This window comes from Chelonia mydas, chromosome 8 (assembly GCF_015237465.2).
Source record: "Chelonia mydas isolate rCheMyd1 chromosome 8, rCheMyd1.pri.v2, whole genome shotgun sequence".
Lineage (NCBI taxonomy): Eukaryota > Metazoa > Chordata > Testudines > Cheloniidae > Chelonia > Chelonia mydas.
In genome coordinates, this window is record NC_057854.1 from 37,904,793 (window position 1) to 38,151,066 (window position 246,274).

The following is a 246,274-nucleotide window of genomic DNA, read 5'->3' on the forward strand; positions in this document are numbered from 1 at the left end:
ATCTCCCGGCTGGCCACTCGCAGGCCGGGCAGCTTTCCACGGTTTCCAGGAAAAGCCCCTAGTGTGCCAGTCCTTCTTGAGGTCACCACCTCTTTGCCAGGGTCGAGCTGCAGACTCCTCCGCCCCTGGGACCGCTCACTGCAATCCCCCAGGGGACCCTGTTACTGCAAAAGTCCTTCTCTCTGGTCACACACTCCCAGGGGTTAACCGCCCCCTGGAACCGTCTCTCTCTGAAGCTTCAGCACGCCTGGTCCCCGTCAATCCCCCTTCGTTTTACTGTTCCCCAGTCACTTACTGCAGGAAGCGCCGTTCACGAGGTGCAGTAGATCCCACCTCTGCCACCAGTTGTCACGGAGTGTGGGGGAGTCCAGGCCCTGCACCCCTCTTCCTGGGATTCACTGAGACTCTCAGCCAGCCAGTAAAACAGAAGGTTTATTGGACAACAGGAACACAGTCCAAAACAGAGCTTGTGGGTACACCCAGGACCCCTCAGTCAAGTCCTTCTGGGGGAGCAGGGAGCTTAGACCCCAGCCCTGGGGTTCCCTGTGTTCCTCCACCCAGCCCCAAACTGAAACTAAACCCACCCAGCAGGTTCCCTGCTGCAGCCTCCGTCCACATTCCTGGGCAGAGGTGTTACCTCCCCCTCCCCCTCCTGGCTCAGGTAACAGGCTCTCAGGTCTCCCGTCCCCAGGGCACATTCCCAGGTCAACACTCCCCCCTCCCTGCTGCGTCACATCGTCACAGTAAAGCACTGGGTTTCTCAGCTGAAAAATGCTACATTAAATGCACCAAATGATCTGATCAGGTATGTGCCTATTCAGTTGGAGGTGGAAAGGTTCAAAATAAATAAAACTTAAGTGTCAGAGGCAGAGATTTCTCTGGGTGTGCTGCTCCCTGACATATTTTGTATTAATGCCCACTGTGCATAGCTGTGACTCAGTGGTAAGCATCAACCTTTATATCCCTCCCCATTATTCTGCATCTTTAGGCTATGAGTTGCATTAATGACACCTACTACAGGACAGGCCCAACAAAGAAAATAACAGAACGCCACTAGCCATCACCTTCAGCCCCCAACTAAAACCTCTCCAACGCATCATCAAGGATCTACAACCTATCCTGAAGGACGACCCATCACTCTCACAAATCTTGGGAGACAGGCCAGTCCTTGCCTACAGACAGCCCCCCCAAACCTGAAGCAAATACTCACCAGCAACCACACACCACACAACAGAACCACTAACTCAGGAACCTATTGTTGCAACAAAGCCCGTTGCCAACTGTGTCCACATATCTATTCAGGGGACACCATCATAGGGCCTAATCACAGCCACAATATCAGAGGCTCGTTCACCTGCACATCTACCAATGTGATATATGCCATCATGTGCCAGCAATGCCCCTCTGCCATGTACATTGGTCAAATTGGACAGTCTCTACGTAAAAGAATAAATGGACACAAATCAGATGTCAAGAATTATAACATTCAAAAACCAGTCGGAGAACACTTCAATCTCTCTGGTCACTCGATTACAGACCTAAAGGTCGCAATATTACAACAAAAAGACTTCAAAAACAGACTCCAACGAGAGACTGCTGAATTGGAATTAATTTGCAAACTAGATACAATTAACTTAGGCTTGAATAGAGACTGGGAGCGGATGTATCATTACACAAAGTAAAACTATTTCCCCATGTTTCCCACCCCCCCCCCCCGCTCCTCAGACGTTCTTGTCAACTGCTGGAAATGGCCCACCTTGATTATCACTACAAAAGGTTTCCCCCCCCCCGTCTCCCCTGCTGGTAATAGCTCACCTTAAGTGATCACTCTGGTTACAGTGTGTATGGTAACACCCATTGTTTCATGTTCTCTATGTATATAAATTTCCCCACTGAATGCATCCGATGAAGTGAGCTGTAGCTCACGAAAGCTTATGCTCAAATAAATGTTAGTCTCTAAGGTGCCACAAGGACTCCTTTTCTTTTTGCGAATACAGACTAACACGGCTGCTACTCTGAAACCTGTCATTAATGACACACATGTTCCTTTTAGCATGTTCACTCCTCTTACAGAACAGATCAAGTTGCCAGTTGTCTCAGGCCCTCACATCCCACGCTCTGTGCCTCTTCTCAACATTCCTGTGTCTGCAGTGGCAAAGGGTGAAAAGGAAAACATGATCCAGGAAGTTTTATTAGTGGACTGCTCCACAGACATCAAGAGAAACATCTAATGATTCTGGCTAGTGAAAGCTTATCTGGTGAATAAAAGCTGATAACATTTTAGCTAACAAAGATGACTCTCAACAATTGAGAGGGGCCCAATCACCATGCGGGGCAGTTGTGGAGGACAGTTAGAGACCCAGTAATGGGGAACTCAGCCTTGGGTGCTAGGGTTAGGGAAATAAGGGTGGGACACATAGAAAGGTACAGAGACTCAAGGAGGTTTGTGGCTAGAAAGGACCATTAATTGTAAATGCCTTCTCCAAGCATGCCCTTAAGAGCAAAGGCTTGTTGCTCCCTGCAAGGCGGTCAGTTCATCTGCACAGAGGGCACTAGCTAGAAGCCTTTGGTGCTTTCACTCAGAGGCATGGACAGAAGCAAACCATTCATAAGCTTTTCAGACAAAACAGCAAATCACATACAAAAAATACCATCTTGGTTTATTGTTTAAAAACATTGGTAAAACAAACAGAAAAGAACAGAGAGCAGGAGGCTGATGCCCATTCCACTCCCCAGCTAAGACAAAATTCTCCAAACACAGACAGCACGAGCCCCCAGGCTCAGACCAAGCATTCGGGATTGAGGGTACCCCCTAGGAGAAAGGTCCCTACGCTGTGGTAGGGGTAGAAAAGCTCATCTTTTCAGCTTCAGGCGCCACTTCCCTCACCACAGAACAGAATGAATTCTTCCAGGTTGTTAGTGAGGGGAAAGGCCTTCCACTTAGGGTATGTGATTCACCCCAAATTCTCTATCCATGTATAAAAGGGCCTGGGCTAGGGGAGGGAAAGGTGTCTGAAGGTTACAACAGAAGTGGGAATGCACCACACCAGGGTATGGCACAGCCCCCTGCAACCAACCCCTGCACCCTCTGCTCCAAAGTAATTTGAGCCTGAGGGAAAAATCTAGATAGGGAGCTTGGGACAAAACCAAATATGGCAAATAGCTGTGGTTCTTGTCAGCAGACACAGAACGAAGCTACTCCAGAGTAAGACAAAGGCTACACTCTGAATACGTTCTCCCCTCCCTGTTCCACCAGGTTGGACCCAGAACTGCCCAGTCTCACCCCTTCCCCAAGTCTCAACCCCAGAACTGATCTTGCCTCTTTACTGCGTTTCCCCAAATACAGGAACTTAGGATGGCTGGAAAAGCTGGCAGAAAGTGAACCTCACTGCAGGTTTCAGTGGACTTCAGATCTTTTGCCTGAGCAGAGGGACAAGGACACATTGAGTGGTGCTGATGAAGGGGACAGGGAGATTCTAGGCACCACAGCACTGACTCCCATCTCTCTGGCTGGAGCCTGAGCTGTATTGAGAGGAGCTGGTGAAGCCACTGCAGACTGGGCTCTGAAACTGGTTGTATGGCAGCAGCACAGAGACCATGGTGTGGATCCAAGTGTCACATGAATTTCCATTTGCCCTAGTGGTGAGAGTCAGAGCCCTGAGGAATTGGAGAAGGTAAGAAACAGGTTTCACTGCTCTATGACTCCGTAGATAGCCAGCCTGCCCCGGCAGTGCTGCTCCTGCTGCCACATGCGTCAAATATAAAGGGGAGGTCCAAGAAGAGACCTTTTACTGGCTCATGTGTATCCCAGTCATCTCCACCAAGCACCAACGTCTTAATAGGGACCGCCCCACAGTTCAGAGTCCAACAACTCAGCCCTCAGATCTCGACATCACTTTCTTTATCATTATCGTGGTCACCATCATAGAACTCATTAGAAGCCTCAGGCCTAAAAGACAGACAAGAACATAAGGACAGGCAGCCTTTTCCAGCATTTTCAGAAGAGCAGAGTTTGTCTAGACAAAGGGATAAGAACATGTTGCTAGAAAGAGGGACACATCTCCTGGCCTAGCAGACATAGGATATGTCCTCTGAGGCATGTAACCACATGCTAGTAGAGAAGTTTCTCTGGATAGGAAGCAGAGAATCAAAAGGGATGCAATATCTACTCTGGGATGTGAACAGTCCCCACCATATCTCCCCTCACTGGGACGGGATGAACATAAGAGAGGAGCCCCTTTCCCAGCTCATCAGAACAAGAACCAGAGGTGCAGTACCTGTTGTAGTTCTCCTCAGAGCCTCTCTCCTCTGGATCAGGCTCGTCCGCACGGTCATAACTGAGCAGGTCAGAAGGAACATCATGGATCTGGACACTGGGGGCATGGTTCAGCATTTTCAGATTCTCAAATATTGTCTGTCTGATTTGATCCAAGTACTGGTTAGGAACAGAAGGAGCAGATCAGCTTAGCTAGATTGAAGAGACAGTACCACAACTGCTGGCATTAACACCTGCCTGTACCATGCATGCCCTAAGGCCAAGCAAATGGGGGATGGATAGCTCAGTGGTTTGAGCATTGGCCTGCTAACCCCAGGGTTGTGAGTTCAATCCTTGAGGGGGCCGATCTGGGACAAAAATTGGGGATTGGTCCTGCTTTGAGCAGGAGGTTGGACTAGATGACCTCCTGAGGTCCCTTCCAACCCTGATATTCTATGATTCTATGAAATGCCATCAGTGCAAATGGCTTTAAACTGTAGCATAGAACATAATATACTCAACCCAGGCACTGAGGGGTTGGTCTACACTTAAAAGGATGCAGCTGTGCTGCTGTAGCACTTCAGCAAAGACACTATCTACGCTGACAGGAGGGCTTCTCCCATTGCCATAGGTCAGTGGTTCTCAACCAGGGGTACGTGTACCCCTAGGGGTTTCCAGAGGTCTTCCAAGGGGTACGCATCAACTCATCTAGAGATTTGCCTAGTTTTACAACAGGCTACATAAAATGAACTACCGAAGTCAGTAAAAATTAAAATTCCATACAATGACTTGCTTATACTGCTCTAAATACTACACCCTGAAATGTAAGTACAATATTTATATTCCAAATGATTTAGTTTATAATTATAGGATACAATGAGAAAGTAAAAAAATTTTCAGTAAGAATGTACTGCGACACTTCTGTATTTTTGTGTCTGATTTTGAGTTCTGTTTTAAGCAATTAGTTTAAGTGAGGTGAAACTTGGGGTACGCAAGACAAATCAGACTCCTGAAAGGGGTACCGTAGTCTGGAAAGGTTGAGAGCCACTGCCATAAGGGTTATCCACCTCCCTGAGAGGCAGTAGCTATGTCAATGGGAGACTTCTCCTGTCGATTAGCACTAGTCTACACTGGGAATTAGGTCGGTGTAACTGCATTGCTGAGCAACCTAGTTATATAGACATAAGTCCGACGTAGGACCAAGCCTAAGATTAAGGGCAGGGGCTTCAGAAGTGGAAAGGAAATTGTAAGAGGACCTTCAAGTTTCTCAAATATGACGTATCTTTGGAGAGCTCCCTACATCTCAAAGATGCTGTGGGGCTGCAAACATAGGTGCCAGCTCCCAGAGAAAAATTAGCAGGTGCTTAGCACCCACTGGCAGCCAAGCTTCCCTGCCTCCCGCTGCCGGCCCCCGCCAATCAACTCCTCCCCCTCCTTCCCACTGCCTCCTGCATGCCGCAGAACAGCTGGGTGTGCAGGAGGCGCTGGAAGGGAGGGAGGAGCGGGAATGGGGTGCGCTCAGGGGAGGGGCAGAAAGAGACAGGGAAGAGGTGGGGCAAGGGTGGAGTAGGGGTGGGAAGAGGCAGGGTGAGGGCTTGGAGGAAGGGATGTAGTGGGGGATGGGGAAAATTAGAAGCCGGCACCTGTGGCTGCAAAGAAGAAAGCATGTTGTCCAACACTGTGATGAGCAGGAAAGCCTCTTGTTGCCCTGCCCTGACAAGTTTTTCCTGGGTGAGCTACTGGCTGAACTCCACCTGGTTTCACAGGATCTAGCATCAAGCAGAGACCTTTTCTTTTCAGACTACATCACATCTATGTTGGGTGATGCAGAGTAGCATGTCCAGGACAAGGCCAGAGACACTCACCTGTCTAGAGTTCTGGTTCTCAATTCTTGTACTGACATCTGGGTGGAGGGTGAAGTCTGGAGCAAAGTACTCAAAGTATTCTGTGAGGGAACCAGTAAAGAGTTAAAGATCGGGGTGAGGGGAGTTTGAAACTAGTTTTTCTGAAACACTGTTCTGCAGAGATGGGAACAGTCTACCCTACACCATGCTAGCTGTCACCATACCATCAAGAGCACAGTGAGAGCCAACTCCGTCATCATGAGGGGTACGCTGCCAGAAAGAAAAGAGAAAGCCCACAGGAACATTGTGTGAGGAATTTAGAACACATGATACTGTAATGCAGATATGTCTGCCCAGTGAGGCCCATCACAGATGGGGGATGTGTACAGTAGGAAGAAAGAAAGATCTAGAACACATGGGTTAGGATCAGAAGATACTACTGCTTCAGCCCCACTCTGGTTAACATTCATTAACATAGAGTGTGGAATCCAGCTAACGTCCCTGAAGCATTAGAACATCAAGGCACATTAGCTAAATTTATGAAGAGAGTGGGGAAACTCAGATTAATTTATTCCAAGGCTAAAAGGAATCATTGTGATCAACTAGTCTGACCTGCTCTATAACAACACAGGTCAGAGACTTTCCTAAAATAATTCCTAAAACAGATCTTTTAGAAAAGCATTCAATCTTGATATAAAAATTGCCAGTGATGGAGAATCAACCACAACTCTGGCAACTTGTTCTAATGGTTAATTACTGTCACTGTTAAAAAATTATATCTTATTCCCAATCTGAATTTGTCTCATTTCAACTTCCAGCCACAGGATCGTGTTATACCTTTCACTGCTAGACGAAAGAGCCCATTATCAAATATCTGAAGGTACCCTGCAGGTATTTATAGACTGTAATCAAGTCATCCCTTAACCTTCTCTTTGTTAAAATAAATAGATTGAGCTCTTTGAGTCTAGCACTATAAGGCGGGTTTTCTAATCCTTTTAGTCATTCTTGTGGCTCTGAACACTCTCCAATTTATCAACCTTCTTCTTGAATTGTGAACACCAGAACTGGATACAGGATTCCAGCAGCCATTACACCAGTGCCAAATACAGAGATAAAATAACCTCTCTATAGTTATTCAAGATTCCCCTATTTAGGCATCCAAGAATCACTTTAATCCTTTTGGCCACAGCATCGCACTGGGAGCTCGTGTTCAGTTGATTATCCACCACCACTCCCAAATCTTTTCCAGAGTCACTGCTTCCCAGGATAGAGTCCCACATCCTGAAAGTATGGCCTACATTCTTTGTTCCTAGATGTATACATTTACATTTAGCCATATTAAAATGCATAGTGCTTGCTTGCACCCAGCTTTCCACGCGATCCAGAGAGCTCTGTAACAGTGACCTCATCCTTTTCATTATTTACCACTCCCCCAATTCGTGTGTGTCATCTCCAAAATTTCTCATTGATGATTTTATGTTTTTTTCCCAAATCATTGATAAAAATATTAAATAGCATAGAGCGAAGAACAGATTCCTGTGGGACCTTACTGGAAACACATTCATTCAATGATGATTCCCCATTTGTCATTGAGACCTGTCAGTTAGCCAGTTTTTATTCCATTTAAAGTATCTTATGTTGATTTTATATCTTTCTAATCCAATGATACTCAGACTGCGGCTCACAAGCTGCAAGTGGGCTCTTTAAAACGCTGTGTAATATAATTATTAACCAATCTAAGTTATTAACCAATCAAGATGCTTTTACTATGTTATCAATCAATTTTAGTTGATACAGTAAATACTTGGTCAGTCATTTTGATGTGAGAAATAATATATATATGATTAGAACAGTGATATTCAGGCCTCTGGTTCAGGAGCCAAATTAGCAATCAGTATTACCCAAAAGAGCCACAGTCATGGAATTAATTGTTTAATTTACTATAGTATTATCTATTCATATTTAAACATGGAAATATTTAGGGTGTGTGTGTGTGTAGATGTCTGACTGACAGGCCTATACTTACCCAGGTCAACCCACTTACCCTATTTAAATATTGGCACAACATGGTAATCTGTAACAAGATGATGCTGACTCACCACTGTATGGGAGTTCCTCACTAATGGCTTCATCCACAAGCAGCGATGTTTCATAGGTCCTAAAAACACAGAACATTATACTCAGTCCAGAAAAGATCAACTCTTCCCCCCATTACACAGTACTTACTGGCAGTCTGCCTGAAACTCAGAGCCAGTTACAGCTGAATAAAGGTCCTAAGAAGCACAAGCATTGATAACCCTCACGTCATCTGCAACAAATAGGACATTCTTCAACAAGCATGTGAAAGACTCACCAGCATCGTGCCACATTACGAACGGTATAGCCACCTCCTCCCAGCACCAGAAGGGGGATGTTGAAACTCTTTACATACTCCACACACTCCCTAAAAACCCAAAGCAGAAGGGGAACCTGTGACTGTTAGCAGCTGATCTAAGCTCATCAATGCAGCACCACGCTCAACCCAATAACATACCTAACCGTATGATACACAGAGTTCAGGGCTCCCATCAGTGAAACCCAAACCTTGCCCGGATGGGAGCTGTTCTCATGGCTTGAGAGAAATCTGAGCTTTGTTATTCATGCATTCTGGCAGAGCATTGCTGGAAGAAATGTTGCGAGATCCCAAATCTAGTCTGGGGAATCTGCTTCTGCAGAATCTTACCCCTTATTCGCTCTTCTGAGGAGAGCCTCCTATCACACAGGGAACTAGATTGCTCTCGTTGAGCTCAAGTCTCGCAGTGAAGGACCCAATGCATTCTTTCACAGACTGCAATGATGGGCCTTTAAATGCTCCATCCACACCCCTGCTGAACTTACCCATGTCCTCTGATACTGAGGTTAAAGCAACCCAGACGGTCACAACCCAAGGAGTCAGCACCGCACTAGGGAAGAGAAAGAACAGCTGAGTCCTGGCTAAGAAGCATTACTCTCCAAATGCACATCCTAACAAGCCATCAGCACCCCACAGATATACCCACCTACCACAGAGCCACAAGCAGTATTCCAGCCAGCCTGCACCCATCTGTCCATATTTCCCCAGGGAGCCACAGATGCATATACTGGAGAGTGCATAGCTCCTATCCATACCCTCTGCAACATATGCACACAGACCCGCTCTCCTACCTGCAGCACTATGCATGTGGGCTGGTAGTAGTCCACCACCTGGTTAATGACTGGCTGGAAGAGGTGTTTATAACCTTTAGAGAGAAAGGCAGATTGTCATCATGGCTCAAGAGGGCAAGCAGGGACATCAGGGGGGCAGGGAAAGCATTCCACTTACTTTGGTCATCAATGCCATCCCGCAGTGGCACATTGAGGCAGTAATAGCGGCCACTCTCTGCCCCAACCTCGTACATGTCACCTGGCAGAGGAAAGGAGGCACAGTCACAGCACACAAGGATCAGCTCTGAAACTTCATAGGTGTGGGCAGTACAGACAACAGCAAATCAAGACTTCTGCCAATGGACCCAATCACGGCATGAAGATCCTTTCCACCTACTCTGCAAACTACTGCGGGACCATATCCTTCACCCAGCCTCTCCCCACTCTCCAGAACTCCTTTCTTCAGTCATCTCTCTCTGAAATCAGAGACCCAGAACCTCACACTACTACGTAACAGCAGTGATTGGGGCCTGAAATCTGCATTTCACTGGGGCAGTGAAGATTCTGTACCTGTACCAGGGAAGAAGTAGTTCCCATATTTGTGAAAAGATACTGTCATGACACGGTCTGTCAAGTAAAAGGCCTCCTGAACACCATCTCCGTGATGAATATCAATGTCAATGTAGAGAACACGTGGGTGATACCTGCCAGAAACAGGAGACAAAGGCGCATTACAGTCCACTGGTGCCATCCCAACTACAGCAACCACTTTGCTATGGCTTCCTAAAATCCACCCCCCATAACACAAGTCTGTAATGCGTCAGAGGCCTTCCAGCTCAGCAACCCCATCTGGTCCCCCCTAAGGTCTCTGGAGAATATTTCTGTCATTAGACCATAAAGTAATATTTGCGTAGAGCATCTACCATACAAACAGTACCTTAAAATACTCTTGTCTGTTATATCTGGAGAGAGAGAGAGAAATTAAGAGGCACAAACAAGGAACAACAGGTTTGAAGAGTAGACTAGAGACACGATGGAAAGCACATGAAAGAGAGAGATGCAGAGGGCTCGTTCAGATGGCAAAGGTTGCAGAGAAGGTTCTTGACCTGGCAGAAGCAAGATTATGCAAAGCGTCAGGGAGGAGGCCACTGCTGAACACACAAAGCGAGAGGAACCTGCGATGAGGCTGGGTAGTGCAAGTCCATGAATTGACTGACTTATATAGTCAGAGAAGGTTAGAAAGCACTTTATGTACAAAAGTCTTTGCCCTGAAGAATTTACAATCTAGTTAATCTTTAAAAATTAGAGCAATTTTTAAATGCTCCTGAAATGAATGGGGAGTAAAGTAATTTGAAGATGGAAGCAGTTGTTCTTCCCTGTATGTGCCACAGCGCTGGCATCATCACTCTCCAGTGCTGGAGTCTGGAGAGCCAGGACTTGAGGTCAGGGGAACGAAGTGCAGTCATCCAGATGGACGCCTGAATGTGGATCCCAGCCACGGTGGGCAGAAGGACACAGTGCCCAGGGGCACTATTGCATAGATAGCAACAGGCAGCATTGCAGAGACAGGGAATGTGGAAAAAGGCAAGCTGAGTGAAGGCTGAAGCCAAAGTTACTGAGAATGGAGGTCTGAATGCAGGGGAGAGAAAGGAGATGCAGTTGGGCTTGAGAAGTGTCCTCTTGTCAAGTGGACATTCAGGGGAATGCAGGAGAGATTAAACTTACTGGGCAATAAATTTACTGGGTCCATCAGGCAGAGGTCAGATAAAGCATCAAAACGTGTAAGTCCCCACTGTAAATGTTAACTAATGTTAAAGAGAGAAGGGACATAACCCTCAACAGAGCCAACACCCTGTTTGAGATGAGGTGACTGGTAATGCAGTAACATTTAGAGGTGGCAAACCTTGATTAATCCACAAAATATTAGAATGCCTTTCTAGAATTCTCCATCCCATTCCTTATGAGTTTAGACCTTTTTTTTGGACCACAATTACACTTTTTTGACCAAAGCGGAGGTCCCCATTATGCTGTCTCCAGTGATGTCCAGCTCCCTTTCCTGAGTCAATACAGTTAAATTCAGAATCCAGAAAGATTCTCGTGTAGTTCAAATTTTTCCTTCCAAAGAGCAACACTTTGCATTTATCACAAAGTGCTTAACAATGGCAAGAATTATACACACATTAAGCCTCACAAGTGCCCTGTGAAACAGAAAAATATTTCACAGATGGTAAACTGAGAAAACAAACAAAGCTAGCACCAGCTACCCTTATTCTCAGTCCTCTGCCTTAACTGAGAACTATTCCCGCTCCTGAGGATGAGAACGGGATAGTAAGTCAAGAACTGAGCGTTTGAGACTCTGCAATGGCAGGGTCTTGGCAGAGAAGCAAAGCTACCAGTAGAGACAGAGGCTGGAGACGTAAGAGCAGAATCATGCCAGGGACACATCTGAACAGCTGTTAGGCTATAGAAGACACCTGAAATAGAGACTGTCCAGGGCATCCAATGATCAGCTATGTCTAAGGCATAACTGAAATTAAGAACAAGAAGGGAAGAACCCTCTATCAGCAGAGGGGATCCTATTACGACCACATCACACAGCATTACCCTCCCAGAGCAACACTTCTAATCCAGAACAGTATCACAGCTGCACTCACACCGAGTCCTTACTTGAGCAGCTCCAGAATGCCGATAACTATGTCATTGACGTAACAAAACCCAGAAGCCTGCAGTGCAAAGAAAATAAAATGGAGTCAAAAGAAGAGCAGCAATGAGCCCAACTTTGAGTGAGAGACAGAAATACTTAGACTTGTGTCATTACCTCAAACTTCTTGGCATGATGCAGGCCTCCAGCCCAGTTTATTGCAATATCACAGATCTAAGAAAGGAAGAGCTGATTAGCTCAAAGATAAGAGCAAGACAGCAACAAACCCAAGCCCAACCCTGCATGTCAGTATGGACGTCAGCCTGCCCCCATGTTGTGGCTCACAATAATTATTTTTTCCCCTTTCTCCCCACCCATCCAGTCCCTTCAGATGCCCCGCTATCTGTCATCCAGTCAAGCTACTTACGCGGTACTACATCAGTGTTTGCAATCAGTCAGTGTAGGGGCAGGAGGAATCCAAGAGATTTCCCCACAAATTAACAGCCAGGTGACACCGAGTTGGTGTTTGTACAATAAGAATATGTGGTATAGGTTATTTTAGGGACTCCATCCCCCACAGCAGCCAGTTGGCATGTCAGTGTTCAAAGAGAACAAGAATATCAGCTCAGAGTTACCTTGTTGTTCAGTTGCGTTGCTCCCTGCAGCGAGGCCCCAGTATAGCGAGAGCAAAATTCGAAAAGACCTGGGAACACTGGACTGCAAAAAGAGAACACAAAATTCAAACAGAACAGAACCTCCCAACCTCAGATACATGTCTCCAGGATTAAGATCAGAACGAAACTCTCAGTGACCACTGGACAAATAATATCAAAATGCAGTCTCTGCTAGAGAAATGTTAATTTGGGGTCATTCTGACCCTGTTCACTACAGACTACACGACAATAGGCAACATTACACCATCCTTTGCAAACACTATGGAAAACTTGGTGGATTTGATAATAATTACAAGAAACTTTCAAGTTACTCTGGAACAATCTTGTTCATCATATACTCCAGACCTGGAGAATGGGAAACATACAGACTAAATCCTGCCCTCTACTATGCTGATGCATATATGGGGATAGGTTCTGGAGAGAGAAAACACAAAGCATCCTGTGCCAGGGAGACAGCAGGACTTCACAGCAAAACAATGATAACATGGAACACGGCTGTCCAAGAGATTTGCTCACACACCATCTTCCCATGGGGTTGTAGTCTGTTAGTTTGTAGATGCTCCCCAGTTCATTCACCTACCTAGTGCATAGACTGCTGTGAGCAATAAATTGTATCCATGGACGCACAATGCTCTTGCTCAGAGTAGCAAAGTATGTCTCATCTCCACCATGCAATCCCACTCTAGCCAGCATGATCGCTACGGCAGAAGAATTCCTATACTCACTCTCAGTGACTCACAGCATGCACACATTAACAAGTGCAAGTCATAACATATCAATGTGTACACTCCAATCTACCAGAAATAAAATATAGACCTCAAATCTGTTGTTCCCATGTGTTTTGCTTGTTAACAGGCCCCAGAGCTTATATCTGACCACACTGTTTTCACAAAAGTAGAACTATAGTTAAATTAACCCAATGAGAGGATTGGCTGAGGGAGAAAGCAAATACCACTGCCATAGGAGTGCAGGCCTGAGAGGTGTGTGAAAACATGTAATATGGCCACCAATGGAGAGAAAGAATGACAAATCAGCTCACCCTAAAGCAGGTGGCAGCCTGACCTGCATCTACAGCACTTTATAGTCCTGCAAATAGCTGAAACTCCCAGCAGACTGTGTATTTAAGAACACAGGGCTTATTCAGTTTGGAGAGAAGGAAACTATGGAAAAGCAAGGACAGCAGCCTCTGCCTCCCACAACTAAATCTCATCACTTCTCATCCTGTCCTCACTGATTAGTGGGAATACTAGTATACAGAGACTGTACTGTTATCCTATTATTTATTGCTTGAGGTCAAGATTTTCAAAATTGACTAGTGATTTGGGGTGCAAAGTTTGAGACATTGATTTTCAGAGTTTATGTGCACTTTCTGAAAGTCAGAATCTTTTAAGTTTTCTCAAGTTTGGCACCCAAAAAACTGAGGCAACCAAATTTATTAGCCACTTTTGAAAATCTCTGTCCAAGTTTTCAAGAGCTAGGAGCCTCACGAACCCAAGTAAAGTTACAGTCCCTAACTTAGAGTTTATGGTCTAGATTCAGACCTAACAACTGAAACTCAAAGAGATTAAAAAGAGGAGGGAGAGGAAGATTTACAGCAGCAACAGTTACTCAATAAGGTGTGTGCAACATCTTGATGGCTCCATTAAACTGCAGGGCTTTTTTAGTTAAAAATGTAGAATTCATACATTTAATGGAACCATTATGATGCATACATACCACACCAAGTAATCACATGAGATTACTGTAACCCTTGTGCTTCCCATTCACCTGCTAGGTGCTATATACTCACCAGTCATCACCCACATTGAAGGCATTGAGGCTCTTGGTGAATCCTTGCATGTTGTTGGGACTCACCCTCTGCAGGAAGTCTATATAATCCTCCGAGTGGAAGCGACACATATCATGCTGGGATGCCTGGTATGGTTTAAAAACCTTCAAGAGAAGGACACACAACAGTTATTTCCTGCTCAGAGTTGGGTTTACCTTGGCTACCACAAATCTCACCACCAAATAAACTCCAAATAGACAAATACCCCAAATCACTGTGTCAGTCTAAAAATGCTCAACTATGTGCTCAGCTTAACAAGTGTCATGCAAATTTTAAATAAAAAATGGTCAGGAAAGTAGGGATTGATTCAAGAGATGGTGTTCACAACAATATGAATTTGCCAACATTGCATTTTTTCATATTAAAGTACACTTTTAACTAAGTTAACAATCAAGAATACTACATATGTACAATGAGATGAAATTAAGTTGCTCTGAGATTAATCAGAACCTTAAGTTTTGCCTTTCTTTTTCTGTCTCTAATTAAAACGTATACTTTTAACAAAATTAAGAAATTTTTGCTTTTTAAAAAAATTGGAGAAAGTATGGGCTTGTGTACCTGGGGAAATGTATTCACATAAGTACACAGGTATAACTCCCCATGTGGACAGGGTTATTCCGGAATAAGAGTGACCTCACAGGGAGTTATACCAGTATAGCTATATCGGTATAATTATATCGTTATTGTTATTCTGGTAAATTTTCCTGCATAGCCAAACCCACAGAGCTGCAAAACAGAACTACTCATCTATTCGATGCACAAAAACAAACCTCCACAATTACAGATATGCACAAATGTGTCTATCCTCTATTTCACAGATTTTAAACTAAAACACTCAGTAGCTTCAGGAAAAAAAATAGCTGAAGCACGACGTGAGCCTATGGAAACATGCAACTACAGAGTACTACTGACAAATACCCACACAGAGTTTTTTAAACTGGCCTTAACTTTAAGAAAGTATCAAACTTTTAACCTGAAAGAACGTTATCATTTTAAAAAGAAAGATTAGAGATCCAGGAAGTTAAATAATTTATATTTAAAAAACCCAAACATTGGAAGTTTGAGAATTCACAGTTAAGGCCCATCAAATAAGCTATTCTTCCCAATCAGTAGCTCTTCTGTGAAAGGTACAAATGGAGACCAACAAGTATCCTTCTAGCATGGCTGGTTGCTATTTATAAAAATAATTGCCTCACAATTTCAAACAGGTATCTTGAAATCCACATCTGAAATCATGTATTTTTGGCATTTCCCCTCAACACTTAAATGGTACACCACCTTTGGCTGTGGACATATTATTTAATCCATATGACCCACTCGTGTTGCAGAGTATATATTTCTGACGCCAGATGGTACATTGTGACAAATATGATGTGCCCTGTAATAATTTGCAAGAACTGTATGTTGGCCTGGATGAGGAATGGTATTTTCTGTATGAATATTCTGGTTTAAGTGCTTCTCACTAAGAGACTTCCTGGGATGGATCAGGCAAGAAAGAGGCAATGGCTCAAGATGGTCCCTATCAGTTTTCACTTACGAGTTGTTCCAGAAGAACACCAGAACTATTAGCTCCAATGACTCAGGGCCTGTGGGACTTATTTAACCATGAGCCAACTAATGCAGAAATAATCCTCTTAGATAGGATAAAAAAAAAAAAAAAAGACTCTTGGAGGTGCAAAGAAAAATCCAAACCGAGACAGGCAAAAACCCAGGAACAAGTAGGAGCATCTGAAGAAGCTAGGCTTGTCTAGGTCACCATTATAAGATGACAATACTATAGGCACGGGACAGAGGCATATCTACCCTTGTAGGTGAAATTCATATTATAGCTGGAGCTAGGACTGCCATTCAGAGAAAGTTTTCTGACTTCCAGACTTGTCAGCTTAAAATGAAAAACTTCAACTATTTCTACAAACACACTCAACGTTTCATATGCTGCCTCCTTTCGTGTAGCAAAATCAAAGATCTTATTCTGCCTGTCACTGTGGTGCTTGCAGAAAACATGCTTGATTAAAAAAGCAGGTGATACTCTCAAAGAAGTGCCCTTATCAGATGACACTGTATCAGAGAATTGAAGAAATTGCTGAGGATATTGTTTCTCAACTTGTAGAGAAACTTAAAATGGCAAAAACATTTGCCCTTCAGCTTGATGAGTCCACGGATATTAGTGGAGAAGCTCAGCTGAGTGCTTATGTTTGCTACCCTGAAACCACTGATATCAACGAGCACATACTGTTTTGATAAAGTATGGAGAGTACATTTTTAAACTGACTTTTTTTAAAAAACACAATAGGAGTTGGAATTTATGCAAATTTCTCTGCACTGATGGGGCCACTGCAATGACCAAGAGAGTGAACAGGCTTGTAGCTAGGATCAGGAAAGAAAGTCCTTCCTTGCAGTCAGGGCACTGAGAATTTGCTTCAAAAAAGATGAGTTTTGAGCTGCATAAAGTTTTTAATGAGTCTGTCAAAACTGTCGACTTTATCAAGTCCAGGCCACTCAGTGCTCACCTGTTTTGCATTCTGGTAAAGAGATGGGGTCAGAACATCAGCAACTGTTGCTTCACACGGAGGTTCACTGGCTTTCAAGAGGGAAAGTACTTGACAGATAGTTGGAATTATGCACAGAAGTTAACTTGTTTATTTCTGATAATTAATCCCCTCTTGCTTCTGTGTTTGACAACACTCTGTGGTTAGCTCAACTTGCCTATCTCGCAGATATATTTAGCAAACTGAATGATCTAAATTGTCCATGAAAGGCCATGACACTAACAGTCTGAATCTCTATGATAATGCGAAAGCTTATATCAAGGAAACTAAATTCTGGAAGTCCAAATGTCGATACAAAAACTTTACCTGTTTTCCAATGCTTCATGAGGTCTGAACAGGGGAAATTGAGCACAGCAAAATTATTTCCCCAACATTCAACTCATTCCCCAACTCAACTCAACTCAATTGGGTAAGAAACCCATTCATTTTATCAGATGTTAGCAGCAGTAACAAGTCTGCCAGGCAGCAAGAAAATCTTCTTGAGTTCTCCTCAGACCACAGTCTGCAAATGAAGTTTAATGACTCTACACAAACCTAGTTCTGGTGTTTAGTACAGAAAGAGTACATTAACCTTGGGAACCATGATGTTCTGTTTTCTTTTGGGTCAACATATATTTGTGCAGTCTCATTTTCGGCTATGTCTGCCACCAAGACAAAGAATAGGAATACACTTAATGTGAAGAAAAACCTAAATCTTGCTGTCACTTCACTGCCTACCAGAATTACAAGGCTCACAAGTGAAAAATACGCTCAAGTATCACACTGAAATAGTTATATTCCAATCGATATATTTTATAATTATTCGGTAAAAATGAGAAAGTAAGCAATTTTTCAGTAATAGTGTGCTGTGACACTTTTGTATTTTTATGTCTCATTTTATAAGCAAGTAGTTTTAAGTGAAGTGAAACTTGAGTACGCATGTCAAATCAGACTCCTGATAGGAGTACAGTAGTCTGGAAAGGTTGAAAACCATTGGCTTAAAGCATCCCTGATAGATAGAGAACCATGTTCTATCCTAATACAGTTCCATTACTTTTGTGTACACAGGCAAGAATAAGCCATAATATAAAATGGTTCAGACAAGCATATTTCATAACTGTATTTTAACGTGGTTATGTCTGCAGCATATGTAGGGCTTTACAGGCACAGACAATGCTCCCCTGAGACGGGAGTCTCAGCATCATCAGATACATGAGGCTTACTATCATCTTCTTGTAGAGCCCATAGTGAAGCACCAGACTGTGGGTCAGTGCCAAGCGATGAGGCTTCATGGGATGTCCTGCACCTGCAAAGAAAAAAAGAAGACAGTCAGCACCCACAGATCACACACAGTGGATTCATAGCTAGAAACACCACTCTCTGCAACCCTCCCCACCTCCCCCTGCCCTCTCCCCTCCCCACACACAGAACCACCTCCCTCTGCCTTCTCCCACCCCCACCCTCCCACACACATGGCCAGCTCCCCTTGCCCTCTCCCATCATCCCCCCATACACAGGGCTAGCTCCTCCTTCCCTGTCCCCTCCCCACCCCACACACAGGGCCAGCTCCCCCTGCCCTCTCCCCTCCCCACCCCACACACAGGAACACTGTGATGCTGTATGGAATCTGGGGGACACTTCAGAATATTATGAATACCAATATTATAAAACTGCAATGATTTATGCCAGACATGCCATGTAAGATATCTGCAAAAGTTATAATATGCCAGATATGATAATCTCATTTATGTGTTTCTATCACCTTTGTATTATGGTTTATAGATATGTATGTATGTCTGTATTTCAAACTTGTGTTATGCTTGTGGGTGACACCCCCAGACAGTTTAGCATCAGCACTGCCTAGCCTGCTTGATGGCCCATTAAGGACTATCAGCTATACAACTGACCCATTGAGAGAAGCCACAGGACTCAGCAAGGATGCATGCCTATGGACAGAAAAGGCTTCTAAGCCATGGGCTGGTCAGTTTGTGTTTGAAACAAAGGAAGCATAAGCCACATGGCAAAAGACTATAAAAACAGCATCTTCTCCATTTGGTCTTCAATCCTGCTTCTTACTTCTGGCGGAACTTTGCTACAAACTGAAGCTCTGAACAAAGGACTGAATGACTCATCCAAGCTGCGGACATATTCCAGAGGGCCTTTCAAGCCAACGAACTCACGAATACTGCTAGGAACCTGATATATGGACTTTGAAGTCTTTGTATGTATGTGACTGTTTTACTATTTAACAGCTCTCTTCTTGTTCTTTTTTCTTTATAATAAACCTTTAGTTTTAGACCAGGGGTGGGTAAACTATGGTCCGCGGGACACATCCGGTCCACCAGATGATTTAATCTGGCTCTCGAGCTCCTGCTGGGGAGCAGGGTCTGCGGCATGCCCTGCTCCCACGTTCCAGCCAGGGAGTGGGGTCAGCTCCACACCAACTCCTGGAAGCAGCGGCATGTCCGCCCTCCGGCTCCTACGTTTAGGGGCAGCCAGGGGGCTCTGCACACTCCCCCCACTCCAAGCACCGCCCCCACAGCTCCCATTGGCTGGGAACTGCAGAAAATGGGAGCTGCAGGGGTGGCGCCTGTGGACAGGGCTGCGTGCAGAGCTGTCTGGCCGCACTTCCACGTAGGAGCCAGAGAGGGGACATGCCCCTGCTTCCGGGAGCTCCTTGAGATAAGCGCCGCCTGGAGCCTGCACCCCTGAGCCCCTTCCATGCCCCAACCCCCTGCCCCAGCCCTGATCCCCCTCCCACCCTCCAAACCCCTCGATCCCAGCCTGGAGCCCCCTCCCACACCCTGAACTCCTCATTTCTGGCCACCTCAGAGCCCGCACACCCTCCTGCACCCCAACCCAAATTTCATGAGCATTCATGGTACACCATACAATTTCCATACCCAGATGTGGCCCTCAGGCCAAAAAGTTTGCTCTCCCCTGTTTGACACTAAAGGATTGGCTGGCAGCGTGGTATTTTGGGTAAGATCCGAACCTATACTGACCTAGTAAGATGGCTGACCCTTTGGGGTCAGAAGAACATTTTGTATATGTGAGTAGAGTTTTAAAATTACTTCTCACTGTTCTGGATCTAGGTGCTGATTGGGAGCCAGAGAACTGGAATGCAATAAATGGGGCAGTGTGGTTTATTTTTTTGCTTCTTGATAGCCAGTGTGGGGGATCAGAAGCACAGTCTGTGACTGGTTGGAGAGTTTAACTTCAGTGTTACCCACCAGTCTTGGGAGTACCTGCTCTCCCTTTTGCAGCCTGCCCTGACCTTGGTATTTCCAATGAGGGCTCCCCCAGGCACCACAGGTCACATTGGCATAGTCTTGGCAGGATCCACAGAACCAGACCATTTGGGTTTTGGATCAGAACCTCATGTTATTCCAAATTTTAAAATTTTGATACTGAAAGCGTTAAAGGTTAAAGTTAGTCACAATGAGTGATCGACAATCAAAACTGCAAGGCATAAGAGATAGCCAGCGTCTTCAGCATGAGAGAGAAATGGCAAAACTTCAGATGCAAGAGAACCACGTCTTGGCCCAGCTGCAAAATGAAGCTGAGGAGAGAGCCAGAGAATCTCACAGGAGGCGAATGGAGCTGCTGCAAGCTGAGACCCAAGTTGCCAGACTTAAATTCCAAATCAAAATAATGAAAGAACAGCAGGAACTGTGTTATCCTGGAAGCCCAGCTCCTCTCTACGGCAATGATGGAGACAGAATCTGCTCAGTTTATAAGAATGTTGGTTTGTTATTTAATAATGATGTGGTAACTATGTTTAATCAGGGTAACATCATAACCCAGTCCCAGAAAAAGTATGAATGTAAATCCTCTGTATTATCTGTAGCTAACAGGGAGATTTTTTGAAGAGGGGGTGTTTAACCAGGTATGCTATAACAAGGAAGAGTGTGTGTCTCTAGCCTTGGGATTGCGGAAAATAGCTGTTTGTCCAGTGAGAAAAGCAGTTTATATAGTGAAGAAATTTCTGACGGTGTGTCATATCTCAGAAGTGAATCTGGAATTAGAGGAAGTGCAGAAAGCAGCTCAGGAAAACATTTCTTCAGAGCAATGTAAACTTGGTCAGTTTGAAGCCCTAACTGAGGAAGGTACGGGTAGATTTCTGGTGGGTGCTGGATTGCTGGCAAGTGAAGTTTGTAGAAGCGAGCCTGAAACAGGTAAAAGTGATGTGCTTAAAGTAGCTCAGTGTGATGAGCCACTGTTTGTGGAAGGCAACAGTTTATCTGTTGAAGAAAAAACGGTTTCCAATTTTTTATCTGTTGCAAATAGCAGTGTGCCAAATGAAGGAGAATGTACCTCCAGTCCTTTGTGGAGCAGACAGAAGGTTCCTCTCAGCCTATGATGGCTGAGGATATTTCAGTTGTCCCAGAGGTGGTTCTGGACTTAACTGAAACTCAGGAAGGAAGTGTTCCTAAGCTTGTGTGTGGTAACCTGCACATGGTCAGTGAGAAAAGCTGCAGAGGGAAAGAGCATGCCTCTTCCAACCCTTTAACCATGGAGTGTAGCATTTTGCCTGAAAGGGGGTTGGTTATGTGAAAGTCCTCTTAATGTTCTAGAGATGATTCTGGATGTAAGTGAAACTCAGAGAGAGTTTGTTGTAGCTCCACAGAGCAATGCTCCCTATCCCCCGCTCCCTGCCCCCCCGGTGCCCTATCCGCCCAGGGCCTGCTCCCTGCCCTCCACCACCCACCCACCCAGGGCCCACTCCCTGCCCCCCCGGTGCCCTATCCGCCCAGGGCCCACTCCCTATCCTGCACCACCCACCCACCCAGGGCCCGCTCCCTACCCGGTGCCCTATCCGCCCACGGCCCGCTCCCTGCCCTCCACCACCCACCCAGGGCCCGCTCCCCCCGGTGCCCTATCCGCCCACGGCCCGCTCCCTGCCCTCCACAACCCACCCAGGGCCCGCTCCCCCCGGTGCCCTATCCGCCCAGGGCCCACTCCCTGCCCTCCACCACCCACCCAGGGCCCGCTCCCTACCCGGTGCCCTATCCGCCCACGGCCCGCTCCCTGCCCTCCACCACCCACCCAGGGCCCGCTCCCCCCGGTGCCCTATCCGCCCAGGGCCCGCTCCCTGCCCTCCACCACCCACCCAGGGCCTGCTCCCTGCCCGCCGCCCAGGGCTCAGGACGGGGCCGCTGACCGCCGCCGGCCACGCACCCTTACCGTAATGGAAGTTACCCACGTCCGGGTCATAGAAATAGGCCACGGTCTTAGCCATGGCGCGCCGCCGCTAGGACCTGCCGCCTCCGTGCCACGCCCACAATCGGTGACATCAGCGCGCCGCGCTCCGAGCCCCGCCCCCAACGCCGATTGCTCGCACGAGCCCGCCCCGCTGGGCCCTGAGCGGATTTACAGGGGGCGGGGCCCTGCAGAGCGGACGAGCCTTGGTTCGCGGCCGATCCCATCCCCCGCCGCGCTGCAATCAGAGTTTCTGCGCACGCAGCTAGAGGGGGTGTGACCCCCGCTGTCCTCACGGAGCAGCCTGGGGGAGCTCGTGTCCTCGCGGGTCCCTGCAGCCCCTGGCAGCGCCTGGCGCGGCCCCCTGGGGCGCGGGAGCCGGAACCCGCCCGTTTGCGGGGCCGCGCTGACACCGGGCCGGGCTGCCGGGAGCGCTGTACCCAACGAGGCGGCGGCGAGCGGGGCCCGGGGCTCAGCTCTTCCTTTCCCGCCCAGCGGCGGCCCGCTCGAGGCGCGCAGCGGCGCTTGGAGGAGAGGCCGCGGGGTCCCCCAGGCCGCCTTAGCGCCTCAGTGAACAGCACGGAGAAGCCTTAGGACGATCGCCCCGGCTCCGGAAAGCGCAGCAGCAGCCTCCGGGTGAGCGAGGCCGAGCTCTCTCCCAAGGCACAGAGGCGGGCAGTGGCAAGGCCACCCCAAGAGCGGAAAGGACGCAGCGTAAAAACTAACATCGCCAGTGCAGCCCTCGGTCCTCATGCCACGGACAGGAAATGCCAGTGGATGCCTATGACCCGGGACGTATCTGTCAATGTCACTCAAAACCGACTCCTCCTACCGGCCTCTATCCAAACTGCTAAAACCCTGCGCGGATACAAAATTTGTATCCACATGCGATCCGCAAACATGGTCCCTGGATATAAAGTGGATATCCACAGATTTGCAGGGCTCTGCAAACTGGCAAGGGTTAGGATGGTAAGAAGTCTCTCTGATAATTAAAGGGAGGGCCACAGCAATTGTTAAAAATAAAAATTGAAGCATAAAAGACTTGGAAATCAGTCTCTCCCTATGTCTGAGGGCAGGAAAAAACCACATAGGCACTAAAATAGGGACAGATTCCTTCTCCCACACAGAAAGACAGCAGTCTCAGCACAAGAGAAGGCCAGACCCAGAGCCTCAAAGAGAGATTATCTACTCCAGAACTACTTGAATCAAAGAGAGAAAGGGTGGTAAAAATCTGAGACTCACCACTTGATATAGCAATTGAAAATCCACTAAAAATATTTTCCTCTAATATGGCAACACCCTGTTAAATAGAGAGAACACCAGTAATGTTATCATATAATGTTTCACTGTACATAAGGTCACTCCTGTAATGTTTATTGTATTGTCTCTGATATTTACATAGATAGTATGTGCAAGCTTGCTAAGAATTCCTAAATAAAGATATACCTTAAAAAAGTAGTATTTCCCTAAAGCTTCAAGTAATAAAAGTTAGCAATATCATTAACTCCAGCCTTTGAGGGCATCTTTGAAAGCGAATGGGAAAATCTTTATATCTCATACATCAAACCTGCTGATAATGAGGTTCTGTAGACTGCACATGTCCCAAATGGCTATGTTAGTATTCAAAGGGCAGATTTTGCAGTGGCTGCAGAAGCCAAGGGAATTCTTGTCTCAACAGAAGGAACTCTCCCAAAGAGGAAATCAGACAGCCCTATAACAAACTTAATGAGGCAGCTGCTGTCTCATGAATTTAAGAATCACTTTCAGTTACCTGCCTTTCTGAATAGGAGCTAACCAAGATTTAGCAATTCACTGACAAAATCTGCCCACCACAATCCTTTCCTTCTTATGTATGTCAGGATATACTAATCATAGAATCATATCATAGACTGATAGAATATCAGGGTTGGAAGGGACCTCAGGAGGTCATCTAGTCCAATCCCCTGCTCAAAGCAGGACCAATTTCCAAGTAAATCATCCCAGCCAGGGCTTGGTCAAGCTTGACCTTAAAAATATCTAAGGAAGGAGATTCCACTACCTCCCTCGGTAACGTATTCCAGTGCTTCACCACCCTCCTAGTGAAAAAGTTTTGCATAATATCCATCCTCAATTTCCCCCACTGCAACTTTAGACCATTACTCCTTGTTCTGCCATCTGGTACCACTGAGAACAGTCTAGATCCATCCTCTTTGGAACCCCCCGTTCAGTTAGTTGAAGGCTGTTATCAAATCTCCCCTCATTCTTCTCTTCTGCAGACTAAATAAGCCCAGTTCCCGCAGCCTCTCTTCGTAAGTCATGTGCCTCAGCCCCCTAATCATTGTTGTTGCCCTCTGCTGGACTCTTTCCAATTTGTCCACATCCTTTCTATAGTGTGGGGCCCAAAACTGGAGCCAGTACTGCAAATGAGGCCTCACCAATATCAAATAGAGAAGAACAAGCACGTCCCTCAATCTGCTGACAATGCTCCTACTTACACAGCCCAAAATGCTGTTAGCCATCTTGGCAACAAGGACACACCGTTGACTCATATCCAGCTTCTCGTTCACTGTAACCGCTAGGTCCTTTTCTGCAGAACTGCTGCCTAGCCATTCGGTCCCTAGTCTGTAGCGGTGCACGGCATTCTTCCATCCTAAGTGCAGGACTCTGCTCTTGTCCTTGTTGAACCTCATCAGATTTCTTTTGGCCCAATCCTCTAATTTGTCTAGGTCCCTCTGTATCCTATCCCTACCCTCCAGCTTATCTACCACTCCTCCCAGTTTAGTGTCATCTGCAAACTTGCTGAGGGTGCAATCCATGCCATCCTCCAGATCATTAATGAAGACTTTGAACAAAACCGGCCCCAGGACCGACCCTTGGGACACTCCACTTGATACTGGCTGCCAAGTAGACATGGAGCCATTCATCACTACCCGTTGAGCCCGACAATCTAGCCAGCTTTCTATCCACCTTATAGTCCATTCATCCAGCCCATACTACTTTAACTTGCTGGCAAGAATACTGTGGGAGATCGTATCAAAAGCTTTGCTAAAGTCAAGGAATAACACGTCCACTGCTTTCCCCTCATCCACAGAGCCAGTTATCTCATCATAGAAGGCAATTAGGTTAGTCAGGCATGACTTGCCCTTGGTGAATCCATGCTGACTGTTCCTGATCACTTTCCTCTCCTCTAACTGCTTCAGAATCGATTCCTTGAGGACCTGCTCCATGATTTTTCCAGGGACTGAGGTGAGGCTGACTGGCCAGTGGTTCCCCAGATCCTCCTTCTTCCCTTTTTTAAAGATGGGCACTACATTAGCCTTTTTCCGGTCATCCGGGGCCTCCCCCGATCACCATGAGTTTTCAAAGATAATGGCCAATGGCTCTGCAATCACATCTGCCAAGTCCTTTAGCACCCTCGGATGCAGCGCATCCGGCCCCATGGACTTGTGCTCATCCAGCTTTTCTAAATAGTCCTGAACCACTTCTTTCTCCACAGAGGGCTGGTCATCTCCTCCCCATGCTGTGCTGCCCAGTGCAGTAGTCTGGGAGCTGACCTTTTTCGTGAAGATGGAGGCAAAAAAAGCATTGAGTATATTAGCTTTTTCCACATCGTCTGTCACTAAGTTGCCTCCCCCATTCAGTAAGGGTCCGACACTTTCCCTGACCATCTTCTTGTTGCTAACATACCTGTAGAAACCCTTCTTGTTACCCTTAACAAGCTGCTACTCCAAGTGTGATTTGGCCTCTCTGATTTCACTCCTGTATGCCTGAGCAATATTTTTATACCCCTCCCTGGTCATTTGTCCAATCTTCCACTTCTTGTAAGCTTCTTTTTTGCTTTTAAGATCAGCAAGGATTTCACTGTTAAGCCAAGCTGGTCACCTGCCATATTTACTATTCTTTCTATACATCGTGATGGTTTGTTCCTGCAACCTCAATAAGGATTCTTTAAAATACAGCCAGGTCTCCTGGACTCCTTTCCCCCTCATGTTATTCTCCCAGGGGATCCTGCCTATCAGTTCCCTGAGGGAGTCAAAGTCTGCTTTTCTGAAGTCCTTCTGCTTTTCTGCTGCTCTCCTTTCTTCCTTGTGTCAGGATCCTGAATTGGACCATCTTATGGTCACTGCCTCCCAGGTTCCCATCCATTTTGCTTCTCCTGCTAATTCTTCCCTGTTTGGGAGCAGCAGGTCAAGAAGGGCTCTGCCCCTAGTTGGTTCCTCCAGCACTTGCACCAGGAAATTGTCCCCTACACTTTCCAAAAACTTCTCAGCTCCTTTGATGGTATGCAGTATGGAAACAGGTGAGACCACAAAGGGTGGAGACGCATAGGTTTATGAAAGTAGAATGAATTATATTGAAATTCATGCAGTGGTGGAAAGAGGCAAATCATAGGTGGACAGAATCAAAACTTGCCCCTCTCAAAGATTCTGGTTTCTATCCCACCAGTTGATTTGTGCTCTGCTTTCTTTTCTGTCCCGGTTCACCCTGACTCCCAGTTCCTGTTTGCCTTTTCTTACAAGGGGCAACAGTACACATGGACCACACTGCCCCAGGGGTATACTGAAAGCCTGTCATATTTTTCCCAAGCATTAGCCTGAGACCTTGCTGACCTTGTTTTCCCGTCCAGGTCCACACTAGTCCAATATGTAGATGATCTACTCCTCTGTTCCCCTTCATTGTCTGCCTCTGAAACTGACTCTTTAGTGCTCCTTACTGCCCTAGCAAATAATGATCACAAAGCTTCTCGCTCTAAACTACAACTCTGTCAAGCTTCTGTCATATACCTTGGCTTTCTCCTCTCCCAGGGTTCCCGTGCACTTTCTCCCACCCGCGTCCAAGCTATCCTTAGCTTTCCCCAACCCCGCTCCCCACGCCAGGTCCGGAAGTTTTTAGGCATGGCTGGATTTTGCAGACAATGGATTCCCCAATATGCCTCCCTTGCAAAACCTCTCCAGGAACTCACTCGATTCTCTGTGCCTGACCCCATGCCGTGGCCCCCTGAGGCCAATTCTGCCTTTGTTTCCCTCAAACAGGGTTTGGCTTCTGCCCCTGCCTTAGGGCTGCCTGACTATTCTAAGCCTTTTACCCTTTTCTGCCACGAACAATCTAGATGTGCACTTGGAGTTCTCACTCAGATGCACGGAGAAAAGAACCGCCCAGTGGCTTATTTCTCTGCCACTTTAGACCCTGTTGCCCAAGGCTTACTCCCCTGCCTGCGTGCTGTGGCTGCTGCAGCGCCCCTATTCAAAATGTCTGATTCCCTTGCTCTCCGCTCTCCTCTTACCCTCCTTGTCCCTCACTGACCGCACCCTGCTCCAAGACTCTGCCCCAGAAACTGAGAAAGAATCCTGGGTTGCCCAAGGTTGCTCTCTACATCCCGATTCTTTTTGGCGCTCGCCTACTGGCGCCTTTGTAGCCCCCTTTTCACTCTACCCGTCTCTGGCTGCCCTGCTACACAGTGTTTCGCATGTCGGAAAGGAGGGGATGGTTTCTGCTGTAACTAAGACAGGATGGTGGGCCCCCCCATTTTAGCTCTTTTGCAGCCCGCCACTGTGCAGCCTGTACCATTTGCCAAAGCCATAATATCGGTAAACCTGTAAAAGTGGCCTGGGGTTCCGGGGCCTGCCTCAAGCACCGTTATTGCATTGGCAACTTGATTTTGTACAAATGCCTAAGTGTCAACAATATGAATTTATATTGGTTATGGTATGTTTATTCTCTGGTTGGCTTGAAGCCTTTCCTTGTCGCAAGGCTGACTCACTGTCAAATGTTTGCCAAACGTTTGTTAAATCATATTATGCCTGCCAAGGGAATTCCTGCTACTCTGTTCAGTGATTGGGGTACACATTTTACTGGACAACTTGTTCAATACTTGGACTGTATATTGCATATCAAACACCTGTTGCACTGTCCCTACCACCCACAGAGTGCAGGTGCAGTTGAAAGACGAAATGGTGTACTTAAGAATAAGCTTGCTAAAATTTGTGACTCTACAGGATTAAGCTGGCCAATAGCTTGACCAAAAGGAGGGATTGTGAAAGTAGAATGAATTATATTGAAATTATAATTCATTAAAGAAATGCTACTTGAAGGGTTTGTTGAAATATAGTTGTCAGGAAGAGAAACATTAAGGAGTGTGAGACAATGGGTCCTCAAACTAATTAACTTCAAGCTCCTACTGAGCTAGGAGATTGGTAAACGTTAGTATGCAAATAAGATATGTATGTATATTTGTCAGTTTCTGCTTCCTTTTGTCTCTTATGTTAAATTGGCTTTGGCTTAGCTGTATAAATAAGTTAGCTTGAGCCTCAGAGAGGGGCTCACATATCTGGGTGCATTGGCAAAGCGCTTTGCTAATAAACAGAGTGGTCTGACAAATTATGTGAGTCCTGAATCTGACTTTGACAGGTTCTTACATAAGAATGGCCATACTGGGTCAGACCAAAGGTCCATCTAGCCCAGTATCCTGTCTTCTGACAGTGGCTGGTGCTAGGGGCTTCAGAACAGGAAAATTGAGTGATCCATCCCATGCTGTTCAGTTACAGCTTCTGGCAGTCAGAGGTTTAGGGACACCCAGAGAAGAGGGTTGTATCCCTGACCATTTTGGCTAATAACCATTGATGGATCTTGTGACAGGTGCAGTCTGGGAGCTGTGGGAACCGCTGTGCCCCCTAATCAGCCAACTAGGTTGGCCCTTGTCACACTGCTCTGCCGGTGATTCAGCCAGCCTCTCCAGGCCCTGTTATGACCCAACATGACAGCAGGTGGCGCCACACACCCACTTGAGCTAGGTGAGTGCTTTACCTAAGTCATTCAAGACAAACAGGAGACAACAGCCAATTTCCCAGCTCTCCAGCCTTGCCTCCTTGCTGTAGTATATACCCAGACTTATACTGTCTTGCACTGCACTGGGATCTGTACAATGCAAGCTCATTAATATATTTCACTTTTCCCTCAATGAGTGAAAGATATGCACCAAGCCTCTGTTAACCAAGCTGAGATTTTTCTCAGACACTTCACTTAAAGACACACTGGTTAAGATAAAACAAGTTTATTAACTACAAAAAGATAGATTTTAAGTGATAGCAAACAGATCAAAGCAGATTACCTAGCAAATATATAAAAATGCAAACTAAGCCTAACGTACTAGATAAATAGGATTCAGATTAGCAATTTCTAACCCTGACTGATGATATCAGCAGTCTACTAAGTTTCCATAGAAATGCCTTTAGCCTAGGACCAGCACTTCTCCCAGTTGAGTCTTTGTTCCTCAAGTGTTTCCAGGAGTTCTCTTGTGTGGGGGATGAGTCCACAAGATGATGTCACTCCCCACTTTATATAGTTTTTTTCCATATGGCAGGAACCCTTTGTTCCAAGCTAAGTTCCCAGCCCAGTTTGTGGAAAAATACAGGTACCAAAATGGAGTTCAGTGTCATGTGGTCTGGTCACATGCCCTTGCATGCCTTGTTGAGTAATAGCAGCCATTACTCATAGTCTGGCTGAAATGTTCACAGGAAGGCTAAGCTCTTCCATGGTCCATTGTCTTTGCTGATGTGCCACTGTTAGAGGGCTTTCCCTTCACCCCCTCCCTTGGTTCTTGTCACGCAAACAGAAAGCAGAAGATCAGAACTCCGAAGTGCAGGCAATGCAATGTTTATTGGGGTTAGTTCCAAGCAAGCACATCCATAGCGCTACATGCTGGCAGAATTTGTTTTCCAGTGTAAGCAGAGTCAGGATGAGCTCCACCCTGACATCTGGTGGTGAGGTGTAGCAAGTTGTGGAAAAGAACTTCAGGGGCTGATCTCATTTGCATAGGCACACCCACCCTGCCTAGAATGAAGCCATAGCTGCCCAAATGGTCACTTTGGCTGCTGTGGGATCCCCAGTGTCTCTGTTATTGGGGCAGGAAGAATAAATTGTTATTACCCTGATTATGTGAATCAAGGACAGTGGAACTGCACCTGGCCTTTTGTTATGATGGAGGGACTCGCCATCAACTAAGTAGCACTTGCTAGGCAAGGGACATGGGTTCCAAAAGTCTGTGAATTGAGAGAGGGTGGGGGAAATGATAGGTATTAATAGTTGGTGGTATGGGCCCCCTGGTGAGGGTCTTATAGGCTAATTGCACTTCTTCTCCTCTCCGCTGTGGAATATCAGAGCTAATTTTGATTCCATTAGGAGTCTAGTTACAGGCTGCTGAGCTGAATTCACTTTGGGCTAATAGTGCACTAGCAGTGAGGCTCCCCTACTGCAAGCTGAAATCACAAAAGAGCTAAACTTACTAAGAGCTGGAATCACTGAGTGTTGTGTTAAGTAGTGGGGGAGCCTGAAGATATATGGTAGAGCAGTTTGCGGGACGGCTGGCAGGGCAGGGCAGAGCAGAGCATTGCAGTTTGTGGGATGGCAAGCAGAGTGGCTGGTGGAGCAGAGCAGTTTGTCAGATGCCTAGAGCAGCTCATGGGGCGGCTGGCAGAGTGGAGCCCCATGGGGAGGTGATACCCCCTCCCCCCAATCTCCACCCAGGTTGGGAAGTAAAACTCTGCAGATAAACTTTCAAACTCTGGGGCTGCCCTGACCAGGGACAGAGACTTTTGGGTCGTTGGACTTTTGGGACTTTGGGTGATTTTGGGTTGCTGGACTCAAGAACCAAAGGGAAAGGACATGCCCCAATTTGCTTGGGGTGGGTTTTTTTGCTCATGGGTTGTGATATGAATCCTGTTGGTGGTGGTTCCCCAACATGATGCCACATTGTTTCTCTCTGTTATTAAAAGGCTTTTTGCTACACTCAGACTCTGAGCTTGCGAGAGGGGAAGTATTGCCTCTTGGAGGCGCCCAGTGGGGGTGGTATATATTTGTCCCAGGGCTCGAGCCGGTTTTGCATTGTGTTATTGGAATGGAAACCCTAGATACTGAACCCGGCCCTTGTTGCTGCCAACTCTGACAGGCAGAAGGGTTACACCAGTGTTCCGTTCCTAGCTCTGACTCCACAGAGCATTTACCCCATGTCCCCCTTCCCAGCTCTGATGCCGCAGAGCCTTGCTTGTGTCCCCATTCCCACCTCCTTCTTCTTACCAGGCCCAAATATACCTGCAGTTCACATACCTAGTCACACCCTTTACAACTTATGGTTATGTTCCGTTTTGAAGCGTGGTGAGTCTGGGATTTTTGTCCCACCTTTTTTATATTCCATGGGAGGGGTAATGAACAAGGTTGTATTTTGGCCAATACAGGCTTTTTTTTGGCTTTTAGTGTTTTTTATGCCTCTTACCCCCTCTCCCACCATCTCCCTTGCCCCTCCTAACTGGTTGCTCGACCTTGGTGTAACAGAGTGTGGGGGAGTCAGGGCCCTGCACCCCCCCACTTCTTGCAATTCACTGTGACTCTCAGCCAGTCAGTAAAACAGAAGGTTTATTAGATGACAGGAACACAGTCCAAAACAGAGCTTGTAGGTACAGAGAACAGGACCCGTCAGTCAGGTCCATCTTGGCGGGTAGGGAGCCCAGACCCTGCTTCTGGGCCTCCCTCCGTTTCCCCAGCCAGTTCTAAACTGAAACCCCCTCAAGCAATCTCCCCCCAGCCACATCCCCTGGCTCCTCCTCCAGCCTTTGTTCAGTGTCATGGGCAGAAGGTGTCACCTGGCCCCAACCCCCTCCTGGGCTCAGGTTACATGCTCAAGTGTCATCCCACAAATGAATTCACACCCTGATATCCCACCACCATCCAGCACCAAAACCAGTAAAACTCCCAAGCAATATTACCAGGTCAATACTCCCCCCTTCGAGACTGAACTGATTGGGGTCACTCTGACCAGTGATCTGGTGAAGTTCAGGCCCCCCTCTCTGGGACAATGCATCAGCTATCACGCTGGCACTCCCCTTCACATGGACCACCTCCATATAGTAATCCTGCAGGAGCAGGCTCCACCTCAGGAGCTTGGCATTGGCTCCTTTCATCTGGTGTAGCCAGGTTAGGGGGAGTGGTCAGTGTACACAGTGAAATGTTGCCCAAATAGATATGGCTCTAGTTTCTTAAGGGCCCATACCATAGCCAGGCATTCCTTCTCTATGGCCGCGTAGTTTTGCTCCCGAGGTAACAACTTCTTGCTCAAGTACACGATGGGATGTCTCTCCTTCTTTTCATCAGCCTGCATTAACACTGCACCCAGCCCCGTGTCTGAGGCGTCGGTGAACACCATAAAGGGCTTGTCAAAGTCTGGGGTTACCAGAACTGGGCCACTGACCAGAGCCTCCTTCAGCGCACAGAGAGCCCTCTGGCACTGCTCGGTCCAGACCACCTGGTCTGGCTTCCCCTTCTTGCATAGCTCAGTGATGGGGCTGGCTATGGAGCTAAAGTGTGGCACAAATCTTCAATAATACCCCACCATCCCAATAAAGGCTTGGACCTGCTTTTTGGTTTGGGGAGAGGACCAGTCTCTGATCCCCTCCACCTTGGCTGGTTCTGACTTTAGGCAGCCACTCCCCACCCGATGGCCCAGGTAAGATACTTCAGTCATTCCCACCTTGCACTTCTCAGCTTTGATGGTCAGCCCAGCCTTCTGTAGTCAGTCCAGCACTTGTTTAACCTGGGACACATGGTCCTCCCAGGTCTGGCTAAAGACACAGATGTCATCAATATATGCCATGGCAAAACTCTCCAGCCCCCTCAGTAGCTGATCCACCAGGCACTGGAAGGTAGCGGGCACCCCCTTGAGGCCGAAAGGCAGGATCAGGAACTCAGAGCCCCAGATGGGTGATAAAGGCAGATTTCAGCCTCACATCAGCATCCAGTGGCACTTGCCAGTAGCTCTTTGTAAGATCCATGATGGTAAAGTAGCGAGCTCCTCCCAGTTTGTCTAGGAGCTCATCAGGCCTGGGTATTGGGTAGGCATCAGATACGGTGATGGCATTAAGCTTCTGATAGTTCACACAGAACCAGATCAACCCGTCCTTTCTGGGGACCAGCACCACAGGCGAGGCCCAAGGGCTGAAAGATGGCTGGATCACCCCCAAAGCCAGCATGCCACTGACGTCTCTTTCCAGGTCCTGAGCAGTTTTCCCTGTGACTTGGAAGAGGGAGCATCTTATAGGTGGGTGCGATCCTGTCTCCACCCAGTGGACAATCAGATTGAGTCCAGGCTGGTTGGAAAACAGCTGTTGGTACAAATGCAACACCCCTCTGATCTCAGCTTGCTGGGCAGGGGTTAGCTCATCAGAGAGGGGAATTGTTTCCAGGGAGGAGTCAACTCCCGTCTCAGGGAATAGATCTACTAAAGGGTCATCTCCCTGCTCCTCCCAATGTCCACACACAGCTAGCACCACATTCCCTCTTTCATAATATGGCTTCATCATATTAACATGGTACACCCGGTGGCAGTGCGCTCAGTTAGACAGTTGCGCCACATAGTTTGACAACCTTGAAAGGGCCTTCCCAGGCGGCTTGTAGTTTGTTTCTTCTCACAGGGATGAGAACCATCACCTGGTCTCTAGTGGCATAGGCCCCACACTGTGCGGTCATACCAGACCTTCTGTTTCCTCTGGGCTCTGGCCAGATTCTCCTTGGCCAAGCCCATGAGCTCAGCAAGTCTTTCTCGGAAGGTCAAGACATACTCCACCACTGATTCTCCATCGGAAGTGGCCTTCCCCTCCCATTCGTTTCTCATCAGGTCCAGGGGCCCCCTTATCCTTCTTCCATATAACAGTTCAAAAGGTGAAAACCCGGTAGACTACTGGAGCACTTCCCTGTACACAAACAGCAGGTGAGGTAAGTACTTGTCCCAATCCTGTGGGTGCTGGTTCATTAAGGTTTTCAGCTTCATCTTCAGAGTTCCGTTGAACCTCTCCACCAGCCCACTGGACGGGAGGTGATATGCTGAGGCCCAGATGTGCCAGACACCACATTTCTCTCACAAGCACCAGAGCAGGGCCGACATGAAGTTGGATCCTTGGTCTGTCAAGACTTCTTTGGGGAACTCCATTCGGCTGAAAATGGTCAGCAGTGCATCTGCCATGGTGTCTGTTTCAATAGAGGACAAGGCCACTGCCTCGGGATAATGGGTAGTGAAATCTACCACCACCAGAATGTATTTCTTCCCCGACCAGGTCATCTTGCTGAGAGGCCCCACTATGTCCAAAGCCACCTTCTGAAAAGGCTCCTCTATAATGGGCAGAGGTCTCAAAGCCACTTTCCCCTTGTCCCAGGCCTTCCCCACCCTCTGACAGGGGTCACAGGATCAGCAATACTGTTGGACAATAGTAAAGACTCTAGGCCAGTAAAAGTTCCAGGAAGAGGCTGCTACAGTACGCTGAATTCCTTGGTGTCCTGAAAGAGGGATGTCATGGGCCAGGTACAGTAGCTTGCAGTGATACTTCTGGGGGACTACCAGCTGCCTCCGGATCCCCCACGACTCCACTTCCCCTGGGGGAGCCCATTCTTGGTACAGGAATCCCTTCTCCCACAGGAACCTCTCCTGGCAACCTCTCCCCATGGTCTGTGCCACACTGAGGCCATCCAGGTCCCTTAGCTTCCGCAAGGGGGGATTTTTCTGCAAGTTGGCCTGGAACTCAGCAGCTGGGGAAGGGATGGGGACCTTCTCCCTCTTGCCTGCTGGGTCTGAAGCCGCTGCCCCGCTAAGCCTTGCCCCTGGGCACTCCCTCCCACCAGGGTAGGGTCCTGCGCCTCTGGTGAGGTACCCTCCCCGATGTCAGGGCATAGCACCCCTCACCAGCTCTGGCTACAGGTCACGACTAGGGTGTTCTGGGGGTTGCTTGGCCAATCCTCTAGGTCACGCCCCATCAACACCTCAGTGTGCAAATGATGGTGCACCCCCCACGTCCTTGGGGTCCTCCTTGGCTACCCATTTCAGAAGTACCCTCACCACGGGCACCTTGAATGGGGTCATGCCCATACCCGTTGGGCACCACCTGATATGGGGCCACCACCTCAGGCCGGGCCAGCATCACCTCAGGGCCCATGTCGCAGTATCCATTTACCTTCCTCCCATCCACCTCTAGGGGAACAAGGCATTCGCTCTGCAGGGACAGCCCCACACCCACCCTGTAAACTGAGAACCTTGAGTCCGGAGCATCCAGCCCCCCAGTGGAGCTGGTCTGGGAAACTCCTCCCTCCTGAGCAGTTGGTAAGCTGCCAGCCCCCCCTGCCTAGGAAGCCTGCCCCTCCTCCGGCTGTGTCTCTACCCAGTTAACCCTGTGTGGGTTTGGTCTGCTCAGTCTGTCCTTGAGCTTGGGGCACTGGGTCCGTATGTGACCTCTCTGCCACAGTAATAGCAGTTCATGTTCCATTGGTCCCCTTGAGCTGAGCGGTTGGTCCAGATGCCAGTTGTTTCCATTGGGAGAGGTTCTCCACATTTCCCCTTTGTGGGGTCCCAGGGTGACTCTCTGCATCATGGTGGGCTTAATCTTTTGGGACTCCTCCTTTCCACCCCCTGACCAGCTGTCCACAAACTCGTCGGCCAGATGCTCTGCAGGTCCTCTGGCTTTTTGTCCACCAACCATATCCTCAGGTCAGATGGGCAATGTTCATACAGTTGCTCCAGAACAATCAGTTTAACCATGTCCTCCTTAGTCTGGGCCCCATCTGCCCACTTGTGGACATATCCCTCCATTAGGAGGATCAGTTCCAAGTATGTGTCCTCAGGGGTTTTAGGCTAACTCCGGAACTTTTTCTGGTACGCCTTGGGAGTCATCCCAAACTTGCATAGCGGGGCCTTTTTGAACAGTTCATAGTCCCCTGCCTCCACCCCTTCCATTCGGCTGTACATCCCCACGACTCTGGGGTCCAGTAAGGGGGTGAGAAACCGGAGCCTGTCTGCAGCGTCAACCCTGTGCAGCTTGCAGGCCTTCTCAAAGGCTGTCAGGAATTCATCTATGTCCTCCCTTCCTTAAACTGGGACAAGATGCACTTATCAAAGCTCCATACAGTCCTGGGTCCCCCTCACTCACCACAGCAGGGGGCACTCTGCTCCTCAGCCTTTCCAACTCCAGTTCATGCTGTCGCTGTTTCTCCCGCTCCTCCAGTTCATGCTGCCTCAGCTCCAGCTCTTTCAGTTTTATCTCCCTCTCCCATTCCAGCCGCCTCAGCTCCAGCGATGGGGAGCTCCGCCGTGAGGATCCCCTGTTGGCCACTGGAGTCACGGTGCCCCCGGTGCTCACCAGGCTCCTTCCAGCCCCTCCCCTAGCCATAGGTAGGAGAGGCCTCGGAATGCCCTCAGCAGCAGTTTGACCCCTCCCAGCTGGGACAGACACCAGTGTCCGTCCTGCATCTGCCGGGCTGCTTCCCTCAGAGACAGGGATCAGCTCCTCTGACTGATCCTCCTCCTCCAGCTGGGCAATCAGCTGTTCTTTGGTGAGCTTTCCAACGCGCAGCCCCCTCTTCTTGTACAGCTCTACCAGGTCCCTCTTAAGGAGATGGTCATACATCTTTCCACTGTTCCCAAGTTGCTGTGGACTCACAGACCTGTGTGCTCTTAGCTTCCCTCGGTTTCCTGGAAGAACCCCTACTGTACCAGCCCTTCTCTAGGTCACCACCTCTCTCCCAGGGTCAAGCCGCAGACTCCTCCGCCCCTGGAACCACTCACCAGGGGGACCCTGTTCCTGCAATAGTCCTTCTCTCCACCAGGGTCAAGCCGCAGACTCCTCCGCCCCTGGAATCCCATTACTGCAACAGTCCTTCTTGCTGATCAGACACTCCCAGGAGTTAAGCGCAGATCCTACACCTCCGAAACTGCTCCTCTCTGGGCCTTCAGCACACCTGGTCCTCGTTAATCCCCCTTCATTTTACTGCTCCCCAGTCACTTTCTGCAGGAAGCGCCATCCACAGGGTACAGTACATCCCCCCGCTACCACCAATTGTCACGGAGTGTGGGGGATTCAGGGTCTTGCACCCCCCACTTCCTGCAATTCACCGTGACTCTCAGCCAGCCTGTAAAACAGAAGGTTTATTAGATGACAAGAACACAGTCCAAAACAGAGCTTGTAGGTACAGAAAACAGGACCTCGCTTCTGGGCCTCCCTCTGTTTCCCCAGCCAGCTCTAAACTGAAACGCCACCAGCAGTCTCCCCCTAGCCACACACCCCCAGCTCCTCCTCTAACCTTTGTTCAGTTTCGCGGGCAGAAGGTGTCACCTGGCCCCAACCCCCTCCTGGGCTCAGGTTACATGCTCAAGTATCATCCCTCAAGTGAAGTCACACCCTGATATCCTACCACCATCCAGCACCAATGCAGACAGTAAACCAGAAAAACTTCCACACAACCTTACCAGATCAATACTCCCCACTCCCTACTCCATCACACTTGGCTTGAGAAAGGAGCCAGGCAGCATTCCAGTGTATGCTTATATATTACACTTCCACCATACCCTGCAACACTTTAGCTGTTCTTATTTGTTTCCATTATACTAAGAACCCCATGTGGCTTGGCAAAAGCAACATACACAATGATTTTGTCCTTTGTTTACACATATTAGTAAAAATATAAATATATTAAAAACCAAATGGGCAAACAAAACCCAAAATTCTATCTCAGGCAAAAATACAGGCCTGAATCCTACATTGTCACTAGCAATCCTAACAGTCATTAGCGCTGTCTAGCTTCTTCATTGTTGTACCTGAAAGGCTAGTTGTGGGTGTTACCCAGAGGAAGCATATTTAAAGCACAGCTACATAGTCAATATTCATAACTTCAGATACAAAAATGATATATGCACACAAATAGGATAATCATATTCAGCAAATCACAACTTTGCCAATGACATTTGGACACATCTTGTACAAAGTGCATCATAAGTATGTCATAACCATATCATAATCATACCACTATGATGAGTATGGGGTGCAGTGTCACAGACCTATCCTCCAAAAATGTATCTAATTCTGTTTTGAACCCAATTATACTTTTGGACTTCACAACATCTCCTGGCAATAAGTTCCACAGGTTGACTGTGTATTGTTAGAAAAAGTACTTCCTGTTGCCTATTAATTTCATTGGGTGATCTCTGGTTCTTGTGAATAACACTTCCTTATTCACCTTCTCCACACGGTTCATGATTTATAGACCTGTATCATATCCTGCTTAGTCGTCTCTTTCCTAAGATGAACAATCCCAGCCTTTTTAATCTCTCCTCATAGGGCAGCCGTTCCATGCCCTCAGTCATTTGTTGTCCTTCTCTGTCCTTTTTCCATTTCTAACATATCTTTTTTGAGATGGGGTGACCAGAACTGCATGCAGTGTTCAAGATGTGGGTGTAACATGGATTTATATAGTGGCATTATGATATTTACTGTCTTATTATCTATCCCTTTCCTAATGGTTTCCAACATTGTTCAGGTTTTTTTATTGCTGCTGAATGCTGAGCAGATGTTTTCAAAGAAATATCCATGATGACTCTAAGATCTCAACCCTATCATTATGAATGTACAGTTGTGAGGATGTTTTCTGATTTACAGTACTTTCCACATATGAACCTTACATTTCATGTGCCATTTTGTTGCCCAGTTTTTGTGAGATCCCTTTGCAACTCTTCGCAGTCAGCTTTGGATTTAACTCGCTTGAGTAATTTTGTATCATCAGCAAACTTTCCCACATCAACATTTACCCCCTTTTCCAGCTCATTTACAAATACGTTAAACATTATAATTCCCAGTACAGATTGTTGGGGGACTCCACTATTTACCTTTCTCAATTGTGAAATGTGACCATTTATTCTCACCCTTTGTTTCCTGTCTTTTAACCAGTTACTGATCCATGAGGGGACCTTCCCTCTTATCCCATGACTTCCTATCTTGCTTAAGAGCCTTTGGTGTGGGATCTTGTCAATGGCTTTCTGAAAGTCCAAGTACTCTATATCAGCTGGATCACCCCTGTCCACGTGCTTGCTTACACCCTCAAAGGATTCTAATAGAGCAATGAGGCATGATTTTCTTTTACAAAAGCTGTGTTGACTCTTCCCCAACAAGTTATGTTCATCTATGTGTCTGATAATTCTGTTCTTTAATATAGGTTCAACCAATAGGCCTGGTCCTGAAGTTAGGCTTACCAACCTGTTTGATACTGGCTGGCCAAGTCATGCTAGAGTGTATTCAGGTCAATTCACTTGTGTAGATCAAAGCGATTGTTAAATATATAAGTGTATTGGGTGTTTAAACTTCATGAAAGCTAGTGGAAAGTTCCTTGCATTGTTTTCACTTAGCTGTGTCCTAGTGCAATAGCAAACATTTACATTGTGTTAACCCCTGTAACTAAATAACCTGTAAAAGAAGCCTTTTGGACTGCAAATTAAGAACTTTAATAGAAAAAAAGGCCAATTTCAAAGCAAGTGGTCATTGTGTGTGATGATTGAGGTCAAAGACTAAGTGCATTCTTCACTCACCATCATCCAAGGAAAAACCCACATGGGTAGTGACACTATCACCTTGTCCTCTGGCAGAAGAAGATATAAAAATGGATTCAAAGAAAGATCCTTCATCTCTGAACTGTTTGGACTCTTACAGGGAAGTGTATCAGATGCAAAGGAGAGAGCCCCAGAGACTATCTGGATACCCTGAAAGATTTTTGGGAAACTGGCAGTTTATTACATCACTGTCACCATTTGCAGTTACAAACTGAGATTCACCTGTACATATATTTCACCTGCTTTAACCTCTCCATAACTCCCATTCTTTTTCTTAGCTAATAGATCTTTAGTTAGTTTACTATATAATTGGCTGTCGATTGGCTTTGGTGTAAGATCAGGAGTATCAATTGATCTGGGGTAAGTGACTGGTCTCTTAGGACTGTGAGTAATCTGCTGTGGTGTGACTTTTGTTTAAGTGACCTTTTATCACAAAGTCCAGTTTGTCAGGGTGGCAAGATAGACTGGAGAGTCTGAGAGGACTATCTGTGACTCCATGGTGAGACTGGTTCAGTGATCCAGGAGTTCACATTTGTTACTTGTGTAGTAGGAAGAGAGCCTAAAACATAAGCCCTTGTATCAGAGGCCTGGTATGAGGCAGGATCTGCTCACAGAATCTGGCAAGAATAGGGCTGATATTGCAGAAATATACATTCCTAAGAAGTGCTAGTCACAGAGTGCTCATGCAAACAGAGCCTGATATTCAAGGATGGTACAAAAACATTCCCCAAGGAGAACAGGAACACACTGACCCCTCCTAAAAGATAAGGTCAGGATGACAGGACGTAATAAAGATGTTTTGATTGAACCAACATGTACAAGGTGATGGGTGATAACTAGCCACGTCGGGGGCAGTGACTAACTATGTCAGAGGGGCAGAATTAACTTGTTTGTATTGGGGTATAAAGATGTATCTCAGAGGGAGTATCTTTGTCTGACCTAGGGAGGAACGGAAAGTCCTGCCATTCACTGAGATGGTCCATTGTTATGGGAATACATGTATTAGTGGTCCAGTAGAGTCTGCAATAAACCTTGCGGGGTGCCTTTGTCCTTTAATTGATCTTGTGGTCACTGGGCAGTTCGCTCGAGGTCTGCCATGCCAGCTGTCTGCGCAGGGCTGGGGTGGCACACAGAGGGAACACACATACGCAGCCGAACATCTATCAACATCTAACTACAACTGGCTTGGTGAAATTTAATTATAGAACACACTGCCAGCTTGGGGTATCTGCCCTGTTTCTGACAGTCGGCCCTGAGGAAGGCGCTCACAGTTGTGAGTCATTCCAGACAGTGGGACAGCCTGTAATTGCCAGAATTGCCTCTGGAGCCTTTTTAAAAAGGGGGACATTACATTCACTATCCTCCAGTCATCTGGTAGAGAGGCTGATTTAAGCAGTTGATTACACACCACAGTTAGTAGTTTGCAATTTAGTATTTGAGTTCCTTCAGAACTCTTGGGTGATACCATCTAGTTCTGGTGACTTATTATTGTTTAATTTATCAAGTTTGCTCCAAAACCTCCTCTACTGACACCTCAGTCTGGGATAGTTCCTTAGATTTGTCACCTAAAAAGGAGGGCTCAGGTGTGGGAATCTCTAACATCCTCTGCAGTGAAGACCAATTCAAATAATGCATTTAGTTTTTCCGCAACAGTCCTTATCTTCCTCGAGTGCTCCTTAATCACCTTGATTGTCCAGTGGCCCTACTTATTATTTGGCAGGATTCCTGCTTCTGATATAGTTAAAAAAAATGGTTAGTTTGCGTGTCACACCACACACACCAAAAATCTTGATAGCTAAGTATGCTATTTAGAGTATCCCTGTAGGTGGAGTGCCAGACTCAGCAGGCAAGGAAAAGAATTCTGTTCCTGCTATATAAAGCACAATGTTTAAAACAAGGTTCTTACACCACCAGGAGGTGCTCCTTTCTACTGGCAGAGCCAAAGAATAATCAAAATATTATTACTTATGGAAGCAGGGTCTGAATGAACTCTCCCCTGACAGCTAGTTAGGGAAGGGGAGAGACTTCAGGAGCAAACTGTATTTACATGAACACACCTACACTGTGAATCCAGGAGACAGGAACTGTGTAGCTCAAAGTGATCAACTTTGGCTTGTGTTAGGTTACAAATCACTTTAGTACTGAATGAAGGGGTAGTGAAATGTTATCAATGTTGTTGTCTTTATTGTATGAGTAAAAGGGAGCAGAACTGTGCTGAGCCTGTCCCAATCGGCATGCATCCATGCATGAAGTGGGTTTTAGCCCACAAAAGCTTATGCCCAAGTAAATTTGTTAGGCTCTCAGGTGCCACAAGTACTCCTCGGTTTTTTTGCTGATACAAACTGACACGGCTACCACTCTGAAACCTGTCACCAATTGAGGGGATCACCCTCAGTTGAATGGGACTTGCGAAGCCGAAGGCTCAAATGCCAGGCCCCTATGAAAGTAAGAGGGGTAGGGACAGGTGTCCCAGCCAGGAAGTGTGGACTTTCCCTTAGGGTCTTTGGTCTGGTTTAACCGGTTCCTCCCCACTGTTCAAAGATAGAGCTAAATAGACTCCATTAGGAGTCTTTTGTTCTGTTAAGTGATTGCTAGAGCTGAAAACACTTGTAGTGGGACAGCATTTCTACCCAGCCTGCATCACTAAGAACTGAAAGTCACTAAGAGCTGACAATCACTAAGTGTTGGGTGAACCCTCAAAAGACTGACCTGGAGAGGTTACAGCAGAGAGGCAGGTGGCAGAAGGTGACCAATGAGCGGAACTAGCTGCGGGCAGAGTGGAACTAGTGGTGGGTGGAGTGGAGCTGGCAGGGCAGCCAACGGAGTAGACTTGTGGCTGGCAGGGCAGCCAGCTAGGGCAAATGCTCAGATGGTGGAGCAAGCAAGGGGCCTTCTTCTCTGGGTGGGAGGTGAACTCACGCAGTTGCACCTCTGAACCCTGGGTCCTCACTGACCAAGGACAACCACTGTGAGTGGGGTATGGTGAGGGAGCAGAGAGGGGCACAATAAAGGAACTTTTGGTTGTAGAACTCAAGAACATGAGGCAGAAGACACTGCCCTAACGCATGCTGGGGTGGGTGTCCTGCTCTCAGTTTTAGGATTATGAATCCTGCTTGTGGCATTTTCGCAAATTAATGTCAGGTGACTTCCCTCTTTTCATTAGAAGTTTCTTTTCTACATTCAGACTCTGTGCTTGTGAGTGGAGAAGTATTGCCTCTCAGAGGTGCCCAGGGTGGTGTGTAATTTTCCCAGGTTACTGGAGTGGGGCTCAAGCCAGTCTGTGTTTTATTGTTGAAAAGGAACCCCTAGATATTGAACCTGGCCTGATTGCTGCCGGCTCCACCTGGCAAAAGGATTACACTTATTTATATAGCACTGTATTCACATAGCAGGGTGCAGAAAGTGAGCCGTGTCACCCAAGAAGCAAAGTCCCTGGTTTGGTGAGCTAAGTAAGACTCTGGTAAGACATGACAAAGCAGAAGTCACAGAATCTGCTGTGCGAGTTAGAGGAGAAGAAAAATCTAGTCAAGGATTTTGGAAACCACTTCACCTTTGTAACAAGAGCTGACAATGTAACAGGAAGAGCATTTGAGACCCTGTGACAGGAGGGAGACTCTCGGCCAATCTCTTTGCTAGCAAAACGTCACTGAAGTTATGCTAGCAGAGAATCTGATCCTCCAGCTTCTTAGAGAAGTGAGGAAAATCTACCCATGGGTTTTAGAGATTGCTTATTCAGTTGACATTGCAAAGCCAAGATTCCTAATATTCTTTGTTTCTTTAATGGCAACTATTCTGTATGTGCCTGTGATAGGATGCTGTCCTCAAACATGCTCCCTTGTGGCTCTGTAGCTTCGAGTCCCTCTACTTCCTCTTGGTGCCTGCAGCCATTTACTCAAACCCAGGAACTGAGAACAATACCCAGTTATGGTGTCTGATTTATTAACTCCTTTTACAGAGCATAAAGTAACCTCCTTAACCCCTCAAGTCCAACCCTTTTCCTGACCCTTGGACTAATACCCACAAGGATCCTCCCCCACATTCAGGGTATGTCTACACTATGAAATTAGGTCAATTTTATAGAAGTCGATTTTTAGAAACCGATTTTATACAGTCGATTGCGTATGTCCACACTAAGCGCATTAAGTCGGTGGATTGCATCCTCACTACCATGGCTAGCATCGACTTACAGAGCAGTGCACTGTGGGTAGCTATCCCACAGTTCCCGCAGTCTCTGCTGCCCATTGGAATTCTGATGGGGCAAAAACATTGTCACGAGTGGTTTTGGGTACATGTCGTCAGGCCCCCCCCCCCCCTTCTTCTCTGAAAGTAATGGCAGATAATCGTTTCACACCTTTTTTCCTGGGTTACCCGTACAGACACCATACCACAGCAAGCATGGAGCCCGCTCAGCTCACCATCGCTGTACATCGCCTGGGTGCTGCTGGCAGATGCAGTACTGCATTGCTACACAGCAGCAGCTCCTTGCCTTCACGGCAAACGGTGCAGTAGGACTGATAGCCATCGTATGTCTCCTGGGTGCTCCTGGCAGACCTCGGTGAGGTTGATTGGGGCGCCGGGACAGACATGGCTATTCTCCTCTGAGAGCACCGAATGGGAGCCAGAGACTCCAGATCATTTTCTTCTTTAAGTTTCGTCTCATGGAAATTCAGTCCTGCCTGGAATATCATGCGAGCTGGAGGCTTCTGCCTCAGGCTGCTCTCCCAGCCGGCAGCACCGCACAGTCACACCTCCCCCAGCCTACCCCTTGCTCCCGTGGCTCATGAAGCCTGAACAGTAGTAAGGAGCAGTTCAACTATAGGCTGAGCAAGTGCAGAATGGTGGTAGAATGTGCCTTTGGACATTTAAAAGCGCGCTGGCACTGTTTGCTGACTAGGTCAGACCTCAGCGCAACCAATATTCCCATTGTTATTGCTGCTTGCTGTGTGCTGCATAATATCTGTGAGAGTAAGGGGGAGATATTTATGGTGGGGTAGGAGGTTGAGGCAAATTGCGTGGCGTCCGATTTTGAGCAGCAAGACACCAGGGTGATTAGAAGAGCACAGAAAGGCATGCTGTGCATCAGGGACACTTAGAAAACCAGTTTTGTGACTGGCCAGGCTACGGTGTGACAGTTGTGTGTGTTTCTCCTTGACGCAAACCCACCTCCTTTGTTGATTTTAATGCCCTGTAAGCCAACCACCCTCCCCCCTTCAAAATAAAGTAACTATTGTTTTGAAACCTTGTATTCTTTATTAATTAAAAAAAATGAGATCACGGACAAGGTAGCCCGGGTGGGGTGGGGGAGGACAGAAGGACAAGGCCACATTGCTTATTGTAGCCACACTAAAAATCAAACTGTTTGAATGACAGCCTTCTGTTGCTTGGGCCATCCTCTGGAGTGGAGTGGCTGGATGCCCAGAACCTCCCACCCGCGTTCTTGGGCGTCTGGGTGAGGAGGCTATGGAACATGGGGAGGAGGGCAGGCGGTTATACAGTGGATGCAGCAGGGGTCTGTGCTCTTGTTGGCTTTCCTTCAGCTCCAACAGACGCTTCATCATGTCCATTTGCTCCCCCATTACCCTCAACATCGCGTTCTGCCTCCGCTCTTCACGCTCACTTAATTCTTTCTTGGCCTCTGCCACTGAATGCCTCCATGCATTAAGCTGTGCCCTATCAGGACTGCATGAGCTCGGAAAACATGTCATCACGAGTGCATTTTTTTCGCCTTATAATCTGCGATAACCTCAGGGATGGAGATGATAGGGGCAGTGTAGAAACATTCTATGCTCTGCGATTCTGGGGGGACTGCATGGTCACCTGTGCTGCTGAGTTCGCCACGCTGACCAAACAGGGAATGAAATTCAAAAGTTCCTGGGGCTTTTCCTGTGTACCTGGCTAGTGCATCAGAGTTCAAAGTGCTGTCACGAGCGGTCACAATGGAGCACTCTGGGATAGCTCCTGGAGGCCAATACCGTCGATTTGTGTCCTCACTACCCCAAATTCGACCCAGCAAGGTCGATTTTAGCGCTACTCCCCTCGTCGGGGTGGAGTACAGAAGTCGATTTTAAGAGCCCTTTAGGTCAATGGAATGGGGTTGGTTGTGTGGACGCAGTCATTTTTAAATCGACCTAACACGGCTAAATTTGACCTAACCCCGTAGTGTAGACCAGGCCTCAGGAATCTCCAGCCCTCTTCCTGGAGCTCAGTTACACTTCAAAACAAACTCATGCTCCTCCGATAAAGATCCACTGCTCTCCTGGAGCTGGTTTCTGCTTCAGGCCAGTTGTAGCCCCTTGCTGGCCCATTTTTACTCAGTCCTTTCACCTGTCAGCTTGGAGTGTTTAACAGGCAAGCTCAGTCCTGTTGTTACTGCTGCTAGAGTATCTGGGAGCCTTTTCTCAGGCCCTGCTGCTCATTGGTCAATTAGTTGCCAACCAGCCACCTAGGCAGTAAATTGCTTAGGGCTAGTCTATACTACCGTGCTACATCAGCGCAGCTGCGTCACTGTAGTGCATTTGGCGAAGACACTACACGCTGACAGGAGAGCGCTCTCCCATCAGCATGAGTACTCCACCTCAATGAGAAGTGGAAGCTATGTCAGTGAGAGAGCATCCCCCGCCGACTTAGCACTGGTGTGGACAGCACTTTGGTCAGTGTCACTTGCATCACTCGGGGCTGGCTTTTTCACACCCATGAGCAATGTAAGTTACATTGGCTGCTACTCTGAAACCTGTCATTATGCAAGGCACTGAATTTAGCCGTATGGAGTGGAAATCTATCAACTTCATGAAAAAACTCGTACAGATACAGACAGACATCATCTTCCTTTCCAAATGCAAACAGATGGACAACATACCAAAAGGACTGAAGGTAAAAAATCCATTACAATCTACATACCACACAGACTATGCTGACAGCTTGTGCCACACTCTCAAAGGCATGCATCCGATGAAGTGAGCTGTAGCTCACGAAAGCTTATGCTCAAATAAATTTGTTAGTCTCTAAGGTGCCACAAGGTGCCTTTTCTTTTTAAGTTGTAGTGTAGACAAGCCCTTACAGGTGGGCCACTCTCCTTAAAGAAGCCCATCATAAAGAAGCCTCTTAAAGGGGCCAGTCAGCCCATGAAGAGTGAAATCCCCTAAGTGCACCAAGAAAATCTGATTCAGGACAGAGGAAATTGGCTTCAGTTTTATCCTTTATAAGGCGATTTCCTTACATCCAGCCACAGGTATATTAACACTTTCCAATAAACCCCAGAGAAAAATTTCTTCTTCTACTATGCTTATCAAGAAAAATATTACAAGTAGAGTCCTACATTCAGCCCAAAATCTATGGGGTGGGGTGGAAAGGATGGAAGGGGAACAGTAACAGAGAGAGTTCAGAGCTTTGGGCACAAGGGCACTCAGGGTGAGGGAAGGGAGAAGATGGGGTTTTTAAAATATAATATTGTGGAAGTAGTAAGCATGTGCCTAATATAGCTGGCAATATCTTACTTCCTGAATCCTTCAGATTGCTGCCCCGTTGGCCCAAAGGGTTAGTAAATATTCAAGGCCCTGCAGAATTCAGTCAGGTATAGTCTTTGGTGCAGTTCTGTTTATTTACAAAGAATGTACCAAGTCCTGTTTCTCTGAACACAGAAGAAACAAACAGCATCAGGCAGTTTCCTTACTCACAGTTTCCAAGCTTGTCTTTCCAGCTGGTCCTGTACTTAATGGAGATCTGTCCCCCTGCTTCCTCTCAGGGCCACACTCACAACTGCCTGTCTGCTCACTTTACACACACACACACACACACCTCACCAACAATCCCCTAGCCCCTGCGTTTATAATCACAAGGAATCACTCTGCCCACCTCTATAGACATAGCTGTACCAAAGTAAAATCCAGGCTTGAGATGGAGTTCCTGGCTGTAGACAGATACCACAGAATATGCTCCGAGGAGAAATTCTGAGATACACACCTTAACACACTTCAAACTGCATTCACCAAACAAGGACACTCCACCAGAGAAACAGATCACATCATGGAACAGGCCACGCAAATACCCTGAGGGAACCTGCTTCAATACAGAAAAAAAAAATGCCAACTGAACACCCCGAGTTGTCACCCGCCACCCCACACTGGAACCAAAACAGGGTATCATTAAGCAATTACAACCCATACTGAATGGGGACCACAACCTGAAAAATCTTTCCAGAACCCCTCTTCTGGCCTTCAAACAACCTCGCAACCTCACCGAGCTCCCCACTGACCAGGACGCACCAATTCAAAGCAGCACCAAACCCTGCTAGAACAACAGATACAAAACCTCTAGACATATCTCCTCTGCTACAATGCTCAATACCCCCAACATCATGTTTCAAGATCCATGAGAGCTACACAGGCTTATCACAACATGTGATGTACCTGATCCAGTGCACTAAATGCCTCAAGAACAACTATGTTTGTGTGGGTGAAACCAGACAAGTCACTACACTCTCAAATGAACTTACATCAGTGGTGAAAGTAAGCCGGTGCGCCGTACAGGCAAGAGCCGGTGCACCATACCAGGACCAGCTTTCCCAGAGGGCAATTTAAAGCCCTGGGGTAGTGGTGGTGGGGCTCCAGTAGGGACTTAAAGGGCCCCAGAGCTCCAGCTGCTGCTACCGCCTCAGCCCTTTAAATCCCCGCCGGAGCCCTGCTGCCGAAGCCCTAGGGTAGTGGCGGTGGGGCTCCGGAGGGGATTTAAAGGACCGGGGCAGTAGTGGCTGCCAGAGCCTCAAGCCCTTTAAATCTCTGCCTGAGCCCTGGGGTAGCAGCGGCAGGGCTCTGGCAGGGATTTAAAGGGCCCCGGAGCTCCAGCCCCCGCTACCGCCCCGGAGCCCTTTAAATCCCCGCCTGAGCCCTGCTGCCCGAGCCCTGGGGTAGCAGCAGCAGGCTCTGGAGGGGATTTAAAGGGCCCTGGAGCTCCAGTTGCCGCTACCGCCCCGGGCCTTTAAATCCCTGCCGGAGCCCTGCTGCAGTGGTGGCGGGGCTCCGAAGGGATTTAAAGGGCCAGGGCGGTAGCGGTGGCTGGAGCCCCAGGGCCCTTTAAATCCCTGAAGGAGCCCGGCTGCCGCTACCCCAGGGCTCGGGCAGCAGGGCTCAGGCAGGGATTTAAAGAGCTCAGGGCTCCAGCAGCCGTTACCACAGTGGAGCCCCAGGCCCTGTAAAGCTCTGCCAGAGCCCAGAGCCCCGGGATAGCGGTGGCGGCTGGGAGCCCCTAGGGCTCCTCAGTGATATAAAGGGCCCGGGGCTCCGCTGTGGTAGCGGCAGCTGGAGCCCTGGGCCCTTTAAATCACCCCTGAGCCTCGGGGCTCCCAGCTGCCTCTGCAGCTGGTAGCTTGGGGGTGATTTAAAGGGCCCCGGGCTCCCAGCAGCCACTACCGCAGCTGGAGCCCCGGGCCCTTTAAATCTTGATTTAAAGGGCCCGGAGATTTAAGGCCCTGCCTCTTCCGGTTGAGGCCACGCCTCCTGCTAAGGACTCAGGCATACCGGTAAGTCCTCTAACTTATTTTCACCCCTGACTCACACAGAAAAATGATAAAAGACAAAGACACCATATCACTCAGGGCACTCACAAAACGATCACCCTATATCTGACTTGTGCCTCCTCGTCTTCAAAGGAAACCTGCACAAGACCTTCAAAAGATGAGCCTGGGAGCTTAAATTCATACAACTTAAATTCATACAACTTTGCTAGACACTAAAAATCATGGTCTTAGCAGAGACACTGGATTTATGGCTTATTACAATGACCTGTAACCCACTAGCCCTCTTTTTGTCCTATGACTGCAGAGGTGTTAGCAGGTCACTTCACCTTGAATGGTCCCTTGAAATGTGTGTTAGCTACTTATGTTAAACAATCTGTTCCACCTTGTATTTAGCTGTGACACTCCAGCCTGGTCTATACTAGGAAATTAGAGTGGTGTGAAAAATCCATCCCTCTGAGCAACACAGTTAACTCAACCTAACTCCCAGTGTAGACAGCACTATAGTCAATGGGAGAATTCTCCTAACAAGGTCTGAGCACATGGTCTGATCAGCCCCTCTGAGACCTGGCAAACTTAGACCAGCATCAGGCTGTTTAGGGCATTGCTTTTAGTTGTCTCTCTGATCAGAGGCTCACAGCAGTGTTGCAAAATATGCAGTCTTAGTCGGCTAAGCCTGGCTCTTATTAGACAGAAGGAAATGGGGGGTGGGGAGGGAGAAGAAGTAAGATAGAAAAGGAAAAAGACATTGAGGGGGGCTGGGGGAGAGAGACAAAGTCTCACGTCCCAGGTGTTCAGGTTTCAGCTGGTGCAGGTGACAATGTCATCTGGCCCTCTTTCTTGTTGGCCTGGTCTTGACAGGACTTATCTCAGAATTAGAGTGAAGATGACCCAGGATCCCAGGAGATGATGGGTGTGGCAGCCAGGATGGTAGAACTCCCTCCAGTAGCCAATTTTTCTCCAGACGTTTCTCCTCATCTCCTCATTCTTTTGTTAACTAATTAGGCCTAATGTCCTACATAGCAATTTTGGTTCACTGATTTTCAGTCTCACCCTGTTCTTGTTCACCAGGCATGATCCAAGCACAGTCCTTGAGTTATATCAAAAGGCCTTTTTGTTTGCACTAATTCAGTCTTTGCATCTCCCCTTTGTACCTTTTCCCACCACCTTATAGGTTATTGTGCCATCATACAACCTTACACTCACATCTCACAGTTGAGCTCACAGTCAGGGTAAACTTGTAGGCCCAAATATCACAACAGACCCTACAGGCAGGAGGTGGCAGCATGGATTCAGGTTTGGTGGGAAGAGTCAGTTCTGGTAGGCTTGGGTCAGGTTAGGCTAGAGCAAACTTCTACCTTGGGCCAGATTCACAAAGGGATTTAGGCATTCCCATGCTTAGCATCTAAACTTTTAGGTGCCTAGAAAAATCACTGGAACAACTCTGATCCCCAAAGCCTCAGTTACCATGAGGGCTCCCTATAAAGTGAATGGGGGAAGATTAGTGCCTTATGTATACTAACCCCTAGACAGTGGGATATTCTCACCTGGGGCTCCCTTGGTGCCTCCTGTTGAAGTTATTCCACTTCAATTAAACAACTGAATAATTAAAGATTAATTGGGTCAGAGAAAAAGTGAGACTGACTCTATAGTCCAATGCTTAGAGCGCTCAGCTGAGAGATGGCAAATCCCTGTTCAAATCCCTTCTCATCAGGCACAGAGTGGACTTGAACTGGAGTCTTCCACATCTTGGGTGAGTACCTATGACACTTCCTAGGGATACCCAGGGTTGTGAGGTACCTTGCTACCACCTGCCCCTAGTGTAAGGAAGCCTTGTCTGTGACTGCTGTGGGTCAATTCCCCGACTTCACCAGCCATGGGCAGCACAAGCACTGCCTCCCAAGTCTCTGCAGGCCCCTCTCTCTCTTTACAGGTTAACAGGGGGTGCACACCAATACCTGAGCACACAGAAGTCCCTGAGGAGTGTCCAGCCCCGTTCCACTGACAGTCATAGAATTCAGACCTGCTACTCTCAAAGGAGTAGTACACAGTAGCTTACCAATTATACCTCAGGATCACTGTGCCGCTCAACACACAGCACTTAGATACATTTGTGGTAAAAACAAGAAGTTTAACAAAGAACAGAGGTTCAAGAAGAAGCAGGTAGAATTAATGGAAACAAATGGTTACATATATAAAAAAAAAAAATCACACCACCTCTAGAGCCTGAACTTAATGAACAAGTCAGTCCCCAGACCTATATAGGTTAGCTCACCCAAAGTTTGTCTCCCAGCATTTAACAGCCAGACCAACTGTGATCCTCCACTCATAAGACTAGCCTTGTCTGGTAGCTTGTCCCCTAGATGAAGATCGTAGAATCATAGAATATCAGGGTTGGAAGGGACCTCAGGAGGTCATCTAGTCCAACCCCCTGCTCAAAGCAGGACCAATCCCCAACTAAATCATCCCAGCCAGGACTTTCTCAAGCCTGATCTTAAAAACCTTAAAAGCCTTAAAGATAACTGGGTGTACCTCTGCACCCCCAGATATAGTTCCAAGATCCATTGTCTTTACTTGTAAAAAGGGTAACCCCCATGCTTGCTTTTTCCTGTTTAGAATCTCACCTGGAGACTTTGCAATCACTTAATTAGCATTTTGTGCAAACTGTAAGCAGGCAGTCTTTGTGATCTACACACTACCCAATCTACATATAGCCAGACAGGTGGATCAGTGTGTCCTGCCAGAAAGCAGCCTGTTTATTTCCTTCTGGTGACCAGCCCCAACTCAGAGACCTATATTTTCAGCATAGATACATACTCGTTACATGTTATCCATCCATCCATCCCTTATGCAATGATTGACACAGGCCTTCAGAGAGCTGAAATGGCACCTTCTGGCCCCAGCTGTATGTAGTTACCAGACCCAGGGGTCCCTGTAACCCTTATGCACCCTTGTGAACTCTGCCAGTTGGCACCAACAGGTCCCTGGGTCACAATGCCATTACCACTGGGCCACAGGTATGTAACCCTTCTGCCCATCAGAGTTGGCAGCAACAAGGGTCGGGTTCGATATCTAGGGGATCCATTCCAATAACACAACGCAAAACCGGCTCGAGCCCCCACCCAGTGACCTGGGACAAATATATACCACCCCCACTGGGCGACTCCAAGAGGCAATACTTCCCCTCTCGCAAGCACAGAGTCTGAGTGTAGCAAAAAGTCTTTTAACAACAGAGATAAACAATGTGGCATTATGTTGGGGAAACACCATGAACAGGATTCATAACACAACCCATGAGCAAAAACCCACCCCAAGCAGATTGGGGCATGTCCTTTCCCTTGGGTTCTTGAGTCCAGCAACCCGAAATCACCCAAAGTCTCAAAAGTCCAGTGGCCCAGAAGTCTCTGTCCCTGGTCAGGGCAGCCCCAGAGTTCAAAAGTTTATCTGCAGAGTTTTACCTCCCAACCTGGGTGGAGATTGGGGGGGGGGGGGAGAGAAGAGGTAAGGGGGCACCTTACATGATCTGAAGCTGACTGCCCCACAGCTCCATAGGGCTTCGCTTCGCTCCGCCAGCCAGTCCACAAACTGCTCCGCTCAGCGTCCCACAAGCAGCTCCCACCTTCCCATGAACTGCTCCACATCCCACAAGCAGCTCCTGCTGTCCCATGAACTGCTCCACCAGCCTGTCCACAAGCCGCTCCAGCCGTCCTGCAAACTGCTCCACAATATAACATCAGGCTCCCCCACTACTTAACACAACACTCAGTGATTTCAGCTCTTAGTTTTAGCTCTTTTGTGATTTCAGCTTGGGGGAGCCTTAGCGCTGGCACACTATTAGCCCAAAGTGAATTCAGCTCAGCAGCCTGTAACTAGACTCCTAATGGAATCAAAATTAGCTCTGATATTCCACAGTGGAGAGAGGAGGAAGTGCAATTAGCACATAAGGCCCTCACCAGGGGGCCCATGCCACCAAGTATAAATATTTATCCCCAATCTCTCTCAATTCACAGTTTTGGAACCCATGTCCCTTGCCTAGCAAGTGCTACTTAGTTGATGGTGAGTCCCTCCATCATAACAAAAGGCCCAGTACAGTTCCAAGCACAGTTCCCATAATCAGGGTAATAACAATTTATTCTTTGTGCCCCAATAACAGAGACACTGGGGATCCCACAGCAGCCAAAGTGACCATTTGGGCAGCTATGGCCTCATTCTAGGTGGGGTGGGTGTGCCTATGCAAATGAGATCAGCCCCTGAAGTTCTTTTCCACAACTTGCCACACCTCACCACCAGATGTCAGGGTGGAGCTCATCCTGACTCTGCTTACAGGTACAAGGAGGCCTCCTCCCCACCCCACCCAGCTGTTCTTTGTAGAGCTAGGTGGCCTATGAGCACACCTACTGGATTAGGCCCAGCACATAAGTAAGACAGAGAAGTACCTATCTTCCCCCGGTTCATGGAATGCTGTGGAGCCTAGGCAGGAGATAGCTATGTGGATGCTGTGCGCAGGCCAGAGGAAGAAACTTAAGTGCTGAGTGAGTTTAGGCACCTACAGGCTTAGATGGTTGTTGAGCAGGTGCTTGGTAGATCACAGTAGTGCCTAAACATGGGACTTAAGTGCCTAATTCTGGGGTTTAGGCACTTAAGTCCTTTTGTGAATTCAGGCCCTTGACCTGAAGGGAAGGGGCATTATTTTAGGGAAGCTCTACAGCCACTTTGGGGGCAGTTCTCTGGTCTGTGTTATCCAGGAGTTCAGACCAGATAATAACAATGGTCCCATCTGGCCTTCGAATCTATGAATGGGATATGAAGCGATTCACAGTTAGATGCCTTGTATATTAGGCCAAGTGGTCACCATACTTTACTAAACAATAAGGGGTATGAACTTAGTCAAAATGAGCAGCTGTTTGAAACTGGAACAAGTTATTACAAGCCCCACTTTTGTAGAATCTAGAATAATTAGGAATACAGGTTTGCTATAGTGTAGGTAGACTAGTCTATCTCAATCTCACAGCTGCCAATTAAGCGATAGGGGGAAAAGTAGTTCCATGACACCAGATAAAGACACCTATGAAACCCACATTATTTTATAAAACTATCAGGGAGTGATGTGATGATAAAGCTATGGCAAGTATGCATCATAATGGGGTAATCAGTCAACATAAACAGGAAGTACAAAGGAGGCATTGTTTTACGGTTTGTTGATGAAAGTACAGAGCATATGCTGAGATCTGAAAGAAAGAGGAGCTAAATTTCATTTAAAGAGTGTGCTGCAGTCTTTGTTAGACCAGCTAATGATCAGCCTGTACTCTGAAGAAGCAGGACTGACAGTCCTTATAGTTAATTGTTTTTTTCATATTGGGTATAATTTTCAGAATCTTACCAAACTATTTTCCTTGCAGTATTTCTTGTAATATCCTGTGCCAGTGAGTTGCACAAGTTGATAATGTTATGTAAAAGGAATACAGTATTAGAGATGAGGTGGGTGAGGTAACTTCTTTTGTTCAACCAATGTCTGTTTGTCTTGTCTACACTTGACATGCTACAGCAACAACCCTGAGGCAGTTTCTACACTGAAGTGCTACAGCAGCATAGGTAATCCCATCTCCCCCAGAGGCAGTATTTAGGTCAATGGAAGAATTCTTCCATATATTTAGCACTACCTACACTGGGGCCTAGGTCAGCTTAACTATGCTGCTCGGGGGCGGGGGGGGCGATCGCACTTTAAGAAAAATGTGGCTAAATTGGAGACAGTCCAGAGGAGAACAAGAAAAATGATAAAAAGTTTAGAAAACTTGACCTACAAGGAAAGGCTAAAAAAACAAAGCCCTATGAACTGGTGATATTTAGTCTTGAGAAAAAAAGACTGAGGGTGGACCTGATAGGGGCTGTGATAAAGAGGACAGTGATCAATGTCCGCTGAAGGTAGGACAAAGAAGCAATGGGCTTAATCCCCTGCAGCAAGGGAGATTTAGGTTAGTTATTAGGAAAAACTTTCTAACTCTCAGGGTAGTGAAGCTCTGGACCAGGCTCCAAGGGAGGTTGTGGAATCCCTGCCACTGGAAGTTTTTATGAACAGGTCAGACAAACACCAGTCAGGGATGGTCTGGGTTTCCCTGGTCCTGTCTCAGTGCTGGACTTGATGACTGCTTTAGGTTCCTGCCAACCCTACATTTCTGTGATGACAGCCACCAGCACCTTCCAGCATAACAGCTCCAGCCACCCCACCCCCAGCTTGTGTCCTTGACCCCAGCGCTCATCCCCCATACCTGCTCCTTCCCAGTGTGTTATCCTGCCTGCACAGCTAACCTTGTCCCAGGGAATCAGCCTCACTCTTGCCATCTGCTCCTACTTCCACTGTGTTCTCAGCGGCTCCAGTCCCAGCTGTGACCCCCATCCTGCTCCTTCTTCCTGCAGCTTTCTCCTGCCAGACCTCCCTACCCCTAGAGATCCCACTCCCTGCCTGGCCAGGCTCCTGCCGTTCCTGTGAGTATCTCTTGGCTGTTGGTACACATGACCCCGGATTCACCACATACCCACTGTATAAACAGAGATCATTTAGTGGCTGCTGTGACAGGCTTGGGATATAATGGGATATGACGTGAGTGCTGGCTGAGGCCTTTTGCCTGCCTGACAGAACTGTCTAATGCAGCCATCACTCCCAGTCCTGTCTGGTAAGAGACCCAAACAAGGCATAGGGTTTAGAAAGCCATGATTGAGTGACTCCAGTGTTGCTGTGGTTGTGTTATTTTCACATCCAGCAGACCCAGCTCTGTGTATAACAGACTGCACACTCTGACATCCTCTCAAACAACACCATCAGCCTGGGTGTAGATATGGGTGCTTCCTACTCATGCATTGCATGCCTCACATATGCACACATGCACACACACATAGAGGTTCTGTGCCTAAAACCAGGAAACAATGCTGACTCTGCCCGTGTCATATATACAGCCTGGCACTGTCACAAACCAACTATACATCAGTTTTGCAAAACTCTGCTCACCCTGAGTGGGGCTGGAAATTCTCATGCTAGTTTTGCAGAGCTGACACATACACATACAGAGACAGTGTGTGTGTTTGGTGTCTGAGTGCTTCTAGGGACCCTGTCACCATAGTATCTGAGTGCTTCCCAAGTATTTAAAAAACAGACATGATTTTCTCTGTCTTCCAGGTCTGTATGAGAAATAGCTTAATTAGGGAGTGTTCATGCTTGCTGCTGGGAGTAGGTGAGTGTGTTTGCTGCATGTGAACAACTTATTCATGAGAAGCTAAGTAGAAGAAATGAGTTTTGCATTCATTTTGAGTGCGATGTGGCCTGTGGTCATTCTTCTCACTTGTGGGAGTGAATTTCAGGTCCAACTCCTGTGAAGGTTCTGTCCCTGGCACCACAAGTCTCTCTTAGGCTCCCCAGTACTCACAGATCTGCTGGCTGACACTTGCATTGTTTGGCTGGAATGCAGCTGTTGTGGGAGGTTGCAGCTGTGAGGGTGGGGAGGTTTCTCAAGTAGCGAGGGCATGTGCATGGAGGGCTTTGACCATCACAGCAGAAATCCTGATCTGGATTCTGTATTCCACAGGGAGCCAGTGGAGAGAGTGGAGTACTGGGGAGATATACCCTTGGCAGCCTGTGCTGCTGTGTTCTGTACCAGTTGAAGTCATTTCAGGGGATAAGGCTTCATTCCTAGGTAGAATGAGCTGCAGTAATCAAGTCTGGAGATCATGAATTCATGGGTTATCATGGCCAGGTCTGTATCTGATAGGATGAGGCACAATCTTCTGGTCCGCTGCAGATGGGAATGGGCACTTTTGTCATTGTCATATTTGGGTACTAATAGCATTAAGTCCCAAAGGACCCCAAGGGGGTAAAATGACACAACAATGAACAGGCAGATGCCTTTGATCGTGGGGAATGTTTGAAAGGAGGCCAGGTGTGATGCTGGTGGACCAGTTGCCAAAGCCCCAGGTCTCATTGAACACTTACAAATGCATGGCTGGAATCCATGCCAATTCCCTTCTGTATTAGTATAGCTCAAAGTGATTGTTAAATGTATGAGAATGTATTTGGTGTTTAAACTTCATGAAAATTAATGGATGCTGCATGCATTGTTTTCCCTTATCTGTATCCTGTTATAATGTAATAGCAAACATTTACATTGCATATATCCCTGTAACTAAATAACCCATCAACGAGAAAGAAGCCTTGGATAATGCAAATGAAGAACTTTAACAGAAAAGTGCACATTTCTTGCGCATTTCAAAGATCCCCAGAGTTATTCAGAGAAGCCCTAAGAGACTTGTGGGAAACTGGCAGATAACTACATCTCTGCTACCATTTGGGAATTAGAGACTGTGACTCACCTGCACATATATTTTACCTGTTGTAACCTCTCAATAACTCCCATTCATTCTTCCTAGCTAATAAACCTTTAGTTAGTTTACTACAGAATTGGTGACCATCATTGTCTTTGATGGGAGATCTGGGATACAAATCGATCTTGGTCAGTGACTGGTCTCTTGGGACTGGGGGTAACCTGAATATTTGTGATTTTTGGTGTAAGTGACCATTTGTCATATAGTCCATCTTGCCTGGGTAGCAAGATAGACTGAAGTGTCTAAGGGGACTGCCTGTGAGTCCATTATAATATTACTGCAGTACTTTAGGAGTTCACATTTGTTACTGGCTTGGTGAAATCTAATTATAGAACCAGGTTGGGGTGTCTGCCCTGGTTCTGATAGTCTGCCTTGAGGTGGGTACACACAGTCATGAGCCCTCCAGACAGCGGGACACCGGGTCTTCCAAAAAGAAAAGGAGTACTTGTGGCACCTTAGAGACTAACCAATTTATTTGAGCATAAGCTTTCGTGAGCTACAGCTCACTTCATCGGATGCATACTGTGGAAAATACAGAAGATGTTTTTATACACACAAACCATGAAAAAATGGGTGTTTATCACTACAAAAGGTTTTCTCTCCCCCCACCCCACTCTCCTGCTGGTAATAGCTTATGTAAGCTGTAGCTCACGAAAGCTTATGCTCAAATAAATTGGTTAGTCTCTAAGGTGCCACAAGTACTCCTTTTCTTTTTGCGAATACAGACTAACCTGGCTGTTACTCTGAAACGGGTCTTCCAAGTGCTTCTCTCTTTAGCCCCCTCTTGGCCAGGCTCAGCCCTAGACAGCTGCTGTTCACCCGGACACTGGATGTGTAGGAGATGTGGAGCTTGGAGTCCATTGTGAGCTGCTGGCATTAGCCCGGGTTGTCTCACCAGCTCTCTTGATGGCTTCTTATATCATGTTAAATACCGTGGTGCAGACGGCTGAGCCCTGTGGGACTCTGAGGACAGGAGCAGTTCCCAGGACAACCTTCTGGGTTTAGTCTGAGAGGAAGGACCTAGAACTGCTTCAGGATGTTCCCAATCCTGACTGCAGCCTTGGCAGATGGGACAAGAGTGTTTAGTGACCAATAGTATCACATGCTGCTGAGGGTTCAGCTGGGTGAGTCTGTGGCTGGAGTTCCCTTGTCTATGGGCAGCAACAGTCCTCTCTGTACTGGTCTTTGGCTTAAGGCTTGGCTGAGAGGGAACCAGGATTCTCACAGCTAAGTTGTTTTTATTAGGCTAGACACCAGGCAGTAGCTTGTGAAATCTCTGTCATCAAAAGAGCACATTAGTGCTGTCATAATGCTGCACCCCCCACCCCTCATGAACATGCACACATGCGGGCGCGCACACACATGCACTGGCACAGACACAATCTGGTGCTATTTGCTATCATAAATATACTCGCTAGTGCAGATAAACTCATGTGTCTCCTCAACCCCCGCCCCACTGCAGGTACTGCCACCCTCTTGCTAAGTAGTATTTTCAGTATTGTCCTTTCAAAATGTCTCCTTGCTCTTTAGATGGAGAAGTGCGGCTGTGGAAGGACAGGGCTGTAGAAATGGAGGCGATCACTATTGTTTCCATGATGTTACAACGCGTACCTGCCTCCCCCACCCCACAGATGTGTGCAGCCTGCAAATGCTGTCTCCATTCCAGACTCCCTGTTGTATGTTCCTGCCAGCTGCTGCTGGCTTTCTCCTGGGGGAGCTCCTTGACTCCCCACCCCGAGCTTCAGTGATTTTCTGGGTGTCCGAGAACAGGCAGGTGCCTGGAACAGACAGCAGAAAGCTGCTCAGAGGGACAGAAGCAGCCCGGAGCCTGCCTGGTTTGTTCCTTCCCGAGAAAGAGAAGGATGCTCCCGGCCGTAGCCAGCCGCAGGGATGCTGGGTTGCTAGGAGACAGGTGAAGAGAGAGGACCGATGTGCAGAGGCGGGACGCTCAGGTACCTGCTGCCCTCTGGCAAACGCTGCCCAGGAATGGCAGGAGGGACAGTGGCGGCTGCGCCCGGGCTGCTGAGGCGGCCCGGAGCCCGAGAGCAGCCGGCTGCAGGACGGGGACTCCGGCACAGGCCCGGAGCGGGGAGCTGCGGCGGATGCTGAAGCCCAGGCAGAGCCCCGCCAGGCTCCGGATCGGGCAGACGATGCTGGAGCTGCCGGCTCCCTTTGCTGCTCCCGAGCCCTGCCGGTGCTAACCCCGCTGCCCGGGGCTGACCGTCCCCTCTGAGCCCCGCCGCTGTAAGTACCTGCCGCGGCCCGCGCCGGGAGCGCCCGGGCGGCTGCTGCAGGACTGCGGGGCGGGCGAAGGGGCCGAGGGGAGAGCGAGGCACAGCGAGCGCGGCTCACCCAGCTGCAGAGCCTGAGCGCGGAACCGGTGCCCTTGGGAACCCGCCGGGAAACGAACCCGCCGGGAAAGCCGCAGCAGGGCCCCAAGGGAGAGACACACCTGGGAGGGCTGAGAGCGGGGCTGCTGGAGCCCGAGGGACGGAGCCCGCGGCTGCTCGGAGGGGGGGATGGAGCGAGGCGTGCAAGGCTCGCGGCGTCCTTGGGAAACCCGCAGCAGCGCAGGGAGCGAGGAAATGCAGAGAGACGCGGGCAGGTAAACAAAAGAAGAGGTAGGGGCTCCCCGGGGTTCCTTCGACTCCCTCCCTTGTGTCTGACCCTTCCCAGAGCAGCCGGGGGGGGGGGCGCCCGGTGTTCAGGAGCCCCGGGGGGGACGGGACGGGGGACAGCGGGCCGGTAGTGGCACAGCGCGGCGTTTTGGCATGGCAGAAGGCAGCGTGCCACTAGGGGAATCGCCAGGCAGGATGGAACGGAAGAGGGCAACACGCCACTAGGGGTACGGCAAGGTGGTATGGCATGGCAGAGGGCAGTGTGCCGGTAGCAGTAAAGTGAGGCGGCACGGAATGGCAGAGGGCAGTGTGCTGGTAGCAGTAAAGTGAGGCGGTACGGCATGGCAGAGGGCAGTGTGCCGGTAGCAGTAAAGTGAGGCGGCACGGAATGGCAGAGGGCAGTGTGCCGGTAGCAGTAAAGTGAGGCGGTATGGCATGGCAGAGGGCAGTGTGCCGGTAGCAGTAAAGTGAGGCGGCACGGAATGGCAGAGGGCAGTGTGCCGGTAGCAGTAAAGTGAGGCGGCACGGAATGGCAGAGGGCAATGTGCCGGTATCAGTAAAGTGAGGCGGCACGGAATGGCAGAGGGCAGTGTGCCGGTAGCAGTAAAGTGAGGCGGTATGGAATGGCAGAGGGCAGTGTGCCGGTAGCAGTAAAGTGAGGCGGTATGGAATGGCAGAGGGCAGTGTGCCGGTAGCAGTAAAGTGAGGCGGCACGGAATGGCAGAGGGCAGTGTGCCGGTAGCAGTAAAGTGAGGCGGTATGGCATGGCAGAGGGCAGTGTGCCGGTATCAGTAAAGTGAGGCGGCACGGAATGGCAGAGGGCAGTGTGCTGGTAGCAGTAAAGTGAGGCGATATGGAATGGCAGAGGGCAGTGTGCCGGTATCAGTAAAGTGAGGCGGTATGGAATGGCAGAGGGCAGTGTGCCGGTATCAGTAAAGTGAGGCGGCACGGAATGGCAGAGGGCAGTGTGCTGGTAGCAGTAAAGTGAGGCGGTACGGAATGGCAGAGGGCAGTGTGCCGGTAGCAGTAAAGTGAGGCGGCACGGAATGGCAGAGGGCAGTGTGCCGGTAGCAGTAAAGTGAGGCGGTATGGCATGGCAGAGGGCAGTGTGCCGGTAGCAGTAAAGTGAGGCGGCACGGAATGGCAGAGGGCAATGTGCCGGTAGCAGTAAAGTGAGGCGGCACGGAATGGCAGAGGGCAATGTGCCGGTAGCAGTAAAGTGAGGCGGTATGGAATGGCAGAGGGCAGTGTGCCGGTAGCAGTAAAGTGAGGCGGTATGGAATGGCAGAGGGCAATGTGCCGGTATCAGTAAAGTGAGGCGGCACGGAATGGCAGAGGGCAGTGTGCCGGTATCAGTAAAGTGAGGCGGTATGGAATGGCAGAGGGCAGTGTGCCGGTAGCAGTAAAGTGAGGCGGTATGGCATGGCAGAGGGCAGTGTGCCGGTAGCAGTAAAGTGAGGCGGCACGGAATGGCAGAGGGCAGTGTGCTGGTAGCAGTAAAGTGAGGCGGTACGGCATGGCAGAGGGCAGTGTGCCGGTAGCAGTAAAGTGAGGCGGCACGGAATGGCAGAGGGCAGTGTGCCGGTAGCAGTAAAGTGAGGCGGTATGGCATGGCAGAGGGCAGTGTGCCGGTAGCAGTAAAGTGAGGCGGCACGGAATGGCAGAGGGCAGTGTGCCGGTAGCAGTAAAGTGAGGCGGCACGGAATGGCAGAGGGCAATGTGCCGGTATCAGTAAAGTGAGGCGGCACGGAATGGCAGAGGGCAGTGTGCCGGTAGCAGTAAAGTGAGGCGGTATGGAATGGCAGAGGGCAGTGTGCCGGTAGCAGTAAAGTGAGGCGGTATGGAATGGCAGAGGGCAGTGTGCCGGTAGCAGTAAAGTGAGGCGGTACGGAATGGCAGAGGGCAGTGTGCCGGTAGCAGTAAAGTGAGGCGGTATGGCATGGCAGAGGGCAGTGTGCCGGTAGCAGTAAAGTGAGGCGGCACGGAATGGCAGAGGGCAGTGTGCTGGTAGCAGTAAAGTGAGGCGATATGGAATGGCAGAGGGCAGTGTGCCGGTATCAGTAAAGTGAGGCGGTATGGAATGGCAGAGGGCAGTGTGCCGGTATCAGTAAAGTGAGGCGGCACGGAATGGCAGAGGGCAGTGTGCTGGTAGCAGTAAAGTGAGGCGGTACGGAATGGCAGAGGGCAGTGTGCCGGTAGCAGTAAAGTGAGGCGGCACGGAATGGCAGAGGGCAGTGTGCCGGTAGCAGTAAAGTGAGGCGGTATGGCATGGCAGAGGGCAGTGTGCCGGTAGCAGTAAAGTGAGGCGGCACGGAATGGCAGAGGGCAATGTGCCGGTAGCAGTAAAGTGAGGCGGCACGGAATGGCAGAGGGCAATGTGCCGGTAGCAGTAAAGTGAGGCGGTATGGAATGGCAGAGGGCAGTGTGCCGGTAGCAGTAAAGTGAGGCGGTATGGAATGGCAGAGGGCAATGTGCCGGTATCAGTAAAGTGAGGCGGCACGGAATGGCAGAGGGCAGTGTGCCGGTATCAGTAAAGTGAGGCGGTATGGAATGGCAGAGGGCAGTGTGCCGGTAGCAGTAAAGTGAGGCGGTATGGAATGGCAGAGGGCAATGTGCCGGTATCAGTAAAGTGAGGCGGCACGGAATGGCAGAGGGCAGTGTGCCGGTATCAGTAAAGTGAGGCGGTATGGAATGGCAGAGGGCAGTGTGCCGGTATCAGTAAAGTGAGGCGGTATGGAATGGCAGAGGGCAGTGTGCCGGTAGCAGTAAAGTGAGGCGGTATGGAATGGCAGAGGGCAGTGTGCCGGTATCAGTAAAGTGAGGCGGTATGGAATGGCAGAGGGCAGTGTGCCGGTATCAGTAAAGTGAGGCGATATGGAATGGCAGAGGGCAGTGTGCCGGTAGCAGTAAAGTGAGGCGGCACGGAATGGCAGAGGGCAGTGTGCCGGTAGCAGTAAAGTGAGGCGGTACGGAATGGCAGAGGGCAGTGTGCCGGTAGCAGTAAAGTGAGGCGGTATGGAATGGCAGAGGGCAGTGTGCCGGTAGCAGTAAAGTGAGGTGGTATGGAATGGCAGAGTGCAGTGTGCCAGTTGCGGAATGGCTAGGCCATATGGAACGGCAGAGGGTAGTGTTCCAGTAGCGGTATAGGGAGTTGGTATGGCACAGCAGAGGACAGTTTGCCCCTCACTCTATGGCTAAGTGGTATGGCATGGCAGAGGGCAGCGTGCCAGTAGCGGGACGGTGTCTCTGTATGGAATGGCAGAGGGCAGGTTGTGGTACAGCTAGGCAGTATGGAATGGCAAAAGGCAGTTTACCAGTAGCAGTGCGGCGAGGCGGAATGGAATGGCAGAAGACGGTTTGCCCGTAGCTGTATGGCTAAGCGGTATGGCATGGCAGAGTGCCAGATGAGTATGGCAAGGCGGAATGGAATGGCAGTGCGGTGTGTGCCGGTACCGGTACGCCGAGGCAGCATGGCATGGCAGAGGGTAGTGCCGGTAGTGCTACAGTGAGGCAGTACGGCATTGGCGAGGACAGTATGCTGGTAGTGGTATGGCTAGGCAGTATGGCATGGCAGAGGACAGTGTGCCAGTAGCTGTATGGTGAGGTGGTATGGAATGGCAGAGGGCAGTCCCCTAGCTGTATGGCGAGTCGGTATGGCATGACAGAAGGCAGTGTGCTGACAGCGGTATGGCATGTCAGTATGGAAGGGCAGAGGGCACAGTGCCAGTGGCAGTAAGATGAGGCGATATGGAATGGCAGAGGGGAGTGTGCCTGAACCAGTATGGCTAGGCAGTGGAATGGCAGATGGCAGTGTACCGGTAGCCATACCGTGAGGCGGTTTGGCATGGCAGACGGGAGTGTGCGGTAGTGGCATGTCAAGGTGGTATTGCACAGCAGAGGGCAGTGTGTTGGTAGCAGTGCGGCGAGGCGGTATGGTACAGCAGAGGACAGTTTGCCCCAGATGTATGGCTAAGCGGTATGGCATGGCAGAGGGCAGCGTGCCAGTAGCGGGACGGTGTCTCTGTATGGAATGGCAGAGGGCAGGTTGTGGTACAGCTAGGCAGTATGGAATGGCAAAAGGCAGTTTACCAGTAGCAGTGCGGCGAGGCGGTATGGAATGGCAGAAGACGGTTTGCCCGTAGCTGTATGGCTAAGCGGTATGGCATGGCAGAGTGCCAGATGAGTATGGCAAGGCGGAATGGAATGGCAGTGCGGTGTGTGCCGGTACCGGTACGCCGAGGCAGCATGGCATGGCAGAGGGTAGTGCCGGTAGTGCTACAGTGAGGCAGTACGGCATTGGCGAGGACAGTATGCTGGTAGTGGTATGGCTAGGCAGTATGGCATGGCAGAGGACAGTGTGCCAGTAGCTGTATGGTGAGGTGGTATGGAATGGCAGAGGGCAGTCCCCTAGCTGTATGGCGAGTCGGTATGGCATGACAGAAGGCAGTGTGCTGACAGCGGTATGGCATGTCAGTATGGAAGGGCAGAGGGCACAGTGCCAGTGGCAGTAAGATGAGGCGATATGGAATGGCAGAGGGGAGTGTGCCTGAACCAGTATGGCTAGGCAGTGGAATGGCAGATGGCAGTTTACCGGTAGCCATACCGTGAGGCGGTTTGGCATGGCAGACGGGAGTGTGCGGTAGTGGCATGTCAAGGTGGTATTGCACAGCAGAGGGCAGTGTGTTGGTAGCAGTGCGGCGAGGCGGTATGGTACAGCAGAGGACAGTTTGCCCCAGATGTACGGCTAAGCGGTATGGCATGGCAGAGGGCAGAGTGCTGGTACTGGTATGCCAAGACAGTATGGCATAGCAGAAGGTAGTGCTGGTAGCAGTACAGTGAGGTGGTATGGAACAGAAGAGGGCAGTATGCTGGTAGTGCTATGGTGAGGTAGTACGGCATTGGTGAGGGCACTATGCCGGGAGTGCTATGGCAAGGCGGCGTGGCATGGCAGAGGACAGTGTGCCAGTAGCTGTACTGTGAGGTGGTGTGGAATGGCAGAGGGGAGTGCCAGTTGTGGTATGGCGAGGTGGTAGGGCATGGCAAAGGGCAGGGTGGCAATAGTGGTATGGTGAGGCAGTATGGCATGGCAGAGTGCAGTGTGCCAATAGCGATACGGTATGTCAGTATGGAATGGCAGAGGGAAGTATGGCGGTAGCGGTAAGGTGAGGCGGTATGGTATGGCAGAGGGGCGTGTGTCAGCAGCAGTACGGCGAGGCTGTACGGCACAGCAGAGGGCAGTGTGTTGGTAGCGGTGCGGCGAGGCGGTATGGAATGGCAGAAGACAGTTTGCTGTATGGCTAAGTGATATGGCATGGCAGAGGGCAGTGTGCCCATGGTGGTATGGCAAGGCAGAATGGAATGGCAGAGGGGTGTGTACCAGCAGTGGTACAGTGAGGCAGTATGGCTGGCAGAGGGCAGGGTGGTGGTATGGCGAGACGGCATGGCATGGCAGAGGGAGGTAAGCCGATAGTGGTACGGTGAGGCAGTATTGAACGGAAGAGGACAGTTTGCCAGTTGTGGTACAGCTAGGCGGTATGGAACAGCAGAGGACAGTGTGCTGGTAGCGGTACGGTGAAGTGGTATGGAACGGCAGAGGGCAGCGCCGGTGGCTGCACGGTGAGGTGGTATGGAACGGCAGAGGGCAGCGCCGGTGGCTGCACGGTGAGGTGGTATGGAACGGCAGAGGGCAGCGCCGGTGGCTGCACGGTGAGGTGGTATGGAACGACAGAGGGCAGCGCCGGTGGCTGCACGGTGAGGTGGTATGGAACGACAGAGGGCAGCGCCGGTGGCTGCACGGTGAGGTGGTATGGAACGGCAGAGGGCAGCGCCGGTGGCTGCACGGTGAGGTGGTATGGAACGACAGAGGGCAGTGCCGGTGGCTGCACGGTGAGGTGGTATGGAATGGCAGAGGGCAGCGCCGGTGGCTGCACGGTGAGGTGGTATGGAATGACAGAGGGCAGTGCCGGTGGCTGCATGGTGAGGTGGTATGGAATGGCAGAGGGCAGCGCCGGTGGCTGCACGGCGAGTCGGTATGGAATGACAGAGAGCAGTATTCTGGTAGCTGTACGGCGAGGCAGTATTGAATGGCATAGGGGAGTCTGCCAAGGGGTGAATGGTAGGGCTCTGAGTCATCTTCCCTGCTTTCTCCTAGATCCCTATGTCGGAGCAGAACAGCACCAGTGATGGGGATGCGGATCCCCATCACAGCATGTCTATGCTCTTGCTACTCGTGCTGGTCTTCTTCATCATGGGACTTGTGGGGTTCCTGATCTGCCATGTCCTGAAGAAAAAGGGTTATCGCTGTCGGACCTTTCACGATGAGCTAGACCTGGAGCACAAGGAGGTGCTGACGGAGCTGCAGGCCAGTGAGTAATGGGGCAGCAGGGTGCGGGAGCTGAGTAAGGGAGTGCTGAACCTGAGGAGCCTATGGAAGCCAGTGGTGGATAAGCTATACAGCGAGTGTGAGTGGGTCACAGCAAGTAAATGGCAGTATAGTAAATGGCAAGCAGCACATGCACCGTACATGTCACATGAGTGGGAGGGGCCGGGGAGCAGAAAAAGCAGCCAATATCAGGGTGGAAGATAAAGGGCCCTCATTTTAGCATGTGGTCAATAGGGTAAGTTTAGCCCTGGTGTAACTGAGTACAAGTCCTACTGATTTAATCGTGCCTGCTTATGCTAAGGGCTAAATGTGTACTTTACGCTCCTTTTCCACTCATACTGACTGCCAGATCGGTGGCAGTTCCACTTAACATTCACAGCAGCCATGTAATTTATACCATCATTATGTCACCACTGAATTTGGTCCTGAGAGTACAACTCTGTTTGACTGTGTCTGGCTCAGAGATGCAGCAGTGACGTGCCTGGGGGATTAACAGGGCCAAGATCATGAGGGGGAACGAAAAGCAGGGGTGCACTGCCTATGAGCCCCTCTCTGTTTGGCCATTCCAACCCTGCCACGGGAAAGGGAGAGCCACACACCTCGACTGCCTTAGCCAAAAGAGATCTCTGGGCATATCTTAGGCCACCAGCACTGGTAACAAATGAGTGCCTGCATCTAGAGCCTGCTGGGCACTGGGTCAGGATGACAGCACAAGGTTGCTTTCATAATATAATCCCACACACGCTTTGTAAAGGCAGAGCTGGTGCAGAGTGTGTTGCTCTGTAGTAATGTTAATATCACAGATGGTTCTTAATGGAAGCTAGAAACTCGATTAAGGTTCCTACACCTCGTTTCTGACTCACGTCCCCATCTGTTTTTCAGTGTACAAGCAGGAGACCCTCTACAGCTGTGACACAAAATGCCAGTCTGTCCTGTTGAGTATGTTCTTCAGCTGCATGTTTCTATAGCCTACATGTGCACCCTTCAGCCTAGATCATGAGTAGGGGCATTTCTACTATGGATCAGGAGGCTGTCAAGGCTGTCCGTCTGTGAGATCTGGACCCCAGGCTGTAAAGTGCCCCCAGATCTGGCAGTGCAGAGCTGAAGGCTGCTGGAGAGCCCTGCCCTGCTGCCCTCTACCATGCAGGACTCAGACTGAGTGGACAGAGGAGCACGGGAGGGAGCTACAAGGTGGCTTGCCACCAGGGCCGATTAACCTTTTGTGGGCCCGGTGCCAAACATATTTGTGGGCCCCCATGGGGGCAAAAGAGCATGGCGTGGGGAGTTCAGTCTCCAGAGCAAGGGGTCAGCCAAGGCCAATGGGGCATAGCATGGTGGGGCCGGCCCCGCTCCACCCAGCCCAGTGCAAGGGAACTGTATACAAACCGGCAGTTGCCAGATGCACACTGGCCCACCCAGCCCTGTGCTGCCAGCGTGCCCCTTCCCCTTGGGGGTGGGCCCATGCCATGCCACACAGCGCCCAACTTCCTATGCCCAGCCTCCCCCAGAACTGCTATGCCCATCAGCCCCACACACAGACCCTCCACCACAAATGCACAGTAGCCTGCACACCACCACCCCTGCCCAGCACCCCCACACACAGCCGCACCACTACTGCCCCAATGCACTTCCCCAGAGCCCACCACCACAACTACACAGCACCCCACTCAGACCCCCACTGCCCAGCATCCCAACACACAGACCTCCCTCCAGAGACCCACTCCCTCACACCCTGCCCCCACTCACCAGCCCTGCTGGAAGGTGACAGTGTCTGCCAGGCTGAGCTGGCAGCATGGCCAGGGCCGGTGCAGTGCCAGGGCGGGGAATCACTCCAGCCTCTCGGGAGTGGCGTGATTAGCCAGGCCAGGGTCTGCCCCTGCCCTGGCTGGACTCCCTCAGGACCCACTTGCCTGGAGATAGGGTGACCATACGTCCCCGTTTGGCTGGGACAGTTCCCTTTTTAAGCTCTGTCCCGGCCATCCTGACTTGTTTGACAAAAATGGGCATTTATCCCGTTCGCTCTTGGCAACCGATGAGTTGGCAAGAGCAAATGAACAACGGCCCCGTTTACCAAAAAAGTCTGGTGCGCCCCCCTCGCGGGGCGGGGAGGAACGTGTGTGGGGGGGTGGCAATGCGAGGTGTCATGCAGCAGGGCTTGGGGGGTCAGCCTCAGCCCCTGCCAGAAGGGAGCTTGTGGGGTGAGGGTTAAGGGCCAGCCCCAGCCCCTGGCAGTGGTGTGGGGAGGGTGTCAGCCCCAGCTCCTGGCAGTGGCATGTGGAGCTCGGGGAGTGGGGGGTCAGCCCCTGGCTGTGGCGCGGGGAGCTGTGGGGGAGGGGTCAACCCCAGTGGCAGATTTAGAGTTAGTGGGGCCCTGTGCTCAGCTTCATTTTGGGGGCCCCTCCTTGGGACCCAGCCAAGAAAAAGAACATTCTCTCTTATCTCCCTCCCGCCCCTGTTTTTCATTCTTTTTTTCTTCCTCATCCTATAAGTTATAGCAAGTAAATGAAAATAAAGGGAGGTACCTTGATTGTTCTTGTAGTCTGACTTATTTTTCCACAGATCACTTGAAAATCGCGGGGGGTCTCGGCGGACACTTAATGATCTTTCCAAATATTGTTTGTACCGTTAGCTAACGATTGTAAAGCACTTTGGATAAGAGCTCTTTATAAAAAAAAATTTAAAAAGACATTGGGGTGTGGGGTCTGACCAGGCCTTAGGGTGCGGGAGGGGGCTCAGGGCTGGGGGTGCAGGGTCTGGGAGGGAGTTAGGGTGCAGGAACAGGCTGGGGGTTGGGGTGTGGGGTCTGACCAGGTCTTAGGGTGCGGGAGGGGGCTCAGGGCTGGGGGTGCAGGGTCTGGGAGGGAGTTAGGGTGCAGGAACAGGCTGGGGGTTGGGGTGTGGGGTCTGACCAGGTCTTAGGGTGCGGGAGGGGGCTCAGGGCTGGGGGTGCAGGGTCTGGGAGGGAGTTAGGGTGCAGGAGCAGGCTGTGGGTTGGGGTACAGGGTCTGGCCAGGAGTTAGGATGCAGGAGGGGGCTCAGGGTTGGGGCAGGAGATTGGGGTGCGGAGCGCTTACCTGGGGCAGCTTCCATTTGCTGCGAGGGGTGCAGGTGGGGATGTGGGGGGGGGTGCAGGACTCAGGGAGGGCAGGGGGCTGGGGGTATATGAGGGGGTGCAGGAGTCAGGGCTCGGGGTGCAGGGTCTGGGAGGGAGTTAGGGTGCAGGAGCGGGCTGGGAGTTGGAGTGCAGGGTTTGGCCAGGAGTTAGGATGCAGGAGGTGGCTCAGCGTTGGGGTGTGGAGTGCTTACGTGGGGCAGCTCCCATTTGGTGCGAGGGGTGCAGATTGGGATGTGGGGGGTGGGGGTGCAGGAGCTCCCATTTGGTTCTCAGGGTGGGGGTGGGTATGTGCAGGAGTCAGGGCATGAGGTGGGGGGGGGGCTGGGTATGTGGGGGGGGCCAGCAGCGCCATGGTAAACCCGATACTGCTTGCCACTCCCCAGGTGACTTGGTGTGAGAGCTGAGGGAAGGGGATTTAGGGCAGAGTCAGGTGCTGCCAAGCAGGGCCCTACAGACAGCCACTCCTACTCCTCTCCCCACCGCTGGAGATGGAAGTAAAGCCCCTGCACGGTATATGAAGTGCTCTGGCTATGCTGCTGTGTATGTTGACTGGGTGGGGTAAAGTTGGATTTCTGCCTGGAATGTGAAAGATGGCATCTCCCATCCCTCTGGGGAGGGTGATCAGGTTAGGAGCAATGGGGCTGCTAGTACATTTCTAGGGCATTGAGTCTACTCTCTAGCCCCAAGTGAGACAGCAGCTGAGGGAGGGGACTGTCTCCAGATCGAAGGTGAGAGATAAATGCAAGATGATGTAGTCTTTGGCTGGGAGCAGGAGGGTGACTGAGCCTCTGGCCTGTCTGGGGGTAGCAGGTAGAGAGGGAGGGTAGGCATGGTGCTGGGGAAAGGTCTGTGTTGCCAGTGGGGAGGGGTGAGAGGAGCAGCATTAAGGGGCTCTGGTTTGGAGGTGGAAGAGAGGGTAGGGTTAAGGTTGGTTTGCAAGTATGGAAGTTTCACTGCAAATCTCCTGTATTAATTGTGTTTAGTCAGACACTGAGCCATTCTGTCAGTGCTGTTCTAAGGGGCGATGTATTATCAGCCAGAGCTCAGCCTTAGCCACGGTTGTTTGGTAATTTCCTTAGCTTTTACTGAAGTGGAAAAAATATGTGTTTTTCATGCTTCTTTCATAACTCAGACTGGCTGAGCAGCTCTTGCATAACTGCAGTGAGTCCTGCATTTCAGCAGTGGGTTTGGGAGAGCTGAGTTTGCTTGGACTGCACAGAGCATCTCTAGCTGCCAGTGCTTACACCTTCCGTGGAGCACATGTGGCTCTCACCACCATCGAACCCCCTCCCGCAGCTGCACAGGTGGAACTTCGAGGAAGCCTCAGACCTAGGTTTGAGTAGCTTGGCTTAGTGGAAACATATCTGGGCTTCCCTGAAATCATTAGCGTTGTACACTCAGCTACTAGAGGGCTCAATCCAAAGCCCATTGAAATCAGTGGGAGTCTTTCCTTTGCTGGATCGGGCCCAGAGATTGCAGCTGTGGGGAATGGTTAGTTTCAGGCCTCCCTAAAGTTACAAGCTCTGCTAGCATAGTACTTGGGTACTCCACGCTTCATGGTACAGCTCAGCTTTTAAATAACTAGAAAAGTTTTCATGGGGCTCAGAATTCAGGGCCCCTATGGGAACCACTGAGGAGGCCCCTCCTTGACATTTTGCTCTGCCCATTGCAAGCAGAACACATGAGGCTCTGAGAGTGGCCAGGCAAACCTGGCATCCCTACATGAGCATGGCCTTGGGGAATGCATCCCAGGAAATGTTTGTGATGTCCGATGACAAATCGCTCAGGGGCATTCGTTCAAACCAGGTCTTAAATCAAAATAAATCATATGGTGTATGGAAAACTGAACTAAAATTACAGAGCTAAGATTTTAAATGTTCTGGGGTTTCCCAGTCCTGCTGGCAGCCGAGGGGGTTCTGAAGGCCATGTGTAAGCAGCAGTCAATTCAGCAGACAGTCAGCTTCAGTGATGCAGGGGGAGCTGTGCCGCTGGTTTAGGGAGCAGCCTGCTTTGTCTCTGGTTTTTGGAGTTCCTATGTGCTATTGTCTGAATTTTAAATAATAAAATAGGGTTAGATTGTAGCCACCCAAACAGGAGCAATGGTTTGTTTAGGTAATGTCTGTGTACGTATGTACACTAGGAACATAACAACCCTTCCGCACTCTAGGTGGGGAAGATGGGGCAGGCTGGGCCGAAGGCCAAGCATCTGACACCATGTTCCCCTTGACTTAAGGAAGCAGAAGTCCAGCTTCCTGTGGTGGGCTTCAGTGATGCCCTGCAGCTACCTGCCCTGGTCCCCAGCACACTGCAAAGCCAGGAGCATGATTGACAGTGAAGCATGCATGTCTCAGGGGGGCTGCGTTCTGGGATTTTATCTGAAGTTGTTTCTTTTGGACGATGTAATATTCCTGCCTTTTGAACTCCAGTGAGTTCAGGAGCCACTGTCATGGGGAGCCATGGTTCCCCATAGGATGAAATTAGAGATGAGTATTCCACCTCCATCTGCCTACTTCGCCATAGGCATGAAGGCCCAGAACCTCAAAGGTATTTAGGCTGTGGGGGAAAGGGAGGACTTAAGTACCTTTGAGGATCTGGGCTGAAGGTCCTACCACCACATGTCTTCTAAGAGGGGGATGTGAAGATTCCCTCCCTCCCTCCTGCCCTCCCCTCCCCCCGCCGCAGAGAAGAACGAAGTACCAGAGCATCTAGTTTCTGCTGCTGCTAAGGGGTTCCTGTAGCTCTGAGGCTGGAAGGTGAACGAGAAGGCCCAGACACATGGTGTGTCAGCCCCAGGGCACTGTGGCAGGGGAGCTCTGCTTTCAGGGCTCTCCATATGTAGCTGGGGAGCACTGGGCTTTACTCTGTTGTACTTCAGAGCTGGGGCTGGCTGTGGATGGTCTCCTCACCAGGTGACTGCCTGAATCCCTTCACTTGCTGCCACTTTCTCTCCTTCCAGACGAAGAGGAGGAGCTAAATGAGGACACGGTGGAGAAGATAGTGAGATGTATCATTCAGAATGAAGGTGGGTGTTTCCTGGCTCAGCTCGGTGGGCTTTCCCAAGCACCTGGCTCCCTCACACATTTCCTCGTTCTTCTCTTTGCCAGCAAATGTGGAGGCCCTGAAGGAGATGCTGGGGGACAGTGAAGGGGATGTGCCGGTGCCAATGCTCAGGTGAGGCATGCATCCACCACTCCGTGACTCTTGCAAGGTGTGCAGGAGTCGACTGGGGGCAGCAGAGAAGCTCTTTCTGCTCTAGCAGCCCCTGCTGGCAGCCACTCCAGTGCTGTGGCGATCTGCCTCTTCTCACACCTCGGCCCTCCGGCCAGGTTAGGTGTAGCCCCACCCTCCTGTTGAGCAGGAAGTCCCGCACCACAGAAGTCCAACATCCTTACATCAGGTCTTTTGCCCCAACTCTGGGCCCCATGCTTCTTACGTCCTCTTATCTCAGGTCTCTCAAAAGTCCTTATCCCCTTATATCATGGGGCTTCACACCACCTTTTCCAGTGACTGGCAGGGAACCCAGGCCTCCTCTGTATGCTGGGTTCCAGTCCAGGGACCTATAACCAGCAGCCCAGATCTACTTCATCAGCCTCTCTACGTTCACCCTTCTTTCAGGGCCAGGACTCACAAGCCTCTCCCCTGGAATCCACCAATAAATCCCAAACCAAAACCAACCTCTGCCCTCCACGAGCTTCGCCTTTCATCCTTCTCCTTCCCTTCCACTGCTCCTCCACTAAACACCTCCCAGGACTCTCTCCCCCAGACTTTTACCCTTTTACCAGGGTTCACCACCGCAGCCTGCTCCACCCCCCTGGCTACTCTGTGTCTCTCCTGGCCTCTTGCCAGACTTCTCCACTTAGGACAGGATCCCTGGGCCAACTCTCCCACGGGCTTCCTCCTGGTCCCCACCAGTCTCTGGTTTCTCTACTGCCAAGAGAGGGACTACAGAGTTTCTCTCTGAAGCCCTCTTCTGCCCCAGACTCCCTCTCTTTAAACTGTGCACTGAGAACCATCCTTAACTGAGCCTGGCATCCCCTTCTGGTGTGACCTGATGAGCAAATTTGCCTCTCCAGCTCCAGTTAACTTTTTCTGAGCCCATCACACAAAGATCTTAGGGATCAGCAGTGCCATGGGAGGCACTCCATTCTGAGGCCCCCTGAGTTCGCTCCAGCCCCTTGGCCAGTCCCACTCAGATTCAGTGCCTGACTGGAAAGTATCTTGCCATTGATGAGGAAGAGGAGAGGTTGAGGCCTTATGGTTCAGCCGTGGAGAAGCCAGATCCTCCAATATATGGAGGCCTCATTTCTTTGACTCCATGTGAATGCTGCCCTGCCAGCAGGCTGGCACATGCCTTCCCTGCCTCCATCCTGTTGCCCTCATGTTGTGAGATAAAGGGGCATTTCCTCAAGAGCGGCTGCCTCTCAGAGTACAATGACCTGAAGCCAGGCCAAGGCGAGAGGTGGACCCCCAGGCGAAAGGAACTGACTGTCTCTTTGTTTGCTCTCCTACTGCAGCCTTTGTCCACATCGTAACAGCCAGGATGGGGGCCTGCCACATCACCACACGGTGCACCTGGGCTCCACTCAGGCACCATGCATTCACTGCAGCAAGAGGAAGAGGCCCCCACTGCAGCGCCAAGGCAGATCCAAGGATGGCAAAGGCAAGATGCACCCTAGAGAGACCACGGTCTTCTCCGTGGGCAGGTACTTGGCAAGACCAACCACCACATGTCTGTCTGCACGTGTGCTGTAACCAGGTTGGCCTTAGGTTCTGAGAGAGACAAGGTGGGTGAGGTAGTATGTTTTATTGGACCAACTTCTGTTGGTGGAAGGTGTGTAGCTCGAAAGCTTGTTCCTTCCACCAATAGAAGCTGATCCCATAAAAGATGTTCCCTCCTGCACTCTGTCTCCACCACATTTCTGTCAGCCTTAGCAGTTATTGTGTGTGACGCTCTCCTCAAGGACTGTAAGCCTCGGTGTTACATCTCTGCCTTAGCAAGGGAGAGCTTTGCTGGTGCTTGAACTGTGTCAGCCCCCTGCCATGCCAGCCTGCCTTTCCACCGACTCCTCGCAACTCTGCCAGTCAAAGCCTTGCAGTATAAGTCAGCGAACCCAGCTCCCGAGTTCTCCAGAGACGTCCCAAGCAGTGGCCAGTCCCTCTCACTGGGCACTCACAGAAATGATTAGCTTCACTGCCTGCAAAGAGACAGTACACCCCACTAGCCCGTTAGCCCAGCCATGGACACCCACTTCATCTTAATCCACAGCACGGAGGCAGTTTATAGTAAAACTCAGGATAAGTTTATTTATAAAGAGCAGAGATTTAAGTGATACTAAGCAAGAGAAAAAGACAGGTCTGGTTACAAACACAAAACAGTCTTTCTAGTGACTACAGCTTAACTTTAGCAAGCTATAGTCTTCTCTTAAGTAGGTTTCTCATTTCCATCAAGCTGTCACCATTGCCTGGCCCTGAGGCAGGAGGCTCTACCATTCACAGGATCAGAGGGTGCTGACCCCTTTGTTCCCTATGTCAGCGTTTCTCAAACTGGTACTCCAGGGGGCCCCGCAGGCCTCTCTGATCAACTCCTCCCCCTCCCTCCCAGCACCTCCTACACACTGGAAGACAGCTGTTCAGCAGCGTGCAGGAGGTGCTGGGAGGGAGAGGGAGGAGCAGGGACAGGGTGCACTCAGGGGAGGGGGCGGAATCATGTCCGGGGCCACTGGCCCCACTGATTAACTCCTCCCCCTCCCAATGCCTCCTGCATGCCGGGGAACAGCTGTTCCATGACATGCAGGAGGCACTGGGAGGGAGGGGGAGGAGCAGGGACAGGTGTGCTCAGAGGAGGGGTGCGTTCGGGGGAGGGGGTGGAAAGAGGGGAGAAGAGGAGGGGTTGGGGAGGAGTGGGGGCAGGAAGAGGGGGGGTGGAGGCTTGGGGGAAGGAGTGAAGTGGGGACAGGGCCTGGGGATGAATGGGGGGATTTGAGGGTCCATAAAAAATTTTAAATCAAAATGGGGGTCCTTGGGCTGCTAAGTTTGAGAATTGCTGCTCTAAGTGATGGGTAACTAAGGGCTTCTCTCCCCTGCTTTTTATCATCCATGAAACCTTTGCAATATAGTCCTTCCAAGTGCACAGCCCAGACAGAGTGCTTCTCCCCCGCTGGCATGCAGACGCCATGCTATCATCCTCATCCCCTGCTGTAACACTGCTGGTTCTGGCAGGATCCAGCTGAGAGTGCCAATTCGGGACAAATTGCTTAAAGCTGGGCAGTTACAGCCCAAGGCTGGTGTTTCTGTGCACACCAAGGCAAACCAAGCCAGCCAGACAGAGAGGACTTTGGTTTTACCTGCTGGCTAACTGCAAGTCACATAAGTAATTCCCTTAGACACTCCAGTTTCCCAGTATCACCACCAGTGCCACTCGTTATGGGGACAAATGGTTATGAAAACCAATACCCCAGTAAAAGAAAAAAGGTTCTCTCGATCCCAAAGGACCAAGCCCCAGACCCAGGTCAATAGACAAATCAGATCTTACCCACAAATCATGCTGTTGCCAGTCCTTTAGAATCTAAAATCTAAAGGTTTATTCATAAAAGGAAAAAGATATAGATGAGCTAGGATTGGTTAAATGGAATCAGTTACATACAGTCATGGCAAAGTTCTTGGTTCAGGCTTGTAGCAGTGATAGAATAAACTGCAGGCTCAAATCCAGTCTCTGGAGTACATCCACAGCTGGGATGGGTCAGTCAGTTCTCTGTTCAGAGCTTCAGTTTGTAGCAAAGTCCCCCCAGAGGTCAGAAGCAGGATTGAAGACAAGATGGAGGAGCTGCAGTAGCTTTTTATAGTCTCTTGCCATGTGGTCTTTCTTTCTTTGTCCCAAGGACAAGCTGTCCATCACATGGCCTGGAAAAACCTCAGAGTTCTGTCCATAGGCATGTCCCTGCATACCTTGCTGAGTCACAAGGTGTTTCTGCCTTTTCTCAATGGGTCAGTTGTATAGCTGATGATCCTTAATGGGCCATTAAGCAGGCTAGGCATACCTGACACCAACTTTTCTGGGAAAAAGAAGAGGAGTACTTGTGGCACCTTAGACTAACAAATGTATTTGAGCATAAGCTTTCGTGAGCTACAGCTCACTTCATCAGATGCATGCAGTGGAAAATACAGTGGGGAGATTTTATATACACAGAACATGAAACAATGGGTGTTACCATATACACTGTAACAAGAGTGATCAGGTAAGGTGAGCTATTACCAGCAGGAGAGAAAAAAAAATCCTTTCGTAGTGATAATCAAGGTGGGCCATTTCCAGCAGTTGACAAGAATGTGTGAGGAACAGTGGGGAGGGAAAATAAACACGAGGAAATAGTTTTACTTTGTGTAATGACACATCCACTCCCAGTCTTTATTCAAGCCTAATTTAATGGTGTCCAGTTTGCAAATTAATTCCAATTCAGCAGTCTCTCGTTGGAGTCTGTTTTTGAAGTTTTTTTTGTTGAAGAATTGCCACTTTTAGGTCTGTAATCGAGCGACCAGAGAGAGTGAAGTGTTCTCTGACTGGTTTTTGAGTCAGAGAACACTTCACTCTCTCTGGTCGCTCGATTACAGACCTAAAAGTGGCAATTCTTCAACAAAAAAAACTTCAAAAACAGACTCCAACGAGAGACTGCTGAATTGGAATTAATTTGCAAACTGGACACCATTAAATTAGGCTTGAATAAAGACTGGGAGTGGATGTGTCATTACACAAAGTAAAACTATTTCCTCGTGTTTATTTTCCCTCCCCACTGTTCCTCACACATTCTTGTCAACTGCTGGAAATGGCCCACCTTGATTATCACTACGAAAGGATTTTTTTTTCTCTCCTGCTGGTAATAGCTCACCTTACCTGATCACTCTTGTTACAGTGTATATGGTAACACCCATTGTTTCATGTTCTCTGTGTATATAAAATCTCCCCACTGTATTTTCCACTGCATGCATCTGATGAAGTGAGCTGTAGCTCACGAAAGCTTATGCTCAAATACATTTGTTCGTCTCTATGGTGCCACAAGTACTCCTTTTCTTTTTGCGGATACAGACTAACACGGCTGCTACTCTGCAACTTGTCTGGGGTGTTCCCCAGAAGCATAGCATAAATTTGAAATACAGACAGTATAGAGCCAATATTCATAACTTTAACTACAAAAATGATACACACATATAGACAGCATAATCATAACCAGCAAACCATAACCTTGTCTGAGACACCTTATTTGATCCCCTTTATACAAGATTTGGTGCCACTACAGGACATGCAACCATGTTCTATATGGTCCCAGTTCAAGTCAATAACATGACACCTGCCCAATTTGCTTTTCTGATTGGCTCAATCACTTTGTTTCCCTGAGCCATCAATGTATGTCCATCGCCCTTTGCTTGTAATCAAGCCAGGCCACCAAGTAAATCCACCTCCCTTTCCCAAGGGCAGGCTTGTTTATCAGCTGCCTCCAGAACATATTTTAAGAAGCTGTTTCCGGCCCACAAACAGCTCTATATCCACAGCCTGTCCATGCATCACGCACTGAGCCTGGCACCAGCAGGGCATGCAATTTTACACGATACCGTAGGCAGCACTGTTTGGATACAAGGGTGTGTGAGGCAGCAGGTTTGTATACTTTTTAGTGGTGCCCGGAACGGGGCCAAGTCCCACCCCACCACACCTGCCTTGTAAGCCAATATATATTTTTAAAAATAATGTAAAAATGTGAGGGTTCTGGGGTGGGGTGAGGGCTGTGGGGTGGGGCCAGGGATGTGGGGTTCATGGTGCAGGAGGGGGATCAGGGCTGGGGGAAAGGGTTAGGATGTGGGGGGCTGAGGGCTCTGGCTGGGGATGAGGAGTTTGGGGTGGAGGCAGGCTGTCCCGGGGCTGGGGGGAGTCCTCCTCGCTGGCCCCAGCCCCCTCCCCATTTCCCTCCCCACTGGCAGCAGCAAGCTTCGGGGAAGGGGCCCCTGCCATCACACTCACCTCGCACCACTGTCACTGCACATGCTCCTAGGACCCCTCTCAGGTCCAGGAAGGCCCCCTTTCCGCCCCCCCACGCCCCGTGGTGGGTGCCAGGGTGGAGGAGGACTGCCATCATGTGTGCGCCTCCTCCCCTGCTGCTGCCCCTCACTGTAGCCTCACTGGGGGGGGGGGGGGGATGGGGCTGTCCCTTGCCCAGCGTGAGGCAGGAGAGGTGACTGTGAGTGGTGGAGGGTCCCACTGGAAAAGGGAAGGGCCTGAGGTGGAAGGGCAGAGTCAGGGTCAACCTGCCCTGGCACTAGTGGATGGTGGCGGGGGGCACTGGGACCCTGCAGCGGCAGGTGATGCTGGGAGCCGGCAGAGGGCAGCGCAGTGCGGGGCTGCAAGGGACAGCCGCCCGTCTGAGGCAGGGATGCTCCGGCGCCCAGGGGAAGGCACGTGGGGGCAACAGGGGAGTGCTGGGGGACATTTGGGGGTGGCGTGTGGGGGCAGCAGGCAGGGCCGGGTCTCGGCCCCGAACATTGGTGGAGCCAGGCCCACGGGCCCTGAATATTGCCGGAGCCCGGGCACCATGGACCCATATGACTCACCACCCCTGGGTGTGTCCTGTGGCAGTTGGAGTAAAGGAGTTCTTAGGGTTCACCGTGGAAAGGGAGAAAGGAGTAGTGTGACCAGATGTCCTGTTTTTATAGGGACAGTCCTGATTTTTGGGTCTTTTTCTTATATAGGCTCCTATTACCCCCCCAACCCCGTCCCGATTTTTCACACTTGCTGTCTGGTCACCCTAGAAAGGAGGGGTCCTGGGGAGAGTCTCTCTCCTGCCCCCTTACTCCTCCCCTCTTAGTTAGTGCAGCCCAACAGGTTCCTGGCAACATGAGCATTAGGGGCACCGACTATGTGTTTACGGCTCCGCACCACAGCACTGGGTCTATGCAGAGAGGGGTGTCCATCCATGGCAACGCTGGCCTCTTACATTAATACTGATTTGAGGAAAGAGAGAGGACAGGGTCTCACCCAAAGTCACCCCGTGATCCAGTAGCAGAGCAAGGTCAGAGCCAAGGGCTCCTTGCTCCCATGCAAGTGCCCCCTCCCCCACCTCTTTAGAGTCCATATTGGAAGAGAGAGAGCTTTTCCTCTGCCCAGTGCCCACTGACTACCTGCCTTCCATAAAAAGCAAAAGGAAGCCGATCCCTGTGTCCTCTCCCCCTAGGGAAAGTAGGCAGTTCCCACTTCCCTGGCTTGGCTCTGCTGGCTGAGTGATGCATGCTCGCTGATAGTCAGCACGGTGCCCTTTGCTCACAGGCCCAGCGACTCAGCAGCAGGTGACTCCTGCTCTCCTGCCATGCAGGGGCAGGAGACCCCTGACACCACTGTTGGTGTCAGGGTTCTTCTGGGGTCAGGGGGCAAAGGGACCTAAGGCAGGGCCTGAGGACAAGCTGCCAGCAGCCTCTAGTGACTTTGGCAAAAGGCAGAGTGGAGCAGCACTAATAAATGGCTGAATGTTTCAAGGAAGGGCAGTGCTGGGCCCCTCTTCCATCAGGCTGGCTAAGCCACATGTGGAAACTCCATTCAGAGTTCATGGCTTGCAGGGCCACTGGGCACTGGGGAGGGGAGAAGGGGCTAATGCTCCATTTGCTAGAGAAAAATGCCTTCTCTCCAGAAGCCGAGCCACACAGGGCAATGCACCATTTGGAAATCACGTGGGACTGTCCCATGCGTGTCAGTAGGAAAGTTAACCAGACAATCTTCAAACCAACTGGCATGAGGGATAAACAAATGGAGAGAGACACATGCCTTCTCCCTTGAGAGGGTATTCCTAACTGAAATGGTACCCTCTTTGGAGGATGACTTCAGGCTGGTCTCATCTTACGCCATGAGGTTAAAACGGGCAGCTGCTGTCAGTCAGCCTCTCTCAGAGCTTTGTGACCAGCTAGCAAGACAAATATGACAGCAACAGCCATTCTACAAAGCATGAAGGGAAATGTGTACAAAGAGGAGGATCAGGGTCAGGGAGAGCAGCATGTTCAAGGGGCAGGAGCAATGAAATTGGGGTCATGAGAAGCATGGCCAAGGGGCAGGAGCAAGGTGCGTGTGTGTGTGTGTGGGGGGGTTCAGGATGTGCATAATGAAGGTGTTTGCATGAAGAGGGTCAGAGGTCAGTTGTCAGCAAGCATGCTGAAGTGTTGTGGAGGGTCTGAGGTCCAACATCAGATGGCCTGTGGAAGTCAGAGGTCATTAGTGACATCTGAAGGGGTTGGCTTGATGGGGTCAGATGTAAGTACCAGCATGAAGGAAGAGTCAGAATGAGAGTTCAGGATTCAATTACAGTATGTTGAAAGAAAATATAAAGGAACTAGGGCTCAGAGACTGGAGGGGGGCATCAGCACAGCAGTAGGATGGGAACGAGGGGTCCGAGGCTGCAGGGCGGCACCAAGATGGAAATAGGATGGTGTGGTGGTGTATGCACATCCTGTCCCCCTTGGGGAGGGGGGGGGGAAATTGTGAGTATGCTGACACTGCAATTAGTCTACCCCAACTGTCCTGGGCCTCAACAATGTGGCCCAATGGCCAGAGTCAAAGTGGTGGCCCTTCGGTTCTGGTCTGCATTGTTACCTGTACAAAATTCTCTGTTACTCACACACTCTAGGGGGCACCCACTTTTACCCAGTTCTTAGGGCTCAAGGCATAACCCTCTTAATTTAGACACGCACACCCTTACCCAATTCCTAGTGCTCAGGGTGTACTCTTTGTGGGTCTGCAGGACCTTTTACCAGTGAAAGAGCCTCACACAGTAATATCCTTATCCTCTATTTATTAACAAATTACCAAGCAGAATACACATGCTAAGCATACAATGCTACACTCACCAATCCTGATCAGGCAGGCGGACTTTCCCTGATGACCAGGCAAGGTCAATCTCATCTGGATTCTGGTTACTGCATGTCATGGTTGTGCAGAGGATTCATAGCAGCTTTGATCTTAAGCTGTGTCTTAGAGGTGAGTTCTTTTTCTTCTTCCCGGTCTTTCCTTCTTATTCTTCTGTTCCTTCCGCTGGTCTTCTTCTTGGACCCCACTTTATATAGTGAAACTTGAGTCCTGCTTAACTATACCTTAACCAATCATTTTACTAAAATTTTACTAACCAATCCTAACATATTGTAACAAAATTCTCTAGCCTAATCATACCCCACCACCTTATTAATTTACACCTAGCAAACTTAATTATATAACAGACAGAAACAATCAAAGAACCAGACAGATCATACATACAAACAATAGAGAAGTGGGTACCATAAAGATAAAACAATAAAGAAATGAGGATTTCACAACCACAACTATTAATAAGTGATTTCTTGCCAGACAGAACACTATCAAACTAAGTTTTCTTTAACCATCTTAAGCTCTGTTTCTTTATCTGGTGATGGTGGGTGCTATTAGGACAGGACCGCCTTCTTAACAGCCCAGTATTACCTTGTTTTAATGTAACTGAGATGGAATGTGAGGATGTGACTTCCTGCTTCATAGCTAATGGCTGCTGCTCTCCTAATATGGCTGCAGACAAAGGACTTAGGCCTTACAATATGGCTACAGGAAAAGGCCTTATCCTTACAGCACAGTCTAATGGCCCAAGAAAATGTGGCCGCCCATGAGCATAGGGCGATGTGGCCTAGTGGCTGGAGTCAATATAGCAGCCCTCGAGTGCAAGGCGGAGTGGCCTAGTGGCCAGAGTCAGTACAGCGGCCCTTGAGTGCAGGGCAGCACGGCCTAATGGCCAAATCTGGGGGCTGCCACCAAAGGGGGTGGCGGCCAGGGTAGGGGACCCAGGCCCACCCAACAACACCAGGTCCCAACCCAGGGCCCTAACAGTGGCGGAATAGTCTACCACTGGGTCAGTGGGGAATTCAACCACAACACACTGACCTTACATGGGTGGGAGATTCCACTCACTCCATCTCCCTGGGTTACTTCCTACCGGGCTTCCTGAAGCTGCAGTCCATGTGATGTCAGGCTCTCTGGGCTCCTCGGCACAGGTAACTCCCTGGGACTCTGACTCCAGCTGCTCAGCTGTAGGCAACAGGTCTCCAGTCTGGGTCTCGGGATCTCCAGCTCCTGCAGGCAAGGGTTGTAACGGCTTCTGGGCTGGAGCCTCCACCAAAGGTCCTTTCTCCTTGGCAGTCAGCACAGACTGAGTTGGGCTGCTCTCCTTTATACTAGCACAGCAGTTGGAACATGCCCAGAGGATTTGAGGGGTGGGATTTCCTCTGCCCATTGTGTGGGATTAACCCTTTCCTGCCTAGTTCGGGGTATGCATACCCCATCACAGATGGAAATGATGGGTCCGAGGCTGGAGAGCAGCACCGCATGGCGATAAAATGGGAACAAGGGGTCAGAGGCTGTAGGGCAGCACCAGCACGGAGATAGAATGGAAACAAGGGGTCTGAGGTGGAGGGTGGTGCCAGCATGGCAATAGGATGGGAACAAGGGGTCAGAGGCTGGAGGGCGGTGCTGGCACAGTGATAGGATAGGAACGAGGGGTCCAAGGCCTGAGGGCAGCATTGGCATAGCGATAGGATGGGAACAAGGTGTCCGAAGCTGGAGGGCAGTGCCGGTACATTGAAGGGCTGGGTGAGATTGTAGGAGGGAGCCATCACCACTTGTGACAGGACTCTTTTGCCCTGGTAGGTTTCATGTGACCCACATTGAGAAGAAGCCCATTTTCCCAGAGCAGCAGGATGTGTCACTTCCTGATGGCAGCAAGGAAGCTGGGGCCAGAGACCCAGCGGCCCATAGCAATGAACAGCTCCATCAGGAGGGTCTGCAAAATGGAACCATCCAGACAGAGGGTTGTCCAAATGGAACAGGCCAAGGGGAGGATCCTCCTAATGCACCAGTCAAGGCAGATGCTCCCACCAATGGGCCAGTGGGGAAGAGGTTTGGTAAGACAGGTTCACTGCAGGACGTTGACCTCCAAGACCTTACCCCAGGGAATGGACATGACCAAAGCAAGGGGGAGGGGCTACAGGCCCCAGGAGCGCAGGGTGCTGGAGCCCCTGCAGACTTGCAGGAGGAGGTGAAGTGCGCTGAGCCAGACGATGCCGTGCAGGAGGAGGCTGTGCCAGGGGCAGCTAATGAAACGGCAGAAGTTAAAGGAAGCCAAGGTGTGCAAGAAGGAACCCGAGCTGCCATGGCAGGAAACAAGGATGCCAACAGGAAAGAATCTGGAGTGGAGGACATGGGGCAACAGGTAAGGTCCCCTCCACTCGTTCCTCATCCCCAGTGCAGGGTATGCAAAGTCCGCCTGGGGCTCCCTGAGCAGCCACTCTGCAGGGAGTTGTGGCTGAGGGGTGTAAAACTACAAGGGGATAAGAAAGTTCAGGCAGATATCAAAGCCCGCACAGCGTATCCAAAGCCTGGAAGTGTTTGGTGCTGCTGAGCAGACCAGGTACCATGAGTCCACAGATCCACTGAGTTAGTGCAATGTGGAGGCAGCACAGTGGGCGCAGTGCAGGACAAGCAGCAAAAGTGTTATGCTGTGAGTCATTGCTCAGGTTTCCTTTAGACTTGGGTTCTGGAGACAGGGAGCAAATCTGCCTAATCCAGCGTAACCGCCCGCGGGAAGAGCTCTCCAAGAGCAGCTCCCTCAGCACCAGGCCTGCAAAGGCCCCACGGACTTCAGCCCATTAGTGTGATGAGCATCAGCTCCTTGAGGCAGAAATTGCCCAAACATTGGTGATGTGACTCCATCTCCTTCCCTGGAGCAGAGCCCAGGGGCTGCGGGCACCTTCCTTGTCTACAGACCCTGATGGGAGGAAATGGCCCTTTTCTGGGAGGGGCAGGGGAAAGGCCAAGCATGTGCTCAGGGAGGGCTGGGCTCCCTGCATGGGGCGGCTGTTACCAGCTTTGCCCGTTACTTTGGGGTATCCTTGTTTATTAGGATTACTCTTCTGGGGAGGAGAGGGGGTTCTGTACTTCTATCAATGCATTGCTTGTGTCACTTGTGTTCTCATACAGAGCTCTACTTCTCCCTGCTGCAAGTCCCTCCCAATGGAGCTATCCTGCAGGACCTAGGTTCCCCAGGCTGGGTTCTTTGAGCCCCAGAATCAGACTCACACACACACACACACATATTAAGAGCACATCGGAGAGGACCGGGTTAATCAGCACTCCCAAACTGACCCCTTATATGTCCCTGGACTCAGCAGGCTGGGTCGAGCAGCACCTCCAAGCTGCCACCCTCCTATGTCCCAGGTTCAGCACATCTCTATCCCCACTTTCACGTTACAATTGTTCTGGCAGTAGCCCACTTCATGAGCAAACCCCACAGGATTTTTGGGCGCTGCAGGGATCTTTAGCTTAGGTACAAGGAGCGTTGCTGCAGAGTGAATGAGGAAACCAAAAAACACTCATGAAGGGGAGAGAGAGAGAAGCAACCAGCTTAATCATGAAAGTTATTTATTGCCAGGTAATAACCATAGGGGAGCCAAACAAACAAAACAGTTATAATATTAAATCTAACTTGCACTTGATTATAAAAGTTAGGTTTAGAAAACTATAACCGATCACAGAAGTCAGGGTCAGAAGACTATACTTAGAGAGAGAGAGAGCTGGGTTCTTACCACTCCATGAAGCTTGAATCGATCGGGGGTCCCAGGTGGTGGGGGTAGCTTAGGGTCCAGAGTGCTGGAGACAGGCAGAGCCCCCAGCATGATCAGTCAGGAGAAGATGAAGTCCCAATGGCACTGATACAGGCTCTGGATCCAGGCATCACACCACTTACTTGAGCATGGATAGGGGTTTTTGCAGAGAAACAACAATGGCTCAAGGGAGAGCACTAGATTTGTTTATATGTAAACAAGGGAGTGTACCAAAGTTGTTTTGTTCAGGTTAGACATGGAAGCTGATCACTCCTGGCTATGGGCAGTGTTCCTTGGAGGGAGCTCACAGTGCAATTAGGCAGCTTCACTATTTTGGATACCAATAAAGGATTTATTACTAGAATTGGTCTTGTAACTACTGAGCTGGGTGTGTGCAGGCGTGGGTTCATTAACATCTGGAGCGGAGATCCCCTATCATGCAGTGCTTCCCTTCTTTTCTGGTTCCAGAGTTCCGTGCAGTTCTTGCCTTGGAATCTCTCTTCTCCATAATGGAGATGTCTACTTGTCCCATCTTTGATGCAAATGAAGCTAGGGGAGTTTCCTTAATCCTGTCATGCTTATCCCAGGGGTTTAGGTGTGCCTCCCACTGCCTTTTAATTGCTTTTTGTAAGCCTTTCTTCTGATAAAGATATTGTTCAAGCAGAGGCTGGGGGTGGGCGGGTGTCTTTCATGAGTCAGACAGGCTGGGTACTGTGCCCTGGTTCCCCCTGCTAGGTAACAAGTTCCCCCTTTGATAGGGTGCTTGCAATGAGCAAGTATCCCCATCACATCCTTACTCTGTGGTACCGGGTCTGATCTTCAATCCATTGCAGCCACCGCATCAGTCGCTGGATCCAGCAAACCAGTAGAACAAGACTAATTGTTTGTATAATTTGGAAACTGATGCTCACCACAATGGGGTGAAGCATGATATTCAAAAGACCTGTTGCACTGGGGCTCCACCCAAGCAAAGTCTCCCGCCAGGAGTGATGGCCTGTGTAGCTGCTAGCCTAGAGAGCTCCTGGTTGTGGTGTTGAATCTCGAGTTTGCCATTCTCCCGCAAAGTTCAGAGCTTCTGCAGCTCAGTCTGTAAGGAGGGATGAGTTAATAGTCCCTTAATGGCAGTGAGACCCATTCCCAGTGAAATGGGAGAAACCTCCTTGTAGAGCTCAGGATAGGCTTTTAAATGTTGTACAGTCCATATAGGCACTGTACACTTAATATTACAACTAACAATAGTGGTTACATTACGGAAACAGCAATTAACGTAAGGCACCATGGGTTGAATCCAATGTCTATTAATCAATACAATATTACATTTTGTTCTTACACACACGTGCTTTACCAACATAGATAAAATCAAGATCCCTTTTCCTGGGTAACATTGAAGGAACAGTGAGACTTATTCCCAGGTTGTGGGAAGAAGTATTCATCATGTTCCCCCAATGCTTGGTCTTCACAGATATAGCCCAAACATTCTTTCCTCCTACACCCCTTTACATTTACTGTGTTCCACACATTATCTTTCTGCCAGGCCCAAGTGTTAGGATCTCTGGAGTACATTATTGAGTTATCATTTGTCTGTAATCCCAGTGGGACTACTGGGTGGATTACTCTAATTTCTTTACCTGCAACAGTTATCAAGAATAACTGCAAGCTTTGCTGGTGGTGATTGTACAAAGCATTAACTAGTCTCCATCAGGGCCATAGGACTAATTCTTCTTCCGTTACATGGGACTGAATCAAGTTGATTGCCTCCATGGGAATTTGTCCGGCTATGGCTTGCCGAATCATTCCCATGATTACGTTCTGGGTGAGAGCCTGAGTTTGCTCACATGCTGAGGTCAATGAGACATTATTCTGGAGGGACTGTGCATCAGACATCATTAACTCTTCATCTTTTTCTATGAGTCTTTCCCACCCAGGAAATACCTTACTTATTAACTGCTGTTCCTCACTTAACTGTTTCAAAGATGCTGTTAATGGGGTTCCCATCTTTCAAGGCTGATTCCCCACTCTGGCACTTGGAGTGCAGAAGGTGGGGGCCCTCAAGGATTCTAATAATTAATACTGGCCACTCCAGGCTTGTATTAAACTCCCAAGATTACAGCTTTTCTCTGACCTTGGATGGGTAGATGCTGCCACCACCCAAGTGCCAAAGCCCTTTGAGCACCCAGGAAGGCGCACTTGGAAATTCCTTCCTGTGGGGTACCCTCAAACTCTTTCACCTCCCCTCCAGGGAAGAGCTGAGAAAGAAAAACAAAGGAAATCAGCTGTTGCCACCAGCTAATTAAAACAACATGCACAAACCTCTTAGGACACAAAAATTCAATTCTGTTCTTTAAAAAAGGTAAATTTTATTAAAAAAAGAAAAAGGAAGAAAATACATTTGGGAACTTAGGCTATTGCTAGATTTAAAGAGAACAACTACAATGATTAAGCATCAAGAATAGTTTCTTGAGGTCCAGCTTAAAGGTTATAAGCAAAACAAAAGCATTTGGGCTTAGCACAGAAGAGTCCACAAGCCATAAAGAAATAAAAAGAGAGAAACCTAATCGCATCTTCCTAGACATTTCCTGATCTACTTACATATCTGGGATTTCAAATGAGTAGTTTCTAGGTATGATACTGATGATTTTTCATACCTGGCCCCAAGCTTCTTACAGCATAGTTGCTCCCTGTCTGCCTCTCCCCGAGAGCAACCACAGATAGACAAAGGGGAAGTTTTTTCCCCAATTTTAAAAAGTTCTAGTCTTCCCATTGGCTCTTTTGGTCAGGTGCCCACTCCCTTTCTTTTACTTGTGCATAGCAGGGAGACTTTTTAACCCTTTACAGGTAAAGCAAGTAGAGAACAGCTACTAAGAGGGATTTTATAGCTAACTGGCTGGCTGGGTGTCCATAAAAGGGAGCTACCCCTCTTCCCCCCCTTCATTTATCATACCATCTTTCCTATATTTTCAGTGGCATATGATAGAAGTTCTGGCTAATAAACTATGTTTGCCGCATCAACTAAAGAGATTCCTGTTCCTGCAGGTGCAATCCAGTCACTTAATTCCCTTTGTACTCTATTTACATGGTCAGCCCCTTGCCACATTCTTACCCATTCATCCCAACCCTTACTGGTAGTTCCAATCAAGGGAGCGCATACAGGTGCTATGTGAGAGATAGTCATACCTTCTAAATGGATTTGAACCTCCTTCAGAGAATTCTGAAGTTGAAGAACAAAATGTTCTTGTTGATCCAATTTCAACACACGGGGTCCTGAAATTGGAGCTCTTAAATGTCAGAGGAGAGTGAAGTTTGTGATCAGAGGGTCAAAATTTAAAACTGTTTTTTGTTGTTGGCCCAACCTGAGGAGCTGCCGACAGCATAGAACTGGTAGTGATGCTGCAGGGCCAGGGGGTTGCTTCCATTCCCATAGAATCCATGCATGTGGCACAGCAATTTTACTTCCTGGGCTCCAGCTGGCAAGCACCTCCAGAGGTTCAGAGGGATCGCAGGTTCAGCATAGAGCCTGGACAGCATCAGACTCCAGACACTTGTGAACAGCAGGGTGCTGGTGCAATGATGGGATGTCATGGCTCATGTTCGGGATCTGTGAGGGGGCAGAGAAGAGAGAACAAAATCCCACACTCCCCCCATATATACTGGGAGAATCTGGGACCAATACTGCATGGTGAACATGAAGCAGTGACCTATGTGAGTGTGGCCATAATAAGTTGAAGACTTCTCTGGCCTTTTTCTGCCTCAACATCGGGGTAGGCACTGACAAGCCCACCCGATGCGTATTTTCCGAAGGCCCCAAGCTGTTCCTTCTTGCTAGCCAAGAAGGGTGGCTGGCAGGATGGAGAAGACAGTTATACTATTCCTTGTGGGTCAGATGGTTTACCCTTCCACTCTTTCAGCTGTGAGGAATGAAACCATTTCCACCAGGGTTTCCCATTTTTCCCATTTAGGATTTCTACCTGATAAACACTGGGACTGGCCCGATTCACAGTAAAGCAGGGGCCATACCAGGTGTGTGTCAAAGAGTGCTCCTTCGCTGAAAACTTTCTGTACGTTACTGGTTAGCCTAATTGTTACCCGCACAAAATTCTGTTACTTACGCTCTAGGGCAGGGGTGGGCAAACTTTTTGGCCCAAGGGCCACATCGGGGTTGCAAAATTGTATGGAGGGCAGGGTAGGGAAGGCTGTGCCTCCCCAAACAGCCTGGCCCCTGCCCCATCCGCCCCCTCCCACTTCCCGCCCCCTGACTGCCCCCCTCAGAATCCCTGATCCATCCAAACCCCCTGCTCCTGGTCCCCCAACTGCCCCCTCCTGGGATCCCCCACCCCATCCAACCCCCCTGCTTCCTGTCCCCTGACAGCCCCGCCCCCTATCCACACCCCTGCCCCCTGACAGGGCCCCTGGGACTCCCACACCTATCCAACCCCCCCATTCCCCGTCCCCTGACTGCCCTTCCCGCCCCAGAACCTCCACCCCATCCAACTGCCCCCTGCTCCCTAACTGCCCCCCCGGGACCCTCTGCCCCTTATCCAACCCCCTCACACCGCTCCCCACCCCTTACCATGCCGCTCAGAGCAGCAGGAGCTCACAGCCCCGCTGGAGCCAGCCAGCCAGGAGCCGCAGGCCAGAGTGCTGACGGCATGGCGAGGTGAGGCTGCGAGGATGAGGGACAGCGGGGGAGGGGCCGGAGGCTAACCTCCCTGGCCGGGAACTCAAGGGCCGGGCAGGACGGTCCCGCGGGCCAGATGTGGCCCGCGGCTGTAGTTTGCCCACCTCTGCTCTAGGGGCACCCACCTTTACCCAGTTCCTAGGGCTCAAGGCATAACCCTCTTAATTTAGGCACTCACACCCTTTCCCAGTTCCTAGGGCTCCAGGCGAAAGGCACCTAATTTTACCCTCCTAGTGAAATAGTTTTTCCTAATATCCAACCTAGACCTCCCACACTGCAACTGGAGACCACTGCTTCTTGTTCTGTCATCTGCTATCACTAGGGTGACCCGATAAAATTGGGACTGTCCCAATTTTTAGTTCTTTGTCCCACGTCCCAGCTGATGCACGGTCGGGATGCCATTTGTCCCGATATTGCAGCTTTTTTTTTTTTGCTTCCCCCATGTATCCCGATATTTTGTCCATTTCATCTGGTCACCCTAACTACCACTGAGAACAGCTGAGCTCCATCCTCTTTGGAACCCCCCTTCAGGTAGTTGAAGGCAGCTATCAAATCCCCCCTCACTCTTCTCTTCTGCAGACTAAATAACCCCAGTTCCCTCAGCCTCTCTTCATAAGTCTTGTGACCCAGCCCTCTAATCATTTTAGTTGCTCTCCACTGGACTCTCTCCAATTTGTCCACATCCTTTCTGTAGTGGGGGGCCTAAAACTGGACATAATACTCCAGATGTGGCCTCACCAGTGTTGAATAGAGCGGAATAATCACTTCCCTTAGTCTGCTGGCAATGCTCCTACTAATGCAGCCCAATATGTCCTTAGTCTTCTTGACAATAAGGGCACACTGTTGACTCATATCCAGCTTCTCATCTACTGTAATCCCCAGGTCTTTTTCTGCAGAACTGCTGCTTAGCCAGTTGGTCCCCAGCCTGTAGCGGTGCACGGGATTCTTCCATCCTAAGTGCAGGACTCCGCACTTGTCCTTGTTGAGCCTCATCAGATTTCTTTTGGCCCAATCCTCCAATTTGTTTAGGTCACTCTGGACCCTATCCCTACCCTCCAGAGTATCTACCTCTCCCTGCAGCTTAGTGTTGGCCGCAAACTTGCTGAGGGTACAATCCATCCCATCATCCAGATTATTAATGAAGATGTTGAACAAAACTGACCCCAGGACCTAAGTTCCCTGTAAACTGTGCGGCTATGCAGCAGCCTATTTAGTGCCATGCAGGTACTCATGGAACCTGCCCAGGGACTTGCTGTGGCTGGGGACTGGCCGGGGGAGGAGCACCCCTCCCCCAGCCCCAACCTAACCAGGCCCCCAACCTGACGTGGCCAGGGCGCCCCTCCCCCATCCCCAACCTGCCATGGCCAGAGCACCCAGCCCTGCCGGGGTGGCCTGACCCGGCCCAGCCCAGCCCGGACCCAGGAGCAGCTTGGGGTGGCGCAGACCCAAGAGGGGCCTGGCCCGGCCCAGACCCAAACATGGACAGAGCGGCCCAGCCCAGCCCAACCCTGTGTATGGCCGGAGCGGCCTGGCCCGGCCTGGACCCAGGCACGGCAGAAGCAGTGTGGCCCAGCCCAGCCCAGCCCTAGCCACGACCAGGGTGGCGTGGACAGCCCGGCCCCAGGCGCACCCAGGGCGGCACGGCCCGAACCCAGGCACAGCTGGAGCACCCCTTCCCTGGCTTGAACCCAGTCCAGGCCTGGACCTGCTGGGACCAGGGAAAGGGCGCCTATCCTTCAGCCCCAACCCCAGAGATGCCTCAGCAGGGAGAGGCGCCTCTCCCTCACAGCCCAAGTGTTGCTGTGGGGAGAGAGAGCTAGGGGGAGTCCTCTCTCCCTGCCGTAGCCCCAGAGCCCCCTCCTGCACCCCAAGCCCCTTATCCCCAGCCCCACCCCAGAGCCTGCACCCCCAGCCGGAGCCCTCACCCCTGCACCCCAACCCTCACATATCACCTCCATATTGGTGCACATAAAATTAATTCCGCATATGGGTGGGAAAAATTAGTGGGAATGCTGCCCAGGACCGACCCCTGGGGCACTCTGCTTGATACCGGCTGCCAACTAGACATTGAACCATTGATCACTACCCATTGAGCCCAACAATCTAGCCAGATTTCTATCCACCTTATATAGGGTGACCAGATGCCCCAATTTTATAGGGACAGTCCCTATGTTTGGGTATTTTTCTTATGTAGGCTCCTATTACCCTTGGGGGGCTGTGTGGGGCCCCAGGCCTCCTCCCCCCCAAGGTCTGGGAGGCAGGAGCTGTGTGGGGGCACTTTTGGATGCCTCACAGGCCCAGAGTGGCCCGGGGGATTAGCGGGGGGCTGGGAGCAGCCCACTCCATTTCTCTTACCCTGGTCCCAGCCATGTCGCTCGGGGGAGGAGGCTTGGGGGAAGGGATCCGCCCCCCACACTCACCAGCAGCGGGAAATGAAGCAGTCCAGCCCCAGCCCGCTCTACTCTGCCAGCTCCCAGCCGCGGGGCTCCGCTTCCCGCCGATGCCAGTGAGTGCGGGGTCGCTGGGGGAAGAGGTGGAATGGGGGCAGGCCAGGGGTGGAGCATGGGGGAAGGGTAGAGGTGGAACGGAGGGAGTTGTCCAGGGCCTCACACACCCCTAGGGACGTGCCTGCCCCTTGCAGTGGGCGCAGCCCTTAGAGGGGGTGGGGGCGGCCGAGGGATAGGGCTGGTTACCAGGGCTGGTGCTACTGCGTATGCAGCAGGCAGCTGCCTAGGGCACCATGAGATTTGGGGCAATTTGGTGCCCCAAATTTCATGGTGCCATACGCAGCTGCGTATGCCTAAGGACAGCCCTGCCTATTACCCCCCACCCTGTGTCCCAGTTTTTCACATTTGCTGTCTGGTCACCCTAACCTTATAGTCCATTCATCCAATCCATACTTCTTTAACTTGCTGGCAAGAAGCCGGCGGGTGGGGCCAAGGGGTGGAGAGGAGCCCTCAGCCAGCTGGTGGGCAGGCCAAGAGGAGCAAGTGGCGGGTGGGGTGGGGGAGCTGGCGGGGGTCTCAGGGCACAGTGCAAGCAGAGCAGGCCGGGGCCCCTTCTGAGCATGGGCTCAGTTCCATGGAGCCATTGGTGAGCTGGAGCTGGTTCGCACTGGTTCGCTGGAACCGGTTGTTAAATTTAGAAGCCCCACAGAGTCAGTGCCTAAGGCACCACTTTTGAAGTGATCAGTGGGGGGAGCGGCCGCTCCCCCTGCTCCTCCCCTAGCTATACTACCCCACCCCTAGGAGCCAGAGGGACCTGCCGGATGCTTCCTGGGAGCCGCCCCAGGTAAGCACCGCCAGGACTCCCCACCTCACTCCCCGCAGGTCCCTCTCGCTTTTAGGGCCGGGGTGGGCGCCCACTACGGTGGCCCACGGGACCCTCTTGGCCGGTTCTGGGGGCAGTCAGGGGACAGGGGAGGGGAGTGGATGGGGCAGGGGTCCCGGGGGGGGCATCAAGGAATGTGGGGGGTTGGATGGGGCAGGAGTCCTGGGGGGGGGAGGTGGGCTGGGACCCCCTCGTGGGGTGAGGAGGGAACCGGTTGTTAAGATTTTGGCAGCTCATCACTGCATGGAGCCACTTGCACCATTGTAAACCCGGCACTGTCTGGATGGCAGTCTGCACAATCCCCCTCCTATGGCATCATCAAGCATCACGGGGTCAGAGCCCCCAGCCTCATGGACTGCTGCCGTAGGTCATGAGCAGGAGCTCAGTGGTGTACACTGCTGCCCCACTGGGCCCTTTCGGAACAGAGCCGGCATTTTAATTGTAGAGTGGGATTTTCAGCAGGGCTTCCCACTGGCCTGACTCTGCCCGGAGTCCAGTGGGAGCCACATTAGGCAAACACTTTGGGAATTCCCCCCCATGCAGCTGGAGAAGTTAGAGTTAGGGGCAGGCTTTTTACACACTTTTGGGACCCATCTGGCCATTGTGTTTTCTTCATGTTTTCAGGCCTTTCCTTTATAACTGAGACCAAGTCCTCTGGCCTCAAGCCATGTCCCTTCTGTGATGGTGCCAGGGCCATGACAGAGGTGTATGATCGATTTCTTCTCTGCCTAGAGGAGGGGCACATTCCCAGATGAGCTCTTTGTGGCATGCTTTTACTTAATGCACATACAGAGCTAAAAAGAGTCACCCTGAGCTCCAGCTGCTGGGAGTGGCCATGTGGGCGACTCTTCCTGGTTCCGATTGTTCAGAGGCGTTGCCACCCACACTCTTGCCCGTTGAGTCAGGAACAGGTAGCCAGATGGGTTCTGTGTCTGGGTTAAATGCAATAGCCAGAACACAGTGATGTCGTCCCAGATACTATGCATCTGGTCTGAGAGTCAGTGTGAAGAGCCTGCAAGGAACTCTCTGGCCTTTTTGTCATGTTCCCAAAAATCTAGCAGCAAGAGTAGGAAGAGGCTGACTCCACCACAAGCACTCGCTGACTTGGATGAAGAGTCCATGTGCCTGCCCTATGGAGCTGGTTCTGGAACTGGTTCCTGGCATGATGTTTCATCCTCCGAGCTGAGGAAGGAGAAGCCCAGCCATGAGTCACACACCTTGTCTTGACATCATGACTGCATGACGCTATACCAGCTTTGCTGCCTAGAATGATGGGGATCTGCCTCTGGAGCTGCAGACCCAAGGGTCTCTGCTGCATTGGGCCGGGGCGTTCTGGTGTTGGCTGCCCTGGGCTCAGTTGCCTTGGTGAGAGCCTTTTAGTGCTGCATGCATCAAGCTCTCTTCCCTGGTGCTCAGTATTTTGGTTAGGGATCCTGAGCAGTGGGACAGTCAGTCTAGGGTGTCAGTTATTCTGGCACTGTCTGCTACTTTGATTGAGATCCCGGTCACAGATCTGGTTCCCTCAGCACCAGCCCTCCCGAGCCATAGTTTCTGTAGGCTTTGTTATCTTCTACAGGTGTGAGCTGGGAACCTTTCCCTGCTTCCCTTGTTCGTATCTCCCCATACCACATCCTGGAGGGGTCAGTCCTGTGGCTGTTGATGACCTCACTGCCTTCTGGGATGGTGCCTGAGTTGCACCCCAGGAGCACTTGCCCTTATGGCCTACTTACGTGCCTCAGTTCGAGTATTCCCCTGGTTTGTGGGTTCCTCTGGGGATGAATCCACCTCCCCTTAGGGGCCACTAGCACTTGGTCCTTTTGGATTATGTGGACTCAGTCACCTGAGACCTAGGAAGCCAGCCGCTGCTCTACCAGAAGGACTGGGGAGTCCCATGTCATCTCCTTTTACAAGATGCCTTTTATCAGTCTGTGACAGGTTGGATCACAGAAAACCCCCTTGGGGCTGCCAACTGATCTGCTGAGACTACTTTTGCCCCTGCCTTCCCTGCCAGCTTGGGACTCCAGCACCCTGCCTAGTTGAGTTAGACACGCCTGCCAGCTACAAATCCAGACCCAGGTCTGAACCACATCCCACAAACTGCAGGCTTAACTGAAAGCGGCTCAAGAAGTGTTCCAGTCTCTAACACTCAGATGCCCAGCTGCCAGTGGGGTCCAATCCCCAAATAAATCCATTTTACCCTGTATAAAGCTTATAAATTGTTCGCCCTCTATAACACTGATAGAGAGATGTGCACAGCTGTTCCGCCCCCTCCCCCCGGTATTAATACATACTCTGGGTTAATAAGTGAAAAGTGATTTTATTAAATACAAAAAGTAGGATTTAAGTGGTTCCAAGTAATAACCAACAGAACCAAGTAAATTACCAAGCAAAATAAAATAAAAAAACGCAAGTCTATGCCTAATACAGTAAGAAAACTGAATATGGATAAAACCTCACCCTCAGATGTTTCAGTAAGCTTCTGTCACAGACTGGACTCCTTCGTAGTCTGGGCCTAATCCTTTCCCCTGGTATAGCCCTTGTTCCAGCTCAGGTGATAGCTAGGGGATTTCTCATGATTGCAGCCCCCTTTGTTCTGTTCCATGCCCTTATATAGCTTTAGCACAAGGCAGGAATCTTTTGTCTCTCTGGGTCCCACTCCCCACTTCTAAATGGAAAAGCACCAGGTTTAAGATGGATTTCAGTACCAGGTGACATGGTCACATGCCCTGTGAGACCCCAAGCCTTCATTCCTCCCAGCCTGACTCACAGGAAGGCCTGCCTGCAAACAGAGCCATCCATAGTCAATTGTCCTGGCTGATGGGAGCCAGGAAGATTCCAAACCACCATTAATGGCCCACACTTTGCATAATTACAGTAGGCCCTCAGAGTTATATTTCATATTTCTAGTTTCAGATACAAGAATGATACATTCATAGATTTTTATTTCATTTGATTCTACATTTTCCTTACAAAAGGTATTGCAGCTCCAGCAGTGGCCAGTCTGTCACCCTCTCTCAAGGTTCAGGCTGTGCCTCTAGGTGTGTGACCTGGGGCTCCCACCCCATGTGGATCCAGTGTAGGGGATGCACATGGGCCATGTGCCCTGGGGACCTCACCGCTTGCTTTAGGCTTTCTGAGATGAGGCAGGAGAGTTCAGTCACGCCCCCATCTCCTCCAGAGTGATGGTAGTGCCGTTCCAGCCTCCTCTTCCCACAGCTCTCGCTCGAGTCTGCATCCTCTGGGTGCCCAGACACATGCACACACCCGCCTCCTCCTCTCTGTGCTGCTGCAGGCACCTGGGCTCTGGAAATCACAGGCAGGATTAGCCGCCTACTACCAGCCCAGATTCAGTGCGATGATCCCCCAGGGCCAGCTAGTCTTGGTCCCTCCATGGGAAAACCTAGTGTTACCTGTGTATCCCCACCCACTGTCTCCATCCGCCTGGGACCCCTCTTTACTGCTCTTTGGTTTCCAGGAGAGCCCTCCCAATTCAGCAGTCTTCTCACGCATCTAGTCAGTGGCCACAGCCCAGCTCCGCAAAGGTACTTAAGCTCATAGCTTCCACTGATTTCAATGGGAGTCAGGTGCCTACATATCGCTGAGGAGCTGGGCCCAGCCAATCCTGGCCAGACTTGGCCTCTACCCACCTCCCTTGGTAGGCTCTAAGGGACCTGAATCTTACCTCTTGTAATGCACACAAAGGGCACAGGCTCAGACTCACTCTCCCACAACTCTGCTTCCAACTGCGGTCTCAGAATCAGAGTTTCTCTCACCTTACCCTCCATGTGCACTTTTCAGACATCACCCTCCTTCCCCCACTGCCCCCTAGAAGCCCAACAACTTAACATCACCCCATCTCTGGTGCTTTTCTTAGGCAGACTGGAAGTAGCAGAAAACCCATCTCATTCCCAGCCCCACTAGTCACATGCAGGTAGGGATCTACGGGCACCCACCTCCCATAGAACTGCCTTGTGCCCTGTAGGCACAGCCCCATTTTAGTGGGGGAGGAGAACAGGACATGCCCCATTGCAGGGGTCTGCTAGGAGGAATGCTGACTGACATGGCAGCTCCACCTCTCTTAAGCAAATGCAGCATGTATGACCCTGACCTAGCAGTGCTGCTAGCATGGCTCTGAGCAGCCTCACACCTCCATGCAAAGACAACCCCACTCTGGCCTCTTTACTGCTCACACTAACTGCACGGGTCCACGGAACCCGCTCGCTGCCCCGTGCTGTGAGATCTTCCTCAGAAAGGGGGAAAGAACCCACGTTACCACAGACAATGTGATATTGTTCTTGCTAGTCAGTCAGCACTGTCTGCAACATCCTGGTGTCCCCACTGTCTGGTGATGGACAGGACCACAGGGCAACTAATGAACTAACCCCAGCCTTAAATTCAGTCATTTTTGTGAATTTCATGTTTGGTTTTCTAGTTTTTGCCTTTTTTCCTTGTCACCCTTGGCCACCGTCTTGCTGACTCAACAATGGTTTTTGTCTAGGAATTTCCAGATTTTATTTTTAAGGGAGTTGATTTAGATTCTAGACATTTCCAAGAGTTCTGTGTGGTTCTTTCTGACACTGTTTTAAAGCAGTAACCATCCTGGAAAATGCATAGTGAAGAATACAGACAACTTGTAAGGAATTTCCCATGTATCAAACCCAGGAAGGCATTGAAGCAGAATTAGTGGGGGCTGCTTGTCGCCTCCCAGGAGATCTGGTACATGGCAGCAACAGGGCTCCATTTTGCTAGCTAGGAGACTTAAGGAACAGAAGCACTGGTGACGTCACTCCCTGGGGAGAGATCCTAGGAGGAGACAAAAAAAAAAAAAAAAAAGAGAACACCAAGGAGTACTTGTGGCACCTTAGAGACTAACAAATTTATTTGGGCATAAGCTTTTGTGGGCTAAAATCCACTTAATCAGATGCATGCAGTGAAAAATACAGTAGGAAGATTATATCTATCTATACACACAAACACACACACCATGAAAAAAATGGGGGTTGCCATACCAACTGTAATGAGACTAATTAATTAAGGTGGGCTATTATCAGCAGTAGAAGAAAAAAAAACTTTTGTAGTGATAATCAGGATGGCCCATTTCAAAAAGTTGACAAGAAGGTGAGTAACAGAGGGGGAAAATTAGCACAGTGAAATAGTTTTTATTTTGTGTAATGATCCATCCACTCCCAGTCTTTATTCAAGCCTAATTTAATGGTGTCCAGTTTGCAAATTAATTCCAATTCTGCAGTTTCTCATTGGAGTCTGTTTTTGAAGTTTTTTTGTTGGAGAATTGCGACTTTTGGGTCTGAAATCGAGTGACCAGAGAGATTGAAGTGTTCTCCGGCTGGTTTTTGAATGTTCTAATTCCTGACATCTGATTTGTGTCCATTTATTCTTTTACGTAGAGACTGTCTGGTTTGGCCAATGTACATGGCAGAGGGGCATTGCTGGCACATGATGGCATATATCACATTGGTAGATGTGCAGGTGAACGAGCCCTTGATGGTGTGGCTGATGTGGTTAGGTCCTATGATGGTGTCCCTTGAATAGATATGTGGACAGAGTTGGCAACGGGCTTTGTTGCAAGGTTAGGTTCCTGGGTTAGTGTTTTTGTTGTGTGGTTGCTGGTGAGTATTCGCTTCAGGTTGGGGGGCTGTCTGTAAGTGAGGACTGGCCTGTCTCCCAAGATCTGAGAAAGTGAGGGATCGTCCTTCAGGATAGGTTGTAGATCCTTGATGATGCGTTGGAGAGGTTTTAGTTGGGGGCTGAAGGTGACGGCTAGTGGGAGACAGTAGCTCCTTTTTGCTGCCAGGGTTGGCAGCAACAAGACTCTGCTTCCTTCCTCATGTGCTGCAAGCACAGGGCCTATTCGTCCCTCTCAGAGCAATTGATCTGTGAGGAATTGTCCCACCTGGTAGACTTCCATGATGAAAGGTTTCTGTGCAAAACACAGTTTTGTTGTAATGCCTAGAACAGCATCTACACAACAGCCTTCCATAGACAGCTTTCCATACACAAGCACACTGGCTCGACGTTTGCTGTGCAAGGATTTCTGAGCTAGAAAGGCTCATGTGTGAGGGACTTGGGGCTAGAGCTTTCCTTCCATGCCCTGGAACACTGGGGAGGACTCCAAGCACGTGTAATAACTTAGACCCAGATCCCCAAAGATATTTTGGCTTCTAGCTTCCTTTGCTGTCAGTGGAAGTTAGGAGCCTAAACGCCTTTGGGAATCTGGCCCTTAAGCTGCGATTTTAAAAGGAGGCCTAACGTGCCCAGCAATTAGATTTTCATTCTGTATGCAAACTGCCACAGCTACCTAAACATGATACCACATCTTTCTCCTCAAGGTTCACAATGGCTGGTTGGCTGTTGAAATGCAAGATACTGAGAATGAAGGATTTTTACATTATAGAGCAAGCAAAAGTGGCCACTATAATTAAGATTGTAGAAAGGAGGGGCTTGCACAATGTTGGCTTTAGTCTTTCCTAAGGCAGGTCAGCAAGAACTGGGCAGCTAACTCACTTAGGCCCCTTTGAAAATTCCAGCCTTAATGATTTCCCTGATATTTCTGTCTTCAAATGTAATGATTGACCTTGATGAAGAGCTATTTGAGTTCTGAGACCTACAATGCAGGTTAGTACCTTGAGTGCAGCTGTTGGCCTTTGATCCTTGACAGAGCTGTCATGGGTTCATGGTGATCAGCACCGGGTAAATGGCCTGCAGACTTTGTAAGCTTCCTAGCTGCACACCCAGAGTTTACCAGCTCTACAGGATGAAGGCTGAGGGTCTTGTAAAGTCGGGGGGGGCTTTTACTTTCCCTGGAGGTACTACTGAGCTATGATGCCAGCCAGCAGCAACCACCCAGCTCAGTGTCTACAAAGCTTTGAGCAAAGCGGATCTCCTCATGGGGAAAAAACTAAGGACCATACCTCCAAGGGACATGGAAGGGGGGAGTGCCCACTCCCCTGCATCATTCCCTCTCTTTAAGGCCTCACAGGTGCCTCTTTAGGGAGACCTCAGAGGTAGGGTTGAACATGGTTCTGGGGCCAGGGGTGCTTTTTGCACCCCAGTGCCTCTAGCAGGGAAATTATTGCTGACTTCATCAGCCTTAGCTCATCCACTGCCCCATACTCCTGTGTGAACCCTGCCCTCTTAGGGGAATGCTGAATGCAGGGGCTCCGGCAGGAGGCGCTCAGGGAGGTGGGAAACACCACAGAGGCACAGTGCTGCTGTGCAGATGGCCTGGAGCTCCCACAGACCTCAGGGAAGAGCAAAGGAAAATCCATGGGTGCAAACACGCAGCATTTCCTGCAGAGAGGGGGATAGGGCTCTATACAGATTAGGCACTGAAGGAGGCTATTCAGCTTGACCTCTGTGCTAGGCCCCCCGGGGCGTGAGAGATGAGTTTGCCAATGTTAGCCCAAACCAGTTTTCAAATGGGGGGGCCCATATCTGAATGGCTGTTCAATGCCTCACGAGAGTTTTCAATCACAGGGCTCCCAGTCATTGTCACATTTGCTTTGCTGTGGATAAGTACCCACAACCTCAGACCCCAGGGACACCGAGAAGGAGCCAGAGCTTGAGTCAAGCCTAGAAGCTCTTTCCAACCAGACCAGATGGTGAAGGCGCTACTGTGACTCCCCAGTCCCTTACCTACCTCACTGGGGTGCTGGGAGGATTAATTAGATGCTGTTCGGTAAACACTGAGAGATTTTCTGATGGAAGGTTAAAGCTCTATTGTTTGTTTGTTATCCCAGGCCACCCCCTCCTCCAGCTTTTCCAGTGCTCCTCACCGTGACTGATCGCCCCTGCAACTAGGGCGGTGCTCATGTTAAATCATAGGCCCAAAGAGTCCAAGGTGTTAATGTGACCCAGTCACTGTCCAGCACTAAACAGGGTTAAACAAGGGTCAGGGTTTGCTACCCGGAGACCCCAGCCTGCATCTTACTGTGGCAACACCCCATTAAACAGCCTGTTATTGAATATACAGCAAAGGAGGAAAAACAGTTCCAAGTGTTTGAAATGTGAAGTATTAAGTCAGGCTGTCAGTGTAACCACATCCCTGGGTCCGTTCCCCTTAGCTAGAGAGGAAACTCCCCCCATGTGACTGCCTTTTTAAATGGTAATAAAAGTGTCCTTTTGGGGGGACAAGAAAAAGTTCATGGAGATGGACTGGAGCTGGCATTGGTGAAGTCTAAAAGACAAGCCAAACTGTGACCTCCCTGGGCACAATCCAGCCCAATGAGCAGCTGGGTCACCCCACCCTCTAACCTGGGGTGCCCTTTATACAGCCTGGCTGCTCACAAACTGACTCCAGCATGCCAGTCACTCCCAGCCATTTCTCTGTGTGCTGCAGCCAGCCAGCCACACCTTGGTGCTCACCAGCCTTAAAGAGTCTACAGGGTGAGCCCAGCACACTCTCAGTCCCAAATTCCCCCCCCAGAAACACGTGTCCTGTACTACCCAGTCCTCTCCTGCACAGTGCAAATATAGCCGGGCCACTATTCCTTGAAGGGAAAAGGCAAAAGATTTATACGATCTGAAGAGAAACCAGAGTACACACAACTTGCTACCCCAAATGAAGGTACCCAGACACTGCAGCTTGAGCACATTGGATTAGATCAAACAATAAAATAAGTTTACTAGCTACAAAGAGAGAGAGATTTAAGTGCATACAAGTCATGAGGCATAAAAGTCAGAAATGCTTACAAGACAAATAAAGATAAAACACTTCCTGATGCTTAACTTAACAAACTACATTAGATTCAAAGCGAATTTTCTCATCACATGCTATCAGCTCTGTTACTGACCAAATGCCTTAGGTCATGATCTCTCCCCCAGAGTTTATCAGCTGTTTCCTTTTTCTCTTCAGGTGCAGAGAATACAATTGGAGGGTAGGGGGGAGAGGTTCCTTGAGGTGTTTTTCCCTCCTTTTTATAGCTTCAGTCCCCCTCTTGCAAAACATTTCCAGCTGAGATCCAGGAGCCAAAGAGTCCATGTGGAAGGATGTTCCCTGCTAGTTTTTGCACCTGTTTGTACTTCCTTTGTTTCCCCTCCCTGCTTGATGACTTTGTTTACTGCTTACATGCAAATTAAGCAGAGTGCACATTCCTTTGTTTAGGACAGAGCTGTTTGCCAGCTTCCATTTGCACAGGGCTGTGTGGTTTGGAACATGTGTTCATAACATCACACAGGGGAATCTTGTAACTTCTCATATAGTGTTGCCATACATATTTTACCAGGACTGTACTGACCAGCAAATTATGAGTTTTCAAAGGATACAAGGCATACCTTGTACACAGCCTAGTACCCTAGTGTGTGAACACAGGGGTGTATTCTGTCACACAAACACACACAAAAAGGGAGAGACAAGACCAACAAAGACAGAAAAATGCAGTTTCTGGCTCTGGTGTTTACTTTCACTTGCAACCTTATCTGCTGGAAAAACACAGGCTGTGCACAGGGTCTGATCAGCACTTCTGAGACCTGCCAAACTTGTATCAGCATCAGACTGTTTAGGGCATTGCTTTGAGCTGCTTCTTTCTGGTTACAGTCTCTCAGCAGCATTGCAAAATATACAGGCTTAGTTGAGTAAGGCAGACTTTAATTAAACAGAAGGCAAAAGGAGAGAGAGAGAAGAAAGTGAAGAAATAAGGTGGGCATGGGCAGTGGGTATAGCTGCTGCAGGATGCTGGACTGGGGCTGCTCCAACTCGCATGGTTGAGACTGTTCTGGCCCCAGGCCGGCCCAAGCTGCTGAGGCCGCTGGGGCCAGGGCTCGGGTCGGTTGGCCAGCTGGGGCTAGGCTGAGGCTCTTTGGCTGGGGGGAAGGGGCTCAGGGTTCTGGCTGGCCCAGGGCTTCTCTAGCCACGGAGGGGTTGTCTCAGGGCTCTGGCCACAGGGGGACCTTGTACGGAAGGGGCGGGGCCGCAGGGCTAGCCTCCCTGATGTGGGGGAGGGGCACCTGCCACCCATTAAGGTGAGGAAGGAAAAGGATGTGTGGGTGTGGGGGGATGATGTCATCTGGGTCTCTCTTACTGGCCCAGTCTAGGCAGGATAAAGGCCCAACAGTGTCCCAGGAGATGGGAGGGGGTGGCAGCTGTGAGGATAAAGCTCGCGCCTTTCCTTCCTCACAGCCTGCAGTTGTTGTCAGACAGCTTCATCTGCCTTTCCCCCCACAAATGACCTTTCTTTTGAGACCCCCCAAAGGGGGGGGTGGGAGAAATATCCCGTCCCCTCAATATTTTGTTCACCAATTAGGCCTAATTACCAAGACACCAATTTTGGTTTATTGATTTCCGGTCCCACATGTTGCTAGTTCACCAGACCTGATGCTCGCACAGCCCTACTGCTAGGAGGATGTTTTGTTTGGACTTACTTAGTTTTTTTATGTCTCACATTTGCACCTTTTTCCCATCAACAGTCAATGTTATAAGTTAGTTGCATCTGAAGAAGTGGGTTTTTTACCCACAAAAGCTTATGCCCAAATAAATCTCTTAAGGTGCCACAGGACTCCTCATTGTTTTTGTGGATACAGACTAACACAGCTACCATTCTGATAATAGGTTAGTGTGACACTTTACACACTTTCACTCACTGGTCACAGTTGAGCTTGTATGTAAGCAGGGTCTGAATGAATGCTTCCCTGACAGCTAGCTGGGAGGGGAGAGGGAGAGACTTGAGTGTGTTTATGTGAATACAGGTTTCAGAGTAGCAGCCGTGTTAGTCTGTATCCGTAAAAAGAAAAGGAGTACTTGTGGCACCTTAGAGACTAACAAATTTATTAGTCTCTAAGGTGCCACAAGCACTCCTTTTCTTTTTATGTGAATACAGTTTGCTTGTACTCTGTTTATGTATTCAGCAGAATACAGTGGTGTCAAACTGGTATTTGGTACAAATCACCTTAGTACTGAATGCAAGAGTAGTGAAATATGGTTTCCAGTGTTGTAATTGTTGTGGGAATACAGGAAAGCAGGACTATGCTTAGCCTGTCCCAAATGGGGAGGGGCGGCACCCTCAGTTAAATGAACCTCGTGAAAGCAGAGGCTCGAATGTCAGAGCTCTGTGAAAATAAGAGGCGGGTGGGGGACAGGAGTCCAGGTATCATGGTCAGGAGGCTGCATAACCCCCTCCCTGCGGGGTCCTCTCTACGGTGGCTTAACCTGTTCTTCCCCACTGTTCAAAGACTGGTGCTAAATAGGCTTTATTAGGAGCCTCTTGTTATTTTAATTGCTCAATCAGAGTTGAAAACAGTTGTAGTAGGACTGTATTTCTGTCCTGCCTGCGATGAACTAAAATCACTGGAGATGGGGCAGTGTTTCTGCCCAACAACCCAAAAGTCCCTTTCACATGCCTGACCCTTATCTGCACCCCACTCACAGTTGTTGTTCTTGGTCAGTGCAGACCCAGAGTTCAGAGGTGCATCTGCAGAGTTCACCTTCCACACTGGGGTGTGTGTGGAAAGAGGCATCTTACTTGCTCTGCATTGCGCCTCTCTGCCGTGGCCCTGCTAGCCACTCATCGCACTTCTCTGCTGCCACCCATTCACCAGCTCACTGTCAGTCACCTTCTGCCTCTCTGCTGTGACCTCAGCACATCAGTCTCTCAGTGATGTTCAGCTCTTAGCAAGCAGAGCAGAAACACAGTCCTACCACAACTGGTTTTAGCTCTGATTGAACAATTAAAATAATAAAATTGGTTCCTAATGAAGCCTATTTAGCTCCAGTCTTTGAACAGTGGGGAAGAACAAGTTAAGCCAGGGGAGAGAGAACCCCCAGGAAGAAGATCATTCCAGCTCCTGATCACAATACCAGGACTCTAACCCTGCACACACCCCTCATTCACAGGGCTCTGACATTCAAGCCTCTGCTTTCACAAGGTTCTTAGAGGTGAGGGTGAAACCTCCCCCATTTGGGACAGGTTAAGCACAGTCCTGCTTTCCTGTATTCGTACAACAATTACAACATTGGTAGCCATATTTCACTACCCTTGCATTCAGTACTAAAGGGATTTGTACCCAACACCAGTTTGACACACTGTATTCTGCTGAATATGTAAACAGAGCAGGAGCAAACTGTATTCACATAAACACACCCAAGTCTCTTCCCCTCTCAGCTAGCTGTCAGGGAAGCATTCATTCAGACCCTGCTTACGTGTACATTGGTGGGCAAATTTATCGCACTAGTCCTCACGCAGCACCACCACGGCACCTGACTCTTGACACATCTTGTTCACGGCGAGGGGGCCCCTGCACAGCTCTGCCAGCGTCCCGCATCCTAACCTGCAGCACTCCCCGTCTCCTTTGTGTAGCATGAGCTACAAAATACTCTCTGGTCTTGTCTCTCATGTTTCTGTCTCCCTTTCCCTCAGGAGCAGAACTCTGCGGCGCACGACCCAGGAGTGACGGTGTGACGTAAGTGCCACCTTCTAGACACTGGCAGCAGGGACCAGAGCCGACTTTGTGCGTGCGTGTATGTGCGTGTGTATACGCGTCTGTGCATATGTCCGTGTGTGCGTGCACGTGTGCATGTGCGCGCGCACGCGCATGTTTGTGTATGGACACGTGTCAGTGATGCAAGATGTAACTCCGAAGGGCAACCACGCTGTCTCAGGTTGTGAGTCTCACGACTGTCACATGCTGAGCAGGCCCTGGCCTTGGAAACACCTGCGTTAAGAGAGCTCCAAGGAATTCCCAGGTGCGGCAAGAAATGGAATTGCTGACGCAGTAGGCACACATCTCCCTCGGGCAGCACTGACCCCCAGTGCCCTCAGTTAGCTGCAGTGGGGTGGTGTAATGCTCTTGTGGTGGTTAAAGATGCCCTGGTGCTTTTCTCAGGAGTAGGAAAATCAGCCGCAGCCTCCTGGCACAATTCCGGTTTCTATTTCTCTCGACCTGCCACTGCATTTTCAGCCAGACACAGCATTCCCCATGCCTGTGCAAGGCTGTTGCGTGTCACTCCAGAGGCAGCTGCAGTGCAGTGGCAAGTGAAGTGTTGGGGATGGGAGGAAGCCATAACCAATGTTGCTGGGATCCCTCTGGCTGGAAGCCATCAGAGCTGCGCACTATAGAGACAGAGGCTCAGTGCAGGTTGGATGCAGGCAAGGTGCCAGCAGTGGGCTGCATTATCTCTGTCCCTCTTACATCCCTGTGTTCGCTTTGTTGCTGAGGCACCTGAACCATGAGATAAGGGCAGCAGGAACCACATCAGCGGCTCAAGCTAGGCCTAGCTGGGGCAGGGTGTCCTGAACAAGAATCCTGAACTACCTCATGGAGGGGCAGGGGGGTGTTTGGTGGTGACAGCGGGGGAGCGTGTGTGTTGGGTTGAGATTGCCAAGGCAGACAAGGGGCTTCTCTGCCTTTACACTGTCAATCCCCGTCCTCACCGTTCCCATGTGCCTTCCCCATAGCAGCCTTACAGCTGTGTCAGTATAGGAACCCAGAACACGCCTATGCATGGCAGGGCCCAGGCAGAGCACAAACACAAGCACAAACACAAACACTCCATCAGCATGGCGGGTGGGATGGTCAAAGCTAAAGGAAATTACTTAGCAGACAGGAAACTCCGTTGCCTGGAGACACAATTTTATGGGGAAATCCATGGAAGTTAGGAGCCTAAATACCTCTCAGGATCTGGGCCTCTGTGCCTGCCGGCCCTTCCCCTTGTGGGGGCCTTGTTCTCTTAGATCCCTGTCTCCACCGATTCCCTCCTATTGCAGGCACTCTGTGCCCACAGATTCCTAGACCTGCTGTGTGGGCCATGCCCTTGGGCTTTCCCCCCAACCCTGCCCATGGGCACCCGGGGAGCCAGCAGAGTACTGGTGTTTGCAGCATTGAGAAAAGTAGGTCGGAGAGCTACAAGGGGCGGGGGCAGTGAATTCCTCCTCCCCACATCCTGGCCTACAGAAACTTGGTGTGATTTGCAAGGCTAGGGCTCAGCTGGCTCTAAGCCTTCTTGGGAAAGAGTCAAGGCTCTTGAAGGGTGTTGCTTGGGGGCCGGAGGGAGAAGTACCCTGACATGGGTCAGCAGGGGCCAGACACTAGCCCAGCTTTGCTCACCACTGTTCTCTCTGATAGAGCAGGGGCCCTGCCAACCAAAGGGCAAGACAAGAGCCAGATGAAGGTTGGCATGGGTGGCCCAGTGCCAGTAGCAAGAGGAAGCAGGATAGGTGGTAGCGATGGCCAGGCTGGGAGGGGGATTGAATCCAGGTTTACAGCTGGGAGCGCCCTGGGAATTCTCCACTGACTGGCAGGACATGGCCCAGGACAGTCCTGCCTCTCCGGGGGTTTCTCAGGTGCCAGCTTTAACCAGCACTAGCCAGAGCAGCACTCCAGCTTCTGAAGGGCCAGTGGCAGCCCTGGGGAGGAGAGGGGCCCGTCTGCAGCCAACGCCTGACACGTTTCTCTTCATTCTCTCCTCTCGCAGCTCTCTTCGCTCCCACACAGACACAGCCAACCCAAGGCAGGCTCAGTGCGAGGAGCTGAGTGGGAACAGTAGAGGCAAGCCCTGGCCCAGAAGAGCTAAGCTGCACTTGGCATGGCCAGAGCGACGCATGGATGCGCTGCTTCATTAAACAAACGACTGTACTTGGCGACAGACTCATACCCATCGACAATAGTCACCGGAGCTCCCAGCCCCCCATGTGCCCCCCCTCAGAGTGCAGGCTGCCCCATGCCCTGGGGACACCCCACATTTGGTCCTCTGGGGAACCCTTCCACTCCCTCAGCCAGACTGGCACTGATAGGAAATCACCAGCCCCATGAGCCTGGCGTTAGCATGCTGGGCAGGCCCAGCTCCGCAACCTGCACCCTGCTGTCATACAGATCTTCCCAGCTCCACCAGCTGACTGGGCAGGACGCCCGCTCTGTGACCCTGCCTAGCTGGGGCACTTGGACCGGCTCAGCCCTGCGCTTCACTCTGGGGCTCGAAGGACTGAGCCATAGACACTGGGCTCCAGTCCCAGCTCCACCTCGCAGCCATGGTGCTTCAGCGACACTTGCCCTCCCAAGGGGTGACCCAGGGCCCAGTGCTTCTGGTCATTTGTGGTGCTGAGCTTGGAGCTCACCCCTTGGAGGAACCGCTTTGCCCTCTCCTAGTGTCTGCCATTTCAAGCATAACCCGCGTTGTCTCCAGCAGCCCAGGGCTGGGCACCCTCTAGGAATTGCCATTCTGAGACAGCTAGTGAGTGCAAAGGGGCCACAGCTGGGATAGCGCAGCCTATGCCGAGCCCAGGGCAAGGATTCACACACTGACCAGCACCGGCTGCTCTGAGCAGCCCTAGCAAGCCAAGCCCAGCATGGCAGCAGCAGTGTGTCTGCACCAGCCCCTGCCTGGAGAGCTAAGTGCCACGCAGAGCACAGCATCTGGTGCAGCTCAGGCAGGGTCTGTCTGTGTGTGGCCCCACCAAAGCAAGCTGAGACAGACAATCACCACCTCCAGCAGGGGGCACTGCCCAGACTACCACCAGCCAAGGACTGGCAGAGCTGGTACGGCAGTCTCTCCGCAAGGACAGAGCCACAAATGGCACCATCTCCTGTTCTGAGCAGCTCCTTGCACAGCTGCTGCCCAATGAGCAGAGGGGAGCTGCCTGGACCAGCTCTGCTGTGGGACTCCACGGCAGGGGACCTGGGCTATGGCTGGGGCAGACCGTGTGGAAGTGACTTTCACCCAGCGCTGTAGCTGTAGCAGAGGGGCAGGAGCAGCCTGCTCTCCACAGCCTAGCTAGGAAGAAGGGGTCAGAGAAGGATGGAAGCAGCTTCCCTGTAGCTACATTGGTGTGTGTTATAGCATAGTGTGTTGATGGTGACCAGAGCAGGGCGCAACCCAGCTGCTGGGGCCTGGCTTTGGTGTTTAACCCCACTGTAAATAGACAAGCTGAAACCATTAAAGCTGCTGAGCACACATGCAGAATGAAATCTGTTTATTGGGGCCCAGTGACCAGGCCGTCCCCAGCACAGGTGGAAGGCAGCCAAGGCAGCCAGGGTCCAGCCTGAACACAGCTGCTCAGCAGAAGCATCCGCTGCTGGGCCCTGCAGAAAGAGGGGCACAGTGCGCTGGCGCCCAGTGCAGTTCTTCCCATCCTGTCCTGTGCTCACCTGCAGCCCTGCTCTAGGGACAGGGCACAGGGCAGGTCTCTCGGTGTCTTTCACGGGGAATGTGCAGAAATGCCAGCTACCAGCAGATGAGCCAGGGAGGGGCAGGATGGGCGCAAGAGATGCTAGATACCCCGCACTGAAAGAGCAGGATTAACCCTCACATGCCCACAGGTGGGAGGGCCCCTGGTCTCAGCACTTGACAGGGGGTCTGGCAGAACTGAGAGCCAGCTGAAAGCGGGCAGTGAAAGGAGGAGGGAGACAGCGCTGGCTACAGGCCCCCAGCCTCCTGGCAGATGCGTTTCCCACTCCAAGCCTAGGGGTGGGAGCACCCTGCTGGCAGCTGCCTGGAAGGGAAGTGGCTGCAGATATACTTCTCCATCCCTCTGCTGCAGGTCTCCTGGGGTGGGGGACCCACTGTCCAGTCCCCTCAGTGCTGGGGGAGTGAGGAGCATGCATTTGGTAGCGCTCTGCCCTCCCCTGAGACTATGCTCCCCCAGGACCCCTCCAGAATGATCAGCCCATGGGGGTGCAGACGGGCAGCGTGGGCTGCTGATCAGGCTCTCTGCCGCACTAGGGGTGAGCTCCAGCACCCCCATCCCTGCCGTGGGACTATCCCCAGATTTCTGCTGCTGGCTGGGGAGGAGTGGGAAGGCTCTGAAGCAGCAGGAAGCCAGCGCACCCACAGGGTGGTGAAGTCGGTGGCAGCAGTTTTGCTCAGGCGACACACTGCGCTCCCAGCTGGGTAGCATCAGCTGATGCGCGGTTCAGGCTCGGGTTCTGGGGCTTTGGCAGGGGGTGGAGGCGGCGCTCGCAGCTGCAGAGAGAGGTACTGATTACAAGAGGCCAAGGCCCCTGCACTGCACCCACGCGTCCCCGCTCCGTGCCATCTCCCCACCCTCCCTCTTCACACACGGGGCACATGGGAAGCAGGAACACCGCCCTCAGAGAGGAGAAGCTGCTCCAGGCAAAGGTGTAATTACAGGGGCCCCTCCCCAGCTTCCAGGCTGTGAGGGACAGCGATGTCTGCGGTCCCCACGGGAGGGCTGGGGCAGTGAACAGCACAGGACAGTCGGAGGCTGCGTTACGTACCAAGCTCAGCAGAGATCCCTGGCTGCAGACCCCCAAACCGTGGAGCCACAATGGAGAGGCAGGGGTTAAGGAGGGACTCGCAGCTAGGGGAGAGAGGACAGGCCAGGGGGACTAGGGTTGGACGATGGCTGTGGTGCTAGCACGGAACAGGGTGAGGAGAGTTGGACATTTGGGAGGAAGTAACGGGGTGATGCTGCTGGGAGCCGAGGCAGGCTCATGGGCCCCCCCAGAAAGCCTTTGTCCTCATGCGCCACTTTGTGAGTACCAGCCCGAACCCCTGGATGGGGCAGACGTGATTCATCCTGTGCCTGCAAATGCTTCTTACCGGGCGGATCCGTGCTGCTCCCAGGTCTGGAGAGCTGGGTCCACTGGCTGCACCATCCTGCCTGCAGGCTGGGAACACAGACCGGCGTTAATGGCAGGACACCGGGCTGCTCTCCACACGCCTGCACACCAGCCCAGCAGGGACCCCCCAGATGCTGGGCCCAGTCTCTTTCCATCCTCACCATTTCCCTCCCTATCCCCCCAACCTCCACAACACAGACACCCCATGCGCCAAGTGGCCCTAGCAATACCCCTCCCACCAGGAACCCTCTTTCCATCCACGGCTGCCATTGGGGGCTCCTGCACAGAAGAAACGCCTGCTGTCTTGCTGAGGGGACATATTTCTGGAGGTTTCCTCACATGACAATCTTTAATTTCTGGAGATTCCAGGACAATTCTGGAGAGCTGGCAACCCTAGTCTTGCCCCCTTCTGAGCATTCTGTTTAGGCCAATGCCCTGGAGCCATCTGGGGGAAATCATTAGAGCAGCGGGAGGCCAGCACCCCGTGAGGCACTCACCTCCCAGCAGCACTTCCGGAAGGGGGTGGGAGCCCAGCCTGGCACTGGGCACAAGGACTGGAGGGGAGAAGGCTGGAGGAGATGGTGATGGGAGCTCCTGGAAATATAAGCACAAGCAGGCCGCGATTAAAGAATTTTGGGGCCTTCATACTATGGAAATTGCTCCCGCCACCTTCCTTAGAGTTCCCCCGCTCACACAGACCCCGCATGCCCCTCAAACCCACCAATCACCCTGGGGCGCTGTGACAATTTCTAGAGGAGGTGCTGAAAGCCACTGAACTGTAACCCTGTGCATGACAGAAGCCAGGCACTCACTTGCTATTACTTCAAGCTGCTGCACGCTCAATACCCCTAGTTCCAGTGCCCCGGTGTGCCCCACCAACCCTCCACCAGACCGCCAACATCCCAGCCATACATCCCAATCACCGCAGCCCCCAACTTCACTCCACAGTTCCCTCAACACTCCCCACCTCCCACCAACAACTTGTCCACACCTACTTCTCCCAGGACCTTCCTGGCCATTCACTGGTGCCCCCCACCCGGCTCAGCAATCCATTCCCGTCTCAGGCTAGGGTGGCTCCTTCCAATCACGGGGGCCCATCATCTGCCCCACACACCCACAGCCCCACGCAGACAAAGTCCCCAGGCTAGGGGAAGAGTCTCCCCATGGGAATTCAGTGACCAGGAGCTAGAAGCAGAGCCTGGAAAGGAATTTATTCAAGGCAGTGCCCCGTCCTAGGCGTACAGGGGAACTCAATCCACACCCTGGTTTGGTCCTGGGAGGAACAGGGAATAGGCCTTGTCTACACTAGGGAACTTCAGTACTTCTGAAGCCAGCTGCCAGTAGCCATGTTAGCTGAACAGGGCTGGGAACAGGGAGTCCTTGTCCGCCCTTACAACTGCTCTAGGCCACTGGCACAATGTTGGGAATCAGGGCCTGTCTCTGTCAGTCTGTCCTGGAGAGAGGGACACAGACAGCCAAGCCTGAGAATGGCGAAAGGGGAAGTGGAGACCAACCTGCCCAGCCACTCCTATGGCTCCAGTTATTTCTTCCACCACCAGTGAAGGGAAGACCCCAACACGCCCGTTGAAGTCCCCTTTCCAGAAGCCATCGTCCACTTCCCCCTCCTCTCTGGGGAGCACTCGGATTATGGCTCCCTCGGGGAAGGTCAGCTCCTCCACACTCTGCCCCTCGTAATCGTAGAGGGCTCGCACCAGCCATGCTGCAGGCAGCCAGAGAGAGCAGGCAGAGCTGGCGCCAGCCGGGCACACAGTTGCTCAGCACATAGAGACATTGAAGAGCCTCGGCCCCGCGTGGGACGGTCTGAGCCCATTCTGCTGACACTGAGAGACACTGAGGCAGAGGTGCCAAGGCTCAGGGGGACTAGGCAAATGCTGATCCCAGATGGAGGCACTGGGCTCTTCAGAGGTGCCAGGAGCCCCCATTGGCTCTGCAGGTCAGGGGGAGCTGTGGGTACTGAGGTCAGGGGGAGCTGCGGGTACCGAGCACCCCGGGAACCAGGCCCTGGGCATACCCCATGGCAGGCCTGTTAAGTCAGGGGCCACTCTTGGAAGTGCTGGTCAAAGGTCCCGGGGAGACAGGCAGGAGTGGCCACAGGACTGGGACCATGTGCTCAAGCCAGCTGCCAGCCCCCCTCAGCCACGCTGCAGGCAGAGCTCATGGTCCCCAATTATCCAGGGACGGACCCTGGGAACTGAACTCCTTCCCCAGCTGCGTGTGCCCAGGGCACCCCTCTTCCCACATGTGGACACAACCCCATTGTCCCAGTGCACCCACACGGAGCCCCAGGGCTTGCCACCTACCTCCTGGCTCCAGCACCAGGTCCATGGTCATAATGCTAGTGAGCTCCCTTTCCAAGGCAGTCTCGGAGGAGCCCTCCTGGCAGCTCCCGGTCAGCGCCCTGCGCTCACTCCCCACAGCGTCCAGGAACATCAGGTACTTCTCAGGGACATAGCCCACCTGCCCCGCTTGGTTCCGAGCCTACAGACAGCCGCCGAGGCCAGGAGAAGCCAAGTGAGGAGAACCCAGCCAGCTCCCGGGCCCAGGCAGCAAGGACTCAGCCCTGAGCCAACCCAACTCCTGCACAAGAACCCAGGGCAGCCAACCCAAGGCTCCCCCATCCCATCCCAGGTCACGGGCCAGCGCCCAGGAGGGAGGGAGGCCCAAGGGAGCCAGCATTCCCCAGCTCTCTCCGGTGCTGCCTCCAGCGAGGGAGGAGGCTAACCAGCTGCTGTGCTGGAACGGGATGTGCCCATGGTGGTTCTTCCCCTCCCTCATCACAGACATCCCCACTGCCCCGTGCCCACCTTAACCCATTCTTCCACATCGCCGTCCTCAATGACCTCCAGCTCCTCGCCCTGGCGGATGGACAGCTCGTCAGACTGGCAGGCCTGCACAAGGGACAAAAGCCATGGGACAAGTCGGAAGCAGTGCTCCCTGCAGCCAGCTCCGGCTGCCAAGCTCCTGGAGGAATGCAGTGCCCCAGCCTGGGGGGAGGGGGGAGGGAGCAGAGAACCTGCTGCCAGCGGGCATTACCCCAGCCTGGGGCACAGGGCCCTTCACTCAGCATCCAGAGCACCCTGAAAGAGCGTTGCATCGTTCAGAGGTCTCCTGGGTGCTAGGCTTGTGTCCCTGGGGTGGGGGCCTTACCTGGTACCCGAAGAACACCCTGCAGGTGGATGGGTAGATGCGGGCAGTACCAGGGCAGAGACCAGCATCCTCAAAGAGCTCCTCATTGTCATCATAATCGTCAAACTCTGCCAGATCAAACTCTTCTGCCTGGGGACAAACCCAGCATGAGAGAGCACCCTGCACCCTTTTGCCCTGCTACTCCCTGGGCACATGGGGCTGCCACAGGACCAAAGTCTACACTCCTTGCCCAGGCCACCCCAGCAGCAGATGCTCTCGCTCCCCACAGTCGCTGGCACAGAGGGCTCCACCCTGCGGAAGGGGTGCTCTGGGCTCTCAGGGGCGCTCTGGGCTCTCAGGGTCAGATGGGAAACCAAGAGCACAGGGACAGCTCTCACCGTGGGAGTCGACTCCTTGTCCGACTTGCGGGCCTCGCTCAGCCGTCGCTCCTGCTCCAGCTCCTCCAGGACTTGCCCCATGGCCCCTGCCAGCCAGGTGTCCACGTCTAGGCCGGCCTGGCGCAGCAATGCCAGCCGGGCATCGGCCTTTACTCTGCTGACCTTAGGGACAGTGGGAGAGCAAGCGCCCAGTCAGCCCAGGCCTCAGCACCTGCCATGGCCCCAGCCAGCCAGCATGAGGAGTCCCTCCTGCCGCAGCAGCAGGGCTGGGCCGCGGCCATCAGCTGGTGCCAGAGCCATGGGGGGTAGGGTTGCCAACTTTCTAATCACAACAACAGACTGAACTTTTACCGGCCTATTAAAATCTCCCAGATTGCTTTCAATAGCCACCAGGAGATCGAAGCCGATTCCAGTACATGCACGGCCAGTCCAGAAGGGTTGACAACCCTAACGGGGCAGGGGCAGGGGGTGGGAGGGCTTGAGTCTTGTTCAAGTTGGAATCATGTTTTTACGCAACTCCATTTGTGTCTCCAAGGAATAGCCCTGTCCCTGCTCCTCCCCGCAACCCTCTTGGATGTTTTTTTCCCCAAGAGTTCTGCTCTACAAATGATTTGGGGGCAGGTCTTTGGCCTGTGCTATACAGGAGGTCAGGCTGGATGATCCCAATGGTCCCGTCTGGCTTTGGAATCTATGAGTGCATGTGAAATACACCCTGGACCCTGCTTCAACCCAGACTAGATGAAGTTTAACAGAATAATAGGGGACTAGGCATGCCAGATTTGCCCCTACATGACCATTGTCATTCACTGTGGCCAGAGTGGGCTGCACAGAGGGCTAAGAGTCTGCAGAGATGCATGCCACATACATGGCAGGAGCTAGAGATGCCGGGCCAGACTGTTGCTAGTGACATGAGTAGGGCCCTACCAAATTCACAATCCATTTTGGTCAATTTCACGGTCATAGGATTTTAAAACGAGTAAATTTCATGATTTCAGCTATTTAAATCTGAAATTTCAGTGTTGTAATTGTAGGCGTCCTGACCCAAAAAGGAGTTGTGGGGGAGCAGTGGCGCTGGAACATTTTAAAAAATGGGGGTGCTGAAAGCCAGCTCCCCTTACCCTTGTCCACTCCCCCACCCACCTGAGGCCGGGAGCAAAGCTCCAGGGGTGGGACTGGCAGCCGGAGCCCTGGGCCAGCTGCCCTGGGCCGGCAGCACCCCCTGCATCCCTAGTTCCTGCACCTATGTGGGGGAGTTGCAAAGTTATTGTGGTACTGCTACCCTTACTTCTGCGCTCCTGCTGGCGGCGGTGCTGCCTTCAGAGCTGGGCAGCTGGAGAGCGGCGGCTGCTGGCAGGGAGCCCAGCTCTGAAGGCAGCACCGCCGCCAGCAGCAGCACAGAAGGAAGGAGGGCACGGTATGGTATTGCCACCCTTACTTCTGCGCTGCTGCCTGCAGAGCTGGGCCCTCAGTCAGCAGCTGCCGCTCTCCAGCCAACCAGCTCTGAAGGCAGCGCAAAAGTAAAGGTGACAATACCGCAACCCCTGTAAAATAACCTTGTGACCCCCCTGCAACCCGCTTTTGGGTCAGGACCCCCAATTTGAGAAACGCTGGTCTCCCCTGTGAAATCTGTATAGTATAGAGTAAAAGCACGCACAAGACCAGATTTCACAGAGGGAGACCAGATTTCACGGTTTTTCATGGGCATGAATTTGGTAAGGCCCTAGACATGAGAGTAAGAAAAAGCCAATTCAAATACCGTGCAATGCTGCATGTGGAGCAGAGACCCGAGGACAGAGCCCAAGGCTGCTCTGTTGCCTTGAGAAGAGTTCACGGCCGGGTAATCCCAGACCAGCACGTCTGCTAAGGGGCAGAGGGAAAGCCAGGGCCACCCTGCTGATTATAAGCAACACACGTGGCAAGCAGCATGTTCTCTCCACAATGCTTTCGTAATGCAGCATTATCGACAGCGTTGTCTGTGCATTGTGGGGCCCCGTTGCAGCTGCCACAGAAGCATGGTGTGTCGGGAACTTGTGTTACCCAGCCCGTCTACCCCCCTTGCTGCTGAGATTCACGTCCTGGCCAGTCCTTCCCACTCCAGCTGCACGGAAGGCTCTGCGGGCACAAATCCTGGCAGAACAAGCTGCATACAGCAGCAGCAACGCTGGGTGCATTGGCCAGCAACAGGAGCAGCAGCACAGGAGCGGAGGATGGGTAACCAGTGGGCACAGTACAGGTGGTGCACATGGAACAAAGCCAGTAGCCAGAGGGATGCGCAGCCCTACGGACCTGCCCCCCACCTGCCAGACCCACCTCTGCTTTCCGGACGTTCTCGCTCACTTCTTCCATCCTTCTCTCCATGCCGGGCGTCTCCGCTTCAGGGGCCTGCTGCCTCCTGGCTTCCATCCTCTGCAGAACCTGCACAAGCCCAGGCCAGACTGAGCCCCCCTGCCGACTGGGGCTGCGGCTCCACCACAACCCCACTGGCCCCAGACCCCCGCCCCGGAGAGAGACCGGGACTACTGCATTGGGGGCTGCCTTCACCTCCCCCTGACGAGGCCAGAGACCCCCTGGCCATGCCCCACAAGAGTAGAGAGGTTTTTTGGGGACAGGGAGAAGTGGATCCGTCCCCCACCGGAGGCACAGGACAAGCCCTGCAGCGAGGATGCTCCTTCTGCTCTGGGACGAACCCAGGGCTGGAGCTCAGCTGGGCAGCCCTAGGCACTCACCTGTTTGCCATGAGTCTTTATTTTGTAGTCTCTGGCTGCCCGGGTGGCCCAGCGCCGAGCCTCCTTCTCCAGCCCGCTCTCCACAGCACTGCCACTCCTCGCCTCCAGGAGGCGCGCCTAGGACAGAGTATCACAGGTCAGAGTGCACCCTGCCACCTCCTGCTGCCAGCCCTCAGACAGGCCCCTGGTGCACCTCTCCGGCTGCCTGGCACCACCCTGGGAGAGCTCTGCCAGGGAGTCCCTTGTCCCCACTGCTACGCAAGCCCGGCCTCCCGTCTTACCTGGTCGGCGCCCGATGGCTGGAACTGCTGCTCAGGAGTTGGGGCGAAGACAGTGTTATCCTGCAGGAACAAGAGGAGGCTCTGCTCCCTGCACACCTGCAGGAGCAACGGGGGGAGGGTGAGTGGGGCAGCACACTAGGCCCTGGAAGGGGATTGGGGTAGGGGCAGTCAGGGCCAAGTCACTGCTTGGTCACTAGGAACCCATGACCCATGGCAGTCCACATCCAAGCCAGGTGCTGTAGGGGCACAGGCATGCCTGGGGGCTGGCACCATGCCAGGAGGTAGGGGTGTGGGGACAGCCAGCACTACACAAGGTGTGGAGATGGGATGAGACTGGCCCCTCCTTACAAAGCAGGGCAGATCCCATTACCTGTGCGGAGGCCTCCAGGATCCCCCGAAACCGCTCCTGCGTGGCGTGGCAGGCCTCTAGTTCTGTCTGACTGACCAGGGTCAGGTGATCCCGGAGCCGCTCGTACAAGTCACCATCCAGGGTCTAGAAAAGCACAATCAGGCCAGATACTGGGGGGAGGACAGGGTTGGCGGGACTCCCCAAGAACGCCCTTGTGCGCCTGCAGGAGAGGAGAGTCCTCCTCTGAGCTCTACTGCACAGGGAGAGGGATAGCTCAGTGGCTTGAGCATTGGCCTGCTAAACGCAGGGTTGTGAGTTCAATCCTTGAGGGGGCCATTTAGGGATCTGGGGCAAAAACTGGGGATAGCTCCTGCTTTGAGCAGGGGGTTGGACTAGATGACCTCCTGAGGTCCCTTCCAACCCAGAGATTCTATGATCACACAGACCAGAGGAAAACTAGGATGGCTCCTCAAAGGACAAGAGAGCCCCCTACTGCCAGGGGAGAAGGCAGCCAGTGAATGGCAACAGGATCAGCTGGAGTGAGGGGAGAAAGGGCAAACAGGCCAGCTGGGGCTGGGGAGAAAGGGGTCAGAGGTGCACGGGGCTTCATGTGGGTTCAGGCTGATCCATGGTTTGAGGCTCCTGAGCCGGCCCCAAAGGACATTCTGGAAAGAACTGAAGGGACGGCTGCTTGGCTTATGGGACAGGGCTGCACTCAGGGAATGCAGGGCTTCCCCCTAAGCTACTGTCCCAACACAGCATGAGCTTGTGTGGATCTCCCAGCTCCTGGCCTGACCCGCCAGGGGGCGCTGTGGGAGGCAGGGCAGGAGTTCTGGCCTTATTGGGGATCCAGGAAGCCCGCCCACTGCTAAAGGATCCCCCTGCAGCCTAAGGGGGGGGTCCAGAGGACCTGGAAAACCAATTAATTACAGGGGACAACTAATGAACAACAGGGACAGGAGCGCGGTCAAAGGGTCAAACGAAGGGAACCTGACGGGGACACCGAGCAGAGAACCCCGGACAGCGCCCACTGTTCCTCAAAGGCGTCAAGGGAGTCAGTGGATGTCGCCCAGAGGAACTCTGCCCAGAGGCGTGAACGGACAGAGGATCGGAAATAGGCCCCACAGTCACAGGAGACTCCATTGGCCAACCTCCTCACCCTGGTTTTATAGATGGCCACTTTAGCCAGGGCCAGGAGGAGGTTGACCAGGAGGTCCCGCGACTTAGTGGGGCCATGGACAAGGAGTGCATAGATAAGGAGGTGAGGGGAAAAGTGCAACCAAAATCTTAACAAAATATTCGTGAGGAGCCGGAATAGGGGCTGCAGCCTGGCGCACTCCAAGTAGACGTGCGCCAGGGTTTCTCTCATGCCGCAAAAGGGGCAGGTGTCCAGGATTGGGATGAACCACGCCAAGTACATGCCCGTGCTCACGGCCCCGTGAAGGAGCCGCCAACTGATATCCCCGGTGGGCCTCGGGACTAAGGTGGAATATAGGCTGGCCCGCCGGGGCTCCTCACCCTCTAGAGGTGGCAGGAGGTCCCATCACTTTGCGTCAGGGTGGGACGCGAGGGTGAGGATGTGAAGCACAAGCGTGTAGAGATGTTTCCTTGGTGCGGTCTAGAACCAGACCGGCTGCAGCTCGCGTAGCCGGCTTGCAGTGAAGGGGCGGGGGGGTCGGTCGGGTCCATGGGGCAGGGGCCCGATGAAAAGGTCCAGAGGGCCTGGGGTGGAGGGTGGGCGGGGCGCGCCCTCTCGTAGGACCCGGTCGAGGTAAACCCAAGCAGCGGGCAGCAAAGCAGCCCTCACCTCCTGAAGTACGCGCAGGGGAGTACGAGGTCTGGAGAGCCCCATGCGCTGAGCGAGTGTCAGGGGATCCAGCCAGTCTCCCCAGTCGTAGTCCAGGAGGTCTCCGACTCTGGTAACTTCTGCCAGGACCAACCTCTGGCGCACCAAGGGGGACTCCGCCACCTGCACACGGAGCTGGGGGTTGTGTAGCAGGGGCTCCGCGAAGAGATCTTCCCCCATGGAGGCCGCCACGGACCTGGTCACTGTGAACAGTTTCCAGGTCCAGAGGAGGTCCTGGTAGAAGACTGGCAGCCTGGAGAGGTCTCGCGGAAGACCCCTCGGATGGAGATAAAAGAGCTGCCGGTCATATCGGAGCCCTCGGAAGCGGCGCAGGAAGGCATGCGCCAGTACGCTCCACGCCGGACTACCTGCTCCATAAAGGAGCCTCTGCAGGGCCTGGAGGCAGAAGGCATGGACCTGAGTGCAGAGACACTTCAGGCCCTGCCCTCCATCTACCCCTGGAGGAGGGAGGGCAGGGCCTGAAGTGTCTCTGCACTCAGGTCCATGTCTTCTGCCTCCAGGCCCTGCAGAGGCTCCTTTGCAGTCCTGACCAGAAGAACTCCAGAATCAACGTCCGGAAGTTGGCCAGGAAATCCGGGGCCGGGACCAGGGTGTTGAGCCAGTACTAGAGCATGGACAGGACTAGTTGATTGAGCATCAGTGCCCTCCCTCGAAGGGACAGACACCGGAGCAGTCCTGTCCATCTCCGGAGCCGCTCTACCACCCTGCCCTCTAAACCGTGCCAGTTCTCCGGCAGAGACGGATGCGTGGCAGAAAGGTAAACGCTGAGATAAAGCGGATGGCCTGAAGCGCGGGTGGGAGGGAGCTCGCCTCCCGCCAGTCCCCTACCACCAAGCCACAGCTCTTGACCCAGTTGACCCGGGTGGAGGAGGCTGCCGAGTAAACAGCCTGGCAAGCCTCCACCTGCGCCAAGTCGCCCGGGTCCTGGACCACGAGGAGCACATCGTCGGCGTATGCCAACAGGACCAGCCGCAGCCCCGGCTCCCGTAGCGCCAACCCCGTCAACCTTCTGCGGAGGAGACAGAGGAAGGGCTTGATCGCCAGAGCATACAGCTGGCCCGAGAGGGGGCACCCCTGCCGTACTCCTCACCCGAAGCTGACCAGTTCGGCAGGGTCCAGTTGAGCCTGACCAGACACTCTGCAGAGGCGTACAGCACCTGGAGAAAACCCACAAACTGGGGTCCGAAGCCAAACTCTCGCAGAGTGCTCAGGAGATACCCGTGATCCACCCTGTCGAACGCCTTCTCCTGATCCAGGGACAGGAGGGCGAACGACAGACCGTCCCTACATCCGAGTTCCAAGAGGTCCTTGACCAGATACAGGTTGTCGAATATGGTGCGGCCCGGGACGGTGTAGGTCTGGTCTGGGTGGATCACGTCCGCTAGCACGGACCCTAGCTGCAGCGAGATGGCTTTCGTTATGACCTTGTAGTCCGTGCTGAGGAGCGAGATGGGATGCCAATTTCGTAAATCACGGAGGTCCCCCTTCTTTGGCAATAAGGCGAGCACGGCTCACCTGCACGAAAGAGGGAGGACCCCGCTCTGCAGAGACTCGGCCCAGACGGTGACAAGGTCTGGGCCGAGGAGGTCCCAGAACACGCGGTAGAACTCCACGGTCAGCCCGTCCTTGCCCGGAGATTTATTGGTGGGCATGCGACGGAGGGCTTCCGAGAACTCGGCCAGAGTGAGAGGCAGCTCAAGCCGGTCTCGGTCGTCCACGCTGACCGTCGGGAGTTCGTCCCAGAGCACTCTGCCAGCGTTAGGATCGGTCGGATCCGGGGAGAAAAGGCCTGCGTAGAAGGCCCTGGCTCTCCCGCACATTTCCACCGGATCCGTGAGGGGGGTGCCATCCTCTGTGAGGAGGCAGGTGACGCGCTTCTTGGCGCCCCTCTTTTTCTCCAGGATGTAGAAGAAGCGGGAGCCGCGATCCATCTCCCGAAGGAGGCGGATGCGGGATCGAACAAAAGCACCCCGGGCCCGATGGCCCTCAAGGGCCCGGAGCTCCTCCCGCTTCTCCCGGCAAGCCCTGCAGAGGGATGGATCCTCGAGGCTGGCGGCCAGACGCCTCTCCAGCTCTAAGACCTCCCGTTCCAACTGCCCTATCGCCGCATCCCTCCGTCGGCTGGCGCCCCGGGTGTAGTCACGGCAGAAGAGCCGGGCGCGCACCTTCCCCAGGTCCCACCACCGCCGCGCCAAGGGAAAGGCACGCCGCTGCCCTCGCCAGGCCAGCCAGAACTCCCGGAAGGACGCCACAAAGCCCACATCCTCCAACACGCTGTTATTAAAATGCCAATAGGCTGGCCCCAAACTCTCTGCGCAGAGAGAGACCGTAACAGTGGCTAAGTGATGATCGGAGAATGGGGCCGGCCGGATGCTGGAGGAGTGGGCCTGTGAAAGATGGAAACGTGATAAATAGATGCGGTCCAACTGGGAGTGGCGCGACCGATGGGCCTCCACCCGGACAAAAGTGAACATCGAGACGTCGTCCGGGTGGTGGTCGCGCCAGACGTCCACCAGGGAGTGATGGTCGACTATCTCCCGGAGGACGTCCGCGGTGGCACTGCTCGGTCCCTGAGCGGTCCCGCTCCTCGAGGGTAGTATTAAAGTCCCCGCCCAGGACCAGGCATTCGCGAGGATCCAAGGTGCCGAGGAAGGCGGACGCCTGCTGAAAGAAACGCAGCCACTCCGGGCCCGATGTTGGGGCATAGACGTTGACAAGATTGACCACGAGCCCCTCCATACGTACCCGGAGGTGCGGCAGGCAGCCCGGCACAGCCTCGGCAATCCCCAGCACCTCGGGCCGTAGGTCGGGGGAGAACAGGGTCGCCACTCCAGCCATACGAACTGTGAGATGGCTAAAGTAGACCCTGTCCCCCCATTCCAGCCGCCAGCTATCTTCGGCGGCCAGATCTGTATGGATCTCCTGAAGGAAAACCCCCCCTCCCGAAGGAAGGAGAGCACCTGGCACCTGCGGAGACCCATCCTACAGCCCCGGGTGTTTAACGTTGTGATGGTGAGAGATGCCATGAGGAGGGCTGGGGGCAGGAGTTCTGGCTGTAGGGGCTGTCCCAGCCTTTGCCAGGAAGGCTGCTGTAGTGCTAGGGAATCTCTTTCAGCCCATCAGCAGTTTCGCGCTAAATGACAAACGCGTTCTTTCCCGCCCGTGGGACACCGAGCTGGGGCTGCCCAATGGCAGCGACCTTGGACTCCTCCCCTCCCAGAATCACAGCGGTTCCGCCATGCCTGACGTGCGGAAGAGGAGCGAGCACTGCATCCCCAGCCTGGGAGCAGGTGGGTACATGCAGCAAACCCTCTGCGCCAAGAACCACGCCCTGGTGCTCAAAGGCAGAGCCCAGGGGGCAGCTGCACAGGAGACATATCACAGGCACAGATATGGCCTGGCTTCAGGTCTCAGGGGAACCTCAACAGGAGGGAAGGGCCTTCGCCCATGTCCGGCCCCAGCTGCACAGCAGATGCTTTCCAAAGCAAACCTGGAACTCCAGGACCTCAAGCCCACCACCACCCAAGGCCTCTGCTCCCAGCTCTGCCACCCTCCTGGGGCAGGGCTAAGAGGCTCCCGCCTTCTCAGTGAGCTACACAGGGAACCTCCACAGGCCCCAGGATGCTGTCACCCTAGGGAACCCGGCAGAGAGAGGGGCTGGGGCACTCAGCAAAGCAGCAACACAGCTGGGAACAGCTCCAGGATTCGGGGTTGTTAGTCTCCCCTCTAGTCACTGGAGCCCACCTCCCGCCCCTAGACTGGCTCCTTAGGGCAGGCAGGAGCATGAGTGCCCCAGCTGGCAGAGGGGCTGGCTGGCTGCAGGGCAAGGCTCTTCTACCTTCATGACGGCAGGCAGCTCGATGTGGTAGTAGTGCCCCAGGTGGGCATTGGCAGCTCCCAGCGTCAGCAGGTATTCATTCTGCGCCACCGCCAGCTGCTGCGAGTACTCGGCCAGCTGCACGGAAAACTGTGGGTGGTGGGGAGAGCACAGCCTGGGTAATGGGGCAGAGCATGGCCAGCTGCCCCGTGCCCTCTGCGGAGAATCCCCCGATCAGCCCCGGCATCCCCCTCTCCCCACAATCAGCCCCTCCCTCAAAGAACTCTGCCCTCCCCTCATATGGTGTCCCAGGGCCTCCCAGCAGCCCTGTACCCAAAGCACTGCCCCTCCCACAGGAAGAGTCAGGCTTTCCCCACCGTGCCCGCCAGGCCCCCTTGGCCAGAGGCCTGAGCCTGCAACAACTCTGACCTTGGTGCTGAGCTTCTGCAAACTGGCCTTGGTGTGGAATATGCCATGGTCACTCTTCCGGAGCCTACAGAAGGGACATGGCTATCAGTGCTCAGGTCGCTTCCCCTTCCCACAGGCCCCTCCAAGACAGGCACACTCACCCCACACCAAGGGAGCCACGCCTGCAGTGGGGGCTCTCTCTAGGCCCCACAGAGCACCCTGCCCTCATGGGGTGCAGCCAGAGGCAGAGGTGGGTGGTCAGGAGATCCCCTCCCCAGGACCGGTGGGATCATGTTTCTTGCATGGACCATCTGACCAACACCCAGGCACCATGGTGCCCTCATTAGATGCCCTTACAGGCCCCCCCAGCCCTGATCCACAGGGCAGGTGATGCTTGCTCACCGGGCCTCCACATCAGTCGCTTTCTCCTTGGCCACCTCGCTGACCCGCTGCAGATGCACGTAGCGCTTCTTGGCTTTGCCCACTTCCTTCACCGTCTCCAGGAGCTCTGCCTGTACCCTCTGCAGCTGCTCCGTGCTCTGGGGCAGAGAGGAGGTGTGAGCCCCACAGCCCCTCCCCCAGGCTGCCCGGCGCCTGCCCCCTGCTCTGGGAAGCCCCTCTGAAGAGCAGGAAGTTGGGGCCTGTACCCCAGTCTCTCCTCCCCTCCCCCCCTCCCCCCCACAGACTGTACCTTTTTGAGCAGGTGTTCCTTGGACAGTCGGGTGGTTTTAGCCACCTCCAGACTCAGGCTGCGGTAATTCTCTGAGGCTGCCACCCGGGCCTGCCCGGTGCACACCGTGCTGTCAATCGCCCCCTTCCAGACGGCAAAGGCACTCCTGCAGGGGACGAACACCAGAAGGAGCCTGGCTGCCCCCACGGAGCAGAGCAGCCCCTCTCCCCCACACTAGCCCTGTACACGCACCCTGTCTCCCGCCCCCTGTCTCCACAGCAGCTGTCCCAGCTCCTCCATTGCACCTGGATGGCCAACCTGCTCCAGGGACCCCATGGCTCCCAGACCCTGAATGGAGAGCCCTGGGTTGGGTGCTTTGCACAGCCCAGCCTGGCTGGCTCTTCCCTGGGTTTCTGCCAACGTGCAGTCCCAGATCTATCTCGGGGCCATAATCCAGCCCTGCCTCTGGAAGCAGCAAAGCCATTTCCTGAGCTTCTGTCCACCCGCCTCGGTTGCCCGAGCCCCACCCACATCCTGCATCAGCCCTGCGAACGACTGGCCATGCTTGCAGGCCTTGGCAGAATCACTGCTGTCCAGCTGGTTTTTGGGAAGCCCTGTCCCTCGGGATCTCACCCTGCTGCCCAGAAAGTCTGACCCAGAAAAACCCCGTTATTACAGCACAAAGCACCCCCACATGCTTCTCCACAGCCCCTGCAGAACATGACATGGCCTAATGCTGCATGGCCTACGACAGCTCCTGTCATAAATATAAAGGGAAGGGTAAACACCTTTAAAATCTCTCCTGGCCAGAGGAAAAATCCTCTCACCTGTAAAGGGTTAAGAAGCTAAAGGTAACCTCACTGGCACCTGACCAAAATGACCAATGAGGAGACAAGATACTTTCAAAAGCTGGGAGGACGGAGAGAAACAAAGGGTCTGTGTCTGTCTGTATGCTGCTTTTGCCGGGGATAGAACAGGAATGGAGTCTTAGAACTTTTACAAAAAGAAAAGGAGTACTTGTGGCACCTTAGAGACTAACCAATTTATTTGAGCATGAGCTTTTGTGAGCTACAGCTCACTTCATCGGATGCATACATGTATGTAGCTCACGAAAACTCATGCCCAAATAAATTGGTTAGTCTCTAAGGTGCCACAAGTACTCCTTTTCTTTTTGCGAATACAGACTAACACGGCTGTTACTCTGAAACCTGTAATTATCTTAGAACTTTTAGTAAATAATCTAGCTTATGATTTCTTTAAATGGCTGAGAAAGGAACTGTGCTGAATAGAATGATTATTCCTGTCTGTGTGACTTTTTTGTAACTTAAGGTTTTGCCTAGAGGGATTCTCTATGTCTTGAATCTAATTAAACTGTAAGGTATCTACCATCCTGATTTTACAGAGGGGATTTCTTTACTTCTATTAAAAGTCTTCTTGTAAGAAAACTGAATGCTTTTTCATTGTTCTCAGATCCAAGGGTTTGGGTCTGTGGTCACCTATGCAAATTGGTGAGGATTTTTACCAAACCTTTCCCAGGAAGTGGGGTGCAAGGGTTGGGAGGATTTTGGGGGGAAAGATGTGTCCAAACTACGTTTCACAGTAAACCCAGTTAGAGTTTGGTGGTGGCAGTGGAGATCCAGGGACAAAGGATAAAATTAATTTGTACCTTGGGGAAGTTTTAACCTAAGCTGGTGAAAGTAAGCTTAGGAGGTTTTCATGCAGGTCCCCACATCTGTACCCTACAGTTCAGAGTAGGGGAGGAACCTTGACAGCTCCCTCCTCAGCTGCCTTTCCCCTCACGCCCACTCCAGCTCCTAGCTCTCCCCTCCCACTGGCCTCCACTCAGTAGCTTTGGATTTCTCTCTGGCCCTGGACTTTTCTTCTCTCCCCACATGCGCTCCATCAGCAAGGCAGGACATCTCCATCTCTGAAGCACCACCCCTGCCGTCCCCTGTGCGGAGACCCTCTCCGAGCCTTCCTTTCTTGTACCTCTTCCTCCTCATCCCCACCTGAGCCCCAGCTCTCCAGACCAGGGCTGCCCTCCTCACACACGGGAAGAGGTGCAATCCTCAAACTTGGGCTCCCAGCAGGCACCACAGTGCAGGGGACAAGAGCCCCCATTTTAAAGCCCTTGGGGGAAGAGGCAGATTACCATTTTGAGGGGCCCTAGGCCAGAGTAAGTGGGGGCCACTCCCCACCCCTTTTGCCTGCAGTCGCCCTTGCCCCCCGCCTCTCCTCAGCACTCCTGCCGGGGAAATGAGGTTGGGGCATGAGGGCTTGCCAGGATGCTCCTGATGGGGAGCGGGGGAAGCCCCTACACCCCAACCCCATTCTCCAGCAGAAGCACTGGGTGGGTGGGCGGAGCAGGGCACGGGGGCACCCATTTTTCCAGGGCCCCGCAATTGGCATGGGCCCCACTGGCCCAGTAGCTAATCCGCCACTGCTTCGTGGGTTGCTCCAATGAGCCAACAGGTCTTCTCTCCTGGCTCCTATATGTCTTTCCTCTCTGCAACTCCTATTGCCTGTACTGAGCTTCCTGCATCTCTCTACCTCATTGACTCTTGCCCCTCATATCTCCCAGGTGAAAACCTCTCCGCTCTCCACTGTCCCTCTCGTATGCCAGAAAATAAATAGCTCTGGACAGTGTTTAGCGGGAGCACCTTCCCCCTAGAATACCAGAGCTCTCAAGAATGCCACACATATGCACACGCACTCCCATACACACACACACGCCACTGCAGTGCATGGTTAAACTCTGCCGCATTTCACCCAGAAGTGGCTGAATTTTCATGGTAGATAAGCGACTCTCACACAGGTATCACTCGTTCTGTAAATGTAGTCACCTCTGGGGTGAAACATGGCAAAGTTTAACAATGCACTGCAATGCCACAAAACCTGGTGGGGAATGGGAAGCGAAGAAGAATTTCATTGTGATGCTGGCAGCTTGTGCCAGGGTCCTAGGTCTTGCTGAACGCTTACAAATGCATAGCTGGAAACCAGTCTTTCTTCCCTGTGTGTTGGCACAATCAAAATAGATGTTAGATGTGAAGTTGATAAGAATGTGTTTAATGTTTTATAAAATGCTTGTAGGATGCTGCATGTACTGTCCTCACTCAGCTACGCCCCATGTTATAAAGTGATAGCAAGCATCTGCATTGTAAACCTCTGTGACTGCGTAACTCACCACACAGGGAAAAAGCCTTGTGTAATGCAAACGATGGGCTCTAACAAGATGTTAAATCCTGTTCATTAAATGCAAAGGAGCCATTGTGTGAGATCAAGGCTCAAAGACTTTAAGTGCTTTCTTTCCCCTCATCCCATGAAGAAGGGACCTGCATGGGAACTGTTGTGATTGGCTTGATTTCTGAGGAAAGAAGATACAAAAATGCCTTACAAGGAAAACTGACCATCTCTTTGCTGCTTGAAGCAAACACGTCCAGGGCCGGGGACTCTATACTGAAGTGAGAGATCTTCCAGGGTTATCCCTGGGTTTGCCCAGAAAGACATTTTGAATGGACAGATTATTACATCTCTGTCACCTTTAGGAATCATACATGGTAACTCACTTGTGTATACATTTGCTTGCTTCAACCTGTAAATAACCCATTTCTTTATCTAGAGGTTTATTAACTAGGAAAATTTATTACAGGATGGGCTACAGGCGTTGTCTTTGGTGTAAGACCTATAGTACCAGTTGATCTGGCGGTAAGTGACTGATCTCTTGGGACTGGAAGCAATCTGAATATTGTGTGTTTTTTTGGTGTAAGTGACCATTTATCGCTAAATCCACCTTGCCTGGGTAGCAACATAGACTAGAGAGTCTGAGGGGACTGTCTGTGACTCCATGGTGAGACTGGTACAGTGATCCAGGAGTTCACAGTTGTTACAGGGTTGGTGAAATCTAATTACAGAACACACCGCCAGCTTGGGGTGTCTGCCCTGTTTCTGACAGTCTGCCCTCAGTTGACACTCAGTGTCATGAGCCTCCAGACAGCATGACACCCCTCTCCAGTTCAAACGGGCAGAAAGATAATTGCCCACTTTCAGTACCAAGAAATTCCAATGGCCAAGGCACAAAGGCTGTGTCTGCACCAAGCATTCACAGCTCTCTCCCCACGGTTGGCCTAGCACTGCTCAAGCTCTGCCTGGGCTAGCAATGGCAGAAGGACCCATGATGGCTAGACAAGGGTGAAATGCCCACAGCCATCTCTACACAACTGCTCCCACGAGGGTAGGGGAACTGGGAACAGCAGGGAAAATGCTGAGGTTCTACTCTAACAGCATTAGCTAGCAGGTGCCTCCCACCCCAAGGCCTAGCTACACCATCCTCCTTCCCCAACATCCCCGTAGATCTACACCCTGATATAGACACCACCCTGCCCACAAGACCTAGCTGCACCTGCTCTGGGATCTACACCATAACAGACACCCCTGCACCCCAGACATTCCCATGTCCCCCTGCCCTGACACCCCTGGGGATGTACACTCCAAAACAGACACCCCAATAATCTAGCCTCTCCCCCATGCTCTGTTCCTCTGGGATCTAGCCCCCTGCACCCACCCACTCTCTCCCCTCCTCGCTGATCAGCTGCCATAGCTAGGCCAGCTTCCGCAGCAGGGCTGGGGGTCTCTGCTCTGGTGCAGCTGGGATGTAGCACCATCTCTGCTTGAGCACTGCTTCATCCCCCTCAGAGCCCCCCGGGCACAATTCCCTGCTGGCTGAAAATCTGGGACATTCAAAATGGGGCCGAGAGTGAGGCTGCCAAGTCCATGTACAGAACCAGCCAAACCGTCAGGGTGAGCTCAGGAACTTCCTGCTGGTTCAGCACTTGCACATGCCAGGCCATGCAGGGAGGCACCTGACAAAGACTTCAGGAACCTCACTGCAGGCCCCATTGTTTACATTCCTGGCCTGAATTAGCTCTGACCTCCCCACAGCCAGCACTCCTGCCCCATTCCTCATAGTGCCCCCTGCTGGGAGAGGCTGGGGCTGGAGTACCTGGGAGCTCCCCACAGCCAGTGCTCCTGCCCCATTCCTCAGAGTGCCCCCTGCTGGCAAAGGTGGTGAGCTTTTGTGATAATTGGGCCTACAAATGTATCCTGCTTGTGAACCTAACTGTGGGAAGTGGCTAAAGATTTATGAAATGTTCCAATAACAATGAAGGTTGATGGGAAAAGGTGCAAAAAGGAGACAGGGAAACAGAATTAGTCCAAATAAAAAGGCTCCTGCTATCACTCAAGGATTGTGCTAGGATCAGGCCTGGTGAACAAGAAAAGTGTGGGACTGGAAATTAATGGACCAAAATAGGGTTGCCAACTTTCTAATTGCACAAACCTGAACACTCTTTCCCCACCCTGTCCCTTCCCTGAGGCCCTGCTCACTCCACCCCCCCCACCATCTCTCGCTCTCCCCCACCCTCACTCACTTTTACCAGGCTGGGACAGGGGATTGGGGTGCAGGAGAAGGTGAGGGCTCCAGCTGGGGGTGTAGGCTCCGGGGGGGGGCAGAAATGGGGGGTTCAGGGCATGGGAGAGGGCTCTGGGTTGGGGCAGAGGGTTGGGGTGCAGGAGGGGGTGAGGGCTGTGGCTGGGGGCGTGGGTTTCAAAGTGCAGGAGGGGGCTCAGGGTGGGGGTTTGGGGTGCAGGCTCTGGGAGGGAGTTTAGGTGCAGAAGGGAGCTAAGGGCTGGAGCAAAGTGTTGGGGGGGGGTCTGGGAGGGAGTTTGGGTGTGGGAGCGGTTCCGACCTGGGGTAGGGGTTTGGGGTGCACTTACCTCGGGCGGCTCCTGGAAGCAGCCTGCATGTCTGGCTCCTAGGCTCAGGGGCAGCCAGAAGGCTCTGTGTGCTGCCCCTGCAGCTCCCATTCGCCATGGTTCCTGGCCAATGGAAGCTGAGGAGCTGGTGCTTGCGGTGGGGGCAGCACACAGAGACCCCCTGGCCGCCCCTCTGCCTAGGAGCTGGACATGCCAGTCGGTTCTGGGAGCCATGCGGAGCCAGGGCAGGCAGGGAGCCTGCCTTAGCCCTGTTGCGCCGCTGACTGGACTTTAGCCTATTAAAATCTCCCAGATCGCCTTTAATAGTCACCGGGAGATTGAGGCCGATTCCGGGAGACCCTCGGTCGATCCAGGAAGGTTGGCAACCCTAACTGGCAATTAGACCGAATTGGCAACCAACATACCGAGAGGATGGGCTAGTCCGCCAACACTGCTCCTTGTGTTCTCAGAAAGAAACTTTGTGGGGGGGCAGGGGGGGGACTGCTTCCCCCCCACCCCCATGTGTCTTCTTTCTTCCCTACCTTATTTCTTCTCTTCTCCCCCTTCCCCTTTTTCCTTCGGTCTAATATGAGTCTGGCTTAACCGTCCAAGACTGCATATTTTGCAACACTTCTGTGAGCCTGGCATCAAAGAGGAAACTCAAAGCAATGCCCTAAACAGCCTGATACTCGTACTAGTTTGCCAGGTCTCAGGGCAGCTAATCAGACCATGTGCTGGGCCTGTTTTGTTCCAGCAGCGAAGCTGCGAATGAAAGTCAACACCAGAGCCAAAAGCTGAATTTTCTGCCCTCGCTGTTCTCATCTCTCCCCTTCGGTGTGTGTTTGGCTTGTTTTGTTTTCTAGACAGCAGGATCAGGCTTTAACAACAATTCCAGCTCCAGCTAACTTCTTTTCCCCGAAAGGCCAGTTATTACCATCTCTGCTACCATCTAAGAGACTGTCCAACAAGGGGCTTTTCCTTCTAAAGACTCTCCAGCTAAGGGGAAGGGACCCAGGGATGTGGTTACACTGACAGCCTGACTTAATACTTCACATTTCAAACTCTTGAATTGTTTTTCCTCCTTTGCTGTATCTTCAATAACAGGCTGCTTAATGAGGTGTTGCCACGGTACGACGTACGCTGGGGTCTCAAGGTAGCAAACCCTGATCCTTGTTTAACCCTGTTTAGTGCTGGACAGTGAGTGAGTGCGTCACGTTAACATCTCTGACTCTTTGGGCCCATATATTCCACCTAAGTTAACAGAACAGAGCTCCCCCAACAGCCAGCTCTCCTGTTCTGCTCCCTACAGCACCCCCTGCTGGAGAAGGCTGGGACTGGAGTTACTCTGAGCTCCCTACAGCTGGTGTTCCTATGCTATTCTTTATAGTGCCTCCTGCTGGCAAGTCCAGGACTAACATAGCAGCGAGCTGCCCCTGGCTGGAGCTCCCTCACAGCCCCAGATGCTGACAGCAGGGCAGGGCAGGCCAGCCCAGTACAAACAGCGCGTGGCTAGCAGGCTCAGGGCCCAGCGAGTTGTCCCACCTGGAGTCGTTGGTCTCACTTCGGCCCCGCTGCCAGTCTCTCTTCAGGAACTGACCCGCCAGCCTCTGCAGTGCCTGCAAACAAACCCTAGATCAGTCACCGGTGCATCTCTTCTACCGGCCCCACCTGGGGCTTCCAGCCAATGAGGGAAGGAGGCTTCTCCCAGACAGGGCTCGCACCCAGGGCACCAAGCTCCTCCACCTCCTGGTTTGTTCCCAGCAGTGCCCCACTCAGAGAACAAAACCACGGCTGTTCCTATGCACACTGCACATGTCCCAGCAGCGCCCCCCAGGGCACACTTCCCACACCGGGACAGTCAGAAGAACTGCGGAACGAGCGCGGCACCGACCAAGGCTGTGCAGTCATTCAGCCAGGTACAGAGTCAAGTGCGTTGTCTCTAACCATGAGCCCCCCTCCCTCCAGGGCCTCCCTCTGGGAGAGGCCGGCAATGGAGCAGCGAGGAGCCAGCACTAATGCACCTCTCCCTCCAGCGCCTCCTGCTGAGGGAGGCTGAGAGCTCTCCAAGGCCAGAGTTTGGCCACTGTTCTCTGCCCCTTTGGGCCCTTTGCTGCCTGCAACAACAATGAAATGGGAGTGAGAAATGGAGGGGTAGTGCAAGCGAGGGGACAGAATGAGTGGGGCAGGAGGCCAGCAACAGAGCGAGGCAGCTGGAGAGCGAGAGCACAAGTATCTATTACAGGGGAGAACCCTGGTCTGCGAGGGAGGCAGGAAACGAGGCAGCTGAGTGGAGCAGGGGCGATGGAGTCACAAACCAAGAGCAGGCCTACACTCAGAAGGCTTGGCCAGGGTGGTTAAACCGCTGTCCTACACTGGCAACGTGTTCCTCACGCAGACGCAGCTCAGCCTGGCAAACTGTATTTGGACTAGCCCAGCTTAATCCAGTCCCCTCAGCGAAATAAGCCACTCTGGCAAAGATGCAGTATGACGAGGGTTTGTGTTGTTATCTCAGTGCGGCTGTGCCCGCACTAGGGGTTTGGCTGGCACTATTCGAGCTATACAAATCCCACGCTTCACCCCACTGACCGATATGGCTAGGCCGGCGAAGTCTGCCTTAGAGACGGGCCAACAACACAATCAGCTGCGTCCTGGAGGTAGGATGGCGTGGGGGCAGGGAGGGGCACCAGCCACTGGGACGGGCAATGGAGGGCAAGAGGCCAGCAATGACCCTGCTTCCAGCACAGAGAACTATGTGGGCAGCTGGCACAGGCTCCTGAGGGGACTCAGAGCCTAGCACAGCCCCCTGCAGCCCAGGGTCTGTGGCCTGACTGCACAGCCGCCATACACATTGTGAGCATCTCTCAGAGAAAGCAGGTAGCTCTGCTGCAGGGGCACATCTCCCTCCTGAGCACCACGCAGAAACAGAGGCCTGCTCAAGGCAGGGAGCTTGGCAAACTCTGCTGAGGCTGTGGCATCATTACGCAATTGGTTGGCGAGACAATGCCCACCGCCGCCCGATGCAGCAGGCACGGCCCATCCCCTCTGTGGTACCCACTAAGGGCTGTCCACACAGGGGCGTTGCACTGGTTTAACCCAGGGCATGAAACCCTTGCGTGGATGCTCTTATTCTGGTTTAAACCAGCCTTTTGTCCGTTTCGGTTCACTTGAGTGGGGACAGGTTCAGGCTACATGGAAATGAGCTGCTCGGGAAGAGAAAGTGTCCACGGCGGGGTCTGCACCACTTTAACAACACCACCTTCGCAACCAGTTCAAATGAATCCGGCGCATCCTTCCTGTGTGGTCACAGCCCAAGGAACATGGACCTCATGCAAGTGACACCTGCAGCTACCGGGAGGCCTGCATGTCACCTCCAGCAGGGGCCCCATTCTCCCAGCGAGCTCGAGAGCACAGAGCCCTGGGGAGGAGGTGGGAGTGGAAGAACCAAGCTCTGGCTGACGCTGGTCGCCCAGTCTCTTTGGCTAAGGGGACTGACCCAGTGAGCCCCAGTGCCCACAGGGTTCCAGAGCTTAGACATTAGCATGTGCTGGCTCAGCTGGCTCAGCTCTCAGGAGCCGCCTAGCAACAGGGACACTATAGAGCTGCTGCCAGGGGACTGCAGCGAGATGTCAGCCCCTGAATAACGTGATTTGGAAAGGGAACAATCCTGCTTCTCCTGGGCCTGTCACCCACCATGGGGGGAAACCAGCAACAGGATTAAAGCAAATAAACAGTGGCAGTTTTCAGGAGTGAGAGCAGCTAGAGATAAAGGAGTGAGGTCAGAGCCCCCCTGGGCAAGCTGGAGAGCCAGCAGCGTGCCGGAGTTCAAGGCTATGAAACAGCTCGACCAGTCAGCCAATTCACTTGCACCTTCCAAAATATTCTCCTCTAAATCCAAGACGTGTCAGACCTGGAGGAGGGTCTGGGGTTTTGAGGAGTGACAGCGAGCTCCCTTCTCCGCCCCATCTCTCAAACTCGGCTGAGAGTCGTGACCACGACGGGCCAGCAAATGCCCAGCTCGTAGCATGGGAAAAGGTGCCCAGCCAGGGGCCAGTTCAGAAGACTGTGTAGCAGCCTGGCAAATGGGGGCTTGATGACAACACAGTATGATCTATTCTATGGGAATCAAGGCTGTGAGATTTAACCTAGGAAATGGGACATGGCAGCAGATGGAATCAACACAGACAGGTGGAACGCAACACACAGTGGGGCCACATCAAGTACTCACACACAGCTGGGCGGGGAGTTAGTGGTAATCTCTCGAGCTAGGCCTAGGAATCAACATGGGCAGTGACGACATCTGCTCAGCGCCCAGCAGCAGCCAGGAGAGAGAAGAAGAAGTTAGGTCGGAGCAGGGACAGGCAGGAAATAACACAGGAAGGATGTCACGTGCACAGGAGACACCTCTGCGCTCGCTCGCCTACCCACCTTGCCAGAGGAACGGGCCAGACAAGGAGACAGGTGGCCAGAGCAGCCACGAGAGGAAGCAACACCGATCAGGGCCCTTTCATTTTGGAGAGGAGAAAAGAAAGAGGCACAGACAGACCCCAGCCCGCAGTCATAGAGGCCCACAGCCCCCATCTCTGAGGTGTGCCTAGGACCCCGGCCCCTCTCACACGGACACGCAGCCCCCCCTCTCTGGGGTATCCCAGCACCTCCGGCCCTGTCACAGGGGCACACAGCCCCCCTCTCTGCAGTGTCCCCACCACCTCGTCCCCTTTCACAGGGGCATGCAACCCCCCTCTCTGGGGTGTCCCCACCACCTCCTGCCTTGTCACAGGGGCACACAGCCCCCTCTCTGGGGTGTCCCTTAGTCCTGATTCCCTGGAAGAAGCCCGCATGCGCGTCTGTCTCAGGATGTTCCCAGGTGCCCTACTCAGCTTTGCTCGCTGCACTCATCCACTTGGCGACACTGTCTCGGTTCCTGGCCAGCGGTGCCATCAGCACACAGAGGGCCTCCCACTCTCTGCGTAGCCACCTCTCTCTCCACCTGCCCTTCTCCACTTCCTCTTGAGTGAAGGCAATTTGAACAGGGCCTGGCAGCAATCCTACCCTCCCTCATGCGAGCATGCCCCATATCCTCCTGGTATCACCACTAGGAGCCCCAGCTTCCTCATTAGTCAGCTTCTTCTCAGTGCAGCCATGTGTCTAACCTTATAGGCATCTCACAGCCCTGCCACAGAGCCAATGGGGCCAGAGCCTCCACAGCCCCGGCAGCCACTTGATGGTGGGTCACACCTCTCGTCTTCCTTCTGCTCACGGCACATTCCTCAGCCACCCACGCAGTCCCCTCTGCTCTCTTTCAGGAGAGCTCAGGCTCAAGCCCCTCTGGGAGGTCTGGCCCCACCAGGGGCACTGAGCACTTGGGAACCCTGACCCTTAACACCACAGGCTGACCCAGCACTCCTCCCCTCATTCCTTCACACCTGCCGGCTGCTCCCTTCACTCCTCCTGTCTCCATGAATTCTTCTCTTGCTGAGTCTATCGCACTCTCTCTATTACCCCCAGCTCTTTGGGGAGCTCATTCTCTTTCCACCCTTTCAAACCCTCGCCTGGTACCTTCAAGTTTCTTCCCTTCCTCACCTTGCAGGCTCAGCATTTGGTTCTCCCTTGGGGGCTGCAGCTCGGGTGGGATGGTGTTACTTATTGTCCTTTGTAGCAGAAGCTCTGTACCATGAAAACACAATGTAATACTAGATAACGAACTCTCCTGAGAAGGCCATTTAGAGGCTTTCATTGCCTAAGGACCAGGTGGCACGTGAAGTAAAAAGGCTAACGTTCTGAATGAATCAAAGGAAAGGATTCTCTGCTAACCTATGGAATTCACTGCAGCAGGACATTTGAGGCAAACCACTTAAGAAAAACTTGCCACTTAAAAGAGCAGCACGCACCATGGCCCTAGCAAGGAGAACAGGGAAAGTGGGCCCCATTACCAAGTCCCTGAAAGATTCTAGCCATTCCATATCCACTCTCTGCAAGATGGAGATTGGACTGGAACTTTACCAGAGGATTCTCCAGCTTCAGGGCACAAGGTGGAGCTCAGCCAGGCTCAGAGAGGAATTTGCTTCCAAGGGGTAACACTGTGGACACAACACATAGCATGACGGGCATTTCACGTTTTACATCAGACCAGTGACCTACTTAGGAATGACGGTGCCTCTGTTTCTATTGCAGGTGGGAGGGAGCTATGGGGGGGAAAAAGAGGGGGAGATCGTGAGGAGAAAATCCAGAGTAAGGGGGATGGGGAGCCGGCAGGGGGGAGCTGTGAGAGTGCAGGAGGCATAAGGGTTTTGCTGAATGAACACCAAGCTCCTCCTTGGGCCCAGTTCTACAAACGCTTAGTCCCAGTCACGGCCCAGCTGGCTCCAATGTGGCCGTGTGGGAAAATTACTGCAGGATCAGGCCCTCTCTTGATATTTTGATTGCACCCACTGCCATGGTCTCTCTCTAGCACCGGGAGAAAACAGCCCAGCAGAAGGGACCGAATGCCCCTGCCTAGGGGTGGGTGCAGAATCATTTATCCTGGATGTGTTCTCATGGGTGACCTACGCCCAAGGAGAGGCTACTGGGCCAGGTGGGAGCAGGAGAAGAGGGGCTAATGGCAGCAACACCCATTGCTGGTGGGACTCACCAGAGCCATGAGGGTTAAACATATGCCCCCACCCCCCTCCTGCAGTCTAACACCCAGCACTGCAGGCAGCAAGACGGAGAGAGCAGAAGTGTGCCGTGTCAGCCTGGCAGAGATGCTCCCCTCTGACCAGGTGCTGAGCAGCCCTGCTCCACGTGGCTGTTATGCCCAGGGCTCTGCACATCACCCAGATGGTCTCCCCAGTGACAGCTCCATGCTGGTGCCAGCTGACAGCAGAGGAGGCATCGCTGCTGGGAGAGGTAGTGATGGAACCCAGATGCCGCATTGCCCCAGCTCAGGTACCACCGGCGAAGGAGGGCTGACTCAGAGCCTGTCCAGCGGAAGAATGGCGAGAGCTGCCCGTCAGCTACACCATGTCCAATGCCAATAGGTCCTTTTGGACTCCAGTGGAAGGGCTCAAGCCTGTAGAGTTCCATGGGGATGGAGGGACCCAGCACCTCGTTGGATGGGGCCCAGCCTGGCTTTCCCCAAACTTCACCCCAAGGAATAGACATATGACCTGACCTCCCGCTAACAGACCTGATTCATCCCTGGGCTTCGGGCCTCCCTCGCATGCACTCTGATGGCTCCACAGCACCCATGTGCCCAAATAACCAAAGCCTGGAGAACAAGACAATGACAGCTGCACATCTTGTCCTCCACCAGACCCCCCCAGAGGCTCTGGGGTTCATTCCACAGCTCGGAAGAACACTGGCTTCAAACAGGTGGAACAGGCCAGCCCTATTCCTCCTGCTTGGCGTGACATTACTGTGAGCTCTGAGCCATGACAAACAGACCATGACTAAGGCTGGTTGCCAAACTGCTTTGACTTCTTGCCCTAATCGCCTTCGAGTCACCCCTGCCATGGCCTGTGATTAGCACCTTGGGATTCAGATTACACACACCTGTACCGGAATGCGCTCAGTGATGTCTCTGAACAAAGGCCGAGACGTGGCCCCTCCTTACCTGCCCATACTCCCGCTCAATGGCAGATCTCTGCTTGCTGTAGGACCTGCAGGGAGAGCACATGGTGGTAAATGGCAGCTTGTACATGGCTCAGGACATGCCCAGAGCCCCTCACCCTTCATCTGTCAGCCCGGCTTCGTTGCAGCTCCCCATGCACCCTGCACGGCCACTGGGACACCACACCCATGAGTCCTGGGGATTGCCTGCATCAGAGCTAGTAAAAGGGCATGGAGCCTTTTGCCTCCACGGTGCCCATCCCAACATACTCCAGGTGAGCAGCAAATGGAAGCTGTTCCCACGTGACGGCTGCTCGATGGTCCACAGGTGGAACAAATGGCTGAGACTTAGGTCAGTCCCTGGTCAGTACATATCCTCACCATGTAAAGCATGATCACAACCGACACCAGCCAGCACAGGCACAAAACGAATGGGCCCACATTGGGGTGGGGCGGGGGGAACACGAATGGGCCCCGCAGATGACACACCGTGTCCAGTGGGGCAGCAGAAGTGTATTGCCACTGCCTATACCTTACAGGGCTTAGGGTTCTGCCTCCAGCCTCGGCTGTCAGTGACCTCTTAGTAGCTGCTAAATGCATTTTAAATTACCGTCGCTGTAATATATCCCCGCTACTGCTGTCCCCCACCCTGCATTCCCATGGGTCTCTTCCGGCACCATCACCAGGAGCTGCTGGTGAACAGCACAGGGCACAGGCTGCCCAGAGGGTTCCTGCTTCTCAGCTTCATTTGTCTCCTTCCCCCACTGTGAAGAAGGAAAAAGACTCCACCTAGCTCATTGCCCAAATGAGGGATGTCCCGGGGGGAGGGGTACAGCCTGGCAGAGTTTGCAGGTCTCAGCCAGAAGGATCAGCCTGGGGGGCTGACAGCAAGGCACAAGGCGCAGGATAGACACAGCCACTCTCTGCTAGTCCCTGATCCAGGCAGCTTTGGCCTCCGGTACCTGATGTCCTCCAACAGCTCTGTCTCTCGCTGCTGCTTACTCTGCAGGCTGGACAGCTGCTCTATGAAGCGCACTTTCACCTCCTGGGTCAATTTCACCTGCCAAGGAAGGAGTTCTTAGGTCAGGGCCTGGACCCGTGCTCTCCACCCCGGGCCTCACACCCTCTGCAGCATCAGCGGCCCCCTCCCACGATCGGCTCGCCGCTGTCCACACCACAGACCCCTCCCCCCGCTCGGTGTGGCCTGACTTCCAGACCCTGCTAAGCAGGAACCCAGCAATAGCCTGGAAAAGCAGGAGCCGAGAGGGGACAAGGCAGGGTGCTGCAGGGCTGAGCGGGCAGGGCAAGGGCCGAGCGCAGCCACTGCCCACAGCCCTCCCCGGACACTGCCGGTCTGGGCACCGGGCTCCTCCGCTCCGCTCCCCAGCCGCGTCCTGACCCACCTTGCGGGGAGGCGGCTGCATCCTCCCCGGTGAGCTGCGCCCTGTCCTGCAGCGGCCGGGGTTGGGGGAGCCCGGAACTGCCGGGATCCGCCCCCGCCTGTCGGCTCCGCCCCGGCCGGGCCCGGGCTCCTCCCAGCCGCCGGGCGCCGCTCCACGGGCACAGCCAGTGCCTCCGGCCCGCGGCGTAGGGAGGGCAGTGATCCCAGACGGGGCCTGGCCACAGACCGGCAGGGAGAGGCGTTGGGCTGGGCACAGAGGGAGCCCTGGGCACAGACCGGCAGGGAGGGGGCACTGGGCTGGGCAGGGCACAGAGGGAGCCCTGGGCACAGACCGGCAGGGAGGGGGCACTGGGTTGGGCACAGAGGGAGCCCTGGGCACAGACTGGCAGGGAGGGGGCGTTGGGCTGGGCTGGGCACAGAGGGAGCCCTGGGCACAGACCGGCAGGGAGGGGGCATTGGGCTGGGCTGGGCACAGAGGGAGCCCTGGGCACAGACCGGCAGGGAGGGGGCACTGGGTTGGGCACAGAGGGAGCCCTGGGCACAGACCGGCAGGGAGGGGGCACTGGGCTGGGCAGGGCACAGAGGGAGCCCTGGGCACAGACCGGCAGGGAGGGGGCACTGGGCTGGGCACAGAGGGAGCCCTGGGCACAGAGGGAGCCCTGGGCACAGACCGGCAGGGAGGGGGCATTGGGCTGGGCAGGGCACAGAGGGAGCCCTGGGCACAGACCGGCAGGGAGGGGGCACTGGGCTGGGCACAGAGGGAGCCCTGGGCACAGACCGGCAGGGAGGGGGCACTGGGTTGGGCACAGAGGGAGCCCTGGGCACAGACTGGCAGGGAGGGGGCGTTGGGCTGGACACAGAGGGAGCCCTGGGCGCAGACCGGCAGGGAGGGGGCATTGGGCTGGGCTGGGCACAGAGGGAGCCCTGGGCACAGACCGGCAGGGAGGGGGCATTGGGCTGGGCTGGGCACAGAGGGAGCCCTGGGCACAGACCGGCAGGGAGGGGGCATTGGGCTGGGCAGGGCACAGAGGGAGCCCTGGGCACAGACCGGCAGGGAGGGGGCACTGGGCTGGCACAGAGGGAGCCCTGGGCACAGAGGGAGCCCTGGGCACAGACCGGCAGGGAGGGGGCATTGGGCTGGGCAGGGCACAGAGGGAGCCCTGGGCACAGACCGGCAGGGAGGGGGCACTGGGCTGGGCACAGAGGGAGCCCTGGGCACAGACCGGCAGGGAGGGGGCGTTGGGCTGGGCACAGAGGGAGCCCTGGGCACAGACCGGCAGGGAGGGGGCGTTGGGCTGGGCACAGAGGGAGCCCTGGGCACAGACCGGCAGGGAGGGGGCATTGGGCTGGGCTGGGCACAGAGGGAGCCCTGGGCACAGACCGGCAGGGAGGGAGCGTTGGGCTGGGCACAGAGGGAGCCCTGGGCACAGACCGGCAGGGAGGGGGCACTGGGTTGGGCTCAGAGGGAGCCCTGGGCACAGACCGGCAGGGAGAGGGCGTTGGGCTGGGCACAGAGGGAGCCCTGGGCACAGACCGGCAGGGAGGGGGTGTTGGGCTGGGCACAGAGGGAGCCCTGGGCACAGACCGGCAGGGAGGGGGCGTTGGGCTTGGCACAGAGGGAGCTCTGGGCACAGACCAGAAGGGAGGGGGCACTGGGCTGGGCACAGAGGGAGCTCTGGGCACAGACCAGAAGGGAGGGGGTGTTGGCCAGGGATGAGCGCCCTGGAAGTACTGCTTGGTGTTACTGTTACACCGTGTCTGTTGGTGGCACCAACCTCTGCCTGGGGCCCTGTGCCCTTGTCTCTACTCTCCCAGTTGCAGTTCTCAGTGCCAAGGCAGCCCCGGGTCTCTCTGGGGCAGCTGCATGCCCAGTGTCCGTGCAAGGTGCTCAAGGCCTGGCCCTTGCAGCCAGCATTGCCCTGGACTCACGGCCACAACCACCACCTGGTGCTTCCTGTGGGAGCCCCACTCCTGCCTCAGCCTGGCAGAACCCAGCTGTTCTCTCTCCATCTCATCCAGCTGGATCCCCCATACCAAGATCCCCCATACCTGGTGGCACAGGCCTCTGCCTGGTTGGGGAGGATCTCATCTGGAAAATGTACAGCAGGGACCCCCAGCATCGCTTCCTTCCCCATCAAAGCTTGTTGGGCAACAACAGCTGCTTGCCTGGAGCTAGAGCTCTGTCCCAGGTATGCCCCTCACCCTGCCCTGGCCCAGAGGTGGGCACAGTGTGGGACTCGCACATACCTGAGTCCTGCGGGAGCTGGGCCCTTGGGGTGACTGACTCTGGCTCTCTTCTGATGCCTGTGATAGTCCACAGGAAAGTGAGGGTTGGCACATCTGTGCCAATGCAGTTACGGGGGGGAGGACATCCCTCCAATTGCGAGGCGGGTAAGAGCTGCGACCTCAGCTCCTGATGTGGTTCCAATTCCTGGGAGGCTCCTTGGGCTGGGAGTCTGGACAGGGCCGGAGGACAGGGTTCAGCAGTAGTGCCGCAGTATGTGAGGACCTGGCTGGCCAGGTAGCCAGCACAACTGTTCCCTGCACCCCAGGCCCAGTGGTTATCCTGGCCAGCCTTAAAGGACTGAACAGCAGCTCTGGCCTTTCCAAAGCTGGTACACTCACAAGAAGCATGAGCAATGTCTTTCCTTGGGGGAGGGGCTCGAAGGCCCCTGGGGGGAGGGGAGATTGGGGGCAAGTGAGTCCGGGGGGGGTGCTAGGACAGTGCTGTGGTGTGGAGGGGGCCCCCTGGAAGAGGCTGAGATTATCACCTGATAAACTGTTGCCATTTGGTGTCAAGGATCCAGGCCAATCCTGCACTTGCACCCATCATGCATTAGCTGCAAAGCTGTGTCTTTCCTTGCTTTCCCTTGTCCTCTTCCTTCTCTGCCATCCCCATCTTCCCCTTCCCCTCTGCCTCCAGCTCCCTCTCTCTGTCTCATACCATTCCTATCTGAGGCATTGCCACCCATGTGTTCCCTCCTCGATTAGCCTCATTTCCTGCGACTCGTTAATATTGCCCGATCCGCCATGCCCCTTCCCTTTGCTCCACCTTCTCCCCACAAGGAGCTTCCCCGCACCCGGGGACCTGACTGGGGATGGGGCTGAGGGTGATTCTTGGGACAGGGACAGCCTGGGGTTTGGCCCACAGGAGCCAGGCTGGAGAAGAGGTGTGTGGTACATAGAGACACCCAGATAAACCCTGGAGCGGAGCAGAGCAGATCAGGGTGAATAACTGAGGTTTTGGATTGGTGGCAATTCTGAAATATAGAAGAAAAACACTGGGTTCAGCTCCAGCCAAATCTGAACTGGTTTGTGATTGTTAGTGAATCAAAAAAGCCATTTTTGGTCTGTTCCAGAGCGGGGATGTCCTGGGGTGGCACTGGGCATGTGGAGCTATTGGTTAGCCTGGCCCTGGGGGAGAGGGCTGGGGAGCAGGGCAGTTCTCAGTCCTGGGACTGAAACATTCCAAGCCCACAAGCTGGGGGAGCTTCGGGGGACCTGTCACTGAGGGATGTCCGGGGCTGGGAGGCTCCTCGCCAGCTTTGAAGAGTAGCTTGGCTCACTCGCCCCATGCAGTACCCATGGCCCGAGTGCTGTCCCTGCACCGTACACAGTTACAAGGCCTGGGGCCCCTTGCTGAGTGGGGCAGTGTCAGCCCCTAGCACTGTGCCCTCACCTGCCGCTCCAGCGTAATCTGGCCCGTGGTTCTGAGCTACACAGGTCAGTGACTAGTAGTGAGTATTAGTTAAATCCCCAGGGATGGGCATTTGCTCAGTCCTACATTTTCTGCTGTTACTTTAAACCAATCCATGGATCAACGCTGCTCTCCCCACTGTGCTCTAGCGACTTGCCCACTATGACCTTTCAGCGCTCAGGCACTTCCAGGCTCTTCTCACCTAAACAAGGTCAGAACTTTGTAGCTGGGCAAATCCCTCTTCTGACTCCTAGCCCAGAAACACAGCCTGACTTATCTCAATTCATCCAAGACTAGCCAGTCTCCCTTCAGGGGCAGGTTTCGGCTGGTTCTCTGGCTGGGCAAACAGGGAATTGCAGCTCTAGCATGGGAACTATTTTGCAACATTAACCATGATGATCACACCCAGCATGTCAGCTGATGTGCTAGGCCCCAATCCTGTAGCCAGATCCAGGGGGGCAAGCCCAATGGGTCTCTCATGGACACAGGTAGGGCTCCCACCTCTGAGGTGCAAAATATGGGCCTCGTGGGCTGATCCTGAGCCCATAACACTGGCCAGCTGGCAGTGGACACTGAGCACCCGTCCAGCTTTCCTGGGACAGGTACCTCAAAAAATGGATGCTCCTGAGAAAACCTGGACAGGTGGCAGCTCTACTGTGGTGTCCTGCTGCACAGATATGACCAAGGGATTGGGACCTGAGTGAGTTTATTGGTGGTTTAAATGACAGAGGCTGGGGCCCCCTGTTCCAGGCCCATTCTTAATCTCACCCCAGGCCCAGCCTGACCTCCAGGAAAAGGTGTCATGGGGCCTCACTGCTTCTGAGCTCTGCCATGTTCTCCACCCCAGGTCAGTTCTCTGAAGCGTGGCATTAGATCTGATGTTGCTAGGCCTGGCTCCTGCAACGTCCCTGCGGCGCCCTGTTCCACCAGCCCAGCTCTTCGGAACATTCTGAAAATAGAATTGGTTGAATAATGCAGAAAAGTCCTGAATAATTTATTCACCGAATAACAATATCATTCACCATCTCCATTATTCAGCCAGCTGCACAGGGCTGGAGCCCGGCTCAGGGCTTTTTGCTGTTCAGAAGGCGCCACACTGCAGGAACGCTGAACTGCCCAGTCTGCCCCAGTCCTGCTGGGAGGCGGCGGGATTTCTGCTCTCTTTGCTGGTGCTTTATTGGTGTAAGGTGGCTGCAGGTGAGAGAGGCCCTGGGCAACAGCGCAGCAGCCTGGGCTGTTAGTTATGGCTTGGAATAAGGGGGTGAGATAGAAGCCACAGGGCACGGTCACCCTGCTGGCCTTTCTCTAGGGACCTATAAAGGGTGCACAGGGAGTTGGGCCAGTGGCTCCTTCTCCCTTTTTCCCATTGCTCGTTCCCCCTGCCCCCAGTATCTCATTGCAGGAAGCTGCATGGTTGGCTGGCCAAGGAAGGATGGGTGGGAGAAGGGAGTCATGACCAAGTTTTCCAAAGTGCTCAGCTCGCAGAGGAGGATGAGAGTGGCAGGGGCTGCTGGGGGTTGTGCTGCTTTGACAGCCTGCTGCTAAGGAGGTGCCTGCACTGGCCAGCTCGCAAGAAAGCTAAAGGCAGCAGGAGGTCGGGGGTGGGGGGGAGCTAGAGAGCAGACCAGGAAAATGCATGTAGAGGTGGGTTGTAGTGGCTGCAAGATTCCCACTCGGTGCTGCAGCTTGGCCCTGCTCTATTGGGTCCTCTCCATGCATCACTGTACGTCCAGCAGTGGGGCAAGTGGGGATGAGTTGGTCCATCCCTGCACCACGGCGCTTGGGGGGGATGCAGGAGGGGAGTTCCCCTTGCAGCAGCTGCTGCAGCTAAAGCAATGATGGGTGCTCCCACACTGTTGCAGTGGCCTGAGTGAGCGGCAGCCGGCTTGGTGCAAGCCTCAGCGAGAGCTGGATGTCTTAGCAAGCAGCCACAGCATTTCTGGGAGCCTGCAGCACACTGTCCTACCCCGCCATGCATCCGATCCCTGCCCATCCTAGTCATTCCACGATGCACAGCTCTCTGGGAATCACCCATCTGTCACTGTGTCACTGGACCTTACAGTGTGTGCACCCTGTGGAAAAGTCCTCCCGGGTGTAAAGGAGAACAAGGAGTTTCCAGAGGCTTCCCCTTGGAAAAGGACCCAGTTCTCTATGAAATGCTCCAGATGTCTAGAGTAATTTCTACAGGCCCCTATTAAATGGCTAGAGAACCCAGTAGTTTAATCCTTATTCCAGCCTCTTGGTCTGTCCCACAAGGGCATGGGGTGGGGAGAAGTCTTTGGCCAGCCAAAGAACTGCTTGTTCCTTTCAGCCCCAGTATCTGGTTGCTGGCCGTGGATGTTTCCAAGGGACCTGGGCCAGATTTTTTAAGTTGCCGAGAGGCACCGGCTGGGACTTTCCAAAGTGCCTTGGTGCAGCTAAATACCGTTACAAATATGTTACACTGCTGAACTGTGATTCTGCTGCTTAGGGCCCAGGGCTGGCTCCCCAGGCTGACTACAGGGTGTCTCGCAACCTGCTGGCTGCCATGTGTGCCTATGGCATGTCTATGTCTCTGGCTCTCCCTGGCAGGTGTAGGCATTTGAAAATCCGGACTCCTGTCTGGTTGCCATTATGCTGTCCTGGCTGTATGCCCCCAGAGACATGCTGTTGTTGCCGGCACCCAGTGCTGAGAGGCAAAACAACAGCAGGGGTTGGTTCGTTACCCGGTATGCTTCACCCAATAATCACAACAGGGTGGAGAAGCAGGAAAGTTTATTTGCAGCTGCAAAAAGGTACAGGGAGGATAGAATCTTAAATCCTGCACACAGAGCAGGAAGTTACACAGGCTTTTATACATTTTTTTTTAGCATACTTATTTAATAGCAAGCTGCCCTAAGTATCCATATAGCCAGCTAATTTAGTTACCAGCTAGTTTCCTTGTTTTTTGTATTATTTGTTAAACTATACATAAAGCTGCTTTATTTAACATTGTTTTTTTATATTTGCCCTGTTTGGCCTTGTTTAGTTTCAGGCAGTTTGACTCTGCAACATATTGTTGCAGATCCTCAGCATAACTGCTGCGAGTGCCTCCAGGCGAAGGGGGGGGGGGGCCCAAGGACACTTGGGCCTAGTGCGAGGGGGCTTCATCGACACTCGTGGTCTTCCATCCCCTCGAGTTACCTAGTGGCCATGCCCCAGTGTCCCCAACACTGTGGCTGGGAACATTTCAGGCCTCCTCTGTCAGCTCCTCAGGTGTGAGCGCCTGCCCTGGGCGTTCAAACGCAGAATCACAGAGACCCCGGCCTGCAAGGAAAGAGGAAGAGAAAGCGACAGAAAAGGAACCAGCGAGGGAGTTGTCTAGCGCCTGTGCCATCACTGGGACGCTCCCCACAGGGGCCGCCCCCTCATCCAGCACTTTACAGAGCCTGACAATGCACCACGCATGTGCTGCACTTGCTGCCCCAGTTCAGAGGAAGTCAAGCCTGCCTGGGTTGCAAACATGTTGTCCCTGCAGTCTGGGCCATACTCTGCAGCTCTCTGCACCTCACTTCTGCTCACCTGCACCTGGCTGGGCTGGGCTGAGCAATGCCCCACAGGTAAGCGCCCTGCGAGGCTCCTTTGCTCCACACGGTGAGGAGGTTTTCCCCTCCCGCCCCCCCGCTTCAAGCCATCCCAATGCCCATGGGGGTCTCCCCTCTTGGGCTCACTGCAGTGGGGGCAGGGAGCAACTCCGGGGAGGACTCTCTCAGCACTGGCTGGGTAGAATTGGACACGCTGCTTATAAGGCTGCATAAGGCAAGTGGGTTCTTCCTTCTCTCTGCCTAGGTGCCGAGCTGCCTGGTGGGTGAGGCCAGGGCCCCACAGGCCATCGGGATGAACGCATTGCCATGGCTTCCTGTTTGGTGCAAGGATATCTTGCTCCCAGAGGCCTCGGCTGGACACCTGTCTGATGGGTGAGAGCCTGGCTATGAATCCCATGACCTGGGGGGGGGGGATTCCCACCCATAGCCCAGGGCTTATAGTGCATTGGGTCCGAGCCCTCCTGTCCCCACTCTGAGCAGCTGGCCCAGCCGCTGTTTGTTGTCAGGATGTCAGGGCCCGTGGGCTCTGTTATCACCGAGGACTGCTATTGCTGAGGCGGTGGAGCAGGGATGTGCCTGCCCATTTGGAGCTGAGAGCATTTGGGGCAGGCTGTTTGTTCATCTCAGAGCAGTGGCTCTCAACCTTTCCAGACAACTGGACCCCTTTCAGTCTGATTTGTCTTGTGTACCCCAAGTTTCACCTCACTTAAAAACTACTTGCTTATAAAATCAGACATAAAAATGCAAAAGTGACTCAGCTCACTGTTACTGAACAACTTTCTCATTTTTACCATGTAATTATAAAATAAATCAATTGGGATATAAATATTGTCCTTATATTTCAGTGTACAGTATATAGAGCAGTATAAAGAAGTCATTGTCTGTATGAAATTTTAGTTTGTACTGACTTCACTAGTGGTTTTTCTGCAGCCTGTTGTAAAACTAGGCAAATATCTAGATGAGTTGATGTACCCCCTGGAAGATCTCTGCATACCCCCAGGAGTGCACATACCACTGTTTTAGAGACAGTCGGACTGAGACTCCGCTGGGGTTGGGGGAGGAGAGATGGGGGCCATGAACTTCCTTCTTCTCAGCTGGTAGACTTTCCAAATGAAAAAGCCATGGGCTTGTGGGTTGGGCTCCCTTCCTTCACCTTGGCTGGGTAGAAATAACACCAAATGCCCCTGCTGGCCTGCAATGCTCCCTGCCTGGTCCGAGAGCCAAGGGGCAGGCTTGGGCACAGGCTGCAGGAAATCCATCCAGCAGGGTCTGAAACATGACCAAGGAACATTGCAGGCTGCTGTTTGGCTCCTACATCCATCTGCAGGCACCTAAAGGAGTGGTTTGATTTTCAAAGGTGCTGAGATCCCACAGGAGTCAACAGGAGCTGCTGGGGATTCGCTGCCTTTGAAAATCAGGCCATCTACTTAGGTACCTAAATATGGACCCAGGAGTCTGCCCGTAAGCCACCCATGTTGACAGTCTTATCTGAAGGTTTTTGGTTTCCCGTGGTGCTTTATGCCCTCCTGTCTGCAACTCAGGTGAGCTCTTGACCTCCCTCCCTGGGAACCGCCCCTGCCCCACGCGCCTGAATTCCTGGGTTCAGCGGCTCCGTGCACTCGTAACATTCTCCCTGCTGTGGACGGTGGCAGGGCTGGATGCACAGTGCTTCACAGACATAAATGGGGCTGGTGCACTGGGCCCACGGTATCATATTCAGGAAGGGCGTTGTGGGTATCACAATCACAGCAGGTCGATGGATGGCCTCCCTGCATGACTACATCCTGGATGCGGCAGTGTCCAACGCTCTCGGCCACTCGGCCAGCTGTCATAGAATCCAATGGCTGTAAAGGAGGCTGGGGAGGACGACTCAGCTTTATGGAGCACAGCGTGAGCAGCACTGTGCTCACGTGCATACCTTACAATGCTGTGCATTCTTTATGCCCGTGCCAGAGGGGATGTTACAAGTCGATACATTGAGCTCAGCTGCGTGGAGCCAGCTACTTGGCTCCATGCAGCTGAGCATAATGCTTTGACTTGTAACATCCCCTCTGGCACGGGCATAAAGAATGCACAAATGCATTAACCATCCAACCTGCACCCTCTGCTAGAAACCCAGTCAGCACTAATGCCTGCACCCTGGCAAAACTCTCTGTGTTTAGCAAGAGCAAACAGGGACCACAATCCCAACTGCTGTCTGCTGCTGCCTGCCGAGTCTCTCTCTCTCCTGAGCCCTGCAATCCTGCTGGGGCTGCAATCACCCCTGTGCATGAGGGGAGCTGCAGGCACCTCCCAGCTCTGCACACAGGTTGCTATCTCGGTTGGCTCAGGCACCATGGGAAATGTGGCTGTATCTCTGATGTCGCTATATCTGCCTCCCCGGGGCTGTCGGCTCAGCCCAGGTCCCCCTTTCCAGTGGGGCGGTTGGAGATGGCTTTCCTCGCTGTGTCAGCCCAGATAACACTCTGGTCGACCCTTGACTTGGCAATCAGTGAATTGTGTGCTCAGTTCCTCTTTCCTCAGTTCCTTGTCGGCTGTTCCCCTGGACGTTTCCCACTGTTGCCGGCACAGAGTGCCCAAGGCAAGCAACTGGGTTCGTTGCCCGGTATGCGTCGCGCCAATGACCATAACGGGGTGGAGAAGCAGAGAGATTTATTTGGCGCTCCAAATAGGGCGCAGGGAGACTGAGCTGTCTCAAATCCTGCAGCAGCGCAGCAGATTCCAGTATACATTTTATACCTTTGCCTATTTCACTATACAAGCTTATGCAACCAATTACCTGTTGCCCCATACAATACCGTAGCCAATCAGCTAAAGCAGCCAGTTGTGTTTTTCCTCAGTAGCATTGCCCGAGCCTTGCCCTATTTGTTACTGGTTTTTGCTAAACATTTCTGCCTTACCTATCTGTTTCCCAGGCTGAAGCTGGTCTTGGCTGGCGAGCCATGTGCAAACCTGTCTGTTTGTGTGCTAGCTTCCTCAGAGTTATGCAGGATCACAGAGGGTTCAAGGAGCACAGGGGCCTTGGTTTATCCAGGCCTAGAGCAGGAGGGCTTCCTCGACACTCGTGGTCTTCCACCCTCCCGAGTTACCTCGTGTAGTGCCCAGTGTCACCAACACCATCACCCAGGCTGCTGCCAGTGCAGTCCGCTGAGGTATTCCACCCGGCCAGTGCAGCTCCTTGCCAAGCTCTGAGCAGCCGTGGTCAGGCTGCTGACTCAGGCTTTCCGCTGGGCTGTGCGGTTGAGTTCATGTGCTCCAACAGCCAGCCTTTGCTCAGACTCAGCCCGAGTGAGCTGGACGCCATTATCAGTTTTCACTTGCAGCACTGGCCAGCTGGGGCTGTGTTAGTGTCTGCGAGAGGATCCAGCTCCCAAAAGCCTAGCCATCAGCTCTTACCGAGTAGTCTGGCCATTTTGCTTCAGTTCAGGCCATTCTCACTTGGTCCAAGCTTGGGTTGCCATGTCACGTGTTATACATGGCTCCTTTGCTTGGCCTTTCACAAGGGCTCCAATTTCCAGTCCCCCTGTGGCCAGAATGGTGCCTCTCAAGCGTTGCGGACACTCGTGTGTGCGACTCAGTCGCTAGCAGGGATCCCTGCTGAAGTCTGAGGCCTCAGAACTCTGCATATGCTGGATCTTGGCCCTTTGGGTGTGGCCTCCCCGATCCCTACCACTGTCAGCGCCAGGGGCTTTCCCATCTAGCCGTCCTGCTGGAGCAGTTGCTTCAGGGCCGTGGGGCCTCATTTTGGCACTGATGCTATTGAATCTGTGTCAGGTGTGGCTCTGACACACAGGAATTCAGCAAAGCAACTTTGCTCAGATACTGCCCTGAAGGTTGCTAAGGCAGGAGTTCGGGCCCATCTTGTAGGGCACTTCTAGGCTGTGTGGTGCAGCAGCAGCAATGAAGTGTTAGGCTGATGGCAGGTGTTGAGTCTTTGCTGTCTGCGCAACATTAAGAAAGAGGAAGCCACATGGGCACTGCTGATGACTGGTTTTAGTAACCACATGCAAAGCAGGCCTAGTTTATATATATATATATATGTGCACTATTGCCCTGTTAAGATCTGGTGGCTTCTGCTATCGAGGACTGGAAGACTCACTGTCCAATACCCGTCCATTACACAAAGGTGTTCTGAAGATATTGTCTAGAAGGGCATGGTTCAAATTGACACTGACCACTTCTTGGATATGGCTGAATCTCTCACACTCTGCCACTTATCACAGATGCTGTGTGGGGAACCCAGCCTCTGGACTCCTGTGTGTTTTAAGCCTCCTGAATCTGAACAGTGTCCAGGCACTGCCCCAGGCTTGGGGTCCCTCTAGAGTGACCAGATGAAACGGGCAAAATATCAGGACACATGGGGGAAGCAAAAAAAAAAAAAAGCAGCCGGAGCATCGGGACGTCTGGTCACCCTAGATCCCTCAGCATACTCAGGGTGCACACCATCGATCTAGCACCCCCTCCTGAGAGCTGGAGCCTACATGGTGCCCCTGAACTAGTACTGGCCCTTGGACTCACCCTGGAACATAAACATGTGCTCTCCCAGAACTTCAGCGAAAGTGTGAACCTTCTGGGTTACGGTTAACTATCTCAGGGGTAGCACGGAACACACAGACACTTTGCACAGAGCTCCATAACACTGGTGCTCTTTACTAAATCACACACAAGAAATACACAGATTAGGGTTGTTGATTAATCACAGATAACTCACGTGATTAAATCAAAAAAATTCATCATGATAAAAAAAATTCATTGCGATTAATTGCAATTTTAATCGCACTGTTAATCAATAGAATACCAATTGAAATGTATTAAATATTTTGGATGCTTTTTCTACATTTTCAAATATATTGATTTCAGTTACAACACAGAATACAAAGTATATACTACTCACTTTATATTATTATTTTTGATTACAAATATTTGGACTCTAAAAATGATAAACAAAAGAAAGTATTTTTTCAGTTCACCTCATATAAGTACTGTAGTGCAATCTCTTTACCATGAAAATACAACTTACAAATGTAGACTTTTTTTTTTGTTACATAACTGCACTCAAAAACAAATCAATGCAAAACTTTAGCGCCTATAAGTCCACACAGTCCTACTTCTTGTTCAGCCAATTGCTAAGACAAACAAGTTTGTTTACATTTACAGGAGATAATGCTGCCCACTTCTTATTTACAATGTCACGGGAAAGTGAGAACAGGTGTTCGCATGGGACTTTTGTAGCTGGCATTGTAAGGTATTTATGTGCCAGATATGCTAAACATTTGTATGCCCCTTTATGCTTCAGTCACCATTCCAGGGGACATGCTTCCATGCTGATGATGCTCATTAAAAAAATAATGCGTTAATTAAATTTGTGACCGAACTCTTTGGGGAGAATTGTATGTCTGCGGCTCTGTTTTACCCACATTCTGCATATATTCCATGTTATAGTAGTCTCAGATGACTCAGCACATGTTCATTTTAAGAACACTTTCGCTGCAGATTTGACAAAACGCAAAGCAGGTACCAATGTGAGATTTCTAAAGACAGCAATAGCACTCAAACGAAGGTTTAAAAATCTGAAGTGCCTTCCAAAATCTGAGAGGGATGAGGTGTGGAGCATGCTTTCAGAAGTCTTAAAAGATCAACTCTCTGATGCGGAAACTACAGAACCCAAACCTTTTACTGGTGGCACCTGACTCAGATTATGAAAATGAACATGCATCGGTCCGCATTGCTTTGGATCGTTATCGAGCAGAACCCATCATTGGCATGGACGCATGTCCTCTGGAATGATGAATGAAGCACGAAGGGACATATGAATCTTTAGCACATCTGGTCTGTAAATATCTTGGGACACCGGCTGCAACAGTGTGAACGCCTGTTCTCACTTTCAAGGGACACTGTGAACAAGAAGCAGGCAGCTTTATCTCCTGCAAATGTAAACAAACTTGTTTGTCTGAACAACTGAACAAGAAGTAGGACTGAGCGGACTTGTAGGCTCTAAAGTTTTACATTGTTTTATTTTTGAATGCAGTTATTTTTTGCAAATAATTCTACATTTTTAAGTTCAACTTTCATGATAAAGAGATTGCATTACAGTACTTGTATTAGGTGTATTGAAAATACTATTTCTTTTGTTTTTTATAGAGCAAATATTTGTAATCAAAAATAAATATAAAGTGAGCACTGTACACTTTGTATTCTGTATAGTAATTGAAATCAGTCAATTTGAAAATGTAGAAAACATCCAAAATATTTAAATAAACGGTATTCTATTATTATTTAATCGCACAATTAATCGCTATTAATTTTTTTAATAGTTTGACAGCCCTAACACAAATCCATACAAAATAAACCCTACCTGCATTTCCCCCCATTCAGCTCCTTGGGAGGCCATCGTCAGGTATATGGGTCCCACCACAACATCCAGCTTCCCTCATCTTAAACTGGTGAAAAATGAGCAGAGAGAGAGGGACACACGCACACCAGCTTCTGCCCTTCTAGTCCTGCAGTCACCAGCAGGTGACTTTGTTGCCAGACAACCGCTCCCCTGACAGACCAGTTCTCCAAGGTAAAATCCAGCCTTTTGTCCAAGGGGCTTCCTTTTACAATGGAGGCCCATCAAGATTTAATGCCCCTCTGCTGTCCTAGGAGGAGGCGATACCAGATCATAAAGGATGCACAGAGCCCAAGGGACATTCCTGATTAAGTTGTACAGGTTGATTTCCAAAATCACTCCAACACTACAGCAAGTAGAGCCGGTCAACATGGTTTTGAACAAAAAAATCCTAGCTGGATTTTATCGGAACTCCAAGAGACCAGGTCCATTTGGCTAGAAGTTTTCTGTGGAAAAATGATGCCACTGTCCAGACAAAACATTTGAGTATTTTGTGTTTCATGTTGATGTTTGGAAACTGAAACACAACAACAAAAATGGTTTCCAATTTGGTTTGAGTATTTTGGGGACTTCCACTTGTAAAAGGGGTGTTTGCCAGAGTTGTGCCTAGTTCCTGCTCCTGTGCATCTCAGTGATTTGTAGTTTCTGCATTGGCATCAGGACTGGGTGGTGAGTACTTGTCTCTGTTTGATAGCTTTGTCATGTGCTTTGCAGACCAAGACACTGTCTGGGAATGGCACACATTGGTGGGCAAACTGGAAGAGGTTGCTGTCAATCTTCAGCGCCCCCTTATGGCAAAACCAGGCAACACAGCAACTCTGCCTCATTTTCCCTATTCCTTTGACGTACCAATTGCCATCTAGCCTGCTTGTTTGGGTCTTTGATGTCACCTCAGCCCTTTGGCCAGGTTGTTGCTAGTCCTTTCCTCTTTTGGGATGGTAAACAGTCCACAATGTCAGGAGGACAGATGCCCTAGATGAGGGACTCACAGTCCCTGGCCTCTTTGGGCCTGGCTTGCTTTTTCAAGGCTTTAACAACCCAGGTGTAAGGGCCTGGGACGTAGGCAATCTGGCCTAGCAATCAAAGCTGGGGTGGTGGCCACACATCAAGGATGGCATTGAGGCTTCAGTCAGCAAGCAGGGACTGGATTAATCACTAGAGCCATAATCCATAGGCAAGTGTCAGGTTCAGGTAGGGGTGGAGAGCTGAGGTAGCCAGGCTGGGGTCAGAGACAGTGATCAGGAAGCCAGGCACAGTCTGGAGTCACAGCTGACCAGAAGTCTGTGTTTCTATCCAGACAACTTCCTGGGCCAACCTCCAGGCTTAAATAGTGAGCATGGGCCAATCAGAAACCTGTAGAGTGCTCTCACTCAGGACCCTTTGGGCAGTACTTCCTGTGGTGCCTAATCTTCCTGTGGCACTCAGCATGGCCTCCTGGTAGTGACGTGGAAACGTCAGCCAGTCCAATCTCGGTCTCCCGCCCTACTTCCTTGCAAATGGCTGAACTATTTTGGCTGCAACTTTCCCCCCAAAGTTCAGCCTGAGGCAGGCACCCTGCATGGACAATTTCAGCCCAAGTGGATAAGTAAAGCTGTAGGGAACTGAAAACAGGGCCCTGTAACAGGAAGTGCTGGGCAACCTTAATAACAGGTGGTGCTACCAGCCCAGTTCACCCTGTGAAAAGTCCACTGCTATTTTTCTATGTACATTTCCCCTTAACTTCACCCGATTGCTCCTAGTCGGACCCCCCTTCTGCCTGCTCTGCCCTTGGCGTGCTCCCACTCAGATCCCTGCAGCTGGGGAGTGCGGCCCTGCTTAGCCATTGCTTCTTCGCCAAGCTAGGCTTTCTTCTGTCTTTACCAGGGAGGGCTGAGCTGCGTTGCACATACCCTGGGTGAGGAGTAGGGGCAGAAGGCATGCTGCTGTAACACACATCAAACTCCAGTAGTGAGCTCTGTGGCCCGGGATTCTTGCTCAGTCCTGCTAGAATGAACACCTGCAATCAGAGCAGCAAGAGATTCAGGGTCTGTCTGGAGCAGGGCTCAGATGGAATTGTCTCAAACACAGTTTAATGTGCAACTCAGTAGTCTACTACCATGAGCCCTGTGGTTAAAGTGCTCTGTTCCAAGCGGTCAGGGACTACCACACAGAATACCAACAAACTGCAGCTAATTTCCTGTAACAGCGTCTGTCTGGTACTTTGAACCAGGCTCTAGTTAAGCATTAGCTGCTCTCGAACCTTTAAAACATAAACTCCGTGCAGACACCTGTAACGCACAGCAGAGCGCCAGGCTCCTCCTCAGAACAGGGCTGAGACTAACTGCCCCTGGACCACAGCAACCCCAGCCACCCAGGCAGGGTGTGTCCCAACATCCCAGCCTCTGGGGAGCACAGGCTGTGTGTGTCTGGCTGGGTGTTCTGGGAGGGTGGAGGGCGAGCAAGTTGAGACACTGTGAAAACCTCAGTGAGCAGAGGAAGCTCACAGCACGCCCCTGGTGCATCTGCCACTTTGCAGTGTGTCCGGGCTGCTGCTGCTCGCAGAATCCTTTGATCTAGGAGATTTTCGACTGAGTCCTTGGGCTTCTCCCCACAGCTCTGGCAGTTCTCAACAGGCTGGGCCCAGGGGAAGGGCTGTCAGAGGCTCGGGACCTTCCTTCTTTTTGAATATGGTTCCTAACACCTAATCTGGAGCCTGGCCGGCCCAGCCCTGGGGATGGAGGCCGTGCTGGGCCAGTCCACCTGGCCCTGACCTGATGCCAGGAGTCATTGGAGGAAGCCCTGGCCCTGCCATCCTCTGCCTGCAACTGGCTTCTCACTCCAGGAATGACCGGGGGGAGGTGATGGATTCTTTGGGGCCTAGTGTGCAGGGATCAGCTCACCAGGGTGGGAGGGCTCTGGGCGGTAGGGGGACGGGGGGCGGGGGGACAGCAGGAGCTATCAGTTCTGGTCACTTCTTACACATCCACCCCGGGGCTCCAGTGACAGCCTCTGGGAGCCTGGGATTCAAAGGCAAGGCCATGTGCTCGCAGTGCCTGTACAGCAGGGCTCATGGCTGGGCCTGGAGAGCACATCCATGCCACTCGTTCCTCCCCCACCTGGGCCATAAGCAGGGGCAGGATGCTCTGCGGCTCTGCCATGGCTGCCCTGCACAGTGCCCCCTGCAGGAGGCAACTATAACACAGACAGGGGGCCCAGCGTGTCCTCTGGGGAGTGCCCCCAAGATGGGGCATTGCCTGGGTCTGCCCTCCAAACACCCCAGCCCGCTCCCAAATGGGGTCCTCCTGGCTTAGTCCATGGGGCCCACCCCTACAGCAGCTCCTTCTTTCCCTGCACTCCCAGCACTCTGTGTGCTCGCGGCCTCACCGACATGGGCAAGACTGGGGAGACCCCGCTGCGAGTAGCCAAGAACAGGGGCTGAGCCCTGACAGCATCTTCTCCCTTCCCCTCCCATGCCTTGGGGCTGTGTGCCATCCCTGCCCCCATATACACCACCTTCCCCTGCCTTCCCCCTCTCATACCCACTGTTTCTCTGCCATCTCCTTAGGGGGTGCTCCTGTCCCATTTCACGCTGACCCCATCTCCCCCCACCTCTCCCTCACCATGTGCTGTGCTGTGCATGTCCTAGTGCTGCTTCCTCTTTCCCGGCCCCCACACCTGCTCTCCCTGCTCCCCCCAACCTGACTGCGCCAGCCTCCGCAGCATGCAGGCCATGCAGACCCGCCCCCTTCACCACCCGCTTGCCTACCTCAGCTCCGCCCTGGCTGCCTGGCCCTGCTCCTATTCCAAGTCCACCTCAGCTCCTCCCTCTGGTTCCACCACACCGAGCGCCCCTCCTCCAAATGCTTATCCTGCCTTCCGAGTGGCAGGGCGACACTGGCAGCTCCTCAGGGTGGGCACCCGGCCTGGTAATGCAACCCTGCCCCTCAGCTGGAGCAAGAGCCATCCCCTACCCCCAACAAACATCTGCCCCCCCAAGAAGTTGCCCCCTCCCTCCCCATTGAGCTGCCAAGGGGGGAGGGGTGTGATCAGTGTGGTATGCTACCAGTACTTGGTATCTCTTTGGCCAGGGCTGGGCGATGGGTCTGGGGTGGCTCCCGCTAGGCTGCACTGGGGATAATCCCGGGGGTGAAAGGGCTCCAGGCAGAGCCCAGCCTGGTATTCCAGTGCCTGGGAATCCCGCTCAGTCCAGAGCCAAGGCAGGTGAGCTCAGATCTGTCAGTGAGAGAGCCGAACTCTGAGGCTACACAGAGCTCTTCTTCAGCTGGTAAAGGGGCTCAGGCCAGGGTAAGGCAACCCAACTCCCTCACTTGGGGTGAAAAATCCACCCCCCTGAGCCTCGAGTGAACCGGACCTCCCCCCATGTGGACAGCACTCTGGGGACGGAATCCTTCCAGCGCCTGCCTGGTGTGGGATTAATGACAACACTGGGAGGACCCGCGCCAGCGGCTACACTGAAGCACTGCAGCGCAGTAGCTGTGCCCCAGTAGCGGTTTGAGTGTAGACGTAGCCTCGGAGTGTCACAGCTGAACACTGGGTGGAAAGGTCATTAACGGGTTTTGCAAGGGCCCATGCCAGGTGATGGGGCCTGCAAACACCTCTGGCTCCGGGTACCTTTCCCAGCCCTGAAGGAGAGCTGTGTGTGGCTCAAAGCTTGTCTCTCTTCCCATCAACGGATGGTCCAGTGAAAGCTGTTCCCTCCCGCACCTTGTCTCTCTAGCATCCTGGGACCCACTTAGCTACTGTTGCAAATCCCCAACCATAGTCACTGGGACCCAGTGTTGTGCTAGAACGCTGCCCTCTGGTGGCTACTTACAGTCATGGGAGGGCCGGTCTGTGGCTTACACACAGGAGTCAGATCCAGGACTCCCGGGTTTTTATCCTGCCTCTGCCTCTGACTGGCTTCATGGCCTTGGGAGCCTTCTTGCCTTGGGTACCCTTCTGCAGAATGGGGATACCCATGGGTCTGAGTTCCCCCTGCCTGCGCAGTGCCCCAAGCAGGGGCTGGGCAGAGCGTTGGTGATCTGTAGGCCTGGCGTTGGGGGGCGGCAGGCTGTGCCCGGGCTCCTGGCCTGCAGACTGTAGGAATGCCCTAACCCTTCTATCTTGGCCCTGCAGCACCCAGGCAAACCAAAGGCCGAGCCATGATCCGCATCTCAACCTGTGAGGAGGCCGGCAGGAACACCACGTTCTCTGGCTCCTGGCTGGAGTCTCACCTCCGCAGCCCAGTGACCACGCTGGTCCTCCCCACGCTCTACTCCACGGTGCTGCTGATCGGGCTGCCAGCCAATGCCCTGGCTTTCTGGGTGTTGGCCACCAAGACCAAGAAATGCTCCTCCACCATCTTCCTGCTCAACCTGGCCGGTGCTGACCTGCTCTTCACCCTCCTGCTGCCCTTCAAGATCTCCTACCATCTACTGGGAAACAACTGGCTCCTTGGGGACTATGCATGCCGTGCCCTGGTCACCCTCTTCTATGGGAACATGTACGGCTCCATCCTCTTGCTCACCTGCATCAGCCTGGACCGCTACGTCTCGCTGGTGCACCCCTTCCTGTGGAGGGGCTCCTCGCATGTCTGGCAGGCAGTGGGAGTTTGTGTGGGTGTCTGGCTGGCCGTGGGGCTGGGTTTGAGCCCGCTGCTGCGCTACCGCCATTCCCAGCCCGTCCTAGAGTTGAACATCACCACCTGCCACGACATCCTCGACCCGGACACAGAGCACGAGCTGGCCTACTACTTCCCTGCACTGGTGGTGGTGGGCTTCGCCATGCCCTTCGTGCTCATCACCTTCTCCTATGGCTGGGTGCTGGGGTGGTTGCTCCTCAAGGGGCGGCACTATGGCCACGTGGTACGCCTCCTGGCCCTGGTGCTGCTGGCCTTCGCCCTGTGCTTCACGCCCAGCAATGTGCTGCTCTTCTTCCACTACCTGCAGTCCCAGCCCGAGTGGCACAACCGCACCTACACCTGGTATGTGCTGGCCCTGGCCGCCAGCGCCTTCAACAACTGCATCGACCCCTTCATCTACTTCTACGTCTCTCGAGACTTCCGGGCCCGGCTCCGGGCTAGGCCCTGCTGCTGGAGGGGGGATGACAAGTCCTCCTCAGGCAGGGCCTCTGAGAAGTTTATGCTGCCCCAGAGGTCCAGCGAGCAGTGCCAGCACTAGGCCACGGCCCTGGGGAGCCCTCAGGCAGTGGGAGGGGACTGGGAAGCTGCTTTGTGTTTCCACCACCACTGCCCATGGGGCAACCAAGCGTTTGGAAATGGCTTGCTCCCCAGCTCTGCCCCCAGTGCTTCCTTTGTGACGCAGGGCCCACACCTCGCCCTGCCCCAGCTCTGGGTGAGCTGCACAGAGGGCACCTCCAGCCATGCCACGGGCGCTATCTCAGGAGAGGGAGACAGGGACCAGGAGTAGCACTGACACTGCCTTCCTCTGGGTCCTTGGCTGAGTCTCTTCTTTAAGTGATGCAGCCCTACCCCATGGGGCTCGGTACCTAACGCACATCAGCCCATCAGTATCCTCAGGCTCTGCACACTCCAGTGAGCTGGACTCACCAGCTGCAGTAGGGTCCCCGTGGTCTCTGGGGGCACACACTGCAAACCGGCAGCATCCTGGACATCCAGATGTGGCTAGGGTCAGGGGTGCCCATGCACACATGGGCCCCAGTTACTGAGTCTGGAACTCAGCTCCGCACTGGCTGCTCCCCGCCCCCCCCGGCAGGTGTCAATGTGGTGCCATGTTGTGTTGACTGTGTGGAGCTGCACTGAGTCGCGGCCAGGGGCACGTGGCTAGCTTGGCGGAGGGGCTGCTGGCCCCAGTTCAGCCTGTTTGGAATCAAGGGGGTAAAATATTCACTGCTGCGATGCTCAGTAGTGGAGTCGTGTTTGCGCTGTCATTAGGTTTCAGAATCCACCCCTATTCAGATGAGGAGGCAGTTCCTCCCACTGGGAGCTGTCTCAGGCTGGCTGCAGACTCAGGCAGGCTCCCTGCATCAGCAACACTGGGGTCATGGTTTCGAGGTAACTGCACCCTTGCGAACAGGAGGCTGAGATCCCAGTACAGGTGTCTGCAGCGTGGGCCCCGCTCCCGGCCGTGTCCATTAGATTAAAGGCAAAGTGATTTTACCCTCGCTGTTTTCTGTGTCCTCGTGTCTCATGTACAATCCCCAGCTAGCACCTGCCCCTCCCCAAGTGAGCCTGGGATAGGGGGAGCTCTTCCTTGGGAGGCTGTCCCTCCCTCACCGCAGGGTGCTCTCAGCTCAGCCCCAGTGTGACCCTGAGACTCCCCCAGGGCTGACCCACACCTTGACACCAGCTCCATGCCAGTAACTCAGTGACCCACTGCAGCCTGGAGCACCCCCAGTGCTGGAGCACAAACCTCACTGTGACCCTCCTCTCAGCTCTGGCCCTCGGCTCCTGATGGGACCCTCAACCCCCCGGATGTGCCCAGGGTCCCAGATGGGAGTGCACCCACTGGGGCTCCTGCCATGACCGCCATTTCCCTGCTGCGGCCCCCGCTCTGCCCCTTTTCAACATCAGTGTCAGCCCCCAGCCCTCTCCCTTCCCCCAGGGCTCCCTGCAGGGTGAGCACTGTCCCATGATGTGGCTCCCAGCTCCCCCCGCTGCAATCTCCAGCAGGTGGCCAGGGGCTGCTTTCCTGCTGACAGCTGTGTCATCTCAGCCGCTGCCCGTCATAGAAAGCCGAGCACAGGCTTGAGAGCCAGCACAGTGCTGCTTCCCTCGGAAAAACCTCCTTCCTGCGGAGGCATCCCCCCCCTGGGACTGCATAGCACCACAGTAACCGCCAGCCTCCTGCCACGGCAGCAGCATTCCCAGACATGACTCCCCCCATGCCTCGGCAGGGTTGCTGTGTGCATGTCCGTCCATCTGTCCAGTGGGCTCTGATTTCTCCCAAAGCAGCAGGCATCCACCCCTTTCCTGGCAGGAAGGGCCAGGAATGGCCCACGCTCGGCTATGGGCAGAGGCAGGGCCTGAGTATGCGAGCTACCAGAGCAATACAGAGGCTGTCTTGGCAGTGCATGGACCCTATGCCTGAGGATGCTGCTTGGAGCCATTTCTGTGCTATGAGGAGACCGAACTCCCACTGGGGGAGAAAGGCCTGGAAGTTGGCCAGTCGTTCAGAGTCCATGGTGAGAAGCGTGACTTTCCCTGAAGGGCAAAAGAGCAGATGCTCTACAGTGCTGCATTGCCCCAGCAGGTGTCCTGTGTCCTGCCTGTTTCAGCCCGGCCCTTCTGGAGCTATGGTTGCTCCCTGACCCGGCCTGTGCTCAGGGGTGCAGGGACAGAGTACAGGCACAACTCCGGCAGCACTCTGGGAACCCCATCGTGCTGGGCTCCTGCGTCCATGTGCTGCAGCCTCATCGCAACTGCCAGAACAGGGGCTGCAGGCAGCTTCTGCTTCCTGCTCAGCCTGGGCTGGGCTTAACCCCTCAGGGCTCTGGCAGAAGGTGTCACTGAGGGCAGAGGCTGGTGAGGTGCCTAGGGAACCCCCACCATACACTGCAGCCCCTGTGCACCAGAGCAGCTCCTTCCCCTGCACCATTGCCCCAGGAGGGGAGCTTGCCCCGCAGCCAAGGGCCTGCACTCGCCCAGCCTCCTGTCCTTCCAGCTGCATGGCATCGCCCAGTGCGTCACAGCCGGCTTAACGCTCAGGGCCAAGTCAGGCTCCTAACCACACAGACAGACACGGTGCTGAGTGCCCACAGCTCAGGCCTTGGCAGCAGGGCTATTGGGGAACACAATGCCTGGGCAGCCCACAGCTCATACCTCCCCCAGCGCAGTCTGTGGTGAGCGCTGGTGCCAGGCAAACACCCCCAACCCTCTGCTGCTCACCACATGTGGGCCCCAGTGCCCTTCTGGCTCCCACACCCCCCGCTCCCTCCCAGCTCACCACACACCCTGGCGCCCATGCACCAGTCACAGCCTTCCAGCTGCCTCTGCCTGTCATGCCTCACAGCTTGGCCCAGGCCCATGTTGTGCAGCTCAGCCCATGTTGTGGCTCACATGCCCTGGTCACGCCTGTGCTGCTCAGCTCCCATTAGTCGAACGCTCTGGCTGCAAAAAGAGTTTTTATTTGCACTGCAGGTGTAGGGAATGAGTATAAATATCCAGGAACAGGACCTGGGGGTCCATCCTCCAGCCTGGTCCTGCCCCGGGCAGCATGTACACAGTCTATACTGACACTATAGACACATGCAGAGTTGTGCTGGGCCATGGCATAGCACAGGTCAGCAGGGAGGACTCTTCACTGCCTGGCTGCTCTCTCACCTTGGCTACTGCCCCTAATTCCTCCTCGAGCCCCTCTTCTCAGAAGAGGTGATACCAATCAGCTCTGTGTTCTTGGGGAACCAGGGTGCAGTATCCAGCCTGTCTGACTCATGAAAGACACCCCCACACACCAGTCTCTGCTTGAACCAAAACCGATCAGAGAAAAGGCTTACAGAGAGCAGTGAAAGGCATTGGGAGACACACCCAGACCCCTCCTGACAAGGGTGACAAGATTAAGACATCTCCATTAGCATTCAAAATAAAGAACAGGGACAACACCCCTAGCCTCATCTGCATGAAAGATGGAACAGGGAGACATCCCCATTTGCATACAGAATGGAGAACAGAGAACCACACTGAACTCTGGGACCAGAAAAGCAGGGAAGCACTGCATCATGGGGGAATCTCTGCTCCAGATATTAATGAACCTATGCCTGCACACACCCAGCTCAGCAGTTATCAGACCAATTCTAGTAATGAATCCTTGATTGATATCCAAAATACTGAAGCAGCCTAGCTGCACTGTGAGCTCCCTGGAAGAAAACACCACCCATAGCCAAGAGTGATCAGCTCCTATTATCTAGCCTAAAGAAAACCCTTGCGTCATCAGTTTACCCATAAACAAATCTAGTGTTCTCCCTTGAACCATTGTATTTTCTCTACAAAAACCCTTACCTATGCCCAAGTAAGTGTTCTGATGCATGGACCCAAACTCTGTATCAGTTTCACTGGGATTCCATCCCCTGACTGATCGTGCTGGGGGCTCTGCCTATCTCCAGCACTCAGGACCCTGAGCTACCACCATCACCTGGGAACCCCGACCAGTTAAAGCTCTGTGGAGTGGGTGTGGTCCCTCCCTCCCTTCTCTCTGTTTCCTTTTCTACCTCAGGTATTAACCTTTAATAATGTAACTGTTATGTTGGTTTAGGTTCTCCTTGTGTAGTTATCACTATTATTCAATAAATAACTTTTATGGTTAAGTTGGTTGCTTCTCTCTCTTTCTCTCTGAACTTTACTCTTGTGTTTTTAGCTTCCCCCATTTACTCTGCAGCAACACTTGTTTTACCTAAAGATCCCTGCAGTGCCCAAAATACTGTGAGGTTTGCTCATCAAGTGGGTTACTACCAGTACAATTGTGATGTGAAAGTAGGGACAGAGACATGTTAAACCTGTGGCACATAAGGGTGGCACCTGAAAGTGCTGCTTTGCCCAGCCTATTGAGACCAGGGGCACATAAGGATGACAGCTTGAAAGTGCTGCTTGACCCAGCCCATTGAGTACAGGGACATGTAAGGGGGTCAGCTTGAGAGTGCTGATTGACCCGGTCCGCTCAGACTTGCTCTGTTAGTCTGGGTGTGTGTGCATGCGTGTTCATCTGGTTCTAGGGCTAGAAGAACCCAGTCCTGGGGAACCTAGGTTCTGTAGGATAGCTGCATTGGAAGGGGACTTGCAGAAGGAAGGAGTAGAGCTCCATATGAACACACAAGTGACATAAGCAGTACATTAATAGAATTACAGAATCCCCTCCCCCGAAGAGTAACCCTAATAAATGAGCCTACCCCAAAGTAATGGGCACATCTGGTAACAGAGGCCCCAACGCTGCTGGGCCCTTCCGAGGAGCACTGCCTCCACCCGCCAGACCTGGGCTCTAGCTACGCAGCAAGAATTGGGATCTTCTTTCATCTCCCCTCCAGTTCTGGACCCCTCATACCAGGGGAGGTCAATCCCTCAGTGCAGGAAACTACATGACACGTAGGCATCACGCACATGGGAACCATAAACAGCCATCGCACACCTCCCACACAGCCAGCACAGGTATTGTGCACACTCGAACCACACACAACCATTGCACACCTGCCGCACAGTGGGCACATGCACTGTGCCACAGGAACCACACACAGTCATTGCACACGTCCTGCACAGCCGGCACAGGCACTGTGCCACAGGAACCACACACAGCCACCGCACACACCTCCCACGCAGATGTAATACACACTGGAGCCACCCAGACAGAAAGACACACACACCTCCCACGCAGACACCCAGGCACAATACAAGTCTGCAAAAATTCGCCTCGTTCCTGTAATTTAGTTTCTGCTTTTCCCTTCTCAGTGACTTCCCTTTGCTTTGCAGAGCTGGGCTCAGGCACAATCTCCTCCTCCCGCCTCAGTTGCCCTGCCCGTGACCCAGGGCAGACTCCAGTCCCGTGCCCTCCTGTGGGGGTATCGGAGCCGGCATGTCCCCCTGCGGTGGGTGCAGTGCTCTGGTGGCAGACACTGCTCTGACTCAGTGCTCAAGGGGCAGAGCTGACTTCTGTATCCCACTAACAAGCACCTGGAGATGTCCCCCTTGCTGCCTTTAGCTGACACCACCTGGCCTAGGCAGGAGAGCTGGAGGAACCCTGGGAGGGCAGTTTGTGATGTTATTGACACAAACTGTGACCGTGTAGACCATTGTTGCAACCAAGATCCTGATATTGTACATGATATGGCACCAAATATTGTATAAAGGTTGTCGAGTGAGGTGTCTATGTCCAGGTTATGATTTGCTGGTTATGATTACGCTGTCTGTATGCGTGTATCATTTTTGTAGTTCAAGTTATAAGTATATGGACTTTGGGAGATGCTAATCCACATCTGAGCTTTCCTGGGAACGTTCAAACTAACGTGTAAGCAATGGCATCAGCCTGCAAACTGAGTCATGCATGGACATGTGACTTGCCCATGTGACTCCAGACTCCATCTTGCTGCTGTGATTTTCCACAGTAAAAACAAAGGGGTGTCCTTCCACGGGCAGAGAATATAAAAGGCCCTGAAAACCTCTCCATCTTCTCTTCAGTCCTGCTTCTGACCTCTGGAGGAACCTTGCTACAAACCAAAGCTCTGAACAAAGGACTGAATGACCCATCCCAGCTGTGGATGCACTCCAGAGACTTGATTTGAACCTGCAGTTTATTCCATCACGGCTACAAGCCTGACTCAAGAACTTTGCCATGACTGTATGTAATTGATTTCATTTAACTAATTCTAGCTCTCATCTATATCTTTTTCCTTTTATAAATAAACCTTTAGATTTTAGATTCTAAAGGACCGGCAACAGCGTGATTTGTGGGTAAGATCTGATTTGTATATTGACAGGGGTCTGGGGCTTGGTCTTTTGGAATCGACAGAACCTTTTTTCTTTTACTGGGGTACTGGTTTTCATAACCATTCATCCCTATAACGAGTGGCACTGGTGGTGATACTGGGAAACTGGAGTGTCTAAGGGAATTGCTTGTGTGACTTGTGGTTAGCCAGTGGGGTAAAACCAAAGTCCTCTCTGTCTGGCTGGTTTGGTGTGCCTTAAAAGTGGAGAAACCCCAGCCTTGGGCTGTAACTGCCCTGCTCTAAGCAGTTTGTCCTGAATTGGTACTCTCAGCAGTGTCCCACGAAAGGCAGCATCGTTACACAGGGCTGGAGGCTTGAATGCTGTGTCCCATCCCGGGGTGGCTCGCTCGGCTCCTCAGGGTTGGGGGAGGCGGGGGCACAGCAGTCAGCCCTGGGAATACCAGGTGGGGAGTGAGGCAGGAGTGTCCAGAGAGGGCTCAGGTATCACAGGATGGAATCTGTGGCTGTCCCTGACACGCAAGGTCACGTGACCTGCTGCTCAGGCCCGTCTGCCTGGCACTCGTTCTTCTTGAGGATGATGCTGCTGAGTTCCTGCATGAGTTTCTCATTCATGGGTGATGGCAGCTGGGCACTCCTCTTCCTGGCACCATCCTGCAGGGGCTCGGGGCTGGGAGACAGCTCCAGGGGAAGGGGCAGCAGCGCAGCGTGCTGGTTCCGAGTCCAGTTCTGCTCCCTCCCCACAGCAGGCAGCGTGCGGGGCAGCTCCATGTTTCTCTCGAGCGAGGCTGTTTGGGTGGCTCTGAGCCCAGGGGACCTGTCCCACTCCGGGGCCTTTTCAGGCTCCAGGGTCAGGCCCCTTTCAAGGGAAAGTGACTTGGTGAAGTGGGCACCAGACCCTCTCTGCTCTGGGCTGATGGGCTGGGCGGAGTGAAGTGCTGGGGGCGCAGGCTGCTCTGGGAACAGGACCGGCTTCTTGGATCTGTCCACGGCGGGCACCTGGGAGAGCTCGGCCAGGAGGCCTCCGTCCAGCCCCAGCGGGGCCAGCACTGGGAAGTCGCCCACCTCCTCGTAGACAGGCTCCGTGTCCGCTGCCTCCTCCTGCTGCTCCTCTACCGAGTCCTGGTGCAGCTTCATGGGCTGAGCAAGGGCCAAGGGGAGACAGGGGAGAGGGCTGGGAAGCGTGCCCCATGCTTCCTGGGCGAGTCCCCTGCAGTACCCAGCCCTGCCCCAGGGCCAAGCAGCAGGGGGCCCAGACCCAGGGAACACTGCGCAGGACTGATCCCTTCCCACACGGGCTGGGGGGCAGAGAGAGAGGGCAAGTACCTACAGACCCTCACTGCGCACCAAGCACAGGAGCAGCAGGTGCTGCCAGGGAGCGGGGGCAGGGCCTTTCTGGAATGTCTGCCAGCGGGGGGGCAGGAGGGAGGTGTGAGCCCCCGGTTGCTGCCCCTGCTTCAGGGGGAGCTGCTGGGTCCAAGTGGCTCCTGTGCCTGACTCATATCAGGGGGTCTAGCCTCCCCCAGGCCTGGGCTGGCCCTAGGCAGGAGGGGCTTCTGCTGCCACTCTGGGGCCTTCTCAGCCACCAGCTTTGCCTGAGACAAGGCTGGGAGCAGCCATGGGCTAGGACAAAGGGTGTGCCAGCTGCATCCCAGACAGCCTCCTCCTCTGCCCTGCCTGACACCACCCTCAGTGCCTGCCCAGCCAGACTTTGCCTGGGTGAAAGGGGTCCGTGGCCATGCACCCAGAGCAGGGCCTAGACCAAGCCTGAGCTGGAGTGATCAGCTGGATGGATAGATTCTGTCCCTGACCTAGGCCCACTGGCTGAGAGTGCTCGTGTTTGTACCCACAGTTGGAGCTGTGCCACCAGGGGCAGCGACCCCAGAGCAGGGGGCAGGATGACAGCAGCCCAGGAACCTGGGGTACAATACGCAGGATGTGCAAGCTAATGCTACCCCTCCCCCCTCCCAGCATGGCTGCTGTCCCCCACTGGCCCAGCTTGTTCCCTGGGCTGGCTTTCAAGGCAGAGGCAGCTGGCAGAGCTTCTGCATCACAGCTCGTGGCATGGCACAGACCCTATTCAGCACCAATTGGAGCCATTCTGAGTGCCAGGCCCTGCCTCTCCCAGCCCAGCTCGGCCACGCTGCCTCCACCCCCCAGCTCCTTCCCAACTTGTCGGGAGACTCCAGTGTGTGGTCGAGACAGAGCACAAAGCCATGCAGAACCAGCCCCCCCACGCCAGCTCTAGCCACCCGCCATGCTCCTTCCACACGCGCTCAGACTCCCCTGGCAGCCCTGGGCTGGCAAGATGGGGCCGGCTGACTCCAAACACATGGGGGGAAAGGGGGATGAAAACAGTCCTTTCCTGCTGACACCCCAGATGTGCCCTTGGGGCAACCTGACCTGAGCAGTGACATCACAGCACAGAGCACCTGTGGGGCTCTCAGCAACAGCAGGGAGTGTTGGAACGATGTTAACACCTGCCTGGCGCTCGCTGGATGGGGCTGCATCGCCCATCTCTGGGCTGGGATGCGGCAGCTGTTGGACAGCACATGGTAACAGCCATTTGGGGCAGCAAAGAAAGGGGACTCCCATGCCCAACTGAAGAAGCAGAGGAATCTAGGGAAACCAAGTGGACTGACCCAGATTCGAATTTGGCCAGGACACCAAAACTTGAGAGAAAGGGCCTGGGATCTCTAAGGAGTGCAAGTGGCTAGGATCTCTGCTTCCCAGTCCATGCTCCTCAGAGCTAGGTTCCCAGCCCATGCACAGCCTCCGGGCATGGCACTGCACTGGCCATGCCTGGGTCGGCACTGCCAGGAAAGCAGATTGCCCATGGGGTGTAAGCTGAGCCCCTGGAGTGCAATGGAAGTGCTGTGACTGCAGCTAATCCAGAGCTCCCCGGGCTACCCTGGACATGGCACAGCACAGCAAGGCACAAAGCAAGGCACCCTGCGGAAACATGCAGCCCACATGCAGATACTTACAAAGAACATAGACAAAGTCCTTCGCGTATGCAGGCGGCGCTAGAAACAGAGGGAGACGGGGAGAGTAAGCAACTGCCAGTGCAGAGGGGTTGGGCTGCAGGAAAGGGGAAAGCAAACCCCTCACGTGGGGCCAGGCAGGACACACTGCTACGCACAGGGGTGCACGGCTCACTGTGCAGCAGGGCTGGGACCTCTGCACAGACACAGCCTCACCCACAGGCACAGACACAGCCCTGGGGGCAGTCCCCCCTGCAGACACAGCCCTGCAGGCAGCCCCCGCAGAAGCGCCCCCAACCACAGACCTGGCCCCCACTCACTCTATCCCCCCGTCCCTCTGTCGCTCGCTCTCCCCACCCTCATTCTCTTGCTCGTTTTCACCGGGCTGGCTCAGGGGGTTGGGGTGCGGGAGGACATGAGGGCTCCAGCTGGGGGTATGGGCTCTGGGGTGGGGCCAGAAATGAGGAGTTCTGGGTGCAAGAGGGGGCTCGAGGCTGAGGCAGTGGGTTGGAATGCAAGAGGGGGTGAGGGCTCCGGTGTGGGGCCAGGGATGAGGGATTTGGGGTGCAGGACGGGGCTCCCGGATGGCGGGTGGAGCCGGATGGGAGGTGGAGCCGAGGGGGTTCAGAGTACGGGAGGGGGCTCTGAGTGAGGCAGGGGGTTGGGGTGTGGGAGGAGGTACGGGCTCTGGGCTGGGGGTGTGGGTTCTGGGGTGGGGCCAGAAATGAGGGGCTCAGGGTGTGGGAGGGTGCTTCAGGCTGGGGCAGGGGGTTGGAGAGCAGAGGGGGGTTGAGGGCTCTGGCTGCGGATGTGGGCTCTGGGGGGGAGGGGCTGGGGATGAGAGGTTTGGGGTGCAGGAGGGTGCTCCGGGCTGTGACTAAGGGGTTTGGTGTGCGGGGTGGGGAGTGAGGGCTCCGGTGTGCGGGGTGGGGAGTGAGGGCTCCAGCTGGGGGTGTAGGTTCGGGGGCAGGGCTGGAGATGAGGGGAAGAGGGGGAACAGGGCTGGGGTTGGGGCAGGGGGTTGGGGCCTGGGACGGGGTCAGGGGTGCAGGCTCCAGGCAGCGCTTACCTCAAGCAGCTCCCGGAAGCAGCAGCATGACCCCTGTCCCACTTCTACATGGAGGTGTGGCCAGGCAGAGGGGGACACAGGGGGGACATGCTGGCTACTTCCCAGGAGCTGCATGGCGTGGACGCTAGCAGGGAGCCTGCCAGCCCCGCTGTGCAGCGCCACCAACCGGACAGTCAACGGCCCGGTCAGCAGTGCTGATCGGAGTCACCTGGATCCCTTTTTGACTGGGCGTTCTGGTCGAAAACCAGATACCTGGTCACCATAGCCGCCCTCCCCCCAAAGATGCGGCCTCGCAGGCAGCCCCCCCCACCCTCTGCGAAGACGTGGCCCCACCCACAGACGCAGACTCGCCGATAGCAACCCCCCCACGCAGATGCGGCCCCGTCTGCAAACACAGCCCCACCCACATCCTGTCCAGCCTCAGCCCCACTCACACCCAGATCACCCCCTGTCCAGCCCAGCCCAGCTCTCACACCCGCAGCACAGAGAGGCAGCCCTGCACGACGGACACAGACTGCAGCACCCCTGCATGTTTCACTGGTTCTCCCCTGAGGCTGTCTGGAGCTGGGTGGGGGTGTTTGGAGGTGGCGGGTGCTGGCGCTCCCTTACCAGGGTCTGGTTGGCAGAGAGCATGGTGGCATCTGTATTGTCTCCCCGCAGAGGGATCAGGGGCATGGTGCCAAACTTCTGCTTGGTGAGGTCAGAGGAGGAGCGCCGCCGCATGATCACTGGGCGCAGGTCGTCGTGCTGCATGAGAGTGCCAACAAGTCACTGCTTGCTGTTCCCAGCCCCCACCCTGTCCTAGGCCCGCTGCATGCCTGGCACACCGGCTCTCACCCACCTGAGCCTTCAGAATGCTTGTGGTCCAGTCCCACAGCTCGGCCTGCCCCGTGCACGCCAGGTACCTGCAGAGCCAGAGGAGACACTGGCTGGATATTGGGGACCTGGCACCTGCTGCTACCCACAGAGAGAGGTGCTACCCCAGGGCAGCTCGCTGTGATGGCATCAGCCAGCTGCAGGGCTCTGCCCGCCTGGCTCTCAGCTCCCCCAGGGGCTGCCTGAAGATGGGAAGTTCCTCACACAGGGGCCGGGGGCTGGGAGCCCAGCAGGGATCAGCTCACCCCACAGCCCGGGGATCTCTAACTAGCACCAATGCCAGCACCGCCTCCCTTTAGTGCTGAGAACTTTGTGCACAGTCACAATCCCCAGTGTTGTGGCTCCCCCAGTGCACGGCGCGGGCATGTGAGGGGAGACAGCTGGCAGCCCAGCCCTGCCCCCCAGACTCTCTGGCTGTGGGGAAGTTACCATTCTCAGCCTTCATGCTGCACAGCCACAGGGGTCACATGCACTGAAGGGGAAAGAAAAAGGAAGTGGCTTGGCTGGTGTCACACAGCCTGCTTGTATCATCCCTAACAGTACTGCCAGCTACCAGCCCCGAGCTGGACCGGGCCGCTGGGACTGCTGGCTGCTCAGCACCGCTCCAGCAGAGCACAGGGGCAGGGACAGCGCTCTGGGGGCTGGCAGTAGGGGCAAGGGGTGCACAGCTGACGCAGGGATACCGTGTAGAGCAGTGTGCGATGCAATGAGCTCATGGAGGTAGTGGGAACATGCCATCAGGACCACGCGCCCTGGCAGGCTCACTGGGTGGGGACCCAGACTGTGAGAAAGGACCAGGGGATGGACAAGCATCTGGCCCCTCACAGGGGATGGGCTGGGGCCAGCAGACTCTAGACTGCAACCGGGGGTGCGGGAGGCCACGTGCTGGGCGCTCTTAAAGATGCAGTGCATGGCGGGCCCTAGAGCCCCAGAGCAAGTCTGGACAGTCTGGAAAAATCAAGTGGTGAAATTAAGCAGTGAATTCAGGGGCAGAGGCCGGTGCACACACGTGTGTATGCAGCACAGGGAGCAGGGGCCAGTGGGGAGAGTGGAGGGCAGGGAGCAGGCAGTGTCCATGCTGCTGATGCTCTGCAGTCTGTGCCCCCAGGATGGGCAGCTAGTGGCTCTGGCAGAACCTGGCTGCCCATGCAGTCAGTTAGGGCTTGCTTATTTCCAGGCTCAGTAGGTGTGCTGAAGGCCCCTTGCCCTGCTGAGGCCAGGGAAATCAGCAAACAGAGGGTGTGAGTGCACGCATACACACAAACAAAAGATGTCTGCGCACACAAGCAGGGGTTGTGCACACACATAGACACACACAAGGCATCACACACAAAGGATGTATGTGCATACAGAGCACATGTGCACAGGGCACATGTGCAAAGGATGCACACACTGCACTTGCACACAGGGTACACGCACAGAGGGCACGTGCGCACGCGCACACACACACACGTGCAGGTGCACCAGAAATTTTGAAGCAGAGACACAATTTGCTTTCCCATTTTCGGGGGTCTATGCAGCTTCCCTGCCAAGGTCCCTCTGCTTCCACTCCATCAGCTGGGGCTGCCAGCCCAGCCTGCGGCCTCAATAACCACTGGGGCCTGATGAGAGCCAGACACTCCCACTGCCGCACCCTCTAAGTGCCCAAGCCCGGCCTGTGCTGTGACTCCATGTCACTGCGCCCCTGCCTGGGTGCTCTCAGCTTCCAGCTCCCCAAGTCAGGTTCCTGACCCCTACTTGCCAGGGCTGGGGGAAGGGGGATCCCGATGGCCTGACTAGAGCTGGGGATGCCGAGCAGCAGGCCATGGCTACAGGGACCCTGGCGTCCTGCGTCCCTGGGGCGAGGGGACCCCACGAGATACTCACAGCTGCTGCTTGTCCAGGATCAGAGTGAATCCCCACCTAGAGCAGAGGGACACAAGGCACAGTCAGGCCAGGGCAGGCACTAGAGCCAGAGCTCAGTTGGGGGGCGGGGTTTGAACTGGGGGTTGCAGTATCTGAGCTGGGGCAGACTGGCAGGTCCCTACCAGGTTGGTTCTGGAGCTGAGGCTTGGGGCTGGGACACTGCAACTGGGCGATGGGATTAGAGCTCACCTAGCACAAGGGGGGTTGAATCAGAGCTCCACCTGGTGGAGGTCACGCCCTGAGCTGTAGGACAAGTCTGGGGTAGGGTTAGGGGTAGCGCCAGGCAAACGGGGCCAGGAAGTGGGGGTGCTGGCAGAGGCTAGGCACAGTGCTGGGGCCGGCTCTGGGCAGAGGGTGCGGGGAGGTTACCGTCAGGGCAGGTGTTACCGCTCAAAAGGCTCCTGCACCCCGGAGCCCAACTCTTACTGGGACGGCGGCTTCAGCTTCTTCCGAATCCCCATGTAAACCTTGGCCATGTCGAGGGGCCACTCCCGCTCCGGCCGGGCACTCTGGGAAGCGAGAGCCAGACAGACAATCAGCCCTGCCCATGGACACTCCCCATCCCCCCAGCCCTGCCCTGCCCTCCCCTCCCCTGGCCCCACCCTGCCCTCCCCTTTCTGCCGGCTCCCCTCCCCCAGCCCTGCACTCCACTCTCTGCCAGCACCCCTCCCACACTAGCCCAGCCCTTCCGGCCTTGCTGGCACCCCTCTCTTCCTCTCTCTGAGGCCTCCTATCCGCACCTGCCCCAGGGATGTGACAGGGCTCCCCACCCTGCACAGAGGGAAAGGGCCCCAAGACTTGGGGTGTGTGAGGGGCACAGAGAGAATCCAGAACCTTCCCTTGATACGAGCTGGTCGAACGGCCGCCCCTCAGAGCCTGGTCTGGCAGCCCCTCCCCCTGGACTGCACGCCCCATTCCTGTGGCTGGAGGCAGGGCAGGCGTTGGCCTGGCTGCCCAATCTCTGGGAGAGCTTTCCACCACAGGAGAGGGGGGCCCTGATCCCAGGGGCCGTGGCAGGCCCCCTCCTAGCCCAGCACTGACCATGTGTCTGGGCTGCCCCGGAGGACCAGGTCTGGGTCCTGCTTTACCCTTTTCTCCTTCAGCAGCAGCAGCTTGTGATCCTGGATGACGAAGTATCGCTCCTGAAACTTGCAGCCCAGGAGTTTGGGGGGCTCCTCCCGACACTTCAGCACCCCACACTTGGGGCTCTTGCGCTTGGCACCTGCACGACAGGGGAGAACAAGGGGGTGAGGAATATCCTGGGCACCCAGAGAGAGGGCCTGGGCGGGGCAGGAGCAGGCTGGGGATGGGGATTAGGAGCGCAAGGCGTTGGGGGGGTGTCAGACAATAGTGGGGGGCAAACAGTAGGAGCGGGGGGGGGTGTCAGACAATAGGAGCAGAGGCTGGGGGAAGGGGGATCCCGAGGCCCTGGGATCAAGGCCCCCCTTGCCCTGGCTCTGTCCCCCTGGTTTCCCTGCGGGAGTCGCTGGTTCACAGCCCTGTCTGGCTCTGAGCGTCACTAACAGGACAAGTCTCTTTTCACCTCCAGGGTGTGAGGACTGGCCCAGCCTGAGGCCGTGGCAACACAGCTCACTCAGCGGCCTGTGCACTCCCAGCCTGCAACCTGCATCACACAACAGTCACGGACTGCCCCCCTGCAGGCAGCCTCAGCACAGGCCACAGACTGTGCAGGCCATGGGGACCAGCCAGTGCCACTGTTCTGGGTCCCATGGCTGGGCTGGGCCAGGCCAGGGCCAAGGGCCAGAGCCATGGGCAAGGAAGGGCCTGACAGAGGCCATGGGCAGGGGGATCTGTGGCCAAGCCGGGCTGGGGCCATGGTCAGGGGAAGCTGGGGCCGGGGCCAGAGCCGGACTGGGGCCATGGGCAGGGGGAGCTGGGACCAGGGCTGGACTGGAGCCATGGGCAGCAGGAGCTGGCCTTGCTGCGTGTGCTGCACCCTATTCTGCAGGAATGGCCATGGGCTCATGCAGGGCCTTGCAGCCCAGCCATGGCAGGTGGCGCTTACCTGTGAAGAGACAGCTGCCTTCTCCAATGGGAACCTTCCTCACCAACAGGTAGGCGGTACTGGGCTCAGGCAGCTTACACCACTGCAGAGCCTGCTCCAGGACCTTCTCCTTGGGGTGTAGGGGGCGCTCTAGGGAGAGGAAAGGAGGCCGTTTGCACCCCGGGCAGCAGAGGAACTGCCCTGGGCCCTGAGGCCAAGGAGGGTCCAGCTCCCACAGCAGGGCCAGGCCCACCACAGCTCAGACAGGGCCGGTGCTGCCCTGCTGTGCCAGGGCGCGGGGCTGTCAGAAGGCGTGGGCACCCCCTGCCTCCACAGCATCTGGGGCTGTGTAGGCAGGGAGAGGGGATCCAAAGTGTGAGCGCTGCATGGATGGAATGGTCCAATCTTCCTCCCCCCACAGCCCTATGGGCCTCCGCCCAGCATCCACCCCCAATGGTAAGCGACCACTCCCATTCCCATGGAGAAGTGCTGTCCCCATTCAGCCCCCACTCCAATGACGAAAGGCCATCCCCATCCCTCCCCGTCTTCACCACCACTCACCCAGCCCCTGCCCCCATGGTGAGGTGCCACCCCCGCTACTCACCTGGCCCCCCATCCTAATAGATAGATAACACTCCCGTCACCCAGCCAGCCCCCCAATGGAGAAGCACCCCTGTCACTCAGCCAGCCCCCACCCCCAATGGAGAGATACCCCCGTCACCCAGCCAACCCCCAGCCCTCCCAGTGGAGAAGCACCCCCATTACTCAGCTAGCCCCCGCTCCCCCAATGGAGAAATGCCCCTGTCACCCAGCCATCCCCCAGCCCCCACAGTGGAGAGGAGCCTCCGTCACTCACCCAGCTCCCCATTCTCCAGGGCCTCGAAGGTCAGCCAGATGTCCAGGCTCGCTGACACGTTGCGCATCTCCAGTACCTGATTGGTCAGCTCCTCCGCCGTCATGGTAGGCGACACCTATGGGGAGCGCAGAGATCAGCTCGTGCTCAGTCCCCCCCCAGGCCAAGGACTGGCCTGAGCCCTCTAGGCACCACCGAGTCTGTTGGCAGCAGGATGGGAATTAGCAAGAGAGTGGCGCGCCCAGGCGGACCCTGGACTTCAGAAAAGCAGACTTTGACTCCCTCAGGGAACTGATGGGCAGGATCCCCTGGGAGAATAACATGAGGGGGAAAGGAGTCCAGGAGAACTATCTGTATTTTAAAGAATCCTTATTGAGGTTGCAGGAACAAACCATCCCGATGTGTAGAAAGAATAGTAAATACGGCAGGTGACCAGCTTGGCTTAACAGTGAAATCCTCGCTGATCTTAAACACAAAAAAGAAGCTTACAAGAAGTGGAAGCTTGGACAAGTGACTAGGGAGGAGTATAAAAATATTGCTCAGGCATGCAGGAGTGAAATCAGGAAGGCCAAATCACACTTGGAGTTGCAGCTTGTTAAGGGTAACAAGAAGGGTTTCTACAGGGTATGTTAGCAACAAGAAGGTGGTCAGGGAAAGTGTGGGACCCTTACTGAATGGGGGAGGAAACCTAGTGACAGAGGATGTGGAAAAAGCAAATGTACTCAATGCTTTTTTTGCCTCTGTCTTCACGAACAAAGTCAGCTCCCAGACTACTGCACTAGGCAACACAGTATGGGGAGGAGGTGACCAGCCCTCTGTGGAGAAAGAAGTGGTTCAGGACTATTTAGAAAAACTGGACGAGCACAAGTCCATGGGGCTAGATGCGCTGCATCCGAGACTGCTAAAGGAGCTAGCGGATGTGAGTGCAGAGCCATTGGCCATTATCTTTGAAAACTCATAGCAATCGGGGGATATCTCAGATGACTGGAAAAAGGCTAATGTAGTGCCCATCTTTAAAAAAGGGAAGGAGGAGGATCCAGGGAACTACAGGCCAGTCAGCCTCACCTCAGTCCCTGGAAAAATCATGGAGCAAGTCCTCAAGGAATCAATTTTGAAGCACTCCAAGGAGAGGAAAGTGATCAGGAACAGCCAGCGTGGATTCATCAAGGGCAAGTCATGCCTGACTAATCTAATTGCCTTCTATGATGAGATAACTGGCTCTGTGGATGTGTTATTCCTTGACTTTCGCAAAGCTTTTGATACGGTCTCCCACAGTATTCTTGCCAGCAATTTAAAGAAGTATGGGCTGGATGAATGGACTATAAGGTGGATAGAAAGTTGGCTAGATCGTCTCAATGGGTCGTGATCAATGGCTCCATGTCTAGTTGGCAGCCAGTATCAAGCGGAATGCCACAAGGGTCAGTCCTGGGGCTGGTTTTGTTCAATATCGTCATTAATGATCTGGAGGATGGCGTGGATTGCACCCTCAGCAAGTTTGCAGGTGACACTAAACTGGGAGGAGTGGTAGATACGCTGGCGGGTAGGGATAGGATAGAGGGACCTAGACAAATTAGAGAATTGGGCCAAAAGAAATCTGATGAGGTTCAACAAGGACAAGTGCAGAGTCCTGCACTTAGGATGGAAGAATCCCATGCACCGCTACGGACTAGGGACCGAATGGCTAGGCAGCAGTTCTGCAGAAAAGGACCGACGGGTTACAGTGGACGGGAAACTGGATAGGAGTCAACAGTGTGCCCTTGTTGCCAAGAAGGCTAACAGCATTTTGGGCTATATAAGTATGAGCATTGCCAGCAGATTCGGCACTGGTGAGACCTCATCTGGAGAACTGTGTCCAGTTTTGGGCCCCACACGAGAAGAAGGATGTGGAAAAATTGGAAAGTGTCCAGCGGAGGGCAACAAAAATTATTAAGGGGCTGGAACCCATGACTTATGAGGAGAGGCTGAGGGAACTGGGATTATTTAGTCTGCAGAAGAGAAGAATCAGGGGGGTTTGATAGCTGCTTTCAACTACATGAAAGGGGGTTCCAAAGAGGATGGTCTAGACTGTTCTCAGTGGTAGCAGATGACAGAACAAGGAGCAATGGTCTCAAGTTGCAGCGGGGGAGGTATAGGTTGGATATTAGGACACACTATTTCACTAGGAGGGTGGTGAAGCACTGGAATGCGTTACCTAGGGAGGTGGTGGAATCTCCTTCCTTAGAGGTTTTTAAGGTCAGGCTTGACAAAGCCCTGGCTGGGATGATTTAGTTGGGGATTGGTCCTGCTTTGAGCAGGGGGTCGGACTAGATGACCTCCTGAGGTCCTTTCCAACCCTGATATTCTATGATTTTATGATCTCCGCACCCTGCAGGGCAGCTCCGGCTCCCTGAAGGTTCCCTCCCAGCGGACAGCGAGGCCGGGACACTGAGGGTGGGCGATGCAGCTGCCCTGCCTGAGCCATGGCTGCAGCCAAGACATACTCACTCACCTTCAGGGTGACACAGCAGTCGGGCAGCTTCTGCTCCAGGTAAACCTCAATGATGAGATCTCCAGCCTGTGAGAGCTGCGGGGAGAGATGGCAGAGGGTGGGCAAAGCCTGGGCGAAGTGCTGGACTGGGAGGCTGACATCGGTGCGGCTGAGCCAGCAGCTCTCAGCATCTGCCTGCAGGGAGCTGAGGAAGGGGCTGCTTGCGTCCAGAGTGGCTGCATGCTGTGACCGGTGCCGGGGGTGAGAAGGGTGGGGGTTACAGAGCAGGTTGGGGGGCCCCACCCAACTGGGAGAGGGACCAGGAGAGCGAGGGCCTGGGGCAGGGCAATGGGGGGAGGCAGGGCCCTTTCCTGTTCCTGGGGAGGCCTCGTAAGAAATTATCTCATTGCAGAGCGAACACAGGGCCCATTGCGTGGCTAAGGCAGCCCATGCTGGAGCTGGGATCCATGCAGGGACAGCAGGACTTGCAGCTAGGGCAGGGGTGGGCAAAATTTTTGGGCCAAGGGCCACATCTGGGTGGGGAAATTGTATGCAGGGCCGGGGCAGGGGGTGGGCATGTGGGAGGGAGTGCGGGGTGTGGGTGCAGTGCGCAGGAACGGGCTCAGGGCAAGGGATTGGGGCAGAGGAGGTGCGGGGTGTATGAGGGGACTCAGGGAAGGGGGTTGGGGTGAAGGAGGGGTGCAGAGTGCAGGATGGGTTTCAGGGCAGGGGTGTAGGAGGGGTGCAGACTGTGGGAGGGAGCTCAGGGCAGGGGGTTGGGTGAAGGAGGGGTGTGGGGTGCGACAGGGGGCTCAGGGCAGGGAGTTGGGCTGCAGGAGGGGTTCGGGCTCCAGCTTAAAGCGGCTTCAGGGTGGCAGCGGTGTGCACCGGGGCCAGGGCAGGCTCCCTGCATGCCTGCCCTGGCCCCATGCCACGCTGCTCCGGGAAGCAGCCCCCTCTCAGAAGCGGCCGGCATCACGTGGCAAGAGCAACGCACAGAGCCCTCTGCCCTCCCTCCTCCCCCGGGGCCGCAGGGACGTGGTGCCGGCCAATTCTGAGAGTGGCGCGGGGCCTGCGGCACCACAGGGGGCAATCCCATGGGTCGGATCCAAAGTCCTGAGGGGCCGGATCCGGCCTGCGGGCCATAGTTTGCCCACGCCTGAGCTAGGGGCCTGTGCTGGGCTGCTCTCCAGCTGTCTGCCTCCACCATGGAAGCTCACCGATGTCCATGGGCCCAGGCAGAGGCCGATGGACAAATCAGCAGGAGGATCCAAGATATGGGGAGTGCATGGAGCGAGTACCTGCACATCCCTCCAGGTGGTGATGAGGCTGTTCTCTAGATCCATCTGCGACACCTGGTCCTCGTCAATCTAGCGGGCAAGAGAAGGGACGTGAGGTGCAGGAGGGAGAGGAGACAGTGCTGGGGGAGGCAGGGCGAGTGGGGGGCTTACGTTGAAAATGCGGACGTAGTTGTCAATCAGGTCCTCCATCACCTTGACCTCATCCCCTTTGCCATCTGTCTGGAAAAGGCTGGGAGCAAAGAGCAGTGACAGGTTCTTGGTGTTCATCTGATTGAAGTCAGCACATTTCTGCACGCTGCAAGCCGGGGCAGAGAGAGAGAGAGAGAGAGAGAGAGAGAGAGAGAGAGTTCTGAGCATGTGCCCAGCAGCCCCAGCATGGGACGAGGCTGGGCTGTTCAGGACCAACCACCCAGCTGCTGGAGTCAGGCAGAACTTCTTGTTCTAAACCTTTTTCTAACTTCCATGAAAAAAAAAAAAGGTCACAGGGTTATGAAATTTTCCACTTTTCTCATCAAAACATAAAATTAAAAACTTTAATTTCAACACTTTGAATGTCAAGTGTTTGGCCTTTTGTTCCCCCTTTTGGTCACTGAATGCACTTGAACGTGCAATGGCCTCGGAGTGCATTTCCCCTACTTCCTCCAATTTCTCTCTGTGTTCATTGTAACATTTCCACCTTGAGAAAAGTCACATAGCAGCAAAGGGCAGAATTGACTGGTATCTGGCTGCTCCGTGATTCCTCTGGCATCAGGAAAGTTTTGAAAAGTTACAAAGTAATAAAAGGAAGATGGAAAGAAGATGAAAATGTGAATCCCCAACTGTGGGACATCCATCATTTTCTGGCAAAATGGAACCAGAAGATAACAACTAGGGAGAAAGGAGGAAAAAACCTCACGAAGATTACAGAATGCTAACCCTGTAAGCTGGTCTGTGCCGACCTCTGAGAAATGCAGACAAGTCACCTTCATTTGCACAGTTGCTTGCCATTTTTTGCTGCCAGAGGGAAGGCCCAGCCCCAGGCTTACTGCATAGTCCTCCCAGCCTTTCTATATGGCTCAGAGACAGGGGGGTGTCCCAGGGCCATTTGTCAAATATCCCTGGATCACCCCCCGCTGGCACTGGCCTCTCCGTATCCCCGGGGGACCCAGAGACCCTGAAGCTGAGTGGGAAGTGAAGGGGGCAGACAGTGGACACAGCATGTCTGGACTGAACCATGTCAGCTGGTGACGCCCCCGCGATTTCCTGGACCATGCTGTTCCCTGAAGAAGTGACATATGCACACTGCCCAAGGAGGGACAGACTGACCGGTAGAGGTGACCAATCAGAGCAGCCAGTGTCCTGCGGTTGAGGCGGGGCAGGCGGTTGATCAACTCCTTGTAGCGCTCCAGCCGTTGGGACTTCAGGGCTATTGCTGGAGGAAGCAGACCGTCACAAAGACAACACTGCGCAAAGGCACAACTACCATCACCAGGCATGAGCCGCTAGCCCCAGGCCATGCACGGACTGGCACGGAGCTGTGCCCCAACTTACCCACACTCACACCAATCACCCATCCCCTCGTGGGGCCAGTGCTCCAGGTCAGACTGGAATGATTCCCACCCTCTGTGCATTGGCGCAAATGATGGAGCCTGGGGCAGGGGAGAATGGGGCCCAGAGCGCCCCGCACCAGCGGAGCTCAGCACTGGGCTGGCCTAGGTCTGTTCCTGGCATGTGGTTGGTGGCAGGAGAAGGGGCATCAGGGTGAGAGGGAGCCCAAGGCAGAGAACAGCTGCTGCATGGTGAGGGTGGGGGGACAGCAAGGAGATGGGTACCCGAAGCCTCCTTCCACTGGGGGTGCAGCTCCGAGGTGAAGACAGGGTCCTCGAGCTCCCGGAAGAATCTCTTCAGCACGTCGGTCACATCCTCGATGAAGTTGTCACTGATGCGCAGCTTGACGTTGCGGGCATCCCTGCGGAACTGCTCCATCAGCACCTTGATCCGGGACTTGGCCCCATTCTTCCGGTAAATGCCTTCATGTCGCAGCCCTGCGGGCAGAGCAAGAGAGAGACCATGTCATGGGAGCCGCGTGCTAAAGGGGGAGCCCGGATCAGCACCACCAATGCAGGGGTGGCGCAGGTAGCGGACTAATGGGGAACCCAGAGTGTGCCCTCCCAGCTCTAGATCACTCAGTGTGTGTGTGCGGTGGTTGGGGGTGGTGTAAGCAGGTAGATCATAGAGTGCCCTCCAAGGCCCAGATCAGTGTGTGTGTGTGGGAACTCAGAGTGTACCTTTGCAGGCCCTGATCAGTGTGTGTAGCTCGGAGTGTATCCTCGCAGAGCCAGATCAGTGTGTTTGTGGGGGCCGGGGGTAGCTCAGAGCGTACCCTCACAGGCCCTGATCAGTGTGTGTGTGAGGGGGGGTAGGAAATGGGGGGAGGTAGATGGGAGTATGCCCTTGCAGCCTGCTCCCAGTGGGTGCCCCATACCAACTCGGGAGATGCCTGATGGACAAGTGGGCAGCTCTGCACTCCCCCCTGAGGCGATGCCACCTGCCTCACAGGAGAACGCGGCACAGGGCTCCTGGCAGCACTGCCAGTACCCAGCAGGAGGTGCCAGGCCATCCCTGAGCAGAGGGGCTCACCGTATTGGGTGATGAAGGCAATGCAGCTGTCCACGAGGATGGGGATGTCGCTCCTGCTGAGCTGCTGGTCGCGCAGGGCGTTGCCCCGTCCCCCTGCCGAGGCCTGGATGTCCGTGCACCATGCTGCAAAGTCCATCCGCGACACCCCCTGCAGGTAAAAGGTCCTGAGGACAGGTGTGATGTTATTAATATAACCTGTGACCACATAGATCATTGGTGCAACCACTGTTATATATTTGCAGCAAATATTGTACAAAGGTGTCTATGGAAAGATTATGATTTGCTAATTATGATTATGCTATCTGTATGTGTGTCTCATTTTTGTAGTTGAAGTTATGAATATTGGCTATGTACTTGTATATCAGTGTGTTTTGATTCTGAAGTAGCCTTAGTAAAGCATTTGTCCAGCTTCTTGAGAAAGGAATTTGCAAATTAAATGTCCAATCAAGAAACACTTAACTGATAATGGGCCTTGGAAGACTCCAATCCCCATAAAAAGTCTTCCTGGGGACGTTCAAGATAGCATGTGAGCAATGGCTGCCGCCTCTAAAGAACTGAGTCATACATGGATATGTGACTTGCCCATGTGACTCCAAACTCCATTTTGCTGTAATTTTTCACAGTAAGAACAAAGAGGTGTTCTTACACCTGGAAGAGACTAAAAAAGGCAGCTGCCTCATCTCCATCTTGTCTTCAATCCTGCTTCTTACCTCTGGAGGGCCTTTGCTACAAACTGAAGCTCTGAACAAAGGACTGAATGACCCATCCCAGTTGTGGATGTACTCCAGAGACTTGATTTGAACCTGCAGTTTATTCTATCACTGCTGCAAGCCTGAACCAAGAACTTTGCCATGACTGTATGTAATTGATTCCATTTAACCAATTCTAGCTCTCATCTATATTTCTTTCTTTTTATAAATAAACGTTTAGATTTTAGATTCTATAGGATTGGCAACAGCGTGATTTGTGGGTAAGATCTGATTTGTATATTGAGCTGGGTCTGGGGTTTGGTCCTTTGGGAGCGGGAGAACCTTTTTCCTTTTACTGAGGTATTGCTTTTCATAACCATTTGTCCCCATAACGAGTGGCACTGGTGGTGATACTGGGAAACTGGAGTGTCTAAGGGAACTGCTTGTGTGACTTGTGGTTAGCCAGTGGGGTAAAACCAAAGTCCTCTCCCTTTGGCTGGTTTGGTTTGCCTTGGTGTGCAAAGGAACCCCAGCCTTGGGCTGTAACTACCCTGCTTTAAGCAATTTGTCCTGAATTGGCACTCTCAGTTGGGTCCCACCAAAGCCAGCATCGTTACAACAGGGCAGAGAGCGGGAGGTGAAATATAGCTGGGGACACAGCACAGGGCCTGACTCCCACAGCTCCCCCAGCTCCCTTCCTGCCCCCAGCATGCCCCATTGCCCTGGTGCAGGCACGGGAGAGCCGGCTGGCCCAAGAGCCTGGCTCCTCCGCCAGACACAGACCTGTCCATAGGCACTGCCCCCACCCGAGCCTCAGGGGGCAGGGCAGACATTTAGGGGAGACCCGGGGGGCGTAGCTTGGAGCGTAGCCTCCTAGGCCCACATCAGCTAATCCCAGTGGGGTTAAGAGCAATGTGGGGAATTAGACAAAAGGAAAATCTAGGCTGAGTCTCAGGGTGCCCCCCGTGGTGACGGGCCCCACTGCGGGGCTGTTCAGCCTGCGCTGGCCCAGCAAACACAGCACTGCTCCCGTCCCGGGGCAAGGATTAGATCCTGCCCGCCCCCATGTGGGCTCAGGCAGACTCCTCTCCCCGAGCTGTGCCCAGACTCCGCTCCCTGGGAGTCCACTGACCAGGCTGTCTGTATGTTTATTCACCCCCAGGCTTAGTCTGTCCAGACCCTGGGCCAGTAACACCTCCTTGCAGGCAGGAGGTGCTGCCCATCTGTGTCATGTCCTGGCAGAGCTCACCTCCCCATCTCCACCAGGATCAGCACCTCCTTCTTCTCAGGAGTCTCAGTGAGGGGCACCACACCTGCACAGGAGCAAATGGAGACTTTAGACGCAAATCCCACCCAGGGGCCAGGGAGAGACCTTGGGAGCTGTGCTGGGCCCTCACTGGGCCCCCCAGGGCAGCTAGAAGGATCCCCGAAGCTTTACATACTGTGTACATGCAATCACTGACCCAGCACTGGAATGCAGCACCGCTGGGGTGGGGCATGGCTGGTAGTGAACAGCGCTCGGCCACACAGCACAGGGCTCACTGACCCAGCACCGCAATGCAGTCCCTCTGGGGTGGGGCACAGCTGCTGTTTCCCACAGTTGGGACGGGCAAAGGCTGTACTCACTGAGCTCCTGCAGCCTCCGGAGGTTGATGCTGTCCTCGGCTGCGCCCTCCTCCCCTGGGCAGAAGAACAGGTGGGCTTTTTGCAGAATGAAGAAGCCCTGCAGCCACTGCTCAGGACTGAGCATGGATCTGTAGTGCAACCGCCCCACTCTCTGGAACTCGTAGCCCAGCAGGCAGTGACAGCTGAGCGGTGTGAACCACTGCATGGGACGGAGAGACCGGTTAGATCCAGGCTGAGCGCAGGGTGAGGGCATCACAGAGGGCTGTACCCCAGGTTGGGTGGCTGCGGGTGGGGACAGGAACTGGGCGAAGGACTATGCCCTGCATTGTGGATGGAACCAGGCAGAACACTATACCCTGCGTGTGTGTGTATAAAGGGGCAGTGCCAGGGCGGAGGGCTATGCCCCATGTGGCAGGCAGGAGGGATGCTGATTGGATCCTGCACACACACCCCCGCCAGCAGCATGCCAATGTGGGGGAGGGTCTGTCATGCCAGGGAGATGAGGCAAGTTAGTGCTGCAGCTCTCAGCAGCTTCTTCCCAGCCTGGCCCATGGAAGAGGCTGGTACTGCTGGGCGCGGTGCCACACTGGGCCTGTGCCCTGGGTGACTGTGTCACACACCTTGCCGATGGCGCTGGCCCAGGCCTGCAGGGTGTCTGGCCCATCAGCTCCCAGCTGCTGCACTTTGTCACCGCTCAGGAAGAGCTCCAAAGCGAAGCGAAACCTGTAGACGAAGGCAAAAGCATGAGGGGGGCAGGGCTCCCATAGCAGCCCAGTGCCCTGCCCACCACAGCCCTTGCACTCTGGTTCAGCAGTGAAAGTGACCCTTCCTGAGGCTGCGCCGTACTGAGCTCTGCTGCATGGAGGCCAAGGCCCTGAGGACTGGCCCTGCTCATGGGGCTCGCTAGGCCCAGGGCGCAAGGCCAGCAGGTGGCCGGAGGGCAGCAGGCCCTTCCAAATGGCCCAGCTTTAGCTGCCTCCCCACACACAGGAGCCAGAGCACAACTTCCCCAGGCAGCAGAAGCAGGAGGCCCAGGGTCACTAGGTAGCCTTCACTGGGACATCTGCAGCACCAAGCAGCAGACCCGAGCAGTCAGGGTTTGGGCCCAGTGGGGCGAACTCAGAGGGCCTGGCTATGGAGAAGCAGGGAGTTGGCTGCAGGGACTCAGCAGGCCTGACCCCTGCACCACAGCCCCTTCAGCATAAGGGCATAGTGCCCCTTCACTGCTAATCTCCCTCCCTCCCCAGTGCATGTCTGCAGAACTGCTTGGACCCCAAGGTGGTTGCCTGCCTCTCCCTGCAGGGCAGCCCCATGCCCAACCCACTGCCTGCACCCAGTGTCTGGGGGTCTGGCTGCCTCTGATCCGCTTGCCACATGGGGGCCCCCAACAATGGACTGCATCCTGGGGGATTTCGGGGAGTAACCTGACTGTGCTCCAGCCAGGGTGCCGACTGAGGTGGGAGAAGGTGGGCATGTGCCGGGATGTGGACGGGGAAGGGGCATGTCCCCTCGGGGCAAGGTACCTGTCCGGAGGTCCAGGACTGGCCAGTTCATCTGCTCTGCTCACGCTCAGCGAGACCATGTCAGCCAGCTCAACCTTCCCCACTGACTCAGCACATTTGTCAGTCTCATAGAAGAGGAGAGACTTCTCCAGGGAGCACCAGACGCGGTGCAGTTCTGCAGGGAACACACTGTCAGCAAGAGCAGGTCCCTGACGTACCAAGCAGCCTCTCTCCATCCTAGCCACCATGGACCTGGCCCATACCTACCATCTCTGCTCTTCCTGGTGCCGGAGAGCTTGGAGAGGGCTGGTGCCTTGTAGAGGTAGCCACTATGCACCACGGGCTGGGTGATCTCATTGTAGACCCCTTCCAGACTTGGCTCCTGCGCGCTGGGGCTCCCTGCCAAACACAATAACCTAAGAACGGCCATACTGGGTGTGACGTTATTGACATGAACTGTGACCATACAGATCATTGTTGCAACAAGGGTCCTATGCTGGCACCAGGTCTTGTACAGAGGAGATCAAGTGGGGTGTCTATGGAAAGGTTATAGTTTGCAGGTTATGATTATGCTATCTGTATGTGTGTATCATTTTTGTAGTTGAAGTTATGAATATTGGCTATGTACTGGTCTCTTAATGTGTTTGATTCTAAGTAGCCTCAGTGAAGCATTTGGTCAGCTTCTTGAGAAAGGACTATTCTCAGTAAGTGCCCAATCAAGAAACACTTAACTGACAATGGACTTTGGGAGATGCCAATCCATATCTGAGCTTTTCTGGGAACGTTCAAACTAACATGTATACAATGGCGTTGGCCTGCAAAAAGCTGAATCATTCATGGACATGGGACTTGCCCAGGTGGCTAAAAAGTCCATCTTGTTGCTGTGATTTTGCACAAGAGAACAAAAAGGGTTTCCGCCCACAAGGAGAGAATATAAAAGGCCCTGGAAGCCTCTCCATTTTGTCTTCAGCTGGCTTAAGAGATAGCCTCTCCACCCCTAAGAGATGCCTGAAAGAAACTGGAACAAAGGACAGTAACTACAGGGGTGTGAGTGATTGCTGGACCCAAACTAGGAAGGAGTCCAGTCTGTGAAAGAAGCTTATTGGAACATCTCTGAGGGTGAGATTTACCTGTACAGTAACTCCTCACTTAACGCTGTAGTTATGGTCCTGAAAAATGCAACTTTAAGTGAAATGATGTTAAGTGAATCCAATTTCCCCATAAGAATGAATTAATGGGGGGGGGGTTAGGTTCCAGGGAATTTTTTTTTGCCCTACAGTACAGTCCAGTACTATAGTTGGGAGGGGCCCCTGCCTTACCCCACACAGGCACAGCCCACTGGCACTGCAGACAGTGAGGCAGGCAAGGAGGCAGAAGGTGCTGTAGGCTAGGAGAAGCACATTGCGTAGGGGCAGCTTCCCCTACTCTGCAAACACCAGAGGCAGGGGGCTAAACCCTCGGCCCACCTACTCGACCCCTTCCCCCAAGTCCCCACCCTTAACCCCCCTCTTCTTCCTCTCCTCCTCCCCCTTTACTCCGCATGCCGCATCCTCGCTCCTCTCCCCTCCCTCCCCTGCCTCCTGCCCGCGGCAATCAGCTGGCTTGGGACGTTCAGGGGGCAGGAGGGACGGGGGAGGAGCGAGGACGCGGTACGCAGCCTCCCCCCCTCCGTCTCCTGCCTCCTGCCCGCAGCAATCAGCTGGTTTGTGGTATTCAAGAGGTGGCGGGGGAGGGGAGCCTACGCGCTGTGTCCTCACTCTCCCCCCTCCCTCCTGAACGCCGCAAGCCAGCTGATTGCCGCGGGCAGGAGGCGGGGTGAGGAGTGGGAGGGTGCAGAGGAGCTGATGGGGGGCTGCCAGCTGTGGACAAAGCAGGCTGCCAAACGACGTTATAGCGAAGCATTGCACAACTTTAAATGGAGCATATTCTGTAATTGAGCAGGGACATAAGATTGAAACAACGTTAAGCGAGAGGACGTTAAGTGGGGAGTTACTGTATGCAGTTTCTTAATGTATTAGTCTTAGACTTGTGTGTTTTGCTTTTTTTTTTTGGTAACTTACTTTGTTCTATTACTTGGAATCACTTAAATCCTACTTTTTATACTTAATAAAATCACTTTTGCTTATTATTGAACCCAGAGTTAGTGACTAATACTTGGGGGAGCAAGCAGCTGTGCATATCTCTCTATTAGTGTTATAGAGGGCGGACAATTTATGAGTTTATACTGTATAAGATTTATACAGAGTAAAATGAATTCATTTGGGGTTTAGGCTCCCAGAAAGACTGAATACTGGGGGCTGGGAAAGTCTCTGTTAACTAAGAAACTCCTGAGCTGAGTGGATCTGTTTCAGTGAACAGCAGGGGGGCGTGGCCCAGGCTCTTGGTCTGTGCTGTAACTGACTGGAGTGTCTTACTCAGTAAGACAAGAGTGGAGGGAAGCCTTCTCTGGCAGGGGGGTTTGTTTTCAGTGGTATCCCAGCACATCTAGTGACAGTCTAGTCACATCTAGTGACCAGACTGTGACCAGAATTTCATGCAGTATTCAAGGTGTGGGCGTACCATGGATTTTACTCCTGAGGGCATTCTGCACAAAAATATTAAAAATTATGCTCACAATATTTTAAAATTCTACAAATGTTATCTGTCAAATAAATGTGAAGGCTCCAGCATGGCACTGGGGAGCACAGGCTACTGGCTGCACTGAGGTGGGAGATCACTGTGCAGCTCCCCCTCGGGACACGGACTCAGTGGCGAGGCTGCACCCAATCCTGACACAGCACAAGGACTGGGCCTGCTCCAGAAACATCCCAGGGCCCTGCCCCTCCATGCCAGGTGCACCAGGTATGGGCAGGCAGGCTCAGCAAAGCAGGATCCAAGTGTGGAGGGGTTTAGTGTGGGAGGATCCAGGTGTGGGTTGAGAGCAGGGGCGGGCAAACTTTTTGGCCTGAGGGCCGCATCGGGTTTCTGAAATTGTATGGAGGGCCAGTTGGGGGAGGCTGTGCCTCCCCAAACAGCCAAGCATGGCCTGGCCCCCGCCCCCATCTGACCCCCCCTGGTTCTCGCCCCCTGACAGCCCCCTTGGTACTCCTGCCCCATCCAATCCCCCTGTTCCCTGACGGCCCCCTGGAGACCCCTACCCCATCCACCCCTCGCTCTCTGTCCCCTGACTGCCCCCGGACTCCCCACCCCTAACTGCCCCCCAGCCACCCCATCAAACCCCCCCTCTCCTTCCTGACTGCCCCCCCGGGACCCCTGCCACATCCAACCACCCCTTGTCCCTATCCCCTGACTGACCCCGGAATCCCTGCCCCTGACTGCTCCCCACCGCCCCATCCAACCCCCTTCTCCTTCCGGACTGCCCCCCTGGGACCCTTGCCCCCATTCAACCACCCTGTTCCCCACCCTCTGACTTCCCCATCCACACCCCTTTCCCCTGACCACCACCCCCAAACTCCCGTGCCCTCTAGCCAACCCTCCCTGCTCCCTGCCTCCTTACCGCGCTCCCTGGAGCACCGGTGGCTGGCGGCGCACCAGGACAGGCAGCCGCGCCGTCTGGCTGGAGCCAGCCATGCACCGTGCAGCATAGAGCACCGGGTCAGGCCGGACTCTGCAGCTGTGCTGCCCCAGGAGCTCGCTGCTCCACCAGCCAGAGCATTGCGCCGGCAAAGCAGTGAGCTGTGGCTGCGGGGGAAGGGGGAACACAGGGGAGGGGCCGGGGGCGAGCCTCCCAGGCCAGGAGCTCACGGGCCAGGCCGGATGGTCCCATGGCCGGATGTGGCCCGCGGGCTGTAGTTTGCCCACCTCTGGTTGAGAGGGTTCTGTGTGGGGCAATCTGGGTGCAGGTGGCTCAGTGGGGGATCCAGGTGCAGGGGGGCGATCTGGATGCACATGGGCTTGTTGGAGGGTTCTGGGTGCAATGGTAATAGGACTCTGCAGTGGGGTCCAGGTGAAGGTGGTTAGGGATCAGCGGGGGGGGGGGGTCTGGGTGTGGGGGGATCAGTGGGGGGTTCCAGATGCTGGGGGAGTGGGGCTCAGTGGGGTTGGGATCCATGTGCAGCTGGTTGGGGTTCGGTAGGGTGGGGATTCGGGTGTGGGTGGCTTGTCAGGGTGGTCCAGGTGCAGGGGGAGCGGGCTCATCAGAGGGGGTTCTGGGTGTGAGGGAGTCTGTATGCACGGGGTTTGGGTGGATGGGGGAGCAGCTCCCAGTATAGTGATACCTCGCCCTGCAGCTCAGGAGCAATAGGCGCAGGAAGCGTGTGGCGGGGGTTGGGGGGAGAGTTTGCAGAGGTTCCTACAGCCAGAAGAGAAATCTGGGAGTGGGTCTGACACGGCCCTGAATGCCATGCAGGGAAAGAGGAAGTTCCATCCTCCCCAGCCCAGCCGGGACTAGCAGCTGAGCCTGGCACAGGGTAGGAGCCACCAGTCGGGTCTTCTCCAGTCCCGCCCCCTGCCCCACAGTGATTTACCTCTCTGCCGGCTGCCCTGGGCACCTGAAACATACTGCTGGGGAGGGTTGAATGACAGCTCTTGTGGCTTCCCTTTGCTTCCCTGTCAGAAAGTCATTTTTCTGCAGGGAAGCAAAGAAATCTGCGGGGGACATAAATTTTGCGCAGTGGTGCAGAATTCCCCCAGGAGTAGGATTTATATAGTGGCATTATGATATTTACTGTCTTATCATCTATCCCTTTCCTTATGGTTCCTAACATTCTGTTAGCTTTTTTGATTACTGCTGCACAATGAGCAGAAAATTTCAGAGAACTATCCACAATGACTCCAAGATCTCTTTCTTGAGGGATAACAGCTAATTTAGATCCCATCGTTTTGATATGTATAGTTGGGATGATGTTTTCCAATATGTATTACTTTGCATTTATCAACATTAAATTTCATTTGACATTTTGTTTCCCAGTTATACAGTTTTGTGATGTCCCTTTGTAACTCTTCGCAGTCTGCTTTGGACTTAACTATCTTGAGTAGTTTTGTATTGTCTTCAAATTTTGCCACCTCATGTCTGCCCCTTTTTCCAGATTATTTATATTGAACAGCATTGGTCACAGTGCAGATCCCTGGGGGACACCACTATTTAGCTTTCTCCATTCTGAAAACTGACCATTTATTCCCACCCTGTTTCCTGTCTTTTAACCAGTTACTGATCCATGAGAGGACCTTCCCTCTTATCCCGTGACAGCTTACTTTGCTTAAGAGCCTTTGGGCAAGGACCTTGTCAAACGCTTTCTGAAAGTCCAAGTACACTATATCCACTGGATCCACATTGTCCACATGCTTACTCATGCCCTCAAAGAATTCCGATAGATTGGAGAGGCATGATTTACCTTTACAAAAGATGTGTTGACCCTTCCCCAACACACTGCAGAGAGTAGCAGAGCAAAACCTGTGGTTGCCTTGACCCCATGGAAACATTGCCACCTCGCTGGGGTTGGGCGGTGACCCTGGGAAGGTCAATGGCATAGAGACCAATGGTCCAAGTGTGGGGAAGGGGTGTGTTCCAAAAGCAGTGGGTTCCATGTGACACTGGGAGATTCCAGGTGGGGCAGGGTGGGTTCCATGTGGGGCAGTGGTGTTCCAGGGGAGGTGGAGTTCTGTGTTGGCAGGGGGTTTCCGGGGGTGGTGGGTTACCTGCGGAGCAGAGAGTCCCCTGTGCAGGACACAGGGGGCTCACAGGCATCCCTCTCAGTCTGCCATGGCTCAAAGGTGGGCACAATGTGGGATAATGACAAAGCTGGCCCCTGCGGGACCTGGAGAACTGTGGGCTCGGCCCCTTGGGATGACTGGCTCTGGCCAGAGCCTCAGCCTCACGGTTCTCTTCTGATGCCCCTGACATTCCACGGGAAAAAGGGTGGCACAACTTTGCCAATGCTGAGGGCAGCAGGACCAGAATGGGCAGGGGCAGGGGAGGGGGCAGTGACAGATAAGCTACCCCCACCACTGCTGTGGGGTAGGGGGCTCTGGGATCTCCTTTTACCTGGATGGTTCCCATGCCAGCTGCTCTCAGGGGTCCGCCAGAGCTCGGTTCCCTGCGACCCGTCGCAGCCCCCTGTGTCAGCTGCCATCCCGGCTTCAGTGGCAGAGAAGAAATGCAGGATCGTCTTCAGCAGGCCGGGCCCTGCCACAGCAGCACAGAGCGCCTGGGGCGAGAGACACGATCAGATCCCTAGCCTTGGCACACCCGCTGTCCACGGACACCTGGCTGCCAGCTCAGGGGCAGGAGGGGGAGCAATGCAGGCATGTGTGTGTGCCCACACAGAAGGCCAGGTCTATCCTGCCCATCCCCACGGCTTCTGAACCCCTGCCACAAGTGCAGGAGGGAGCGTTGGGTCAGTGAGGGAGTTCACTGTGCTCTCCAGAGCCTGTGCCACTGCCCCAGGACCGTCCAAGCCCAGTCTGCCGATTACCTGCAGCACGTCATCCTGGGAAGGGTAGCGGGGGTGCGGGCGGCGGTACCGCCCGTCGCGGTATTTGTGAGTGATGAAGACCTGTCTCTGCTCCATGCTGGCGTCTGGGTAGAGGGCCTCAGAGGGCGGGAGGCACGCGGCCCAGAACCGGTTTGCTCGCTCGTTTCCCAGCATGATGAACAGCTGAATGAAAGCGCAGAGTCACTGGGGAAGGGGGCGAGATAGCACTGGGGGATTCTGTGGGTTGTTGAGGGGGGACATTGCAAGCCCCTGGAGGGGGCTGGGTGTCAGAGATGGATAGGGGATTCCCTGGGGGAATGCTCTCGGTCCTCTCCCCGCTGCCAGGGCATCCCCAGGAAGATCAGCCCCCCCACCCCAGACCCCGACTGTGACACACATTTCTGTAATGTCAGCTCTGCCTTGTGGGCGCTGGCCATGGCAGCACATGGGTGGGGGTGAGCAGGGCAGTCTCTGTACCTGGACAATCTCATTGCTCCAGACGCTGGTGTCGAGCTTCAGGCTCTGCACCTTAGACACGCTGGAGCCCAGGCTCCGGTGCTGACCTGTCGGGAGCAGCAGAGAGACTGTGAGCAGCCCGGCTGCCCAACCTGGCCGGCCAATCAGCTGCCAACCCACCCACCTGCCCAGCCAGCCAGCCAACCTTCTGACCCAGCCACTCAGCCCCACACAGACCCGCCAGGCCCCTATACTGACCCACCCACCATCCCACCAACCTGCCTGCCCCATATACTGACCCACCCACTCCCTGCCACCCCACCGACCCGCCTGCCCCATATACTGACCCACCCACCCCCTGCCATCCCACCGACCCACTTGCACCATATACTAACCCAGCCACCCACCATCCCACTGATCTACCTGGCCAATATACTGACCCACCCCCTGCCATCCCACCGACCTGTTTGGCCCATACATTGAGCCCCCCCACCATCCCACGAGCCACCTGCCCCATATACTGACCCACCCGCCACCATCTCACCACCCCATATACTGATCCACACACCCACCATCCCACCAACCCTCTGCCACATATATTGACCCATCCACCTGGCGTGCCCATATACTGGCCCACCCACCCGCCACCCCACCGACCCACCTGGCCCATATTCTGACCCACCCACCAACCCACCTGGCCAATATACTGACCCCATCGACCCACCTGGCCCATATATTGACCCATCCAACCACCCCCTGCCATCCCACCAACACACCTGCCCATATACTGAATCACTCACCCGCCATCCCACTGAGCTGCCTGGCCCATATACTGACCCACGTGCCCACCATCCCACCGACCTGCCTGGCCCATATACTGACCCGCCAATCCACCATTCCTCCGACTCTCCTGGCTCATATATTGACCCACCCGTCGCCATCCCACATTCCTGCCTGGTCAATATACTGACCCGCCAAAGTGGAGCCCAGAATCTGGTCCAAGAGGTAACTATAACAGGACCACTTGGAAATAGTGATCATAATATAGTAACATTTAACATTCCTGTGGTGGGAAGAACATCTCAACAGCCCAAAACTGTGGCATTTACTTTCAGAAAGGGGAACTATGCAAAAATGAGGAGGTTAGTTAAACAGAAATTAAAAGGTATCGTGACTAGAGTGAAATCCCTGCAAGCTGCACAGACACTTTTCAAAGACACCATAATACTTCAATGTACACCCCAAATTAAAAAACACAGAAAAGAACTAAAAAAGAGCCTCCGTGGCTTAACAACCATGTAAAAGAAGCAGTGAGAGATAAAAAGGGATCTTTTAAAAAGTGGAAGTCAGATCCTAGTGAGGTAAATAGAAAGGAGCATAAACACTGCCAATTAAGTGTAAAAATGTAATAAGAAAAGCCAAAAAGGAGTTTGAAGAACAGCTAGCCAAAAACTCAAAAGGTAATAACAAAATGTTTTTTAAGTACATCAGAAGCAGGAAGCCTGCTAAACAACCAGTGGGGCCCCTGGACGATCGAGATACAAAAGGAACACTTAAAGACGATAAAGTCATCGCAGAGAAACTAAATGAATTCTTTGCTTCAGTCTTCACGGCTGAGGATGTTAGGGAGATTCCCAAACCAGAGCCATCTTTTGTAGGTGACAAATCTGAGGAATTGTCACAGATTGAAGTGACACTAGAGGAGCTTTTGGAATTAACTGAGAAACTTAACAGTAACAAGTCACCGGGACCAGAAGGCATTCACCCAAGAGTTCTGAAAGAACTCAAATGTGAAATTGCAGAACTATTAACTATGGTTTGTAACCTGTCCTTTAAATCAGCTACTGTACCCAATGACTGGAAGACAGCTAATGTAACGCCAATATTTAAGAAGGGCTCTAGAGGTGATCCTGGCAATTACAGACCGGTAAGTCTAACGTCAGTACCGGGCAAATTAGTTGAAACAATAGTAAAGAATAAAATTGTCAGATACACAGAAGAACATAAATTGTTGCGCAAAAGTCAACATGGTTTCTGTAAAGGGAAATCATGTCTTACTAATCTATTAGAGTTCTTTGAAGGGATCAACAAACACTTGGACAAGGGGGATCCAGTGGACACAGTGTTCTTAGGTTTCCAAAGAGCCTTTGACAAGGTCCCTCCCCAAAGGCTCTTATGTAAATTAAGTTGTCATGGGATAAGCGGGAAGATCCTTTCATGGATTGAGAACTGGTTAAAAGACAGGGAACAAAGGGTAGGAATAAATGGTACATTTTCAGAATGGAGAGGGGTAACTAGTGGTGTTCCCCAAGGGTCAGTCCTAGGACCAACCCTATTCAACCTATTCTTAAAATGATTTGGAGAAAGGGGTAAACAGTAAGGTGGCAACGTTTGCAGATGATACTAAACTACTCAAGATAGTTTAGACCAAAGCAGACTGTGAAGAACTTCAAAAAGATCTCACAAAACTAAGTGATTGGGCAACAAAATGGCAAATGAAATTTAATGTGGATAAATGTAAAGTAATGCACACTGGAAAAAATAACCCCAACTATACATACAATATGATGGGGGCTAATTTAGCTACAACTAATCAGGAGAAAGATCTTAGAGTCATCGTGGATAGTTCTCTGAAGACGTCCACGCAGTGTGCAGCGGCAGTCAAAAAAGGGAATCAGTAAAAAAGGGATAGAGAATAAGAAGGAGAATATCTTATTGCCCTTATATAAATCCATGGTACACCCACATCTTGAATACTGCGTACAGATGTGGAACCCTCATCTCAAAAAAGATATACTGGCATTAGAAAAGGTTCAGAAAAGGGCAACTAAAATGATTAGGGGTTTGGAACGGGTCCCATATGAGGAGAGATTAAAGAGGCGAGGACTTTTCAGCTTGGAAAAGAGGAGACAAAGGGGGGATATGATAGAGGTATATAAAATCATGAGTGGTGTGGAGAAAGTGAATAAGGAAAAGTTATTTACTTGGTCCCATAATATAAGAACTAGGGGCCACCAAATGAAATTAATGGGTAGCAGGTTTAAAACAAATAAAAGGAAGTTCTTCTTCACTCAGCGCACAGTCAACCTGTGGAACTCCTTGCCTGAGGAGGTTGTGAAGGCTAGGACTATAACAGGGTTTAAAAGAGAACTGGATAAATTCATGGAGGTTAAGTCCATTAATGGCTATTAGCCAGGATGAGTAAAGATCCCACAGTATTCTTGTCAGCAAGTTAAAGAAGTATGGGCTGGATGAATGCACTATAAGGTGGGTAGAAAGTTGGCTAGATTGTCAGGCTCAACGGGTAGTGATCAATGGCTCCATGTCTAGTTGGCAGCCGGTGTCAAGTGGAGTGCCCCAGGGGTCGGTCCTGGGGCCGGTTTTGTTCAATATCTTCATAAATGATCTGGAGGATGGTGTGGATTGCACCCTCAGCAAATCTGCGGATGATACTAAACTAGGAGGAGTGGTAGGTACGCTGGAGGGCAGGGATAGGATACAGAGGGACCTAGACAAATTGGAGGATTGGGCCAAAAGAAATCTGATGAGGTTCAATAAGGATAAGTGCAGGGTCCTGCACTTAGGACGGAAGAACCCAATGCACCGCTACAGACTAGGGACCGAATGGCTAGGCAGCAGTTCTGCGGAAAAGGACCTAGGGGTGACAGTGGACGAGAACCTGGATGTGAGTCAGCAGTGTGCCCTTGTTGCCAAGAAGGCCAATGGCATTTTGGGATGTATAAGTAGGGGCATAGCGAGCAGATCGAGGGACGTGATCGTTCCCCTCTATTCGACATTGGTGAGGCCTCATCTGGAGTACTGTGTCCAGTTTTGGGCCCCACACTACAAGAAGGATGTGGATAAATTGGAGAGAGTCCAGCGAAGGGCAACAAAAATGATTAGGGGTCTGGAACACATGACTTATGAGGAGAGGCTGAGGGAACTGGGATTGTTTAGTCTGCAGAAGAGAAGAATGAGGGGGGATTTGATAGCTACTTTCAACTACCTGAGAGGTGGTTCCAGAGAGGATGGTTCTAGACTATTCTCAGTGGTAGAAGAGGACAGGACAAGGAGTAATGGTCTCAAGTTGCAGTGGGGGAGGTTTAGGTTGGATATTAGGAAAAACTTTTCACCAAGAGGGTGGTGAAACACTGGAACGTGTTACCTAGGGAGGTGGTAGAATCTCCTTCCTTAGAAGTTTTTAAGGTCAGGCTTGACAAAGCCCTGGCTGGGATGATTTAATTGGGGATTGGTCCTGCTTTGAGCAGGGGGTTGGACTAGATGACCTCCTGATGAACTTCCAACCCTGATATTCTATGATTCTAAGAATGGTGTCCCTAGCCTCTGTTTGTCAGAGGGTGGAGATGGACGGCAGGAGAGAGATCACTTGATCATTACCTGTTAGGTTCACTCCCTTTGGGGCAGCTGGTATTGGTCACTGTCGGTAGACAGGATACCTTTGGTCTGACCCAGTATGGCCATTCTTATGAACCGCCATCCCACATGCCTGCCTGGCCCATATACTGACCCACTTACCTGCCTAGCCCATATACTGATCCACCGACCTGCCAACCCACCAACCTGCCTGGCCCATATAGCAACCCACCCGCCACCATCCCACCGATCCACCGGCCCATATACTGACCCCTCCCGCCATCCCACCCACCCACCTGCCACCCCACTGACACTCCTGGCCCATAAATGGACCTGCCCACCCACCATCGCACCAAACTGCCTGCCCCATATACTGACCCACCAACTCCTCCCCACCCTCCCCATATACAGACCCACCCGCCTGCCATCCCACCAATCCGCCTGCCTATATACTGACCCACCCCCCTGCCATCCCACTGACCCGCCTGGCCCATAAACGGACCCACCCACCCATCATCCCCCTGACCCGCCTGGCCCATAAACGGACCCACCCACCCATCATCCCACTGACCCACCTGGCCCACATACTGATCCACCAATCCGCGCTATCCCACTGACCTGCCTGGCCCATATACTGACCCACCTGCCCACCATCCCACATGCCTACCTGGCCCGTATACTGACCCGCCGATCCACCATCCCACCCCAAATTGGCCAGTATACCCGCCCACCCAACCACTAACCCATCCATCTGCCATCCCACCTGGTTGATATACCCACCCGGCTAATATATCCACCCAACAACCTATCCAACTGATATACCTGCCCATCCACACACAAACCACCCAGCTGATATATTTCCTCACCCACTTGCCAACCTGCCTGGCTGATATACCACCCGACCACCTGATATACCCAACCACTGACCCACGCAGCCGATATACCAACCCGCCTACACACTGACACATCCAAGCAGATATACTGCCCCGCCCAGTCATTTTACCCACTCACGAACCCGCCCGGCCAATATACCCACCCGCCCAAACTATCTACTGATCCGTCAAGCGCTCTTACCCACCCCTCCCGCACCGGCAGGAAAGGGAGGAAGGAAATGCACTGGCCTGCACACTGCTTGCAGATCACTACGCACAGGTTGATGGATGCCCAGTCGGGGCTCAGGGCTCTGCAGTCAGCACAGAACTTGTTGGCTTTGTTGGACCAGATTTTCTCAGCCACCTCGTAGTCATACAGCATCTCTGCAATGGCATCCTGCAGGGCCTCCATCCACTCCCGTTTCTCCCGCTCTGACTCGGCCACAAAGCTGGGCAAAGGCACAACCAGGAAACTCAGAGTGTCCTGGGCTCGTCCTTGGGCACCCGAGTTATACAGAGCCCCGCTGCAGCACCCAGGTATGCCGGGGCACCCAATACGCTGCCCAGCCTCCAGCCAAACCCGACTGTCACCCCCCAGCACAGTTACCTGAAGATCTTGAGTGGGCTGATGAGCTCGAAGCTACGGTTCTTGGCCTCCCGGATGGTGGCGCCGTGGAGCTCTATCAGGCAGATGGCAATGCCCATTTTAAAGAACTACGAATGGAGATGGATGCAGTGAGAGGCTGCAGGCTTAGCCCTGCAGAGCTATGGCCCAGCAGGGGGTACAGCACCCACAACCCTGCAGGACAGCTGCACACGCTCCAGGCACACCCACAGACAGCAATGCCTGCATGGGGCACTCTCCCCCTTGGCATGCCAGCGGGCCCGCTTTGCCAGCCTGCACTGAGACTCCACACAAGCACATATCCTGTGGGGTGGGGGTGGGTGGGTACACACCCCCTCACACGCTACCCATGCCAGGAATAACCCGTCCCTGGTAAGGTGGGGACTCAGACTCTGGTCTTACAGACCAGGCCTGTCTGCTACACTATCCTCTCTGCCCTATCCCCCGTCCCTGGCTCCTCCCGCACGCTGCTGGGGGTGGGCCAGGCCAGGGAGAATGGCCACCCCGTGTTACGGACGGGAAGCAACTGGCTCTGGAGCCATGCTGCTGGGGGACTCTAGGGCTCCCCACCTGCAGCGTGGCCAGGCCCCGCCTTGCTCACCTGCTCACTCTTGTACAGCCACATGTTGGCCAGGCTGAGAGCTGCAAACAGCTTGGACTTGTGGCCCTTGAGCTCCAGGGTGCCACACTTCTGGCAGTGAGTGCTGCTGGCCAGGCGGGGCTGGGGGCTGACCAACCGCTGCTCTGCCACCTTTCTCTGCAGGGTGGAGCACCACTCGTTCCTCTGAGCTGCAGGGCACAGCAGGGGTGGGGTGGAGACAGGCAATGAGTGTCCACGCGCAGTCCAGCACCACCTGGGCATAGCAAGGACACCACGGATGGAGCCCAGCCAGGAGCCGGCCCCAGATACCCCAGCCCCAGGGCTCGGGAAGCAGAGCAGGGATGAGCAACTGGCCCAGCCGCAGCAGAGGGGCGCTTGCTGTGGCAGACCTGGGGGAGCCCCCCATGGTGGCAGGTTGGGCCAGGGGAGCAGTGAGCACTGTCACTGGTAAGCAGGGACTCCACGGGGAAGCAGTGTCTGAGGGAGGCCATGGGTGGGGGGCAGGGAGAGGAATGGTCCGTACAGGGGGCACAGAGATCAGGCTGGAGGAAGCAACTGGGGCCAGGGAAGAGTTGTGGATGCAGGCACCTAAGGGAGTTTGGGCTGAAGGACCTGCAGTGGAGGTGGGGGCTCTGACTTGGGAGGGGAGGCCTGAGGATGGGGGAAACCCCTCAAGGGGGTGTGGGCTCTTGCTGGGTGAGGGGAAGGCTCTGGCCGGGGGCTGTGGATTAGGGGCAGTCTCTGGCCATGGGGACTCTGGCTGTGGATGGGAGGCAATCTCTGGAGGGGAGGCTCTGGCTGGGGCTGTGGATGGGGGGTAGTTTCTGGATGGGGGGCTCTGGCCAGGGGTCTCTCTCACCTTCATTCTCGGCTCTGAAGACAAAGATCCTGTGGCTTGTGACGACCTGGAACTTGTTCTCTTTGGTGGCGCGTGCCATCTCAATGACAGAGAGCGGGATCACACCCTTGGGATATGGCTCCTGGAACGGCCCCAAGAGGGTTACACCCCAGACTCTGACAGGACCCCATTGCCCCTGGTGGCAGTGTGCCCCCTTCAGGCAGGGACCAGGGAGTTTGCTTTGGGCTAACTTAGTGTTTACATCGCTCTTTTATTACCCAGAAGCTCTGCGTTCTTGGGGAACCAGGGCACAGCACCCAGCCTGTCTGACTCACAAAAGACCTTCCTCACCACCACCTCTGCTTGAACCAAAACCGATCAGAAGAAAGACTTACAAAAAGCAATGAAAAGGCACTGGGAGACACACCTAAACTCCTGGGATAAGGGTGACAGGATTAAGGAAACTCCCCTAGCTTCATTTGCATCGAAGATGGGACAAGTAGGCATCTCCATTAGCATACAGAATGGAGAAGAGAGATTCCAAGGCAAGAACTGCACAGAACTCTGGGACCAGAAAAGCAGGGAAGCATTGCATGATGGGGGATCTCTGCTCCAGATGTTAATGAACCCACGCCTGTACACACCCAGCTCAGTAGTTATCAGACCAATTCTAGTAATAAATCCTTTATTGGTATCCAAAAGAGTGAAGCTGCCTAATTGCATTGAGAGCTCCCTCCAAGGAACACCATCCATAGCCAGGAATGATCAGCTTCCACTGTCTAGCCTGAACAAAACAACTTTGGTATACTCCCTTGAGCCATCAGTGTACACATAAACAAATCTAGTGTTCTCCCTTGAACCATTTTTGTTTCTCTACAAAAACCCCAACCCATGGTCAAGTAAGTGTCCTGATGCCTGGATCCAAAATCTGCGTCAGTTCCATTCGGACTTCATCTTCTCCTGACTGATCGTGCTGGGGACTCTGCCTGTCTCCAGCACTCCAGACCCTCAGCTACCACCACCACCTGGGACCAATCGATTCAAGCTTCACGGAGTGATGAGAACCCAGTTCGCTCTCTCTCTCTGTATAGCCTTCTGGCCCTGACTTGAGTGATCAGTTACAGTTTTCTAAACCTGACTTTTATAATCAAGTGCAAGTTAGATTTAATATTATAACTGTTTTGTTTGTTTGGCTCCCCTATGATTATTACCTGGAAATAAATAACTTTCATGATTAAGCTGGTTGCTTCTCTCTCGCTCTCTCCCCCTCCCCCACCCTTGTGGGTGTTTTTTGGTTTCCTCATTCATTCTGCAGCAACGCTCCTCGAACCTAAGCTAAAAGATCCCTGCGGCACCCAAAAATCCTGTGGGGTTTGCTCATGAAGTGGGTCACTACCAGAACAACTGTAACGTGAAAGTGGGGATAGGGACGTGCTGAACCTGGGACATAGGAGGGTGGCAGCTTGGAGGTGCTGCTCGACCCAGCCTGCTGAGTCCAGGGACATATAAGGGGTCAGCTTGGGAGTGCTGATTAACCCGGTCCTCTCCGATGTGCTCTGTTAATGTGTCTGTTTGTCTAATTCTGGGGCTGGTATGGAGGTGTCAGAGGTATTAACTGCCAAGTCTAGAGGTGTTAAATGGCTCACTGAGAGCTGAAACCAGTTGTGGTGAGACTGTGTTTCTGCCCAGACCTGAAATCACTTGTGGCAGGACTGTATTTCTGCACAGAGCTAAAATCACTAAGAGACTGCGCAGCGGGAGCAGCAAGCAGGCAACCAGTGATGAGAGACCAGCAGGGTGGTAGCGGAGACATGTGATGAGCGAGTAAGATGCCTCTTACTGCCCACCCAGGGTAGGAGGTGAACTCTGCAGATGCATCTCTGAACTCCGGGTCTGCACTGACCAAAGGCAGCAATTGTGAGTGGGGTGCAGAGAAGGGTCGGGCATGTGAAGGGGACTTTTGGGTTGCTAGACTTAAGACCCTGAGGGAAAAAGAAGCATTGCCAGCAGATCGAGGGAAGTGATTATTCCCCTCTCTTCGGCACTGGTGAGGCCACATCTGGAGTATTGCGTCCAGTTTTGGGCCCCCACTACAGAAAGGAAGTGGACAAATTTGAGGGAGTCCAGCGGAGGGCAACAAAAATGACCAGGTGTCTGGGGCACATGACTTACGAAGAGAGGCTGAGGGAACTGGGCTTGTTTAGTCTGCAGAAGAGAAGAGTGAGGGGGGATTTGATAGCAGCCTTCAACTACCTGAAGGGGGGTTCCAAAGAGGATGGAGTTCGGCTGTTCTCAGTGGTGGCAGATAACAGAACAAGAAGCAATGGTCTCAAGTTGCAGTGGGGGATGTCTAGGTTGGATATTAGGAAAAACTATTTCACTAGGAGGGTGGTGAAGCACTGGAATGGGTTACCTAGGGAGGTGGTGGAATCTCCATCCTTAGAGGTTTTAAGGCCCGGCTTGACAAAGCCCTGGCTGGGATGATTTAGTTGGTGTTGGTCCTGCTTTGAGCAAGGGGTTGCACTAGATGACCTCCTGAGGTCTCTTCCAACCCTGATATTCTATGATTCTATGAAAAGGAAACTGCCCAACCTACTTGGGGTGGGTCTTTTACTCATTGTTTATGTTTATGAACTCTGTGGTGTTTTCCCAAATTAATGCCAAGTTACTTCCCTCCTTTTATTAAAAGTTTCTTTTCTACACTCATTGTGCTTGTGAGTGGGGAGGAAGTATTGCCGCTCAGAGATGCCCAGGGGTGCTACGTAAATTTCCCAGGTTACGGGGTGGGGGCTCAAACCAATTCTATGTTGGATCGATGGAAAGGAACCCCTAGATATTGAACCCGGCCCTGGCTGCAGCTGGCTCCACCTGGCAGAAGGGTTACCATGCATAAGTGCTGCCCTGCAACACCTCTGGGATGGCAGGGGGTATGAATGGACAGGCCTTGGCCCAGCTTGACTCAGAGTCCAGACCGAGTCCCTGGCACTGACAAAGTGAGCAAACAGCTCGGCCCTTGGGCCCAGGCGCACACAGTGCGTGTGTCTTGAGAGGCCATGAACAAGGAGCCCTTCAGCATCATGCACCCACATCTCAGAGCCAAGCACATGCAACTCCATGGCTCTGGCATGTTCCTTCAGGTGCCGGCTCCCGGGATATTCCTCATTCACAGCACTGGGGTGGGCACATATACAGCCTCTCCTAAGGATGCCCCCCTGGTCAGGCGCTTGGGCCCCCTCCTGGGCTGTTCCCAGGATCAGGCCACGTACGCACTGGGAGCTGCACAGCTCCTGGCTACTAGCTGCACCATTCCAATGTGCCTGGGGGCAGGAGAGTCCTGAGTGCCCAGGAGAGCAGGCCGGCCCAGCTCCTTGGCACCCTGCTGGGGTGCTGCATGTCACTGGTGCAGAGGGCCCTACTTCAGCCTTAGCTCCCCTCTTCCTGATCACGAGCGCAGACCCTGCCGGGCGCCCAGAGCAACACAAAGGCTCCCAGCTCAGGCCAATCCACCCTGCTGTCCTGGGAAGGCTCCCAAGGGGACCCCCTCCCAGAGCTGGGGGGCACGGGGCTGTCCAAGGGGGAAATACACCATTGCCCTGCCCCACCTCCCCTCGGACTCACAGGGCAGAACCAGTTTCCCTCATCTCCCTCCTCTCCCCTTGGCAAAATCCAGCCTGGTCACAGCCCAAAGCGGGAGGGGCACAGGGCACTGCAGCAGGGAATACGGGGGCAGAAAGAAAATGGAAACTGCTATGCCCCAGGGCACAAAGGGGTGCTCCTGCTCCTGTTAAATGAACTGGGACTGGGACACCCCACTCCCACCCCTTCCCCCCCCCCCCATTAACCTCATCCCTATCCCCACCCCAGCCCTTCCCCTCCCCCATCAATTTTATCCCCTAATCCTGACCCCTAACCCTGCCCCTTCCCCCATTAACCTCATCCCCTAATCCCAGCCCATCCCGCAACCCCAGCCCTTCCCTGTCCTCATCAAACTCATCCCCATCCCCCACCCTTCCCCCTCTCCTTCAACCTCATACCCTAATCCCACCCCATCCTCTAACTCTTTCCTCTCCCCCATCAACCTCATCACCTAAATCCACCCCATCCCCTAACCAGGGCTTAATTTATAATGAAAGAGGTGCTGGGGCTCAGACCCTGCACAAATTAAGCACTGGCTGTGAGGCCAGAGAGTGGCGGCTGCTGACTGGGCACCCAGCTCAGGACAGAATTAAGGGTGGCATGGTATGGAGGTGTCAGGGCTATTAAATGCCAAGTCTAGAGGTGCTGGGGCTCAGCCCCCGCACAAATTAAGCACTGCCCCTAACCCCGCCCCTCTCCCCTTCTCCTAACACTGCCTACCCCAGCCCCACCCCTCTCCCTGTCCTGCCAGCCCAACCCCTGACCGGGCCCTGGTAGCAGACTGCTCACTGTGGAGCTGGGCTGCGGTCCATACAGACTCACCTTCTCGCTGTGGAAGTACATGAGGTTTTTCCCGTCGAATCTGATGAAGCGCCTCTGGAAAACGTAATTCCTGGTGGGAGGGCAGAGGAGGGGAGGCTGCTGGGGTCAGACCCTGGCAGAGCCCTGGCCCCAGAGACACCCTCAGACTAGCTAGAGCCCACTGCAGAAACAAGGGGAGGGCACCCCTGCAGGAGGTGAGAGCAGGGCTCCCTGGGTTGGACTCCCCGTCCCAGCAGTCGTGCTGCACCATCCCAGCGACCCGACTGGCCCAGCAGGTCTAGGCAGGCATGTCGTATATAGCAAGGCTCCCAGCAGTTGCAGGCCTACTTGCAGCTGGCAGCCTCACCCAGCATGGCAGCACCCAGCGTATTCACTTGCCAAGATGCACCAACACCCGCCATGGAGCAAACCAGCCTCCTGTGGGCAGAGAGTGACGCCAGGAATGGAGCCTGGGCAAAGCCAGTGTGGATCCCAATCCCATCTCCAACCAGAACTGCACATGGCCTTACCCAGGCACAGGGCAGGGACCTGCTCATCACTCACTGAAGTCCCCTGACGGGCACTCACAAACCTTCCTTGGGGCTGGGCACTTACCCCTGCGGGGAGAGCTTGTCCAGCCAGCCGCTGAGCACAGTGGGTGGGCGCTCAGACAGCAAGGTGTAGCTGGCATATGGGGAGATGGTCAAGTCATCCAGGACCTCGTCTGGGTAGAGGTGAGATGGAAGGCTGAACTGGGAGCCCTCGGCCTGAGGAGCCTCCACCATGGCATAGTCCTTCGTGTTGTTCTGGAGGATCCAGTTGATCCGTTGGGCCCGGCTCTCATGCTCCTCTGCCGTTCCCTCACTGCTGCACTCGCTGCTGGTCCTGCGGGTGGGACACAGCCTGCCTACTGCTGCTTTCTGGACGAGGGACAGTTGGGGTCCAGCAGCCCCCAGGCAGCACAGACACGGCCTCAGACCTAGCCCTGCCCCACTTCTCCCCACAGAGCCAGAGCTCAGCCCCGGCGCATGCTCCACAGGGCACCAGATGAGATGTTTAGGCTGCACCTGTGGGGTCCAGGAGTGGAGACGTGGTGCTGCGTGTCACTGTCACACAGAGTGCCCCACAGACCCCAGCTGGCCCCCACAAACCTTAAATGACAAATTGCAATGTGGGAGCCCAGCATGGGCGCAGAGCACCCCCTAAACACATGCTCTGGGTTTGCTCACAGAAAGCAGCAGAGCCTCTGAGGGGCATCCTTGGGCTACTAGTGGGGTCCAACCCCCCTTCTTCCCCTCAAACCCCAGCACCAACCTGCCTCTGCCCCACAAACCCCGTCACTGACCCCCCACTCCCACCCCTCAAACCCCAGCACCGACTGCTCCCCTCCCGCCCCACAAACCCCGGCACCGACCCTCCCTCCACTCCTCAAACTCTGGCATCAACCCCGCCTTCTCTCCCTCAAACCCCGGCATCAACCCATCCTTCTCTCCCTCAAACCCCGGCATCAACCCCCTCCCGCCCCACAAACCCCAACACCGACTGTGTGGGAGAGAGGACTGTAGCATGGCACACAGGGTAACAACTAGGGTCAGGAGATGTTGCTGCTGTTGCCTACTCTGACCTTGTCTCTGTTTGTTTCCCCACCTGTTTTCCTTTCTCTAGCTTTGGCACCTGCCCTGCCTCCGTGGGGCACCCCTCCTATCTTGGTCTGTCATTTTTAATTCTCTTACTTCAGCTCCCTCCATTTCTTCTAGAAGGCCTGTAAACTTTCTGTAATGGAATGCTAAACTGCAGCCAGTCCATATGTGGTACAGAAGAACATGACATGGTGTCAGGAGTAAACTAAGAACAGAAACAGAAGGCAAACAGCAACAAAGGTTGCAGACAAAAGGAACAGCAACAAAGGTTGCAGGATCTCATCAACATGCCCCAGAGAACTTCAGCTTTAACAAACCTTCAGACTGGACAGACCAGAAACAATATTTTGCAAGATTTCACATTGCTCCCAAGCTGCACAGAGAAACTGGAGATATACAGGTATTTTCTTTAATTTATGCTATGGGAAGCAAGCAGAATGAATCTTTCAGTCCTCTGACTTTACTGAAGACAGTCACAAAGAAGACTGTGAAAGGGTTCTGGCTATGTTTGATGCATACTTTAGATTGCAGAGAAATACAGCTTATGAAAGAGCATGTATTCACCAGAGAATTCAAGAACCAGGGGGAAATGTTGAATGTTTTATAAGAACTCTGAATAAATTGGCTGAAAACTGTGATTTTGGGAATGCAAACCATGAAAATACACCTCTACCCCAATATAACACGACCAGATATAACACGAATTCGGATATAATGTGGTAAAGCAGCGCTCCGGGGGGGGGGGGGGTGCTTTGCCGTCCGGTGGATCAAAGCAAGTTCGATATAACGCGGTTTCACCTATAACGCGGTAAGATTTTTTGGCTCCCGAGGACAGCGTTATATCGGGGTAGAGGTGTATCAGAGAGAGGCTGGTCTTGGGTTAAGAGATATAAAACTTTCAGAGCAGCTACAAGTGAAGAGAGATTTAACTCTAGCCACCGCTATACAGATACCAAAACAGTCTGAAATGATGAAAAAGCAAAACCTAGAGAAACTTGACAAACTTGCAAAACTTGTGTAAAGCTGAGCCAATGAAGGATTAACAATCAGCAAGCTAGGGGACCTATAAGCAATCCTTAAGGGCATATCAAAAGGGTACTGCAATGGTAAACAGGGTCATTCCTTGTAGATGGTTAGCAAAGCCACATCAAGTAGACTAGAATCTTTAACATGTTTGCCTGTATTGTTAGCAAACCAAAGAGCAGATGCTAAGTCTATTCGTCTGTGTTTACTTATATCTTGTTAGAAGTTTAACCATGTAACCAGATTAGCTTGTAGATGCAAATTCGTTTTCATGTCTTAATTGCCTTATATTATGTATGAGGCTGGTTTAATTAACCATAAGATCAAAGATGTAAGATACTGTAGGAAATTAATAATATTATTTATGCTGTCTTCAACTCACTATGCTATAATGAAATATCAGCTAATTGCCGGATGTCAATGAATGCAACTAGTTTACCTGTGTCTGCAGAGGAAATAGAAGATTAGCTTCAAAGCAATGCTCCACAGACAATCTGCACTGCCTATTCTTCCTCAGGGGCAGGTCCTGCTGTGACAAGAGGCTTGTCAGCTTGCTAGAGGGCTTTAAAAGAACATCCCAGGCCTTATCCTGCTATCTCTAGTCTGCTTAAACTTTGAACAGGAAAAATATAAGTCGTAAGACGGAAATCTTCCAAATAATGATTTGGAATAACCTGGAAAATACTTGGAAAGACTTGAACAGACTCTACACTTGGACTGCCTATTGGACTGTACCTCTTAAATTGATTCCAGAAAGACTTTTACAAATCAGCAGCCTCACCTCACCATCTCTGCTGTTTTCAGAGTAACAGCCGTGTTAGTCTGTATTTGCAAAAAGAAAAGGAGTACTTGTGGCACCTTAGAGACTAACCAATTTATTTGAGCATAAGCTTTCCTGAGCTACAGCTCACGATGAAGTGAGCTGTAGCTCACGAAAGCTTATGCTCAAATAAATTGGTTAGTCTCTAAGGTGCCACAAGTACTCTTTTTCTTTTTGCATCTTTGCTGTGAAATTGGCCTATAGACTTTACACATATCTGTATATATATCGAGCTTTTAACCATTGTAACTCTCCTCTTTGTATTCCCTTTTTAATATTAAACCTGTAGTTTTTAGTTACTAAAGGATTGGCATCAGCGGGATTATTGGGTAAGATCTGTGACTCAAACTGACCTGGGGATAAATCCTTTGGGATTGGCAAACCTCACATATGGTGTACCAGGTTTTCAATAACCCCTCTCTATATTACACTTGTCTGTCTAATTCAGGGGTGGGCAAACATTTTGGCCCAAGGGCCACATCTGGGTGGGGAAATTGCTTGCAGGGCCATGAATGTAGGGCTCGGGCAGGTGGTTGGGGTGCAGGAGGGAGTGTGGGATGTGGGAGGGGATGCACTGTGCAGGAAGGGGCTCAGGGCAAAGGGTTGGGGCAGAGGAGGCATGCAGGGTGTATGAGGGGGCTCAAGGAAGGGGGTTGTGGTGCAGGAGGGGGTGCATAGTGCAGGAGGGGGCTCAGGGCAGCGGTGCAGCAAGGGGTGCGGAGTGTGGGAGGGGGCTCAGGGCAGGGGGGGTGCGGGGTGCAGCCAGGGTGCAGGCAGGGGGCTCAGGGCAGGGAGTTGGGGTGCAGGAGGTACAAGGGGGCTAAGGGCAGGGGGTTGGCATGCAGGAGGGGTGCGGGGTGCGGCAGGGGGTTGGGGTGCAGGCAGGGGGCTCAGGGCAGGGAGTTGGGGTGCAGGGTGCATTCGGGGTGTGGCTCCGGCCCGGCGCAGCTTACCTGGAGTGGCTCCCTGCCTGCCTGCCTGCCCTGGCCTCGGCCCTGTGCTGCTCTGGCACTACGTCCCTGCGACCCCTGGGGTACCTCCCCCAAAACTCCCATTGGCTGCGGTTCCCCGTTCCCGAGACCAACAGTGGAGAATTCAACAGAAACCACTGACATCTATAATTTGTTCTTCAGAAAGAACAATCAACAGAGAAAACACTACAAATGATAAACGCAGAACAAGAAGGCGGGTCAAGGATTCCAAACTGACCATAGCTAGTCGTTGTAACTAATGGACAGCCAGCTGACCAAGTTGTTACATGTTCAGCTATTGTAATTAGAAAACCAGCACAATTCAGAGACACTTAACAGACAAATCCTTACTGAACTTCAAAGACAGCATAAATATTGTAAATGGTGCAATACAGGACTTAAAGTGGGAGATGTGACGGAATGCTAAACTGTATTATACGTTCAGCCTGTAGGTGGCAGTATGTAAAAGAGTGTATTTAAACTAACCTTAGTCAGATCTGGGAAAGCATTACAGGATCTTATGATGAACCCAGCTGGTGTGTACAAGTAAGCTCTGTAGCCACTCCAGATCTGGTAGAGAAGAACATGACACCCTCCATCCACCTCAAGTAAAGTGTGTGGGGGGTGGGGGTGGGGGGTGGGGTAGATCATCTGCTAAATCTGACCAGTTTTCAGAGTAGCGACCATGTTAGTCTGTATTCTCAAAAAGAAAAGGAGTACTTGTGGCACCTTAGAGACTAACAAATTTATTTGAGCACAAGCATCCGATGAAGTGAGCTGTAGCTCACGAAAGCTTATGCTCAAATAAATTTGTAAATCTGACCAGTCTATCACCCAGCTTCATGTGCCATCCTGTCCCATAGCTCTCTAGAGTGTTATCAATTAGACTGTAAGCTCTCCTGCTGCCTTATTTGTCTGTAAAGCGCCTCATACACAGTTGGTACTGCACAACTGTGGTAATCAGTTAACAATAAACATCACAGGAACACTGGACTCCAAAAGGGCTGAGCAGAGGTTGTCTGGATGTAGCTGAGTAGGGTTGATTTGCTAGAGGAGTGTTGTAAATGTCTGTGGGTGCGTTTGTGTGAGAAGGCAGGGTATTTGTGTATGTGTGTCCATATGCATGCCTTTACGTTGCATTTCTTTGGGTTTGTGAGAAGGTTTGAATTTTGCATTACTGTTCCTTAGCAGCATTAACTGGCTTCAGTGAGTTTTTATGTCTAAATAATAAATTAAGGGAAAACCTAGGCTGACTGTCAGGAAGCTTTTCCCCAGACACACAAGCTCCATGGGACTCTTATTACAAAGCACAGACGATGTTGCACTAGGTAACCACAGAATGTTGAGCACTGTCCTGGTGACATAAAGCAGCCTGGGCGCTGGCAGCTCTGCCCCTAAAAGTTACCCCAGTTCAGAGGAATCATTGGGGCTGTAGACTTTCACTTGTGGCTCCTGGGTCACCCCCACCACTGAACCCTCAGGCGGGAAGCATGTCTTGGGGAGTCCCAAAGCCCCTGTGATTCCGAGTGCCTGAGTGGCCCACAGGGGCCATAGGCAACTAGACTTGAGTTACATCAGTCTGGAAGCTCTAACCTCATTCTGACCAATGCCAGGTACAAGCTGCGCAGAGTAGAATATACAGTCAGCCTGTGGAACTCATTGCCAGGGGATGTTGTGAAGGCCAAAACTATAACGGGGTTCAAAAAAGAATTAGATAAGTTCATGGAGGACAGGTCCATCAATGGCTATTAGCCAAGATGGTCAGGGACATAACCCCATGCTATGGATGTCCCTAAGCCTCTGATTGCCAGAAGCTGGGAGTGGGAGGCAGGGGATGGATCACTCGCTGATTGCCTGTTCTGTTCATTCCCTCTGGGGTACCTGGCATTGGCCACTGTCAGAAGACAGGACACTGGGCTACACAGACGATTGGTCTGACCCGGCATGGCCATTCTTATGTTCTTAGATGTGGTTCAGAGTCTCCGGGATAGCTGTGCAATGACTCTCTCAAAGTAAACTTCAGCCATCTGACAGAGCCCAGCTCCCTCATCCACGGCTCTTGGGAGCCATCCTACATTTTCACTTCTAAGGGAGTGAGTCTTCCTAGCCTTTTCTGAAGCGTTTAAAGCACTTCTTAGCTGCAAAAATTCTATTCCAGCCAGCACACGAGCAAGTTGCCTTCAGGGGAAATGAAAATGCTACTCTGCTAATAGACTAACAAATTTATTTGAGCACAAGCATGCATCCGATGAAGTGAGCTGTAGCTCACAAAAGTTTATGCTCAAATAAATTTGTTAGTCTCTAAGGTGCCACAAGTACTCCTTTTCTTTTTGCAGATACAGACTAACACGGCTGCTACTCTGAAACCTGTTAATCTGCTTATGAGACCCTTGTACCCACTGATCAGCTAAACCACGCTCATGCAGTAGTAACTCCCTAGGACTCAGGGGTTCTCACTGTTACACACTGTGTGTACCTGGCACTAAATGAGGGCAGCAGATCTGCAACTTAGATCCTTCTGTTCCAAAGGCACAGGCCCCTAATTCTTGAGCTGTAGGAGAGCCTTCATTGGTTAATGGCTGGCTATAGGGAGCTGATGACATGCAGCCTTTGACACCATCCAGTACTAGCTGGTTCATTACCACACACATATTTGTGGCCGTGTACATAGTCATCTCCTCCATGTAAAGAACATAAGACAAGACCGCTCTGATGATTGGAGGCCATGACAAATCATCTCATCTTTGCTCTTCTGATTATTGTTTATGTCACCAAGGCTCTTTGATCCCACATGTACCTAGCACATTCCTCTCTATATATTTTAAAATATAATCACCCAGCTTCAAGGACACGGACAGAGTCAATACTAGACACTGAGTCTCCCTATGCCAATCAACATCAAGGAGTATCGAAATAACTCTGCTCCAAATACTGAACCTATTCACGGGGGCTTCCCTCACAGCACTAGCACAGAGAGGGAGAAATTCACCCCTGTGCAGAGACCAGCACGAAGAGGATGTAAATGAAGCCAAAGTGCGGCACAGATCTTGGGCAGGCCTGGGCCACAAAGTTTTAAGCTGGAAATGAACATTCACCACTTTCCAGGTGTCTGGGTCTTGGGTGTATCACTGCAGAGATTTAGGTAAAAAGCAGTGACTTAGCTTCATAGAATCATAGAATATCAGGGTTGGAAGGGATCTCAGGAGGTCATCTAGTCCAACCCTCTGCTCAAAGCAGGGCCAATCCCCAACTAAATCATTCCAGCCAGGGCTTTGTCAAGCCTGACCTTAAAAACCTCTAAGTAAGGAGATTCTACCACCTCCCTAGGTAACCCATTCCAGTGCTTCACCACCCTCCTAGTGAAATAGTGTGTCCTAATATCCAACCTAAACCTCCCCCACTGCAACTTGAGACCATTACTCCTCGTTCTGTCATCTGCTACCACTGAGAACAGTCTAGATCCATCCTCTTTGGAACCCCCTTTCAGGTAGTTGAAAGCAGCTATCAAATCCCGCCTCATTCTTCTCTTCCGCAGACTAAACAATCCCAGTTCCCTCAGCCTCTCCTCGTAAGACATGTGTTCCAGTCCCCTAATCATTTTTGTTGCCCTCTGCTGGACATTTTCCAATTTTTTCACATCCTTCTTGTAGCGTGGGGGCCCAAAACTGGACACACTACTCCAGATGAGGCCTCACCAATGTCGAATAGAGGGGAACGATCACGTCCCTCAATCTGCTGGCAATGCCCCTACCTACAGCCCAAAATGCCATTGGCCTTCTTGGCAACAAGGGCACACTGTTGACTCATATCCAGCTTCTCATCCACTGTAACCCCTATGTCCTTTTCTGCAGAACTCCTGCCTAGCCATTGGGTCCCTAGTCTGTAGCAGTGCATGGGATTCTTCCGTCCTAAGTGCAGGACTCTGCACTTGTCCTAGTTGAAGCTCATCAGATTTCTTTTGGCCCAGTCCTCTAATTTGTCTAGGGCCCTCTGTATCCTATCCTTACCCTCCAGCATATCTACCTCTCCTCCCAGTTTAGTGTCATCTGCAAACTTGCTGAGGGTGCAATCCACGCCATCCTCCAGATCATTAATGAAGATATTGAACAAAACCAGCCCAAGGACCGACCCTTGGGGCACTCTACTTGATACCGGCTGCCAACTAGACATCGAGCCATTGATCACTACCCGCTGAGCCTGACAATCTAGCCAGCTTTCTATCCACCTTATAGTCCATTCATCCAGCCCATACTTCTTTAACTTGCTGGCAAGAATACTGTGGGAGACTGTGTCAAAAGCTTTGCTAAAGTCAAGGAACAACATGTCCACTGCTTTCCCCTCATCCACAGAGCCAGTTACCTCGTCAGAGAAGGCAATTAGATTAGTCAGGCATGACTTGCCCTTGGTGAATCCATGCTGACTGTTCCTGATCACTTTCCTCTCCTCTAAGTGCTTCAGAATCGATTCCTTGAGGACCTGCTCCATGGTTTTTCCAGGGACTGATTTTTCCAGGTTCTGTTAGCAGGGCAGGACAATGACCTGGTGTTTGCTAAATGAATCAATGGGAAAAGCCATTTTCTTTTGCCATGCTAAGGGGCTACCAGAAGTAAAGGAAAGTCAATTTAAAAATAAGTATTGGATAGTGAACCTTTAAATTCTGCTGGGATTTACCTGGTGTGGGAGGGGCTAATTTAAACTCCTGAGACTTTCTGATGGGCTGAGGGAGAGAAGTGGATTTCTGAATGGGAAGATATGGTTGGCTAAGTAAATTCTACAGAAAGCAGCATTGCCTCCATCTCGTTAACAAATGAAGGTGTGATTCTCCAACAGAAGAGCTGAGGGGAAATAAGAGCTGGTAGCAAGCAACAGTGATACCCATGAAGGAGAAAAATGAAAAAAAATCTAATGTCTGTGAGAATCATTTTAATCTGATCTGGGTCCCAAAGATTGAAATGTTTTAATCATAATTGTGCGGATTTTGCATGGTGTCACAGGGCAGTTACTACATGGTAGTTTGCAGAGTTACTGTTATTCCTAAACTAATTAACAGATTTACGTGCTGTGACCAAGTGGGCATATTTTTATGAGTCCTGTTTGTGCCTCAGTTTCCCCTATGTACTGCACTGTTACCAAATGAGTGGAAGGGGACTGTTTGCTCTCAGGGCAGGCTGACACATACAGGTGTGGGTGTCACCTACTGTCTGGGCTTTAGTCTCCATATGAAGGGAGCATCTGAGAAGGCAGTGGCAAATCCAATCACTAGGACATTGGCACCTAGCAACCAACTACCCAGTAGGGAGATGGATTTCCATGCCTCTCCTTAGGTAACATGCACAACAATCCCTCAAGTTGGGATCAAAAGACTGGAGAGCTGGGGAATAAGAGCTGGCTGCTGTAAGGAGTCAGGGCTCTCAACTGGTATCTGAGGAAGGAGATCAGACAAAGGGACAGACCAAGCTTGAACCAAGGGGTTCCCTACAGCTTGGCTGGGCTCTAGGCTGACCAGAATGGACTATGTGTTAACCTTCAGTTCTCTGTACTACCCTAAGGCCTTTCTGTGCTGTGTGCCAGTTAACAAGAAAACCCAACTGTGTCGACAGCGCTGGGTGAGTGCCACTGCCAATGCTGGGCGAGGTGCATTGATCTCTGCAGAGAGGACAGGTCTCCATTGGGGTCGTCTCAGTTGGACTCGCTGAGCAGAGCTCATGGGGTGCAGCAGGGTGGCTGGAGCCCCAGAGGTCCAGTCTGAGCAGACAGTGAAGCCATGTGGCTGATCGTGGGGGAAGAGTGAGACCCCTGGGGGTCTGGTACACTGAGGGGTTCCTCCTAGACACTGTTACACAGCTGGGGGTGTAGCCCCAAGCCTGTGGATCCATGACATGCCCATGCTGTGCTCAGAGAGTGAGTGATGTCATTTTGAGAAAACTAAATCCTCTGCATTTTATACATAAGAGCCTGAATCAGGACTTCAAGTGCAAACTTCAACCCTACTCTGGGGTCCCGATCGATGCCTCTGCCTCTGCATTCGGCCCCAGCCCCCTGCGGCTACCATCACCCTGGCACAGGCCACCTGCAAGCCAGCATGAAGCTCAGGAGGAGCGCGCTGAGGACACTAACAATGGCTAAGAGGAAAAACGCGTGTGACACCCAACCAACCCCTGGAGCATCTGGCTAGCCAGGGAACAGCTTCCCTGCAGAATCCCCTGTGAGCATGTGGTGCCGCTAACTTCTGAGCTGCAGTGCCATGCCTTGCCAGGAGCACTGCTCTGCCTTGTACATACCAGGGGCTGCTGGTCCATGGCATGGCACGACTGTCTCACCCCAGCTAATGGTGAGAGAAGGAGCACATCCAGCTGCAAGGGACATACAACAAACACCAGTTCCAGCCTCGCCCACCCTGGCATCCCCACCTGCTCCTCCATGGGCTGGCAGCCAGGTTCTCCCCACACAAGGAAGGAGCAACTCCCTCAGTCAAACCAGACTGACCCTGGCTTTCCTTGCCCTCTATTGCCCCAGCAGCAGACACCTCTCCCCAAAGCCTGGAAACTACCATCCAACCTGCTTCTCCTGCCCCCTGAGAGCATAGAGGCTCCATGGAGCAGGTTTGGGGCCAGGGGCTATGGGCAGAGGTGCTTACCTGGGCCTCTCTCTCTTCAGCTCTGGGAAGTGCTCTGGCACCGCTTCACAGCCTGGCACAGCGGGGGTCCCTGTGCTCTGAAAGAAGACCCTGGTGAGAGCTCTGCTCCATGGCTCTGTCTGCCCAGGCCACCCACCCCTCAACCTCAGGCCTCCTTGGACTGCCTTCCCCTGCATCAGCCAGTGCCCAGGAGCCAGGGCCTAACACCACCCCATCGCCTGGCTCTGCCAGGGCCTGCACTCTGCTGAGCAGCCGAGGCCCGTGGTCCAGCACACACTGCTGCAAGGTGCAGCCAGAGGGAGCGGAAGCCGGAGTGTGGCCTCACTCCTATTTCATCCAGACTCGAGGCAGGCGCTGGGCCCAAACATCCCCACCCTCCAGCCTGCACCCTTGGTGGCCCTCACCTTCTGCTCCCAGGTAGGGAGCCCACGTCCAAACACGGCCTCACAGTAGGGACTGATGGGCTCCTCGGCAGGCTCTGCGGGCACAGACACAGCAGGAAAGGCAGTGAGCTGCCAGTCAGAGCTCTGCTGGAGCTGAGGGGCTGGGGGCCCAGAGGGGATGGGGATGGGGTGGGGGCCCCGCAAGAGCAGGAGAAACCCCCCTTGTGACTCTATCCCTCAGCACTTGGGCACTACTGTGGGAGGCAGGGGGGCCTGGCGTGGGAAGCAGGGCACGCCGTTCACCCCCTGGGATGTCCCTGACGCCAGCAGCTCTCACAGGAGCACAGCCCAGCACTGGGGGCAGCGCCGCCTACCCTCAGCGCTTCCCAGCAGGGCGGTCCAGGCATGTGTCTGGGGACAAGCCCCTTGCTAGACAGAGAACCCAGGAGTCACCCTCCGGACCGGACAGAGGCCACCATGGAAGCAGACACCACTGGGTGGGTTGTGGGGGGCTGGCAGCTTCCAAAGCCATAGAAAGACATAGACCCCCCCAACTTCCCCTTGCTCTAGCAGTGCCCTCACCCCCATCCATGTATGGGCACCAAACCCCCATTCTAGCAATGCCCCACCGCCAAACCCCTATGGGCCTCAACTCCCCGCATTCTAGCCATGCCCCCCCATGGGCTTCAACGCCCAGCCGGCCCTAGCAGTGCCCCAGCCCCCATGTGAGCTCCCAACCCCTCCCTACCCCATTCCCCTATTGCCCACTCCATCAATGCCCCACCCCACCATTCCTGTATGGGTCTCAATCCCCTCCTACTCTACTAATGCCCCCAAAAGGACCAACCCCCAACTCTATTCATGCCCCTGCACCACCCCCATCCCCGGGAGGAGGCGACACAGGGGCCTTCAGGGGGACAGGCTGTGCACGTAGAGCGCCACAGCCCCCAGCTCTCACCTGGCCTCTGTGGGATGGGGGGCAGGTCCAGGCTGGGCCATCTGGGAGAGCTAGGAGAGCAGAGGAAACACGTCAGAGCCTCGGGCAGCAGGGTTACCACCTGGCACCCTCTAGAGTGGGGTCTGCGCTTGGGGCAACCCTGCCCGGGATGCGCTGCCCAGACAGGAAGCAGCAAGGCAGTGTGGGCCAGAGGAAGGCCCAGTACTGGGCTGGGGGGAGGGAGCTGTGGAGCCTGGTGCAGAGTGCTGCTCAGTGTCTACAGGGAGATCTCCCAGGGTGAGGAGAGGGCTCCAACCTCACAGCCGGCAGGGCCCTTGGGAGAAGGGCTGGCGCTTGCACCCGCTGTCTTCCCCCAGCCTCTGATTGCACAGGCCAGGCTGGCGGTGGAGGGGCTTCCTGGTTCCTGCCATGGGAGCAGGGCTGCTCCCCTCCTCAGTGCCACCACGGGGGAGCCTGCGACTGGAAGGAGTGCTCCCCTCCCCAGTGCCACCATGGGGGAACCTGAGACTGGCGGGGAGCTGCTCCCCTCCCCAGCGCAGCCACGGGGAAGCCTGTGACGGGGGCTTGGGTTTGAAGGCTTCTTTTGCCCAGATTTCCCATCAATCCTAGACTGCAACGAGGGTTGTCTGGAGGGCAGGGCCTCGGCCTGTCCAGACAGCCCCCTCCCCCACCCCGCCCCCAGCTTTACTTTCCTAGCTCTCCAGTGGGATCAGGCCATTACTGCTGCCCACACCCGAGGCCTGGCACTGATGCTTCAGATTCCCTCCCCGGTGGGCCTGCCCCAGCCACCCAGCTGTTGGCCACCAGCTCTAAATAATCAGCCAGGCCTTCTGATGCAGCAGCCTGGTGCTGCCTGCCCCACCTCACCCCACTCTACCCAGCCCAGCACTGCCCACTCTCCACGGCACAGTAAGGCACAGGCAGGCTCCCTGCAGACGAGCCCTGGGCTCCCCCTAAGCCCCAGCCAGCTGCCACGAGGGCACGTGCGTGCTGCATCGGGACTGTAGGTGAAGGCATTCCCCAACTAGCTGTGATCTAGCTAGACAATTGCAGTGTGGCCATGGCATCACGGGCAGCAGCATGGGTGAGCGACCAGAGTATGCATGCAGGGTGCTGGGCAGTACTGGACCCAGACAGCTGGCCCACTATTCCACCACAGCTATACTGCTATTCCCAGGAAGCAAGCTCCATCTCAGCTAGCGCGGACAGGGGAACGCACCCGGGAGGCAGAGTCTGTGTCCCCAGGTGAGTGAGGAGGGGACCGGGCACGGAGCAAGGACTGAGGGAGACGACTAGAGCCCTACCAAATTCACGGTCCATTTTGGTCAAATTCACAGTCATAGGATTTTTTAAATCGTTGATTTCAACTATTTAAATCTGAAATTTCACAGTGTTGTAATTGTAGGGCTCCTGACCCAAAAAGGAGTTGTGGGGGTGTTGCAAGGTTATTTTAGGCAGTGAGGGTTGTGGTACTGCTACCCTCAAATTCTGCGCTGCGGCTGGCGGCAGTGCTGCCTCCAGAGCTGGGCAGCTGGAGAGCGGTGGCTGCTGGCAGGGAGCCCAGCTTTGAAGGCAGCACCGCCGCCAGCAGCAGCGCTGAAGTAAGGGTGACATGGTATGGTATTGCCACCCTTACTTCTGCGCTGCTGCCTGCAGACGTGGCCCTCAGTCAGCAGCCGCCACTTTCCAGCAGACCAGCTCTGAAGGCAGCAGCGCAGAAGTAAGGGTGGCAATACTGCAACCCCTGTAAAATAACCTTGTGACCCCCCCTCCCCCGTAACTCCCTTTTGGGTCAGGATCCCCAATTTGAGAAACGCTAGTCTCCCCCCGAAATCAGAATAGTATAGGGTAAAAGCACACACAAGACCAGATTTCATGGGGGGAGACCAAATTTTATGGGCTGTGATGTGTTTTTCATGGCCATGAATTTGGTAGGGCCCTAGAGATGACCCAGCCCTCCCCATCCCGCCACAGCCCCTGCACTATGACCTGACCATGGGACCCTGAGCCCTCCCCAACCTGGCCCGGTCCCCTGCACTGTGACCCAGCTAGGGCCCTGAGCCCTCCCTAGCCCGCCCCCTGTGCTGTGACCTGACCATGGGACCCTGAGCTCTCCCCAACCTGGTCCAGCCCCTTGCACTGTGACCCAGTCAGTGGGCCCTGAGCCCTCCCCAGCCTGGCCCCTGCACTGTGACAAGGCCACGGGCCCTGAGTCTTCCCCAGTCCCCTGTGCTGTGACCCGGCCATGGGCCCGGATCCCTCCCCAGCTTGGCCCCCTGCACTGTCACCTGGCCACATGACCCCGAGCCCTCCCCAGCCCCCTGTGCATTGACCTGGCCACTGGACCCTGAGTCCTCCCCTGCCTGGCCCAGCCCCCTGCGCTGTGACCCAGCCAGGGCCCTGAGCCCTCCCCACGTGGGTCCCTGAGCTGTGACCTGCAGGCACAGTTCCTTCCTCTTTTAACCTCTAGTAACTGGATCCTGGAACAACAGCAATGCTGCCCACTAGCCACAGGAACCTCCACTGCTCCTGAGCCAGCTCCAAAGTAATCTCAGCAAGTCCCCTTCTGCCTAGAGGCCCGCAAGACCCAGCAGATCCCTTCCTCAGGGCATAACCTGCGCTCAGGGCCCAGCACTAGCCTGTCCCCCAAGGCCTGAGAGATCCTGGCCTGGCTCATCCATGCTGTGCGCCTTGCCGCAGGGCTCTCCTCATTTCTGACCTCAGCACAGAGGAGTGCTGTGAAAGGGGCTTTGTTAGGGTCCATGCACACTCCCCACCCCCTTCCAGAGGGTTGGGAGCTGCAGTGAAACGGGGCCTGGGGCTGTCATTTAGGCCAGACGGTTGCACTGCTGGACCGAGGCTCTAAGAGGAGACCTAAGCAATGTCTACAGGAAACATGAGGAGCACAGCAGGAGTTCGGCCTGCGCTGCCTGCCTGAGCTCTGCCCCTTTTCCTGCTTCCAGGTAGAGGGCAGACCGTGGTGCTAGGAGCAGGCTCACACTTACTCAGGCTTCTCTGCTGGTGTGGTCCCTTGCTGCGTGGCTGAGTCCAGTGGCCGTGGGGTAGGTCGGTTCCTCGCAGGCTCCTCATCCCCTGAACACCCAGCTGGTTGCGAAGGGGGCTCCAGTCCCTCATAAATGATATTGGAAACCATCTCCATCCTGCCCCATGCAGAGGCTGGCTGGGAGGGGGCGCCCGGGGCTGGCGAAGGCTCTCTTTGCGTGCTGGCAGCAGGGCTGGTTGGAGCAGACCGTGGGAAGCTGCACAGCGAGTGGCTCATCCCTGGGCTTGCAGGGCTGCAATCAGCTGGCTGGATCCCATGGCCGAGGCATGGAGAGACACCGGGGATGGAAGAGGAGGATTTTCCACACCCAGCCTGGATCTCCACATCATCCAAACCCACTTCAGCCACCCCAGCCCGTGGTGCTGGCGTAGGCTCCAGAGCACTCTCCCTACCCACAGGCTGGGGTGCCTGAGGGCCTGCTAAGCCTCTCTCTCCTGAGCCGGCCTGCTGCTCCAGGGTGAACTCCGAGTGCCCAAGATCCATGGAGCTTTCCCCTGGCACAAACCCCTCGTGTACAACAAAAGCAGCAGAAGGCCCCTCACAGCCAGGTTTGCGTGTTGGCACCGATGTCCGTGCCAGCGGCGTGGGCACCAGGCCCTGCTCTGGCCTCACTGCTCGGCTAGGGCGTTGAAAGAACGTCCTGGGCTTGGGTACCGGCTTGGCAACGGGTGGAGCAGGCTCCCTCTCCAGAGATGGGTTTTGGCTGGGGCCAGCTGAGCACTGGTGGTTCCCAAGCCCATCAATGGCTGCTACTGGGGCTCCATTAGCAGTACTTGTACCATTGTTCTCCGTGCCTGCTTGGCACACTCTGGGCACATCCAGGGGCTCTGTACATGTGCCAGGCTTGGCACAGGCATCTCTGGCCATGGGCCTGCCTTTGTCTTGCACCAACAGCTGCGTCTGCTGCACCAGACTCAGGATCCTTTTGCGGTGCCCAGTGGCAGTGATGCCGATCCGCTGCAGGTCCTCGTTACCCAGGGAGACAGCATCTCTGGCCACTTGGTACCCATGCTGCTTAAAGGTTTCCTGGTATCTCTCCAAATGGATGGTGGCCAGCCAATCAGCGATGTCACAGTCAGCGTCGCACGGGGAGAACATGGCCTGCGGACCCCCACCAGGGGACTGTCAAGCCATCATCTGAGGAAAGAGAAGAGAGAGGTTGCAGTGGCATTGAGGAGACAGGAGGAGATGGCAGTGCCACAGAATAGCCAGAAGGCCCAGTGCTTGGAAGAGCCTGTAGGATCCATGCCCAATCCAGCGCTTTGCTAGGACACCCCTCTGAGCTCTGACTGCTCTGCTCCCATCTCCGTTAGAACCTGCCATGGGCAGTCAGTGGGGTCACTCACTGCCAGAGGGTGTGAGTGCTCTGAGCAAGGGTAGGAGCATCAATTGCCAAACTCTGCCCCAAGCCTTCAAACCCTGACCCCCCTTTCATCTGAGAGGTCAGAACCCCAGCCTAGGCAGGAACCGTCCCTCCCTCGCAGGCTGTGAGGGTCTCACACAAACACAGGCTTCCAGCTCCCGAGGCAGAGCTGACTCGATCAGACACGGGGTTGTCCCTGGCCAGACAAAAGCAAGCCCTGTCAATGGGCATCACTGACTCCATCCCTGCCAGCCCCTCCTCAGGCAAGTCAGACAGAGGAGCCAGTGCCTGACTCTGGCTGGGATTTGTGCTTTGCTGGTAGGGAGGATATTGGGCCATTTGCTGTATCCAGAATCTCAGCCCATCCCTTGAGCAGGGGGACCAGGGAACGCAGATACCCATGGTGCAGCTGGGCCCCCACCCAGGGACGGTTCTCTGATGCTGGCTGGCTCGGGGAGGGCTCTGTTCTGCTACTGGAAGGACAGCATCAGAATCTCCCTGACGGTAGGGAGGGCATGGGAGAGGTCAGCATGACTCATAGGCAAGCCCAGGGAGACAGCATCTGGGACACAGCCCCCAGCCACACGCATTCCAGGCAGACAGGCTCCCAGCTGTGCTCCCCACACTGCCTGGGGAGATTGCCCACGCAGCTTGGAGGGGCAGCCCCTCTCCCTTTGGATAAGGGCCTCTCTCAGATACCTTGGGACTCTGCAGGGCTGGGGCTGTCTCTCCCTGCGTGTCTATGCAGCACCCAGCACGACAGGGCCCTGATCCTGTTTGGGGCTTCCATAACACAAACCATAATAACACCAGCTCTCCTCTGCCCCCAGCTCAGGGCTGCCAGCAGATCTCCCTCCATCCAAGGTCCCAGGACAAAGCTCAGGAGCCCTGTCTGCAGCACGATACGGCTGCTGTGAGGTCCTTTTCCCATGAATCATACTGCTCTGTATCAAGCCAGCTGCGCTGACTCCACAGCCACCAGCAGGGTTTCCAGTTTCTCCATTTCCCCCTATTGTTCAGGGCAGACTTCCTTCCTTCCTGCCGCTCACATTCTCCCACGCAGCCCCCTCCCGCCTCCCCGGAGCCCTGTCCTCCGTGCACTGGGAATGTGCGGCGCTGGGAATGGGTAGGTGCGCCTCTGTGCACAAGTGTGCGCTGGTGTGTCTGCGAGCGTGTGATGTGTGAGGCTGTGAGAGTCTGTTGGTGTCCGCAGCAGCTTGGTGCAGATGTGTTTGTGTGTGTGCAGTTGTGGTGAGAACAGAGGATACATTAATCTGTCCAGAACCAATTAGCTAAAAAACCTGGTATGCCAATTAACCTGGAAAGCTCTCCCTGTCACAAGCAGGAAGCACAGCTGTTTACGTGTAGGACCTACACTAAATGCCATGAATGTTTTTAATGCCATTCAGTTTTGGAAAAGTGCCCAGGCTAGAGCAGGCCTGTATATCAGTGGGAACATTTGCCAGGATCCAGGCTGCGCTGGCACTCAACCATCTGGACCTTCGCTGGCAGGCCCATTTCTGCAGTATGGAAAGGGACACCTAGTCTGCTGAGGTGGGGCAGTAGCACAGCAGGGTCCCAGGCCTGCCTGTGGCTTTATAATCGCACCTTCCTAACAAAACAGTCGCTCTCTCCTCTGTCAGCGCAGGAGGGCCCCAAACAACAACTAGGCAGAAACTGTGCAGGGCAATGGCAATCCGGCCAAGCAGCCATGGGGGCCAGAAAAGAAATATTTACCTGTAGGAAGCCCCCTCCCTGCCATACCAGGCACCACAGGGCATTGGAGGGCAGAGCGGGGGGTTTCTCAGCCACCCAGTACCAGGTGCCAGGGGGCATTGGCTGGCAGGGGGGATTCTCAGCCCCCTGTACCAGGCACTAGGGGGCATTGACTGGTGGGGGGTTCTCAGGCCCCCTAGTACCAAGCGCTAGGGTGCATAGACTGGGGTGGGTTCTCAGATCCCTGGTACCGGGGTGAATTGGCGGTGGGGAGGAGAGAGGAGAGGGCACTGGAAGCTGACTGCCCCTGCCAACTGTCCAACCGAAAGAGGTTTCCTGCAGACCGGAGAACAGAACCCGCCGCCCCTGGCCCGGCTACCCGAGCCCACAGAAGCCCAAGCGGGAAGCGATCCGCGCCAGTCACCACTCCCGGCCGTTAACTCTGGAGCCGAGCGATGTCGAGTCCGAGGATGGCCGCCCCGTTCGGGCTGTCAAAGCCGAGCCCCAAAGGGGAGCCGAGTCGGCCCGGCCCCGCGGGCCCCTCCGCGCGGCCGGCCCTGCCTGGCAGAGCCGCTGCCGCGGGCGGTGCCCTGCGCCCCGTCCCGTCCCCGGAGCCCCTCACCTCTCGCCCTGCAGCGCCGTCCGCTGTAGCCAGCGCGGCCGCCAGCCCGGGCCGCTCCTCGGGCACAGGGCTCTGCGCCGCTCGCCGGGCTCAGAAGAACTGCAGCTGGGGCTCGACAGCAGGACGGGACTAAGCGCCCTCCCCCGGCCGGCCGGCCCCTCCCCTCCCCTCGCCGGCACTTCCTCGCCATCCACCGGCTCCTGTACCCCTGCCCCCGCCCCGCACTGCCCTTGCCCCCTGCCCTGGCACTGCCCCCTGCCCCCCCCCACATCTCCCCTGCCCCCTCCCTCCCTGGCCACTACCCCTGCCCCCCCTGCATTGTCCTGCCTCCCTCCCTCCCTCACCACTGCCCCCTGCCCCCCCTGCATTTCCCCTCCCTCTCCCTTTCTGGGCACTGCCCCCCACCCCTGTATTGCCCCTGCCCCCTCCCTCCCTGGCAAAATCCCCTGCATTGCCCCTCCCCCACCCTCCCTGGGCATGCTCCCCCGGCATTGCTCCTGACCTTCCCTCCCCCCAGCACTGGCCCCTCCCTCCCTGGCACTGTCCCCTGCCCCTGTCCTTCCTCTCTCATCCACCAGCCCCTGCCCTTGCCCCCACCCTCCTCACATTGGCCCTGCCCTCTACCCTTCCACTCCCCTCCCCTCCCCTCCCGAGCACTGCTCCTTTCCTTCCTTCCTTCCTCTGGCACTGCAGCTGCCCCCTCCCTCCCTGTGCACCATCCCCTGTCCCTGTGCTTCCACTCCCCTCGCTTTGCTACCCCTGCCCCCCTCTCCTATCCACCAGCCCCTGTCTCCACCTCTACCCTCTTCACATTGCCCCTGCCCCCTCCTTCCCTCGGCACTGCCCCCTGCCACTGCACTTTGACTCCCCCCCCGCACTGCCCCTACCCTTCCCCTCTCATCCATCAGCCCCTGTCATTGTTCCAGCCCTTCTCTTCCACCCCTCCCCCCCCCCCGCCCCGGCAATGCCCCGGCCCCTGCTTTTCCTCTCATATACACAGGACCCTGCCCCTCCATCTGTCACTGCTCTGTCCCCGACACTGGATCTGCCGATCTGCCCCTGCCTCCCACTCTGCCCATGGCCTGCCCCTTTGCCCTGGCCCTTCTCTCTCCTTCTCAGCCCGTTTCTTGCCCTGTGTCTGGCAGTCGATCTCTGAAGCCTCCAGTGTAAGCTGCTGTGGGGTGAGGATACTGGACTCAGCAGGGCCGTGGTCTGGTGCGTGAGGGGAGGGGAGAGTTACGGGGCTAGAAGGGCCCTCGATCGGAGCTGGTGGGGTGAAGAAGTCTGAGAGCTGCTGAAGGGGATCCCAGGAGCCCCAGGCAGCAGGAGGGAGCCGGAGGGGACGCAGTGCTGGGAGCGCCAGTTACAGGTGGAAGTGGAACCATTGTTTACACTGAAGCCCTAGGCTCACCAGTGGGTCCCTCCCAGGCTGTAGCTTGGGAAGGCCTGGCTTGGAGTCTTGCTGTCCTGACAGGTGTGACTCACCCGCCCATCCGGCCGGCCCAGGGAGCCCAGATGGCATCTTTCCCCACAGAGAGAAGCCACAGGGACAGCTCCAGCCCATGCCGGGGTCCCACTGAGCACAGTGCTCTGCAGGAGAGCCGTGGGGAGTGCCCTGGGCCGGGGCTCACTGCCAGGCCTGGGCCCCTGCCAGCTTGGTGCAGCATGGGCTCCTGCTGCCTTGGCATGGGAGAGAGACGCGGTGCATGACACACTACTCCAAGCTGAGCCCCCTGCAAACACGAGCACAGCTGGCCTCCCCCTCGCTGGACGCTGACTGGCCATGGCTGCTGGAGGAATGAGGCCCCATGAGCTGGCCAGATCCCTGGGGCTGCAGCCTTGGGTATGATGGTGCTGACAGAGCAGCTACATGCTATTGGTGGAGCCCTTGCATTGTGTGGGCTCCACGGGAAGCAGGGGATGAGCTAGCTGGTGTCGCCTCTGCCCCTCATGGCAGAGGAGGGGTTGCTGCTGGAGCATGGCTGGGCCTGCTTTCTCCTTCACCCCCAAGGCACAGGAGTCCCCTAGCGCTCCCACCTCGGCTCCAGAGCTGCTTTCACACAGTTCAGCCTGCTCTGCTCAAGTGCAGCCCATTGCAAGAGTCCTGTGCAGCCTGGGGATTGCACCACTGCTGCCCTGTTACCCAACCCCAGCCGCAGGGCTAGGTGAACTGAAGGGAGAGGCTATCTGTTGCTGGGGGGGCAAAGGCTGAGCTTCCGGCCAGTCTCACAATATCCGTCAGCCCCTCCTATGGCTGCTAGCAAGGTGGAGAAGGGCTCTGCGCCCAATCAGGATTGCTCAAGTGCCCAGCTCCCTGCACTGCAGCCCCGGGTCTCCCTGGCCCAGGCCCAGGCCCAGGAAGCAGGGCGGGGGGGTTGCAGCTACGGGTGAGAGCTGAAGGAGGCCTGCCATGTGGAAGTCTGAACTGTGCTACTGGGGCAGAGGCGCAACTTCTCCTTATCGCTGGCTTGTTTCCACTTTGGACACAGCAGAAGCAGAACTCTCTGTAAGGGCTCAGAGCTCAGTCTAACCAGAGCCCTCCTTCCTCCATCTCCCTCACTGGCCTGTCCACTGTGGCGTAGCCTGAGCCCCCTGGAGCTGCAGTCCTGCACAGGCCAGCATCGCCAGCAAGGGATTGTGGCAGGCCCCCTGCAGCATCTGGAAAGCCTGAGCTGGGTGACCATCGATCCTGCCATCAGATAAGGCTAGCAGCTAACACCCTGCCTCTGTTGGCGGCTGCATCCGTTCAACTGCTGGCTGAATAGAAACTGCTCAGCTGGCTGGTGGAAAGTTTGGCTTTGCAGAGGCAGGAGCCACCCTTCTCAGCATTGCTCTGTCTCAGCAGGACAGGCGTGCTGAGGGGCTGTTTATACAAGGCCCATACTCCTGAACAGGGATTGGGGTGATCCCAGACACATGGCATGGACGTTAGAGAGCTGGCCAAGTTCTGTTCCATCACCGGCCATCTCTTGGGCCTCTGGCCTGGTCTTCACAGAACGCTTGCTAGTGCTGTGTCCTGAGATTCACCAATGCTTTTTTGTTGTGCTCCCAGATCCCCCCAAGCCATCCCATCCCCCAGGGTATGGTAGGTGAGCAGGTGTGCCCTAGGCACCGGGGGAGGGAAGGGGGGAAGCAGGTATGCCCTAGGCATGGGGGGAGGGGAGCAGGCAGGGCCTTGGCATGGGTTGGGGGGAACAGCAGGCGGGGCCTTTGGACAGAGTAGGGGGGAGCAGATGGTGTTTGCTCTGCAGTGCTGCAGCCCAGGGAAGGGAATCTGTGTGAGTGAGAACCTGTCACTCAAAGCTATTTCTGACAGTGTTGTGACTGGGGCCCTTCCTCTGTTTCCTGTTGATGTATTTGCGGGCATGCTGGGTTAGTCCTGCTGCCTACGGCGTGGTTGTCTCTGCCTGTGGGAGCTGGTGGGACATTTTTGATTAAATGTCTTTTCACAGAAATCTTCTGTTTCACTGAAGCCAAAACATTTCATGCAGACGTATGGATTTTGGTCAAGTTGACAGGAAGGTCTCTGAGATCAAGGGGGGAGTCAGTTCCAGAGAGAGAGGAGCCCAAATCAGAAACTCGACCTTTTTGATCAAAAATATATGTTTTTACACAATACCGTTTTGTGATAACACACAAAAGGGTTTAGTTTTGCTCCAAGGTGAAATCTCCAAAGTTTCACAAAACGGAAATTGTCATCCTCTGACCAGCTCTTCTTTTCTATCTATCTATCTATCTATCTATCTATCTATCTATCCCCATACATTCTATGCCTGATTGGAGAATAGAGGCTGGCAATAGCACATGCAGTTGGGAGCAGGTGGGGTATTAGTCACCCGGTCTCTGCAAGAGGCCTGCAGAAAGTGCCGGTAAGGAACCAAAGCTGAACAGTGGGGACCAGTAGCAGGTCAGAGAAGCCTGCCCTGTCTGCAGTGCCCTTCGTGCCCTTATTCTCGATGTGCTGGCTAGCCACTGTTAGTGCCATACAGCCATGCTGGCTGCTGCGTGGCTGCAAGGGCCATTGCAGTATGACAGTTACAGGACAGTAATGACATATCTCCCTTTATTGGGGGCACTTGGGGCCTGGACTGAGGACCCAGCCCTGTGTGCATTCATAGACCTGGGTATGTTTGTGCATAGCCCAGCCGCTTTGCAGAGCTGCCAGCCGTGCACAGGCTGAGGACCAATAGCCAAGGTTTCAGAGCCAAGCCCTCCGACCTCAGGAAACGTGTGTCTCAGTTTAAGCCCATGTTCCTCGGCAGCCTGATGTGGGGGGCTGGTTCCTCCCTCATGTCTCAGTCCCCAGCCCAGCTGGGGCTAGGAAGTAATTGAGATGAGCAGATAATGTACGGGGGGAGGGGGGGGAGAGCATGGGGCTGGATTCCTCCAGAGATGCAAGAGCAGTTTAGGGATGAGACCCACAAAGGCCTTCTAGGAATCCCTGTTCCTCAAGACAAGGGAAGTTGCCCAGAACTTTCTTCTGCTGCTGCAGTGACCTTCCCCTGTGGGGCTGCCCTCCACGTGACCCCCGTCTGTGCAGTAGGGCTGAGTGTGGCTGGGATGGGTGTTGCCTTTGGTTGAGAAGAGCAGATAATGTAGCAGAGCATGACTGTCATGGAAGGAAGAAGTAGTCTGGGATGGGGGGGGGGAGGGCTGGATCCCTCCAGGGATGCCTGGGGCCCATTTGATAGAAGAACGGTAGTGTAGGGAGCCCAGGGCTGATTGCCTGTAGGCAGGGATTTCCCCATACACCCCCTGAATTTCCCCAACACCCCCTCCCAGTTTTGTGAACTAGTTACATGCAGTGTTGCCTGTTTAGTGACTGTTTGGAAATTTGAATTGAAATTGAAACATTAATACACACTTTAAAAGCATATACAGTGTATGATAAAATACGTGTATCTGAAAAAGTATAATAGATTTGAAAAGTATAAACATAGACTAGCTTCCTTATACAGCTGTTGTTTTTTATGACAATGTCAGTGCATTCATTTCAGTGTTGTTGGCCAACCTAATAATTTCAAATTATGATTTGTAAACAAAGTCTAAATGAGCTCTCCCTGAAAGCTAGTGATGAGCTAGAGGATGGGGGGAAAGGCTTCAGGACCAGATTGTATTTACATTCACAACTAATCTACCTAGGTATCCAGCAAACAGAGCTGCATTGCCCAAGTGATAGATTCTGGCTGGGGTTGGGTTAAAAATCACTTGAATGTGGGGGGAAGGGGGGTAATGAAATGTTGTTGTTCTTATTGTAGGGGTAAAGGGCAGTAGAACTGTACTTAGCCTGTGCTGATTGAGGGCATCAAGACAGAGGGTGGGGACACGTGTTTTGCTGAGTCACAAGTACTATTTGACCTGCCCCTCTCCACTGTTTAAAGACAAAAAGAACAGGAGTACTTGTGGCACCTTAGAGACTAACAAATTTATTTGAGCATAAGCTTTCACCCACGAAAGCTTATGCTCAAATAAATTTGTTAGTCTCTAAGGTGCCACAAGTACTCCTGTTCTTTTTGCGGATACAGACTAACAGGGCTACTCTAAAACCTGTTTAAAGACAGAGCTGATTAGGCTCCATAGATAGTCTTTTGTTTTGTTCAGTGACCATTACAGCTGAAATCAGGTCTAAGTGCTTAGACCTGCTGGGGGACAGTGTTTCTGTGGAAGAGACGGCCCAGTCTGCACTAGCACTGAGAGCTCAGCTGAAATCACTGAGAGCTGGGTAGAACCTCAAGAGACCAACTCGCAGAGGTCACAGGGCAGGTGGCAGCAGAAGGTGATGGCGCAGGGCCATTGGCAGCAGAGCAATGGAGTGAACAGTGGCACAACGAACAACAGTGGCCAGAGCGAACAATGAGCAGCTGGAGGAACGAGCAAGGTGCCTTCTTGCCCCCCACCTGGGAGGTGAACTCATGTGAAAGCACCTCTGAACTCTGAGTCTCCACTGCCCAAGGACAACACCGGTGAGTGTTAATGAGGCTGTTAAGAATGCTGGAGACACAACACAGTTCATGTGAACAAACATGGCTGTGGCATCATACTGTCTATTTAAGCAAGAGATACCACACACTACAAACTGGAGGCCAATTTTAAGTGCATTGTCACCTGTTCATCCTGAAGTTGAACACTGGTTCTGAACAAGACCAGCAAATGCTCACTATCTTTCTGCAAGAAACTCGACTGACCGGCTAGAAGCATGGGGTGCAACAGTGAAAGACTCAACAGTTCAAAAAATGAAGAACTCTCTCACCACAAAAAAAATTTGCATACATGGCTGATGAATGTACCGATGCAAATGGGCATCAAGTATTAAGTCAGTGTGTACATTACCTTGATGTCAGTGGTAGGCCAGTAGATGCATTTCTAGATGTTTAAGTTATAGAAGACACATCGGCTGCATCTGTGACAACCCACATCTTAGAAGAGTTAAATGCTTGTCAGTTGGACCCCAAACAGATGGCTGCTTGTGCATTTGATGGAGCTGCAAACTTCTCTAGAAGACATGGTGGGAGTACAAGCTTTGCTCAGAGAAGAGCATAACCCTAATCTCTCCTATACACACTGCAGAGGCCATCTACTCCAACTAGCGCTTAGTACAAGCTGCAGACTCTTCAAAAGACATTAAAAAAGCTATACATTTAATGTCTTCATTATATTATTTTTTCAGCAAGAGTCCAAAAAGACTGAATATCTTGGAAAATATAGACGATACACTGGGACTGAAGTTCAAATTAGTCCAACATGGGAAAACCCTCTGGCTTTCTCATGAGTGATCCTTGGCTGTTGTCTTAAAATTACTCCAGCCATTATTTCTGGCTTTGGAAAGTATCTACCAAGATGGGATGGACCTAAGTAGTGAGGCTGGTGGATTACTTTTGCTACTACGTTCAGAGAAGATATTGCCATTCTCTCCCTTGTAAGTCTACTGTTGAAACCACTTGGGTCATTAAACAATGCCATCCCGGCATCTGCTACAACAGTAGTAGATCTTTGTCCAGCAATAGAAGCTCCATTTGGATCAATCAGAGAGCTATGCATTGAGAAAGTACTGGAAGAAGCAAAGACTTCAGTCCAGAAGTTGAGTAATGAAGGCATTTATATTGAATCCTTAAGTGAAGAGGACAAGAAGTGTTTGTTAAGACAACTGAAAAAGTACGCAGATTCTTAAAAATCTACAACAGTGACTTCTAGATTCTACTCAACCTCTACGTAGCTTTTCCAGATCCCTGTCCTATAAAACACCGACATTTGAGTGGAGTGAGGCACTACCAGCAATGGGGCTGCTATGTGCTCAGGACAGAATAGAGAATTTGAAAACAGAGTGGAATATCATACAACAAATGAATGGAGATTTGACTTCAACTTCGTTTTTATCATCACTAGTGGCTTGACCAATCTTTGTGCTATGTTTCCTGGGATGAAAGAAGTAGGAATTCATCTCTTGTTACTCCCAGTCACAACAGCTACAGTTGAGCATTCTTTTGCCTCGATTGAATAGAATTTTATGTTCTGAAAGAAGTCGCCTTCTGCCTGATCTTGTGAATGATCTAATGAGCATATCAATTGAAGGAATGGAAGTACCGGACACACGAGAAGCCACCAAAGATGAACGCATTGCATTCAAGAAGTTCATTAACAGAGTTGTGCAAAATTATAACAAGAAACCAAGAAGGATGAAAATGTAGTGCTTCATAGAAGGCTTGAGTAGCCAACTTTAATTTGTGTGATGATTTTAAAACATGAGTTAAATCTAATTAAATGGTCATGAAACATTTTTCAGTTTTTACTGTGGTGCCATAGAGCCACCTTAACCCTCACAGTCTCACCCCTCATCGGCCCTGACTCCCCCCTGTAAATTCGAACACTCCACCCCCCCCCCATTTCAATTCCTGGGGAAAACACTGGCCTGTAGGGACTGACTCCCTCTCTGACCCCAGGAGGAGGGGGCTTCCCTCACACTTGCTAGTCTCAGATTGCTCTGTCCCCTTGGAATGGCCTTGGGACAGCTGGTTGCCTGTGAGGGTCAGGCGACTCCCCGGCGCTGCCCCTCCAGAAGGTGCCGGCTGCTTTCGGGGCAGACAATCCCAGTGCTCTGCAGGCAGCACTGTCAGGTAGGCGGTGCCTCTGGAAGCTGCATGCTCTCCCCAGGCACAGCTGCACCCAGCAGAGGCATCCAGGCTGCAGGCCCTGGGAGCTGCCAGCAGGCGTCCTTCGTGAAGCCACCCAACTCTGGGACATGCTTGTGCCCTTGCTCAGCTGGAGCCCAGGTATGCTCAGCCAGGCTCATCTCCCTGCAAGGCATGCAAAGAGGGTGGGATGGGGCTACTTCTAGGGCAAGGCCTGGATCTGGTGAGGACTGTGGGGCACTGACTATTGGGGAGAGGGTTAATGGGGGCACTAGCTATCGGGGAGAAAGTTAATGGGGGTGTTGGCTATCAGGGAGAGGGTTAATGGGGGCACTGGCTATCGAGGAGAGGGTTAATGGGGGTGTTGGATATCAGGGAGAAGGTTAATGGGCATGTTGGCTATTGAGGAGAGGGTTAATGGGCATGTTGGCTATTGAGGAGAGGGTTAATGAGGGCACTGGCTATCGAGGAGAGGGTTAATGGGGATGTTGGCTATTGGGGAGAGGGTTAATGTGGGCACTGGCTATCGGGGAGAGGGTTAATGGGAGTGTTGGGTATCGGGGAGAGGGTTAATGGTGGTGTTGGCAAGACTAAGTTCTGTAAGGGGCACTGGAGCCTGGAGACAGCTGTCTAGTTTCAGTGTAAATGAAAACAGTAATGGGGCACTGTGGCTCCAGCACGTCTGCAGGCCAACAGGGAAGGCAGAATGCTGAGGGATGGGGGCTTGGGGGATCAGCAGCTCGAGAGGGAAGGGGTGGAGGGGAAATCAGGAGGGGACCACCAGCCTCTGTCCAGAACAGAGGCAGAACGAGCCAAGTCAAGTGTCAAGTGGAGTGCCCCAGGGGTCAGTCCTGGGGCCGGTTTTGTTTAATATCTTCATAAATGATCTGGAGGATGGTGTGGATTGCTCTCTCAGCAAATTTGCGGATGATACTAAACTGGGAGGAGTGGTAGATACGCTGGAGGGCAGGGATAGGATACAGAGGGACCTAGACAAATTGGAGGATTGGGCCAAAAGAAACCTGATGCGGTTCAATAAGGATAAGTGCAGGGTCCTGCACTTAGGACGGAAGAACCCAATGCACAGCTACAGACTAGGGACCGAATGGCTAGGCAGCAGTTCTGCGGAAAAGGACCTAGGGGTTACAGTGGATGAGAAGCTGGATATGAGTCAGCAGTGTGCCCTTGTTGCCAAGAAGGCCAATGGCATTTTGGGATGTATAAGTAGGGGCATAGCGAGCAGATCGAGGGACGTGATCGTTCCCCTCTATTCGACATTGGTGAGGCCTCATCTGGAGTACTGTGTCCAGTTTTGGGCCCCACACTACAAGAAGGACGTGGATAAATTGGAGAGAGTCCAGCGAAGGGCAACAAAAATGATTAGGGGTCTGGAACACATGACTTATGAGGAGAGGCTGAGGGAACTGGGATTGTTTAATCTGCAGAAGAGAAGAATGAGGGGGGATTTGATAGCTGCTTTCAACTACCTGAGAGGTGGTTCCAGAGAGGATGGTTCTAGACTATTCTCAGTGGTAGAAGAGGACAGGACAAGGAGTAATGGTCTCAAGTTGCAGTGGGGGAGGTTTAGGTTGGATATTAGGAAAAACTTTTTCACTAAGAGGGTGGTGAAACACTGGAATGCGTTACCTAGGGAGGTGGTAGAATCTCCTTCCTTGGAAGTTTTTAAGGTCAGGCTTGACAAAGCCTTGGCTGGGATGATTTGATTGGGGATTGGTCCTGCTTTGAGCAGGGGGTTGGACTAGATGACCTCCTGAGGTCCCTTCCAACCCTGATATTCTATGATTCTAAGTCTGTGACACCATGACACAATATGGTCCCTGCCAGAGCTGGCCACACTGGGTGGTGTCTTGGGTCCTAAGCTCACTAAGGACGGGGCAGGCATCTAGTCACAGATTCCAGGCCAGAATGGGCCAGTCTGACCCTCTGTATCACACAGGCAAGAGACCTACAAGACCTACAAGAGACCTACCCCAGAAGCATTCCTATAGCAGAGCTTTGAGTAAAAGAGCCAATCTGCATCTAAAAATTGCCAGTGACGGAGAATCCCCCACGACCCTGGGTAAGTTATTCCACTGGTTAATTCCCCTCGCTCTTAAACATTTTCACTTATTTCCAGTCTGAATGTCTCATATCAGCTTCCAGCCATTGGATCGTGTTATCCTTTCTCTGCTAGACTGAAGAGCCCACTATCCACAGGCACTGACTTTGCCATTGCCCAGGGGGTGCTCAACCCCCGCTCCACCCTAGGCCCTACCCCCACTCCACGCCTTCCCCGAAGACCCCACCCTCAGCCCACATCTTCTGTCCCCCGCCCCACCTCTTCCCGCTCTCATGCCATCCCTCCCACCTCAGCGCCTCCTGCATGCCACTGAACAGCTGATGGCGGTGAGCGGGAGGAGCTGGGAGGGTGGGGGAGGAGCTGATCAGCAGGGCCTGCCAGGGGGTGCTGAGCAGCCACTATTTTTTTCCTGTAGGTGCTCCAGCCCCAGAGCACCCATGGAATTGCACCTATGCTGTTATCAAATATTTGTTCCCCATGCAGATATTCACAGACTGTAATCAAGTCCCCCCTGCAGCTTCTCTTTGCTAAGCTAAATAGTTTGACCTCCTTGAGTGTATCATTATAAGGCAGGAGTTTTCATCCTTTAATCATTCTTGTGGCGCTTCTCTGACCCCTCTCCAATCTATCAACATCCTTCTTGAATTGTGGGCACCCAGAACTGGATAGTGTATTCCAGCAGCAGTCACACCAGTGCCAAATCCAGAGGTAAAATAACGTCAATTAGCCAATTTTTAATCCATTTAATGTGTGCCTTGTTAATTTTATATTGTCCTAGTTTTTAAATCAAGATGTAATGTGGCACCAAATTAAATGTCTTACAGAAGTCTAAGTATATTACATCAACACTATTAACTTTATCCACTGAAGTTATAAGCTTATCAAAAAAGATATCAAGTTAGTATGACAGAATCTATTTTCCATAATGCCATGTTGCTTTGCATTAATTACATTACCCTCATTTCATTCTTTATTAACTGAGTCCTGTATTAGCCACTCCATTATCTTGCCTGTGATCAATGTCAGGCTGACAAGCCTATAATTACCCAGGTCATCTCATTTATGATTTTAAAAATTGGCACAACATTAGCTTTCTTCCAATCTCCTGGAATTTCCCCAGTGCTCCGAGCCTTATTGAAAATCAACATTAACGGTCCAGCAAGCTCCTTAGCCAGCTCTTTTAAAACTCTTAGGTGCAAGTTATCTGGACCTGCTGATATTAAAATGTCTAACTTGAGTAGCTTCTGTTTTACATCCTTCAGAGATACTAGTAGAATGGAAAGTGTGTTATCACCACTATATGAAGAGACTGCATCATCTGTTTTTTTCCTCAAATATAGAACAGAAGTATTCATGGAACACGTCTGCCTTTTCTGCATTACAACTGATAATTCTACCAGTTCCATCTAGTACCAGAATCACTCTCAGGATTCATTTTGTTCCAAATATATGTGTGCTGGGCAGGAGCTTGTGCACCCACCCCAAAGGGAGTTGCATTTAATGAATCAATACTAGGTGTGAGGTACAGGTGATGCTATACATGAGGGGTAAATACCAGCTCTGATTTACACAGGATAGCTACTAGGTGTGATATACATGGGGTAGATACTAGGTGTAAATGCCAGGTGTGATATACCAGGGCTGATGGTGATGGCAGGAGAAGCAGTTAGAGTTTTTCATTTCACGTCCCCTCCCCCTGCATCCCACCTGCCAACCCCGCCAGGGGCAGGGCTCAGCTGCCATCCCAGGTGCAGCGCTGCCAACTCTCTTGCTCTTTGATGCGTTTCTTGAAGCCCACACTCCAGGAGCCCTGTGACTAGGGGAGGGTACCGACCTGCATTTTCAAGACAGTAAGTGCCTTGTTGCAGAGAGAAGCTAGACAGCATGGCTCCCCCAAGCTCAGAGATACAATGAGAGAGACAGATCTGACAGGGGTTATTTTCAAAGATCTCTGCTTTGGGAGGTGAGCTCTGGATCCTGGGGCTGGCGGGTGGGCTGGCTGTGCTGCAGCTAGCACCTTCCCTCCCCAACTGGCACTTGGTCTCACAATGTCCATTTGGGCTGAGGCCAGGCCAGACTTTTCAGCCCAAATGGCCTAGAAAGGGCTCATCAGCCAGAAAGGACTACTCAGCGCTGGCCCCAGCACTGCCGAGGGGCTCCCTCCCTGCAGGAACCCCTCCCACTCAGCAGCTGAGCAGCCCCGACCACAAAGGCTTTGCTGCCTTGTATTTCCCTCCCCAGCGAACCTTTGCCCCATGCCTTGGGGTTTATCTCCCTGCCCAGCTCTGGGGAGGAGCCTTTTGCAGGGCTAGTCAGCCAGCCTCACGCTGACACCAGGTGGGCCCAGCATTGCCGTGGAGTTGAGGTTTCTAGATCCAGGACATGGGGCTGCACAGCTGTTGGGTGCAGGGGGAACTGAGGAAAGGTCTTGGCTGCCCGTGGTGGGGTGCACTGGACCTTTGGGATTCAGTGCCAGCAGCCCATGAGCCCTAAACCCCACTGCCCCTGACTGTGGTATGGGGTTTAACCCGCAGGGGGTGCTGTGTTAGCCTGCCAGCTAGGCCCTGATAACCAGCTGACCAGGCTGGCAGCCCAGGCAGCCCACAAGGGGTCTCTAGCCCAGGGTTTCTTGTAGATGCTGCTGAACCCTAGAGCCCAAGGGAGGGGGGCAGGGGCCTTGGTTTGTTCTGTACCAGCCCTCAGGGAGCAGGAGGGCACTGCCTGGCTGTCCCTCAGGGAGCCGGACAGCACCAGGCGGGAGCTGGGCAACGAAAAGCAGTTGTCTGCGGGGCAGTGGGGGCTGGGGAAGGACACGGCGGTGCAGAGCAAGCCTATCAGAGCAGAGGGGCAGGCTGACATCACCTGTCCCTGCTGGCCTTGCTTCCCGGCTGCATGGCTAATCTCAGGCCCAGCACTGCTTCCTGTTTCCTCTCCAATCTCTGCCTGGGAGGGGGCTCCAAACAGGAAACCGGGCCAGCTGTGTCCCGCAAAAGCCCCCTCCCCACTCAGCCACAGCCCCTGCTCCCCTGGGACTGCCTGAGGCCAAGGGGGCTTAGTGCCCCAGCCCCCTGGCATCTCTCCTCCCTAGATGCTTCCTGTGGCTCCTCTGGGCTGAGCCCCTGGGGCTCACGGCCGGACGGGGCTCTGATTGGGACTTGAAGCACAAACGCCTTCCTGTTTATAAAACAGGAAGCCCAGCCATGAGTCATCAGGCACTAAGAGAAAGCTGCACCGGACTCCTTCCTCAGGCCCCCAGAGCACCCCACAGGGCTCGCCTGCCTGCCCTACCCCACCCCCCAGCACCGCTGCCAAGGTCAGTGCAGCTCCATGAGTGAGACTGGAAGCAAATTCTAACGTGAATATTAGCAAGTAATTTGCATATCATTGTAAATTCTGGTTTAACAAATTGTGCAGCTGAAGCGCTCATGCAACCCTGGGGACGAGCCCTTTGATTATCCTTGGACAGCAACAGGGCAGCTTCCCCAACCCCCCTGCCCTGCCAGCAGCCTCACCCTGGCCTGGGAGCTGCCTCTCAGGGCCATGGGGCAGTTCAGTCCCCTGGCCCAGGCTGTTCTCGGCCACTCTGTTGGGTTGGTCAATCAGTGCAAAGTACAGGGTGAGTTTGTGATGTGGGAGCTGGCACTGAGACCCTCCCAAACTCATCCCATACAAGCCTGCTGTGAAACATGAGACTTGTATGTTTATTAATGTCACTTTTCCCAGCCTCTCTGTTAGCCAGCACATCTGCTGTGAAAAGTGATGTTAACAAACACACAACTAGTACTGTTCACAGCAGCAGACTTACTAGCCAGCAAGTCTAAAGAAAAAGCAACCAGAAAACCAAAAGAAACAACAATGAAAAAGAGAAGAACGTGCAAAGCACCTTATTTGTGTTTCTAGTCTGTGTAGGTCCATTAAAGAATAGAGATAACTTCATATTATTTCGATTGAGTCTGGAAAAAAAACCCTATATGAATAAATGCCATTGTTTTGGATCTGTATCTGTGCATATTAATTTGTTTTTCCTAAAGTTAATTACATGTAAGCAGAGTCAGGATGAGCTCCACCCTGACATCTGGTGGTGAGGTGTGGCAAGTTGTGGAAAAGAACTTCAGGGGCTGATCTCATTTGCATAGGCACACCCACCCTGCCTAGAATGAGGCCATAGCTGCCCAAATGGTCACTTTGGCTGCTGTGGGATCCCCAGTGTCTCTGTTATTGGGGCAGGAAGAATAAACTGTTATTACCCTGATTATGGGAACTGTGCTTGGAACTGTACTTGGCCTTTTGTTATGCTGGAGGGACTCACCATCAACTAAGTAGCACTCGCTAGGCAAGGGTCATGGGTTCCAAAACTCTGAATTGAGAGAGACTGGGGATAAGTATTAGTATTTGGTGGTATGGGCCCCTTGGTGAGGGCCTTACATGCTAATTGCACTTCTTAGTTTCTTCACTGTGGAATATCAGAGCTAATTTTGATTCTATTAGGAGTCTAGTCACAGGCTGCTGAGCTCCCTTTGGGGCTAATGGTGTACTAGCACTGAGGCTCCTCTACTACAAGCTGAATTCACCAAAGAGTTGAACTGACTAAGAGCTGAAATCACTGAGCGTTGTGTTAAGTAGTGGGGGGGGGCCTGATGATATATTGTGGAGGAGTTTGCGGGATGGCTAGAGTGCCTGGTGGAGCAGTTCATGGGACAGCAGGAGCTGCTTGTGGGACATGGGTGGAGTGGAGCAGTTTGTGGGCTGGCTGCTGGAGCAGTTTGTGGGACGGCAGGAGCTGCTTGTGGGATGCGGAGCTGGTGGAGCGGAGCTGAGCCCTATGGAGCTGCGGGGCAGTCAGCTTCAGATCATGTAAGGTGCCCCTTACCTCTCTTCCCCCCCCCCCCACAATCTCCACCCAGGTTGGGAGGTAAAGCTCTGCAGATAAACTTTCAAACTCTGGGGCTGCCCTGATCAGGGACAGAGACTTTTGGGTCATGGGACTTTGGGTGATTTTGGGTTGCTGGATTCAAGAACCAAAAGGAAAGGACACGACCCAATTTGCTTGGGGTGGGTTTTTGCTCATGGGTTGTGTTATGAATCCTGGTGGTGGTGTTTCCCCAACATAATGCCACATTGTTTCTCTCTGTTATTAAAAGGCTTTTTGCCACACTCAGACTCTGTGCTTGCGAGAGGGCAAGTATTGCCTCTTGGAGGCACCCAGCGGGTGTGGTATATATTTGTCCCAGGTCACTGGGTGGGGGCTCGAGCCGGTTTTGCGTTGTGTTATTGGAACGGATCCCCTAGATATTGAACCCGGCCCTTGTTGCTGCCAACTCTGACGGGCAGTATTGTAGGAAATATTGTCAGTGCAGCCACCAGCAAGAGTTGGTGGCCACACTCTGAGGCTACCAAGAATTTGTTGTGAGACCTCCTGCCCTAGAATGTAAGCATCAGCTTGTTTTTAAAGAGACAGCTCCCATAGCCCAAAGACGAATGCCTCAGCCCTAACATAACCAAACCTTACCATGCTCTGGGAAGTCACTGCTACTGGTAATAGGGTGAAGTAGAATAGCCTCACCCCAGCGTACACAGATCCCCCCTCAGGCGAGTTTGCCCCTGCAGATTCACACTGGGCTATGCTGGTGTTGTAGCTAGAGGAGTGCCGTTCCAGCCAGCAGGCACCCCTCAGGGGTGAGCTAGCACTAGGGCACTGAGCTGCGTGGGAGGATCTAAAGCAGGGGCGGGCAGACGTTTTGGCCTGAGAGCCACATCAGGTTTCCAAAATTGTATGGAGGGCAGATTAGGGGAGGCTGTGTCTCCCCAAACAGCCAGGCGTGGCCCGGCCCCGCCCCCTATCTGACCCCCCTGCTTCTTGTCCCCTGACAGCTCCCCCGGGACTCCTGCCCCATCCACCACCCCCTGCTCCCTGTCCCCTGACAGCTCCCCCGGGACTCCCACCCCTGACTGCCCCCTGCCGCCCCATCCAACTCCCCCTCTCATTCCTGACTGTCCCCCCCCCCGGGACTCCTGCCCCATCCAACCCCCCTGTTACCTACCCTCTGGCCACCCCGACCCCTATCCACACCCCCAACCCCTGACCACAGCCCCTGAACTCTCCTGCCGTCTATCCAACCCCCCTTGCCCCCTTACCGCGCTGCCTGGAGCACCAGTGGCTGGCGGCGCTACAGCCGCGCCGCCCAGAGCACCGGGTCAGGCCGCGGCTCTGCAACTGTGCAGCCCGGCCGCCCAGAGTGTTGCACCGGTGGCACGCTGAGGCTGTGGGGGAGGGGCAACAGCATGGGAGGGGCCAGGGGCTAGTCTCCTGGGCCAGGAGCTCAGGGGCCGGGCAGGAGGGTCCTGCGGGCCGTAGTTTGCCCACATCTGATCTAGAGACAGCACTGTCTAGGGACAGCACCTGCATTGGGTCGCCAGCAGGAACCGGACGCAGGCTCTTGAGTGAACAGTGGGAGGTGCTCTGTTGTTCTCTGTCAGCTCAGCAGCAGCAGACTTGTCAGCCTTCATCTCCCAACTAGCCAGCAGGGCGGGACAAGGAGCTGCAGGGTTAATGGGGGGTGGAAAGCATGTAACTCGGTGCAGAACCCCCAAGCACCAGGGCTGCAGAGCGCATGAGCCGTGGCTGTCAGAGCCTAGTACTGGGTTCTCTGCCCCCACCGCCTGCAGCCCCCTTGTGCAGTTGCTTCATTACCCTGTGCTATAACCCAGGAGGACTGTGGCCTCTCCTGAGGTTGCAGAGCAGGTGGCTTTGTGCAATAGGCCCTTGGACCACACAGACAAGCTATTGGTGGACTACAACTCCACTTCTGCTTTCCCCACCACCACCACCACCGGGCCGGGGCTCCCTGGGGTCTCTGCAGTTCCCCAAGTGTTGTTAGGGACACCCTCGACACCGGCTTAGCTCTGCCCTCAGCTGCTGGGGTGTGGGGGCTGGGCACTGGGCTCCTTCCCCTGAGCTCCGCAGTGTGACATTATTGACATAAACTGTAACCGTATAGATCATTGTTGCAACCACTGTTATATATTTGCAGCAAATATTGTACAAAGCTTGTCGTGTAAGGTGTCTATGGAAAGGTTATGATTTGCTGGTTATAATTATGCTATCTGTATCATTTTTGTAGTTGAAGTTATGAATATTGGCTATGTACTTGTATCTCAATGTGTTTTGATTCTAAGTAGCCTCAGTGAAGCATTTGGTCAGCTTCTTGAGACAGGACTATTCTCAGTAAGTGCCCAATCAAGAAACACTTAACTGAAAATAAACTTTGGGAGATGCCAATCCACATCTGAGCTTTCCTGGGAACGTTCAAACTAACATGTAAACAATGGCGTTGGCCTGTAAAGAACTGAGTCATGCATGGACATGTGACTTGCCCATGTGACTCCAAACTCCATCTTGCTGTTGTGATCTTCCACATGGCAAGAGACTATAAAAGGCTGCTGCAGCTCCTCCATTTTGTCTTTAATCCTGCTTCTGATGGGACTTTGCTACAAACTGAAGCTCTGAACAAAGGACTGACTGACTGACTGACTGACTGACCGACCCATCCCAGCTGTGGATGTACTCCAGAGACTTGATTTGAACCTGCAGTTTATTCTACCACTGCTACAAGCCTGAACCAAGAACTTTGCCATTACTGTATGTAATTGATTCCATTTAACCAATTTTAGCTCTCATCTATATCTTTTTCCTTTTATGAATAAACCTTTAGATTTTAGATTCTAAAGGACTGGCAACAGCGTAATTTGTGGGTAAGATCCGATTTGTCTATTGACCTGGGTCTGGGGCTTGGTCCTTTGGGATCTGGAGAACCTTTTTCTTTTACTGGGGTATTGGTTTTCATAACCATTTGTCCCCATAACAAGTGGCACTGGTGGTGATACTGGGAAACTGGAGTGTCTAAGGGAATTGCTTGTGTGACTTGTGGTTAGCCAGTGGGGTAAAACCGAAGTCTTCTCTGTCTGTCTGGTTTAGTGTGCCTTAGAAGTGGAGAAACCCCAGCCGTGGGCTGTAACTGCCCTGCTCTAAGCAATTTGTCCTGAATTGGTACTCTCAGTTGTATCCCACCAAGGGCAGGATCATTACACATGGCTGAACAGCCTTTAGCTGAAACAGCAGGGGAGGGGGCCTAGGAACCATTCGGGCTCCTTTACAGAGCTGGGGGGTGGGGGCGCAAGTGATTCACATTATAACCTCTGGCCATATCTGCCCTGTTTCACCTGGATGCCTCTCTGGTGGACGAGGGCACTGGTGTGGTTTGACACCAGCAGGTAAATGAGTCACCAAGCTGGCTTGGAATGCTTGGTTTGGGGGTTGCTCTCTTCGCACCATGTCTCTCAGCTGCCCAAGGAACACAGCAAAAAGGGTCTTTTTGGTAAAGATCCATCAGCTGACAGGCTGAGGGAGTTCACGGTGCCCACACCCAGGCAGGGAGCACAGGCCATGGCAGCCCAGGATCTAACAGGATAAACACCAGTAGCAGCCCACCTGCCTTCATTGATTTGCTGGCCTAAGGAAGCACCCAAGGGCATGACCCCATTTCCCCTCCTTGGCTCTTTACAGCTGGATTTTTTCAGCGGAGCAAACTCAAACCCAGGCCAGCAACGAGTGAGACCCCTGCGGAGGCAGGTTGAGGTGCTGGCTCCTCCGGTGCTGGTGCCTGGCACTGCCAGGGGAGTGGTGCTCATGGCTCTTTTCATAAATATAAAGGGAAGGGTAAACACCTTTAAAATCCCTCCTGGCCAGAGGAAAAATCCTTTCACCTGTAAAGGGTTAAGAAGCTAGGATAACCTTGCTGGCACCTGACCAAAATGACCAATGAGGAGACAAGATACTTTCAAAAGCTGGAGGGGGGAGAAACAAAGGTTGTCTCTGTCTGTGTGATGCTTTTGCTGGGAACAGAACAAGAATGGAGTCTTAGAACTTAGTATGTAATCTAGCTAGATATGCCTTAGATTCTGTTTTCTTTAAATGGCTGAGAAAATAAGCTGTGCTGAATGGAATGGATATTCCTGTTTTTTGTGTCTTTTTGTAACTTAAAGTTTTGCCTAGAGGGATTCTCTATGTTTTGAATCTAATTACCCTGTAAGGTATTTACCATCCTGATTTTACAGAGGTGATTCTTTTTACTTTTTCTTCTATTAAAATTCTTCTTTTAAGAACCTGATTGCTTTTTCATTGTTCTTAAGAGCCAAGGGTTTGGGTCTGTGTTCACCTATGCAAATTGGTGAGGATTTTTATCAAACCTTCCCCAGGAAAGGGGGTGTAAGGTTTGGGAGGATTTTAGGGGGAAAGACGTTTCCAAGTGGGCTCTTTCCCGGTTATATATCTGTTAGATGTTTGGTGGAGGCAGCGATAAAGTCCAAGGGCAAAAGGTAAAATAGTTTGTACCTTGGGGAAGTTTTAACCTAAGCTGGTTAAAATAAGCTTAGGGAGTTTTCATGCAGGTCCCCACATCTGTACCCTAGAGTTCAGAGTGGGGAAGGAACCTTGACAGCTCTGTTCTATGGAGACCACCTTTTCAGAATACAAAAACAGGACATGTGCAGGAGCCCCACCCCCTTCCGTGGCCCTTTCCTCCTGCTCTTTCTCTTGCCCTGAGGCCCTGCCTCCTGGCCAGGCTGGAAGCCTGAGCTGGGCCATGGTAAGGGGGAGCCCTGGACCCTCTATCTGTCCTGGGCAAGGGACTGGGGTGCCTGAGAGCAGCCCCCAGCCCGTGTCCCCATTCCTCCAGGTGCACCACCCAGGGCAGGTGGAGGATCCTGGGCTCTCCACAGCAGCCCAGGCTCCCTGGGTGGTTCTTACCAAGGCCCAGCTCTGGCTTCCAGCCTGACTAAGGGAGTGGGGCATGGGGGGGAGAGGAGGAGGGGTATCGTGGTGATATGGGGTTAAGGCTCACCTCAGGCCCCCCCTCATCGGGAAGAGGCTAGTGCTACCCCTGAGCCTTGGGCTGGCATGGAATGACACTCCAGGGAATCCAGACAACTGCCAAGAACCTGGACTTGAACTCTGCATTTTGGGACTGTCCTGCCCAATTCAGGATGGGTGGTCACTTGGTCCCTGGCACCTCCTCCGTGGAGGCAGCCTGGCCTTAGCTCTGAGCAGCTGCAACAATTAGGCTCGCCAACCCTCCAGGATTGGCCTGGAGTCTCCAGGAATTAAAATTAAAGATGAATCTTTAATTAAAGATTATGTCATGTGAAGAAACCTCCGGGAATACATCCCACTGAAATTGGCAATCCTAGCAACAACTGTCCCCTCCCTGCCTAGAGACCATGGTGACTGGGGTGGAGCAGGTGGGGGGCTCTGCAAATAAGGTCCCCTGTCTAATGGAGATGGCCATGGCCCCCTCAGCCATATGCGAGGTGAACTTGAACCTGAACCGTCCACAGCAGGCACTCTGGGGACAGGTGCCCTGGAGGAGGCCTTGCTTTCTCTGCCGCATGCCCACTAGGGCTCCCCACTTACACCCCTTGTGGCTGCTAGGTCTGGCCCAGCCATCACTGCAGCCAGCCCGAGGTGTTCCCTGCCACTGGCTGCTGTGGGAGGTGGCTCAGGCCCCAGGGGGCAGCTGGCTGACGGGGCTGCTGCGCAGAGCTGGATGGCCCGACCCATGACCTACGAAGCTAACCACACTAGGCTCTCCCCTCTGGCTGTGCCCTTGGCAGTACTGCACACCACCCAGTGACAGCACAGATCATTTCCTTTGGATGTCAGTCCTGCCTCGGTTCTGCAGCCACCTAGCACTGGGGTGAATGAACCTGACACAAGTTCCACCTGCCTCCTTTTTCCCAGAGAGAAGCTAGTGCAAAGATCAGCTGGGGCCGTGGCTTCTGCCCAGAGATCCAGCCCTGCGCATGTGGAAGGCAGTGGCCATACTCCCGTGGAATTCTTTGCGAGCCAGATTGAGCCCACACCTAGCAGTAGCAGCACAGCCCTATTCCTCTGTACCAGGGGAAGGACAGTGCAGGAGTTCAGATCACACAGGGCCTGGATCCAGTCCAACCAAAGGCCCCTTTCTAGCAGCGCTCCTGGCTCCCTACCCTGTCAGTGCTACTGTCCCTCTGACATCTAGGCCCCATGGCAGACTCCAGCATGCTCTGGGGCTGGCTGCTCCTCCTGGGTCCCAACTTTGTGGGTCTATGAGCACCCTGCCAGCACAGGGCCTGAATCTATGGGTCCTGCTTTGATCCTCCCCAGGCTATAAAACACCAGCAGAAGTAGGTCTGAGTGTGAGCAGCAGGGAATCTCCATCCCACTGCATGAGCATGAGTTCCTGTTTCCATGGAGTGTTTGGGTTGAGCTTGCATATTAAAGGGGGCAGTCCAATGGGATAGTTTAACTGGATTAGGTGGGGCAGGAGGGGACCATGCTGAGGGGTGTAGTCCTTGGGCCAGGCTAGACTTTCTAACCACCCCCCCGCCCCCCCCCCCCAAATAATTCAGCAATCCCTAGAGACTGTGCAGGCTCACCCCATGCTGGTAAGATGGGGAGATCAGGGGAGCAGATCTGGTGAGAGTCACTGCCCAGGATGCATGAGAACAGTGGCCTGCCCTGCCCCCACCCTGCGAGCTGTGTGGGGTGCCCCTGCAGGGTGCTCGGTTGGGGGAATAGCTGCTCAGCCACCTGCTCCCTCCCTGTGGGCACTCTGGGAAAGGCCTAGCCCATTGGGGGTGGAGGGAGCTGAGGTAGGTGGGGACCAGTCCCAGCCACCTGCCCCTGGCTGCTGCCCCACCCCAAGGGGCAGAGTTTAGAGGCTGTTGATCTCTGGACAGGCAGTAGTGTTCCAGGAATTTTGCCAGAGCAATCTGCACTTCCCCCTTTGGCCACCAGAGGTTGCTGTGCCCTGGTTAGAGGAGGCAGGGCAGAGCTATAGAGTGGGTAGGGGTCAGGAGGGGAGAGGTTTGGGCAGGGGGCTGGAAGGGGGAGTGGAGGAAAGAGGGCTGGGGGCAGTAGGGTTGCCAACTTTCTATTTGGAGAAAACCAAACACACTTGCCCCAGCCCCTACCCCGCCATGGTCCCGAGGCCCCGCTCATGCCCTGCCCCTTCTCAGTCCATCCCCCCACTCTCCGTCGCTCACTCTCACCCACCCTCGTTCACTCACTCATTTTCACCGGGACGGGACAGGGGGTTGGGTTGCAAGGGGGTGAGGGTTCTGGCTGAGGATGTGGGCTCTGGGAGGGAGTTTGGGTGCAGGAGGGGGCTCAGGGCTGGGGCAGTGGGTTGAGGCAGGGGAGGAGGTTTGGGGTGCGGGTTCCAGGAGGCGCTCATCTCAGGTGGCTCCCGGGAAGCAGCGACATATCCCTCCAGCTCGTAGGTATAGTGATGATAATGGGGCTCTGCACGCTGCCCCCATCAGTAGGCGCCGCCCCAGCAGCTCCCATTGGCTGCAGTTGGGAATGGAAGCTGTGGAGCCAGTGCTCGGGGCGGGGGCAGCGCGCAGAGCCCCCGTGGCTGCTGCTATGCCTAGGAGCCAGAGGGAGATGCTGGCAGCTTCTCAGGAGCCGGGCGGAGACAGTCTGGTATCCTGCCTGCCCAGCCGTGGGCAACCAACCGGACTTTTTATGGCCCGGTCAGCCAGGATTCCTTTTTGACCAGGCGTTTTGGTTGCCTGGCAACCCCAGGGGGCAGACGTGGGCGGGGGAGGCAGGTGTTGGGGGAGAGAAAAAAGGGATGGGGACAGACGGGTGGGAGAAGAGAGGGCTAGGAGCAAACGGATGGGAGAAGAGAAAGGGCTGGGGGCAGACGGGGGAGAAGAGAAGGCCAGGGGCAGATGTGGGAGGGGAGAAAGGGCCGGCAGAAGATGGGGGCAGAGAATAGAGACTGCTGGGGGCAGACAGGGAAGAGACCAGAGAGGGCTGGGGGAGGTGGGAGGGGAAAAAGAAAGAGGGCCAGGGGCAGATGGGGGATGGGAGAAGAGAGAGGGCCGGGGGCAGGCGGCTGGGGGAGAAGAATGAGGGCTGGGGGCAGACAGTGGGAGACGAGAGAGGGCCAGCAGAAGATGTGCGGGAGGATAGAAGCATAGAATATAGGATTGGGCCAAAAGAAATCTGATCAGGTTCAACAAGGACAAGTGCAGAGTCCTGCTACAGACTAGGGACCGAATGGCTCGGCAGCAGTTCTGCAGAAAAGGACCTAGGGGTTACAGTGGACGAGAAGCTGGATATGAGTCAACAGTGTGCGCTTGTTGCCAAGAAGGCCAATGGCATTTTGGGATGTGTATGTAGGAGCATTGCCAGCAGA

The 246,274-nt window shown here is 53.3% G+C and overlaps 5 protein-coding genes across 18 annotated transcripts; 2 read left to right on the top strand and 3 right to left on the bottom strand.

Moving 5' to 3' along the window:
- Nucleotides 1-2,639: 2,639 nt before the first annotated feature.
- On the bottom strand, nucleotides 2,640-22,913 carry HDAC3 (histone deacetylase 3). Of its 3 annotated transcripts, XM_037906574.2 has the most exons (15): nucleotides 22,120-22,913; nucleotides 18,156-18,238; nucleotides 14,366-14,508; nucleotides 12,538-12,619; nucleotides 12,080-12,136; nucleotides 11,929-11,984; nucleotides 9,832-9,965; nucleotides 9,440-9,520; nucleotides 9,283-9,356; nucleotides 8,977-9,041; nucleotides 8,453-8,542; nucleotides 8,199-8,257; nucleotides 6,121-6,200; nucleotides 4,278-4,435; nucleotides 2,640-3,949 (listed from the first exon to the last, which is right to left on the bottom strand). In XM_037906574.2, exons 1-15 carry the CDS (start codon nucleotides 22,172-22,174, stop codon nucleotides 3,880-3,882), a joined length of 1,287 nt encoding a protein of 428 aa, XP_037762502.1. In that variant the 5' UTR covers nucleotides 22,175-22,913; the 3' UTR covers nucleotides 2,640-3,879. The 3 variants fall into 3 exon arrangements, with proteins under 3 accessions (XP_037762502.1, XP_037762503.1, XP_037762504.1); XM_037906575.2 differs by lacking the exons at nucleotides 18,156-18,238; nucleotides 22,120-22,913 and adding an exon at nucleotides 16,915-17,787; XM_037906576.2 differs by lacking the exons at nucleotides 12,080-12,136; nucleotides 12,538-12,619; nucleotides 14,366-14,508; nucleotides 18,156-18,238; nucleotides 22,120-22,913 and having other exon boundaries at nucleotides 11,918-11,936.
- Nucleotides 22,914-58,936: 36,023 nt separating this feature from the next.
- On the top strand, nucleotides 58,937-109,049 carry RELL2 (RELT like 2). Of its 3 annotated transcripts, none has more exons than XM_037906756.2 (8): nucleotides 58,937-59,639; nucleotides 66,165-66,378; nucleotides 72,467-72,532; nucleotides 72,615-72,681; nucleotides 74,025-74,213; nucleotides 83,195-83,756; nucleotides 105,520-105,562; nucleotides 107,574-109,049. In XM_037906756.2, the coding sequence occupies exons 2-7, from the start codon at nucleotides 66,171-66,173 to the stop codon at nucleotides 105,559-105,561; spliced, it is 1,134 nt and encodes a 377-aa protein (XP_037762684.1). In that variant the 5' UTR covers nucleotides 58,937-59,639; nucleotides 66,165-66,170; the 3' UTR covers nucleotide 105,562; nucleotides 107,574-109,049. The 3 variants fall into 3 exon arrangements, with proteins under 3 accessions (XP_037762684.1, XP_037762683.1, XP_043408876.1); XM_037906755.2 differs by having other exon boundaries at nucleotides 58,937-59,347; XM_043552941.1 differs by lacking the exon at nucleotides 58,937-59,639 and adding an exon at nucleotides 59,870-60,000.
- A 2-nt stretch (nucleotides 109,050-109,051) lies between these two features.
- Nucleotides 109,052-139,223, bottom strand: FCHSD1 (FCH and double SH3 domains 1). 4 transcript variants are annotated; one of them, XM_037906752.2, is made up of 20 exons: nucleotides 139,082-139,223; nucleotides 138,641-138,738; nucleotides 137,683-137,728; nucleotides 131,634-131,707; nucleotides 124,362-124,506; nucleotides 124,073-124,209; nucleotides 123,692-123,755; nucleotides 123,284-123,412; nucleotides 117,600-117,722; nucleotides 117,230-117,325; nucleotides 116,949-117,065; nucleotides 116,533-116,637; nucleotides 114,223-114,384; nucleotides 113,846-113,974; nucleotides 113,503-113,586; nucleotides 112,999-113,176; nucleotides 112,192-112,397; nucleotides 111,175-111,271; nucleotides 110,658-110,725; nucleotides 109,052-110,057 (listed from the first exon to the last, which is right to left on the bottom strand). In XM_037906752.2, exons 1-20 carry the CDS (start codon nucleotides 139,100-139,102, stop codon nucleotides 109,992-109,994), a joined length of 2,145 nt encoding a protein of 714 aa, XP_037762680.1. In that variant the 5' UTR covers nucleotides 139,103-139,223; the 3' UTR covers nucleotides 109,052-109,991. The 4 variants fall into 4 exon arrangements, with proteins under 4 accessions (XP_037762680.1, XP_043408874.1, XP_037762682.1 ...); XM_043552939.1 differs by lacking the exon at nucleotides 111,175-111,271; XM_037906754.2 differs by lacking the exons at nucleotides 109,052-110,057; nucleotides 110,658-110,725; nucleotides 111,175-111,271 and having other exon boundaries at nucleotides 112,198-112,426.
- A 6,955-nt stretch (nucleotides 139,224-146,178) lies between these two features.
- LOC102941633 (proteinase-activated receptor 4) lies at nucleotides 146,179-159,853 on the top strand. 2 transcript variants are annotated; one of them, XM_037907686.2, is made up of 3 exons: nucleotides 146,196-146,355; nucleotides 147,698-147,881; nucleotides 157,847-159,853. In XM_037907686.2, the coding sequence occupies exon 3, from the start codon at nucleotides 157,873-157,875 to the stop codon at nucleotides 158,887-158,889; it is 1,017 nt and encodes a 338-aa protein (XP_037763614.1). In that variant the 5' UTR covers nucleotides 146,196-146,355; nucleotides 147,698-147,881; nucleotides 157,847-157,872; the 3' UTR covers nucleotides 158,890-159,853. The 2 variants fall into 2 exon arrangements, with proteins under 2 accessions (XP_007060354.3, XP_037763614.1); XM_007060292.4 differs by lacking the exon at nucleotides 147,698-147,881 and having other exon boundaries at nucleotides 146,179-146,355.
- A 1,946-nt stretch (nucleotides 159,854-161,799) lies between these two features.
- ARAP3 (ArfGAP with RhoGAP domain, ankyrin repeat and PH domain 3) lies at nucleotides 161,800-222,950 on the bottom strand. Of its 6 annotated transcripts, none has more exons than XM_037907328.2 (34): nucleotides 222,825-222,950; nucleotides 219,065-220,260; nucleotides 216,060-216,109; nucleotides 215,123-215,196; nucleotides 214,719-214,795; nucleotides 204,243-204,512; nucleotides 203,649-203,718; nucleotides 199,212-199,332; nucleotides 198,353-198,540; nucleotides 197,734-197,840; nucleotides 197,376-197,575; nucleotides 191,902-191,987; nucleotides 191,425-191,607; nucleotides 190,995-191,157; nucleotides 185,279-185,410; nucleotides 185,033-185,186; nucleotides 184,130-184,232; nucleotides 183,510-183,708; nucleotides 183,133-183,196; nucleotides 181,195-181,358; nucleotides 180,387-180,599; nucleotides 179,881-179,986; nucleotides 178,726-178,870; nucleotides 178,576-178,644; nucleotides 177,296-177,370; nucleotides 174,811-174,925; nucleotides 173,976-174,104; nucleotides 173,038-173,171; nucleotides 172,376-172,458; nucleotides 171,911-171,946; nucleotides 170,010-170,073; nucleotides 169,778-169,915; nucleotides 168,103-168,141; nucleotides 161,800-166,255 (listed from the first exon to the last, which is right to left on the bottom strand). In XM_037907328.2, the coding sequence occupies exons 2-34, from the start codon at nucleotides 220,219-220,221 to the stop codon at nucleotides 165,641-165,643; spliced, it is 5,523 nt and encodes a 1,840-aa protein (XP_037763256.1). In that variant the 5' UTR covers nucleotides 220,222-220,260; nucleotides 222,825-222,950; the 3' UTR covers nucleotides 161,800-165,640. The 6 variants fall into 6 exon arrangements, 5 of the variants coding, with proteins under 5 accessions (XP_037763256.1, XP_043408950.1, XP_037763257.1 ...); XM_043553015.1 differs by having other exon boundaries at nucleotides 185,279-185,399; nucleotides 190,996-191,157; nucleotides 222,825-222,942; XM_043553016.1 differs by lacking the exon at nucleotides 161,800-166,255 and adding an exon at nucleotides 166,263-167,653 and having other exon boundaries at nucleotides 222,825-222,942.
- Nucleotides 222,951-246,274: the final 23,324 nt, after the last annotated feature.

What these genes read in the sequence shown, in the direction of transcription:
- HDAC3 (XM_037906574.2), bottom strand. Translation starts at nt 22,174, where the DNA reads ATGGCTAAGACCGTGGCCTATTTCTATGACCCGGACGTGGGTAACTTC. An exon ending in TTCAATGTGGGTGATGACTG is followed by an intron (nt 12,620 to 14,365) that starts GTGAGTATATAG and finishes CTCTTTTTGCAG; the next exon opens with TCCAGTGTTCCCAGGTCTTT. An exon ending in CAACGCAACTGAACAACAAG is followed by an intron (nt 12,137 to 12,537) that starts GTAACTCTGAGC and finishes TTCCTTTCTTAG; the next exon opens with ATCTGTGATATTGCAATAAA.
- RELL2 (XM_037906756.2), top strand. Translation starts at nt 66,171, where the DNA reads ATGTCGGAGCAGAACAGCACCAGTGATGGGGATGCGGATCCCCATCAC. An exon ending in GCTGACGGAGCTGCAGGCCA is followed by an intron (nt 66,379 to 72,466) that starts GTGAGTAATGGG and finishes CTCTCCTTCCAG; the next exon opens with ACGAAGAGGAGGAGCTAAAT. An exon ending in ACGGTCTTCTCCGTGGGCAG is followed by an intron (nt 74,214 to 83,194) that starts GTACTTGGCAAG and finishes TTGCCCTGGTAG; the next exon opens with GTTTCATGTGACCCACATTG.
- FCHSD1 (XM_037906752.2), bottom strand. Translation starts at nt 139,102, where the DNA reads ATGCAGCCGCCTCCCCGCAAG. An exon ending in TGCAGCCGCCTCCCCGCAAG is followed by an intron (nt 138,739 to 139,081) that starts GTGGGTCAGGAC and finishes CTTCCTTGGCAG; the next exon opens with GTGAAATTGACCCAGGAGGT. An exon ending in TTGAGCGGGAGTATGGGCAG is followed by an intron (nt 131,708 to 137,682) that starts GTAAGGAGGGGC and finishes GTTTGTTTGCAG; the next exon opens with GCACTGCAGAGGCTGGCGGG.
- LOC102941633 (XM_007060292.4), top strand. Translation starts at nt 146,202, where the DNA reads ATGTGCTGCACTTGCTGCCCCAGTTCAGAGGAAGTCAAGCCTGCCTGG. An exon ending in GGCTGAGCAATGCCCCACAG is followed by an intron (nt 146,356 to 157,846) that starts GTAAGCGCCCTG and finishes TTGGCCCTGCAG; the next exon opens with CACCCAGGCAAACCAAAGGC.
- ARAP3 (XM_037907328.2), bottom strand. Translation starts at nt 220,221, where the DNA reads ATGTTCTCCCCGTGCGACGCTGACTGTGACATCGCTGATTGGCTGGCC. An exon ending in AGGCAGCTGTCTCTTCACAG is followed by an intron (nt 173,172 to 173,975) that starts GTAAGCGCCACC and finishes CCTGTCGTGCAG; the next exon opens with GTGCCAAGCGCAAGAGCCCC. An exon ending in CAAGCATTCTGAAGGCTCAG is followed by an intron (nt 169,916 to 170,009) that starts GTGGGTGAGAGC and finishes ACTCTCATGCAG; the next exon opens with CACGACGACCTGCGCCCAGT.